Source organism: Podarcis pityusensis (assembly GCF_964106645.2).
Source record: "Podarcis pityusensis genome assembly, chromosome: 6".
NCBI lineage: Eukaryota > Metazoa > Chordata > Lepidosauria > Squamata > Lacertidae > Podarcis > Podarcis pityusensis.
Genome location: NC_138030.1, coordinates 17,575,026 through 17,811,748, shown reverse-complemented (window position 1 = coordinate 17,811,748; position 236,723 = coordinate 17,575,026). Strand labels below are relative to the sequence as shown.

The 236,723-nt window shown below is 44.0% G+C and overlaps 3 protein-coding genes across 9 annotated transcripts; 1 reads left to right on the top strand and 2 right to left on the bottom strand.

The window, feature by feature from the left end:
* The first annotated feature begins 23,081 nt into the window (after nt 1-23,081).
* Nucleotides 23,082-27,852, top strand: LOC308480427 (syncytin-1-like). The gene is made up of 2 exons (XM_081011877.1): nt 23,082-23,438; nt 25,958-27,852. Exon 2 carries the CDS (start codon nt 26,365-26,367, stop codon nt 27,697-27,699), a length of 1,335 nt encoding a protein of 444 aa, XP_080868003.1. The 5' UTR covers nt 23,082-23,438; nt 25,958-26,364; the 3' UTR covers nt 27,700-27,852.
* An 11,468-nt stretch (nt 27,853-39,320) lies between these two features.
* Nucleotides 39,321-136,582, bottom strand: ATP9A (ATPase phospholipid transporting 9A (putative)). Of its 3 annotated transcripts, none has more exons than XM_081011074.1 (28): nt 136,110-136,582; nt 107,675-107,819; nt 106,865-106,978; nt 101,375-101,483; nt 93,646-93,704; nt 92,861-92,912; nt 90,634-90,728; nt 90,195-90,275; nt 89,655-89,730; nt 88,576-88,652; nt 87,398-87,558; nt 86,562-86,704; nt 85,268-85,380; nt 82,811-83,023; nt 76,640-76,801; nt 68,882-68,974; nt 68,160-68,243; nt 63,123-63,293; nt 60,468-60,566; nt 57,925-58,014; nt 57,673-57,817; nt 56,632-56,696; nt 55,332-55,487; nt 53,348-53,412; nt 51,381-51,489; nt 51,201-51,258; nt 47,647-47,850; nt 39,321-44,656 (listed from the first exon to the last, which is right to left on the bottom strand). In XM_081011074.1, exons 1-28 carry the CDS (start codon nt 136,145-136,147, stop codon nt 44,520-44,522), a joined length of 3,114 nt encoding a protein of 1,037 aa, XP_080867200.1. In that variant the 5' UTR covers nt 136,148-136,582; the 3' UTR covers nt 39,321-44,519. The 3 variants fall into 3 exon arrangements, with proteins under 3 accessions (XP_080867200.1, XP_080867198.1, XP_080867199.1); XM_081011072.1 differs by lacking the exon at nt 136,110-136,582 and adding an exon at nt 135,771-135,951; XM_081011073.1 differs by lacking the exon at nt 136,110-136,582 and adding an exon at nt 135,771-135,951 and having other exon boundaries at nt 82,811-83,020.
* Nucleotides 136,583-145,527: 8,945 nt separating this feature from the next.
* Nucleotides 145,528-169,951, bottom strand: SALL4 (spalt like transcription factor 4). Of its 5 annotated transcripts, none has more exons than XM_081011060.1 (4): nt 169,783-169,951; nt 152,893-155,439; nt 149,241-149,539; nt 145,528-148,080 (listed from the first exon to the last, which is right to left on the bottom strand). In XM_081011060.1, exons 1-4 carry the CDS (start codon nt 169,853-169,855, stop codon nt 147,646-147,648), a joined length of 3,354 nt encoding a protein of 1,117 aa, XP_080867186.1. In that variant the 5' UTR covers nt 169,856-169,951; the 3' UTR covers nt 145,528-147,645. The 5 variants fall into 5 exon arrangements, with proteins under 5 accessions (XP_080867186.1, XP_080867189.1, XP_080867187.1 ...); XM_081011063.1 differs by lacking the exon at nt 169,783-169,951 and adding an exon at nt 169,520-169,578; XM_081011061.1 differs by lacking the exon at nt 169,783-169,951 and adding an exon at nt 169,186-169,223.
* Between the last annotated feature and the right edge of the window lie 66,772 nt (nt 169,952-236,723).

Here is a 236,723-nt window from a genome sequence, read left to right as displayed (position 1 = left end):
ATAAATAATAATAATAATAACCACTGCAGGAAAACCTTTCAACTTGTCAGCTTATTTTTCAAAAACACCAATAAAATTCCAGGGGAATCTGATCCTGCCGAAGCTGAGCATTCATCTAAAGACAATTGTCACCACTACATTTACTGCATTCTGTTCATACCCCCACATTTTAACACCTTGAAAAAGTTCAAGGCTGCCTACAGGGTCCTTCTGCTGCCCCATTTCCCCCCCTTACAACAACCCTGAGAGGGAGGCTGAAAGGGAGGAGCAGAGATGGTTTTAAAGGGGAAAGAGGCAAATTAATGGAAGATAAGGTTAAGCAGGGAGCGGGTGGCGCTGAGGTCTAAACCACTGAGCCTCTTGGGCTTTCTGATCAGAAGGTCGGTGGTTCGAATCCCCGCGATGGGGTGAGTTCCCATTGCTCTGTCCCAGCTCCTGCCAACCTAGCAGTTTGAAAGCACACCAGTGCAAGTAGATAAATAGGTACCGCTGCGAGGGGAAGGTAGTTGGCATTTCTGTGCACTCTGGCTTCCATCATGGTGTTCCGTGTGCCAGAAGCGGTTTAGTCATGCTGGCCACATGACCCGGAAAGCTGTCTGTGGACAAATGCCGGCTCCCTTGGCTTGAAAGCAAGATTGTTCACTGCAACCCCATAGTCACCTTTGACTGGACTTAACCATACAGAGGGTATTTACCTTTACCTTTTTACTATGCCTCTGAATCCTAGTTGCTGAGAATCACAAGTGAGGAGAGTTGCTGCTTCACTCAGTGCCTGCTGGCAAGTTGGCCATGGCATCTGGTTGGCCAAGGTGAGAACAGGATGTTGGACTGGATGGGCTATTCTGATGTTCTTAAAGTCACCTAATGTGTGCGGATTTCAACCTTGGCCTCTCCAACCATTGCACCACAGGGCTCACCATTAAATTTGAGGCCTCTGGGAAAGCTATGGGACACACAGTCTGGCCTTTGGAGGACCCATTGAGTTCAACTGGACTTCCAGAAACCTACACACTGGTAGGATTCCAGTCATAAGTGCCAGTGAACCAGATGCTTAAATCTCTATTGTTGATGAAATGAGATGCTTCAGTTGGACTGGATTCCGACCCAGCAGTAAATCAATCAGCTGCTACTTCTTCTCTGTTCCAGTCTAGCAATTTTCTGAAATGAAACACCATTCCTTCCATATTTCTAGTGACAGGATGGCAGATATTTACTGGGGAAAACTTAAATGAAGAGTAAGGTAGGTGAGAATCTATTGGTATTTGGAATCTTTTTTAAGTTTTGAAAGATCTGCCCAACCCTGAACATCAACCTATCTTCACCAAATATATCTAGAGAGTATAAACACCAGCTCCTAGAGGCTGAGGCACTTTCACCCTCCAGTGTTTTGTTTTTGAGGAGGCCAGGCCCCCCAGTCTTCAGAGGGCATTCAGCCCCGTTCCCTGACTCTTTGTGACATTGTGTGCATGATGTCAGGACGACCCACAATGTCACATGTGTGATGTCAGGGCATAGCATCGAGCCCTCTCAATCATCTTGAAAAGATGACACCTCTGATTGCAGAATGTCCAACAGTTTTCACTAAGTGAGCTCCGCTAAGGTAGAAAATGACCAAGCTTCATATTCTGAAGCAGTTTATCCAAGGACCAAGCTGGGGACAAATAGCAGAGGCTGTTGCCATTTTGTCCTGCTTGTATGCCTAATTAGAAATTTGGCTGGCCACTGAACAGAAGAAGCACCTGCTGGATCAGACCAATGGGTCGTCTAATCTGACCGGCAACTGGTATTCTGAAGTATTGCCGTCTCCAACCATGGAGGCAGAGCAGACATTGTGGCTAGTAGCCACTGACAGCCTTACCGTTCATGAAGTTGTCTAATCCTCTTAAAGCCATCCACGTTGGCAGCCACCCTGTGGAAGAAGCGAGTTCCATAGTTTAACTGTGTACCTGTAAAGAAGTAATTTCATAGTCCCAAGATTGGTTTTTTATTCCATTGATACTGCATTTTTATCCTACACTTTCTCTGAGAAACTGAGGGGGGTGTCTATGAGTCTTCCTCTTCTACTTTTGCCCTCACAACAACCCAGTGAGGAAGGCTAGGTGAAGAGATTGTGGACACTCAAGGACCTTCTTGACAGAGCAGGGACTTCTGAACCCAAACCTCCCCAGACCTAATCCAAGACTCTTAGCTATTATACCACACTAGTATGTATTATAGATTCTGTTATATTCAGACTATTCCCATATATACATACATACATATATATATATATATATATATATATATATATATATATATTTGCAGAATGTTTACATTACTGCAGAAGAGAGCTTTTGCATGTCAGTTCATTTGTTGTAACACACATCACCTTATTCTGGATTTATTACTTTGCAATCTCCCATTCCCATAAATACTGCATTAGGTTTTTTTAAAAAAATTTAAATCTACAGTATATTGTTGCATGCTGCCCTGGAATCTGATTCAATGAAGGGCAGTACAGAAATGTTTTAAATCAATCCTTCAATAAGTAATCAATAGAGCCCATAAGCAAATCCTTCGAAAGCAGGCAGAAATCCATATTCTCTTTCTCGGGTTTCTATACCATTCTTTAACTGTTATGAATACATGGCCAAACACTTGAACTATTTAAATCCTAGGAGACACAACAACCTCTTGTTCTGTGCTTCCAATGCCTGCAGCTCACAAGAATCCCCGTTCAATCTTAAGCGAGCACTGAAGGACTGAACAATGGAAGCCACTTTATACAGTGGTACCTTGGGTGAGCTCCCGTTGCTTGGTCCCTGCTCCTGCCAACCTAGCAGTTCGAAAGCACGTCAAAATGCAAGTAGATAAATAGGTACCACTCTGGCGGGAAGGTAAACGGCGTTTCCGTGCACTGCTCTGGTTCGCCAGAAGCGGCTTAGTCATGCTGGCCACATGACCTGGAAGCTGTAAGCTGGCTCCCTCGGCCAATAAAGCAAGATGAGCGCCACAACCCCCGAGTCGACCACGACTGGACCTAACGGTCAGGGGTCCCTTTACCTTTACCTCGGGTTAAGAACTTAATTCATTTCGGAGGTCCATTCTTAACCTGAAACTGTTCTTAACCTGAAGCACCACTTTAGCTAATGGGGCCTCCTGCTGCTGCCGCTGCACGATTTCTATTCTCACCCTCAAGCAAAGTTCTTAATCCGAGGTACTATTTCTGGGTTAGCGGAGTCTGTAACCTGAAGCGTCTGTAACCTGAAGTGTTTGTAACCCGAGGTACCACTGTACAAGGTGAGAGCACCTGCCCATCTACTAACCTGGTTCATGTCCATTACTATTGATTAATGATTCTCTGAGGTTACAGGCAGAAGATATATCTCCCTTTACTTGCTACCAGATCCCTTATGGTGCCAGAGATTGAAACAGTGGCACCCATGCATGTGAGCAAGTGGGGCACTGCCACACCAATCTCTGCCTGCCCCCAGCCAGCCTCCACTTGCCTGTCAGTTTCCTCTTCCTTAGGCCCAGTGTTGCCCTTATAGAACTCAGGAGAGGGACAAACCTGCCAATGAACTTGGATTCCAGCTGCACAAACTGTGGGCTGCTGGCTGGCACCAGATGAGACCTTTTTCCATCCTTCCTCTCCTTGGTGCCCAAAATGCATTCTGTGGAGTTTCTGCTGCTGGTTTTGTTGTGGTGGGGTTTGTGTAGTAGCAACTGGATCGGAGATGAGGGGGAACGTGGCGCCCCCTCCTCTGCTGTCTCACTTTTGGAAGGACTAAGGTGGAAATGCTCCGGTGCCCAGGGGGCTGAGTTACGTAACACAACCTCTGCTGAACTCTAAAAAAGCTGCACAAGGCAGCCTGCATAAGCTCAGCTGAGGAGGAAGGGGGGAGACCTGGAATGTAATGGATGTGTAAGAAGGAGAGGAAGCGAAGGTTCTCAAAACTGAAAGGGTGGGGGGGGCGGTTTAAATCTGTCCCATTTTAATGATTCTTATAGTTAATTCCTAAAGAAGGCATGTTGTGGGTTATATCTTTACATGCAGTAATTATTGTTGCATATCATTAGTTATTAAATTTCTCCCCCCCCCCCCCGAATAAAACTCCAACCTAATTATTAAATTTCTATACTGCCCTTCATTCAAGCATGGCACTCACTATACAATATAAAAGCACAAAATTACATAACATAGTAACAGACAATTATGATGCCATCCTCTTATGGTTTAAAAGGCCTTTTTAATTAGCCAAAGGCTTGGAAGAAGAGAAATGTTTTTGCCTGCTGCTTAAAGATATTAATAATAATAATAATAATAATAATAATAATAATAATTTCTTTATTTATACCCTACCCATCTGACTGGGTTTCTGCAGCCACTCTGGGCGGCTCCCAATATTAAAAACACGATAAAACATCAACCATTAAAAACTTCTCTAAACAGGACTACCTTCTGATGTCTTCTAAAAGTCAGATACAGTGGTACCTCGGGTTACAGACGCTTCAGGTTACAGCCTCCGCTAACCCAGAAATAGTACCTCAGGTTAAGAACTTTGCTTCAGGATGAGAACAGAAATCGTGCTCCGGCGGCATGGCGGCGGCAGGAGGCCCCATTAGATAAAGTTCTTAACCCGAGGTACCACTGTAGTTGTTTATTTCCTTGACATCTGATGGGAGGGCGTTCCACAGGGTGGGCGCCACTACCAATATGGAATGAAGGTGCCCGCTGAGCTTCCCTGGGGAGAGCATTCCACAAACAGGGAGCCACTGCAGAAAAGGCCTGTTCTTACGTTGCCACTTTTTGAACCTCTCGTGGAGGAGGCACACAAAGAAGGGCCTCAGCTGATGATTGGAGGGACTGGGTTGGTCCATATGGGGAGAGATGTCCCTTGAGGTATTGCGATCCTGTGCCTTTTAAGGCCTTATAGGTCAAAACCAGCACTTGGAATTCGGCCTGGAAACCACTGGGGAAGAGTCCAGCGAGGAAGAGTCTATTTCTTAAGGAGGTTTTGTATCCCTTTCCCCAGTCCTGGAAGGAGAAAACAATTCAGCTCTGAAAGGCAGTTAGCCCAGTGCTCTTAATTCAAGCACAATGACCTAAGTCTGAATTTCATTTGCATTGTGTTGCACCGGTTGTGAATGCTGTTTATGTGGAAGCAGAGGAGTAATTGACTGTACGTTCTAGCTAATGTAGGTTTTACATTCGAGACTTACTGAAGCACACACACACACACCTATTTAAAAGTCACAACTGAAAACACCATTGTTTTGAATAAAGCTATGCACAAATAAATCAGTCAGCAGGTGACTCCAAAAACAATGGGTGCAAACCAGCCAAAACATGAGCACTTCTGTGATATCAAACACAAGCTTAACTCTCTGCAGTTGAAATCAATGAGACTCCCTTACACCACTTGCCTGCCATTACTCGCACCCAATGCATTTTTCAAAATAGCAAAGCATTAGAAAACACCAGATAAATTTATTACTTGAGTGAGAGACAATGGAGGAAACAGTAAAACCGACAATGATAAGTTGTGCTAGCGACGTTGGACACAATATTGATTTTATACTATGGGAACAACAGTGGAAAGTAAATATAAGATTTATGGCATGCTATACATTAAGAGAAAACTTTGTGGAGATGCAGGATAGGTGGTATCTGACACCCAACAGATTAGCAAAAATGTCAAAATCAATAAAAGGTGAGTGTTTGAAGTGTAAAACAACAGAAGGAACCTTCTACCACATGTGGTGGTTGTGTAGCATAATTAAAAATTATTGGGAAATTATTTATACTGAACTTTAAAAAAATGTTTTAAAAATCTCTTGTTAAAAACCCAGAAGCACTACTGCTGGGGTTAATAACAACAGAAGTTTCCAATAAAGAGAGACATTTGTTTCTATATGCTACAATGGCCACCCACGTATTATTAGCACAAAAATGGAAAACAGATAAAGTGCCAACAAAATAAGATTGGCATATTAAACTGTTAGAATATGCGGAGTTAGCAGGGGTGACCACTAGAATAAGAAACCAAAATGATGAAAGATATAAAGAGGACTGGATACTATTTGCAGGAAATATGTAAAAGTATTACAAGCCAACAATTTACCTAGCAGGATGGTAAAATTTTCAGCAGAGTAAGAAATAAAGTATATAAAAGTGTCTGCGATAGACAGAGTGAACTAAGAAAACACAAGGAAAAGGGGTTAAAAGGAACCATGGAAAGGGAGGAATAGGAAGTCAGTGAATGTTTTCTGATCTTTTGTCTATTGTTCAAAATCTTTGAAAGGGAAGATTTTTCTTTGTTGTATCGTTTTTGTTTCTGCTTTGTTGATGTGGAATGTTATCAGAAAAGCAAAGAAATAAAATACATATTTTTAAAAAACACCGGATAAAATTTACATTAGAAAGAGCACTTTGGAAACCTCTCTTTACAAGGGTATTTCTATAAGGCAGGGACTATTTACAATCTGCAGAAACTATCATGGGTACAGCAAACACAAACAGCAGCCAAGCATACACCAGAGGCTATTCTATTGGCTACAATGGAATGCTTCTGTCAAGACTTGTGTCAGCAGCAGGAACTCAGTATCAAGGAAGGCCTCTGTAGGCGCATGTGCTCTCTGGCCGCCATGTTGGTGACTGTGGCGTTTGTCTGTTGTTTTGGAAATGTCTGTACAGGGGAAGAGAAGGAGTTAATAGGTAGACCAATAGACTGAGACTAAGGGGACTGAGACTAAGGGGAGAACCTGGTTGGTGGCAGCGGATTAGTGGTGTATGGGTCAATAGTCCATGAGACTGGGGGCTGCATACGAATGCCACAGTGATCCCTGAAGATTCCAGAATTCTAGTCAGCATTCCTCCATCCCCATTAAAGACAATTGTTTTTAAGAAGGGAGGACTTTACCATGAGCAGCAAGGCTAGAGATGGGGCGGCGGGGAGGGGGTGTAATAAGATGAAGGCAGGGGAGCTTACATCTCATGGAAAGGAATAGGACACCCACATTTAAATAGGCATCATTGATTTCAATGCGATGGGGGACACACGATATTCTATTTACATGGATGTAGAAAAGACGTACAAACCAGTACATGCTACCATGTGAAAAGCAACATGTGTATCTGTTTTACTGCATATTATATGTCCATTTGGAAGTCATAGCAAGAAATGCCCCTTTGTTTGTTTGTTTGCATGTGCCCCAAGGTAAAGCACTCTGTACATTTCAAATTATCCTATGAGGATTTCCCACAACTATTTTTTTAAGAGGCAATGCTTCGGCACAGAAAGCATGCAAATGAAAGCAGTACAGTGGTACCTCAGGTTAAGTACTTAATTCGTTCCGGAGGTCCGTTCTGAACCTGAAACTGTTCTTAACCCAAAGCACCACTTTAGCTAATGGGGTCTCCCGCTGCTGCTGCTGCCGCACAATTTCTGTTCTCATCCTGAAGCAAAGTTCTTAACCCAAGGTAATATTTCTGGGTTAGCGGAGTCTGTAACCTGAAGCGTATGTAACCTGAAGCATATGTAACCCAAGGTTCCACTGTAGTAGAACTTGCTCCAGAAAACCCTGAAACAAGCTTGCATGCAAATAAAAGGCAAGCAGTAGTCTTGGAGCTGAACATGGCTGAGAGTGACATCATACAGTAACTCCAGGAGATGATAGAGGTGCTTCCTACATGCATCCTTTCATCTCTGAGTTGGCAACTGAGCTATGTGGTATGTCATAAAGGCATATGACTATGTGAGACACCTTCAACTCTAAGGGTGTATTCAAAACAGCAGCAGGTTGCAGTGGCGTAGCGTGGGGGGGTGCAGGGGGGGCTGGCCGCACCGGGCGCAACATCTGGGGGGGGCGCGCTTGCACTCACAGCTCTCTGCCCCTACCTGGCTCACTCACTCTCTCTCACGGGTTAGGGGGCGCAAATTACTTGCCTTGCCCCAGGTGCTGACAACCCACGCTACGCCACTGGCAGGTTGCTCCCATGCAATTGCCGGCATTCTCACGCAAAATTGTTTCAGGATTTCCTGAGGAAAGCACTTCTCCTTCCCGCATTCACCGGAGGGTTCATTCACTCACATCTCAAGTACCCTCCGTAGCATTTTTTTAAAAAACGGTTGTGAAAAATCTTCATATAATAATTTAAAATGCACCAGGGAGTGCTTTGCTTCAGGACAAATGTGAACAAACGAGGGTCATTTCCTGCTGTGACTTCCAGATGCACAAATATGCAGTAAAATAGTTCAGGGTCCTTGCCCTGGTGCTGCCTGTTGATGATCCCTGCTTAAAAGCTTGCAAGAACAGCTTTCTGGGGCAATCTTTACCATTATCATAAACTGAATAGCCCTTCTAAGTGAAAAACACACACACACACACACGAACACTGGTGTTGCATTGCAATATTTCTTGCAAGAATTGTGTTTAAGCTAAGATGAAGACTGTATTAAGAGCAACACATACATGAGACAGTGGACATAATATATTTCAAACATCCAGAAAACTGAAAGGATTTAGAAACATTCAGGTTTCACTAAACAAAGAAAACGCATTCGGCCTACTAGAATGAGTAACACCACCGGGAAGAGAAGTAGCGCAGAGGTAAATGTCAGTAAGCTCTATTGTACTGGTCAAAGGCCATGATGAAACCATACAAACACTGTCAGGAAAAGAAGTATCTATGTAACTATACATAAAAAAGCAGAGCCACTACCTAAACCGTCAAAATCCTACAGTGCAGATGCATGCATAAACAGGGGCTCCACACATAACACAACATTTTCCCTATCTTTAGACCCCTGAATCTCCCTTATAGTTTACTGCAATTTTGTCCAGAATGAGAATAAGGTTCCTTCAGAGGTCGTGTGAATGTAAAAATATTGATGGCGGGGGTGTAACACCTTTTATGTTGAGAAGGGACATTTTTTATAAGATCAAGGGGAACTGAGCAGGTGTGTTATCCTGCATGAATGTGATATTGAACATCTGGAGGGTGATGCTGACCAGAAAGGAAAGACTAGGACTAGTATAGCAACTCCTGGCATTGCTCAGGGACAGGGGGGTCTCATAAAACAACATGTTTCCCATAGTGAATGGAGAATGCAGGCTGCCCAGGTGGAAAGATCTGCCCCCGCATTCCTGCATTACAACTGGGAGAATCCCCTTTCCGCGGTTAGGACACTTAGTTTGGCCTCCCTCGGCCAGGACAGATTTAAAAATACATTGTCTTTCTTTAAATAGCCCAAAACTCCATTTGCTCCTGGTGGTTCACATGACAGAGTTTTCTTAAAATATCCATTTTCCACCACTGTCCTCTCTCTCTCTCTCTTTTTTTCCAAGTTTGAAAAATGCTGAATCCTGCTACTCCAATCCAGCTCCAGAGAGGAGGGTTGGCGAGAGAGATTGCCTTCTGTAACACTAGCATTCCCCAACCAGCCCAGCATCTGACAACCTTCCAAGCGCTCCTGGAGAAAGCCAGCGAGAGAAATGTGGATCCTCCACAGGCTTCTGCTCTGCCGCTGAGTTAAAACTTTCCGGATGGAACCTTTTGTTTCTGGCCTTGCTTCAGGAGACCTGAGAGTGACCATGGACTGGCAAAAGAACTAGTTCAGATGTTGCATAACCCTCAGGAACTCCAAAGGAGTTTCCCTAGAAACCAGAAGAGTTTTCTATATAGTTATAGATTTCAATTCCTTCTCAATGGAAGGCCAGATGCCTCCCCCGCTTTTTTCCTTTCTTTTTTTAGTAACACAAAAATGGGTTTTATTTTTGTAGGCGACAGAAAAAAGAGGCTATTTATTCCTCCTTCCTTCAAATGTTTCCCCTGTCACCATTTCTCCCAAATATTGGATTAGTTGCTTTCCATCTGCACTGGGTCTCCTGTCCCCTTGTTAGAGGTGGGCTTGGGTCAAACGAGGACAAATTGTTGCTTTGTTGCCCCAGGTGTTCCTTCGCAGGGTCAGGCCTCTTCTGAGTTGTCTGCTAGAGCAGAGACCCTCCTCACAAAGCCTAATTATTGCTGCTCTTATTCCATAGAAAAGAAAGCTGTGGTTAGAAGCCTGTTGCTTTGTTCTTTTCCTTGCACCGAGTTAGTTGAATAAATGGAATCTTAGATTTGCAAGATTGGAAGGGACCACAAGGTTCATCTGGTTCAATCCCCTGCAATGCAGGAATCTTTCGCTCAACGTGGGGCTCAAACCCACAACCCTGAGATTAAGCGTCTTGTGCTCTAAACAGTTCTGCAAGTTATCTAGTTAGGAATTATCAGCATCTGCAGTCTCCAGGGTCATTTCAGTTGCCAAACAGTGTATTTTGCTGCAGAAACGGAACCCTGGCAGGCACCAGGTCTTGCTGTATAATGAAGTTGCTAGCATTGAGCAATGACAGCTTTGTGGTTATGGAGCATATATGCAACCTAGACAGCATCTTAAAAAGCAGAGACATCCCCTTGCCAACAAAGTATAGTTAAAGCTATGGTTTTCCCAGTAGTGATGTATGGAAGTGAGAGTTGGACCATAAAGAAGGCTGATCGCCGAAGAATTGATGTTTTTGAATTATGGTGTTGGAGGAGACTCTTGAGAATCCCATGGACTGCAAGAAGATCAAACCTATCCATTCTGAAGGAAATCAGCCCTGAGTGTTCACTAGAAGGACAGATCCTGAAGCTGAGGCTCCAATACTTTGGCCACCTCATGAGAAGAGAAGACTCCCTGGAAAAGACCCTGATGTTGGGAAAGATGGAGGGCACAAGGAGAAGGGGACAACAGAGGATGAGATGGTTGGATAGTGTTTTCGAAGCTACCAGCATGAGTTTGACCAAACTGCAGGAGGCAGTGGAAGACAGGAGTGCCTGGCATGCTCTGGTCCATGGGGTCACGAAGAGTTGGACACGACTAAACGACTAAACAACAACAACATGCTCAATATTAGCTGTGGCACACAAGATCCCAAAGTGATTTAACACTGAAGTTCATAATATGCCGACTTCCCTCAACTGGCATTGTGGCTCTACTATGTCAGGCAGAGGTCTTTCCCATCAGTTCCCACCCAACTTTTTAAACTAGAAATGCTATAATTTGAACCAGGGACCTTTTCTGGATGCAAAAGATAGACACTCTTGTGCAAATTATTTGAAACAAATCATGTTTTCTAGAAATCTTACTCATAATCCTGTACTCAAAACAAACACGAAAAGTCAGTTGATCATTATGGTGTCGGAAGCCTGCAGCCAATAGAAGGAATGATGCGCTCACCACAATATATTGAGGTTCTACGAAAGAGAGTTATTCCAGAGCTGGAAAAGAGGTATCCTGGTGGTACTGAGATATTGCAGCAGGACCTAGCCCCCTGTCACACATCGAAAGTGGTGAAGAAATTCATGATAGAACAGCAAATACAGGTACTTGATTGGCCAGGGAATTCCCCAGACGTAAATTCCATTGAGAATTTGTGGGCTATATTGTTCTCGTCCACAATTTTTGCCACATTTCAGAATCAATATTGTGACCCAAATCTTGAGCCCATTTAATCATAATCGTCTTTACTTCTTCATCCTTTGTATGTCATCATTCCAGTAATAACTTATACATTCTCAACAATGTTTTCCTTTTACTATCTAACAACTCAGTCTCTATTTTTGATTTAGTATTACAAAAACCATTCTTCTTATTATCCTCTCTACATGCATCCTGCAATTGGTGGTACTGCAACCAATATGATCGCTTTCCTCTTAATTCTTCAAATGACAAGCTTTAATTTGTTATCCACTTCCATCAACAAATCTTTATATGTAGCCCAATCGCTTTCCATATTTTTCTATTTCACCACGAAAGCTTCCAATGGCGAAAGCCACCAGGGGATTTTGCATTCTAATAATATTTTGTATCTATTCCAAACCTCATAGACTGATTTTCTTATAGTATGATTTAAATTAAATTAAATTCACTGCATGTTTGGCACTTAAGGAAAATTTAATGAAGATGATGTATAGGTGGTATTTGATGCCGTCTAAACTTGCTAAAATGTATAGAAATCAAGACAAGGAATGTTGGAAAACATTATGTAAGGAAAAGGAGGGGAATTTTTTCCATATGTGGTGGACCTGTACTAAGGTTAAAGCCTACTGGGCTATGATATACAATGAACTGAAAAAGGTTTTTGAAAATACCTTTACCAAAAAACCAGAGGCGTTTTTGTTGGGTATAATTGAAGAAATTCCCCCAAAAGATATAAATTTATTTATGTATGCTACCACAGCCGCGAGGATACTTTTAGCCCAGAAATGGAAGCAGCAGGAACTTCCAGCATTGGAATAATGGCAGACTAGAATGATGGAATGTGTAGAACTGGCGAAGCTGACGGGGAAGATCCGAAACCAGCACAACGAGCTGTTTGAAAAGGACTGGAGTAAATTTATACAATATATCAGAGAACATTGCAAACATTTGAAAACGTTTGCAGGTTTGAGTTAAAATATTTTGTAATGTTAATTTTTGGAACCTCTTTACAATTATCAAGGTAAATTTTCTAAGCATGAAAGAAGGTAAATAGGTTGATATAGAAAGGCTAAGTTGTAAGTGAATATTTATGAAAGCCAAGGAGTGGGGCGGGGGAGTCGAGGCTCAGTTTGAGCAAGGCTATAGGTGATGTTATGATTTTAACGGATTGTGATTATGGTAAAAATAATGTAAACTCAATAAAAAATATTATATATATTTATATAAAGAGAATTTGTGGGCTATATGCAAAAGTTGCCTCTGTGCTGTAGACTGTACGACTACGGAGAAGCTCGTTCAGGCGCTGATTCAAGTGTGGTACAGGGATCCGAAAATCAACAGTGGCTGTTCGAAACTAGTAGACTCCCTGCCAAACCATGTTCAAATGCTGCTTAAAAATAGCGGAGGTCATATCCATTACTAATGTACATATATGTGAGTTTTCTCCATGTATATGTGAGTTTTGTACAATAAACTACATTGTTTGTTTCAGTTAATTTGCACAAGGGAGTAGGCGCACTCCCTGCTTTTACCCAGGGACAAAGGAAGAAAAATGCTTCAGGGGCTGGATTTAGCTCATGGCTGCCAATTGGCCATCCCTGACCCACCTCACTCAGTGGGGAAAGGCTCTGCAGCAGGATGCAAAGACATGTTCAGGAAAGCAAAGCAATGACTCCGTATTGCCACATTATTTTTTTCTCAGGCTCTTTAGAAGATCAGCTCTCAAGGTTTCCTGAGGATGTGCTCCCAAAACCTTCATGGTAGCTCTTTGGGGCTTATCATAACAGCCAACTCTGTTTTCCATTTGCAAGAGCATTCCTGTTTCACAGCAACAATAAGTAATTTTGACAAAAGACACTCACCCTTCCAAAGTAAATAACCCACAAAGACTCTGCCGTTGTGCGCTGCTGAGGACAGATTATAAACCAAATCCACATGAGTGGAGACTTCTGAGCAAATATATAGTAAGCGCAGTTCATAAAGGGAATTTCTAACCATAACAAACATGCACCCAGAAGTGTCCTACGAAGTAGGACACAGAGGACTGTCTCCTACCTGAAAGGTTGCCTGGTCATAAGAACATAAAAAGCATCGCTGCATCAGACCTATTTAGTCCTTCATTCTGTTCTCACAGTGGCCGCCAGAGGCCTGTGGTAAGGCCACAAGCAGGACTCATGAGCGCAACAGCTTTTGCCCACTCATCATCCCTAGGGATGGGTATTCTGAGATATCTCGCTTCTGATACCGGAGATAGTGCATTCCATGAACCCCTGGGTCAAGTCAGTATGCCAAGTAAATCCAAACTGAAGCACAGCCCCTCAGGGATCCTGGAGCATCCAAGCTGAGGTCCATCAACACGGCAGTTGGGCAGACACAACACCTCAGCTCTGCTCTCCTTTTTGTGCTTTGCATGTTGACTGCAGCATCTGTGCTTGAGGAGGCAGGTGACCCACACCTGCTGTCACGGTCCGGTTCATGGGTGATCAAAATCCCAGCAGGAGTAGGAGCAGGAACGGGGGTCCAGAAGCCAGGAGTCAGGAAGCCAAGAGTCCGAGGGTCAGAGAGCCGGGAGTCAAGAAGCCAATGGTCCAAGGGTCAGGAAGCAAGGAATCACCAAGTCAAGGGTCCGAGAATCAAGAAGCAGGGAATCAAAAAGCCGAGGTTCAAGGATCAGGAAGCAAGAAGCCCAAGGCAGGAAGCGTGTTGCTGTGGCAAAAAGCTGACCTTATATCCCTTCCCAGCTCTTACCACCAGGTGCTGTGAGTTAACAACTGGCCTCACCTGTGAGGCCACGCCTTGCCTCTTCAGAACAAACTTAGGAAGGCCCCAGTCCTGCAAAGTCATATTGGTCACAGGTCCTGGCTCCTGCATGCACATCTGACATCTGCTTCAAGCCTACTCCAGCTGAGGAATTGCACACCTTCTCCCAGGAGTGCTGACTTGAATAAAATATTGGGGGGGTGGAGTGGACCAGGTAAGCCATTGATCACATGGCACGATGCAACAACACCATTTGAATGGGAAACCTATCGACTTTGGAGGGGGCAGCCCCCCTCAAATATTTTATTGGCGGGTCCGTAGCCCCCTCAGCCCCTAGGTGCTGGCTCCTGTGCCTCCTCCCAGAGCTAGCATGGGCAAAGCAGCTTAGGACACCACAGCAGCAACAGAACCAAAGGAACAACACAGTGCAATATCCTCCGAGAGCATATGCCTTCTTGCTAAGCCATGGTTACATGCAAACGGAGCCATTACGTGGGTGGTGGGAAAGCCATCTTGTCCCTCAGGAAGCAAAATGTATTGAGATGGCCTTGACAAGACTCAGAGATTCCCCCCCCCCCAAAAAAAGCATGATGTATAAAGGCGGCCCCTTGGGAACAGTTCAGGCCTTGAGTCTTTGTACTTTTTTCTGGAACCTCTTAAAACTTCCATAGAGCCACTAGGGTTGTGGAAAATAGAAGCCCATCCCAGCCTTTAACCTAGCAGTAACCTGCTCTGGGGGGATTACCACTGTTGTGTTGTGATACTAGGGGGACACCCCACCCCCTGCCAACCCACCTGGTCGTAGGACAGTGGTCAATTCGCTATGGAGACGGAACAAGTTCAGAATGGAACATCTGAATCAGCTGCGTTCAATGCACAGCTTGTTCATAGGAAAGATTCAGTCCATTTTATGCAAAGCAAGAGGTTTACACCAAAGGATGATGGATTGTTTTTTGTCTGTCTGTCTGATGTTCTTTTCATGGGATGCTTGAGCCAACCAGAGTGGATGCACACTCGCATCTGAATTGCAATCGATAATTAATTCTAATGACTCTCCTTCATGGGAGGTTTTTAAACAGCGGTTGGGTGGCCATCTGCCAGGGATTCTCTGTTGCAGAGGGTTGGATTAGATGATCCTTGGGATTCCTTCCAACTCTATAATTCTATGACTCATGTTCTGCGTGCAGACATGGAGATTGCATTTTTTTTTTAAAAGCAAATATTCTGAAAGCAAAGCTTGTTTAGAGGGAAGGAGGGAAATCAGTATTCCAAATCAAGCCAAGGATTAAGAGGTTAGTTTTTAATCCAACATTATTTCATCCCGAGAGCTACAAAAACCCAAGCACTGTATTGTTTCTACATATTGTAGATCGGTGAAGCTGGATAGCCAAACACCGGAATTGTCTGGATAGGATCATTATCAGGGACACAGTGGTGTCTCAGAGGAATCTACTTGAAATAAAACCCATGAAGATCCATAATCACCAGGATTTGGGAGTAGAGGGGTGGGGCAGAGCTGATTTTAGAGCTGGGACAGACTTCTGCAGAAATGCGGCAAAAGTTCATGATGCAAATGGTGAGCATTTTCAAACTGTGCTTTTGAACTTCATATTTAAAGGGTGGCTGTAAATGACTTAAATTGTGTCAGCTGTGCATAGCAGCATGCACACTACTTTGAAGACCTGACAATCAGCTGATCTGCAGGACTTCAAAGAGCAGCACTCTGCCTGGGGCAAAAGCAGGTCATCTGATGTCGTTGTGATGACAGGTGATTGAAAGGTGAATGGCCCCTCCTGCATGTCAGACTTGGCCTGTGGGAGAGTTCCCCACCCACCACCTCTGGTATAGGCATATTGCTTTGTTGTAAAAGATAATTTTCTATAAAGTGAAGGGACGCGGGTGGCGCTGTGGGTTAAACCACAGAGCCTAGGACTTACCTATCAGAAGGTTGGTGGTTCGAATCCCCGCGACGGGGTGAGTTCGGTCCCTGCTCCTGCCAACCTAGCAGTTCGAAAGCACGTCAAAGTGCAAGTAGATAAATAGGTACCGCTCCGGCGGGAAGGTAAACGGCGTTTCCGTGCACTGCTCTGGTTCGCCAGAAGCGGCTTAGTCATGCTGGCCACATGACCTGGAAGCTGTAAGCTGGCTCCCTCGGCCAATAAAGCGAGATGAGCACCACAACCCAGAGTTGATCACGACTGGACCTAATGGTCAGGGGTCCCTTTACCTTTACCTTTAAAAGATAATTTTCTATAAAGTGAGTGGTCTAAACAAACCAGGTCTCCAGGCACTGAGGCAGGAATCTGTCTCAGTTCTGCTAACAGAGATCGCTTTAACTGGAAATCTGGGACATTCTATATACAATGGGCCTAGAATCATGCCCGATATTTTAAAGTCAGACATCCATTTTTAAACAAGTTATAGGCATTGCTGCTTGGGGTCTTAATGACAAATGCATTGTTGCTGGATATATGAATTTGAAATGTATGTAGCAAGTGAATTATTTGACCTGTCTGCCTTGTGAGAAGGCAGAAATGAGGGAGTCCAGGCCAATGATAACCTATACCACAGCCCAAGAGGACTCTACATTTCATATAATTGTTTAGTGTATTAAAATTGGGTACCTTGACCAAAAGGCAGTATATAAATCTAGTAAGTAAGTAAGCATATTGTGATGCATATGCAATCTGCATAGATTCATATGGTAAGCATCATTTGGTAATGGATATTGCTTTGGGTTAGATACCATACTAAGACTTTTAGCAATGGTCATAGAATCATAGTCATAGAATTGTAGAGTTTAACCCCCTGCAATGCAGAAATCTCAACTAAAGAATCCATGACAGATGGCCATCTGACCTCTGCTAAAAAACTTCCAACAAAGGAGCCAGGCCTTGATATGTCTCACCTCAAGAACCAGGCCGAACCAACAACATTATTTGCCTAGGCAACCACCAGAAGGGTGCAACCCAATCTGATACACATTTACTCAGAAGTAAGTCCCAGCATATTCAGTGATGACGAGCCACACAAGTGAGCAAGCATATGATCATTGGCTTACAACTTGATCTGAGGCATGTTTGGTTAGAAGTAAACTGTCCTGTATGTTCATAGGGTGCTCACAGGCTGTTCAAAGGGTTGCTATATTTCAGAAAGTGAAAATCTGGACAAAAAAGTTGAGCTTTTCTGCCTACCCCCCACCCAAATGAAGTTTTTTGAGCATATTGATCAATGTATAATCAAGAGGTCAATTTTGCTAAGCTTTAATAAAATACAGAAGAAAGAGTGGCGCCTCACAGTTGTTCATGGTCAAGGCCACTTAAGGCTTAATGGACCAAAAACATTAAACTGTGCCCCCATAAGGCATGCTGAAGTGGCTTCCTCAGGCGGCAGAAGCATAAGAGGCAGTGGCCGGCCCGCCCTACTACTTCCTGTGTGTGGCATTCCCTCTCCTCTTTTTAGTATTGCTATTAGGTAAAGGTAAAGGGACCCCTGACCATTAGGTCCAGTCGTGGCCAACTCTGGGGTTGCGGCGCTCATCTTGCTTTATTGGCCAAGGGAGCCGGTGTAAAGCTTCTGGGTCATGTGGCCAGCATAACTAAGCCACTTCTGGCGAACCAGAGCAGTGCACGGAAACACTGTTTACCTTCCCACCGGAGCGGTACCTATTTATCTACTTGCACTTTGACATGCTTTTGAACTGCTAGGTTGGCAGGAGCAGGGACCGAGTGACGGGAGCTCACCCCGACACGGGGATTCGAACCTCTGACCTTCTGATCTGCAAGCCCTAGGCTCTGTGGTTTAACCCACATCCCTAGTATTGCTATAATTATTTGTTAACTTTGTATGCCGCCGTTCATTCGAAGGTCCCAGAGTGGCTCACAACATAAAAGCGCAAAACGAGTAGACAAAATACATAATAAAACAAAAGCAAACCTGTCAAGGTCTTGCGGAGTGCTCCACCTCTCACCAAGTTTTGACAAGAGGGGAGCAACCCAGCAGTGGCAGAAGTGGGCGGCACAGCAGGGGCAGGGAACGGCACATTCTTCTTTTGCCTCAGGTGGCAAAATGGGATGGGCCGCCCCAACTGTGCCTCCTGTAGAATGGCAGCTGCCACCGCTTCAAATGACCTGCAAGCAGCGTGTGGTTCGTTTACTTTTTAAACATTTGAAAAATGTGCCATGGAAAATACAGGCAATATTTCCCTTAAATAATTCAGCCCATTGTTTTCATTCCCAAATAATTAAAGAGATTAAACATGAGTCAGGTGAGAGTTGAATCTTAAGAGAAATCAGTGGGACAAGTTAGTCGCAATTATTATTTTTTCTGGAGCAGTGCCACCTTCATATTCTAAACGGTTGGAAGTACAGCAATGATATCATTAGATATACTGTACTGCATAAAAACTAAGCTGTGAATTAGGTTGTACAGAGAGGATCCATACGCAACATTGTCACTGAGCCACTGTCTCCATATGCATCTGTTTTCCCAATTAACCTTCCTTAGAAAGCCTTAGAAAACCCAGCTTTTTTGTGAATAAAGCAGTGTGGTTTCCCCCCTTCTTTTAAATGAAGGAGATGTTATTTTAAAATCATGGCAAGAGGAGACAGAGTCTAACCTTAAATATGAGCACAATTTGCTATTCATTACCACAGCCGCTGACCACACCCTCCAGCTAATGTTGAATTTCACACATTTAATGAGCTCCATATTTGAAAAACACACACATGCACACGTGAGCCCTGTAAAATCTGATTTACACCGTTGTTAAAATACCTGGCATTATGAAAGAAATTGTTTGAAAGTATATATTTATGCAAAGAGGATTTTTTTTAAATGCAACAAAAAGAAATATATACGCAACAACCGAGACATTAATTGGCCTGAAAAAAATAACCCTTCCCCCATCAATGAAAACATTCTTTCTAGCGCTATATTTCTTTCAGCACTTCAAATTTAGCTGCTCCCTGCTTCAATGGGCCAACAGGCTAAGTTATTTAAGGACGGAAAAGCCTTCACAATGTAATTGTCGATACTTGGGATGCTAAGTTAACTTGACAAGTCAGTTCATGATGCAGTCCAGGTTCTATAATTAGTGCGTTTCTTGCAACCGTAATAAAAACCCTCAGCATTAGGTCAGTTCTTGTCTGGGCTATTTAAGAGGTACCTTGCAATGCGCTTTGATTCAGGCATGTTCAACTTTTATTGGATGTTAACACCTGATATTTCCTCCAGGCGTTGGTTTTACTGAACGCTTTGTTCTGTCCTCTCATTCCCCCTCCCTGCCCCCACTGCCAGATCATCAACAGGAGCTGCCCTGAAACCAAGAAGATTGGTGATGAGCATAAATCACTTAGCCGACAGCACAAAGGGGTGAACACAGCTGTAGCCTACGCATTGCTACAGCTATGGTAGAGGGGGAAATTAAAAACTACACAAGGTATTTACTTTTGGTTAGCTAGAAATCTGTCCATGTGTAGATATGAATGAAGGTGGGGGACATTGCAAGGACCCCTGGCGAGTAGCAATGTACCCCAGTATGCTCTGCACCCATAAACTCATTGTATTGGTGGTGGGGGCAGCCAGAGTTGTGGGTTCAGGGCAGGATTTGTACCCACTGCTACTGTGTCCTGAAATGGAGCACTTTCCCAGTAGCAGTGAATGGGATTCTGTGAAACATAAATATATGGGGTCCTCCCTTAAAGAGGGCACGTATTGTGGTGAGACCTGGAAAACCGACACCCTGTGTTGTGGGTGGGTACGATTGGTCAGCCACAACACCCGATTGGTAGGTCCCTTGAAGCTGGGTGCAGTCTGGCCAATGGGACGCAGTCCAAACGCTTCGAGGGACCTATTTATGCCCATGCACGTGACCCAGAGCTTCCTCTTTTGGCGTGTGCATTCAGAACACCCACCCACCTCTCCCTACTTTTAGGGCTTTGCGCTTGACCTTGCTATGCCGTCGTGTGTCGTCTGTCATTGGGACGGGCACGACAGGAATTTTCCCCACTTGGCTGGTTGGCTGTTGCCATTTGGGTTTCGCCTGCTGCGTAGCAAATCTTCACAACTTGTAAGGTTGCGGATAGGCTCTGGTTCAGGTGATAGGGATTGGAGAATGCTCTCGCCATCCCTGTGTGAAGGGCATTCCATTAACGGAATCCAGGGACTTGATGGTTTGGTCAACCCCTGAGAGGGGGTTGTGTCCTTGCCTGAGTCCAGGGGGACATTTGGGTGGTGGAGATAGCCTGTTCCCAGCTTTCCGCTTATCCAGGTGTTCACCCTAGGCTGACCTATGCTGGTGCCCTGGGTCAGCACTACCTGCATGGCAGGGAGCTAGTCGAACCAGAGCCTATGCAACCAGTCACTTACTGTAATCAATAAAATTGTGGCCTAAATTCTGCCAAAAACCAAAACCAAAATTTGAGTCAAGTGTGAATTTATTTAGGGGGGAGGTTTCTGGGTCTGAACACGCAAATACATATATGGAGTGTTAAGGGAGGGGTAGTACTTCTGGTGGGAGACACATGCTCCTTCTAGGGTACTTTGCCCACCTTTGGTCTCCAACCTGCACTCAGCTCTCACCTGTGGCTCCTAGAAGCTGTCAGCATGTGACAGCGGCCACACCCCAGGAATGGCTTTGACTGGCCAGCTAAGCCAGGTGAGGTTAGCCGATGGGTTTCAAACCCTCCGTGAGTTAGGGAGTTCCACTGCATGCGAAGACAGCTCCTAGCAGTGCTTGATTCATAACACAGAACACAACTACTTCATAATACAGTACAACCTTGACTTACCACCGCCCCTACTCGCAAACAATTCGACTTGTGACCGCGGCAAACCCAGAAGTAAATATCAGGTTTGCCATGATTGGCGCACACTCAGAAGCGACTTCTGCCATCTGCACATGCGCAGAACGGCGCTGCCATCGAATGCGCACGCGCATAATGGTGCTTCTACCAGCGACCCAGATCGACTCATGAACGGATCTCTGGAACGGATTCTGTGCGCGAGTAGAGGTTCCACTGTATGATCATAGGACATCCACAAAGTATAAAACAATGCAGCTACTTAAGAACATGACTCATTCCCAAAATATAATTATAAAAGTCCCTCTTAATATGTACCTTAAGTATGTATACAAACTCAGTGAGAGGTGTGAGCTTGCTTTTGCTGAGTAATCTCATTTATGTTATGTCTAATTTCAGACAAACAAACTCTCATCTCCTCATCAACACAAAGAAGCCGTTCTCCTTCCTGATGTTTCATCTTTGTAAGAGTTGAAAATCCCTGTTCACAACAGTCTGTCAGGGAGAACTGTAGAAGAATAGTCAACACTCTTGAAGAGAGGCATGGATACTGTTCTGCTTGTGTATCCTTATTTTATTTTATTTTGATACTATACTATACTATACTATACTATACTATACTATACTATACTATACTATACCATACCATACCATACCATACCATACCATACCATACCACACCACACCACACCACACCACACCACACCACACCACACCAAAATGTTTAAATATTTATTTGATTGTCCTTGAATCTTCCTGCCACAATCGGCATCCTCTCCTTACACACCTTTTGAGAACCACTACATAATCTCTGTTTCTATGGCTTCTAAAAGGGGATAAAGCATGGGTAGGCAAACTAAGGCCCGGGGACTGGGGCCGGCTCAATTACCTTCCAAATTCAGCCCATGGACGGTCCTGGAATCAGTGTGTTTTTACATGAGTAGAATGTGTGCTTTTATTTAAAATGCATCTCTGGGTTATTTGTGGGGCATAGGAATTCATTCATATTTTTTTTCAACACATAGTCCGGCCCCCGACAAGGTCTGAGGGACAGTGGACTGGCGTCCTGCTGAAAATGTTTGCTGACCCCTGGGTTAAAGAAATCCATGGAGGAGAGGCAGATCACTAGTTACTGTGCTAATGCGGAACCTCCAGGTCTAGAATGTGTATGCCATTGGAAACGTCATGGGCGAAGATCAAAAGAAATCCCCACAAGTCAAGTTCACGTGGAACCCCAAAGAGAAGAAGAGACTGCGTGAGCAAGGGAAGGAGAAGAGAGGTATCAGAGGAGAAAATATCATTCAGTGTCTCATGGCACAGAAGTTCAAAACAGAGTGCAGATCGCTATGGAAGTCGCTGGGGGAAGGGAGACGATTGTAGTTGTTTGGAAACAGAGACCTTGCTGCAGTAGAAGATTTTTTTCAGGGGGCAGGAGGAGCTGAACTTGGAAAAGGACACATGACATGGTTCTGACTCCCAGGAGGAGACTGAGCAAAATTCAGCCAGGGAGGAACACGTGCAGCTTGAGAAAGTACCAAAGTTTTGTATCGTTTGCTTCTGTTTGGCATTCCAGAATGTTCTAGCAGAACTTTTTTTAGATTTCTTACCTGCCGTTCACCACAAGGTTCCATAAAATCATAAAAAGAAAATGTCTGCAGACTATATATGAGTTTGTGTGTGCATGTGTGAAAAAAGCAATTAAACTGAAGGGAGAGGGAAGGATTGCTTTCTATATGCTTTCTATACCTTGTACCTTGTACCTAAGAAGGATCTTCTATATTCTCTGTACTTTGGATCTAAGTAAATTTCTGAGCTAATTTGACTTCTGCAAAAGAGGCCCCTCGCTTTAGGAATGTAAGATAAGAAAGACACATATGAAGGAGACTGTAAGCTAGAAATAACCAGAGGCCCCTCGCTTTCTTACTTTAGGAATGCAAGATAAGAAAGACACATACGAGACGGGAGGAGGGAGAGAGCTTTCTCAAGGTATAAGAAAGTTTGCAGAGGCGTATTTCGGGGCAGCCAGTCTTCCAGAAATTATTCTGCTGGCTGTCTCTGTGCACAGAGAATAAACTGCTTTCCTCCAAAGAAGGATCTTTCCTGGTGCTTTCTTTTGCTCTCTCTCTGGATCTGAGGACGCGGGCCAACGATTCCCTGGCATGGACTAGGCTCAGCCTACATCTTGGTTCCCTGACCGGGAATCTGCCCCACCTCAGAGGGCTGGGGAGAGCCAGGCTCGACCTTGGTGGACAGCTCGGATCGGCAATTGCAGACTCCACGCGCACCCTGCCAATTTGTGGGGGGAGCCAGCCACACCGCTCCGGAGCAAGGACCCAGGTCGAGGGAGGAAAGAGGACGGCGCCGAGGGGACAGGTCCGCAGCGGAAAAGGTAAGCCCGACGGAAAGGGCAGCCCGACGGAAAGGGCAGGAGGCTTGATCAACCTCCCCTGGTTGTGGCAGGGTGCCACAGGCAATAAGGTGCCACCAGGAATAAGGGGATTGGTTGTGCAGTAGAGTGCCAGCCACCAGGAAAAAGGGGACTGGTTATGCAGTAGAGTGCAGCCAGGAAGGGAAAAAAAGGGGCGTGGCAGTGGTGTGCCACCGGTAAGGTTTGGTAAAAAAAAAAAAAGGGGGGGGGGAACAGAGGGGAAAATTATTTTGGTGTGTTTTGTGTATTACATGTTGAAATTATTTTGGTGTGTTTTGTGTATTGCATGCTGAAATTATTTTGGTGTGTTTAGTGTGTTACATGTTGAAATTATATTGATGTGTTTTGTATGTTGTATGTTGCATGTCAGATACTCTAGTGACTGAATTGTCAAGTGTGGGCCAGGGCTTAGTGTCCCCCTTGGCCGAGCGATTGTAGGGCTGTAGTGTGTGTAGAGTGAGAGAATTTACAACCTGTTAGCAGCAGAGTATCTGAAAATGGGGTCTGGGGCAAGCCAATGTAGCCCTCTGGAATGCTTTTTAAACAACTGGAAAGCAGCCACAAAGCATGATGATTAGGGAATCAAATTGAGGCAACGGAGGATGAGAACATTATGTGAGGTTGACTGGCCCTCGCAACAAACTAACTGGCCCTCGGAGGGGAGTTTTGATTTGCAACTAATCAACCCACTGTATCAAAATATCTTGAACGTCCACCCAGACCAGATCCCCTACATTTCTACTTGGAAAACCAATGTAGAAAAGAACCCATCATGGTTGAAAGCCTGCCGAGGCGACGCCCCACAAAGTACAGTTTGTGCAGTTCGACCGACAGGGAAGTCAGAAAAGCCCCCAGTGATACCAGACCCAGAAGAAGAGGAGGGGGAAGTCATTAAACCACCTCCACCCTATGCTCCACCACCTGCCCCTCCCCTGGACCCAGGCCCCCAGGCACCGGGAGGAGTTGGCCCCCAGCCTGAACCCCCCAAGGCTGATGAATCAGAAGAGGAAGAAGAGGATGATGAGGAATTTGTAAAGGGATTGGTTGAGTTAGCAAGGAAGGTGAAGAGAAAGGTGTTGTTGATGATGATGATGATGAAGACTTCAGAAAAACTCTAGATAAAGAGATAAGATGGACTAGTAAGCAGTTTGACAGAGTGTTCCAGTATGTAGAACTGTTTAAAACAGAGCTGGATGTGGCTTCTTGGTTCTAGAAGCAGCACAATGCAAGGATGTGAACTGGCAGAAAGAAACAGAAGGGAAGGCTTTGAGAGCCGCATAGGACAGAACTGTTAAAAAAGAGACAATTAAAACCCAAGGGATTTAAAACCCTAGAATTACAATTACTGACCATTGAGGAAATCCGCAAGAAAAATGCCCTCAGGGCAGCGGATAATACTGATGTTGCAATTGAGGCAGCTAATAGTTGCAATTGAGGCAGCTAAAACTCCACTTTGATGGCCCCACTCCACTGAGTGTACGACCCCCTGGAGTCATCCGATGCCCAGGACCACAGACCTCCAAGCACTTTAAATCAGAATCCTTCTTTCGAAGAGGACCTGGCCAAAATAATTAGGGGTTTGTCTTCAAACAGCCAGCAGCCAGAAAGCCAAAAACGCAATCCTGGAGCAAGCGAGGGTGTCCACGGGAGGGTCAGAAGACGCCTAGGGAAGAAGCCAGTGCGCCATCTGCAGGCAAGGGAGTCATTGGGAAATGGAATGCCCACAGGCCCCACTCCCCACAGGCTGGGAACAACAAGATTTCTCAAAAATTATTTCTTTTCATCTCTGTTCTTGCTCAAAAAGACTGTTGCAGCAAAAAAGCAATTGAACAGACTGTTTTTTTAAAAAAAAAAATCATGCAAGTCACAGGACATCAGCTCCCCCCCCCTTTCTGCCAGGCGCTTGGAGGTAGCTTCAGAGCGTTATCTCTTGGCAGCTATTCCAAGGACACTGCTGCATTCAGCCAGTTACCCTGAACCTCACACTTTCTGGATTTACAGTTCAGCCACATAAACCCAGAAGGCCAAGAGTTACCCACCCCCCTGCCCCAAAGTATTAACCTGAAGAAGTGACTTTCTTAAAAGCAAGTGAATGCTTTCTGTGAACTTTGTCAAGTTTTTCTTTTTAAGGTGCAATTTTACTCTGAAAGGAGCTGCGGCATAGGAATTGATACTTTGAGGAATTTGAAACTTTGCCAGAAGCAAGGAGCGCATTGTTCTTTCTACAGACACTGGCAAATGAACTGAAATTTGCAACATGGCTTAAAGCTCTGAAACCTAGAGCACACAAATGAGACTTTTAAAAATCTCAGCTGGCAAAATTTAACCCAAGGAACAGAACTGTTAACCCCTTGCGAAGTTTCCTGCCAAGCATACCCTTTTGAATTAATGTTTGCTAGGCCTATACCTTATGTGCAAATGTTACCTATCAATTTGTTCTGTGCAATCGCTGCCGTCTTTGTTATCTCTTCTCTTAACAGGTGAGCTTTTGCTGGAACGCCTTGTGCCTTGGTCGAGCCTCTGCATCCCTATGATGAGGACCCAGATTGGACCCAGACGCCCAGACATCGCTCCAGCCTTGTTGGAAGGGACCCAAGATGCCCAACGCCCACCAGACGACCCGACACCCACCAGACTACAGCCCTGCCTACGTCACTCCGGACGCTGACGTTTGGCACGGCTCCAGGATCCAGCATGGATTGAAAGAGAACATTTTCACATTTTCTTTTCTTTCCTTTCGCATAACTGAACTTTATTGAAGGTACCTGGGCCTCGTTTGCTTTACGCCACCCCTGCAGAGGAGGGTGTCTAGTGGGTCTTTTCTTTCAGCGTAATTACACCCCAGCCCACTCTCTAGCACTTACCTAAGCCCCTCCCCGTGCATACAATGGCTCAAATACGACTGTGGGTCCCCATGCTGGTATTTCTGCTGCCTTTGACCTTTGAAATGCCAATACCACTCACAGTGACCAGACAACTGCTGCAATTGTGGGGGGCCCACCACACATATAATAAGTGGATTCAGGTTGCTGAGATGGTTGCGTTCTCTGCAAATCGGACCAATTGTGCCGTCTGCACTCTGGCCCCTGTAGATGCTCTGGGAGGAATGCCACTCCTCCCTGTGCCTTGGAATGAATCCTTGGTTACAACTCCACTTGTTGCCTTCCAGCCTCTGGGCAACCATTCTTCTTTATGGAATCATTCCGTCCCTTTCCAGGTTCACAGGATCACTGGCTGCCTTTGTGTCAACAAATCAAATGACATAAGTGACGCTCAGACCTATGTGGGCACTTCCCACTGTGATCGTACCTTCCCAGCCCCGACTAACATGTTTGAGTCCGAGACAGGAACCTTTTCTGGTTCCAATTTGATTGCATGCCTGGCCCGCTTGCTGAGAGGCACCATATCTGCCCATGGTCAGGACGTTTACTGGGTGTGTGGCAGGAAGGCCTATCATGCCCTCCCAAGAGGATGGTATGGGGTCTGTTTTCCAGCCTACTTAATACCCCCCATGTGGATTCCTGACCAGATTGCCTCTGCACCCCGTAGAAGGAGGCGTTCGGCTGACCTGGCAACACTTGCAGGTGGCAGCTCCCAGAATTGGGGCAAAAATCAGTGGCCTCCGGAAAGGATACTGGCCCATTATGCTCCAGCCTCATGGAATCAGGGAGAGAAAATCTCTGGGGCAAGGGGGCCGATCTATAACTTGAACCGCGTAATCAGACTCCAGGCAGTGGTAGAGATTGTTGCTAACACGACAGCCACGGCCCTTAGGCTAATTGCTACGCAATTGGATGAGACATGCAATGCGTTTCTCTCAGTCCAATTAGCATTGGACTTTCTCCTGGCGCAACATGGAGGCTTTTGTGCAGCGTTAAATCTCACAGGTGGAGCATGTTGCTTCAACATTTCAGACCACGGCGAGGCTATCCGTGATCTGGCAGCAAGCATTGAAAAGGTAGCACATGTCCCTGTACAAACCTGGGAGGGCTGGGATATGTCTTGGTTGGACGGCATCTTCCCAGGTGGATGGATGGGGAGGATATTTATTATGGTGATAAGTCCAATAATGCTTCTATTGCTTTTCTGCTTCTGTATGCCCTGCTTGATGCAATGTATGCAAAATATGATGGAGAAGATGATGTCTCGCATGATGGGACCTCGTGTGCTTGCTTTCATGAGAGATTATAGACCCCTACCCCAGAACGAACCTAAGTATTAGGTTGTTCATAAGAAGAGGAGGGAGTGAAGGGAGAGGGAAGGATTGCTTTCTATATGCTTTCTATACCTTGTACCTTGTACCTAAGAAGGATCTTCTATATTCTCTGTACTTTGGATCTAAGTAAATTTCTGAGCTAATTTGACTTCTGCAAAAGAGGCCCCTCGCTTTAGGAATGTAAGATAAGAAAGACACATATGAAGGAGACTGTAAGCTAGAAATAACCAGAGGCCCCTCGCTTTCTTACTTTAGGAATGCAAGATAAGAAAGACACATACGAGACGGGAGGAGGGAGACGGGAGGAGGGAGAGAGCTTTCTCAAGGTATAAGAAAGTTTGCAGAGGCGTATTTCGGGGCAGCCAGTCTTCCAGAAATTATTCTGCTGGCTGTCTCTGTGCACAGAGAATAAACTGCTTTCCTCCAAAGAAGGATCTTTCCTGGTGCTTTCTTTTGCTCTCTCTCTGGATCTGAGGACGCGGGCCAACGATTCCCTGGCATGGACTAGGCTCAGCCTACAAAACAGTTCCTTATATAAAACACTTCCATATTTAAAAACAATGCAAACATTTAGAAACACTTCCATATATAAAAACGCTTAAAAATAGCTCCAAAGCAGATGCAGACAGGGATAAAAATATCCACTTAAAAGGATAGGGAAGGTCTTCAGAAGGTGACCAAAAGGCAACAGAGATAGTACCTGTCTAATATGTAACGGGGGGGGGGGGAGAGATTCCAAAGGGGAGATGCCACAAAACTCAAGGCCCGATTCCTCTATATTGTGCAGAATGGACCTCCTGATTAGATGTCCTCTCCTGCGAAGCACGGTGATCAGTTGTGCAAGATATTTTAGGTACCCTGGTCCCAAGCTGTATAGGGCTTTGTACACCTGTTCCTTGAACTTAGCAGGGTAGAGAATTTGCAACCCATTCCAATTCTACATCATTTCCCCACACCAAAGCATTTTCCACCCTTAAAAACTGATTTTTTTTTACACAATTTTGCAAGTATCAATTAGAAAAAGCCCCCTCCTCCCCAAAAAGGAGCAGGCAACAATGTCAGCAAAAATATATTACAACACGTGTATCTGGCAGGGGCAGATATCTCTGTTGGTGTTGGGAAAGGTTATGAATCTATACCATACTTTATAAAGTCATATGAGTCTCGAGCTCCATTTCATGCTTTATCATGCTGAGATAGTTTCTCCATTAGCGCTACCCCATCTTGACTTCAAGTGCTGCAAGCAGAGTGACCCAGAGCCAAAGGAAGGCAGGACTTTGTTAGAAAATTTTGGCAGGTGCAACTTGTCACACGAGGGCAAGAAAATCTACACCTGCTGAAAATTACCTTTTTCCGGCAGCTATTAAAGGTACAGGAATCCTGTTTGCCTTTTCCTTAGCCCTGGCCTTGCTTAATTTTATGACATGATTAATATCGTCATATTAATAAGGCCTAGTATCTCTGGTGACCCTTTAACATTTTAAAATCCAAATCAAACAGCAGAGAGCTGATTCATACGTGCTGCGTCAAGAATTCCATGCATGTCCCTGTTTGTAGAGAGATCCAAGAGTGTTAGTCATATACCAACAGCAGTTGCAGAATGCAGCAATTCTTTAGACTCCACTCTGTCAGAAAGGGAGCGTTGTTGAAGAGAACAGTGGCTCTTATAAATGTGGCCTTTTCATCCAAAAACTCAGCTTCAAGTTTACAGATGATGTAAAGAAATCGTACTTCTCTGTGCGCGGAGTATTTTGCTTTATAACGGACCAAAGTTAGGTGACAGCATTTCAGTGACATCATTCGTTTTGAGAAAAAGCGGCATGCTTTTGGAGTGACATCAGTTTTCAAGATGGAAGATTTGCTTCAGCTTTTGGAATTTGGAAGATATAGCTCTAAGTACTGTCCACAGTAGGCCACAATTTGATGTTAGTTTGGCTTTAAAAGTGGACTAAATGTTTAAAACTGGGACCACTACTTTTAACAACTTTTCCATTTTGATGCAGCCATAATTTTAACATGTACCTAAATATTACACACACACACACACACACACACACACACACACACACAGTGTTACCTTGGTCTATGAACAGTCCTGCTAACGAACTATTTGGGCAACAAACTCTGCAAAATCGGAAGTAGGTGTTCCAGTTAGCAAACCTTGCCCCAGAAGATGAACGGAAGACGAACGGTGGAAGGGCACTGGTGGCGGGAGGCAAAACGCACCTCAGTTTAAGAACACTTTGGTTTAAGAACAGACTTCCGTAATGAATTAAGTTTGTAGACTGAGGTACCATTGCATAAACATTGATATAAATCTCCCTTATACTGAAGGAGACCAATTGCTTGATCTAGGCCAGTGTTGTTGATTCTGACAGAGAAAAGTCTTTGCCAACCCTGCTCTTATCTAAGATATATGTGTGAGAACATGCACAGCTCACACATTGTGTGTGTGACATCATGTGCCCATCGCACATCAGGAGTGTGATGTCGCATCGTCAGGAGGAGGTTGAGTGTAGAGCCCACCATGGTGTGGCTTCCTCTCTTGCGCTCAGGAGAAGCCAGCCATTGAACTGCACTGTGCTCCGTCTCCGCTGCCCCCTCAATATTGAAGGGGTCAAGCCCTTCACCAGCAGATTTTTAAGGAAGCAAAGACACCTCCACCCCTAGGAGTTGGCATGCTTGCCACATCTAGTATCATCAACTGATCTACTTCTCTCAGTTGTGGAACAATGAGAAGGGCTTCTCTGCCAGCTCTAAGGCCCTGGGCATGCTGGGCAAAATGTTTTTCCCCCTTCCAATATATTGCCCCCAAATCTATAATCCTATTAGCAGCAGTCGCATCTTTTTAAAAAGTAGGGTTGTTATCTCTGGTGAGCACATTCTACAGATGAGAATGACTCGAGGTTGTTCAGCTCAGTCATCTTGCAATACTTCTGATTATGTAGATAGTATAGTAATAATAATAATAATAATAATAATAATAATAATAATAATAGAATAATAGAAGCCACTCTGGGTGGCTTCTAACAAAAGATTAAAAATACATTAAAGCATCAGTCATTAAAAAATTCCCTAAACAGGGCTGCCTTCAGATGTCTTCTCAACATCAAATAGGTGTTTATTTCTTTGAGATCTGGTGGGAGGGCGGTCCACAGGGTCTTGTTAGTTTCTTCAGATAAATAATAACTATCTAAATCAGGGATGGAGAATCTGGAGCACTCCAGATAGTGTTGAGTTACAACTCTCATCATCCCTGACCATTAACCATACTGACTTGAATTGGTGGGAGATGGAGCCCAACAACCTCTCTCCCATCCCTGCTCTTTAAATCTTGAATCTCACAAATAAACAAAAAAGACAGAGCACTTTTCATGCTTCCTCCTGCTCTCTCTTCCCCACTACATTGTGGCAGATCTTGGAATGACCGAGAAGAGAATTGTTGAGACTTGAAGTGAGAAGTGTCAACAGTGCAATCAGAGTTTTAAAGGTTGGGAACAGATGTGCAGTACTTAGCGGAATAAACTGCATGTGAATATTTATCACAGAAGGTTTAGTTCATGGGTCATCAGATTAATGATTTGGCCCGCATTTCTGAAAAGATGGGGTGGTGTTTTGTGGCGCAATCAGCTCATCTGTTCCCTCGTTCTAATACAGTGGATAATTCTGCTTTCCTCATGGCAAGCAAGTTTCTGGATATAGTTCAACCTACTCCAAGTGCATATTTAAACTAAAAATCTGTTTCACATAGAAGGACAAATGAGAATGGCTATTACCGTCATCTTTAATGCACTAAATTCTTTTGCACAGATTGTTCTTGTTACTACCACTTTGAATGGATCTGAACAGGACACCATCTTCTTTATGTACATATGTGCCATAAGCAAAGCTAAAAAGAAAAAGCAGAGGACTTGGGAACACCAGAATGTTTGATGTGTCGCTTAAGTCAGGGATTTGTGCTATTTGTGCTTTGTTTTTTCGACTGTGGGCCTGTGAAACCCTCTTGCCCATTGAAGTCTTTGTGGGAACCAGAGCACTCCATGCATTCCCCTATGACACAATTCCCCATAAACCCACTTCTCCGAACTTGCATACACAAAAAGACACAAATAAGCAACTATTCCCTCATTCATGGATGGGGAACCTAGGGCCCACCAGATATTGTTGGATAACAAGTGCCATCACCCCTGAGCATTGGCCAGACTGGTTGGGGCTGATGGGAATTGAATCCAACAAGTGGTGTGGCCCACAGGTTCTCCATCCCAGGCCTAAGGTTTTACATCCATCATTTAATTGTATGCCCCCTTTCCATAACTAAAAACATGCCTAAAGCATGAAAAAATACATAATATTTATGTAATAGTCATAAACAATAAAACATCAAGCATACACAACCAAATTAAACAATTTCCACATAAATGATAAGAGCTAAAATAAAGATACAAAAAAACAAGATCAAAACCAGCAACACCCCCACCCAAAATGAAAAACCCTGCACAACACCCCAGCCCAAGAGTCTGTTCAGCAGCCTTAGCTTTTGTACCTGTAGTCAGTCAGGGCCTCACCATCCCAAGCCAGGTGGAAAAAGGGCTCACAGCCTGTTTTAATTTAAATAGCTACCTTTTAAAAAGCCACCATGATTTTTGTACAGTGGTACCTCAGGTTAAGTTCTTAATTCGTTCCGGAGGTCCATACTTAACCTGAAACTGTTCTTAACCTGTTCTTAACTTTAGCCAATGGGGCCTCCTGCTGCTGCTGCGCCTCCAGAGACCGATTTCTGTTCTCATCCTGAAGCAAAGTTCTTAACCTGAAGCACTATTTCTGGGCTAGCGGAGTCTTTAACCTGAAGCGCATGTAACCTGAGGTACCACTGTAATTGCCTACTTATTGTCCATTGCTACAATCTGAAAGTTGTGCTATTATTAGTGTTACATATTGCATTTTTTGCATTTCTGTTATGGCCCTGGATCAATATGAAAATAACAGTGAACAGGTCTAATTTTTGCTACATTCCTATACGTAATTACTTGAGTTCCACTCAATGGTAGCAGCTTCTGAAAATATATGTATAGGATTGTACTGGCCAATAGCAACTGCTGCCTCATGACGGAGTTTGCTTCCCTCTCCCATTGCAATGGCTGCCAGTTGCTGTTGTAACCCCAGCAAACGTTCATAAATATCCAAGATTTCCAGTATTGATTTCCAGTGTTTTCATCTTGCATTTTGAATGTGAAATTTCACTTCCAAATTCAAGTGATATTGACTTGTCGGTAATCAACGGTTGCATTGAATTCGACTCGTGTCTGAAATGTTACACATTGCTAGGTCTGTCAAGTACGGAACACCATTACATGTCAACTATCAAATACTGTCAAATATTAAGTACTGAAATTGCATAACACTGCACATTATGCATATCAAATATCTGGCAGATATTCAATTAGTCAAAATATGTGGGGAAAGAATTTTGAGCAGCAAAATTGTATCGTTATATAGTAAAATAACCTTTCCCACTTTTTCAGTTGCTTCTTAATGTTTAATGGAGCAAACACTGAAAAACATACAAAGAGATCAGTCTGTTAGATATTGCTCTGTTTATATCACTTCCTTCACAATGCAATCAAGACGTTCAATCCTGCATATTCAGCAGCCTAAAACAAGGTCAGACTTTGTCCCTCTAGCTAAGCATTGTCTCCTCTGCCTGGCACTCATTCCCAACAGTCTCAATCAGAGGTCTTTCCCATCACCGGCTATGATTAGCTAGAGATGGCAGGGGGTCTCTGGCTCCTCCCCTAGTTAGACATGCAACATATAGTAACAAAAATCCAAATTCCTAACCAGAAAAGGGGAAGGTAAAGGACTCCTGACAGTTAAGTCCAGTCGCAGATGACTCTGGGGTTGTGGCGCTCATCTCGCTTTACAGGCCAAGGGAGCCAGCATTTGTCTGCAGACAGTTTTTCCAGGTCATGTGGCCAGCAGGACTAAGCCACTTTTGGTGCAACAGAACACCGAAACCAAAGCAGCACACAGAAACACAGTTTCCCTTCCCGCTGGAGCGGCCAACTTGCCAGCAGGCACTAAGCGAAGCAGCAACTCTTCTTACTTGTGATTCTCAGCAACTGGGATTCAGAGGCATAGTAACAAGGTAAAGGTAAATAACTCTGGATGGTTAAGTCCAGTCAAAGGCGACTATGGGGTTGCAGTGCTCAATCTCGCTTTCAGGCCAAGGGAGCTGGCGTTTGTCCACAGACAGCTTTCTGGGTCAGGTGGCCAGCAGGACTAAACTGCTTCTGGCGCATGGAACACCATGATGGAAACCAGAGTGCACAGAAACACCAATTACCTTCCCGTCGCAGTGGTACATATTTATGTACTTGCACTGGTGTGCTTTCAAACTGCTAGGTTGGCAGGAGCTGGGACCGAGCAACGGGAGCTCACCCCGTAGTGTGGATTTGAACCACCGACGTTCTGATTGGCAAGCCCAAGAAGCTCAGTGGTTTAGACCACAGCGCCACCCGCGTCCCTTAAAAAAAAGAGAGAGAACTCCCACCTAAATTGTGGTTATCAGCACTGATGTTGTTTTCTGATGAATGGATAAGGTGATGCAGAAACCTGCAGGTAAGGACTGGACTCAGAATGAATGGCAAGGGCAGCAATAGCAACAGGTAGAAGGCACAGATCACAAGTAGGTGCAAGGACGAGAGTGAAAGCTTTTGTTTCAGTTTTCCGTTTACAGCTGTTTAGCATTAACCAAAGTTTAGAGTTCAGGCTAATCTTGAAATATAGTGGCTAGCAACCATTCAGCTACAGGACTCATAGGATAGGTATAATTCTGTAATGTGGCTGGGGGTGGGGAAATAAGGCACAAACACTCTTTGAGCAAGCTTAAACCTGGAAGCTTAACCAATCACGTGTGAGCTCCCAAAATTCTGCCAGCTGCTGCAATGGAAATCTGTGACATTTTTAGAATTGTGCAATGTGTGTGTGTGTGTGAAAAAGTATTGCAGAACTTCCTCTTGTCTCTCCAAAACTATTTCTAGCTTTTAATTACATTTCACCATTAATTCAGGACAGCTTTTTAGAATAACGGCCCACTACACAGAACTTATGTAACCCATTTTAGCATGGGAAATTGGGAACATGTGGAGGGAAAGCCTTTGCTGTAACAATGAAATCTGTTCCTTTTGTCTCGGAGGACTCAAATATTATCTGCTTCGTCAATATTTACAATAGTTACAGGTTCCACAGGACAGAAATAGACAGTGAATAGCTAGTTTTGGAAGTGCCCTTGCTCTGCAAATGCTGTTGGGATTTCAAGAGATTGTGAGCTATTTATTCCGGCGATGGGATTGTGGCATCATATGGAATGCATAAATATGGTTTGATGTTTGATCCCTGGCATCCCTTGTCTGAGGAACTCAGACAAGAGCTTGCTGAGCAATTGTCAGAGCAAACAGCACTGGATCGATGCTCTGGCTCCGTATATGGTGGGAAAGGGCTGCATTTTAGTGGTGGTACATCTGATTTGCATGCAGAAATTCCCAAGTTCAAATCCCAGTATCTCCAAGGTGGGATTGGCAGAGACCACGGAAAGCTGCTACCAGTAGACTGTACTGAGATAAATGAACCAATGATGTGCTCACCAGGACCTCTTATCAGGGGTGCCAACTTGAATAAAATATTGGGGGGGGGGGCAGGTCATGATCAACCACATGACATGACACATGCTCACTCTTTGAATGAGAATGCCTATCAACTGGGGGGTGGCAGCCCCCTCAAATATTTTATCGGGGAGGCCAAAGGGACCTCCGCCCCAGGAGGTGGCTCCTCTGCCTCTTATGATTCCCATGAAAGGTTTAGTAAATATTCCATCCAGAACTCCTTCCTTAATTCAGGTAGGTAGCCACGTTGGTCTGACAAAGTGTGCATGCACACCAAAGCTTATACCAAGAACAAACTTAGTTAGTCTCTAAGGTGCTACTGGACAATCTTTTTATTTATTTATTCCTTAATGTTTGCTCGTCTTACTGCTCCATTTCTTTATATGGCAGCCATTTTGAAGCTGCCCCCCCCCCCCACACTTCCAAATGTACCCACTAGCCCCAAACGATTGGCAAGTTCTGCCTTCATTGGAGGAAACATCTAAGACCAGACCTACTGGTTACCAGTTTGCTTCTAGGCCAAATTCAAGGTGCTGACGCTTATCTTTAAATGCCCTTTGTCATCTGGGGCCAGGATACTTGCAGGAGCATCTTCTCACAAATGTACTTTCCTGCTCTGTAAGATTTGCCACACATAAATCTTTCAGATTAGTGGCCACAACCAAGAGAGAGATTTCTTGGTGTGACCCTTATAGAAGTTTTCCAGTTTTGGCCATTGTCTCTTTTAAATGGACTTTAATGGGCAGCTTAATAGAGACAGTTTTTAAACATATTGTAAGTAGTCCTGTGTTGTTGTTTGTCATTGGTTGTTGTTTTCTTCGTCCCTCCTATTTTCAGTAACTATTGAAAGATGACCTATCATTTTAAAAAACGACACACACACGCACACACATAGGATAAACCTAGTAATGAGAAGGCTGCAATTACATGGGAGCCCCATTGAACTCAGTGAAATTTGCTTTTGAGTGACATGCACAGGACTGCGCTGGGGGAAGCAGCTCAGGTCAGATCCTGCTTTGACCATAACCTCACAAGCCACACTCTTTCTCTGCTCCAGCTTCTTGCCTTCCTCAAAATTGGTAATAATACTGGCTAGCCTTGGAGGGGTGTTGTAAGGGAGCATGTTGAATGCTCCAAAATGCTGTGTAATTATCATCTCTTTATACCAGAAAAAGGGTATCCTAAAGATATATTACATTTATAACCCATCTTTCCTCCAAGAAGCTCACAGTGGCATATAGAGATGCCTCCCCCCCCCCACTGTTACACCTACAAATAATTCTGTGAGGTCGGTTAGGTTAAAAGATAGGCACTGGTCCAAGAGCAATCAGTGAGCTTCCAGAAATGAGAGGGGGTTTGAACATAGGAAGGGGGGTGCGGGGTGTGTGGTCCGCCCCAGGTGTCATCCCTGAGGGGGTGACAAAATGGTACACCACGGGGGGCGGCACTTACCTGGCCTGCAGTGTGCCCGAGCCACACGTTTCTCCTGGGAGTGACTCGGTGGCTTGGGGCCCCACGCTGCCTGAAATGGCAGCACGGGGCTTGCATCTGCCAGACGGACTCTGTGGGCGGATCGCCATGGCACCCTCATGCACAGATTGCCACCCCGCACCCGCCACTCCGGGTGCCAGAGCAGCTAGCTATGCCCCTGGGTTTGAATCTGGGGTTTTCCAGTCCTAGTCAGATACTCTTATCCAACAAGCCAAAATAAAATAAAATCCAAAAGCAAACAAGAGGTCTGGGGCAAGAAGATAGTTAATAATCTTGCAAAGTTGTGATAGGATATGTGAGTGTGGAAGTTTCTCAGGTTCTATTGTACACATTTACCCAATTTTAATGTTGTGATAGTTCTTTGATTGTCAGGCATTTATCCGATTGAGAACTCAGTGAGGCATACCTGTATGACCATATACTGGGAACTATGGTACGTTAGTGCAGAAATGGGGGGGGGGGGAATCCAAAATTATGGTGGACAGACTGGATTTCTTCCAAACAATGAATTCACAGAGGAGGTCAGTTGTTTCTGACGGCATAGTTCAGAGGTCATGAGTGAAATTACATGTCAAAGAATAAAAACTTAACTCAGAACCTGAGATTAAACATCATTTTCACTTTTGCGAATGTTTGCAGAATTGAGAATTTTCTGTTTTATCATATTTATATATTTTTAAAAATTATATATTATTTTCATTTTGTGGCTGTCCCTTGCATTTGCTACCTAAATGCAATAATTTGCCCTATGACCTTAGGGTGAAGTGTGGGATATTCATTTTTTAAAAAATATACAAAATAAATCATTGGCAGTGCCCGGAATTGAATCTGTGAGCTCATTTGTGCAAACTATGTTTTCTATCGCCTAAGTTACAGCAGCCCTATAAGCAAACAAAACTGACTTTTTTGTTTCTGCTGCTGGTCTGTAACTTTGGGACAGTTGGGTACTCTGGGACTAACTGGTTCTAGAAAACACATGTTTGAGAGAGCCTAAATCAATACTCAAGTTCCACCTAGTGGGCAAATGTAGAAGATCCATTTGCTCTACTATATTCCACAGCAAATTAACAGGGAATCTTGATTGCTCAAATTAATTAAGAAACAGGGACCAACATATACGTATGAGGACTGGTTATGATAATATACGGAACTGACCTTTGTAATGTCAGTTCCAAACTCTGCAGCCTTTTTGGGAAAGTGGTTATGAGTAATAACTGCTGGTACATTGAGGCCTTTTTAAGAATTGGCAGGAAACCTGGATTTGGCACCAACTGTATGATCAAGAAGAGGTAGCCAGTGCTGAAGATTTGACCTGTAGGAAGGGCCATGTATCAGTCAGTTTGCATGCAAAAGGATGTGGGTTCAATCCCCAACATCTCAAGGAAATGTCCCCGTTTTGCAACTGCTAGTCGATGTGGATAATACGAAGTGAGATGGATTTGTGGTCTGACTCAGTAAGAGGAAGATTTCCATGCATGAAGTAGACATTATGGTTTACGCCAATAAAGCAATCTGGCCATGAAACCAAACTACGAGGCTTTATTGCAAGTCACAATGTTAATTTTTAAAGGTGCTGGTTCATTCTATTTTTTTTTCTCAACGTGAGTCACAATCATGCAGTGGCGTAGCGTGCGTTGTCAGCACCCGGGGCAAGGCAAGTAATTTGCGCCCCCTAACCCGTGGATTTTCGTAGGGGCAGAGAGCTGCGAGTGCGAGTGCGCCCCCCGATGTTTCGCCCGGTGCGGCCGGCCCCCCCTGCACCCCCCACGCTACGCCACTGCAATCATGGCTATGGCACATGCCGGAGAGGGACTATTTGCAAGTGGAATCTGCTGGTTTGTGAACCAAGCCTTACAACTGTCCCATCTACACTTGCTCCTCTTGGCAAAAATTATTCTCCTCTTGTCACTATTCCAATTCTCCCATCCTTATTTGTCTTCTCCTTTGCTGGGAATAGACTTCCCCTGTGTGAGATTCTAAGCCATTTCCTGTTCCTCTTAGGAGCAATCCCACACTAGGTTTTTAAGGTGGAATTGGCATGTGGTATTCACTCACTCTTTCATGGGGCATCTAAATGCCCCATAAGAATCTAAATTCCATCTGTTATGGAACTGTTGTCTTCCTGTATTTTCTCTGTCCTTCAGTCTTCTTTCAGGCCACAGAAAATCGGCTTTAATGTTTTGGAAAGAACAGCAGCCTAAAATAAGACATCAACTCACAGGCCAGGAATTAGATATGAAGTTGCATAAAATTTTATTTCTTTTAAACCTGTTTTTATACCATTCCCTTTTTGAAAGTTCATATACATCTGCGACACAGAACTGCACACGACAATAATTTGCTTTTATATTTCTCTTGCATCAAGAATATGCACATCTTAATTAACAAGAGGACAGGTACAAAACATTAGCATCACAAATAGTTTGACAAGAGAATCCATATTCCCCAACACAGGAAAACATGTTCCCCCCCCCCCCCCCGCTTCACATCCAAAGGTATGGAAATACATACTTTATTAGGTGACAGTAACCAACTTGATCACAGTTGACAAACACTTTGGAGTATCTGAGAGCCAGTTCAAATGTTGAGGGGAAATGTGGTATAGCCTTCCTAGCATTGTTCCATGGAGAATGCCCAGGAATGGGGTTTTACTCTCTCTAGCAAAAAGCTAGCAGGCAATACCCTCACCCACATCCTGAAACAGTAATCTTAGAAAGCCTGCTTTTTAATTTACACTATGGTAATTGCAACTGCTGGGCATGTTAACCCTACCCTCTGCTTTAGGTCAACACTCGTTCCAGTATACTTTGTGTTCCTGCTGGCTCCTGACACTGAAGACCAGGCTATAAGATTTCATTATGGTATTGCTCATGCATTTATGTGCCATATCTTAAGGAAACATAGGGTATCTGAGATGTCATGAGCTGCCTTTTGCAGAAGGAGAAGCAATGGTGAGAACACCGAAAGACTGGCCCCATAAGCTGTAGACAGAAAGTGAGGACATTAAGCCCAGAATTTAAAAGGGTTTTCTGTGCATGAAAAGCCTTCTAAATTTTCAGATAGAATGTTCCATATCCGATATTATATGTCAGAAGTTCTGTGTAGTATTCAACAGATGTTGGGCAGAAGATTTAGGTGAGCATTTCTGTCTTTTCATCCTCTATTTTCTGAGGAGGCCCAATGCAACAGTTGTGACGTATGAGAACATTTGCCCCAACGTGAACAGAAGAAGGGCAATTCTGGCGACAGATATAATCCGTCAGGGAGCTTCACGTGTGATTGTTTCCCTTAAATCATTTGTCATGCGAAACCTCAACAACTTCCCAATGCCTGCAAATATCAAAATTGCTCAGTGCCACAAGCCACAATACCTTGTTGCTGAGAAAATGCAGTATCTTTGCGGCTGTCTCATCTAATGCTGTGTGCAATATGGCTGCACCTTTGCTATAGGCACCTCACGGATAATGTCTGACGTAATGGGTGATTAGTATTGCAATTCTTCTATGCAAAGCCTGTACCAATTCCTGAACTTCAAGTTTACTTTTTTTTTTTAAAGAGTTTGGGCATTCAAGTATGGGTATAATCAAAGCAGTAACCACAACCCAACCACAGCCCTCACTTTGCAGGCCCTTATTCCAGCATTTTCCATTATTTGGGGGTAGGCTATGATCCTATTACCTTTGGGTGCTTCAAGCAGGAGTATAGTGCCAATATGAAAATGTAGCTAATAGCCCAAATCTTATCCACATTTATTCAGATAATGGTCCCGCTGAATGCAGTTGGACTTACTCCCAGATATGTTTGCACAGCACTGCAACCTTGTATTCTTGTCTGAAAAAAGGCTGTAGGAATACAGGCAAACATATGATTCAGAAGTGGGAGAATAACCAACAAAGTATCAGAAACAAAACGGATGCTGTATCTCCATTTAATGAAACGGCAACATGAGGAGAGGATCATCATATCAGTGCAAAAATAAGTGTTTTTAGTAACCAGCTGCAAAGAGAAAGAGTATTTATCAGCAATCTACATAATGCACCACTTTCTCCATTTTAAGGAAAACTGCCAAACTGACTTGTATCATACTACATAGAACACACAATCTATAGGGATGTTTGCCAGTGTAAACCCAATTGAAACAATTCATTCCAAGCTGTGCCTTTGTCGAATTTCCATTTCAGTACACTCAGATTGTGCCGGCATTCCCAGCAGATTGCATGCCACAAAGTATGATTGCCAGGCTTCACATATTTAAAGTAGCTTAGGAAAGGATAATTCCATTTCCCTTGTCATAATGACACATAATTTTTTTTAGGTGGGGGGGAGAAAGAAAGAAGAGGGAAGAAAAGTTCTGATCTCAGTGGAATTATTAATTTGTGCAATTTGTGCTCCAATCCCCCCCAAAACCAAGGTAATTTTGTGGAGATCCTATCAAGCTATAATAATAATAAACAAATCAACTGGTGCTACTAGTTTGTTGTACAAGAGGCTGTTTTGAACAGTGATTTTTTTTTTATTAAGACACGCTCACAAAATTAAGTCGCACCCACTCAGAAACACTTCACAGATTACAACCTTGTCTAAGATGTTATCTACAGAATAACAACAGGTCAAAGAGATTCCATGTCTTACAAAAAGCATTAATAGTTACATTACTGCCACTAAATAAAATAGTTTCTTACGTCATTAGTCCAATAAATATTACTGAACTTAATTAGAATTTGTTCCCTTTTTTGCTGGCTTTGTTAATGTGGCCATTAATGGCTCAGTGATCATTATTTAGTGTAAACTTCACTGATTTAAAAAACACACACACACAACCCCAAAAATCTATAAAGTCTACCAACATGGTCTTGCACAATAACGATTAAATCTAAATAGGGGCTGCGCAGGGGCTGTGACCACAGTTTTCTTGTAGGACACTCTTATACACTCAGGGAGGTGTTATTTTCTAGACAAAGACAACCCATAAAAGAAGTTGAAGGAGGATATAGTAACTGAATATAAATTTACGGGCCATGCTGTATTTATGGAATCCTCCCCAAAAGAAAAAATCTGTACAACCCAGAGTTAGACATGCTCAAGTCCTACAGAAATGCATTTCAAATGGACTTATATGTGTTACTGCGGTGCTGAACACCCACTAATTTGATTGGACTTCTCTTAAATGGCCCAAGGATCTTGAAGCACAGTTGTACTTTGGTTCTCAAACGGAATCCATTCTAGAAGTCCATTTGACATCCAAAAACGTTTGAAAACTCGGGCACAGCTTCTGATTGGCTGCAGGAGCTTCTGGCAACTCAATCGGAAGCTGCATCGGACCTTCGGCTCCCAAAAATAGTTCGCAAACCAGAACAGTCACTTCCGGGTTTGCGGCGTTCAGAAGCCAGAACTAAGCTGTTTGAAAAACCAAGGTACGACTGTACACAACTCTGAACCGAATGTAGAAATGAATAACCTTCTCACCTGCAGATACACTTCCCTTTTACACGTCACATTTACTGCTGAATCGGAACAATCGGATTTTCTGCGGCATGACGTTTGTTCAGATTCAGCAGTAAACAAGGGTGTTTTTTTATTGGGAAAGTGGCAGGACAGAAGAAAAACCTCTTGGACCCATGCCTGGAAATCGCAGGGGAAAGAGAAGTGTGGATGAGCTTTGTCTGCATGCTGAAAGCCACTGTTGTTTTTACATGGAAAAGAACATCCAAGCACAAGTCCACATCTGCAGTCCAAAGTGGTACAGTCCGGTGAAAAATATAAAACGTGCAGTTCAGTGCTAATAAGAAACTTTTAAAAAGCTTTACAGAAAATAACCAGTATCCCATGAACTTTCCCTTGTGATTCTGTTACATCTCTATTACAATCCGATACATCTGTTACACTTCTGCAGAATAACATTTCAGATATTTTTCAAAGGGGGCAATTAGCAGCTGGTTTCCTTCCAAAACGTTGATGAAGGTTAAGGTGTTTATTCTGATACAACAGTGATACTCATATTGCTAGCCCCATCTGGGGCAGTCACCTGCTGTGTACATTTGCACAGAGCAGGAAGAAACACTGCTTCGCTCCATTGGATGAGCCAAACGAAACCTGCATGTGAGAATGGAATCTGTATGATCTCAGCAAGTATATATTTGCTAGTTAGTGGTAACGTGGGAGCTCTGTGGTGAACATTTGCAGGGGAGAATCAGCAGGAGGAAGGAGAGAGTGCTTAACCCTTTCCCCCATGTGTCAATTCTCCTTTTCAGTCCCTTCTGCAAAGTCTTTATTTCTGCAGGTCTCGTTCTCTCCATCACCTGCTCCCCGCTAGGTGAAAACAGGAGGAGGGGGGTGACGGTGGCTGGAGGAATGTGTCTAACATGGTTAGGTATTGCATCCCCGATTCTCCCTGCAAAAGCCCTTCCACTCTCATGGTGACCCACAGCAGGCCACCCCCTTAAATACAGTGGGGGCATGCCCGCCTTGCCCCCCCATAGGACAGGATCCAGCCAGCATCCTGGCATGGTCAGGAAGGGGAGGTGTCAAACATCTCTTCCCCAACCCCATCGGCCATGCAGGAAGCACCTGCCCACTCCTTCCTCAAACTGTGCTGCGGCCGCAGTGTACAGCAAAGGCTACCCACCTGGAGCCCAAGGTTAGTGGTAGTCTCACACACAGAAGCCAACTCCCAGGGGCCCTGGAGACTTCAGCCCCGGCAAGAAAATATTTGAAGGGGCTGCACCACCACAAAGTGGATGGGCACTGCCATTCAAATGCGGTGTGTGCACCTTGTTGTGATTGATCACGCAGGGAGGGGCTTACAAGCCCCCTCCTCCCCAATATTTTATTCAAATTGGCACCCTTGGTCATAAGCATTAATTATGTGAATATGGGGTGGGAACCCCATGTTTGCCTTAGTTCTGGTTGTTATAACGTTAACGACGCACCGGCAGTTTGGATGACACAAAAGTATTCTCCCAAGAAAATGGTACCATTTAATAAAACAGAACCTCTCTTTTACCAGCGTCAATCCCCGTTAAAAATAATTGGACAACTTCAGAGCAGAAAAGACGCACTGTGGCTTTTTTGTTTGTTTCCATTTTGCAGATTAAAGAAATCTTAGCTGAAATTTGGAGCTCTGGTTTGCATTGGAACACATCAAAAGAGGTCAGCATGGCTAAAGTTGCCTGTGAGCATGTGGTTTCACCCATTCTAAAGTATTTCCCGAGATATACAAAATGCTTATAAACTAGGACCTGAACTAAAAAGATAAATAGTAATATAAAAATGACATGAGGAAATTAAAAAAAGGGGGGGGGGAATTCGTTTGAAAAATTTGTCACATCAATAGCTTACATAGTACTTCCCAAGTAAACCCATTCCAGTAATTGCCCACTGGAAGCCAATTCTTCTTTCCAGTTACATGCATTTATTATCAGTTAAAATAAATATAAAGTTGACAAAAAAAAAAACAACCTGGATCACATATGTAAGTTCTCCGGTTTACTTGGCTGTTTCTGCTGCACTGCCAGTTATTTCAGTCTTTCGGAAACATTCTCTAGCCAGTGCATGATCCATTTGCAACCATTGGACATAACCGTTACTATGAGGAACACACATTTATTTTGTGCAAAAAGAAAAAGAGGGTTGGGGGGGGGCGAGAAGTAGTCTCTGCTCCACTGGTAGAACCACCTACGAAGTGAGTTTTGAATAGCTTGGGGGAGAAAATCTTCGCCTCAGATACTTTAGGAAGTAGAGGGGAAGACAGCTGACCAGAGTGATTACTGTCACCTTCCACAAGAATGATAAGGTTGCAATGAAGTAAACATCTGCAAGAGAAGAAAGAGAGAATGGTTCATATAGGAGGCATGTTGAGGGGGAGGAAGGAGAAGAAAAACACACATCACAATATGTTCAACAGAACAGAGCCGTATGCATGCACCCTAACTAAATAGCAAGCCATGCAACTTTATTTATTTATTTAATAATATGTAATAAAAAGGTAAAGGACCCCTGGACAGTTAAGTCCAGTCAAAAGCGACTATGGGGTGTGACGCTCATTTCAGGCTGAGGGGGCCGGTGTTTGCAGACAGCTTTCTGGGCAGATTTACCTATAAGCTAAACAAGATAAAGCTTAGGGCCCCACTCTCTTGCCCCCCCCACCAAAAATATACTTCTTCTTCATTGTCTTTCACTATTAATATACTTCTAAACTGAAACTGTATTTCCGTTCAACAATTACTTTGATAAAATACATATTTTGTTATGCGCAAATGGCTTTAGATACCTATTAGGCCCATAAATTACCATATAGCATTTATTCAACACAAAAAACAGTGACAATTTGTTGCTGGCAAAGGACAGCTGGACATATAATGGGCCCCATTACCTTCAGTGGCTTAGGGCCTCATCAAACCTAAATCCGGCCCTGTTTCCGGGTCATGCTGCCAGCATAACTAAACCGCTTCTGGCGCAACAGGACACCATGACAAGTGCCAGAGCACACAAAAACGCCATTTACCTTCCCGCTGCAGTGGTACCTATTTATCTACTTGCACTGGTGTGCTTTCAAACTGCTAGGTTGGCAGAAGCTTGGAGAGAGAAACGGGAGCTTATGGATTCAAACCGGTGACCTTCTGGTCGGCAAGCCCCAGAGGCTCAGTGGTTTAGACCACAGCGCCCCCGTGTCCCTATTTAATAAACATGCTTACTTCAAGGAGTCCAGCTGTACATTTAAAGCTAACTGAAATCATTTTACTACCCAAAAGTAAGATGGGCTTTTGCAGGTCGTTCCTCTACTTTGGCAGCTTAACTGGAGTACAACTGTGAGGTGTAACTTAGAAATGTTAATAAGAAGCCACCAAAATTGCCCCCCCCCCCCGCAAGCACAAGTGTTCAATGTGGGCCAGGAATTGTTTTTTTAATACATGCAGATATAAAAAGGAACACATTGAGGGCTCCAGCATATTTATTACAGTGTTGCTGCTGCTTCAATACAGCATTTCGTGTGTTTATTGTTGGGATGTTTAAAGGTTGGTATTTTTTGACCCTTAAATAATTACTTTTCAAAATTTCCATGTGTAGCATGGTTTGTTAAATGTATTGTTCTGCTAAATATATTATTTTTTAAAGCAAATACAAGTTCAAAGAAAAGAATAAAGTAATGGAATGCTCACACTCAGTTTTCCTCCAACTTTGAAGGGACATTTATGTATATTATGAACTTAACATTGGAAAATGCCACATTTTCCTGGAAGTCCCATTGATAGGAACAGGGCTCACTTCTGAGTAGACATGTATAAGATTGTACTGTTAGAATACAGTATCAGAAGTACTTTTCTTAGCTTTTTTATAACACAAATTTGAGAAGAAAGCACAGCCCCTTTTCAAAGCATACTTAAATGCCCTTAAAAAAAAATTAAAACTGGGTGTAAACATTCCATGAACGAATTTCATCAGTTCCACTCTGATGAAGTAGCTAACTGCCTAAAGTGCCGTTTCAATAAAATAATTTCAGGTTAGCTGTAAAAGAGGAACTGGATCCTCTTAAAACAGCAATGGAATCATACTAAAATACAGTATACAATTAAAAAAAAAATCAAGCTTCCATATTTAAAATGCGATTGCTAAAATACGACAACAATGTTACTTATGCTTTGAATTTCTAAATGAAAGTGGGTAACTAGTAGCAAGTTTTCAATCTTTGCAGAAAGCAAACACAAAGTTGAAAGTAAACTGACAAGAGCGTCACACTAAGGTCTTCAAAGGGGGGGAAATGAATTTTCATAGTTGAAGTTCTGGAAACACAACTTTTAATTCAGCATTGACAGCTGCATATTTTGGAATGGAGGTAGATATATTGTTTCATTGCAATTTTAGACCGCTCTGCAAATTAGCAGTTATTTTCCTTACGTTTCCCCCTGTTCTGTCAGCCCTTCCATGACTTCCTTTTTTTTCCATTTCCACTGAAAGATTAGACTAATAATGGATGCAAAAAAAGAGACCTTAGCAGGCTTTTCTATATTACTACAAGGAGAGGGCTATTGTTAGCCATCTCTAAGATCTGCGGTGAATTCTCATGGTGGTGGCCCCATGCCTTGGGAACAGCCTTCCCTCTGAAGTGTGTCTCAGCATGACCCAGTTGTCATTTCATCATCAGCCGAAGACTTGCCTCTTTGCTCAGGCTCTTGGGTAAGGGAGAGGTAGATCGGATTGGATTTCTATTGTGGCTGCCATTTTACTTGTATGGAAATTGTGTTTGCTGCTTTTAAATATTATTTTTTAATTTTAACTGCCTGTATTTTGGCACCTTGTGAATGAAGGGTGGCCTTCATTCATAGTAAGCAAATGAATAAAATATGTTGGCTACTGTGGGGGACAGGCCTCTTGGACTGATACAAGAGGGCTTTACTTATGCTAATGTTTTTATAGGATAGGGGTGACTCCTTTGCAAAAACTTACAACAGTAGCTTGTAACTGCCCATCACCATCTTGACCTATCAATGGGCTAATGAATGAAATTAACTGTCTTGGCAGCCTTGTAGATCACAGGTTTTCTACATCTGCTCTAACACCAATTCATCACTTTCTTCGCCCATTACAATTCATGGGTTTGCAGTTGAACATTTGGAGTATGGGATGGAAAATCCACATGGCACCCCGCTTGCTTTCAATATTGAAGACGGTCAGTTCTTTAATTCTAGCTGCCCTAGAGCCCATGCCCTAAATCCATTTCCAGAAGTACCTTGGCTTCCAAAACTAGCCCTGGCTTTACATTTGACCGAAGATGTTTTGAGAAATTCAGAGCAACAGCTATTACCAATAAACTCGTGCAAGAAGACCAGCGAGGCAATGTAGCAGGAAAGGCTGAGTAGTTCTGCCACTATCATGAGCCAATGCCACGTCTGGATTGTCAGCGCCACCATCAACAGCTCAGTGAGGATCAAGGATGTGAAGGAAATAGCCACAATGTGGACAAACTCAGATTCAAAGAGCAGCAATGCGCCATACATAATGATGCTGCCTGCAAGTGGACGAAAGAGAAAGGAGGGGTTAAATAAATTACAAAAATGTAAAAAATACAGTGAGTGGGTTGGATCCAGACTTTGAGCGGTCTCCCTGAAATCAGTGGGACTTGCTAGTCAGAGCTATGACCCTTCCATGAACAAGAAAATACAGAAGACTTCCTTCCTTCCTCTAGCTCAGTGGTTCTCAACCTGTGGGTCCCCAGATGTTGTTGGACTACAACTCCCATCATCCTTGACCACTAGTGATGCTGGCTAGGAATGATGGGAGTTGTAGTCCCAAGCATCTGGAGAGCCAGAGTTTGCCTATGCCTGTGCTAGACAGTATCTTAATATTATACAGTAGCTATAGAGTTTTCAAAACACTTATTCCTATGACCAATTATATTATTAACCAGCATAATACATCAGAGGCGAGGAACCTTTGGCCCTCCATGTGTTGTTGACTACGCTTCCCATCATCCCTCACCACTGGGCCATGCTGCTAGGGTCAATGGTCCAGCAACAGGTTGGATGGCCACAGGTTCTCCCCTTCTGACATATTATCCTGGCTAAACTTACAAAAGCCCTGCAACTCGGTAGACCTGTAATAATATTCACACACTGAAGGTGGGGGCAGGTTAGGCTGAGAGAGAGAGAGGAGTTTGACCAAGATTTCTCAGTGTGTTCATGGCTGTAGTGAGATTCTGAAGCTAATTTTGTTACCAGTCTTAAGCATGTTAAGAAGTCTCAATGAACTCAGTAGGACTTATGTTCAAGGAAACGTATTTTTTGAGAATGGTTAGGGAGAGAAAGACTGAGAATCACTTTGCATCCTACTTCTGGCTGATCTGAGAATAGCTACACAACGTCCCAGATCCTCAGCTGCAGACATAACTCATGTCATCAGCATGAGTAATCTGTACTGATGACTAATCCACAGACATCACATTATGCTTGTTTGAAGAACAATTCTACCAGTGACTCAAGATCAAGCCATAAAACACAGACCCAGGGAGTAAATTTTCCACCATCTGGGTACTGCTCAGTTTTGGGCCATCCCTGATCTTGAGCGATAACTACTAGCCAAAATTGCATGGTGTGATCCATCAAGGGGTGAGGTCATCTGACCAACAGAATGTAACAGGAGAAGGCTCTTGGCCTGGAAAGCTTTCCCACGATGTCTCACTCTTTCTGACTGTCCGGGAGCTGTGTGATCTCTGCGAAGGCCAAGACACTGCTCTATAGTATTGATTTAGCCCTTGAAAAGTAATTGCTGTTGCAGCCAACTCTCCAATTCTTCTCTGACCCTCTTAAAATGTAATATATTCCTGGTCCTCCTTTTCCAATTAAAAAGGCAATCAATGAACTGGGTATAACTTAGCCCCTCTGAATGTGAAGTTAACTGATGGACAATGGCTGCTATGCAGAGCAAAGGGAGCAGAACAGCTTCCTGGGAAGCCATTATGGTCCCCCCTGCAACACTCACTGATGTTTTTTGTGACATTACATCTAAAGCATTAACCGCACAGCAAATCCATCCTGAGCCTCACATTGAAGCATCCAGCCATCAGTTATGTACTTTCTCAAACTTACATTTATATCCCAGCTTCCCTTCAAATAGGTCAGAGCAGAAAACACATACCCCCAACTCTGTGAGGTAGCTAATAAAATAAAATAAAATAAAATAATAATAATAATAATAATAATAATAATAATAAGTTATTATTTTGTATCCTGACCATTTGAATTTGTTGCCCCAGCCACTCTGGGCGGTTTCCAACATATATAAAAACATAATAAAATATTAAACCTTAAAAAGCTTCCCTATACAGGGCTTCCTTCAGGTGTCTTCTAAAGGTTATACAGTTATTCATCTCCTTGATATCTGATGGGAGGGTGTTCCACAGGGTGGGTGACACTATTGAGAAGGCCCTTTGCCTGGTTCCCTGTAGCTTCACTTCTCGCAATGAGGGAACCGCCAGAAGGCCCTCGGAGCTGGACCTCAGTGTCCGGGTATGAAAAATGGGGCTGAAAATGCTCCTTCAGATATACAGGGCCAAACCCATTTGGGGCTTTAAAGATCAGCACCAACCAGTGTTAGAAACTGAGATATGAAAACTAGGAGCTAAATGGCACCTTAATCCTAGGTTATGGGTGTAACAACGGAATGTCTAGGCATGCTTTTTTATAACAAGAATACATTGCTGAAAATGAATGAACTGCAGCTAAAATATTATGTTCATTTTTCACATGGTCTAGTCCTTTCCCTGCCCGCCCGCCCCTAATATTCTTAAGAGGATCTCTTCTCCAGTCTTCAGAGAATAGGAGGCAGAAACAGGTCCTCCTTTCCTTCACTCTGCAGTTTTAATCTGAAATCTTAGATGCAGTACTGAGCCCAGAGCTCAGAAACTGCTCGCGCTAATGAAATTCCCTGTCACAAAATGCACCTCGAACAATGGGAGTTTTGAACACTGGCACCAACACTTTGAATTGTGCTCGGAAACGTGCTAGGAGCCAATCTAGGTCTTTCAGTGTAGGCCTTTCAATGTAGCCCAAGAATGAGTGACTGACCCAAGGTCACCCAGTGAGTTTCATGGCTGAGTGGGGATTTGAACTCTGGTCTCCCAGGTCCAAGTCTGACACTCTAACATCTATACCACGCAGAGAAGGGATGCATCGAGAGTGCTAATGATGACCTGGACATGGCACAGTAGGGTTCAATGGGAGCCTCTATAGAAAGGCAGCATGAGCAATTCACTTAGGCTGTAGCAGAAGCAGTAAGCTCTGTGTGCTCTGTGCTGTTATGACTGGTTTGCTGGAGGAGGCACCTGTTGGCTTAGTCTTTGCTGAGCTGCATTGTCATTACTGTTAATGGTTGTATTAGAATGGACCACTCTACAGAGGTCAGGTGATGTTAGAGCTAGATAGGGTTCTACCCAGTCCTACAAAGCTGCTGATCATGGCTTGGTTCCTTGGCCTCATGGCTCAGGTAGACACAGGAGACTGAGCTGCTCTTGTCTCCAGACCACCACCCTGACAGCCCCTCTGCAGGCTGCTCTCTGCACATGGAGGAAGCAGGATTGCAGCCAATGTCTGGGGAAATCTGAGAAGCCAGAAGGAAACTGAGAAGGACTTCCAGTGGTCAGGGAATGAGCATGTGTTTGTGTAGATATAAATCTCTGCAGAGCTCATTGTCTCTCTTCCAACCCTATAAAAACCAGAATTTATTATGCACAAATATTCAATTTAGTAGTTTTGCTTATTCAAGTCAGTGTTTGTTGTTTCCACCAAATCTGGGAAAATATGAGATTTGAACAATTCATTTCAAACAATTCACTGAGAGGTACCCGGACAGACAGTCTCTTACCTTGGTAAATGCTTATCAAAACCCATATCAAAAATGTCTTGTATGATAAGGGCCTTCCCTAAAGAAATGAAAGAGGACAGGAAAACAAAATGAACGTCAGTCTGATGCACATTTCTGTATGTGATCTTGAGCATAAACCTGAAGACAAAAGATGAAAACACAACACAAGATGTATCAAACCTTCAGAAGATCTTTGTAGAGTTCTGGGTACAGCATGGCAACTTCTGATTTGACATCTTTGTCCAGCACTAAAGAGAACACTGGAAACATAGTATAGAGTGTAGAATACCTGAAAGCAACAACAGAAGAGATCCCCATTGATTTCCACATGGATTCAACACCTCCTCTCCCACCTCGACAAATCGGACTGAGGGGTGGCAAACATAAGCAGAATGGGGAGAGTTGTTTTTCTTGATTTCTACATTTCTCTATGCTGTCTCTCGCAATTGAATGTTATTGGCCACTTAAAGGGTTTGGGTTCGACCCAGGATGAGATCAGCAATGAAGTTTAAGCCTCTTCTCACCTCTCCCCCTCCACAGAGGGTTGTATCCAATGCAGAACCAAGTAACTTGTTAAGGCAGTACAAGGATTCTCACTTGCACAGTATAACTTCCCTTCCCTCGCCTTCTCCTCCACAAACCCCCTAAATTTGTTCTGGGGGTTCCCCCACCCTCTGGAGCAGGGTGCACACACAGGGAGGAGATGGGAGGAAAAGCTCCAAAGTACAAGCAAGAACTCCTTTGCCAACAGAATGAGTGCATTGGATACCACCCAGAGCTTCTTTTAAAAATGTTTCTAGCTAATAGCCACCACCATATATATATATATATATATATATATATATATATATATATGAGTTCCATGCAAAGGCATGCATTTCTAATTTCATTTGTGCAAGGCTAATAGCCTGGATCCCAAATTCTGGCTAATCCACAATCCCATGCATAGTCAGTTTCCCTGTCTCTATTATCAGTGTACTGCATAAAATAATTGGAGGGCACAACAAATGCATGGGTGTCATTTCACAAATGCATAATTAAACCCCACAAAACTCTCGTTTTTAAACAGCCTTGAACATTCATATTCCAGGGGATGGAAGTGCATGCTTCAGGAAAGGAAAAACAAAAGTGAAATGAAAGCTCCTGTTATAAATAGGATATCATAGGAATTTGCCACATCATAATATTTAGCCACTCATACCAGTATTGTCAACTCTGACTGGCTTTCTACAGTCTCAGGTAGAAGTCTTGTCCATTGTCTTGTCACCTGACCCCTTTAAATGGGAATGCCATAGATTGAATCCTGCCCCCAACCTTCTCCATCCCAGGCATGTGTCCTACTGCTGAACTACAACCCCACCCTGAGGCTGGTGTCCAAGCGCTGCTTCACATCTGAAATGCATCTCTCTCTCTCTCTCTAAAAAAAGTGCAATGTGTTTTATGTGCGATCTAAAAGCATAAATGTGGCAAACACATTTGCAAAGAATAGATATCACATGGAGCCACTCATCAGGGGTTAGACCTAGCTGCTCCTCCCTGACAAAAACAGACTTTAAGGGAAATTTCGTTGTGCTGCCGTGAAATGTGTGATGTTGTCTAAGACACAGGCCCTAACACTGAAAACCAATGTTTGCCAATGCTCAGCCAATGCTCAGTCTTAATTCTTCTGCTACAATGACAGACCTTAGGCCAGAAACATGTGAAGTGGGACACACGTATCTGTTGGGCTTTCTTGAATAAAAAAAAAGGGCTCATGTTAGAAAAGCATTGGCTGCCCAGGTTAATTTACTAGTTTTAAAATTTACATCCTGCTTTTCTTCCAAAAGAGGGACTGCTGAGCAAATTAAACCTTTTCTTCCTGGTCCTCAAATAAAAGTTGCCATAAGAGCTGAAATTGGTCCTAATAAGATCCATGTGCTTATCATGATTGCGGGATTAATTGCTGCTTTGAAAATGTGAGCCTTCAAAGTCTCATCTCTTATTCTGATAACAGCAGCTATAGCAGGAAGGAAGGCAGTCCACATTGTAGACAGCGACACACAAGGATGTGAACGCTTCCAGACATACGAGGATTTCAAAACTAGCCTCCTTGTATTTCAGACTTCCTAGTCACATATTTTTTTTGGGGGGGGGTGTTTGGTTCTTACCCAATAATGAGGAAGCCCTGGTAGAGAGGGATGGATGCAAAGTAGAATACCGAAGAAAAAACAGCCTGCAGAACAAACAAAAATGGAAAGACTCTTTAGGCTTCGAAGCAAAGATGTGTTCAACAGCAATGATCCATCCAGATAGCTCACATGGCAATAGGAATTCTGTGGCAATTCACAGAAGCAGAGCAAGATTGGAACTCGCCACTTGGGGACTGAAGGCAGACATGTGGCTTCCTCCCCCATTACACCCAAAGAGCTAAAAGTGATTTGCAGAAGGGATTGCTGCTCATGGCATTTAAATACACCCCACTTTATCCCCTAGCAAAACAGGCACTGCATATAGTTTCAAAAAGCTACAATGCTTATTTGGCAAATGCATTTGGTGCATTTTGTCAGACAGCCTGAGTACCTGGTTTTCAATGAACACTAATCTACATGTTTTCTTTACAGTCTGTCAGCTGCGGGCTTTAAATCAGGGATGGCGATTTTACAGAATTGTAGAGTTGAAAGGGACCACAAGGATCATCTAGTCCAACCTCCTGCAGTGAGGGGAATCTTTCACCCAATATGGGGCTTGAACCCACGAACCCAAGATGAAGTGTCTCATGCTTTATCAACTGAGCTCTCTCTCATCTATGGCTTTCCAGATGTTGTTTGACTCCAGCTCCCATCAGCCAGCCAGCCAGCATGGCCAACAGCCAGGAATGGTGGAAATTATAGTTCAACAACAACTGCGGATTCCTATATTGGCTTTCCCGACGTACACACTCATTCCACTTTTTTAAAAAATGTAGTTTGAAAAACCTACAATGCCTGTTTGAAAAGACCACAGGTGACAAAGAAAAAGGTGCTCTCATGTGCAGGATTTAAAGAAGCACATCTCAAACCATCTTAATTCTTTAAAAGCTATTGTTTCCACATGAAGAAGACTCGTTGTGAGCTGAGCTAGAGAGGTAGCAAGCTGTGCTTTAATCACAGAACATACAGATTTGTGTTCTGCGTTCCATCCTACCTATTCTCTCTCTCCTCAAAAGCAATTACTCCCATTGCCCATCATCTGACACATGCTCAAGTATACTGATGAACAACAGGTCTGAAGTTTCTTTGGGACGCAAAAAAAAGGTCATGGATGTTTTCACAGGACTATTTGGACTGTCAAACTCTGTCTCACTGTTGACGCAAATACAATCAAGATACACAGAGCCTTCACAGCTGGCCTTCAGGTACTATGGGGGGGGAGGGGAATGTCTATTTTCAAGCTTTTGGTTAAAAAGCAGAATTCCACCAATGACTTCACTGGAGCTTGCTCCTAGGTAAGCAGGTATAGGAATACAGTCTGCCTTTACGCTATTGGTTCTTGGATTTTACTGTTCTAGATTACAGGCTACCTTGTTGGACTTATTTTTAGGTGGGAAACAAAATTGAATATCCATTTACAGTAGATAGTTGTCAGAGGAAATGGCTATCAAAGGCTACTAGCCATGATGGTTATGTTTTGTCTCTGCTCTTGCAGGCAGCATGCCTTTGCAAATACCACTTGCTGAGAAGAGTAAGTGGGAACAGTACTGTTGCACCCAGGTCCCACATGTGGGCTTGCCATGGACATCTGGATGGCTCTTGTGAGAAAAGGATGTTGGACCAGGTAAGCCTTTGGTCTGGTCCAGTCATCTTGACATTGGGTGGGTGGATCCATGACTCTGCTCCACCACTATAGGAACAGATAGGGCTAACCCTGAGCCTTTGCCAACCGCAACCTGTTATTTATTAACTAATGGAGATTTTAATCGGGTTACTGATTGAAAAGCTTAAACCTCCAATAAAAATAAGACACATTTTCAGTTTTAACAGAAGCAAGACACTACACTGAATCGACTTCATGACATATTAGAGCAATGTAAAAATACCGTTTTTAACTTTTGGACATCAGTCGCGCTCTCTTAAACAGGGAGAAGAAAAGTGAAGATGCTGTGGCGTTACTTGCCTGCATTGTACTGATACACAAGCTTCTGTGGATCACAAACTGGCTGAGGGCTGCAGATCTTTTGTAGCTGTTCCGCCCATGCACCATCAGTAGCCGGCCCAGATGCTTAAACTGAGTGATGGAGAAGTCTGCTGCAAGGGAAGCTTGCTTTCCTTCCTAGGTACACCAATAAATAATTAAGAAAAGCAACAACCTATCAGACCACAAGATAGCAGGAAAATATATCCTGCCATAGGGAAATAGATACAATCCTAATTCTGTGGCACCTGCCTCTCCCTTACTCAGTGGGAGTGCCAGCTGTGGTCAGGTGCTTAAGCCCTGCTTCATATGCCCTCATTAGGAGAGGTTAGAGCTATAGAAGCAAGATTCAGAACCTTTATCACAATGGCCTCAAGACTCTGCTACAGCATCCTTTGAGAAACAAAGTGGTCATCTCTGGACCTTTTACAAAAGGGCAATAAGACCTTAAAAAGCAATAAATTGCAGATATATGTCTAATGTGCTGTGTAAGCCTATGTCTGTTTACTCAGAAGTAAGTCAAACTGTATTCAGTGGGGCTTACTCCCAGGTAAGCATGCACATAATTACAGCCTTATTAGTGATTGGTCCATTTTTCACAGTTATTTACTGCTTTGTTTTATGGTTAGATATTTTAGTCTACCCTGCTTCCAAAGAGATTAGGTCGGTACACATCATTTTACCCTTTCATCCTCACAACCACCCAGAAAAGGAGATCAGGCCTGCACAACTTGTGATATACCAAGTTGAACTATACCAAAATTGCTGCCAAGCCAGCAATCAAGCACAGCAGCTCGCCAGAGCAGAACAGACCTCTTGCTTTTGTTCCTTGTTTGCATCCACAAACTCTTGGCAGGTCATAAAATGTTCTAGGGTTGCACATTTACCAAGTGGTATCTTAATGTGGGAAACATACATCACCATGGGCAGAACTGACTTTGTCAGGAGGATAATTTCACCATTCCAAACCATGGCTTGTTTGGAAGCCGTTAACCACAGTTTCCTGGTTTGCACATAACAAGAAACTATGGTTAACTGTGGCTTCCTGGCCTGTGTCTCCACAGGTACGCAAGCAGGGAGTGAAGGAGCTGTGCTGGGTGCATGGAGCTTGTGCATATACCAACTTATTCAGTAAGGATTTCATCGCGTAGGCTAGGTCAGACACTCATTTCATCCCTTTTAGCAAAACAGGTTCCCTGTGTGTGCATTAGCTATCAATATAATTGTTGGCTTAAAACTAAAATGTTGCCAGAGAGAGAGAGAGAGAGAGAGAGAGACTTACCTTTCCTTCAACCCCAACACCACAATCTGCCTCTTGAATCATACTGACATCATTCCCACCATCACCTGCAAGAGGCAACAGAGAAAAAGACCATGGAGGATCTTGATGGAACACCAATCTTTACTTGCAGCTTATATTAGACTGCAGGGCTGTTCAGCTTGATCACAAAAGAGCCTCCATTCCATTATTAATGTGCTAAAGGTGCGTTGCAGCATTTTTTTATAGCAGGAGAGTGCAAGCGCTGGTGCTAGAGATGGATTCCTTGCTTTGATGCAGGATCAATGAGTTTATCTCATATTGTCTGGCTAATAAAGCAAAGGCAAGTGACCCAGGGTAATGATTTCTGTGCTTCCAAGTTAGCAAGTGATAGAGAAACTTGCATATATCACTTTGCAGCAGGATACGCAAGTTTGAAATGCCCATGGCAGCAGGGGGCAGATGCACAAATTTGTATATTATCAGGGATCTATGCATGATGTCTGCGGTAAACCTCCTTGCCCTTATAAACCCAGCCACTGAGAATCAAGCCCGCTCTTGCCAAACCTTCTTGATCATGCTAGAATATGGTGAAATATTGGGGGGGGGGGGAGACACAGAACTAAAGCCTCAAAGGGAGGTAGAGACAACGACTTCCTTTGAAGTTACAGCATCTTCTGCTTTCAAGCGGTAGAGGGAGCCAAACCCCCTTGGAGACATTCAGCACCCAAGGGAGAATGGCTTTTATTTATGTAGTCTATGCTGGGAGGTGCCTGTTTGTGTGTGCAGAGAGCTAGGTAAGCCTGAGTGGATGTGCATGGCTGATGGGGACCTCTGGCAGTATCTCTCACACCTCTTGGGGTGCTGTTCCAGAAGGTATCTGACCATTGTAGGGGATTTCAAGGGGAACCAGGTGGGTGCAACCAGAAGGTGTAAACTGAGAGCCCCCAGAAACATGGCATTTAGATCACAGCCACTCTGTCTCTCAATCTCTCCAATGAAGACAGGTAAAAATAAAACCACCCAAAGATGCCCAGCTGGAAAACGAAGCTGGAAATGACCTACCCACAGCACAGGTCAGCTTCCCAGTTCTCTCCTGGAGCAAGCGTACAATCTGAGCCTTCTGTGTTGGGGCACATCTGCAACAGACCACAGCTGGGCACTGGCAAGCCAATTCCATAAACTCATACTCGTAGTATTTCAAGCACACCTGTTCCACAAAACAGATAAAATAGTTACATGGATATAAACATTTCCCCACCACCACCAACAGCAGCTCACCTGCTGCAATGGCTACCACGATAACCACATTCTCACCTCCAAGGAATCGCCAGAAATCACTAGGGCACAGTCGTGCTTGCGGCGGAAGGCATTGAGTTCCAAGTGAGCTTCTCCACGGTTGGTGACCTGGGAAAGAGCAAACAGATAACCACAGGCACTCAAAATCATTCCAAGCAGATTTCTAAAATTAACTTGAAATTCAAGATTATTTTTTTAAAAAATAGATGCTATGCAAAATTGCATGGCCAGGAAGTCATTTGGATCACAACTTCTGCATCACCCTTCCCTAAACATTCATAGGCTCTACTTCAATGAACACTTATTCCTAAGTATGTTCCACTGAAATTAGCAGGACTTTATTTGAAGCAGGGATACTTTTAGTATTTAGTATTCTGTATGTTTTTCTTGGTTTTAGTTTTTTAGTTTTTTATTTTGACTTTCTGTAAGTTGCTTCAGGACTCCCCCCCCCCCCAAAAAAAAGAAATTCACATAATAATAATCATCATAAATAATAATCATAAACATGCACAGGATCAGGCCGTTGAAATGGATTAGTCAGACTATTCCATAAGTCAATATTGCATTGAACAACTTGAGGACTCGAGCTACTGAGGAGAAATTCTTCTAAGGTAATAGCCACACTACAAACCAATAACACTTTCAACAGGCATTGATTTCCTCCAAAGAACCCTGAGAATTGCAGTATGCTGAGCTGAGAATTATCTTGGGAGCTTCTCAACTTTCCCCTCACAGAATTACAATCCCCAGCGCTCTGTGGAAAGCGAGAGAAACTATTAAACCAGTTAAAGATGGCAGTGTAGAAATGCCATGAGATGGCTTTTCATGCAGAAGGTCCCATTCTGCATCTCAAGTCGAAAAGGAACAAGTAGCAAGTGATGTGAACTCTAGGAATTCGCAGTAAAATGCTGATGAATTTTCCTGAGGAATAAAATCGCAAGCTGCTGGGAAAATGTTGAGAACTGAATTCATTGTGAGAGACTTGAGAGAGAGAGACCTGAAACTGACAAATACGTCTATCTAAGGCATGTTCAAGTCCGTTTCAGGGGCCTAATCCGGCCAGCCGGTCGGTTGTCGGCTTAATCCAGCCCCTGTGGCAGTTTATTTCTTGGGGTAAAATCCCCCCAAAAGCTCAAGAACTTTGAGGTAAAATTGTAAAAAAAGCACAACAACTCTGGGGTAAAATCATTTAAAAAAAGCTCACCAACTTCAATCCTGAGAAAGGTCAACAACTTTGGTTGGCCCTCACACTTGTTCACTTCATCAAATCTGGCCCTCTTTGAAAAAGGTTTGGGCACCCCTGGTCTGTCTCTACTAGTCAGGTCTCCTCCAGACTGTCAGTATTTTGTAGGAGGGATTCCAAGCTTGGTATGATGAACTTTTGGCCCTCCAAACATTGCTGAATGACAACTCTCGTTGGCCATGCTTACTGGGACAGATGGGAGTTGTAGTTCAGAAACATCTGGAGGGTCAGAGGTTCCCCACACCTGCCCTAGTACAGCAAATCTACATTTTAAGAAAAGGAAATGGACTTTGTGTCACTAGGAAAGTAATGGGAAAATGCAATGAAATGAATTATTGAATTAATTAACAGGAATGAATGAATGAATGATTAACAGGAAGATGGAAAAGCACCTCATAAGTGTTATGTACTGAAGTTCTCACCCTGGGCCAGCAGGGGGATACTGTAGATAGTTATGCAAATAAGGGATCGAAAGTGATGTTCAGTGATTGGATAGTTTTAGAAAATTGTTACAGTTACGTTGTACTGGAGCTCTATATAAGCAGGCTGACTGAACCCTTCAGTTCAGATCTGTTCTGGCCTCTGAATAAACAAAAGCTGTTTGAAGAATCGCTGTGTCATCTGATATGTTCACCCACAACTTAACAATAAGCATGTCAGGATGAATCCTCATTGTTGTGTAACACTCCAACCCCAAAGCAAATCAGAACAAATGCTCAATAATGACCAGATATAATCTACCCTTTGTGTACACTTTGTGGAAGCAAATCAAATAAATTGGAGGAGCCCTAAAATATCAGAACATAGGACCAGTATTGGCTTCTCCTTTTGAATCTCATAACCTGTCATTTTTCTGAGCGTCCTCAGAAAAGCATGTTCACAGAGCATTTCCTCAAAGAGCTGGAGCTGAGTAAGATTAATGAAGACAGGAATTCTCAACCATATTTACACTGGTCACTAGTTAGCAAACCCATTGCTCTGTATTTTGCCTCTTAAGTTGTTATCCAAATTCACTATGTCAACCGTGCCTGCAGGAAAGAAATCATTTTATCCCAAGAGGGATAAACAAAGGAGGAAACAAGGGAGACTTTTTTCGGAACGTTCTTTTTCCACTATTAATGTCCAACTTCGATGTATTCATCAGATGGGTCTAGGTGTTGTGTAAATGCAACGATAGTCAGAGGAAGATTAGGTCTGCATAATATACTCATATTTTATTCTAACTGCACATTGGGGCTGGTGTAAATTATTCCCCTTGATTCATAATGTAGCTCCATGGACAAGTGCTAAGTAAGCTAGTTTTATTCATATTACTCACCAGTCTAAATATATGAATGTCCTGGGTCCTGGTTACCAGATGTGCATTCTTAGCTGTACACGTGGCTGTTTCTAGTTTGTCCCCTGTGAGCATCCATACCTACAATAAAAAAGCACCATTTAATATCCTGGAATCAACAATGATACAAAAAGGCATTCGACAAAATGCTTAGTTTGTAGGAGGTTTATCAGATACCCTATTTTTATATTTGTACTGGAATCCAGGAAAATTGGTGTGTGTGTGTGTTTGAGCTACTTTGTTTTTACATTAAATGAATCAGTTTGAGCAACAGTCTCATTTAAAAATGGATTTTTATTTTAATTGGATACAATAGCTGAGCTACACATTACACAGTGTGAGGCTGCAGAACTTGGGAGCTGTACCACTTCACAATGTGGAGCTGAGGGTGTGTGTACACATTTTTTCAATGCATTTGCATGTGAAAAAGCTCCATCAATGTAGTTAGCAAGCTTCTTTAAGGGAGAGGGATTTCTATATCATACTGGGATCTGCGCAATTTTAGAAACAAATAAATCAGGAGTCAACCCAATGACGTTTTTAGAAATGTAAAAGGTGTTGGCACCTGTGATCCAGGCATTCTACAAAGGCCATTTTAAATTGTTCCCTGTGGCTACTGACTTCATACAGCAGCCTCCTTGTGTATAGGAGACACAGCAAGGAAAGTTTGTGCTGGCAGGGTGAAAAATGGCCCCATCTGCGTAGTGAGTCGCTTGTAGTCCTTGAGGAGACAGCCATCATGCGGAGAAGTTTAAAGTAACTTAATGGTATAGAATACACGTATAGGCCTTTAGTTAAAATACGTATAATTTCTACTAAAATGAAAGACTGTATTCATCACCCACACTATACATTGAAAACACGTGGCTCCCCCTCCAAAGAATCCCAGGAACTATAGTTTGTTGAGGGTACTGAGAATTATAGCTCTGTGAGGGGTAAACAACAGATGGGGATTCAATTTGATAACAGATGTCTAGCCTACATTGGGCAGACAGAGATAGCAGTTTAGTCAGTGTTACAGGCTCTGTGTGGGCAGAACAACAGGCATTCCAGATACAGATATGGTAAGATGGCAGCCCTGGGCATAGCTCAGAACTGAGACTGAACATTTTTAGCCTATCCTTTTCTCCCCAAATCTCAAAGGTAACTATCAAAAAGTTAATTTAATGTATGTAGGCACAGGGTACACAATCCATCTCCAGTTAAAAACAGGCTAAAAACAGATAATGCTTTCTTAACCCCTTCACTACCCATCCAGTCATGCTCATCAAAAACTAATGGTAAATGGTAAAGTAAGTACACTATAACTTATCAGCTCATGATTTGTTTTGTTTTCAATTCTGCTCCCTCTGGTGGCCAATTCAATACAATTCACTGTTTCAGACTTTTTAAAAAAAAAATTATTTCATACACCACCCCGGGAGCCTCAAGAGAAGAATTGTGCTAGGTAAGGATTCAGTGTTGCCCAGATTTCATAAGTGCACCGAAGGCAGGGCAAAGTGGTCGTGTTTGCTTTGATCACTAAAGCAAACTTGATCACACAATCTTTGCCTTGCTTTCCTGTGTGCAACAAAACAGCCCCCAAACCACATGGGTCTCCAAGATCATAGGTTGTGATCCTTCTCTGGTTTCTCCACCATTGACAGGTGGGTTCCATGAAAGGGCCTTTTCATTGGTGGCACCCTAGCTTTGGATAACTCTCTCTAGGGAGGTTTACCTATCAAATACTTTGAAGTCTTTCTGCTGCCAGACCTTTATCATTTCTTCTGTTTTATCCAGCCTTGGAACTTTTAATTCTGCTTTTACAGATGTGCTGCTTCAGCTAATTTTTATGTACAGGCGCCTCCCATTTTGTGTGAATTCAAAAAAATGCTCTACCGTGCACGTGCGGGCTGTTTTTGGACCCAAAAGAGGGCATGACGGGGTCAGGACAAGGGCATAACAGGGTGTAACAGGTTTATGTGCATTCTGCCGACATGACCAGAATGCAATCCCTGCATAAAGTGGGGGGTTGCTTGTACTTTAATTTTATTGTAAGCCACTCAGATAATTTAACTGAACAGCAGGCAATGCATCTTAAAACCAACCAACCAACGAACACTCTTCCTCCTTTTTTTTTTTTTTACTTCTGAACTCACATACTTGGAAAATTTCCAAACTTAAGAACCAAACACTCTCCTGGGTATCAAAGTGAGAGGCTAACAATGACAACTCTTCAAGCATTTACAGGAAGCTATTTTTGTATGTGTCTGATAAAAACAGTTGTTATTTGATCCAAACATTTGGTTGTCAGGATGCCTCATTTTTCACAGCTCCCAAAGTTCAGTGTGTGTGTGTGTGTGTGTGTAATTTTTTAATTAAATTTTCTGTTTTACAATTTACAATACTCATTTTTTTACATCCTTAAGATATCAAGGACTTCCCATGGTTCATTTTACATATCATAAATCCCTGCATATCATAATATGCTGCCAGCTTTTTCAGCCACAAAATGGAGTGTTCTAATTGCTGGGGAAATGCCCCCTTTTTTTCCACAAAATGATGCTATAGTATCTCTCACTTTCTCTTGCCACTGCACTGTCAGATTGGGGAGGGGAGGTGAACCAATGATGCTTTCCATTTGTGGTTTAGCAATACCTTCATGCCGGCATTTCTCAGTGTTTCCAGAGTAGGCCTGACATCTGCCTGCAGCTGATCCTCCACTCCAGTCAGACAGAGCAACTCCATCTCCATCTCCAGGCTCTCGATCACAGTTGCTACCTTCAGGGAACGGTCATGGACACTGAGCTTTGCTTGGACATAGCGTGCCTGGCAAGGACCCAAGAGAGACATAGCCAGTCAGTACGAGATCAATCACTTTGCACTTCCATTTATTATTTTTTAGTGTATTTTGCCTTCTTGTATCTGGTGATAAACTGATCTACGTTTAGATGGAGATATATCACAAGGTTGAAAACCAGATACCACTCAGCCCCAGATATAGCTCAAAACTTCCCAGAAGACCTGAGGCCATTCATTTGATTCAGGCAGGGAACTTTTTCAGTCCAAGGCAGGGCTGGCCCACTCATGAGGCAAGTTGAGGCAACTGCCTCAGGCAGCAGGATCTGCAGGGGCAGCAGATCCCAATGTAGATCTTTCTTGCCCCCTTGTTCCTGACATAGATCTTCACTCACCCCTTATTCCCTGGCAGGGAGGGACGTGTGCCATTCTGTGGTTTGCCTCAGGTGCCAAAATGTCTTAGGCTGGTCCATTCTGGGGAACCTTTCAGGGGCCACATGGGGGGGGCAGAGGCAAAAGTGGGCGGAGTGACAAATGCAAATGATACTTTTGTACAGTAAGCTTGTCTCTATATACAGTGGTACCTCGCGTTACAAACACCTCGGGTTACAAACACTTCAGGTTACAGACTCCGCTAAACGGGAAGTTAAGAACTTTACCTCAGGATGAGAACAGAAATCGCACGGTGGCAGGCAGCAGCGGGAGACCCTATTAGCTAAAGTGGTACCTCAGGTTAAGAACGGTTTCAGGTTAAGAATGAACCTATGGAATGAATTAAGTTCATAACCAGAGGTACCACTGTATACTCATATGCTCCTTAAAGGTAAAGGGGCCCCTGACCATTAGGTCCAGTCGTGACCGACTCTGGGGTTGCGGCACTCATCTCGCTTTATTGGCCAAGGGAGCTGGCGTACAGCTTCCGGGTCATGTGGCCAGCATGACTAAGCCGCTTCTGACGAACCAGAGCAGCGCATGGAAATGCCATTTACCTTCCTGCCAGAGTGGTACCTATTTATCTACTTGCACTTTGACATGCTTTTGAACTGCTAGGTTGGCAGGAGCAGGGAATGAGCAACAACTCACCCCGTCGCGGGGATTCGAACCGCCGACCTTCTGATCAGCAAGTCCTAGGCTCTGTGGTTTAACCCACAGTGCCACCCATTAAGACAAAGAAGGTGTATTATCAGAGCTCAAGGACACATTCCAGCCAGGCAAAAAGCACTCAAAGTGCAAGATAGGGCCACTGAGGGGCTGGCCTGGGAAGAGTCTCAAGAGCCAGACAGAGAGGCCCTGAGGGACACATTCAGCTCCCAGGCCTGAGGCTCCCGACCCCTGCATTGGACGGAATGGACAACCCCTGAAAGAACAGGGTGGGAAATTGTTTCCCTCCATCCCGTTACTCACTTGGCCTATGTCAACATGCAGGAGGAACACTGCAGGAAATACATTGGGTGGGGTAGCCGATGTGCTTTTAGCAATTTCCCCTCCCTCCCAAAGCCAGATGCGTAGAGACTGGCTAGGCCCGTGTCGTGAGATTCTTTATCTCAAAGAAGATGGGTGGGTGGTGAGCCAACTGGCTGCCATCCACGAGTTGATGTGGCCCCCAGGCTGCCAGATGGCTGCTTTTGCTACAGACTAAGAGCACTGCCAGACCAGCACCTCTTGGTCATATTTCATTTTTATTTCATCTTTGTCCTCCAGTGCCCTGGATTAAATTGTATAATACCATCAGCGATGGGAGCATGGAAGGCAATGCAGGAAGACAGAGACATCAAGGGGATGGGAAAAAGGGAGAGCCAAGAGAAAGAAGAGAGGGCATCTTCTATGCCAACTTCTAAATGCCTGATGAAAACTTTTTCTTTTCTGCCAGGCTGATGCAGGCAATAGAGGGCACCTCCTTGCACAACAGTTAATTGATGTCTGCCTCTAACTCTTTTATGGCTTTTAATTGCATGGTTTTACGGTTTTATTGCTGTAAACCGTGTTGATGCATTTCTTATGACTTAGCAGTATTCCAGTCCTCCCTCTCTGCCTCCCTGATGTGGTCCTAAGGAAAGCAGAGCAATATGTTTGGCATTGGTTTGGCTGCAGGAGTTCCCAGAAGGAGGCGTACAAGATGCCATCCATCCGCCTTAGGGGCTCGACTCCAGATTTGGGTAAGGCCTACTCCTTGACCTAGGGACGCGGGTGGCGCTGTGGTCTAAACCACAGAGCCTAGGACTTGCTGATCAGAAGGTCGGTGGTTCGAATCCCCGCGACGGGGTGAGCTCCCGTTGTTCGGTCCCTGCTCCTGCCAACCTAGCAGTTCGAAAGCACGTCAAATGGCAAGTAGAAGGTAAACAGCATTTCCGTGTGCTGCTCTGGTTCGCCAGAAGCGGCTTAGTCATGCTGGCCACATGACCCGGAAGCTGTACGTCGGCTCCCTTGGCCAATAAAGCGAGATGAGTGCCGCAACCCCAGAGTCGGTCACAACTGGACCTAATGGTCAGGGGTCCCTTTACCTTTACCTTACTCCTTGACCATTTCTTCTCCCGAAGATATCCCGCAAGGCTACCTTCCCAGGTTGATGAGTCTCACCTGCCTCTCACTTCCTGCCACAGCACGTGATGAAACTGCTTTCTTGACCACTGCGCCCACTATCGGTGTCTTCACAAGCAGGGTAAGTCTCTAACTCACCAAGGGTTAAGACCCATCGGCTACCCTCAACTGGTTTAGCGGGCCAGTCAAAGATGTTCCCAGGGTGCTGCCGCTACTATCACATGCTGACATCTTCCAAGAGCCACAGTTGAGAGCTAAGTGCAAGGTGGGGTCCAAGAAGGGGGCAAGCTATGCCAGAAGGAGCAAGACATGCCCCCCACCAGAGGGCCTACCCCTTTCCTAACACCCCAAACACCCCTGGACTACCCTGGTAATAAAGGAACGGGGCAGCTAAAAACTTCTCTGCAGACAAGATCTTGTACCTCTTTCACCAAGTACTACTAAAATTGTACCTGAGAAAAATAATAATAATGAGAAAGTGGGATGAAAAAAGTGAAAGGTAACAGGATGTGGTGTGGGCTGGTGCATCCTTTTCTCATGTGAACATTGGCAGCCGAATTTGCAAAACGCTGCTGGCCTTGTACACACCCTTGTTGTCGGAGGAGTGCCTTCAAGGATATTTATAGCTAAATAAGCCATTGTTTGGAGCGGCTAGAAATTTGCCTCTCCAAGTTAGGCTTGATACTTGCCTGAAACCCTGCATTCCCAACTGCATGCCTATTGTCAAAAGTAGAGCTCAATGCTGAGCTCGATGTATCAATAGTCTGACTCGATATAAGGCAGCGTTGTATGTCTGTATGTTGAAGGTAGATCTCACTCTTTCTCTCTCTCTCTCACCCCCTTTTCTCATCCTTCCTTCCAGCTTCTGCATCAGGGATGAGGAACCTGTGGCCCTCCAGTTGCTGTTGCAACTTCTTGTGTCTGAATCAAGGAACTCTGGCTTAAATGTCCATGAACAAAACAAGCTAGTAAGTCAGGATAGTAAGGAGAGGAAGAACACCCAGCCGCATCCACAACTCCACACATCATGCTTGACAAAGCTGCAGCTCAGTCATTCCCAAGGTGGATGGTACCATACCCTGGAAGGTGGTGGGATTACCTAGGGGGCAGCAGAAGGGGAGGTGTAAATGACTATCAGGCATTAAAAAGCTGGTATGGCTGGGTAAATTTCATCAATTTTGTTGCATTAAACTAGATAGTTTTCACTGGATTTTGAATGAATGTGCAATTGATCATTACTGTTTTGTATTGTCGTCCTGTATCTGTCCTGTACTGTTCCCCTATTGTCGTCCACTATCTTCCATAGTGGGGAATGCAAATGGTTATTTTATAAGAACAATGCTTTTTGTAAGGTAGGAGGCTCTGGGGTTGAGTTTATGGTACCAAGGGGGAAGCAGCCCCAAAATTTTTGAGAACAACCACTGCTGAACATCCAAACACTGCCAGAGACTAGCTTCATTGGGATGCATCAAGCATGAAAACACATGGGGGGGGGGGGGAGAAAGGCTTTTGAAAACTGCTGTGCAAGTGACAATGTTCCTCTCTTAAAAGGCCAATGATTATAGCTGACAAAATGTAAAAACAGCTCACAGCAAATTATCAAGTTGCGGGTGTGAAACTAGCTTCCTTCCAGTTTCACAACTGATAAGAAAGGAAGGCACAGAAGCAGACAAAGCTTGAAGAAGGCAGCCTGCATATGATTTTTTAAATGTGCCATGTGGATGAAATGTTCATGTGGTCACCAGCTCATTCACTGTGGGATTTTGCAGGAGTTTCTTTATTATAATGCAGTGGGTGGGTAGGGGAAATTGATCAGAGCTGCCTACTGCAGGCTCCTGGTTCAAACTAGCAAATCTGTTTGCCCCTTCAGAGCCTGCCTCCTGCAGAGAAACAATTATGTTTGGGGAAAATAAAGTAAGTGAGGATACTTCTGGGGCAGTTCTTAAAACGTAGAACGTGTATTTGCCTGGAATACCAAATAAAGGATTTGAAATACTATTAAATAGAAATGGCAAATAATCAAAACATAGTCATCAGATACCCACAACCTAAAGCTTACTGGAACGGCTTCATTTCTGAACAGCAAAATCTTAACAGCAATGGTTTTGCCAGCAGGGCCTGCCTGAACTTTTCCACAACAATGGTGCCACAACCAGGAAGGTCTTGTCTCTCATGGCCATCCAACAAGTTAGGGAGTAAACAGGGGGGAATATGCAGGATAAGATGGTCCTTAAGTCAACAGGGTCCCAGAACATCCATAATTTTAAAAGTAAGAACTGGCACCTTGAATTGGGACCTAAAACCTATAGGCAAGCAAGTAAGACGACACGATACCAGAGGTAAACAAAACTGGCTTACCTCAAAGTCTTGATATTGTTCCTCAGTCAGGGATTTCTTTGCTACTACAAGGACCCTCAGCCCTTCCCTTGCCATATTGCCACACTGTTGAGGAGAAATTGCAAACTTGGTCAGGTCACATCTGAAGCTAGGGATTGCATATCAGAGATCCTTATTTAGTTAAAATGTTTGTGGGACAGATCCACTTTGTGGGTCTGTGGGTCACTTCCACCTGTCCATTACTTTGACACGAGGTCATTCATCTTCCAAGGAAGAATTGGGAATGCCCTCTAAGGCTCTTGGCTGCTCCTTCGCAGCCACAGTTTTACCTATTCCCCTTTTGGCTTGAGATGTGGGCCAGGTGGGCATGGCTGGTGGAGAAGAGTAAAATTAGAGTCCTAAGTGAGAGTTCCCCATGGCCAAGATAGGAGGAGATGGCAGTTTAGATTTCATAATTCTGTTCTTTCACTGAACTGTGTCATGTTTTGCAGCCTTCCCCATGGGGGGTGTGGTCCAAAATGTCTGGAGGGCATCAAGTTCCAGAAGGCTGCAATATTGCTACTATAGCTTCTCATTGTTGCTACTATCGCTTCTTAACACAACTCATTGTTTTGAGAAGCAGCTATAATAGCTAAGTCACAGCCTCAGTTATTACCTCCCAAGGCAATGGTGTGCCCCGTGATCCCTGTACCACTTGACAGTCATTGCACCAAGTGTGGCTTCCCACTGGTGCATTTCCATACCTCTTCCTCTAGCCAGTCATTGTATTGAACAATTCCTGCCATCACCACATCAGCCCCTTTCATGTAGAAGGTTATTTCCCCTGTAGATTCATCCTAGAAGAGAGAGAGAGAGAGAAAGAAAGAAAGAGAGAGAAATGGTTCATAGATTATCTGTTCCAGTGCTACTGCTAATCCATGGTTGTCTGAACCTGGGATTGTGGTGGTTTAGCTCTCTCTACACCAACCACAAGCTATAACCAAGGTTTGCAGGTCATGGGGTTTGGGGGGAAAAGGTAAACCAGGGACCTAAGTTCAGATGACATGCTAAGTCAAACCATGGTTTGCAACAGCACAGCATCAGAACAACTGAAAAGGAGCAAAGCAAACACAATCTCTTCTCCCAGAGCCTATACATTTGAGCTAAGGCATGGTTTGGCTTAGGATGGCATGCAGCCCAGTCCACCCACAGTTTCTAGGGGTTAGTACTAACAAGCATCATTAAATGGCGTAGTTTTTTTCTGCTGTACCAATTGAGATTGCAGGAGGATGCTCAGATGACTCAGTGCTCCTCCATACAATACAATTAATCCCCTACCTATGCAAAACTAGCACATCAAAGGGAAGGCCTAGACTTCTCCCTGACATGCTATCTTTCTATGGATGAGGCATTTGTTTCGAATGACAGAGAACTCACTGACGTGAGCCCACAACTCCCAGAAGCCCCAAGCAGTGCAATGAAGAAACAGGTTTAGCAACTCTCATCTTCTGTTTGTGGGAACCAGGCCTTTGTTAGCAACAGGTGATACTCATTCCAATCATTCTCATGCTGAGCAGAAAAAAACATTACAACCAACTCATTTTTAGCTTAATACAGATTAACTACAACATTAATTTCCTTTTCATATGTTCACATTCAAAACTGGCAAATGTTAAATCACCAAAATAAATGAGAAAGATGCACATCTGTTCTGATTAAATCTGAATGGACCTGAATCTTGAGGTGAGATAGTGCAAACTGGTGCCACCTTGTCTCATTCCTTGAAAGAGAAACCCCTTCCTCCCCTCACAATTCCCCCCCCCCCCAGATGTGTGAAGAATCTTTCCCCATGCCCTCGTACTTTGGGGATGTAAAGAAAAAAGTCATAATAATTAATTCTGCTGGTTGATAGACTGTCATACGGAATAATACCCCACTCTCCACTTCATGTAAGGTTTTACTCACTTAAAAAAAACCCACCTCAACTCCAACAGATTCTGGAAATCCAATCTCACCCCACAAATCTGTATTCGCTGAATGTTAGAGCCAAAATATAAGGTTTCGGAACATTTTGAAAACTTCTGAGTTTCAAATTTGGACTGGGTTATGTTTAGTCAAATTTGGACTGGGTGATGTTTAGACTTGAGAGTCCCATGGACTGCAAGAAGATCAAATCTCCATTTTTAAGGAAATCAGCCCTGAGTCCTCACTGGAAGGACAGATCCTGAAGCTGAGACTCCAATACTTTGGCCACCTCATGAGAAGAGAAGACTCCCTGGAAAAGACCCTGATATTGGGAAAGATGGAGGGCACAAGGAGAAGGGGACGACAGAGGACGAGATGGTTGGACAGTGTTCTCGAAGCTACCAGCATGAGTTTGACCAAACTGCGGGAGGCAGTGGAAGACAGGAGTGTCTGGCGTGCTCTGGTCCATGGGGTCATGAAGAGTCGGACACGACTAAACGAGCAAACAACAACAACATGTTTAGTCAAATTTAACTGACTGGTCTGCAACAGCAGAAAAATGCTCATGAGTAAGCAACCCGTCTGCTTTCTCCTGTGTAGATTTCCTGGCTAAGAGGGAGCCAGCCTGAGACCAAGAGTTATAGCCAATGCGAATCCTACTAAGAGGTAACCCATTTAAATTAATGAACCTTAAGTGAGTCATGCCCATTAACTTTAGCGGGTTTACTCTTAGTAGGACTAGAACTGGCTACAACCTTAAAGCTTCTGCTTAAAAACAAATTCTTAGGTAGTATATTCTTGCCAATCTGCTAGATGAGAACGTAGGTACGTATTGCACTTTACAGCCCAGCTAGTTCATATCGGTAGCATGCCTGCCTCTACCCCAATTCATTCAAAAAGTCTAAGAAAGAGGGCAGCCAAATAGTTCAGGAGCACAAATAAAGCTTATAGCTCAACATCACCATCAAGAGTGGAGGCTGAATTTGGAGCAAGGAACCAGATACCGTGAAAGACCCATCATGCAGTTAAGAATCATGAGCACTTTGGGAAGACTACAAAGTAGGCGGAATTTGTTAGGCCTCCCTTTTCAATAAATACTGATGGGTGGAACTCTCTATGCCCAATCCTTAACAGAGCCAAGGCAACTTCCTATCTTGCGCTGCATGGCAGAGATCAGTTTTGAACAACGATGTCTCTTTTAGCAGCTTGAAGTGTAGCTCTCTGGCCAAATCTTTTGTAATCTGAGCCCAGCCTGCAAGTTTCTGCAGGGCCACGATGTCCCATGGTTGCAACCCAAAACCAACATAAGCATGCTTAAGTTGCCCACTGAAGCCAATGGCCTTGCAGCTGCTCAAAACTGTGTTGGGATCATGGCCAAAGCTTTTGAAGAACTGCTGGATGCCATATTGTTGTTCAGCTGTGGCTTTCAACCTATTTCTGCAAAAGGGTCAACTGTCAATGTAAACACAGGACGATGTAAACTTCCAACTCTGAGAGAGGCCAGGAAAAAAAAAACCCACTCTAAAATAAAAAGATCCCTGGCATTAGTTGAGATAGATGTTTGCGTATAAAATGATTTAAACTGTTAAGAAGCGTTTTAACAACTTTTTGGTAGGAAACTGAGCAGAGACTCCACTTCCTGTGGTGTAGAACTAGCTTTAAGATAGTTTAGATCTTTTGTCCAATATAAATACTGTATCAACTATCTCCTTGCATTAGTCATTTCCTCTCACCAAGTTCAGGAGGAGGTGAGCACGTTCCCATGTTATGGCACGATTACAACTATAAATCTGCAGAAAGATTTGCCAGTTGTATTGTTTCTCTACCACATCTTTTTCCACCATGGTCTGATTTTGGCTAAGGTTCAAAGGCCTTCTCTCCCCGCACCACCTTCCCCCAAACTCCCATTTGACATATGACAATAGCGCTCTCTGAGCTGCTAAGAAAACATGCTCCATTCCAGTTGCTCAGAGAGAGAGAGAGACAGAAGCAGAAAGAGAGAGAGAGGAAACTTTTGTGGTCAGATAACAACTGCTTCTGTCACCAACGAGAGATGGCAGCCACGAGAGATGGCTAACCCCACACTGCTTTAAGGGGACCTTTTGGAACAGACATCTTTAGAGCAGCGAATGCTCTTGCCACCATATTTTAAGCAGCAGACATTAAAAAACCAAAGAGAGTGAACAGGGTTTGATTCAGACTTGCTCCACAGTGAACGGAGAGGCTCCTTTCATTTATGCATGGAAACTGGACATGACTGAAGCTTGTTGCTGAAGGAAAGGGCCGAGAAACTGATTTTGGAGCCAATCCCTCATTACTCCTACAGCCCCCAACACCACTTTTCAGCCTGTCCTGCAGACTCTTCTAACCCTGAGGGGGGCGGATCAGGGGGAAATCGGCAGAAGCAACTTCCTGTCCTCTTCCACCAACACAAGCAAAACTCCAGTGAGTGCTAGGGCTCCTCCAAACGTTCTTTCCATTGCGCATTCACAATTATGGTATTTATGTTCATGGTGCTATTGGGGTGGTCACAGGCAATTCCAATACTGTTTGTGTCTGCAAAAGTTCTGGAGTGTTCACTCTGCTTCCTTTTCAATCGGAGCATATCCTGTAACTTCCTGCTGAGGTCTCTCCACGTTTTGTAACAAAAAACGTTATTTATTTACTTCATAAAATTTATACAGTAGTACCTCCAGTTATGTAACCCTCTGGTTACGTAAACTTCAGTATACAAAAGCAGCAAACCGGGAACTATTTTACTGGGTTTTGCTGCATGCGCAGAAGCGGTCCTCAGCTTGCAGAAACCTCAGGATCCTACCAGACCTCCAGAACGGATCCCATCCGCAACCGGAGGTACCACTGTATACTGCTTGATTGTTAAAAAATAAATAAATACAAAAATACAAAAGCAGAAGCAAAACCCTCAGAGCAGTTCTGGTTTCATTTCTTCCAATTTCATAGAATCATAGAATTGTAGAGTCAAAAGAAACCTAAGGGTCATCTAGTCTAATCCCCCTGAAATAATAATAATAATTATTATTATTATTATTATTATTATTATTATTATTATTATATTTATACCCCGCCCATCTGGCTGGGCTTCCCCAGCCACTCTGGGCAGTTTCCAACAAAATATTAAAATACAGTAATGCATCAAAGATTAAAAGCTTCCCTAAACAGGGCTGCCTTCAGATGTCTTCTAAAAGTCTGGTAGTTGTTGTTCTCTTTGACATCTGGTGGGAGGGCGTTCCACAGGGCAGGTGCCCCTACCGAGAAGGCCCTCTGCCTGGGTCCCTGTAACTTGGCTTCTCACAGTCAGGGAACAGCCAGAAGGCCCTCGACGCTGGACCTCAGTGTCCGGGCAGAACGATGGGGGTGGAGATGCTCCTTCAGGTATACTGGACCGAGGCCGTTTAGGGCTTTAAAGGTCAGCACCAACACTTTGAATTGTGCTTGGAAACGTACTGGGAGTCAATGTAGGTCTTTCAAGACTGGTGTTATGTGAAATGCAGGAATCTCAGCAAATGCATTCATGACTGATGGATGTGCTATAGCCTTCCAGACAGCAATAATCTGGTAACTTTGGGGAAGCACTGCAGAACAAACTAAAGCAGAATAAATCCACCGCTGACACACTATTATTGAGTCAAGAACTTGCTGCAAAATATGCCCATGATAAAACACCAGTCTGAAGGCATCTCATCCCACCCATAAATTGCTATTCCCTCCTCTGCCAATTATTAGCAAGCAAACCTCCAGAGCCAGCTCGAGAATTTGAAAAGGGTATTTGAATTTTTTCACTCTGCTCCAAAGGCTAGAAGTAAACAGCAAGCATCTTTGAACAGCCACTAAAGAATTATTGTGCATATGACTGGAGAAGCATTCCTCGATAAATCTCCATGTTGCACAAAATAGAATTACTGTATCCTTTTCTTCACCCGTAACCACTAAACATGAAGTTTCACAAAAGCGTAAGTCTGCATATCTCCTGCCAAAGAGGTGTGTCAAAGTTCTACCACATGCATAGACGCGGTAGAAGCAAGTGAGAGTTTCATCTGAGGTAGCGCTACATCAAAGTCACTGAGCGGTATGCTTGCTCCACTGATGTTTTGCGCAAGGGGAACATTGCTGCACATGAGAATGCATAAGCAGCCTGCTGGTAACACTGCTGCGTGATAGATTATGCAATCTGTTGTGTAAAAGGTTTCTGCTGACACACCTGTTGTGTTGGACTCCTCTGTTGCACAACATTGAAATCCACCTGTCTGCTAGTGCAAGAGCCCTTGTGCCAGCAGATGGAGAATGCTGGAAACAGCCCTTATAAGCTCAGGAAACAAGAAGCAAGATGCATCAGCATCCCTTGGCAAGACAGCAGCACCTTGTGGACCTCTCAGTTCTTCTATGTATCCTGTGCCTTCATTAAGCAGGGAATGTTTCAGCGGGTAGATAACTCTCCCCCCCACTGCTATGGCAGAAGCTGAGCTAGCTGAGATTCCGCTAAATGAAAAGCAGTGAATCACAGTGGAGTCAGCAATCCTATCCACGCAGTCAATGGTCAACAGGTAAATCAAGTCTACTGCTAATAGTACATCTCCTTTGCTGAACCTTCAGTGCACAAACTGATACACATGCAGTCAAATACAGTGGTACCTCAGGTTACATACGCTTCAGGTTGCATACGCTTCAGGTTACAGACTCCGCTAACCCAGAAATATTGCTTCAGGTTAAGAACTTTGCTTCAGGATGAGAACAAAAATCGTGCTCTGGCGGCGCGGCGGCAGCAGGAAGCCCTATTAGCTAAAGTGGTGCTTCAGGTTAAGAACAGTTTCAGGTTAAGAACGGACCTCCGGAACGAATTAAGTACTTAACCGGAGGTACCACTGTATTCCACAACTGTTTCACAAACCTGCTATGCATGGGCTTAGCCAGGATTTTTGTTCCGGGGGGGGGGGGGGCAGAACCGACGTGATTGGTCAGTTAGTTAAGTATTCCTATTGTTTTACTTGATGGGGGGAAGCGGCCCCTCCCAGCCCTGCCTTGACTATGCCCATGCTGCTATGATTTCAACTATATAAAGGAGAATGGAGGAAGTCGAGGCCAACTGCTGACAACCCCGTCCTAGTGTCTGGCAGCTATTTCCTCCCCCATCCGATGGAAGCTTCCAGTTCCTGGACATCTATTCACACCTAGCAGTTGGGTTTTTCAGAACAGTGCAAAATGAAATCAAGGCTGTAAAAGCTGATAGTTGGTTGAATTTAAAAGCAATGTGTGCCCAAGTGGCTTGCTGATATAGGTCCTGATATTCTAACAAACTCCAACAAAAGGCTTCCAATGAAGATGAGCAACAGCAGCAACAAAATCTCATGGTGACTTAAAGAACAGTAGATTTATTACGCATAAGTTTTGTGGACTTGCTGCAGCCGGTAAGTGGACTGTAATCCATGAACTGTCAAGCCATAGCAAATGTGTTGGCCTCCTGTTGTTTTTTCCTGCAAAAGACTAACATAGCTATCCCTCTCTGCAAACTGGCAGGCACGAAGTTAAAGACACATATATTTATAATATATATTATTTTAAAACTACTCTTAAAGTGGCTCATGCTGGTCTCCCATCCAAACAGGTCCACACCTGCTTAGCTTTAACACTGATGGCCCACCATGTGATCTCTGCCCATTTCCTGGGCCCAGGAAATAGTTCTTTGCAGAGCTAATGCCATGGCCAATGGTAAATTCCTGGTTTAAACCTTACCCCTGCCTTGACCTCACTAAGTTGCCTTAAGCAAATCATTATTTCTCAGTTTCATCCCCAACCCCTCAAATGCAATTGCACACACCTTGCAGGGCTGTTGTCAGGCCTAGAAAAACTCACAACTCTCCCCACCCATCATGTTATTCTCCCGATCGCCCTGTGAAGTTGGCTGGTCTAAGAAAGAGTGGCTGGCCCAGCGTCACCCAGTGGCTTTCATGGCTGGGAAAGGGGGGAAATCTGCTCCCAAACCAACATTTTTAACCACTACGCCACACAGTAACAGTAGTTACTACTTGGAGCAACTTATTCGAAATTTGTAAGATAAAAAAAGGTATCACATTACAGGGATTGAACTATCTGAGAGTGTCATCCCTCAAGGTCAAAGTTACCTGCCTTTGCAAATGTATATGCCCCTTTTCCCCAAATGCAACAGCAAGTCGTCAACTTGATGTCTATAGGAAACATGAATGCACCACAACTCATAGCCTTTCTCGTTATTTGTTGGTGACAAGCAAAGAGTGGAATCCACAGAAAGCACGGCATTTAACTCCACCCTCTTGGCTGACAAGCACTTGAACTTCTGCTGTGGTTGTAATGTAGAGCACTTGACCTTATTTCAAAACCCAGTGCTTGAAAGCAAAACCCAGTACTAATGTGGTCTTGCAGATCTGTGGTTGTGAATCAAGCAGCTTTAAAAAAAATATCAAATCTCAGCCGAGGGAGAGCTGATAAAATCTTGAGTCTTCCGTGATAACCTACGGCTTTTATTTTGCTTATGGCGGTTTTTGCTACCATTTTGTACAACTTACCCGAACAATGATCCCCATCCGTTTGCTTTCGTACGTGAAGGGGAAAATCTGGAGGATGGTGTAGTTTAAGATGTGGCCACCAGGAGTCCTCAGCTGCACAGAAGACTGATCTCTGCCCACCAGTGTTAAGCCTATGCTTTCTGTCCACTGCACCAGGGCCACCTAAACACAAGAAAGGTCAAAGGTCAGGTAGACTGCTAAGCTTAGAGAGTGATGCATATGGAACAGGAGAGCAATGGGAGAGGAAGTTACTCAATTGATAACTGTACATTTCCCCCACTGGAGTCATCTGTTGTTGTTGCTGACGCTGCTGCTAAAAATTCAGGAAAAAATGCATGGACCACATCAGTGCTTGCATGTCTTCACTGGCACAAATGAGGTTAAAAATCTCAATTTTGCTAGTGCTGGGATTTCTAAGCATAGCTGGGAAATCAAAACCACCAGTGCACGTGGTTCCGAGGTCAGAAATATTCCTCCGTCCCTTAAATGGACGGGGTGGAATGTCATTTTCAAATTGAAAAAAAAATGGATCCTACCTTTAAATTCATTCATATATTAAAACAATCTGGATCCTACCTTTTTATGCTGAGGGCACTCAAGGAAGCTCATAATTATGCAGCTGGCATTAAGAAGCCACTGAAGAACATTAGGAGCTTATTAGCAATGAGCTGCTGTTAGGATCATATACAGTGGTACCTCGGGTTACAAACACCTCAGGTTACAAACGCTTCAGGTTACAGACTCTGCTAACCCAGAAGTAGTACCTCGGGTTGCAAACTTTGCCCCAGGATGAGAACTGAAATCGTGCACCGGTGGTGCAGTGGCAGCAGAAGGCCCCATTAGCGAAAGTGCGCCTCAGGTTAAGAATGGTTTCGGGTTAAGAATGAACCTCCAGAATGAATTAAGTTCGTAACCCAAGGTACCACTGTACTGAGTTGGATCACTAGGTCACCCAGCCCAGTTTTGCCTACACTGACTGGCAGAGGCTCTACAGGGTTTCAGGAATCTGAAAAACTGATGCTTCATCACTAAACTTCAGCCCTTCCCAGCTTAAAAGTATTATTATTATTACTTTACTTATTATTATAGAATTTATATAGTGCCCTATACCAGGTTTATCACAGAAAAGATAAACATAAAAACAACTCTCTCTCTCTAATAAATAATTAATAATAATAATAATAATAAATTTTATTTATACCCCACCCTCCCCAGCCAGAGCGAGGCTCAGGATGGCTAACACCAATAAAATCACAGTAAAAACATAATAAGGGAAAAAGAGAGGGGGGGGGACAATTTAAAATACAGGTTAAAATGCAATTTAAAATGCAGCCTCATTTTAAAATAGCTGATAAATCAAGACCATAAGGGGAGGGAAAACATAAGGGTCAGACCGAGTCCAAACCAAAGGCCAGGCGGAACAGCTCTGTCTTGCAGGCCCTGCGGAAAGATGTCAAGTCCCGCAGGGCCCTAGTCTCTTGTGACAGAGCGTCAAAATAATCAAAATAAAAACAACCACCCAATAAGCTTGCCAAAAGGAAGACAGTGATCAGACCAGGTATATATCCTATGAGAAAGAATGTGCCACAATCTTGAGACACAACTAAGAGACCTCTGCAGAGGGCACAAGCCTCTCCTACCCTTACTCAACAGCTGACATGCATTCTTGGACAGGACTGCATAAATGGAATATTCTTTCTGGGACCTTTTGGTGAATAGGGGTCTGCTAAGAAACTTCAGCACCATTAACAAACTACAGTTCCCAGGGGTCTTTGGGGGGAAGCTACAGCTGTTTAAAGTAGTATGGTACTGCTTTAAATAGACAGTACGTAACTATTTGCCCAGAATAATAAAATCTCACCAGTTTTGATTACTGGGGTATTCAGGAATAAATAGATTAATGATCCCAAACCCCATTTTTAAAATACAGCGTTATGCTATTTGAGATAGCTCTGTTGGTAGAGCATGAGACTGTTAATATCTTGGTCATTGGTACGAGCCCCACATTGGATAAAAATAAATAAATCCTGCATTGCAGGGAGTTGGACTAGATGACCCTCATGGTCCCTTCCAACTCTACAATTCCATGTTTCTAATATGGATAATTTATTGTGTGCCCAAACAATCTCTAGAAATTGTTTGGCGATAACAAGTCCTTGTCTTTGTTCTGCCTATCTTTCCCCAAACCTTCTACAATGCAAGCATGTAGCATTAAAGAGCTTTCTTACAGGTTGTTCTATTGCTCATTGTCTTCATAACCCTCCAGATAAGACAGTTATCCCAGACATCTGATCATTAAAGCTTAATAAGTAACACTAATCAGATGCTTTTCTCTGACCTCTGTTCCTCTCTCTTCAAATTTCACGTTCCAGTTTTAAACTCCAAGCGGGAACTGCAACCAAAATGTTGCAGCAGGCAGTGTTCCTGGTCAGGGTTCAGCCAGTCACCCATGGAGTCTTCCTGGAAACTCCATTCCATCTGCCCTCCCACAATATGTTTCCTATTTTCCATTCCCACTGAGCATACTTGGTCCTCATAAGGTGGCACAATTGCAAAACAGCCTTATTTTATTTTATTATATTTTATGTGCACTTCTGCAAACCTTGGGGTTTTCCTAAGCCTGCCGATACTTCCTCCTTCTGCAGATGTGGGAAACCTGTGGCCCTCCAATTGTTGCTGGCTACAACTCCCATCAGCCCCAGCCAACATGGGCAATGATCAAGGATGATGTGATTTGTAGTCCGTCAATAGCTGGAGAGGCCGGTTCCCACCCCCCTTTCTCCAGTGGGTGACTGGTGCCATTTTTGCAACATAAGGACCCACAATCTAGGCGCTTCCATATTGTCGCTATTTTGGGTTGCGATTCAATCGCACAGCAGCAAATCCAGGTTGTGCAATTCATACCAATGTGCAACTTTTGTGCAACAAACACACTCCACCACAAATTTGCTTTCACACCCAAGAGGAATATCTGCTGCAGACTTCACAAAAACAAAGCAATTCAAATTCATTTACTTTCACAAGAGGCAAATAGAAGACACATAGCGGTTATGAGAATGAGGTACGAGCAGCGCTTGAAAGCCAACATCGGAGCCTTTGCCCTCAAACAGAAATATAGGAATAAAAACCTCACCAGGTTGCTTTACAAATACTAAACGCTCCAAACATTCTACCGTATTATGCAATATTTACTACTCTTAGCTAGGAATGTTACACCCACCGGCCTACGTGGGAGCTAAAAGGAAGATTTTGGACTTTGAGCTGGGAAAAAGAATGGCACTTACCCTAGAAAAGAGAAACTTCTGGGAATTTGGAGCTGAAGCAGTTTTGGAAGTGCAGTGGTACCTTGGGTTAAGAACTTAATTCGTTCCGGAGGTCCGTTCTTAACCTGAAAATGTTCTGAGGTACCACTTTAGCTAATGGGGCCTCCTGCTGCCGCCACTCGATTTCTGTGTTCATCCTGAAGCAAAGTTCTTTACCCGAGGTACTATTTCTGGGTTAGTGGAGTCTGTAACCTGAAGCATCTGTAACCTGAAGCGTCTGTAACCCGAGGTACCATTGTGGTCCTGTTTCTGAAAAATGCTGCTGCTGAAGAGCTAACTCTTCCAGTTTAAAGGGACTTGCTTGCCTGCCCACTCAACCTGCATATTTGTAAACAATCTATGGGGGGACAAGGTGGGGGGGGGCAGACAAGGACAGAGACCATGATCCTATAAAACCGTCCCAGAGTTTCCACCCAGGGAAACAATGAGCATGAAACAATATTGGGTTTCATTCAATCCTAGTCCTACTCAGAGTAGACCCATTCAAATTAATGGGCCCTGCAAACTCCATAACATTGATTTCTTAGTATGCTGGCTGCTTGGCCGTTCATAATAAACATACATTCATTCATTCATTGAGATCAATGGGTCAACTCTGAGTAGGACTTCGGTGGGCAAAAGTGGATCGTTACTACGCTTTATGAATTACTGCTCTCTACGAATTTTCAACCTTCCGCAACTCCCCAGCTCATCCGACTGAGCGTTAACGCTTTCCGTTCACTGAATTGCGTCAAACCAAAAGATAAAAGGCTATTAAAATCACTTCAGAATCAGAGAGAGAGAAAAATGGACCCCTGTTTGTCATTAGTCGCTGCCCCACGCTTCTACTGGGCTGCCTGGTCCCAGGGACTGCCGCTGCTGGCAGCACATCTGATCTGCACATTCTTTCACATCCTTGAGCGCAGCGAAGTGTCGTCAGGGTTAAAGGCCAGATTGCCAGGATTCCTCCCGGGCGAGTTATCTCTGATCTGATTCTACCTATTACATTTCCCCTCTCTGTTACTGTATGGCCTCAACCTGACAGGAGCACAGAGCCCCAGAGGCTGTAACTGATCTCTCAATAAAGATGCTTTCAGGAGTCTCTGCCCAGGAATGCATACAGGAAACAAATCTAGGAAATCCTGCTTTGTGTTTCAGGAAATGAATTCTGTGCCAACTGGTAGAAATTACCCTTGCTGTTCAAAAGTTTGGTGGAGGTGGGGGGGAGGAACACACCTCCAAGGTTTTGTTCCGATTCGGAGGGTAAACTGACCTTCCTGCCTTAACAATCTTTTATTGCTATAGGATTTCAAAGGCGGAGTTTGGACGCATATTAAAGAGGCTTTTTGTGGAGTCACCCTTAGGGAATTGCTGGTTCATAGCATCTTGTATTTGAAGGTTCCTGGAAGCGTCCAGCTCTTACTCAGCAACCATCTGTTGCAGAGCTGAGACAGTGTAAATGATATGTGTATTTCATATTGCTTAACGCTTGCTGTGCCAATTGCATCCCCCCTCAAAACTGAGCCAGATTCTTATCATCCTTCCCTTTAAAGATATCAGATTTGTCCCCCACACAATGCTCAATAATGTCTTATTTATTTGTCCTGACCTGCTTAAAGGTAAAGGTACCCCTGCCCGTACGGGCCAGTCGTGTCCGACTCTAGGGTTGCGTGCTCATCTCACTTTAGAGGCCGTGAGCCGGCGCCGTCCGAAGACACTTCCTGGTCACATGGCCAGCGTGACGAAGCTGCAGCTGGCGAGCCAGCACCAGCGCAGCACACGGAAACGCCGTTTACCTTCCCGCTAGAAAGCGGTCCCTATTTATCTACTTGCACTTTGGAGTGCTTTCGAACTGCTAGGTGGGCAGGAGCTGGGACCGAACGATGGGAGCTCACCCCGTTGCGGGGATTTGGACCGCCGACCATACGATCGGCAAGTCCTAGGCACTGAGGTTTTACCCACAGCACCACCCGCTGCCCCTCCTGACCTGCTTACGACCTATTTATTGTGGCAGGGCTTTGGAGCACGGCAGGAGTGACGAATTTTGTATACCATAATCTAATGTGGATTATTACTGTATTGTTTGCTTCATTCCACAGCTCTACTTTTGCTTTTAATGTTCCATTTTGGGGTCCTTGAGCCTTCATAAGAGGAAGGGCAAAGTATGAGACATAAAAATCACCCATTAAGAATTTGCTTTTAAAAGGAAATGAGCTTCTTGTACATTTTGTTTATTTTGTAATTGTCATTTGTGCATTTTCTAAACAATGGCAAGGCAGTCTGGGCAGGATTGATGGTATAGACTAGAAGCTCCTTTTTCTATAGGGTTAGATAAATTGTATTCTTCTAAAGAAGACGCAGGTGGAGCTGTGGGTTAAACCACAGAGCCTAGGACTTGCCAATCAGAAGGCTGGTGGTTCGAATCCCCGTGGCGGGGTGAGCTCCCGTTGCTCGGTCCCTGCTCCTGCCAACTTAGCAGTTTGAAAGCACATCAAAGTGCAAGTAGATAAATAGGTACCGCTCTGGCGGGAAGGTAAATGGCGTTTCCGTGCACTGCTCTGGTTTGCCAGAAGTGGCTTAGTCATGCTGGCCACATGACCCGGAAGCTTTCTGTGGACAAATGCCGGCTCCTTCAGCCAATAAAGCGAGATGAGCACCGCAACTCCAGAGTCAGCCATGACTGGGCTAAAGGTCAGGGGTCCCTTTACCTTTACCTTATTATTCTTCTAAATACCATCAAATCTTCCATCCCTGATGCTGTCTGAAATTTAACAGCTGTGCACAGATACCGACTAGCAATATATCAATAGCTGCATTTCAACAAACAGTTTACAGGAAGTCAAACCATCATTTCCAAGGCACAATTTACCTCATCAGGACTAGCAGCTTGGTACACCCTGCAAGAATCTTCATAGTGCCGCTCAGCTTCAGCCTGATCCGTCACACCATTCGATTCATAGACAGGAGTCACATTGTGGCAGAGGGCGATCGCTTTCACTGCCTCGTGGACTCTGCTGCTCAGGGTTTTCCGTACCTTGGTAGCCAGGGTGGGGCCTTTTAAAGCAGGTGGCTCCTGAGACTGCTAAGAAAAGAGGATAAAGCACAATTATATTAGCTAGGGAAAAAAAGACCTGGCTTTCATTAATACTCGCCATTTGCACAGGGGAAGGGTAGGAAGCCTAGGAATACAGGCTGAGATCCTTGATGAGCAAATACAAATTTGGTTGCAAAAAATATGCTGAAGAATGCAAAAATAGGTCACCACGGCCACTGCAAGCCAGGACCTGGTGTCAGGGACTGGCAAGACGCTGACAACTGACATCAATGGCATGTGGTTAAGGCCATTGCTCCAGAATGATGGAAGCCGAAGTTCAACAACATGTGGAGGCCACATATTCCGCATTCTCTGCAGTCTAGAAGCCCTCACAAGAGCTTGTGTGCTTCACCTTGCCTCATCAGGCCTGCTCATGAGTCACTGAAAGACAGGGAACTAAGGCTGAAAGTGACCAAGTTGAGCAAACCCTCTACAGCTCAGTGGGGATTCCAAACCAGGATTTGAATTCAGATCTATATCCAAAACCAATGCCCTCTCCTCCAAAACACAATGGACTCTCAAAATCAGTATCAAGTGAATATTTTTAAATGCTTCCATGCCAATGAAACCTATTGTGAAACTTTTACCTGAATCTGGAAAGGAAGCAGACTTGTGGGAACTCTGTTTTCTTGCTACTGTTATGGATTATTATTGTTTATTTATTGTATTAGCTGCTTGATACACAAGAGTCCCCAAGTGACTTACTAGACTCCTGAAGCCCACCTACTGGAGCCAGGTACAAATAGCTGCTTGGAGGTACGTGGGGCAGGAGAGGCTAGAATTAGGGAAGAGGGTGCCTCTGAGTATGTGCTTAGCCCAGGAGCGTCTTCCCAGTATCAGAACCGAGCCCACAGTCCTCATTGCATAAAAATGCACTTCAGATCTTCTCATAAACTTTCCTTCAGCAGCCTAATTTAGGGCAAATCCAGGCATCACCTTTGCCATACATGTTGTTGTTTTTCTTTTGTAAACTGCTTTGAGGGTTTTCTGTTGTTTTTTTAAATCAAGCAGTGTATAAAATTCTATGGAATAAATACAATTTGCCCTTGTGTCATTGAAAGGTGGTATTCAGTTACATTCTACTCAGAGAAGACCTATTGAAATTAAAGACTCTTAGTTTCCAACTTGGAGAGAGAGGTAATAGAAAGGCAACAATTCAAAGGCAAACTACGTCACAAACTCTGAGTCTAGTTTTTGCGGGGCGGAAGACCCTCTTTTTCTTATTGCTATTATTAAATAATTAAAAAATGGGAGTCATAAATTCCTACCAATCTGCAAATCACCTAAAGATTGACCATTAGATCCCAGTTTGCCTTCTGCCCACTCCAGTTTGTAGCAATAAAGGAGATTCCTGACGTGAGACAACTGTACCTAAGTTTTCCTAGTTGGTCAGGAAAAGTAGGTTTCTTAAAGATCCCTCCACCAGTTTGGCCTCTAAAACTCAGCCCCATAAAGGTCTTTTCAGTGAAATTCCTTTGCTCAGCGAGAGATGGATAATTTGAAATGAACAGGGTTTTATGTTCGTAAACACACAGCCAACTGAGAAAGAAAAAACAGATGGGTCAGCATAGAGGTAGGTAGAAAGCTGATCGTTTTGATTTTTAATACTATTTTTAGAGTCTGCATCGGACCTTCCAGGTAATTTTACAATTACTAAATTATGCTGGCCACAGGGGGAACATATAGCCATCCAGTTTCCTGCTCTGTTAACCTCTTGTGTCAAGAGGACAGAAGTTTCACTTCCAGGTCAAAGGGCATAGCATGGTAACAATAATTAGAGCAATGAATCAGAACTACAGTTTAAATGAATCATGGCCAGCAAATGCTTCCAATTACCAAAGAATCTAACCTTTTAATTATATTTAAACTTATACTTGCTTGGAAGCTCTCTTTAATGTGGTTAGGGGCTGCTTTCCTCATTCTTAAATAAAGCTGTATTAGTTAAAGTTGGGTTTTGAATACAGTTTGATACATTGAGCTGCCTGAATACTGCCTTGCTCAGTACCATGAAAGCATGGACAGAAGGGGAAAGGGACCTGCACATCTACTTTTCATGCTTTCAATTATTGTGCGAAGGCGAGACCACAACTATTCAACTATTCAACAACAACAACAACAACAACAACAACAACAACAACAACTTACTGAATTCTCAATGAAAAGGGAAAATCTGGGTTAACTACATGAAGAATATGGATTGCCATTTTTATTCTGACATTGTGTGGCGCTCACCTGTGTATATATACTAAATATATGGCTCTGAACTTCATCCATGGAGTCTAGTCCATAAGCAACTGTTCCGAGATGAAGGCGTTTGAAAACCATCTCATTCTGAGTCAGGGTCCCTGGAACAAGTGCAGAATTATAAAGTCAAGACCCAAGTAAGTGCAAAAAGGTGGAAATGGCTGTTTCTCTCTCACACACACACACATACCCATGCTATCGCATTTATGAAGAAGAGAAAGGCCACACTCCTTTCATTTTTATTTACTTATTTTACTAATTTGAGACATTTACAGACCACTTACAACCAACAGATCGAACAACTACAACAACCCAGGTATGTAAATATATCATAAACATATTCTAAACCATTTATGAATAAAAGAAAATCTAAACACAGATAATACAGCACAATAGCCATGTGCAGCGTTTGGGTTGCGAACGCTGCGGGTTTTGTGTTTTCGGGTTACAGACCGTGCCGAACCCGGAAGTATCGGAACGGGTTACTTCTGGGTTTCAGCGCTCGCGCATGCACAGAAGCACTAACTCGTGCTTTGCACATGCGCAGAAGCGCCGGATCGCATCACGTGTGTGCGCAGACATGGCGCAGCGGGTTGCGAACGCTGCGGGTTGCGAACATGCCTCCCGCACAGATCACATTCACAACCCAAGGTATGACTGTATGTATCAATAATCTTCTATCAGTCTGCAATTCTAAAAATTAAAAGAAGTCTTTATTCACACACACACACACCCCTACCTTAAAACATAAATCAAGCTCCCACACAATTGCTCTTACAATCTTGCATTTTCATCAGCTACACATATACCCACACAACCACTTTAAGAGGCAGCATGGCATAGTGCTTAGATTTTCAGGCTAAGACGAGAGTTCAAATCCCCTCTCAACTGCAAAGCTCACTGGGTGACCATGGGCCAGTCACTGCCTCTTAGCCTAGCCTACCTCATAGGGTTGGTGTGAGGATAATGTGGAAAGTAGGGAGGACCCTGTATACCACTTGAGCCCTTTGGAGGAAAGGTGGGGTACAACTGTAATAATAAAATAAACCAGCACACCATTACAAGAGTCTCCTTTCCTATTGTTACTTATCATTTCATTTGCCTCTAACAATAACCTTTAGCTATGCAAGATGTACATTATGACTTCTTTCCCTGCAAAGACTGTATTCATTTTTTTAAAAAGGTTTGTATCCTGCCCTTGGGGGAAAAAAGTTTCCCAGAGTAGTGAAAATAAAATAAGAATAATATTAATAAATAAAAACCAGGTCTCTCTCTAACATACCTGTTTTATCTGTAAGTAAATAGGATATTCTTCCAAGTTGCTCTGGGATTGTGCTAGATCGGACTACAGTGCCAGGAATTTTAGAATCCTTCCGGATCATCCAGCTGTAAACTATTTTCCCCATGTCAAGGTTGACACGTAAACTGTAGAGAGGTGAGAAAGTCAGCAGGGAAAACAACTGAGGAACAATTCCTGTACAGTTTTTCTGATTGAAATCAACCCCTCCCCCCAAGTTCCTCTGTGGCCCCATGAATTGAGTATGTCGGTCAACTTCCCCCACATAAAACATCCCTTGTACATATGAAATTAGCATGCAGTGTTTCACGTGAGTTTCATGATTCATGAAATTGTTTTATCTGAAGGCTCAAACTCTCAGAATTCCACTCCTAGGCCCGGTACGGACACTGTAAACCGTGGTTTGCCACTTTGTGTGCAAGTGGAAATGTAAAGCACCCAATAACTCGTTAGCAGCAAACAGCCATGTGTTATTCCATCCAGGCCTTGTTTGGTTTATTACCAAATATGGAAGCTTTAAAATATCATTTTGTGCACAAGGGCAGGACAATGCACACATGCCTGAGCTCATGCTGCCTCATCTGTGTAACAAACCATGGTTTGTTATGATGTCTGAACTGGGCCACAGGTGCATTACATGTGGAATCCTACTCTTTAGTGTTAGTTCTAAAAGCAGCTTTTTCCTGAAACGCAGCTTTAATGGTGCTCAGAATAAGGGAGCGGGCTCAGCTTGCTATTTATGGTATAGTTCAAGTAAGGGCCAAGCAAATAAGAAGCTATGAATAACACAACGAAAGTAATGGGAGGGGAGAATATCATACCTAATAGGAATTATATTTGAGAAGAGAAGAAGAAATCTGATGATCTGAAGGTACCAGCGGCCAGCGAAGTGCTGAAGGGCGACCATGACAAGAGAGACCACCACCAAGGCCCCAAAGAGAATCTTGGTGAGGCAGTTCACTTCCAGATCGAAGAGGCCAATCTGAGGAGGAGAACAGCAACAAAGATATTTCTTGCAACACACAACAGTGATGGGCTATTATTCACTCTCAGTAGTCCATGCTGAGCAAAGTCACACCCTGAGGTGTGGAGAAAGTAGATATTGCGTAGATTCCCCTCCCCGTCTCATAAGGAACTTGGACTCATCCCTCTCTGAAGAGGGTTTCTAAGTATGTTGGCTTGAACGCACTCACAAACCTCCTTGCGACTGGGAACTCTGAACAACAACTACTAGTACTACAACAACCGGGTTCTCCGCCCTAAGTTCCCAGGGTAGGTAAAGGCAATTTAAACCCAACACTGAAAACAACTTACAATCACAGAATTAAGGTAGATCCTAAAAAACAAACATCTCAAACGTCAAAAGACATGGTAAGGAGGTGAATCTTCAGCATTTGTCAAAAGCTGTACAATGAAGGTGCCAGACACACCTCTGTGGGGAGGGAGCTCCACAACTTAGGGGCTGCTACCAGAATGCCCTTTCCAGGCCTCCACCCCCAGGGCTTCTGAGAGCGGTGAATGACCAAGAGAGCCCCCTCTGCTACTCTTAGCACCCAAGAGGGTCTATCAGGAAGAAGGTGGTCTTCCAAGTATTTGGGGCCTGTTCATGAGGAGGGTTGTAATTCAGGCAAAACCACTTACAAGCTTGCGTCGGTTCTCCACACAAACATGGGGAGTAGAGCAGGGCTTGGTCCTTATTTTCCTTTACATATCTTGGCCCTTCCATGTTCAGGCCAAGCACCTGAAGGCTACAATGCCCTTAATATCGAAGACCCAAGAAGCTGTTTGGGTTGGTTGCCATGTGGGAGCCATAATGTGCAAAGCCACCCCATCAAGGAATGTCAGCTCGCACACTGCATTTTTAGGGGTACAGCTCACTTAGGTGACAAACACACCCATTATACAAGTACAAATCCTGCAAGTCAGGACTGGTCAAAGCTGGGAAACCTGGGTCTGCTAGATGAGAATGAGTAGAGCGGACCAAGAAATCTCTCCTTACCTTACTCCGTGGATTTGAAGTGTTCATGACACTACGCAGCTCCCGCCCTGTGTACAGAACAACTCCCACAACCGTTCCTGAGGAAACAAAAAGATTCAGATTCCAGATTGATACCAATTGGAAAGGAAATAGTTGTTTAAAAAACGGAAAGTGGACACGTGGAAATGTACTCCTTCAGGAGGTTGTGGTCTCTCCTTCATTGGAGGTTTTTAAGCAGAAGTTAGATGGCCATCTGTCATGGATGCTTTAGCTGAGATTCCTGCATTGCATGGCACTGAGCATTGGGCTCAGGTTCAACTTCACACCATGGGATTTCTCCCCTTGAACACTGCTGAGTGTCCAAAATTATACCAGCACTTGAGTGCTGTCAGACCTTGACAGCAAGTACCAAACTGACATCAAATCAGATGCACCTTTTAATGCCTCAACTAAACACAAAGCTTTCTAAGGGAGAGATGCACAAGCTGCCCTAGCAGGAATAAAAAAAAATAGCTCTTTCTTGAAATGCATTTACTAGACCAAAGTAAGGGTACATATGCCCTTCTCCTACAGTTCCAATCAGCTCCAACCATTGGTCACGTTGGCTGGGTCTAATGGGAGTTGTGGTTCCATGGAGGATATTAGATATTAGGCTCTTCCATATATTAATGAGCTCTTCCACTCCCTGCCCTTAATGCATAACACATCTGGTCTTGCTTTTACAAGATGCTCTCTTACAGAGCTACAAACCAGGGGGTAGCCTTTATTTGGAGATCTTTTACCCTAGCTTCCATTTAAAATCTCTTTGACACCCTTTCTGTTACAGATTTCAAATGTCAATATTGAGAGCAATTAAGTGTTATTCAAGCAGGGGATGCTTTGCCCAAAGGTTATTGGAATTCCAAAGGCTTTCTCATCTATAAATGTTCGAGGGGTAATTAGACGTCAGCTCAAAGTCCCTAGAGGTGTTAGGACAAGTGGGGAACTTCATCCCAGCCACTAATTCCCACTGACAAGAGATGATTATTTAAATTGCAAAGGGAGTTTTAAAAAATTGCTAACATACTCCCAGAGACATTCAACATTTACTCTGGCCTTACCTGAAGCAATCACTGTGCTGGCCCACAGGGTGTTTTCGATGCTTAAGCTCTCGTTCACTGGAGGGTCACTGTCCTCCTGAAAGAGTCACCAAAAATAGGTCAAAATAGCACTATCAACACATGGGGGAGGTATCGACAAGCTTGGGGAAATGCAAGTCAGAAAAAAAGTTTGGGTGGAACCCCAAGTGTGGTGTGTGATTGGGGTGAGAGGGAATAGCTTAATGAGACCTGAACATGATCGTGGGAGGTGGAAAACTAAGGTGAAGAGCAATGGAATGGAATACCTTAGAAAAGGGAATGAATGGCTGGCTGGCTGGCTGGAACCCTGAACAGCAGCACTCTGCACTGTAATGTTTTGCTACAGAAGAACAGCAACTTATTTGTCCTAGAAAGCGCAAGGCACTTCTGCGAGTCATGTTGTATGATCCTCGCAACACACTGAACATCTCCAACCTCTTTTGAAAGAATCTGGAGGTTGTCTCCACTACCCCAGGGTTCTTAAGAGGTTTTTAGATTTCTTGCCCAACAGCAACCACTTACTCTAGTGAAAGTGCCAACAAAGTTGTGGATGTCAATGTTAGGCTCCTCTGCATACACGTATGATCGGATCTGGAGAAGGTCCTATGGAGAAGGATAAAAATGAGTTGTTACAACGACGAGTTAAAAACATTGCTGTTTGAAGTAAGTCCTCTTTTTCAAATAAATGATAGGTGCTTCTGAGGAGGGGGAAGCAGGAGAGGGCAGATGAAGAGGAAACTTCTTTTAAATTAGTGAAATATGTACACCAACTTTCCATCTAATTGACTATCATGGTTAGAGAATGCTTCAACATACTTTGTTTTTTACAGATGCCATCAATCTCATTGGAGCTGCAGGAAAATACATGCCACTGTGAACTGTGTCCCTGGTTTTTTAAAAATTAATGGCTGCATTTTAGAGGGCAATGGTTAAAAACGACAAATTAGAAAACTTTACGTACAGAAGCAGTGGGCAGCCTCTGAGTGCAGCTAACAGGCAGGCGCAACTTCCAGTCTGTTTCACCATCCAGCTGATCCGTACGTAGAAAGCAGGACCCTGTGGGTTTTAAATCTGTGTTAATGGAGCTTTGGTGGTTGCTCTTCAAACTGCATCTCCAAGGCAGCTACATATTTAGGGAGAGAGTGTTCCAGTAGACCTTGGAGCTGGCCTCAGGCACCAGGCCTGTTGACAGACCAACTCTGCATTATAAAGATACAGCGGTACCTCAGTTTAAGAACAGTCCTGTTTACGAACGATTCGGTTTACGAACTCCGCAAAACCAGAAGTAGTGTCCTGGTTTGCGAACTTTACCTCGGTCTAAGAACAGAATCCAAATGGTGGAAGGGCACTGGTGGCAGGAGGCCTCATTAGGGAAAGCGCACCTTGGTTTAAGAATGGTTTCAGTTTAAGAGCGGACTTCCAGAATGGATTAAATTCGTAAACCGAGGTACCATTCTATTCCAGAAATGAAACCTTCATCTGGTTGTGTTCAATTCCTGGCATACCCAGTAAGATGGATCAGAGAGCTTGAGAGGACAAAAGACCTCTCCCTAAGATTCATAAGAGCTACTGCTAGATGGACAAATAGACTGAACTGGTATGAGAGCTTTCTGTGCAGTTTAAACACTCTTACTGAATAGCACCACACCAGAAGGATACACCATCTTGTTTCATGTGGCATGCCATTGGTTCTTATAACAAAACAGAACCATGAGCCAGAATCCTTCATTGCCCCTTCCTCCTCCTCCATGATTTGCAGACAAGATTTAATTTGATTAAATCTACACATTATGAAAAGTTGTTTGTCTTATTACAACATCTTATCAGGTGTCAAAATGTATAGCAATCAGATTTTGAATGACGACTCCCGAGATCAAGAAGCAGGCTTCAAAAAATGTTTCTTAGAATTCCCAAGCAATGCCGGGCACATTCCTAGTGCAAATTAAGCAAAAACCACGTAATTTGCTTGATTTGCATGTGCTGCACAGATTCAAGAGCTTAGAACAGCAGCCTAGAACAGGGTGACTTGTGCTATGTTGTCTGGGGCTGATAGGTGTTGTAGGCTGGATCTACACAGCTATTTTAAAAAGTTATTTTTAAAAAGTTATAAAAGCTCACAATGGAAATTATCATTGACTTCGGATTTCAGCTCCACGGCGCCACCTGGTGTCACATTGTTATAATGCATTTATAAAGTTATAAATTGACTAATGTAGCTGAGTCTGTAGTTCAAATTTTTTGGAGGGAACCAGTTTGGAGAAGGCTGGTGTTAAGCATGGCGGGAAGGACCCTATTTACTTGGCATTCTCCAACGCTGAAGTCTATTAGCTCTGACCATCCACACTGGCCCCATCCACACTAAATGGAAGCAAAACTACTAGGCATAATTCGTCCAAGCCAGTATCCCACTAGGGGTGTGATGTGAGCAGAGGCTTTCCTATTCATCATCTCTCTCTTTCTTTGGCATGACTGCAAGCCTATCAACCCAATTGCTCCAGTGCTTGGGGTGGCTCCATGTGTGCCTCCCCACTGCACTTTTGATCTGGGTCATTGTCTCCGTATGACCCACAAACAATTTGACCGCGGCCACCAAGACTGTAATATGACTGCACTTGAATAAACACTGCTACCGGCAGCTGTCCGCTTGATAAATATTATTGCACACAGACAGGGTCCCAGTGTCTGCAAAACCATGCAAGCTTTTTTTTTTTTTTAAATCAAGTCTTTTCTTTTCTTGCAGTTCTTCTTGGGGGCCAAGAAAATAAACATGAGAAGGAACCCCAGGATGACCGCTTATATAATATATATAATCTATCTATCTATCGGTTTTAAAGGATGCATTTTTCACACTCTGAATAAATGGTGGCACATGTTAAAAGACAAGCCAGTATGAGGCTCCCAGTGAGCGACGGTGCGCAGCATCAATCTCCTTTATCCTCGCATTGCCTGACCTCGCGCAACAGGACACCCTACAGGATAAACTAATTGCTATGGTTTGAACGATCACAAACGATAAAACAAGGACAGTAGCCACGCTATCGAAAAAGGAGCCTCTGAATCGGGCAGACATGCTAAGCCTAAAAATCGTATCCACTTGGGTTACGTTTTCAAAACGATTCTTTTGTCCCATAAAAACAACAACAAACCACCATTAAAGATCATTTTCACTATTGGTTCCAGATGTTTACCGTTCTTTTCTGACGTCCTGAGGAAGATCATGTCAGCAGGGACCCTCTGGTTCTGTTTTGAGAGATGGAAGGTGGGTTTTGAGTGTTCAGCATACAATCAATGGCTACTAGTCACTGCTTAGTAAACTAGGCATCCCATAGGCCTTTTGTTGGCCACTGAAATGGTGGGCTTGCTGGGCCTTTGGTCTCACCTGGCGGGGCTCTGGTTATATTAACTGGTGCAACAGAGTGGTTAAGAAAAGCACTTTTTTGGCTATTATCCTCCACACGATTATGATCACATAAAGGAAGCTGCACCTGCTGGTCTAACCCCATATTATTAATTAAGTTAACAACATGGGTGGGTGTTATAAAATATAAAGAGCAGTTCCGCATATTTTATTAAAATATTATCCTTGTTTCTATGATAATGCTGTGCATTACTACTTTAAAGACTTTGAAACATTTAAGCTAGGGTGTTTATGTATTAAGAGAATTTATATGCCTCCTTCCATTTCAAAATGAAATGTCAAGGCGGTTCACAATCTAAAACAACAGAATATTGCAATAAAAGCAGCCCAGTGAAGCAAAGTTAAAGTTATCAATCACAGGAACCTGGAAGGCCAGGAACCAGTATTAATGGTAAAAAAAAAATGCTCAGCTGAAGAGGTACATTTTCAGTGTCAATAGTGTTAGGAAAAGAGAGACAAAAAGGATAGTGTACAATGTCAGACTAAGCTGGCTCTCCCTCCCAGGCTGCTAGAAGTCATAAGAAAAGTATAAAATCTTTACAAATCCATATGTACCTTTTCCACAATAATAAGGTCCCCAACTTGAATACTGGAACTTTTCACTTTTACTGTACCTGTTGTGGGGGGAAAGATACACTTTAATAACATTCATATCTCTCCCATGTTGTTTACCTTGGTAGCACATTTCGGAAATATGTGGAATCAATATTTTTGCCTTAAACTGCAGCGCCATTAAAAGAACTTCAAAGTAAGTGGTTGATTGACTGAAACTGTCCTCCAAAAAAATAAAAATCAATCAACTAAAATTTCTTCTTCTTTTATGTTGATATCCTGCCCTGCATTTCTAACATCTAAACTTACATTTTATTTACTTAAAAGCATTTATAAAAAGCGTAATATTTAAAAATATTTTAATCAGTATACCATACATAATATAAAAACAATTAAAACAGCATCCTAAAAACAGAGATGCAACACAAAAACTAGTAAACCAGAATTAAAAGGAAAAAATCCACCCCCAAACCCAAAGTCAATTTTATGCATCAGGGAAAGCCTAGGTAAAGAGATATATCTTTACAAGACATCTGAAGCAGCAAGTGGGTACTATTTAACATAAAGCAGAATGAAGACCCTCTGCAGTGTAGGGGCGATGAAAAAAAAATCCTATTTCCAGGTCACCACCCTGCAATATTTTGCAGGGTCTAGTCCAAGGGTCCCCAAACTAAGGCCCGCAGGTTGGATAAGGCCAGAGGGACTCATTTATCCAGCCGGCAGTGACCCCCGCCACCCGCTCTTACCGGCACTGCGCTGCGCGGCTGCCCACTTGCGGATTGGAGGAGCACCAGAAATAGCTTGTGCGCATGCGTAAGCATTATTTTCGGTGCACATCTGGGTTGGAGGAGGCCCGTGCACATGCACACAAGCTATTTCCGGTGCTCCTCCGACCTGGAAATAGTGTGTGCGCACGCGTATGGGCACGCGCTCCCCCGCCCTCTGGCCCACCGCACAATTGGCGCTGGAGACACCAGCCCGAGGTGCGGTAAGTTTGCTGACCCCTGGTCTAGTCCCATGAGCAAAATCATCCCCAGATTATTCTAGTGGTCCTACAGGTCTACACCGGGGTCGTCAAGTATAAAACACATGGATGACAAGTTAGCATGGCTTCATGCACCATAGGAGAATAGGAAGCTGTCTAATACTATATAGGAGTGACCCTATTTGCCTACTCTGCCTGCCAGTTCTCTGAGACCACACAGGCTGTTCACATTCCCCGTTTCCTGATCCTGGTAACTGGAGATGCCAGGATTAGAACCTGTAACCGTCTGCATACAACCTACATGCTCTGACACTTAGCTATGGTCCCATGCCTTAAAAAAGAATAATGACATAGCTCAGTCAGAAGAGCCTGAAGCTCTTCATCTCAGGGTCTTGAGTTTGAGCCCCGTGTTGGGGAAAAAGAATCCTGCTTTGCAGGGGGGTTGGACTAGATGCCCCTCAGGGGTCCTTCCAATTCTAAAATTGTATGATTCTGTGGCTCCAATCTTCCCTGGTATATCTTCCCAACCGGTGCAATGCCGTGCTGGTGCAAAGAGGAAGGCGCCATGCATCTTAGGGCATTGCACTAGGAAGGAAATCATGTACTGCTTGTCAACTTTATTCCCTCACTTAAAAGGTAAAGGGACCCCTGACCGTTAAGTCCAGTGGCAAACGACTCTGGGGTTGCGGCGCTCATCTCACTGTACTGGCCGAGGGAGCCAGCGTACAGCTTCCGGGTCATGTGGCCAGCATGACTAAGCCGCTTCTGGCGAACCAGAGCAGCACACGGAAACGCCGTTTACCTTCCTGCCAGAGCAGTACCTATTTATCTACTTGCACTTTGACATGCTTTTGAACTGCTAGGTTGGCAGGAGCAGGGACCGAGCAATGGGAGCTCACCCTGTCACGGGGATTCGAACCGCCGACCTTCTGATCGGCAAGCCCTAGGCTCTCCAAAAGTCCCTTTTAGAACAACCAAACATCATGGAGCATCTTTATAACAGGACGCCACCATCATCACCAGTGGTTTCCACTTCATTCCACAAAGGCAGAGCTAGCTCTTTGCACCCAACTTAAGGGACACATTAGGCCAAAACAGGAGTTGCCCCGGATTTAAAACACTTTTATGCCTCGGCTGGACATATGCCCAGTGTCCCGACTCCTGAGCGAAACAACTGAAACTACTTCTAAACCCCTGCTGTGCTGGTGACAAACAGCACATTTAACAAAAGTGCCTCCTGGCTTCTGCTAATAAAAGCCACAGACTTCCTTTGATGCTGTAATGATTGCTACAAATTGCAAAACTAAGTCATGGGGAAACAGTTGCAACAATATCGATTCACTGGTAAAGAGGAAAAGGGGGAGAAAAAGGCTCTAACAAATTCCTCTCGCTCACAACTGCTGGCCAACGCTGCACAGCAGCAAAATATTGGCTGTGTGACTCAAATGTTCTTTTCAGGGAGAGTTGAATGTGCACACATTGGGCGGTCTTACACACATACATACATACATACATACACACACACTGCACCTCCTTGTTGCATTCTCATAGGCCCATATAAGATCAGCGTAAACAGTTGGGCAGTTGAGCACTTACTGTTCCCAACCCTAACCCTGCAGAAAGCCATGTAATTAGAATTTAATTTGATTCTGACCTGTTTTTAGGAGGTAATTTAATTATTGTTTGATTTTATACCAATGTTATATATGTGATGTTAGCCGCCCTGAGCCTGACTTTGGCCGGGGAGGGTGGGATATAAATAAAAATAAAAGTTATTATTATTATTATTATTATTATTATTATTATTATTATTATATCAGGGGCTCATATATTAAGCTGCATTAATTGTTTATTGTTTGCTCTTGCTTTGCCGATATGCTACTGTGTCTTACGTTATCCTTTTGGTGTTGTTAGGTAAAGACATAGCTGGGCCCCAAATGGGCATGCAGGCACTTTGCAAACCTTGATCCTCAGGACTTGAAAAAGGGGGACCTGCCAGAGCATGCAGCCCCTTCCTTCTTCCCCTCTGGCCATACCACCATTAATCCCAGAAGTCTTCAATAAACCCTAGTTCCCCATGATAGCTGAACAAGGAAACTATGGGTTGCACCCAACATTAGTCCTACTCAGAGTAAACCTAGTGAAATTAGTAAGAATCACTAAATTAGATCTACTAATTTCAGTGGTCCTACTCCCGAGTAAAACTTGGTTGTATACAAGGCTATGGTTACAAGGCATATTAAGCAGAGGGTTAAGATCCTGGCTTTTCCTTAACCATAGCTTCCCAGTTACAGATAGGTAGCCGTGTTGGTCTGCCATAGTCAAAATAAAAAAATCCTTCCAGTAGCACCTTTAAGACCAACTAAGTTAGTTCTTGGTATGAGCTTTCGTGTGCAAAAAGCTTTCGTGTGCAAAAAAAAATTTGCACACGAAAGCTCATACCAAGAACTAACTTAGTTGGTCTTAAAGGTGCTACTGGAAGGATTTTTTTATCATAGCTTCCCAGTTCCAATGCAATGGATGCTATGGTGAAGACTTCCAGAGTTAATTGTGTTGAGAAGGGAAGAGAAAAGTGGCTGCACAAGGATGAAGCACGTGTATATCACAGCTTATTAAACTGTGATAGTCCAAACCATCATTATTATTATTATTATTATTATTATTATTATCCAAATTAGGCAAGCAACTATGTCATTCCAGTCTTAATTTCCAGCTATGCATACCAACTTTTTTTAAGAGAGTCAACTGAGGTTCATGATGATCCAAGTGCCACAACTGCAAAATAATAATACTACGGAAGTGAAAATTTAATACATCCCATTAATGGCAGCACTGCGCCTTTACAGTATGAAAAAGTGGCACCAAGATAAAACTGATAATGCAACTGGTATTGCCAATTAGCTGTTTGCTTTCGGGTTCTTTATATAGACCTCTCTGACGTGATCCTTGACACTGCAAAGGTAACCAGCACTAGCAACGGGGAATGCCCTCTTTATATAAAACTCTCAGCGGAGACATATCTGTGATGGCTCACTGCAGCCCTGAGCTCCTCAGTGACCGGGATGCATATCATTTGCAAACACAAAATCAAAACAAAACGTCCCCAGGAACAAATCAAAACATACCCAAGACAGTTTTCATCTGTTTTGGTACGCTTTTGGCTTTTAGGTGGCCTTGCGCTCTGTAACTTGCAAAAATAAGAGCACAAAAGGTTTGGGAAAATATTGTTTTTCGATACAGCTGGTAAATGCCAGTGATCTGTATCAAAGGAGCACTCTGCTGGCAGGAGGTCTCTTTCCATTTCATAGGGTGGGTTTTGGTTTTTTTATGTAGTTCTCCCTTACTACGCTCTGTAATCTTGAAAGGGGGTTGAGGAGGGGAAGCAAGAAAAGAAAAACAACTCTGGAATTTTAAATCAACAGCCTAGTGAGTATCAAAACAGAAATCTGGCCTGCAAATTTAATAGCAAAGTTGGGTTGATGGATGGATGAATAGGAAACCCGAATCTGATTTATACAGATGGTTTGAAACTATTTGCAAAGCTCCTCTTTGCTGCCTCAAAAGGTAGCAGTAAAACAAGTCATAAAGATAACAAGCTGTGATTGCCCAATATAAAATTAAATGTAAAAGAAAGTTGTCACATTTTCACAATACAATTACTTCTATTTCACCCTCTCCCATAACCAGCCCAGTAAACTGAAGGGAAATTTGAAAAGATTTGGGGCTGCCACATCATATTTTCAATTATACTTGCATCCTACCGTTTCTCCAGTTATGGTATTCCGCTGCCCATCACAAGCTTAAAATCATAGTTTTGTGGAGTTGGGAAGGACCACGAGGGTCATGTAGTCCAACTCTCCCTGCTATGCAGGAATCCTTTGCCCAACATGAGGCTCAAACCCACAACCTTGAGATTAAGAGACTCATGCTCTACTAACTGAGCTATCCCAGGTCCAAGGCCACACCTCTGACTACCCTCGAGCACAGTTTAGCACAGGGATGGGGAATCTCCAGAAGCTGCTGGACTCCAACTCCCATCATCCCTGACCATGGGCCACATTGGCTGGGGCTGATGGGAGCTGGGAGCCCAACAACATCAAGAGCCACAGGTTCCCCATCGCTGGCTTAGTATATCATCTGAATCTGACAAACTTCGGTTCAGCTTAATTACAGTTTATCACCAATCAGCCCTGAGTGCTCACTGGAAGGACAGATCCTGAAGCTGAGACTCCAATACTTTGGCCACCTCATGAGAAGAGAAGACTCCCTGGAAAAGACCCTGATGTTGGGAAAGATTGAGGGCACAAGGAGAAGGGAACGACAGAGGATGAGATGGTTGGACAGTGTTCATGAAGCTACCAGCATGAGTTTGACCAAACTGCAGGAGGCAGTGGAAGACAGGAGTGCCTGGTGTGCTCTGGTCCATGGGGTCACGAAGAGTCGGACACGACTAAACAACAACGACACCAAAAAAGCCAACTTCAAACCATGAGTTATGAATCTGGCTCGTTTGAAACAAGTCCTGCCCACCAACTGCTTATACATAGAGAACACTTCTCTCTTCTAGCACAGCTAGTTCACATCATATCCTTCCCCACCCCCCACTCAAAATAGCAGCAGAACAATCAGATGCAAATGTTGTTGTTGTTGTTGTTGTTTAGTCGTGTCCGACTCTTCGTGACCCCATGGACCAGAGCACGCCAGGCACTTCTGTCTTCCACTGTCTCCCACAGTTTGGTCAGACTCATGTTTGTAGCTTCGAGAACACTGTCCAACCATCTCATCCTCTGTCGTCCCCTTCTCCTTGTGCCCTCAATCTTTCCCAACATCAGGGTCGTTTCCAGGGAGTCTTCTCTTCTCATGAGGTGGCCAAAGTATTGGAGCCTCAGCTTCACAATCTGTCCTTCCAGTGAGCACTCAGGGCTAATTTCCTTAAGAATGGATGCGTTTGATCTTCTTGCAGTCCATGGGACTCTCAAGAGTCTCCTCCAGCACCATAATTCAAAAGCATCAATTCTTCGGCGATCAGCCTTCTTTATAGTCCAGCTCTCACTTCCATACATCACTACTGGGAAAACCATAGCTTTAACTATATGGACCTTTGTTGGCAAGGTGATGTCTCTGCTTTTTAGGATGCTGTCTAGGTTTGCCATCGCCTTTCTCCCAAGGAGCAGGCATCTTTTAATTTCGTGACTGCTGTCACCATCTGCAGTGATCATGGAGCCCAAGAAAGTAAAATCTCTCACTGCCTCCATTTCTTCCCCTTCTATTTGCCAGGAGGTGATGGGACCAGTGGCCATGATCTTCGTTTTTTTGATGTTGAGCTTCAGACCATATTTTGCACTCTCCTCTTTCACCCTCATTAAAAGTTTCTTTAATTCCTCCTCACTTTCTGCCATCAAGGTTGTGTCAAAAAAAGCCCTGAAACACCTGCTCCAGAAAAAAAGGTCATTGCTAGAAGGGAGAGGTATACTCTATATATAAGCAGTTGGTGGGCGGGAGGAGAGAGCAAGCAAAGTTTTGGAACTTCCTCCCTTGGGTTGGCCACTGGCCATGATTAGATGTCATATAGTTTAGTCTTTCACCTGAAACCTGAACTGCGGTTAACTGTGACTTGTTTCAAATAAGCCAGATATATAGGGTTATTTGGGGGTGGGGGAGCTGGAGGAGGAGGAGGAGGAAGGGGAAATTTTCTTGTGAGAAGTGTAATAGGACATATGATGAGTCATCCCAAAATACTTCATGCTGTTTGCAAGGGCTCCTGGTACTTAGAAAAGCCTTTTGGAGGTAGACCCCCTTCTGTGAATTTCATGTACTTCAGGATCCCTATTATTGTAATTGTCCAGGAGCGAGTCTCAAGCATCTCCATTTAGGTGACAGCCCTCATAGCAATATTTGCATAATTTCATAGGAGTGTGCTTTCTACACCCTAGGAATTAAAAAGTGGTCTAGATTTGGGCATATTAAATCGTTTTTAAATGGCACGTTCTCTCCTCCTCATCCTCCTCCTCGTCCTCCAGCTTCCCCCACCCCCAATAACCCTATATATCTACAGGGTCCTCCAACTCTCCAAAGCAAATCTGGTCAGCATGCAGCTTGCAAGAGGGAGGAGAGGGAGGGAGAGTCCTGGTGCAGGAGTTTAAGCCCATTCTGCTAGCGGATGCTCACAATGGGATTTCACCCAAGGAGCCTTACTTCTGAACAAACATGAATGGGATTAGGTTGCATGCCTAATTTGCAACACGCATTCCCATTCTGAAAAGATCCAAGTCAGGATTAGGATAGTCAACAAATTCAGACCACCTATCGCTTATAATCTATAAAATGGATGTGGCTGTAGCAGCCATCATCTCAAAAATAGGAACTCCTTCATATTCTTCCCTTCGATACAACATACGCCATAATTATTCTGAGTAACTGGCCACATCCTAATATGCATTGAATATGTGGAAGGTTCCCATTCCCTGAGAACTTATTGCCCAATTGTAGCTGGAAATTTATCTGTACTGTCATCAGGAGTCTCTGATGCTCTGCCAGGGCCAGATGAAGCAGAGGGGACTTGCTAAGCCATGTGCCTGTGTGCTTGGCAGCCTTCCCCCCCCCCCCAGTCAAACCCCACCCCCCTTTCAGAAACTTTGCTCCTCCAATTGTCAGCAACATTTGATTGAGTTGCAACTCCCTGCTGTTCGGGCAGTCAGCTAAGGGACTCTGCAAGCAGATGTAGAAAGCTGGAGCCAAATAGCTGACCTCTCGCTGTGAGCTTGCTGTAGATCTGCGAGTTCACTTCCTTGTCACGCATGTAGCACCGGATCTCTTCCACAGCCTCGCGGATGATGGTAACGGCGAGGACAAAGCCCTAGGAGAGAGCGGGAGGGAGAGGGGTCATTGAAAATGTGTGGATAAAAGCCCAAGGAACTCCCACTCAGTGCATGGAAAGCCACTGAATGTCGGGAATACATTCTGGAGTGTGCGGCCTACCAGATGATATACGGTGACACTTTTCATTAAAATTGTCAGACTCTATGGAGAAAACTAAGCATTGAGCTGTGTCTTAATTTAAAAAGGAGCTCCACAAAACCTTAAAGCTAAACTTTCTTCATGTTTTAAGTACTTGGGCAGCTCCAGAGGACCTGTTTGTTTATTTATTGAACATCTATCCTGATTTGCTTGCACAACGTTTATGAGGATATTAAATTATACGACAATGAGCACTCATCTTGCCTTATTCCTGATTTGGTTGTGGAGTATTTATACATCTTTCCATTAGCCATTTGTTCATTACACACTTTTCAGGTCAGTTCTCTGCTATGTTCCTATGTGCAAAAAGGGTGTAGATTTTATGTATCTGCAAGCTGACTGCACATTTATAAACTGAATGTTTTGGTAATCATTTGTCATGAAAGGGTCGAATGATAGCTACCAGGACTAAGGACTACTTGGTTATATATTTATATAATCCGCCCTGAGATTCTTAGCACTCAATGTATGTTAAACGCCTTGATGTCCTTCATTGGCCGGTGAAGACTATTTTATTCCAGCATGTTTTTGGCAATAGACTAGTTTTAAGGAAAGGACTTTCTATAGTGCTGTGCTGTTTTTACTATCTGCATTTTAATAGATTTGTTTTTGTATTCTATTTTTTATGTAATTTTATATTGTTTTAATTCTATTACAGTTTAATTGCTTTTTAGTTACTCTATATGTTTTAAAGCTTTCTGCATTTTAACCTTATTGTTTTAATTTCTGTAAGTTGCCTTGAGTCCCAGTCTAGGGAAAAGGCAGGATAAATAAATATTATAATAACAACACAAACATATAATTATTTAACATATTATCTTTTTGTACTATGTTTATTCAATATTTTTTTTCTTTTAGTCTGTTTCTTTTTAAGAATCGCATTTGTTATATGAGGGTGACAGAGTGCTTTAATCCACTGACATTGCAAAAAACCTAAATTTCCAGAGTAACATACCCTCTAACATTTCTCTGATGAAAATAGGGACATCCCATTCCATAATGATAATTTTACTATTTATACCCTACACCCCTTACTGGGTTGCTGCAGCCACTCTGGGCAGCTTCCAACATATATCAAAACATAATAAAACATTAAACATGTTAAAAAAAACCACCCTTCGCTATTCAGGATTGCCTTCAGAGGGCTCCAGAGTCAGATAATTCCATCCCCTCCAACATTTCTCCAGTGAAAATATAGACATCCTAAGGAAAAGCGGGACATTCCAGGATCAAATCAGAAACCTTCTCTAAATCAGGGACATCCCTGGAAAATAGGGACACTTGGAGGGTCTGGCATAAGCATTCGAATCCCTCCTGCAAAATATTGACAGTCTGGAGCAGGGGCAGGCAACCTAAGGCTGGGGGGCCGGATACGGCCCAATTGCCTGCTCAATCTAGCCTGCGGACGGTCTGGGAAGCAGCATGTTTTTACATGAGTAGAATGTGTCCTTTTATTTAAAATGCATCTCTGGGTTCTTTGTGGGGAATAGGAATTTGTTCAATTTTTTTTTCCAAAATATAATCCGGCCCCCCCACAAGGTCTGAGGGACGGTGGACTGGCCTACGGCTGAAAAACGTTGCTGACCCCTGGTCTGGAGGAATTCCTTGTTTTGTTTTGTTTTTTAAAAAAACCAATGCACAAAAATATCCAAAAGAACATTCTCAATGTTGGCACACATGTCTCCTAATATTTCTTTTCCTTACTTGTATCATGAAATTATAATTTGTTACTTAAATGAAATTAAGCCCTACCCACCTGCCACAATACCTCCTCAAAGGAAACTAATCTGTCTGGCTAATTTCAGGGCATCCCTTACAAAACTTCTCATGAACATTAATTCAGAAGTGCATTGCTACATGCCCTCAAGGCTTGGGGACGCTTTGCAAAGAGATGCAAATCCTTCTGAGGGGATACAGGACAGCTGCACAAATTTGGAAGTCACTGCATGAAGCCAGCCCTAAGGGATTTCATTATTTCTCCTTTGAGGGCACCAAGTTGTCATGGCATGCATGTGCCCCCCTCACCCCCCAAAAAGATGGAAATCTCCTCTGGCACTTATAGACTTTATATACCATGGCTTCTGAATGTTTTGCAGCATTTCAAACTATTGTTTTTAATTAGCATTCTGATAAAGAGTCCAAAAACATAGCTTGTTATTGCTACAGGCAACACACACACAAAGTGATAAGCCGCTGTGATGTATTTTTATGATACAGCGGTATATATTTTTTTATAAATAATCTATATGCATTTGCCAATCAAGGATTTCAAATAATCACTCCTTCCCCCCCCAAAAAAAACCCCTTCATGTTCTGCTTCACTAAGCCATCCCAAGTTGCTATTCTATACCAAAATGGTTGCATTAGCAGCCTGCAATGAACAAAAGGCCTTTTATATATAGCCCTGGCCGCTCACATGCTGAATTTCAATGGTTCGTGTGATGTGGGGCAAATCACAATGGCCTTATAGGTTTGCAAGCCAGCCTTGCAAAAACTAGCCTCTAACTTCTCTTTCCCAAGCCATAACAAATGAAACAGTGCAGCTACAGGCAAGCACCCGATTGTTGACACAATGGCATATATAAAATGAGGCCGCAGAATTCGGGATCACAAGAATCTTGGCTTTTGTTTAAACGGGTTCAAGTTTCTTGTCCTCGCAGCTGTAGAGGTATGCTTGAAAGGGTGCAGGCAAAGTCTTCTGAAATCTCAGAAAGCTCGTGGCTGGGGCTTCCAGTAGCTACCTTGAATTTGTTTCCTGCCCTTCCCAATGACTAGCAAAGCCAACAAAGTGCAAAGGAGTTAAAATAAAAGGATGGTGCAAAACAAGACAATTTGGAAAACCAATTAATTAATTGCTCTAACAGGTTTCAGGGAGGTGCAATTCAGACAAAGACACCACACTGTTCCAATCAAATTTAAAGCTACCCTCCTTGGCTTAAAATTAAAATAAAACCTTCTGGGAAAACTACACAGATTTGCCGCACAGCAAACCTGTCTGAACATCATATTAAGTAATATTAAAAACAAAAGCAAACAATGGTTTAATGTGAACAAGTTCCCATGGACAGAGCCTAGTTTGTCATTTAAATCTAGACTTGGTGGGTTGCTTCATATATAATATAAAATAATTTATTATTTATACCCCGCCCATCTGGCTGGGCTTCCCCAGCCACTCTGGGCGGCTTCCAACGAAGTATTAAAATACAGTGGTTAGTTAAACATTAAAAGCTTCCCTACACAGGGCTGCCTTCAGATGTCTTCCAAAAGTCTGGTAGTTGTTCTTCTCTTTGACATCTGGTGGGAGGGTGTTCCACAGGGTGGGCACCACTACTGAGAAGGCCCTCTGCCTGGTTCCCTGTAACTTGGCTTCTCGTAGGGAGGGAACCGCCAGAAGGCCCTTGGCGCTGGACCTCAGTGTCCGGGCAGAACAATGGAGGTGGAGATGCTCCTTCAGGTATACTGGGCTGAGGCCGTTTAGGGCTTTAAAAGTCAGCACCAACACTTTGAATTGGGCTTGGAATCTTCCTGGGAAGATGCCCTGGGTTGACATCTTCACTGAGCTATCAACTTTGACCCCACAGTTTTGTTCATGGTTAGTGACCGCCAGTTCAGACCACCATGGGCATATATACGAAGTTAGGATTTTTAAATATTTTTTTTCCACTGGCTTTACACATGCTTACATTGAATTGCATTTGCCATTTTACTACCCATTCATCCAGTTTGGACTCCTTTTGGAGCTCCTTGAAATCCCACTTTATTTTCGTCGCCTTGAATGATTTGGCATCATCCACAAACTTGGCTACCATACTGCTCACCCCTAGCTCTAGATCATTTGGTTTAATACGGTGTACAAGCTTAATTCTGAACCCAACATACAAAATGTCTGAAACACTAGCCAAATAATATACAGGTGAAACTCAGAAAATTAGAATATCATGGAAAAGTTCATTTATTTCAGTAATTCAACTTAAAAGGTGAAACTAATATATGAGATAGACTCATGACATGCAAAGCAAGATATGTCAAGCCTTTATTTGTTATGATTGGTCATGGAGCACAGCTGATGAAAGCCCCAAATTAACAATCCCAGAAAATTAGAATGTTAAATGAAATTAGCAAAACAAGGACTGCAAATAGAGCAATATTGGACCTCTGAGAAGTAGAAGCATGCATATGTACTCAGTGCTTGGTTTGGGCCCTTTTTGCATCAATTACTGCCTCAATGCGGCGTGGCATGGATGCTATCAGCCTGTGGCACTGCTGAGGTGTTATGGAAGACCAGGATGCTTCAATAACAGCCTTCAGCTCTTCTGCATTGCTCGGTCTCATGTCTCTCATCTGTCTCTTGGCAATGCCCCATAGATTCTCTATGGGGTTCAGGTCAGGCGAGTTTGCTGGCCAATCAAGCACAGTAATCCCATGGGCATTGAACCAGGTTTTGGTACTTTGGGCAGTGTGGGCAGGTGCCAAGGTCCTGCTGGAAAATGAAGTCAGCATCCCCATAAAGCTCATCTGCGGGGGGAAAGCATGATGTGCTCCAAAATCTCCTGGCAGACGGCTGCGTTGACCCTGGACTCAATGAAGCACAGTGGACAAACACCAGCTGATGACATGGCTCCCCAAATCAACACAGACTGTGGAAACTTCACACTGAACTTCAAGCATCTGGCATTGTGTCCCTCCCCATTCTTCCTCCAGATTCTGGGTCCTTGGTTTCCAAACGAGATGCAAAAGCTGCTCTCATCAGAAAAGATATTTGGGGAGCCATGTCACCTTTTAAGTTGAATTACTGAAATAAATGAACTTTTCCACGATATTCTAATTTTCTGAGTTTCACCTGTATAGTTAATTGTTGCGGGATTAACTGGTGGAACGTTCACATGATGTCTTAGTCTTCCCAGGGTTAACCCAAGGGAATCTCCCTTAGCTGTACTCCTAGAATGGCTGATTTATGGGATAAATTACCTTTTTGGATCAAATATCCCTCGTGCATTTCCTTAGACCGCTGAAGGTCCCAATTTTGAATAGCAAACCTTTATTAAATCACTTTCGGCAGCTACAATTCCCAAACACATAAAGGACAGGCTTCATAAAACAAGCTAACAAAAACCATTTTAAGTTACGGCACCACTTGGATCTCTGAGATAAGGTAACAAAGGACATCTTGTATTCAAACACTGAAACTTTTCTTGAATAAATAAACTCGATACTACCTACCAAAGGAACCCAATACGTGTAAAGAGCACCGAGCCTCATTTCAGGAACAAATTGAGAACAGGCCAGAAACAAGAAGTAGAGGTTGAAGAAGTACTTGAATTGGTTGAACAGCACCTAAGAAACAGAGTGAGGAACAAGAAAGGCATTTGTAGCAGCACATCTAAGGTTAACACGCCTCACCATGGAAATGTTTAAGACAGCTTTTCGCAACCCGGTGCCCTCCCAAAGTTCTGGACTACAACTCCCATCAACTGGATGGAGCTGATGGGAGTTGTAGTTCAAAATATTTGGAGGATACCAAGTTGAAGGCTGTTCCAAGGCATCTAGCAACATTTTAGGAATTCAGCTAACCAGGAAAGCTTTAAGAAAAAAAATGCAAACTCCAACACATTCCAGGACATTAAAGATATGGAGTCAACTGTGGCTCCCCCCTCTATTTTCCCCATTATAGCACAGTTTAAACGCTGCATCTATACGGAAAGGACAGTGTGTCCATTGATACATATATCACAGGGAAAGAGGACTGAAATGGGAAAAGTCACAATTTCAGCCCCTTCTCTTCCCTCCATTCAGTTGTGTTGGACTGGGAAATTCCTCAGTGACTTCTTCACTACTGTAGGCAACAGGATGGCTTATTGGTGCACAGACAGGGAGAAGCAAAATTAAGCTTCACTTAAATGCAGAAGAGTAGATTGAGCCAATCCAGGTTACAGCTGTCTTGATTGCCCACTCCAAATAAACCACTGGCACTCAACCCTCAAATACCAATAGAAGAGGAAAGCACACGGTTTTTCAACATGGAATACATACCCCTGGTAGGAAAGTGAAAAAGTTGTACTTCTGGTTGTTGATCACATTGCGTGGGTATCGCTGGTCCCTCTTTTCTGGATGGCCAAGCCAAACCGTCCGAGGCCTTGGGTCTCTTCTTCCACAACATCTTAGGCACTCGCAACATCTGTAGGAGGTGGGGGAAGTTTTAAAAATGTATTGCATTGAGGACAGCTACCATAAGAGCCCTGTTTGATCAGTCCTTGGGCCCATACGGTCTAGGATTCCATTTTCAACAATGGCCAAACAGGAAGCCCACAGGATGCCAAGAAGACAATGACCTTTTCCAGGAGTGGTCAGTACAATGGATGTTGTTGCAACTTACAGTGGTACCTTGGTTCTCAAACACCTTGGTACTCAAATGCCTTGGGTCCCAAATGCCGAAAACCCAGAAGCAAGTGTACCAGTTTTTGAACGGTTTTCGGAAGCCGAACATCCAATCCGGCTGTCGGCTATTGTTTCTGGGGCAATCAGAAGCTGCGCCTTGGATTTCGAACATTTCGAACATTTATTTTGCGTTTTTGTTTCTGAGGCTTTTTCAGTTAAATTGTTTTTGTGACTGTGTGGAACCCAGTTTAGCTACTGACTGACTGACTGATTGTGTGACTGCGGAAATGGATAAAAGCCCCCCATCCAAACAATGACTATCATCAGCAAAGGTAAGGAAAAAAAACTTATTTTTTATCATCTAAAATACTGTCTTATTTTGTAGTACATTACATTGATTATTGTTTCATTTTATGGATTAATGGTGTCATTAGATAGTAAAATCCATGTTAAAATTCTGTTTTAGGGGTTGTTTTTAAAAGTCTGGAATGAATTAATCTGTTTTGCATTACTTTCTATGGGAAAGTGTGCCTTGGTTTTTTGAATGCTTTGGTTTTGGATTAAGTTTGAGAACCAAGGTACCACAGTACATACTAGGAAAGGGCAGTCTGAGTCATACAGACCAAGGCTGCATTCACACCATTCGCACTATGATATCACTTTAAATAGTCATGGCTTTCCCCAAAGAATTCTGGGAGCTGTAGTTTGGTTAAGTGTGCTGAGAATTGTTCAGCGATTCCTATTCCTCTCACAGAGCTACAGTTTACAGAGCGCTTCAACAATCAATTCCTCTTCCCCGGAGCTCAGGAAGTTGTCTCATAGCCTTAAGACAATCGCTAGGCACCAAATGGCTCCTACACCAGGGTTACTGTCGCCAAAACGGAATGTCTAGTTGCCATTTTGGGGTCAGGTGGCTCAAAAGTCGTATTTTTCAATGCAATTTTGGGGTTCCTGAAATTCTCCCTGATCGTGCAAATAAAATATCACAGATAGAATTCTACAAGATGTGTTGTTAGTGTGTGAAAAGAGGCAAGATCCAAGAATTCCCAGGCATGCATCTCCAGATGGTGGAGACATCAGGCACCATCCTGGCGCCTGGGCATCTTCACTTGGTCATAAGTGGCCAAGAGGCAGGTGCAAAATGCACCTGCTGAATTTCAAGTACTGCTTTGAAACGTATCATGAACATATCCTTGTATGTAGTGCCATACATACAAAGGTCCATGAACAGGAGCACTAATCAAACACTAGCATTAAAGAACAATAGAACCGGACCCCACATTCTAAATCTACATGCAAATCCAGCATTGCGACAAAGCAGGAACTCTTTCCACACCATTTTAGGATGATGGCACAGAGAGGTCAGCCTCATAAAGGAAGTGTGGCCCCATAACAGTTCTCTGTAAAGAGGAAAAGGAGACATGAAATGGATAGGGCCTCAGGGCTCCAGCCATTAAACTTTGCACCCTCTGAGAGACATCCAGTGTGGCTGGGGCAACACAGTCAGATGGATGGGATACAAATAATAAAATTATTACAGTGGTACCTCAGATTACATACGCTTCAGGTTATATACGCTTCAGGTTACAGACTCCGCTAACCCAGAAATAGTGCTTCAGGTTAAGAACAGAAATTGTTCTCCGGCTGCGCAGTGGCAGGAGGAGGCCCCATTAGCTAAGGTGGTGCTTCAGGTTAAGAACAGTTTCAGGTTAAGAACGGACCACCGGAACGAATTAAGTACTTAACCCGAGGTACCACTGTACTATAAAAATTATGAGAGGCTCCATCCCATGACCTTCCTTGAGGACAACAAACTTGCTTAAACAACAAACAAACCCTAAAACTACACACAGCCAAGATTGTTACACCTGCACAGCATGATCACAGAATATACTTTGCCCCCAATTAATAGAATATAGACAATTACAGATAGGGTATAAGCAATCAAATGTTGGGGGTCTGCTATTACCATAACTGAAATACATACCCTCCAACATTTTTCTGGTGAAAATAGGGACTTCCCATTCCATAATGATAATTTACTATTTATACCTCACACATCTTACTGGTTTACCCCAGACACACTGGGCAGCTTCCAACATACATAAAAAATAAGAAAACATTAAACATTTTTTAAAGAAACCACTTCCCTATACAGGATTGCCTTCAGATGGCTCAGGGATTGGATAACTCCATACCCTCCAACATTTCTCCAGTGAAAATAGGGACATCCTAAGGAAAAGTGGGACATTCCGGGATAAAATCAGAAACCGGGACAGCTTCTAAAAATCAGGGACATCCCTGGAAAATAGGGACACTTGGAGAGTCTGGAAATACAGTCACACAACTGTGAAAAATGAACTTGATGCAGAGCATGTAAGCCACACCCTAGCCTCCCCTTGTGATCCCGGAAGCACAAGCACACTCCAACATTCATCCAGGAATTCACCTGAACTTAGCTCTTAGGCAAATTCTCTCCATTCCTTCATAGCCTTCGCTGCCCAGTAATCCCAGAAGAGGCCTAAACTACTGATAGGCACGGAAAGCAGCTGCTTAGTTTTGGGGTTTTAAAAATGTAATTAGCTGCTTGCTTCTCCTCTTAAATACCCTGAATCCAATCAGAGACTACCTTCCTGGTTGTTAATCAGGTGCCAGAAACTGCCAATGGCCACATCCAACCACTCTTTGAGCAAAGGCTGATTAAATGTTTGTTCCTGTGTGTCTGTGTTGAGAGGTATTTGTTTAGCCCCATTGCCTTAAGACTTCAGTCCTAAACACATTATTTGGGGAGTAAGCCCCCACTGCAACTGGGGAGACACTTTTCTAAAATAACATTATTGGCATTCTACTGGATTCCATTGTCCCTATTAGGGTTGTCAGTTTTTCCCCTGGCCTCTGTAGCAGGGTCTGTTTAATCACAGACATCAGCAGCTGATCTTAATCTGCACATTGTGAAAAATCCCAGGTTGATTTCTGGAGCTGAAATTGATGAAAAAGGCATAAGTGAGGTGAGGTGCTTATTTTTACCTGGTCAGCTTGGCAACTGTAGTTCCTGTCTGCCTGCAGTAGCTGTTGCCTCAGTTCTGAATAAGGATGCTACCCATTTAACCCAGTGTTAAATAAGCACAGGCTTATTTCTCCAGCCTTTCAGAAAGCTGCTACGTCCTCCAGAGTAGAAAGAGGAGCAGCAATGGGAACCTTTGACCCACAAGTTGCTGCTGAACTACAACTCCCATCAGCCCTAGCAATCATGGCCAATGCCCAGGCGTGATAGGAGTTGTTGTTCAGGAACTGGACGATGGGAGTTGTAGTTCAGCAACTCCCATGATGGGAGCCCCAAACATTTCCCACATTAGAGTGTTTGGGTCAGACTTTCTCAACCTGTGGGTCCCCAGATGTTGTTGAACTACAACTCCCATCACCCCTAGCTAGCAAGGCCAGAGCTCAGGGATGATGGGAGTTGTAGTCCAACAACATCTGGGGACCCACAGGTTGAGAACTGCTGGTTTGGGTTGAATCCCTACTCAGCTATAAAGCTCACTGGATGACCTTGGGCAAACCATGCCTATCTAAGCCTGCCTCACGGGGTTGTTAGTTAGCTAAATAAAGGAAGGCAGGTTATACTTGTACCAAGAATCAATATTTTCTCTTGGGTTTCATTTCCCTCTGACCTCACTGCTAACATTCCCAGCCACTTGCTGCTGCTGCTGCAGTACTTCATGCTTTGATGAAATGGACCCTAGTCCACTAAATTTTAGACCATAGGAACAAAGAAAGCTACCTTTCATCATGTCAGAATACTAGTTCAACAAGCTCTGCCTGGCAGAGGCTCCGGATATTTCAGACCGGGGTCTCCCTGAGCCCTACCTGGAGATGCCAAGCATGGGCGTAGCCAGGATTTATGTTGTGGAGGAACAGGACACCCACCTGCCCTCATCCTCTGTCTGGCTCTGTCTAGCAGATTCGGAACAAAATGTCTCAACGACAGTCGGGATGCCAGTTGTGTCACTATAATGCATCCATGTGACCTCAGTGAGCATTTTGATTTCAAATATTCCAATTGTTTTCTACTTTTAGTTAAGTGTTTTTATTTATTTACTTGATTGGAGGGGGGAGCTGCCCCGCTTCCCACCCCGCTGGCTATAGCCCATGATGCCAAGGATCAAATCTGGGATTTTCTGCATGCAAGTAAGCTGCTGCCAACCTAGCAGTTCGAAAGCACATCAATGTGGAAGTAGATAAATAGGTACTGCTCTGGCGGGAAGGTAAATGGCGTTTCCGTGCCCTGCTCTGGTTCGCCAGAAGCGGCTTAGTCATGCTGGCCACATGACCCAGAAGCTGTATGCTGGCTCCTTCGGCTAATAAAGTGAGAAGAGCGCCGCAACCCCAGAGTCGTCCACGACTGGACCTAATGGTCAGGGGTCCCTTTACCCTTTAAGATGCTCTACATCTCAGCTACAAGCCTTCCCTTATTGAATGGTTGTCAGATACAGTGGTACCTTGGGTTACATACACTTCAGGTTACATATGCTTCAGGTTACAGACTCCGCTAACCCAGAAATAGTACCTCGGGTTAAGTACTTTGCTTCAGGATGAGAACAGCGAGGAAGCAACAGAAGGCCCCATTAGCTAAAGTGGTGCTTCAGGTTAAGAACAGTTTCAGGTTAAGTACGGCGCTCCGGAACAAATTAAGTACTTAACCCGAGGTACCACTGTAATGGGTTCTGGATGTTAACCCTGATTCTATTAATCTTGCTATGGCCAAAAGTATAAGGCTGCAGATCCAAACCACCTTCACCAGTCTTAAGGACACAAGCAAAGTACATGTGCTTAACGCTCAGGGCTCCACCCTTCTTTTTACAATGTTTTGCTCACATAGCCTGCAGGGTATTATTGCAACACAGGTGAAGCTTGAGAAGGCAATAAAAACTTTTCTTTATCAACAGATATATTGAACTCCTCGCGTCACCACTTGGATGAGCCCAGCAAAGAACCTCTTACTTCATAAGAGACCTAAGGGAAACTCTCATCAACAGTCTGTTCCAATACTTTTTGCCTCAACCCAAAGATTAGCACCCCGTTCTGTCCAGAACTTTATCCTCTCCCACATTTTAATTTCCATTCTTGTCCTTAACTCTCCCATCCTGAGAAAGAATTCAGCCATTTGCACACTGCAAAAGTGGGAATAAGCCCTGTGGAATTCCTTGGGGCTTACTTCTGAGTAGACATGCATAGGATTGTAGTGTACATTTTGTTTTATCAGATGAACACAGCAAGCCACTGGTCTGGCTGATCCATCTGGGCCTTATGTAAGCTGCTCTGAACACTTTCAAAAAGTGACCTGGAAATTAAATGATAAAGTTTTAACTGAACTGCCAGAGCAACTTTCTATGTTGTAACTTGGGTTCACAGTCACTGCTTATTTGATCTGAATATGATAGTTAAGTACAGGTCTGTATACAATCTCAGAGTATGCACTTGCACTTTGTCACCAAGCAACTGCCTTTAGTCAACACTGCCCTTTTAAAATGTGGGGGGTTTTTTGGGGGGGGTATTGGGTTGTTGTTTGTATTTTGATTATATATTTTGTGGTTTTATATTTTTGATTTTGTTCTGTGAACCGCCCTGACGCCTCCGGGTATAGGGTGGTATATAAATTCAATAACTAATAATACGCAAACAACAATAATAAATAAATAAATAAATAAATAAACCATTGCGTACACTGCAGCACCCTTACAGCACATGCAGTTTAATGATTGAAACAAATCTCTTCCGTAATGGGCTGGTTTTGCAAAGGCTTGGGATACAGAGCAATGAAGCGAAACTCTCAAGCAGTTCATGTCTGAGGCTTAATTGCATTTTGTTTAACTTGCCAAAGCTGTACGATCCAGAAAGTGGTAGGCTGAGGCACCTCCCCTTGATCGTAAAGTCAATGTTCCCTGTCACTCTCGTCACATCAATCATGATGAAAGTAAAAACAAATAAAACTAGAGCTGGAAAATGGAAGTAAATCCCTCATATAACTTTTGCCTGAGTACATATATGTAGGGCTGGCTGCATGGCTGTAATCCTACATATGCTTACTTGAGAGTAAACATGCATAGGGTCAGGCTACAATGCTGATAGCCCAAGAAGGAAGTTTCATTTAACTACAAGAAACTTACTGTGAGTGCATGTGTGTAGAAACCAGTTGTAGGGTTTTGTTTTTAAATACAAGTGTGCAATCCTGAACACAGAAGGCTTCAATCCTATCACGCTTTGGAGGAAATTAAAATAAGTAGAACTAACTTCCAAGATAACAAAGATAGGATCAGACTGTAAGATTGCAGTCCTACACAGACTAACTGTGTCGTCCTCCAGATTCAGGTAGGTAGCCGTGTTGGTCTGACACAGTCAAAATGAATTAAAAAATTGTCCAGTAGCACCTTAGAGACCAACTAAGTTTGTTCTGGGTATAAGCTTCCCTGTGTATCTGGGTATCTGAAGAAGTGTGCATGCACACGAAAGCTTCTGATCCTGAAGCTGAGGCTCCAATACTTTGGCCACCTCATGAGAAGAGAAGACTCCCTGGAAAAGACCCTGATGTTGGGAAAGATGGAGGGCACAAGGAGAAGGGGACGACAGAGGACGAGATGGTTGGATAGTGTTCGCGAAGCTACCAGCATGAGTTTGACCAAACTGCGGGAGGCAGTGGGAGACAGGAGTGCCTGGCGTGCTCTGGTCCATGGGGTCATGAAGAGTCGGACACGACTAAACGACTAAACAACAACAAACTTCAGCCCTTCTGCCCTGGCTCTTAGAGCAATCCCCAAAGAACTCAGTAAGGACTAATTCTGAGTAAATGGGTACAAACAGTCAGGCTGCAAAGGTTCATAATACACATCAATGTGATGCAATGGTTAGAATGTAGCAGTAGAAGCACAGAGATTCAGCCATGGGTGATCTTGGGCCAATCTCTGACTGCATTCACACATAACACAAAAGTTATGGCTTATTTTAAGCATGGTTTGTTCAACAAACCATGAGTCATCTTACAGCTGAGCAAACATGCAATGGCTTGTTTCTCCAAAGCTTGATTTGTTTCCCATCTGCTCCTGTCTTGCGCCTCTGCAGTTTGGTGAGCATCTGGGGCAGAATTGGTCCCCCCAGCTCAGCTCCTGCAGAGAATATTTCTGCTCAATTGCCAGCAACGTCCTTTGCGACCTGATCCTATGCAAATCTAGGTGTGTTCTAACAAAACACATTTATTTCACTGGGTTTAGGCAAACATGAAGAATCAGGATGTAGGGAAACGACAAGTAAAAAGATGTAGGGCTATGGGCATAGCCGGGGGGGGGCAGGGGCAGCTGTCCCATAGATCAAGTAAAGCAATAGAAATACTTAACTAAGTGACCAATCACGGTTCTGCCCCCTCTAACAAAGTCCTGCTCCCCGCCCCCCAACAAAAATCCTGGTTATGCCTATATTGATCTATGGCCTACTATTAAAATGAGGCTGCATTTTAAATTGTATTTTAACCCTGTCGCAGGAAACACCCCCCCCCCAATCATTCAGTTTGTACAAACTTCTCTCTCTCTCTCTCTCTCTCTCTCTCTCTCACACACACACACACACTACATACGCTACGCTTCTGTTATAAATTCATAGAAAATCAACCATACATCGGATCAGCACTGTTCCACTTTTATTTTACTCCATGAAGGAAGGACTACAAAATGGGGAAGGTTTGATACAGGGCAGCCATAATCCCTTGAGCATACCAGCACATACAAAGGAGCCCTGCCCAGTTGCTAACCCGTATTTTAAATTGGGTCCCCCCCCCATTATGTTTTTATTGTAATTTTACTGGTTTTAGCCACCCTGAGCCTTGCTCTGGCCGGGGAGGGCAGGGTATAAATAAAAAATTGTTATTATTATTATTAGTAGTAGTAGTAGTAGGGCTGCAACTGTAAACACTCCCGGGGCGGGGGGGATACCACTGAAACAAACAAAACTTATTTTAAGTTGGTGAAACTTGGGTACACCTTGAGTGGTATGAAGGGACTGTGTGGTCAAAGTCTCCCCTAACATGTAGGTACCTGACATACAGAGGGCTTTCACATACAGAGGTGCAGGGCCCCACAACGCAGGGTTCCCCTGAAACTATAAGCCAGATGGCAGCTGATGGGCACAAACAGTGCTGGAGTCAGCAGCTAGTCACCTTGAGCATTCCAGACTCTGCAGCAACTGCCACTTGCCTTTTCTTTGTTCCTATATTTAAGTACATTTTATAATCAACAAGCCAGACACGTGCATGGATGCAGGTACTCATTTTATCAGGGCAGCAGAAGCAAACACCTCAAGACTACCCCTTGGGGACTGCAGCCCTGTGAAGGTGCTGGGAAGGGAGTCTCTTAACAACAGAAACAAACCAAACTACAGTGAAGTCTGAGAGCAGTCCTGTACAGTGGTACCTCAGGTTAAGAAGTTAAATCGTTCCGGAGGTCCGTTCTTAACCTGAAACTGTTCTTAACCTGAGGTGCCACTTTAGCTAATAGGGCCTCCTGCTGCCGCCACGTGGCTGCCACGCGATTTCTGTTCTCATCCTGAAGCAAAGTTCTTAACCCAAGGTACTATTTCTGGGTTAGAGGAGTCTGTAACCTGACGCGTCTGTAAACCGAGGTACCACTGTATAGGGAAGTTTTTGATGTTTGATGGTTATTTATTTATTTCTGGAAGCTGTCCAGAGTGGCTGGGGCTGATGGGTGGCATATGCAACAACAACAACAACAACAGTGACCAAGCCAAAACAGCAGAAGTGGATTTATATTTGTGGTGTGCATACACCAACAATTTTATTCCTTGTAGTTATCATAGTGTTATTTAAAATACAAAACTAAGCATGCTCAGAATTTTTTTTTTTAGCAGTCAGCAACCATTTTTTTTGTTTCTTTTCCTTTTTCTTTCTTTTTGCTTTAATGTATCAGGAACGTTGGTGCCTACTACCTGATCACTCCTGAATTTCCTATTCAGGAGACGACAGATTTTAATATATCCATGATGAAAACTTTCATTTAAGCATTTGATTACACTGTGTTGCTGCAACAGATTTAGATACTGCATTTTTAAATTCATGCCTCAAGGAGGAGCCAAGCTGGAAAAAAAAGTACATGAGAATCATGGGTTTGCAATAACTCTTTGGAATTAACATTAGAGGGTCAATCTCCCCAAACTGGATTTGGAGCCCAAACCCCAGCAGCCTCCTTGCCTTTTGGGGTTGCAGGTGTCGTGTAGGGCAAAGGAAGATGTGGCAAACTTTCCTTCCTTGAACTTTCTTAAATTAACTTATTCTAGAAACAAAGCCTATGTCTTAGCTGGGTCTATTTAACCACAATATCAGATTAATAAGGTTCGTGCATTGTTCTCCATTGACATTTTGAAATATTGGTTCATGTCAGAGACACACTGGCCACGGGTGGGAAAAGCTGGGAAAAAAATAACACATGCAATGGCTCACACACACAGGTTAAATATCTACCAGTCTACCAAGAATAATGAGGCTTGTCTGTTGCACTGATTTAGGTAAGCAAATAACTTGCTGATTAGAAGCAAACTAAGCTCTGTTTAAGAAAGAGCTCAGCGCTTTCAACAGGTAGAACAGGAAACACTTTGGGGAATGGCAAACAATAGGGAAGGTAGTTTCATCTTATTTTTCAAAAAAGAAAAGAAAAGAGTATCACATTTCTTGCTTTCCACCTCAGTGCCTGCAAATAAGAATAAAAGAAATCTTATCTGCTAAGGAAATGCTTTTAGAATTCCACCCTCCAAAAAGGAAAGCAACATCTGGAAAAATCCAGTTAGAAGGAATGAGTTAGGAAATGTTAGCTTTGCTTAAATCAGAATACTCAACAGGCAGCGGAAAGATTAACTTTCATGAGCGGGTATTTTTCAGGCACCCTACTGAGAACAAACACAAGATGATTTCCATGCCAGGTCAATATTTTTAAGGCTAAATATTTCAGTGGGGAATATTTAATGAAAGCCAATAGGTAAAATCCTAATATTTAGATTTGGTACTGACTCTCAGCTTTTGGTTCTCAAAGAGGATCTCTCCAAGGGATGTCAAGAGAAGCTGTGGTTTTCATTGGATCATAAAATCATGTCATTTCGTCCAACCTCCTACTCAATGCGAAGGTGCCCTCCAGATACGGTACTTTGGAGCGAAACTCCTATCATCCCTGACCATCGACCATACTGGCTGAGGCTGATGGGAACTGTAGGAGAAAACATATGGACGGCACCATGTTGCCTACCCCCGGCTTACAAGGATGAGAAGGGTTGCCAGATTCTGATCTAGGGATTACTTCTTTGCATTCAAGAACCAAACACAACATTGTTGTTGTTGGCATCTGTCTGCCTTGAGAGAGTGTGCCTCCAAGGGGGAAGTCAAGCCGCTGGAGAATCACAGTGCCTGCTGTGTCTGTGGAGACTGGTAACTCGTAACTTCTGCCTCCTATGTTGTTTTTGTTGCATTAGCAGCACTGAACTGACTTCTATGGGGCACAAGCGTGGGCAGTGTGTATGGAGATTCTGTGCTGCCCAGCAACGCCCCTTTCGGTCTTGCTGATGTGGCCCAAAGGAAAGCAGAGCAATACAGTGGTACCTCGGGTTAAGTACGGTACTTAATTCTTTCCGGAGGTCCGTACTTAACCTGAAACTGTTCTTAACCTGAAGCACCACTTTAGCTAATGGGGCCTCCTGCTGCTGCCGCGCCACCGGAGCCCAATTTCTGTTCTTATCCTGAAGCAAAGTTCTTAACCTGAAGCACTATTAACAGAGTGTGTAACCTGAAGCGTTTGTAACCCGAGGTACCACTGTATGTTTAGCACCAGTTTGGTTGCAGGAGTTGCTGGAAGGAGGCATACAAAGCCCCATCCAACCATCTTAGGGACTCCACTTCAGATATGTGTAGGGTTTACTCCATAGCCTTTTCTTCTCCCAAAAAGGTCCCGCAAGGCAGCAGGTACAGATTTTTCCTGAGGGTTTACTCCCGAAGCCTTTCTCATGGATGGGTATACCCACAAGGCAGAGGAGGTTTCGGGTCAGAGTTTTCCTTCTCCATCAGAGTTTTCCTTCTCCTGAAAGCAACATAGGTCTGGCACAGCAACTGGCACCTGAGGACCAATAAGGAAGGGAGTTCCACAAGTGCTGACTGGTACATTGCAAATCATTTCCATGGAGCTTAAAATGGCCTTCCTCTATGACTGATTAAGGTTAAGATGTTGAGAACAAGGAAGGGTTTGTCCCAATCAACAGTGATGATTAGGATGTGCAAAATAGCCTCTCTAATCACGTTAAAAGACACAGGTGGAATCTACACCCATATTAAAAATGCCGTGAAAATGCTTTTTAAAAAAAAGTTGTGAAAAATACATTGAATTTGGCATAGCTCATTGTTGCCATCTAGTGCCATATTTGTATATTGCACTTTACAACACACTGAAAATGTTTCATTTGCAGCTGTATAGCTGAGTCCTTAATGTAAGTTACTGTATGGGGAAAGAACATTGCTGTAGGACACATCTACACTACCCACACCCTGCCAGCTTTCAGTGTAGCCACCAAGCTCTGGGGAGCCCTGCCCACTTTTCCTTGTTGCCCAGCTGATCAGTCATCAATTGGGAAAAGAAATACATTTCCATGCAATTTCAGGACCACTGGATCAGAATCATTGGGTGAGCACAGATTAAAGCCTACGCTCCCGGTGATCCCAAGATTCCAATGCAGCTAAGATGGGAGGGGGAGGCCAAAGTGTGCCTGTGTGAGAAAGTGAGTGTGTTGGGGGGGGGGGGGAGAGAGAAACAGACCACTGGCATTGCTCCACCAAACCACAAAATTGGAAAATCGGAAGGTCTTCTTACAAAAGGCCTCCATTCTGCAATATCTAGCAGTTCCAGCTAACCACAAATGTCATAATCGTATAATGACTGAAGAAAGAATTATGAACGCACAATTACACACCAGTAGGTACTTCCTGCCCAACTGGTTTTCTTTTCTTTTTTCTTTTTTAAACAAGAGATACATGTAACAATGCTAGCTGAAGAATTAATGTCTGCATTGGCATTCAGTTGCCAACAGAATTCAGGCCTCATTATTTTCATTGATATTGGAATTGCTTATTTTTTTCTGGGGTTAATTGGCTTATTACATATAATATTTACAATAATCTTCATTTCCATCATCATAATGCCTGAAGGCAAACCATGTTGCTGCACGCTTTCTATAATAGATGTATTTTAGTTAGCGTTAAAAATTGGAAATGGCTCTTGTGAACCTCCCATTCATTTAACATTCAATTGTCAGGTTTGCACTGTGTTATTCCCTTGCCAAGAGGGTGCCCTGTTTGTACTGTGCGCAAACAGGAGAAGGGCATGGGGGAAGGTTGACCTAGAAGCTGGCAACACTCAGGATGGAACAAGAAAACATTTCATTCTCCAAGGATGCTCTGCTCGCTGCTGCTGACCCCAAAGCCACCATGTAACCATCAAGAAGGCTTCAAATGCAAGATTCCAGAGTGAAATTGCTGTATTAGACCTTATCAGCAAATATGATTCTAATCAATTTGCACAATCAGAACTGGGGATTCGTTTGCCACACCAAGAGAGTTAAATCAGCACACAATAGCTTGGGGGGTGGGGTAGCAGTATTGCTGTTCTAAATGGCTACCCAGTTATGATTTGGGCTCTCCACAGAAATGTTAGACCTGATGCTGTGACAGACATGTAATGTCTTTCCCACCCCTGTGTACACTACTGATAACTATTTCTCTTTCTGTAACTGTTATGCAGGTTTGCAAGTACATGTATCATAAAGCAGAGTCTATCTACAAAAGGCTTGTGCCACAATAAATATTACCAAGACCCTTCATTCTTGCTGCTGCAACAGGTGACTTCCCTAGAAATAAGGAAGAGTTTGTCAGAGCTGTTTTGGACACATTTTTCACAGGCCGGAAAATCAAGTTGCCTCCAGGTGCGGTCACTGAGAAGCCCCTGATGTGTGTACCTGCGCCGTACAAGCATTTGTTGTAGCCACGCTACAGTGTTATTTGTTTAAATAGTCATAGAGCACACTTTCAGAGAAAGACCGCAAGGTTGCATACGGCCTAAAAAACACAGCATTGCAATAATGTTGATAAATGCACAAATGAAAACATCGGTAAATATCAGTTTGTAAAAATAAGATCCTGTTTCAAAGGCTTGCTGGTGTTCAAAAGATGTCTAAGATAAGTCAGTGGTGATTTTTGCACATTATTAAGCAGCAGCACATAGAGATAGGTCTCCCAAATAGAATGTGTGGGATAAGGTAGTCTGATGCAAGGCAGGACAGAGCTCTTACATCTATAAGAATTGTGTAGAAGAAGGGATTTCAGTAAGTATAGCTTGCATGACGAAGGTACACCTGCTCACATTCCCACTTCTTCACAACTAAAAGGTTCAAGAGCCCCATTCTCTTTTGCATCTGGCCACCTCCGTGTGCGCTGACCCTAGGTCAACAGTCCTACACACACTTAAAGGTAAAAAGGGACCCCTGACCTTTAGGTCCCATCGCAGACAACTCTGGGGTTGTAGCGCTCATCTCGCTTTATTGGCCGAGGGAGCCAGTGTACAGCTTCCGGGTCATGTGGCCAGCATGACTAAGCCGCTTCTGGAGAACCAGAGCAGCGCACAGAAACGCTGTTTACCTTCCTGTCGGAGTGGTACCTATCTATCTATTTGCACTTTGAACTACTCACGCTTACTTAGAAATAAATCCCACTGAAATCAATGGGACTTGCTTTCAGGGAAATAGGGGCTGTTATTCAACTAAGGTATATTCAGAGCAGACCCTCAGAAATTTAGGTACATACCTAAGTTAGGTTTCAACAGTTTCAATAGGCTGGCTTCAACTCAGGTGTGGCATGTAATCCTAAACTTGTTTACTCAGAAGTAAATCCCACTTTTACAGCCTCTGGGTGTAAAACTTGTTTCCCTGCTGTGAGGCTGAATTCTGTTGCCTTTTACCTTCCAAGAAGAAACTAAAGTTGAAAGGCAAACCGCACCTTTCAGGAATGCATAATAGCAACTATTAAGACACAGTTTATTCCTGTGGATACAATACGTCCACCCACCTCAGTAAATAAATGCTGGAATTTATTGTAAGGATCTTTAATAATTTTTAGATGGATGTTGGCTTAGGTAGACATAAATAGTCACTGAAAGGCCCACTGAGAATGAATCTATGCTTTCATACGGGTCATTCAGTTATGAAGAATGAAATGCAGTAGTTCCCCCCCCCCCCATTTTAAACACAAATATTGTTAAGAGTAGGTCTTTGGAACTGAAACCTCTATCAGGGATAACAATTTGAATACAGCATGATGAAGAACCAGCAATACTGGTTCTGCCTGCATGCTGGCCAATGCAAAGCAAGAAATGGACAAAAGGCTCTTTTATCCCTCCTCCTCAGTATGAACAGCCACGGAACTGTGTGTGTGTGTGTGTGTGTGTGTGTGTGTATTATTACCCCTGCTTTAGCCTTACAAATAAATGAGAGCTGCTGAAAACATGCAGCAGAATCAGGTGGCAGAACAAACAATACAATTTAGGGCAGATAAATGGGGAAGCATGCAGGTATGATGGTGATGGTGATGGTGACGGTGACGGTGATGATAAGTTTGTGGTTACAGTGTGCATGGAACAGGGATGGGTCTAGCCTGACCAGTTTCCCCCAGATTCTTTCAGTACACATGAAGAGGGTCATCTAACTCACCCTTTGTGCAAGGATTCATAGGAGAAAGTGGCTGAAGTTTATCATGCATTGGATCTGAGGCCTAGGTTGACACTGCCACCTGTCACACCAATTAATTCCCAATCCCTAGTTATTATTTAGGGGTGGGCAACCTCAAGCCCAAGGGGTGTATACGGCTTTCCAAGCTTCTCTCTCTCTGGCCCCTGGAACTCTCTGGCTCCATCCACCACTGGCATGCAGCCCTCAGCCAGCTGTCCATGAGGCAATGTGGCCCTCAGTCTCAAAAACATTCCCTGCCCATTGTAATCTCTAGTTTAAAAGTTTGGGTTTATGGCAATCTGCCAACTGAATTACATACCCCTCAACTGTCCTGACATTCCATTTTGTGCAAAGTGCACGAGATCAAGGTCCTGAAAGATGGACGTCCAGGTTTTCCACTGGGACATGTTGCAGGGTATGGAAATATGCTCTCCTTTGACAAGGCCTTCGTCTACCCAGGCAGCAGAAGGGTTTCTTTAACAACTCCCAACAAAATGAGCAAATGTAGCTGACAAGATCTGCCCTGGAGAATTACAGCCAAAAGCGTTCATAGATTTAGACACACTCAACAGTTATGAAATCAAGCTTTAATAATGCTTCATGGGAGGGGAAATTACACTTCTATAAATATGTTTAGGCTCGGCTGATTTTCTCTTCCTTGAGGCGATAATTTTCGTTGCTTACTTTTCTACAGTTTATTTTCGTGTGCTGAGTGAAAAATTAGTGGGGAACCAAATTTTCTCTTTACCTGGTCATATAAATATTGTCTTAAAGGGGGGGATTGATATTTTCTGGGTACAATCTATAGCAGGGGTCAGCAAACGTTTTCAGCAGAGGGTCGGTCCACTGTCCCTCAGACTTTGAGGGGGCTGGACTATATCTTGACAAAAACAAATGAACGAATTCCTATGCCCCACAAATAACCCAGAGATGCATTTTAAATACAGTGGTACCTCTGGATGCGTTACGGAGCCCCGTTCGCATCCTGAAGCAAATGCAACCCTCGTCCGCGCATCCGCGGGTCACGATTCGCCACTTTCATGCATGCGTGTGACGTCATTTTGAGCATCTGCGCATGTGTGAGCGGTGAAACCCAGAAGTAACACACTCTGCTACTTCTGGGTCACCGCGCAGTGCAACCTGAAAAGGCTTAACCTGAAGCGACTTCAACCCAAGGTATGACTGTAAAAGGACACATTCTACTCATGTAAAAACGTGCTGATTCCTGGACCATCTGCGGGCCGGATTTAGAAGGCAATTGGGCCTAATCCGGCCCCCGGACCTTAGTTTGCCTACCCATGATCTATAGGGTGCTCACTTATATATCACCAAAAAACAGGAAGTGCATCACCACCACATCCAATTCAGCCATGTCCACTGATTGGCCAGCTGCCTCTTTGATGACTACCCTTTGAACTTTGTTCTCAGAAAGCAGAGGAGGAACTGGCCAACTCACCCTCCCTTACAGAGCATGGCCTCTTCAACATCACTATCTGAACTTTCCCCAATTTCAGGTTCCTCCTCCTCTGAAGGATCCTGCTCTTGCCACACTGTCTCACTTTGCACCATGTGGCCCATGACGTGAACCATAAACCTAAAGATTCCCAGTATTCATTTTTTTTTTTTTTTAAATCAAGTTCCTAGCACGTGGGGAACCTGAGATGCGAGACAAAAAGTACATGCATTCATCTCCTAATTTGTTTTATGAGAAACTAACCACTTTTCCATGCTTTTAGCCAATGAATGAAGTCATACCAATGGTTGAAATGTAGGAATGCAGATCAAGCCCACTAAAGGCTATAGTGAAATGCCCATTTTCTGAACTCTGGAGCAGGAACATCTCCAGTTTGTTTTTGAGCCTTTTCTGCTGGTCTTCCCTGGGGAAGTGATTGCTGCTGCTGCTGCACAGATATCCAGGATTTTAGTTTAGCTGCAAATGGGAAGTTGTGTGTCAACTGAAAAATGAAAGGTAGCCGCAAAGACAGGAGTTCATGATCTTTCTAACCTGAGGCTTATTTCATACCAAAAGAAAGCATCTCTCCCTCCTGAGTCAGAAAACATTTTAAATGATACTATGCCAATACAGATAAAGTCCACAATTATTATACAAATATTGTAGGGGCAGGGCTGTGGTTCATCAACCATGCAAAGTAGCTCATTATTATTATGCCCATTTTACTGGGAGAAAGAATGAGTCAGAATGACATATGACAAGCCTGAGATGCAATTGTTATCCTGGTGAGTTGATGTGGGCTTGTTTGTTTTTAGGGCAATGCAGGGTGTGTGCAAAGTTGACTGTAGCAGCAATGTGCTTAATTAAGTGCTGAAGGGGGTGACAGGAGCCAGGGAAAGTAAAGCGGGATTTCAGCTGTGGGTGGAAAGAGAGTGTCTGGATGTCAGATCTATACATAAGAAGATGAATACCCACTGAGAAGCAATGCAGGGTTAGACCTGGAATACAAGCTTCTCACTGTATGACCACCACTCAGTCAAGAGATGGACCAGAATGAATAGGCACGCTAACTATGTTTAGTTATTTATTTGGGGTACTTATGAAGAAACTCCTGCCGACGCCCATCTATGTAGCCTTTCAGTTAAACACTATATTGAGAAATTTCCTACAGACCATCTGAGCTCATTCAGCTAAATGAGTTCCTGACACATGCATCCAACTTCTCCATCAGCTTATATTTTACAATCAAAGAGCATTATCTCTCCAGAATGGTGGCCGGCTGATCCTTCGTCCATTTTTAATCGTTCCAGCCTACCTTCGCTTTTAATTTGTTTTAAAAGCAAAAGGCCAAAATTACTCATCCATTTCCTGCTATAAAGCAACGTTTGATTTCAGCATAGTCATCATATTATTTCTCTCTCTCTCTCGTAATAATTTTTTTTAATTATTTATACCCTGCCCATCTGGATCGGTTTCCCCAGCCACTCTGGTAGCGTGTAATGGCTGTGCCAACACCCAAAGATCACTTAACTCATATTCAGATGGATAACCTTCATTACAGCAAAGCTGCAGAACACTCATTCTGTTCTTGGCGGGAGAACTGAGGCATGACTTCACCAGAATTATTTTGGAAACTGAATATATTGCGGATCACATTCTGACTATCCTGAGTATGTCATGTTTAATCCAGCCAGGTTAGCTTCTTGCATTTAGCAAAGGGAAGTCCCACTGATCCAAATACAGTGGTACCTCAGGTTAAGAACTTAATTTGTTCCGGAGGTCTGTTCTTAACCTGAAACTGTTCTTAACCTGAGGTAGGTACTATTTCTGGGTTAGCGGAGTCTGTAACCTGAAGTGTCTTTAAGCTGAAGAATCTGTAACCCAAGGTACCACTGTATAAAGGTGCCTGCATTTGTGCTGGCTAGCATTTCTTGTGCTCCTAACTACAGCACAAACCACAAAGGCAGATAACTGCCACATCGACTAGAGACCCTTAAGTAGGGGTGGGGAACTCCTGGCGCATGAGACTGATGCAGCCTTCTGAGTGTCTCTATCCAGCCCTCTGGACTCTTCCCACAATTGGCTCTGTTCCACACCCTCTCCACATGCTTTTGCCAGGGTGGAATGTGCCCTTTAATGATGCCAATGCCCCTAGCTTGCCTGGATAGAAGCAAGCAAGATTAGGTGGTGTGGTATACAGAAACCCCTGGCTTTTGCCTGGCTGGAATGTATCCGATTGAGCAAAGAAAAGAGTCATGTCTGCTGCTCTGCCCCCTCCTGCCCCTGACCCCACCCACCACAAGTGTGCACTAGAAGGTTGCCCACGAATGAAAGCATCCCAAAGGTGGGGGGGGGGGGGAGTCTCCTGCTTAAGATTGTACGACTGCAATGCAGGAAACTCCCTGTCCCTTTCCAGGGTTCCTCTGTCCAATAGAAAGTTGGAGAGAGACCGAGTTGAGAAATAAGACCAAGGGTACATATTGATATAGGAATGTATTAGATAAAATGTAAAGAAATATACAATAATAAGAGTACATTCATTTGTAAAAAAGGAATATACAGTACAACGGGATAGACAGAAAGTCCAAAGTGTTGGTACATATATGAGTTTGGAATAGTTTTTTGTCCTTGTTTCTTTTCTTTAGGTATATAAACTTTGTATACATGCCAAAAATTATATTATAATAAGCTTTGTGGTGTAATATGATACTGTTTACCGATGTAACATAAGAACGTTGATAAATAAAACTCAAAAAAAGAGTAAGTAAATATGATAGCTTTACTTTATCTTATTTGTTATTCCACCTTGCCTTGCTGGAGCCACTTGCTCCATAGGCTCCTGCTAGCAATGTTGCTGCCACATTCCAGGAGGGGCAAGCTATGGGGGAATTTGGGATGTTTGATGCTTGCCAAACAATGCTGATGACTGATGGTGCAAGCTGGGATCCTGAACCTCCTGCAAAAATCTACAAAGAGCAAACCTGCTCAGTGAAGTTTGTTTTCTTTTGTTTTTTTTTAAGCAACTGTTGATCTTTTTAGTTGATCAAAATGTTTGCTTGTTAATGATACAATACGATATCTTTATTGTCATTGTCCCATACAAAACAATGAAATTGAAAAACTACATAAAACATTCAAAACCCCCTAAAAACTCTGAAACCCCATTTTAAAATACAATATTCCATGGAGACTCCTTATGCTGCATTTAGAACCAGAATTGCATTTGCGTAGAAACTGTTTCTCAGGCGGCTAGTCCTGGCCTTTATAACCCTATACCTTCTTCCAGAAGGCAGAAGCTGAAAGAGATCATTTCCGGGGTGCGCACTATCCTGTACTATCTCTGCAGCTTTCTTATGGCACCCGACAGCATCGATTTGATCTAAGGTGGGAAGAGTGCACCCAATTATTCTCTCTGCAGTCTTTACAACCCTGGACAGGATTGTTTTTTCCCTGGCCGTGCAGCTCCCAAACCACACACACAGACCATAAGTTAGTACACTCTCCACAGTGCAATGGATCTAGCCAATTGACCCACAGAACGATCCTATGAAAGTCTACTCAGAAGTCCTATTGTTTTCAGCAGTGTAAATACTCGGACTTCAGAAGCTGATCTGAAGCTCAACTAACCAACACACACACACACAGACAAATCCTAAAGAGCAGAAATGTGGATGGTTAAAAAACAAAATGAAAACACCCGAAACTGGCAGCACAGCTCTGTGCTATCAACAGCTCTTGATGGTTATAGGAAATAACAATTCTGTGACCCAATTGAAGCAAACCGATTCCCTAGTTGTGACTAGTAGCTCTGGAGCACGGGTTAGCTCAGGGCAATTGCTGCAAGCACTACTAACAAGGCAAGCCATACAAGGATGTCAACGAAACTCCAGTGGAGACTGTGTAATTCTCTACAAAGAAAGCAAGATCAGCCAAGGAGTACTAATTGGCCTCTCTGCTCCACAGCCATGAGGCTGCTTTTATGTGTCAGCAGAACCGCCTTGAAACATTGCCATTTCCCTTTACCATTTTCATCATCTGGCATTTCACCATTATACCATTATCATGCAACTAGCAAAATACCCTTCATTACCACAGGGTGTTGGCCACCAGGGCTGGCCAAAGGAACAGAGGCTAATTTGGTTTGTAAAGCTGGCTAATTCACACTTCTGGAAACAATGTATGTGCATGAAAGCACGTCTGTCCCTCAAAACCTGCCCTTTTCCAAGTTTTGAGATGCAGTTTTCCAACCAAAGGACATTTACAAAAATGCATTAATAATAATAATAATAATACCACCCCACCTATCTGGTTGAGTTTCCACAGCCACTCTGGGCAGCTTACAGCATATATAAAAACATAGTAAAATATCAAGCATTTAAAACATCCCAGTACAGGGCTGCATCCAGATGTTTTCTAAAAGTTGTGTAGTTCTTTATCTCCATCTGAAGGGAGGGTGTTCCACAGGGAGGTGAAAACAAAATTCAAAATGATGCATTATGCTAGGAAATTGCATGCCAAAAATGTGTGCAGTAGGCAAAATTGCACACACATATGTGTTCATTAGGGGAAATCTATAAATACATATGAATTTGTTTAATAAATAAAATAACAATAATAAGTAGTCTAATGGGCAAACCACAGTTATATGGGAGATCCATGGACAGCTCTCTCAATGTATATTTTCAGACCAAATGAGCTGTGATGTGTGTATATGTGGTTGTGGGGGAGCTATCAACCCAACTTAAATTATGCACCAGTGACTCCCTTCACCCCACACAACAAATCATAATTGTGGTGGTGAGAAGGTTTGGAAAAGGTTGATTCAAATCAGGCTAATAGTCTGGGGAGGAAAGGGTTTTTTTATCTCAATTTTTAAAAACTTAGGGACGCGGGTGGCGCTGTGGGTTAAACCACAGAGCCTAGGGCTTGCCGATCAGAAGGTCGGCGGTTCGAATCCCCGCGATGGGGTGAGCTCCCGTTGCTCCCTGCTCCTGCCAACCTAGCAGTTCGAAAGCACGTCAAAGTGCAAGTAGATAAATAGGTACCGCTCCGGCGGGAAAGTAAATGGCGTTTCCGTGCGCTGCTCTGGTTCACCAGAAGCGGCTCTGTCATGCTGACCACATGACCCAGAAGCTGTACGCCGGCTGTATGCCAACGTGACCCCAGAGTTGGTCACAACTGGACCTAATGGTCAGGGGTCCCTTTACCTTTACTAAAAAAATTTGGTTTTCCAAATAAATTTTAAACAAATTAACAACTAAGTGGGGGAGAAAAGGTTAAACTCGTATCTCTGTCATGGCAGCCTTGATCCAATCCACATGTTCTGGCTACTTTAAACAAACAAGCAAGCTCTGGAAGATCCAGTCACATGTCGCCTGGCCCTAACAAGAGACCTGTGTGTCTTGTGAACCCCACCAAGTCACACACAGCCCATCAGTCATGTATGTTAGGTCTTCTGCGTTCACTCTATGTCTGAGGCTGCAAAAGCAGAGGATTAACAAGTGGCAAGCAGAGAAGTTGGCTGGCTTTCACGGCCTCTGCCTGCAAATAAGGTGGTGGTCATTTTGAATCATCAATAGCCTCAAAACATTGCATTGTGCTATGTTTGGCATGGTAGGCCACAGGTTGTACAGGCCGGGCCCAATATATGCAGCTGCCTTATGTTTGACGGACCATTGGGTCAACTAGCCCACCTCCAAAGGCGTCACCTAGCCGTGGCTCTCAGGCAGTAGTCTTTTCTAGCCTGGTGGTTGGAAATCTTTTTACAGGGAGATATCCCACAGATTAATGTGCATGTAAAACATAACCTCTACCACTGAGCTCTGATTCCTCCCTTGGTGTGCCTCCCTAGAGTGTGAGAGGCAGTTCTGTCTAATTGTTTAGAACAGTGTACTAATGTACACTACTGGGAAAACCATAGCTTTAACTATACGGACCTTTGTTGGCAAGGTGATGTCTCTGCTTTTTAAGATGCTGTCTAGGTTTGTCATTGCTTTTCTCCCAAGAAGCAGGCGTCTTTTAATTTCGTGACTGCTGTCACCATCTGCAGTGATCATGGAGCCCAAGAAAGTAAAATCTCTCACTGCCTCTGTTTCTTCCCATTCTATTTGCCAGGAGGTGATGGGCCCAGTGGCCATGATCTTAGTTTTTTCCCCCCAGTAGTGATGTATGGAAGTGAGAGCTGGACCATAAAGAAGGCTGATCGCCAAAGAATTGATGCTTTTGAATTATGGTGCTGGAGGAAACTCTCGAGAGTCCCATGGACTGCAAGAAGATCAAACCTATCCATTCTGAAGGAAATCAGCCCTGAGTGCTCACTGGAAGGACAGATCCTGAAGCTGAGCCTCCAATACTTTGGTCTCCTCATGAGAAGAGAAGGCTCCCTGGAAAAGACCCTGATGTTGGGAAAGATGGAGGGCACAAGGAGAAGGGGACGACAGAGGATGAAATGGTTGGACAGTGTTCTCGAAGCTACCAGCAGGAGTTTGACCAAACTGCGGGAGGCAGTGGAAGACAGGAGTGCCTGGTGTGCTCTGGTCCATGGGGTCACGAAGAGTCGGACAAGACTAAACAACTAAACAACAACAACAACTAATGTACACTGTGTACTAATGTAAACTAATGTACTAACTGTTCAGAACAGTGTTCTTCAGCTTTCAGTCCCTAGATGTTGTTGAGACTACAACACCCATACTCCCTGATGGCTGACTAAGACAGATATGGATGGTGGGAATTGTAGTCCAGCAACATGAAGCCCCAAGGCTAAAGAACACAGATTTAGAACACAGTGCATATACTGTAGGTGACTAAGACTGTAAGAAGAGTCCTGCTTGATTAGACCAAATCTGGCCCAGCACCTATTTCTCACAATAGCCAACTGGATGCTTATGGGACCTAAGCACAGCAGCACTCTCCCCACTTGTGATTCGCAGCTTCTGGCATTCAGAGGGAAACTGCCTCTGACACTGGGAAGCACCCAAACTTTGTTCTTGGAAGCTTTGTAGAACCTCATTAGGCTGCTGGCAGCCTGACCTGAAAACAGCTTGTAAAAGCCATAAAACGAATGTCGAAAGCACGGCAGCACACATTCTGCAACGGATGTGCAATTTCTAAATGAGAGACTGTGACCAAATGTTGGCTTTGAGATAAACACTGACTACCAGTGCTTTCTTCTTCATTTACAGCCTTGCGAGCTACACCAAGCTAGAATCCATCCTGCCCCAGACTGCTAGAATAGGGAGACTCTCAAAGACCTAGCAGACTGCATTGTTATTGTAGGACTGGCGAGATGCATTTAGTCACTCACAAGTTGTACAGGCCTGTTGCACATTATGAGGTATTCTACTGAACATATCTAGTAAGGTCAACAAACAAGGAACCAATTCTGAAACCAACCGACTAGTATCCTTTAATATTTCTTTAGGAAAAAGAACATGGATTGCATTCAGTGCCATAATGAGGGGGTTGTTCTGCCAGCACAACCGTTTCTAATTGCCCAATTTATTGGTGTGCCTGCAAACCTGGAAGTAAACTCCACTGAACTCAACTGCATGGTGCAAAACACAACTTATAAAACATAAAGCATCTTCCACTAGCTGAAATGCAACCTTTAGCTTTTAATTAGAAATACAAGCATATCGTGCAATAAAGTATTACTATTTAAATCAGGCATCCCCAAACCCAGTCTTCCAGATGGGACTACAATTCCCATCATACCTGACCACTGGTCCTGTTAGCTAGGGATGATGGGAGTTGTAGTCCCAAAACAGCTGGAGGGCCGAGTTTGGGGGTGCCTGATTTAAATTGACAGCAAATGAGGATCTGGGGCAGCGTGACGGGTTCTGCCGCACTGAACACCAAGGCAAGGGGGCGCTGCAGAAAATTCCAAATATGACACAGTGGATTGAGTAGAACGGAAGGCATGGGGCTGGGGCACCAGATTTTGGCCTTGCACAGGGTGCCCCTGTTGCTAGTGTAAAGTTGAAAGCCCATCAAAGAAAGGAGGGGATGCCCATTCTCTCTGTCATTTTCCTCATCCTCTGACTTCCTGAATGGCAATCTGTCACAAACACACTTGAAAGCCTCCTTATCACCTCATTCCCTTGCTAGAGCAAGGAAGGTTTGTCAATTGCCCTGACACCCAAGCAAATGACATCATCACTCCTGTCCTGGAAAAAAACAGTCCCAGAGTGGCACCCCACTGCATGCAGGGCAGACCTTGGGGTCTCAAATTTCAGTGTGTGATGCCAAAATTTGGCACCACAGTCTCTCGCCTTCCATTCAACATCATAGTTGAGGCACCCCCTGCAGGGCCTCTGAGGCTCTGTGCCCAGTGCGACCCAATTACTTGCGCTCCCCAAAAGCCACCTCTGCTGCATTCTCTCCACTACACGATGGCCAATGACTATTTCGAGTAGGATTCCAGGTGCACACAGCCAGCAGGGAAGGGAGGAAGGTGGAGGAAAGGGCAAAGAAAGAACTGTTCAGCTTCATCTTTAAGCCAGTGTGGTGTAGTCATTAAGAGCACTGGACTTGTAATCTGGTGAACCGGGTTCGATTCTCCGCTCCTCCACCTGCAGCTGCGGGGTGACCTTGGGCTAGTCACACTTCTCTGAAGTCTCTCAGCCTAACTCACCTCACAGAGTGTTTGTTGTGGGGGAGGAAGGGAAAGGAGTTTGTTAGCTGCTTTGAGACTCCTTAGGTAAAGGTAAAGGGACCCCTGACCATTAGGTCCAGTCGCAGACGACTCTGGGGTTGCAGCGCTCATCTTGCTCTATAGGCCAAGGGAGCTGGCGTTTGTCCACAGACAGCTTCCGGGTCATGTGGTCAGCATGACTAAGCCGCTTCTGGTGAGCCAGAGCAGCGCACGGAAACATTGTTTACCTTCCCGCTGGAGCGGTACCTATTTATCTACTTGCACTTTGACATGCTTTCAAACTGCTAGGTGGGCAGGAGCTGGGACCGAAGAACAGGAGCTCACCCCGTCGCGGGGATTTGAACCGCCGACCTTATGATCAGCAAGTCCCAGGCTCTGTGGTTTAGACCACAGCGCCACCCGCGTCCCTTTGAGACTCCTTAGGGTAGTGATAAAGCGGGATATCAAATCCAAACTCTTCTTCTTTATCTTCATTGGTGACTTTAAAGGTACCAAGCAAATCTCATGGGCAGGGTTTCCCAAACTTGGGTCTCCAGTTGTTTTTGGACTACAATTCCCATCATTCCTGACCACTGGTCCCTGCTAGCTAGGGGAGGTGGGAGTTGCAGTCCAACCAGCTGGAGACCCAAGTTTCAGAAACATTGCTCTAGTCAAGCTTTACAGATGAGAGGACATGGCTTCTCCACATGCACAATCTCCTGCAGGTCACCTTTCAGAAATTAACCATTGCAGGGATTATGGTATTCCAGAAAAATCCACTCTGGGTGATTTATTCAGACGTAACAGCTTTTCTATGATGAGCATGTCTCTGCTGAAATTATTCATTATTTAGAAAGCACTCTTGATTCATGCCATAGATCAAACAGCCATAAAGTTTCCCTTTGTTTCAAATTGTTATAAGAAGAGGGTTTGGATGTGTCATCTAGCAGCTCCTAGAAGCCAGAAATATTGGCAAAGGAGGAGGGCAACTCCTGCGATGATTCTGGTGGCCATTAGTCAGCTATCGGGTGGAATAACTTTGTGGCAGGATCAGCCCCACCCACTTGGACTGGACATTGCTCCCTCCTCTGCTCCCGGACGCAAGAGGTGAAATGGATTTGGCTTCCCAGATGCAGCATCACTTTATTTACAGCAAATAGGGACGGGACATTGGTGTAGCAGGGGCAGAGCCAATCAGTACTCCCACCTACATCTCACTGCCACCCTGCTTCTGCACTGCCCTGGTAAGCGACAGCAACAGTGCTGGTGCCAGGAGGCCAGGTATATGACGCCACCCCTGCCTGCCTGCCACTCCTTGCTGAGTCTAATCTCGGAAAAGGAGAGGTTTTTTTTTTCTGATGAGAGGTTGCTCTCCAAGTCAGCCAGGATCTACACAGGAGACAGAGCTGTATAATCATGCTATATGAATTATAAAATTAAGAAGTGGTACCTGAGCTGCTTTCCCCCTCCTCCCTCCCCAACTCTTTTTCCTCGCATGCCATGTCTTTTAGATCAGTCTCTCATTTATTTTGGTAAAGGGATTTACATCCCCGCTCTTTCCCTAAGTAAAGGAGTGAGATATCCAAATAAAAAAAAGAAGCGGTAGTTGTAAGGCTATGATCTAAAACCACTTTTCCCAACCTTGGGGGTGTGTGTGTGTGTCCCCCCTAATGCTGTTGGACTACAATTCCCATCAGTCCCAGATGGCATAGCCCAATGGTCAGGGATGATGGGAGTTGTAGTGCAACCACATTGAGGCAACTCATTCCTTTACTTAGCAAAACGAGGGGGCACATAGATGCTTTTACAGTACAATACTAAAATAAAGGAATGAATGAACAGCCGGTTGTAACACAGCGCATCCGCTAAGGAGATGTCCCTTTGCATCTCTCCACTAGTAGGGTTGCCATATTTCAAAAAGTAAAATTCCTGGCACCTGGGTGAGACAAGCAAAGGTAGGATAAAGAAGGGATTTTGGCTGCCAGGGCTCTCCTCTTGTCCTGGTTTCTATCCAGGCCTGTGCACAGAGCAAAAGAATGCTGGCAGGAGCAGCGCCCGCCCGCCTCGCTCTCTTTCCGCCTTCGTTCCCTCGACCAGGATCCGTGGGCTGGAATGGCAGCCTCCGCCTGGGCGTGCCACCTTGCAATGGCGTCAGGAGCAACCTGTCAGCTCCGGCTGCCTGGGCGAGACCCCCGCCAGCAAAACAGCCCCTTCCAGAGGTCGACCTCTCCCTCAGAGTCCCAGCTTATAGGGAAAGGATCCACCCAGTCCCCCGAAGGGCATCGGCGGGTTTCTTTATCTCCCGAGGAGAAGGAGAGGGTGGGGGAGCGCAATGCAACCCACTCAGCGCGTCCCGGGAGCGCGCAGATGCCCGTGGAGAGCGCTGCCCGCCTCCAAGGCAATCTCTCGCTTTGGCGACTGAAGCGCCTTTGAAATAAACGCAGATCTGGGAAAGCAAACTCACATGGCGAACACAACCGGAGACGGTGGTGGTAGGGCGGTGGGGGGTGGGGGGGGGAGTCCGGATCGGGGAACGGGAGATCCACCGCGCGGCTTGGAGACAGACCGGCAGAGAAAAGAAAAACGTTTACATCCGGCCGTGGGAATGCCCGCCGCCCCGGATCGTTGGGAAGGGGCGAGCCCGAGCGACGAAGGCAGGGCCAGGGCGCAGCAGCCGGCCTCGCCGAGAGAGCCGCCGAGCGAAGAGACAGCGAGAAAAAGGAGGCCGCCGCGGCGTCCATCCAAGCCGGGCAGGAGAACCCAGGAAGGCGCGCTGGCTGCGGCGCAGGCGAGGCCCGTCGGAGGCGCGCGCGCGGGAAGGGGAGCGAGGGGATCCGGGCCGGGTGCTGCCTTACCCGCCGCGGTGCTTGCTGTCCATCCGCTTCTTCTGCCGGACCGGCTGCAAGGGGATGTTGTCGGTCATGATGGCCGCGGCGGCGGGGAGGATCTCGCCTTCCCACCAGCAGCCTCGCCAGGCGCGGCCCAGCCTCTCCGCGCTCTGATGGCAGCGGCGGCGGCGGCGCTGCCGAGGACGACCGGGCGGGCTGGGGGCTGGGCGGCGACGCGCAGGTAACGTGGACGCTCACGCCGCCCCCTCCCCCGCATCTCCCCCTCCCCGGCCCACCCATTGGGCGGCTGTCGCCCCCGCCACTAGGCAACGCTGCCTCCCCCACCCGTCCCCCGGCTCAACGCACCCCGCGCCGCAGGGTCTCTTCTTCGCGCCTTCCACCATCTCTCCAGGTAAAGGTGCTGCGCTTCTCCGCCAAGCTGCGCTTCCGAGCAGCCGCGGCCTTGGAGAAAGTTGCTGGCCAGGTTGGACGTCAAACCATCCCCGCAGCAAAGTCACTCTCCCCGCACCCCCCTCCACACACACTTCCTGGTGCCAGGATATTTGGCTGGCTGCCACGCTGGCCAGGCGTCTGTGCCAGGTATAGGGAGCTGGCTTGGATTGGCAGGTGACTCTTTCTTCAACCCTGGCCCTGGGGTGGCATCCTTCAGTGGACTGGAGGGCAGTAGGTGCCTGAGGGATTCTGTTTCACAAACCACAGCCCTGATCCCCAAGAGAAGGGTAAGACCAGGAACCTCAAGGTTAATGGCCGAGTGCTGACACCCAGTATTTGAGGCCATTGCCTCACTCTGTCTAGTGATAGGGCCAGCCCCATAGGTGCTTGTTGCTCCTGACCAATCTCACTTACTTTTTGCCCCACTCTTTGCAGGCACAGGTCTGCACTTAAAAGCTCCTTGTCAAGATGTTGTTGTTGTTGCACTGGAACACCTCCCCCAACAAAACCACTCTTTAGTGCTCAGTCGGAGCAAACATCAATTCAAGTTTTCCATGGGTTGTTGTTTGTTCCAATGGGTTTTTGAACAGGAAGTTTGGGGCGGAGGAGAAAAAGGTGCTCTGACACAAGAGCTTCAAAGCACAGACTGTGCCTGGAAAGAGTGGAGGAAAGGGAAGTGTGGCCAAGCCCTCAAACCTAAGCATTATTTTGTCCCACCTGTGTGCAGTGACAGCTAGACACTTCAGACCCCCCTGGGCTGAAACCAGGCTGCTTAGATTGTGAGAACCTTTTACTTTTCCCAAATTACAGGAGTCACAAGGCCATTGGTTGACCCAGATTAAACACAGTTGGGGAGTGCCAACACCAAGTTTTGAGGGACCCTTCAGGAAGTTGCTTCCTACCTTCCCGAGTGCAGGTTATATAGTTTTGGGGATGTTGTTGGACTACAACTCCCATAATATTTGATCAGGGGAGTTGTAGTCCAACAGCATCCAAAGCGCTGCAAGCTAGCTAGCCTTGCTGTTGCATCACCACTGCTCCTTCTGCAAGATGCTCAGAGAAAGCAGAGTGCAAAGCAATAGGAGGCTGCAGCTGCTGCTTCTTAATTTGACCCCTGCTTACTACCTGGGTGAGAACAAGTAAACAGGCAGTGACAGAAGTAGCAGCCATGGCCAGGGGTTGGCAGTGGGTCCCTGCTGGGGCATGCTAACTCCTGACAATGGGTATGTATGGGCAGTTGTATTAGGTGCTCCTTTGATATGTGAAAAAAGGGATGTGGGTGGCGCTGTGGGTTAAACCACTGTGCCGCTTGGGCTTGCCAATTGAAAGGTCGGCAGTTCAAATCCCTGCGATGGGGTGAGCTTCCATTGTTCGGTCCCAGCTCCTGCCAACCTAGCAGTTTGAAAGCATGAAGTGCAAGTAGATAAATAGGTACCACTTTGGTGGGAAGGTAAACGGTGTTTCCTTGCGCTGCTCTGGTTTCGCCAGAAGCAGCTTAGTCCTGCTGGCCACATGACCCAGAAAAACTGTCTGCGGAAGTGGACAAATGCCGGCTCCCTCGGCCTGTAAAGCGAGATGAGCGCTGCAACCCCAGAGTTGTTTGCGGCCTGTAAAGCGAGATGAGCGCTGCCACCCCGGAGTTCTTTGCAACTGGACTTAATTGTCAGGGTTCCCTTTACCTTTACCTTGATATGTGAGCACTGACCTGTTTATTGAGCATTCCTTCTGATTTGTTTGCACAAAGTTTTCAAAGTTATACAGTCGTGGAGGAAGAGGGATTTGTATGCTCTTGGAGGAATGATGCAAGACAATATAGCTAAATACAGCTACTCCAGTGTGATTTAAACCAACTAAGTAGGCAAGTCCATAGCCCTCAAGTATAGAGTTTCTTCTCTTTGATTGCACCAACTGGGCTGAGAAGCTGTCACCATGCCATTGTCCTTTGATCTCAGTGCTAAATGTGGTCGTGTGTCACAGTTTGCCTATCAGCAGCTGGATTACCCTAATTGACTCCAGGAACTGGATGGTTGTCTTTGGGGAATTCTTGGCCTCTCTTCTTTAACTCTGCTGTCCCATCCTCCTTTTCCCATAGAAACAGGTGCATCCCAAAGCTGCTTGATCCCATTGAGGAATTTGATTATCCTTGCCCACTGCTCTTCCCACTTCTTCATGTCATCTGTTAAATGCATATTTATCTCATCAGGACGACACATCTGGAAAAACTCAAGGCAACAGGACTTAGGGCAGACTGCATTAATCATTGCGGCAAGTACACTGCAGAGCAGGGCCCAAGCCGAATGAATTCTATAAAAGCTGTAATTTAGCTTCACTGTCTGCACACAGGGGTGATAAGAGATTAGTCCCAAGGAAAGGAAGATATCACTTTTCTTAAAGTAACCAGTTTGTATCCGATTCTCTGTGGAAAATCATTCTCTGGAAGAGAACTAGCGGTTGTGAGAAGGGCAGACTGTAAGAGAAAGTAGCTTTTACATGTGGCTACATTTGAGCATAGGGATGTGGGTGGCACTGTGGGTTAAACCACAGAGCCTAGGACTCGCCGATCAGAAGGTCAGCGGTTTGAATCCCCGCGACGGGGTGAGCTCCCGTTGCTCTGTCCCAGCTCCTGCCAACCTAGGAGTTCAAAAGCACATCAAAGTGCAAATAGATAAATAGGTACCGCTCCGGCGGGAAGGTAAACGGCGTTTCCATGCGCTGCTCTGGTTCGCCAGAAGCGGCTTAGTCATGCTGGCCACATGACCCGGCTCCCTCAGCCAATAAAGTGAGATGAGCGCCACAACCCCAGAGTCGGTCACGACTGGACCTAATGGTCAGGGGTCCCTTTACCTTTACATTTGAGCACTGCCCAAATTACCTAAATCATGGGTAGGCAAACTAAGGCCCAGGAACTGGATCCGGCCCAAACGCCTTCTAAATCCAGCCCGCAGACGGTCCGGGAATCAACATGTTTTTACATGAGTAGAATGTGTCCTTTTATTTAAAATGCATCTCTGAGTTATTTGTGGGGCATAGGAATTCACTAATTCCCGCCCCCCTGCCCTCCCAAATATAGCCCAGCCCCTCACAAGGTCTGAGGGACAGTGGGCCAGCCCCCTGCTGGAAAAGTTTGCTGACCCCTGACCTATATGCACAGAAGACTGGGCCAAGTGGCCAGATTTGCACACTTCCTTCCAAAGGAGCCCAGGACAGCAATAATCACATTAGAACCAATCTGTGCATTGTTCAGAATGAGGCATCATTCTTTTAATGCCCTCCTATGCACAATGGAACCACCACCCTACCTAAAGTAAAGTAGAAATATTAAGCATAAACCTTTCCCTGCTGTGTTAGATTACTACATGCAGAGAGCTACCTACATGGGAGAACAGTAGAAGACATTACCCATCACCTGCAGCAGGAGAAGGAACATAGCTCAGTGGTTAGAACATCTGCTTTGCATGAAGAAGGTCCCAGATTCAGCCCGTGGCATCTTCAGGTAGGCCTGGGAGAGAGCCGTACATGAAACCTTGGAGAGTCACTACCAGCCAATGTCAACACTAGGATAGATGGACCAAAGATCTGACTGTTCCAGAGGGTAGGACCCGAACTGATGTCTTCAAGTTACAATAAAGGGAAGTCCAACTAAACATCAGGAAGAACTTTCAGACAGTAAGAGCTGTTTGACAGTGGGATAGACTCCCTTGGAAGGTGATGGACTTTTCTTCACTGGAAGTTTTAAAGCAGTGGTTGAATGGTCACCTGCCATGGATGCTTTAGTTGAGGTTCCTGCATTGCAGGGGGTTGGACTAGATGACCCTTCCAGCTCTACAATTCTATGATTCTGTAGCTCTGTACAATGCAGCTTCCTCTGTTCCTAGCAACATGGGAGCTTGAATGCTTAAGAGGCCTTTAGCCTCCTTTAGAAGACTGTTCCATGAAGTGCATTCAGATCCCAGTCATTGGCGAGGGTCTCGAGGGGCTGGCTTCATCCAAGTTCCATCTCCTTCATAAATGCCCTCAACCCATTATATTCACTTTCTAAGGAGAGACAATAAAAGAACAGCTGTGAACAGAGGCAAGGGAGTGCTCTTCTTGTGGTTTAATGGACAAAAAAAAAATCACTAAAATAAAAACATCTCACAACAGAAGTGCTTCTGCAGCTGAAACAATCGTGATCTTGGATGTCAAAACTGAAATTATTAGCGGTACGGCAATGGTATATTTGCCCTAAATCTTCTGTGTCTGAGCACCGACAAGGCCACTGCAATTAATTGGCTAGTTAATCACTACCAGACTATAATAAGCTGTTAACACCTGTATCTCTGATCTGCTGGGATGGCTTTGATTTCCCCCCACTCTTCTCTCGCCCGCTTAGACAAGTGGGCGATAGCGGATATCCTTTAAACATACATTTAATGAAGCCCTTCATAAATCCATCAGCACTTGCAAACGGAAACTACAATACAGCTCAGGCTGCTGTGTAGCTTTTGCAGAAGGGCCATTTGGCATCTTTCTACTGATGCATCTGTGTGTTCTGTGCGCTTCAAAATATACGTTATGTGTATAGCCTAGAGCTGTTTGGCAGAATTTATAGCCTAGAAGGGAGGCGGGTGGCACTGTGGGTTAAACCACAGAGCCTAGGGCTTGCCGATCAGAAGGTTGGCGGTTCGAATCCCCGTGACGGGGTGAGCTCCTGTTGCTCGGTCCCTGCTCCTGCCAACCTAGCAGTTCGAAAGCACTTCAAAGTGCAAGTAGATAAATAGGTACCGCTCCGGAGGGAAAGTAAACTGTGTTGCTCTGGTTCTCCAGAAGCGGCTTAGTCATGCTGGCCACATGACCCGGAAGCTGTACGCTGGGCTCCCTCGGACAATAAAGCAAGATGAGCGCCGCAACCCCAGAGTCAGCCACGACTGGACCTAATGGTCATGGGTCCCTTTACCTTTTATATAGCCTAGAAGGGTTTGGGACGATCAGTTCCTAAATAGTAAAAATGAGGGGGGTTTGCTAAGACACAGAGTAGCCGTTTTCTCCAGAGTTTGGCTAAAGTGTAACATTTTTATTTCTACTTTGGTGCTGTAAAGAAATAACATTTCTATCAGAATCATGCCTGCTGGCTCAGCCTCCCAGGGCCCTATTCCTCCCCATCTCATGCCTTCAGTAAATGCAGGTGTACCTTTGCGAAAACAAAGGTGTAAAAACAGGGCTAGATTCCAGTGGTGACCAAGTTGGGTGTTTGCTAGGGTCCCATAACCAACAAAGGGCCTGCCACCCTATCAATGCTAAGATCCCCCCCCCCCCAAGAAGAATTGCAGGAGTTTAGACTAGATGACCTGTTTTGAGTCATCTACAACTCTTTTATTCCAAAATTAGGTGCAGCCTAAGAGTTTCCTGGGATGGTTTCATGGACTGGTCGGACACAGAGGAATGGTGGGAGGAACCAGATGGGGAACCACCAAGAGAAGAAGTCTCAGAGCCTGGGGAGTGGTGCTGGGACGATGGTGAGTGGTCAGAGTGGGAAGACCAGGATAAGGAGGTGTCAGAAGCTGAAGAGGTAACAGGGTTTAGTGAGCATGGGTGGGGTGGGTGAGAAAGTCTGTGGCAGAGAAGTCCAGAATCAGAGGCAGAAGCTGAAGCAGGCAAGTGGAAGGAGAGAGGCCAGGAGGCAGATATGAGTTTGGCTGGTGGAGCTCCACAAGTGTCTCCCCCTCCTGCTGTGACCACTTCCCCTCCCCCTTTGTTTCCCTGAACCAGAAGAGGGCTGAAATGGATGTAGCAGTGGCAGGCTACACACAGGGGCAGTCTCCAAATTGCTTGGGAAAAGTGACTTAAGATGGCAAGATTCATAGGGCAAGACCTACTGGGGATAAGCTGCTGAGTTCATTAGGCCTTAGAAGATTGTGTTTTTCCGCATTTACCATACCCATTGAGTCAATCGCCCATCTCCTACTACCCTCCTGAGAAAAACCCCACCCCACCCTCCCACTATGTATACAGGTCTGGTGACTTCAACTTAGTTGGGTCTCTAAGGGATACGGGTGGCACTGTGGGTTAAACCACAGAGCCCAGGACTTGCCGATCAGAAGGTCGGCGGTTCAAATCCCTGCGACAGGGTGAGCTCCCATTGCTCGGTCCCTGCTCCTGCCAACCTAGCAGTTCAAAAGCACGTCAAAGTGCAAGTAGATAAATAGGTACTGCTCCGGCGGGAAGGTAAACGGCATTTCTGTGCCAGAAGCGACTTGGTTCGCCAGAAGCGACTTAGTCATGCTGACCACATGACCCAGAAGCTGTACGCATGCTCCATCGGCCAATAAAGCGAGATGAGCGCTGCAACCCCAGAGTCGGTCACGACTGGAGTCCCTTCAGGGGTCCCTTTACCTTTACCTAAGGTGCTACTGGACAATTTTATTATTTATATATATATTTCAACTGCGTCAGACCAACACGGCTACCTACCTGAATCCTCATAATGAGTTAACTCCAACTTGGAATAGTGCAATTTTACTCTTGGACAGTTTCAGGTTGCAGTAGCCTTATTGAGGTGCCATGCCTGAGCATCCCTCAAATCAGAAAAGCACAGAGTGGTAATGGTTCACAATTCAGTTCTCTGCCCATTTTCAGTTTCCTGCTTCCTGAAATCTCCTATGCTGGGAGGTCAGTAAGGTTTTCAATGGTTTAGGGCAGGAGCAGCTAACCTGGACTTCCGGGGTGGCGCCATCGGCAATGGCGGACTCCCTCTGAACTGGAGGGACTAGCTCCGCGGGAAACGGGTCTTCTCCGCTACGGCGAAGCGGGGACCCTTTCAAAAATCACAGGCGGATGAAGCCTGTGACCATGGAACTCGGCGGGCACCTTTAGCGCCCCCCCAACTTGCTAAGGAACCCACTAACGGGCTCCGAAGTGAAGAGGGGGAAGTGGCGCGGTGCTGTGAGTCAACTGCTATTTCCGTGGAGCGAAGCCGCATAGCCGTTGCCGGAGAGCGCTGCCTTTTTCCTGGGACAATTTGGACTCTAAAATAATCACCCGTGAGTACTTAGACTTTGAACAACTGGACATTAGATGGCGACTTGCGAGCAGAAAGGAATTGGATTTTAAAAATCTATTTCAATTTGGTACGGAACGGGAAGGTCTAAACAGGAAGTCAGCCTTCCGTTCTTCTGTAGACAGAATAAAGCAAAGACAACGTAAACTAGAGCTCAGAAAATCGCTTTTAAAGGATTGGATTTCATCATTTAAAATTGTGGAACTCCCCTTCGACAGCAGGAGAAGAAGGGGGATCTTTTTTGGACTGTTTAAAGTGAGTTTAAAGTAAAGCAACTTTCCTCCGTCCTGATCCTGGAGCGGGGTGTCAGGACTGACGTTTGAAGTTCATTGACCAGAGACAAACGTTTTTGACAGATAGCTAAAAGAAGAGAAACATAGTAATTCCACTGTTTCCCTTCGCATTTCAAAGGAACAAATATTGACAAAGTATCTCAAAAAGGGAAACTTTGTTGCAAGATCAAATAGAAGTTTTCCCCCTAGAGGGAGACTGTGAAACTGTAACCAACTCCAGGGAGCCGGCAGCTGTTTACAGATTACAATCGTGGGAATAGGCATTTGACCTTGCAGGACAATGTATTCAGAAGCTTTGTTGTGTGCTTTCTGCAAAACAAATGCCCTACTGGAACAGTTACATGAGAAGGTGAATTTGATGACGACTTCGACTAGAAATTTTGAACAGGCAGTGGGAAATTTTGAACAGGCAGTGGGAAAATATGTGGAGCCCACCCAGGAATTAAATCAGGAGTGTGTCCTGACAGAACAGGCTCAACAGGAATATGAGTTTTCAGATTTGACAAATGAACTTGGAAAAAGCCAGATTTGGAAAGAAAAAGTTTGGTTTGGCTTGGAAATGGGGGGCTGGATTGACCCCCCTATGCTGGGATGTTTGGACTTTTCAAATCTGGCAATGGGCCGTGAGATGTTTGGGATTGTGGGGGCTCTTAAATTTTGGAGGGTCTTTGAAACATGCTTTTAAATACCATATGGAATTCAGTGCTGAATATGGAAAAGGGGCTGATCTGTCGAGAAGGGTTAAAAATATTACCAAGCTGGAGTTACCACGAGCAGGAGACAAGGGAAAATACAGTTACAAATATCTGTTTGTATTTCTTTTTTCTACCATTAGAACTGTTTTATAAAATTGATGAATGTCAGAAAAATGTTGGAATGAAATTACTCGGCTTTAGTAAAGATGTTTAAAGAATTATGAAAGAATATTATGGTTATGAGAAGTTGGTAAGGATAAGATTTAAGTTTTAAGCTTTAAGGTTTATTTTCTTATGAAAGATAAGATCAAAACTGTTTAGGGTAATATAATGACAGAATATTATGAAATATGGAAAGGATTTGCTGGGATAATTAATAACTAGGATACAAAGAAAGGGAGGAGGAGGAGGTCAAAGAAAGAAGGTAATGACAGTTGAGGATTCGAGAATAATGAATTTGTTTTTAAATGTTCTTAAATTGTATTTTTGTTTTTTTTCCTGTCTTTTTTTCTTATTTTTGAATTTGTATTTGTATGGTTGGAAGAGGTTTGTTTTTTCCCCCTTTTCTACTTTGTTAACTATTTTTATTTTGTATTTTCTTCTGCTTCTATTTTATGTTGTAACACTTTGAAAATTTCAATAAATATTTTATATATAAAAAAAGGAGCAGCTAACCTGTGGCAACTCCTATCATCCCTTGCTATTGACTATGCTGACTGTGGCTGCTGTGAGTTTGAGCCCAGCAATAACTGGAGGGCCACAGATTTTCTACACCTGGTTCAGTGTAGCACTCCAGTAACTTTGCTTCTTCCCCAACTAGCAAAGCTGGAAAGTACCATTGGTACTCATACCAAGGGGATGTACAGTGGTACCTCGGAAGTAGAAAGGAATCCGTTCCGGAAGTCTGTTTGACTTCCAAAATGTTTGGAAACCAAGGCGTGGCTTCCGATTGGCTGCAGGAAGCTCCTGCAGCCAATCGGAAGCAATGGAGGCTGCGGAGGACGTTTGGGTTCCAAAGAACGTTCGCAAACAGGAACACTCACTTCTGGGTTTGCAGCGTTTGGGAGCCAAAACATTCAACTCGCAAGGCGTTCAGGATCCAAGGTACAACTGTAATGCAAACTTTTGAAAAGGGGGGGGGGCACTCCGTTTGGCAGAATTTATACAATTCCCAGAATCTGAATAGCCTGTGTGCAGATTTTCTTTTTGTTTAAAGCATAAAATACATTGAGCATTGGTTATGGAGCACCTTGTTGCACTGAAAGAGCTGTATAAACGTCACAAAAATGAAAGTTAGATGCATTAAGTGTGAAAAAGTCATCCCAAATTTATTTTCATAACATCAACAGAAACGTTTCAGTAGATAAGTTTTCTTTTTTAAAAAAGCTACACAGTATTTCCTTAAAAGTCAATACATTCGCAACTCAGAAGAGACATTTGATGATTGGGATGAACCTTTGGCATGTTCAATGTAACAAGATCCATTTTACAGTGTAAACAGGGTTGTGTTCTTTACGAAGTCCAGCAGGAAAGGCACAACTTGGCAAAAAACTGATCCTAAGCAACAACAACAAAAACTGAGAGGAGAAACACACACAATATAGTTCAGGTGCAACAACATGGTGCAAGTAAAGTGTATTTTTTCATTATTATTATTATTATTATTACTGAATCCACATTGTTTCATGAGCCTTCCACATGAGCACAGCTGGACCCTTGAATTCGGGGGGTGGGGGAGAAGCCATATGTTTATTCCAAGTCATTTTGATACCGAATGCTAAGCTCTATTTTCCAATGTAGCTTCACATCCACAAAGAGAGATTATGTAGAAGCGAGGAGGGGAGGGGCTGTGGGGGGGAAAGCCCCCAAACAAACAAACAAACCTCACACACACCATGACATCATCAGACATTCTTACCAGCATATCATATTTTGGTTCAAATAGTGCACAGTAGCCTCTGCTTGGATCTCAAGTTTAATACAGTGGTTATTTGATAGAAAAATAGACACTCAGCACTACAAAAAGAACAACAACATAATAATATAATAATAATGAGGTAGATAACTTAGAATCCACAGGGCCATCCCAGTAACCTTCATACAAACACAAATGCCATCAGGGTTTTTTTTTGGGGGGGGGGTTGTTTTCCCCTCCCCCAAAAAATGCAAATACACAAAGTCAAAAAGGAAGCTGTCCGCCCCTGCAAGCAACCCTAGATTTGTCCTGTACAAACTCCAAATGCACCACAAGAACACAGGAAGTCCATACAGATAAAACTTCTGGGTGGTTTGCACCCTGAATTTCTGAATTGGAAGTGTCTTAGCAAATTAGAATACCCCTCACCCCCCCTACTTCATTTTAAATACAGAATCTTGATACAGGCATTTCCCAAGAAAATCAAATATACATGAACAGGCGAAAGGTTTCCTCATGCTACGTGAACTGCTTCCAAAACGCAGTCCCTTGAGATTCCCAGCAGAACATTCCGAACTCAGCCTCCCCAAAGGATCCAAATTCCCTTTCGACAGTATATACAAAGCTTTTACCCTCCTGCTCATTCAGTGAGTCTCTCCCAACTTCCTCCCTGCAATGTGGCATATTTGGGGGTGGCAGTGGGTGTGGAACAGCAATGCACTGCAAAATCAGGATTTTGGCACAGTTATCTTGATGGCGTGCATGCGTTCATGTAGTTTTTAAATAAGCAGCAATCACCAGTACACGGTATTTAAGGTTTATCGTGGATTAAACAGACAGTGCCAGTTTAAAAATGTATTTTCATATCCAACAACACATTCTTCTGAGTAAAGTGGGATCTGCATGTCCAGTAGGCATTATAGTAATATTACATTCAAAACCACATTTAAAAACAAACCACACACACACACAAAAGGTACTATCCTAAAAGGGTGGCATTCTTGGATATTTACCCGCATAATTATTTTCCACATATCAGTCGTGAATTCCAGGAGTGCCAAACTCCCTGTGTCCCTCTCTGAATGGCCAACTGATTTGACCCTGCTCTTCTTGAAGCCACAATTGATTTCTAAGCCGTAACAACGAAACAAAAAGAGGTATATATGTTCATCAGTTTTGGATTTTCACATTGTAAAACGGGCAACGTTTTACACATTAAAGTCATCCATGTAAGAACTACTTTGCAAGACCCGCATCTTTCCAAAAAAAGAAAAGAAAAAAAGAGGAGAGCCCTAAATAGACTCTCCTCCCCAAAAAACAAAACAAAACAAAACCAGCATGATTGTACTCTGGGCAACTCTTTACAAAGACAACCATAGACTCATTTGCACATTGATAGGAAAATAAGGATACTTGAGGTGTAATCTCTTAAAAATATAATATATATATGTTTCTATAGTGATTCCTTTAAAAAAATCCATTCTGCTTCCTCTCAAAGTTTTCTTGGCTTTCAATTGACAGCAATTTTGTTTTCCTCCATAAAGTGAGGGAATTGGCGTTTTGGCACAGTGTCTGTGGCGGTGCTGCTGGGCTTCTCGATCTCTGAACCAGTCGTAGACTGGGAACCATCCATCTTGGAGACTGTGGCGGAATTCATTGCTATGTTGATTGCCGGACCTCCCCCAATTGTGGTTGGAAGAGAAGGTATACCGCCACTCTGGATGACAGAGATCTCGTTGGCTTTCATGGCTAAGCCGTTGCTGAGGACTGCAGCATACTGGTTCCATGCTGAGGGATCGAGGCTGACCGAGGCAGGAACAACCTCCTTGGGAAACATCTCTGATACCTTCTTGGGATCATTTCCAAGCAGAGCTATGGGGTTGTCGATGGACAGTCTTCTTCCACGCCTGGGGGAGTTGTTCCACATGTGAGTTCCAACGTGAACCTTAACAGAGACAGGAAGGAGGGGAAAATATCAAAATGATGTTTCCACTTCTAACCGATCCATTGGCAAGAAGCAAATGGGAGCTATGGGTAAAGCATTTACACTGTGAAAGAGTTTCAAACCACAGCCACAGAACTGTGACTTGGGCAAAGTCCATCACTTGCTCAAGCTGCTTTCACGGGTGTGTTAATAGTGAAAAGTGCAATAACCCCAAGCACTTTGCCCTGTGCTCCCAGGAATGACGATGCTACACAGATGCAAGAGATTAAAGAGGCAAGCGATTAAAAGGGAAGGGGACAGATGGCAAGAGGAAGTTCCCTACCCCCACAAACATGGTACATTCTCAGTGCTGGGTTTTCCCGGCAAGAGCTAAAGCAGCAGGAACCTTCTGAACGTCAATGAAGTTAAGACTCTTGTGGGCTTTAGGAAGCTCTGCAAGAGGCATTTTACAACACAAAGACAAGCCCTTTTAATGTGGTCCTCTACGTCAAAGCCACGTTCAAGACATGGAGAGAAGAGGGGCTGCAGCCACTGGCTCTGCTCCGACTCAGTCAATGCATTTAAAAGGAGGATTGCAAAGGTATTCACACTAAGTCCACCTGAGCCGCCCTTCTCATCAAGATAAATCACAATGAAATTAAATCAATCTGATTACTTAAATTAATCACAAATTAATTAAAGCGCACCATTAAAATAACAACTGATAACTAATGCAGCAGGAACATCCACAATTGACTATAAATTGCCACACAACTGACTAGGTTGCCACAATTGCCGCATATGGGCTTGCTGATGGTGGGCCCAACTCCCCACCCCAACAGAGGGACTCATGTTGGACTATAATTAAAGTAGGGCAGAGGAACTTGTAGTTCTCTAGATGTTGCTGAGCTACAACTCCCCTCATGCCCAGCCAGCATGGCCAGTGGGTCAGGGATGATGAGAGTTTTAGCTCAAGAACATTTGGAAGGTCCCAGGAAGGAGGAGACAAGTGACACATTTGACCACAGTACCAGTTCCAGCTTCAGAAGTTTGCTGCTGTTCTGGCTTTCCCACAGCAACCACTAGCAGTCCCATTTTGGTTGGAGAAAGAAAAGCGAGGGATCAATACTTAATTTTTTCTGCGCCTGAATACAAATCAGTGCTTTCCCTCCTCGGCTCACCTTGAGGTTCCCTTTCGTGGTGAAAGCCCTTCCGCAGATGGTGCAGGCGAAGGGCTTTTCGCCCGTGTGAGTCCGCTCGTGAATCTGGAGGGCGCTTGCCGAAGAGAAGTTCTTGCCACACGTAGTGCAGATATGTTGCTTCGCAGTCCGGCGAGGGGGCGGCACCAGCAGAGGCCCAGAGGACGACAACACATGGGGACCAATAAAATGGGCCGTGGTAATGGAGCGATCGCTAGGAACTTCCATTTTTATAAGACCTGGCGGCGCTCTGACAAAAGCAGGGTGGATGCTGTTTCGACCTGCAGAATAATTTTAAAAGGGGGACAGAGAACGCATTGGTACCTTAAATGCGATGAGCCTGATTCAATGTTTCTAAAGGACCTAGTGACTTTTATTTAACACACACGCACGCAAAATCCAGCTGAGCAAATGCGAACAAATCACCATATGATCATATGCTTAGGTTGGAGACAGATGCACAAAAGCACAAGGTCATTTGTAAATAGGATAGCTGGTTGCCGTCGGTATATGCATTCTGCTGAGTGGCTTGTTTTACAAGAGCAGGACAAAAAATAATAATGTGTACCTGGAAATCTCTCTTTGGATAGAATTCTAGGGTCTGTCCACCAGCCAAACAGACTACCACTCATGCCATGGGACTCAGATTCAGGACAGACAAGAGAAAGGACTTATTCTCACAGCACGAAGTTAGGACTATGTAACTCTCTCCCGCAAGAGGCAGTGACAACCAGCAACTTGGATGACTTTAAAAGCAGGTTAGAAAAATTAATGCTGGATAAAGCTATCAGAGGCAACTAACCCTGGTGGTTATGTTTTGTCCCCACTCATGAGAGGGAGCCCGCAGTATCAGATGCTGGAAACTTCAGGAGGAAATAGAGCATTTGGGGTTCAAATCCCGCTTGCGAGCTTCCCCTGTGCATCCATCCAGTTGGACTAGATGGACTTCTCCCCTACCCTGCAGCTCCACAGGCACCCCAAAATCTGCTCTGGAGGATATGGGGACCTTCTAGAGCAGATCATGAGGAGCATGTGGGCTTCAGGGGTGCAGGAAAGGCAGGGCAAATCTGCTTGCCCAATGCCAAATGTCATCCTTTAAAATGGATGCCTGTCTCCAGACCTACGGGGGGGGGGGGAGAGACCCTCTGCTTTTGGGTGGGTAACAAAGGAGGCTTTAATGACAATTAAGTGTCATACAAATTTTGCTAAATTTGTATTCGCTAAGCACAGGTTTTGACGTCTTTTTCTAAGTTTGCAGTACTTTTCAATGATGTTTAAAAAAAGAATTGATGAAAAGAAGACGTATGTCGAAAGTTTGATGTTATAATAGCTTTGTTGTATTAGGCATTAACTCCCAACTCTTTTAGACCCACCCATAATGGAGATGGTTTTACAATGCTTCTGACAAGACATAGAAGAGGCAACTGCTAGAACAGATTGAAGAATCAATAGTCCAGTAGCCTATTCTCGCAGCGGCCAACCAGGTGCCCGTGGGAAATCTGCAAACAGGAAGTAAGCACTACAGCAACCTGCCCTACTGACATTCCCAGCAATGGAGATAGGAGATGGCCTTCCTCCATGAATTCATCTAATCATCTCTCTCTCTCTCTCTCTCTCTCTATATATATATATATAGTAAAGGTAAAGGGACCCCTGACCATTAGGTCCAGTCGTGACCGACTCTGGGGTTGCGGCGCTCATCTCGCTTTACTGGCCGAGGGAGCCGGCATACAGCTTCCGGGTCATGTGGCCAGCATGACTAAGCCGCTTCTGGCGAACCAGAGCAGCACACAGAAATGCCATTTACCTTCCCGCCAGAGCGGTACCTATTTATCTACTTGTACTTTGATGTGCTTTCGAACTGCTAGGTTGGCAGGAGCAGGGACCGAGCAACGGGAGCTCACCCCGTCATGGGGATTCGAACCGCCGACCTTCTGATCAGCAAGTCCTAGGCTCTGTGGTTTAACCCACAGCACCACCCACGTCCCATCCTCTTTTAAAGCCATCCAAATTGGTGGCCAGCACTACCTCTTGTGGAAGGGAAGTCAACTGTGCAAAGAAGTCATTGCTTTTGCCTGCCTTCAATCTTTCAGATTTTAGCATCGTCTGGGTGTCTAATGTGGTTCGGCTCTTTGATATTATTGCCTTTGCAGCAAGTTGTTTCCCGTCCCACACAGCACCAGTAACACAGGAAGATTAATTCCACATGGCTGCTTTATGGGGAACTTTCTGTGCTACTGCTGGCCCTGGTGGAGGGAGGGAGGGGCAACAACAGCGAAGGAAATCATTCCTAGGTTATCTGCATGGCACAAATGCCACCCACAGGCCAGCGACTTGGTGACAGCTGTTGCACTGTTAAGATATAACACAGGGATCATCCTTGATTGGGAGCATCTCATGTAAGAGAAGATTCAACAGCCAATAAAAGCAGCCACCAAGATCATCTGTATATATGACCTTGTGGCATGACAGGGATGATCTCAATTAGTGCTGTGCTGAAATTTTATCTTGCATTTCCTCCCAAATGAATGAGAAATTAATTTGAAGCTTTGTAAATGAACAACAACAGCAAATTCAACAGAAAATTATGAGACTATTTTAATTGAAAAGGTTACTCGTGCGAAGAGAAAGACACCTGAAGGTGTATGGTTGGATGTGAGCAGAGGTTGGATGACCATCTGTCACAGATGTTTTAGTTGAGATTCCTGCATTGCAGGGGGTTGGACTAGATGACCCTTGGGTCCCTTCCAACTCTACAATGCTACGATTCTATGAAATATGCACCTCCTGAGGGGGTAGGGCAGGCAACACAGAAGTTTCACATTACTTCTTAAGCCATTGCTTTAGCCATACAATCAAGCCATTTTAAGCAAAAAGAAACCAAACTTTTCCTTTCTCCCATCAATGAGAGTACTGTGGCTCTTCAATCAGACACCTTCATGTATCCCTAGCACTCTTTAAAGGGAGAAAAAGAAAATAAACCACCCAACTGCTCCTGTCTCAAGAAAACTAGTTTAGGTATCTTGGGTTGTGTCATTAGATGTGCATGTCTTTTTGATTACATTTAGGTTTGATGCTTTACAGACACTGGGAATTTGGGACAAACTGGGCAGACAGATGGTGAGGAAGCAGAAGCCTGGCAAAGAAACAGAGGCAGTGGTTACCTGACTTCTACTTTGCTCATCTGATGGCAAGAGGACATCAGATTGTTCTCAAGCCTCCCATCATGTTGCTTAGCTTTAGATCCAGAGAAAGACCAATACCAATTCCACAAAGAGAGCAGCTGTAGCATTTCTCCAACCTGGGAGTCTCCCAGGCTGGGTGCTCCCTTTCTGTAGCACATTGTTGGAGAACCTCTGGCACACCAGACATGGTCGAAATCCAACTCCCATCAGCCCCAGCCAATACAGCCAGTGGTCAGGGCTGATGGGAAATGTAGTCCATCAACATCTGGAATGCCACTGCTTCTCCATACCTGGTTCAAGAGACTTGCTAGCCAGGCACAGTCAGCAAGCTGTGAAGCCAAAACACACACCCATAGATGTAACAGTAACTGTAATGGGGACAAAAGAAAGGAAAGAAAGAAAGAAAGAAAGAAAGAAAGAAAGAAAGAAAGAAAGAAAGGATGACTCACCATATTCTCCATTTGGGAAGAGCAACCCAGGTTCCTCTTTGATAATCTTTCGACCAATACTGCCATAAGTTAGATCCAAAGCACTATCCCTTTCCACGGGACGGATTTCAGGACCCGTGGTGTGGGTTTCGGGACCCTCAGCCTTACTTCCCGCTGCACTGTCCTCTTGGATGTTAAAGTCTGGAGACTTGGATGTGGGGCTCTCTGCTTGACTGTTGGCTGGAGACAATGCTGGGAAAGAAGCTGAATCAGAGGCAACAGGACTGCGGCTGCCATTCTGATAGTCTGCATCACCCATTACTGAGGAAGAGTCATTGGTCATACCATCGCTCTCTCCTGAGCCATTATCGCTGCATTTCTGGCTGCTTTGGCGCTGCAAGGACAAGGTGGAGTTCACCATCTTCATTTGGCTTTCCAGGGCTGAAATGCTGGAGAAAACAGAACTCGTAGGCTCGCCTGGAGTACCACATGGGGCAAGTGGCTTGGAAGAGTGGCTTAGGCCATCCCGTGACTCCAGATCTTCTGTATCCATGGCTTCCACATTATCCTCCAGGCAACACGGGTCTCCGTTGTTCTCAGCTACAGTAGCCTCCACCTCAGTGTTGTCCCGCGTGTTTTCTGGGACTGGGCTATTGGGGATTTGTCCGCCCATGTGCATCCGGATGTGTTGCTGCAGCACCACGGCATTGGTAAACTTCTTCTGGCAGATGGGGCAGGAGTGCTGCATCTTCAAGGGGGTATTTGCGCGGTGCACTCCATAATGCGTCTTGAGGTTGCCTTTGGTAGAGAAGGCGCGGCCACAGATCTTGCACTTGAAGGGCCGCTCACCCGTGTGAGTGCGGTAATGCATCTTGAGGGAGCTCTGGCAGCTGAGGACTCGGTGGCAGATCAGGCACTCGTTGGGGTCCGACGCAGATTTGTCAATGTTCTCCACCAGCTGCTGAAGCTTTGTCGTTTCGGAGCCTTGCTCACCAGCTCTGCCCACATGAAACACACTTGCACTGCAGCCGGCCTGCGGGGAACTCCTGTTCTGCTCGACTCCCGACTCGTGACTCGCCGTACCCGATGAAGACCCACCTTCGCTTTCCGGAGAAGGCCTGGGCTGCATGTCACTCAGAAGCACACCGGCAAAAGAATCCTTGCTGCTTGCCAAGTTGGAAGCGTGTGGAGGTAAGCTGGCACCTACAGAGGAAGGCAGTGCAGTCAAGATGGGCTTGGTGTCTACAATAAGGTTGGATTCATCCAGCGGGACAGACATCCCATAGGGTATGCCGCTGCTGGTGGGCATGTTGTCCAGGTGTTCCGGTACAGGGTAAGGATTCATTTTGATTTGGGGATATTTGTCCTTATGCCTCTGGAAATGCACTTTAAGGTTGCCTTTGGTCGTAAAGCGATTGCCACAGATGTTGCACTTGTAGGGTCTTTCGCCCGTATGCGAACGGAGGTGGATCTGCAGGGCGCTGTCGTTGCCAAAGACTTTGCCACAGAACTTGCACTTGTGTTTGAAGAAGGAGGAAGGCTCTTCCAGGCTTGGTTTGTTTTCGGGCATGTTGAGGGTGGCCAGCTTCCCTTTCGCCTTCTTCGAGGGGTCGACCGCTGCTGGGGAAATGGCCGAAAGCGGGTTTTGGAAGATGACTGAGCTGGACGATTGAGGTAGCAAAGGGTTCGGGAAGCGGGAGATGGCGCCCGACAGGCCTCTGATTGCGTCGGGCTTCAAGGAGATGGCCGCTGGCGTGAGCCCGCCGGCCATAGAGACAGCGGCCGGCATGCCGGCACTCGAATGAGGTAGTTTGCCTTGCTTCAAGGATTCCAGGGATAGGCTTTGGTTCCCAGCTTTCTGTCCGATTAACGCCACGGCAGCTGACAGTTGTTGGGACATGTGGGCTCCCAAAGCTTTGAGCGGGTCGGCAGCAGCTATTGAAGGATGCAGGATGTGGGGGGCCATCATGGCAATCTGGATCCGGATCTGCTCCGTCAGCTGGATCTGTTGGAGCTGCTGCTGCTGTAGGCACACGAGCTGCTCAAGGATCATGGGGATGGCGTTGAGGCCAGCCATGGATGGAGACACAGTCTCCGAGGTACATTGGTTGACAGCCACTTTAGTGCCACGTATGGACTGCAAAGTCACGTTAGTGTTTGGTACTTTAGGTTTGGGCATATAGCTCAACTCATGAGCCGCGGGAGCGACAGGGGGCTCCGTTTTGAGATACATCCCTCCCTCCGGTTCAGCACCGACCTTCTCTCCTCTCTTCTCCGCAGAAGCAGAGTGACTCTTGGCAGGGCTCCCTTTGGCCGTCTGACCGTCCATCTGATTGCTGGGGAAACTCCCCGAGGAGCTGTCAGGGAAGTCTTCCAGGGGCACCGTGACCTCGCCGTCGTTCATGATTAGGACAGGTGGCGTCTTAGTGCAATTTTTCTTATGCTCGAGGAATTCGGAAAGCTCAAAGAACTCTGCACAGCATTTCTCGCAGATGTTGGTCTCCTCCGTCCGGCACCTTTTGGAACTCATTTCGCCCCCTCTGTCACCTGGGACGTCTTGTGGACTCCCTAGAAAGAGACATCAGAAAGAAAAAGAGAGAGAGAGAAGGGGTCTCAGAGCAAGGTTCTTTTACAGGAACAAAAGCACAATCAGATGTCTCTGCTGGGAAAAGGAGGCTAGTAGACCAAGACATTTGCACATTGGAAATGCAAGGTGCAATCAAGGAGGATTTTCAATCCCTTTTACCCAAATCCAGTTCCCATTGCTGCCATGTGTCAAAGCAATATGGGTGCTAAGCTCCCTACCACCCCAGTTTAAAGTATTTCTTATTAGCTATTCAATGACAGAGTACATTATCCATGCAAATTGCCTTCCAATACCAGATTCCAATGTCTACAGGTAGGCTAAAGAAGTCCAGGTGTGCAATACAGGGTCAGCTCAAAGTAAGAGGCAACTCAAAGTGCGCTGACAGCAACACACACATACCCCATCAGTGGAGGCTGGTTCGTTCAGGTGAATGGGGCGCTGCCCCCATCAATCGCAGTCTGCTCTCACTTGCCTGCCTTCTTATTTACAACCTGTCAGCCTCCTCCCCACTCTGCTGTGATAGCTCAGTCAGCAGAGCATGAGACTTTTGATCTCGGGGTCGTGTGTTTGAGCCCCACATTGGGCAAAAGATTCCTGCATTTAGAAGACATCTGAAGGCAGCCCTGTTTAGGGAAGCTTTTAATGTTTAACAGACTATTGTATTTTAATATTTTGTTGGAAGCCACCCAGAGTAACTGGGGAAACCCAGCCAGATGGGTGGGGTATAAATAAATTATTATTATTATTAATAATAATAATAATAATAATGACTCTCAGTGTCCCTTCAAACTCTATGATTCTAGGTGGGTGGGGGCGAAACCAGAATTAGTTGGCTCCACCAGTCATTGGCTCTACCCACTGCTCACCTTGGTGCCTTACACCTGATTGGTCCCATCAGCCACCATCACTGAGCTCCCCCCTCCCCAAATCCACCTGTGGCAGTGTGGCTTTATTTAACTCATGCCTCGCAGGCTTCCTATCTCTGTATGGGGTTGGACCCTATTTGGGTTACAGCCTGATCCTGTAAAGATTTGATTTCTGCAAAAGCTCTCTGAACAGGAATGACGTACATCAGGAGAGCACACTTATCCATGAAGGAGTCAAATGCACCCACAAACACAGCCAAGTTGGACATTCACATATACCTGCAAGTGCAAGGATGAGATGCCTCATCTCTGTGCCACCTTATATACAGAAAGGAAGACCATACAAACTCTTTTTTTCCCCTTTAAGTAATAGCCAACATTATGGAATTATACTGCAAATTCCCTCAAGTTAGTTTTTCTTATAGATGCTCCCCCATGTGGAGATCCCGGGTGTTTACACCATCAACAGAAAGGAGATTTTGTAAACTCCCTGAAATTACAAAAAAAAATGTCACTCCATTATGGAGGGGAAAGACTGGAGGAGGGCAGATGTTTATCTCAGATGTTTATTGCAAGGTTGCACCTCAAGGGCTCAGGTTCGGGTCTTTCTCAAGAAACACATGCAGAGTCAAAGCAGAAACTGCTGCTGTGGACACAGAATTTCTTCTTCAGTACTGTACAACATTCAATTAAAACGCAGAGAATGGCTGAAAAGGGCTTTTGCAATGGATTTACTACATTAAAAGTTAAAATCATTAGGTCATTGTGCATCAAGCTAATCTGAAACTTTGTACAGCATCGGAATATGACAAGACAACTGGAGTTTTTTTGGAAGTACAGAGTCTGATTTTTTTTTTTTTAATGCCCACCAGTATGAGGGGAGGAGAACAATTCCTTCCCTTCGCCCCACCCTAGTGAGCTGAAAGGAATCAGCACTTTTCATCCTGTTTAAGATGTATTATGTACTCACTCTCGCTAGGGGTAGAGAGAAATTAGATTCAATCTGCATTTGAAGGGAAGCAGTTTGCACTATCCACTTTGCACTTTCCAAAGCAATCCAAGAGCCAAAACAGAGCTATCACCTTTGAAGTTCATTCTTCTCTGAATTTTGCAATGCAGCTCCCAGGCCTAGTAATATGCACAAAAATGCATCCCCCCCCCCAAAGCCCCACACCCGCAAAGATAGCAACTCTGTTCTTTCCGTGCAGTTATAATGGCATATGCATGCAGACCTAACAGCACCTGCACATTATTCCCCTGGCAAGAGACATTTATCCATTCCCACTCACTCCATTTCTATCCTGCCCCTGGACAGTGCCGGATGGTGTCCTCCCCTCCAGAATGTGTCACTACAACCACTTTGTAAAGTAAGGTTGGGAAGAGAGAATGACTGTCTAAGGCAGGTGTCAGCAAACTTTTTCAGCAAGGGGCTGGTTCACTGTCCCTCAGACCTCCTGGGGGCCCGGACTATATATATTTTTTTGGGGGGGGGGGATGAATGAATTCCTATGCCCCACAAATAACCCAAAGATGCATTTTAAATAAAAGCACACATTCTACTCATGTAAAAATACCAGGCAGACCCCACAAATGCAAAGGACACTTTCTACTCATGTAAAAACAGCTGATTCCCAGACCGTTCGTGGGCCAGATTTAGAAGGCAATTGGGCCGGATTCGGCCCCCCGGGCCTTAGCTTGCCTACTCATGGTCTAAGGTCACTCCATGACACTCATGGCAGAGTAGGGATTTGGACTCGGGTCTCCTCAGTCCTAGTCCAAGTTTCTAACCACTACAGTGGTACCTCGGGTTACATACGCTTCAGGTTACAGACTCTGCTAACCCAGAAATATTACCTCGGGTTAAGAACTTTGCTTCAGGATGAGAACAGAAATCATGCAGCCGCGGCGGCACAGTGGCAGCAGGAGGCCCCATTGGCTAAAGTGGTCTTCAGGTTAAGAACACTTTCAGGTTAAGAACAGACTTCCAGAACGAATTAAGTTCTTAACCCGAGGTACCACTGTACATCACACTGGCTTCAACCTCCCTGTCCAGATCACAGTTGACTTCATTCTTACCTTAGCTGTGTGACCACCCATTCACCCACCTCTCCCTTAAAAGCAAATTCCTATGAGCTGAAGGCCCTCTCTTATACCCTGTTCCTCTAATGACGTCACAAATTTCTTCACTAGCTTTCCCAAATGCTTACTCTTCACTCAATAATGAAATATATTCGTTGGGTTTTCTGCTGGGGTCCCAGTCAACATCTAGGCAAGGGTGACACAAAGCAGAACTCTCAGAAAGCAGAATCTTTCCTAAATAGTAGCCAGAAGCCAGCCAAGCAAAGTCTACATCAGCTTGCTTTGCAAATATTAATTAGGTTTTGAAATATCCCACAATAGTAGTCAACAGAACAGATTTATGACGAACAGCAAGCAAAAACCAGAGGTGGGGTTTTTGTTTGTTTGTTTAAAATGGAGGTGCTATTTTAAGCACTGAAGGCAAAAACAAGTTAAAGGTGGGTTCACCGTCACAAACATGTTGCCCAAAAAGCACATTCACTGTCTTCAAAATTATGTGCAGGAATGGAATCATTTATATCAATACGGTATTTTATGGAAAATGTTCAACAGGAAGTTCATGCATTAACAAACAAATACACACACAAAAATGGGTTCCCACACAGTGGTGGAAAAAGCAGTTTTTGAAAAACATTTCTTTGAACTACCACCACTAAACACCCACAGAGGAATATGATCTGGGACCAGAGCCTGGTCTGAAGATCTTCCTTCAGTAATAAATGTCTTACTACAGAGCTCATGCTTGAGAAAATAGCAGAAGATGATGCCTTGCAAACATTTGGTTGGTTTTTTAAAAGGAAATTTTCACCACAAGTGTAGATATCCAGGGATGGAGAGCTTCTGGCCAGTGTGGACCAACTGGAACCCACCGTGCTTTGGAGCTTGGCCCACTAGGTTATAATAGGCAAAGTATGTCCACTTTCACCAAATCCAATGTTATTGCCCTGTCCATCCGACTTTTTGAATCACAGCTTATGCTGGACTGGTTTTAATCAGGGTGGATTTGATTTAAATCACTAGTCAGTAAGACTTGATTTAAATCTTTATTTTATTTTTACAGAAAGACTCATTCTTGCTGGTATAATTTTAATATTTACAACCAGATGAAGGTTTCATTTTTGGAGTACAGTGGTACCTCGGTTTCCGAACTTAATCTGTTCTGGAAGTCCGTTCTTAATCCGAAACCGTTCTTAAACCGAAGCACACTTTCCCTACTGAGGCCTCCCGCCGCCGGTGCCCTTCCACCGTTTGGATTCCGTTCTTAGACTGAGGTAAAGTTTGCAAACCGGGACACTACTTCTGGTTTTCCAGAGTTTGTAAACCAAATCGCTCGTAAACAGGACTGTTCTTAAACCGAGGTCCCGCTGTAATACAATTTTCAGAGTAGTTTTTACAGTTATATCAAAAATTACTGACTTAGTTATACTATTAGAAATACATAGACAAATAATTATGAAATTATTGTGAGGTTTAATAAGTTAACTGTTTATATTTGGACAACTTTTCCGCTGTACTTTATTGGAAGGAGAAAAATAATCATTTCCTTAATAACAATTTAAACAATTTGTTTAACTAAAACAATAACATTATAGTATATGTATCTATGTTTGTTAACTGGTTAATTTTTTTAAAAAAACACAAACAAACCAGGAGACTGAGATTTAGCACACCTGAAAAACTTAAAACAAATCCTTATTTCCTGATGAATAGCCTTTGGACTACAATGTAACATAAATAGAATACTGTCTTTAGATAGATTTTTTCTCCAAAAGCATTTTATTTTAAAAATCCAATTTAAATTTAAAAAATCTGATTTTTATTTATTTATTTTTAAAAACCATTGATTTTTATCCACCCTGGTTTTAATTTTTAGAAATCCAGTTCAATGGACAAAAGCTGATGAGAAGATCTGGCTTGCACATTCCCCCATGCAAATTCGATGCCACTTTCAGAGTTACTTTTCAATTCTCAGACCTGCTCCTGAAACATAAGCGATCATAAGACCTGGAAGCCTGTCAAGGCATATCTTCCAGCCAGCATCCTATTTTCTATGGTGGCAAAACAGACACATTTTGGAAGCCCAGAAGAAGTTCATAGCCATAGCACTCTCCCACTGTTCCTGGGACCTCCAGTGCCACTCCCCCACTGACCTATGACCCTTCTCCCCTTCACCTTTGCAACTGTTCAGCAAAACTGTTGGCTTGAGACAGGTCTTACTTCTCTGCAAAGAAAGGGTATCTTAGAGCAGCTGGAGACCACAAGTCCACAGATCACAATAGCCGACCACCCATTCTTGGTGGCCAAAAAACCCAAGCCACTAACCACTACCTGTACTTTGGAAGTTGTGCAGTTTGGCTGATTTGTCACCAGATTGAAGAGCAGGTGCTTAAACACGGCTACTCTAACAGTGCAACATTCTTTATAGAAATGTGAATACAGTGGTACGTCGGGTTACATACACTTCAGGCTACAGACTCCGCTAACCCAGAAATATTACCTCGGGTTAAGAACTTTGCTTCAGGATGAGAACAGAAATCGTGCTCCAGCGGCACAGCGGCAGCAGGAGGCCCCATAAGCTAAAGTGGTGCTTCAGGTTAAGAACAGTTTCAGGTTAAGTACGGACCTCTGGAACGAATTAAGTACTTAACCCGAGGTACCACTGTATACAGTTCAGGTATCCTGTGTATGTGAACGAAAAAGAAAAGGAGCACATGCTAGGCCCATCCCCACCTCCAATTTGGGAGTTTATAGCTAAACACACATACAGTGGCACCTCGGGTTAAGTACTTAATTCGTTCCGGAGGTCTGTTCTTAACCTTAAACTGTTCTTAACCTGAAGCACCACTTTAGCTAATGGGGCCTCCTGCTGCCACCGTGCCGCCGGAGCGTGATTTCTGTTCTCATCCTGAAGCAAAGTTCTTAACCTGAAGCACTATTTCTGGGTTAGCCGAGTCTGTAACCTGAAGCGTATGTAACCTGAAGCGTATGTAACCCGAGGTACCACTGTATATATCTATGCCTCAAACTAAGACTTCTTAATCCCATATCCAGTGCTGGCAGAATATCAGGTTCTGTTTTCCTCTCTCCAAAAGAAGACCTGGAATGCAGTACTCCCAGCAGGGAAATTTATGAAACAACTCTGTACAGTGGTACCTCGGTTTATGAACTTAATCCGTTCTGGAAGACGGTTCTTAAAGCGAAACCGTTCTTAAACTGAGGCGCGCTTTCCCAAATGAGGCCTCCCACCACCGGTGCCCTTTCACATTTCGGATTTCATTCTTAGACAGAGGTAAAGTTCACTAACTGGAACACTACTTCCAATTTTGCGGAGTTCGTAAACCAAACCATTCATAAACAGGGCTGTGCTTAAACAGAGGTACCACAGTACTTGTATTAAGGCACTGCTATGTTAGGTCCGTATAGTTAAAGCTATGGTTTTCCCAATAGTGATGTATGGAAGTGAGAGCTGGACCATAAAGAAGGCTGGTCGCCAAAGAATTGATGCTTTTGAATTATGGTGCTGGAGGAGACTCTTGAGAGTCCCATGGACTGCAAGAAGATCAAACCTATCCATTCCGAAGGAAATCAGCCCTGAGTGCTCACTGGAAGGACAGATCGTCAAGCTGAGACTCCAATACTTTGGCCACCTCATGAGAAGAGAAGACTCCCTGGAAAAGACCCTGATGTTGGGAAAGATGGAGGGCACAAGGAGAAGGGGACTACAGAGGACAAGATGGCTGGACAGTGTTCTCGAAGCTATGAACATGAGTTTGACCAAACTGCAGGAGGCAGTGGAAGACAGAAGTGCCTGGCGTGCTGTGGTCCATGGGGTCACAAAGAGTCGGACACGACTAAACAACAACAATGTTGGCGGAACAGCCTCTAGTGCATGTTCAGCCAGGGAGGAAGAAAAACACAAGTACAGTGGTACCTTGGTTTACGTTACCTTCAGGTAATGTAATTTTGAGTTACGAATGCAGAAAACCAGAAGTGTATACGCACAGAAGCGCTCTATCACACCGCGCACGTGCACAGAAGTGGCACCTCCAGATATGGGGTAAGTACGGACCCCTGGGACGAATTAAGTTCATATCCAGAGGGTCCACTGTCCAAAATACAAAAACGGTGACCCGGAAAACTCTGCTAACGACAATCGATCAGGGGCCAGCCAAGGAGAAAACAGCAGGCATGCTAGCATTGACCCTGGAAACAATTCCAGCGAGAACCAATGGCCACATGCCACCCACAAATGGAGGAAGCCAGCAAACTCAGTGATGATGGAGACATGCCTTAAGCATGACCCTCACACAACCCACGAAAGATGCCACATTGTGTCTGCTCCAATGCCACAGCTGTAAAGTTGCACCTTCAACTGGGGTCAGGAGGGCTAGGATCCGGTCTAAGTGTGTTCATGCCTTGTGTCACCAAAGTCCCACCCAATTACTCTAACTCATTTTAGCTGTTCTGCTGGTGTTATCCATCACAATAGTGGTAACACGTGGCATTCTGCTGGCATGGTGGGGCTTTCACAAAATCCGAAAGCCCTACATCTGCCAAACCTCCAGAACAGGATTGCACGTTTAGATTATTCAGAGTACAATGGATGGAAAGTAACTTCTAACGTGTTGATGTGAACATGTTAAAATAAGACCTGATGCAGTAATTCAGGCCTCACGTCTCACGCCCAAGTCTGTGTAGTTGATAATCTCATTTAAAATCTACTGCAATTATCAAATTAGTGGTGAAGATTTATCATGCTTCAAAGTAGCAGATTAGATTTAAAACACACACTAATACACCTTGCCTTTAAAAGTTGCCCACTGAGTTATAAACAGCAATTCCCAAAAATGTCACCTTATTGTAAGACAGATATAGCACTTATTTTTGGCTGGGTCATGCTTGATTGGGAGTCATTTATTTCAGTAGGAAATATTTCCTTTTCAAAATACTTCAGTTTGGTTGACTGTGTCCTTTCTAAATCATTGTACACACACACTTAAGACTGCTTCCCTTTCTCTCTCCCTCTCCATATAGTCAATTACTCAGTGCTTATTAGAAATGGCAGTGAATAGGGTCTGCAACCTCAAAAATACTCCATTTCATTTCCCCCTCACTGTTCATTCCCCCCTCCACATAAAGTCAGCGGTCCATGGCCAATGCATGCAGATTCTTTACTGGACTCTTTTGAGAATCCTCCCGTTCCAAAATTCTTTTCTAAAAGGTTTTGTTGATCTTGGTTCGGCTAATGTTGAAGTCTATTAAAGTTTACACTTATCCTGCTCATTCAGATCATTGCCAGTACCACTGGCAACCGTTCTGAATAATTTCTTTAGTTGGACATTTCAGCTTGTGTTCCATTAATACAAAAGGGATCTGAGGATTTTGGGGGGAGAGGGGTGGACTGCTGTAAAACATTCCCAATATTCCAAGCATGACTGAAGACAACCACACAGATATTATTAGAGTTAGGTCAATACTACTCAGTTACGCAGGTGGTCCTACGGAGAACCTTTTTGTGTTCGAACTGTAACAACAGCAACAAATTAAATGCAGTTTTGTTCTGAAAACACAAAAGAGTTGTCAGGTGCGATTCCAAATATGTTTACTTATAAAGAAAAAACAAATGTTTCAATGGTACATACTCTCTATTACACAGCCTTGAAATAGGATTCTATATTGTCCACTGTCCAGGGGTGATTTACCTTTATCTATTTTTAATTTCACATTACCATGTGAAGTAACTTTAAAGGGGATTTTTTTTTTTTTTAAAGGCTACTGATTGCTGACAAGCTTCTTTTAAGAAGTGTCCTTAGTTACCTGCTGGGCTTAAAATGAAAGCCTTAACTGGACATCTGTTCCAATGCTATTAACATGGAGATTAAAAAGTAGGCCAGAGAAAGGCATTTATTATAGTGAAGATAGCTTTGTTCTGCAGAAATGGGTTAATTTTTGTGTTGGCTCATATTAAATACACCTGTATGCTTTCATAGTCAGAGTGAACTGTTTTTAAAACAACAAAAGACAGAACAAAAGCGGTGGCATTTCACAAAAAGAGAATCGCAACTGCTGTGTTATCTATGCACAAACCAGAAATACTTTGCCCATCCCAGTATTATTGGCCAATCCTGCATTTTTGCCCGAAGCATTTGCTAAATAGCACTACATCTGCCTATGCAAAATATTGCAAAAGCCATAAAGAGGTTATTTTTATTTTACAATCTAACCCAGGTTTGCATTTAAAGATCAATGAGAAATGAACAGCTACTGAATTTCTGCCCCCTCCACCACTACCAATGATGCCCCCTCACAGTATTGAAGGGGCACAGAGACACCCCCACCTCCCATATATCGCAGCTCAGTGCCCAGAAGAGAAAGGGAAGGGGGCAAGAACAAAATCTTACTTCTACCTTAGCCAAGGACCACTTCTTCTTCCGCACTCAATTACTTCCACCAGCAAGACCCCTCAACTATAAACAAGGCAGCTCCAAACCACACTTAACACTAGCGCAGTGTTTAAGGCGAAGCTAAACAGCCGAAAGCCCCGCTGCCAGGGTCAATTGCATGAGAGTCCTAATTGTAAGCTTGACATCAACTTACCACCCACAGCAGGCAGGAGGAGGCAAAGGTTAGAGCAGCAGCTCTGTCAAAACGTCACAAGCTGCAGAGTTTCACAGAAAAGGCCTGATTACTACAACCAATATAGTGTTCCACTGGCATTTTTTTTCCGGGGGGGGGGGAATATGAGGAAGAAAACGAAGAACAAGGCATCATGCACAGCACCCCATGATTTGCGCCTCCAGCGACCCTGCCAATCAGGTATTCTCCTATTGCTTCCTTTAAAAATGATTTCATTTCTCCAAAGGCAAGGAACACAGAGGGGAAATGAAATCTTAGTTGGGACTCTCTCAGTTTATCACGTTGAAAATAAACTCAAGATGCTCCTATAAACACTACATCTATCATCAACGCAAGTTTAAAGAGAGCTCATTTTATCAGAAGGTATTTATTTTGCTTAATCCTTTCCATTTATGCAAGTTGGTCCTTTTTAAAAAGCAAAACTTTTTTCTTGTTGAATTTCTTGATATTCAATTCACATGTCTAAAGAGTTATGGCTGCCATAGCAAAGAACTGCCATGTTTTACCACACTAGTGAGCAGTAATTACTTCTTCTTTTTTTAGTGAAACTGTGCACAAGTTGCAGGTCTGGAATTTTCCTAAGTGTTAGAAAAAGTTCTACATTCTACACAGCATTAAAAAGAAAAGAATTTGGCCTTGTGGCTGTTATCAAACACAATGGGCAGCTAAAATGCAAGGGGGAAATGCTAATTTTCAGTATGCAATTATTGTTCTCAAGTGACCCACCTGCTATTTTTTTGACCTGCTAATTGATCACTAGGTTAGCATCAACATTCCCAACCCCACCCCACACAACTGCAAACACACATACACACACACTTCACTGAGATGGTTCTCAGATTGCTTCACAATTTTTGTGTTTATTTCCCCCGAAGCCCAAAGATAGAAGTGTTGTGCTTAATTGTGCCTCCTTGCTATGCATATGAAGGAAACCTTGCAGGAATTTTCTGATCAAATTTTACTCTTTCCATATTTAAAAGTGCACAATATGGGCATATTCAAGTTCTTGCTGTGATTTTAAATGCGCAATCCATGCACGGAACTGAGAGAAACTGTTTTTAAGACACCCACCAACACTTTCTGCTACTCTCTCTTTTCTATTATTAAATGAACTTCCAGGACAATAAAGTTCTACCTTACAATATGAAAGGAAAGTGAATATCTCCATCACATTTCTCCTTCATTTGAGAAAGCTCCTACATCCTCCACGCTGTTTTGTAGAGAGTGCAAGTTTAAATGTGAGGACGCACAGATCCAAACCCCTACTCAGGTACATAGCTTAGTGGGAGGGTCTTGGGCAAACCATGCTTATCCTACCTCACAGGGCTGTTCTGCAGCTAAATACAGGAGGGCCGGCTAATCTTGGTACCAAGCAACAATATTCCTTCTTGGGTTTCATTTCCCTCTCCCCTCATTCCTAACACCCAACCCCTCTCCCTCCGCAATTAACAATGCATTTAGAGAATACAAAAAGCTACCTTCTACTTGTCACATCACTAGCTCAGTGTTGTCCACAGACTGGAAGCAACTGTTCAAAGTTTCAGGCAGGGTTCTTGACTTTCATCCCTATGTGCATGCAAGGCAGGCGCTCTTCTATACCGGACATTTGTTGCAAAACCTTTGTGGTTTCTTTCCAGGAAAGTGGCGCTTGTTGGGTTTTTTTGGACAACAGAAGACAAAAAAAGCATTCCCTGGCACTTTAAAGGACCACAGCCTGTTTCACCAATGCAAAAGCATCCAATGAACTCAGTAGCTTCGCTATCAAAGTCCGCATTCTTTTAAAGTAGCTGAGATTCCTGCATTGCAGGGGGTTGGACTAGATGACCCTGGGGTGTCCCCTTCCAATTCTATTATCACACTTGCAGCAAAAAAGGCCAAGAAATAGCTACTCTTCTGAAACAAAAGAAATGAATAAGTGACTTAGCACAGAGCGGCTTCCACACAGCTCTTGATAGTTTGCTTTATGGGACGGGGAAAAAAAAGAGGACAAATCTCTCAATCCAGGCACCAAGCAGACCAAGGCCTGCCTCACTTCGCCCCAAGGGCACAACGGACACATTCTCAGTTCCAGGGAGGGCATCCCGAAACCGCTTTAGGAGGCAGGTCGCTCGTGCAGATTTAACTTAGCCTCTAAGAACCATCAATAGCAGCAAAAGGGAAATAATATAGGGTTATTGTGACCAGCTAAGTTTTACCCACTGATAGGACCGAAAAGTTAGCCATGTGTGCATCTCATTTCAGCGGGTCGAGCGCCCAACTAAAAACCGAAAGAACCTATAAAGAGAAAATGCGTTTTTTCCAATACCGGCGGCGCATCTCCGGCAGAGCCCCCTGGGTGGCGCTAGAGAGCAACTCTCCCACGCAACCTCCCGCGCGCCCTCGCCAGAAGTTACCTTCAAACAATTCCGCGCGAGTTAAAGAGTGTTTTTACTACGGATAACGCACTCGCGCGCTAGTGACACGCGGGGCTTCTCCTTATCCTCCTCCGCCCTGCCATTATCCCCCCCCCCCCAGTTACAGAGCTCTGCAGTATCGGGATCCAGTAATGCTGAAGGCTTCGTTGGTGCAAAGTTAAGTATTACTTGATCGACGTTTTGCACTTAAAAAAAAAAGTATTATTTGCAACCCAGGTGCCTGCAGCGGGATAGGGGCTCCTCCAAGTCATAATTCCCCGATAACCCTCTTGTTTCTTCTTCCCCGCCCCGCCTTCCCGGAGCGCGCCACTCCGAGGGCGTCATTAACCCTTTTGTTTCAAGGGAGCCCCCCGGAGGTGATTCCCCAGCTGCGGGCAGAGATTTACACTGAAGAAACATCACCTCCAGTGGCCGCCCCGCCTCGCCCCGCTCCATCCTAAGCACATGCACAAAGGAAAAACAGTCATGCATTAAACATAGGATTTATTGCCTTCTGGCCAGCTTGCCGTTTTCTTAAATCACCATTAACCGGACTCAACAATCGCACATTTGGGCTCGAAAGAAAAGAGGCGGAAGGACCGCGGGAGAAAAGCCCCACACCTCCTGCGGGTCGCGAATAGGACCGTCCCCTCCCCCCGCGCCCCGCAAATATACATTGTTATCAGCTATTTCCATCCATGGGGGGGGGGGGGAGTTTTCCCGGGGGGGGGGTTATTTTGAACGTGTTCCCCCTCACCTTTCCAAAAAAAATATGCACTGTCAAGATTGCATCCAATGTTTCCATTCGCCCCTGAACAACAACTTTAAAACAAATCTGCAAGTTATGGAACTGGATTTCATCTAAGTCACTGTGAAAACTAATTTTATTCCCTAAAGGCTGGATTGCTCCCCCACTTGAATTGCAAAGGTTCTGGTTTGCATCGATAAACCAATCTTAAAATACCCCCTTTCAATGTTTTATTGCACTCATCCTCCGATTCGTGTTCTTTTATTTAATAAAAGGGAGTCGAAATCAAGTTTTCCCGGACGCGTAAAGCCAGCCACGTCCGCCTTGCTACCAACGAGGCTCCCCAAGCTCCCATCCCGGTCTCAACTCCTCGCACCACCCAGGAATTTAAAGCTCTCCGCTTCGCCTTCGAGCGAGTTCTGCCAACATCCCCTTTGCTCCGCGCTGAACATCCACACGCAGCCCCTCCCTTGATCAAGGAGATCCGGAGAGGTAAAAGCCAGCAAATTTCTTTTTTTCTATAAAAGGGGAAAAAAGTCACGAAGCACCGGCGATAGAAGAGAAGGAAAAGGGGAAGAAGAAGTAGTAGAAATGAGAGAGGAGGCGCCCACGAGTTCTGGAAGATTGTTAAAAAGATCTCTCCCTTTTTGCTCACCCCCCACCCCCAACACACCATATTAGCTCACCGGAGTTATTTTAGGAAGTCGGAAATCAAAGATGGCTGGAGGTCAGGCTACAAAAGGTCCCGAGTGATTGCGATCTCTCGCTCGCTCTCCTCCCTCCGACCCCAACACCAAGATCGTCCCGAAGTTTTTGGTGCACAGGAGAGGAGAGAGGAAGAGACCCATCCAAATAAGGAAAGAGATGGAAGGGTGGGGGGAAATATTCAAACCCCCCCCCCCGCCAGCCAGCCTTGCATTACAAAAGGTGTTGCTCTCGCCTATGCCCCATCCCTCCCAGAAATATTTCCTGGAGGGGGGGGGAGGAGGAGGAAAAATGAGTTACCTTCCAGCAACATCCATTGGGATTTAAGGACGAGATTGTCCCACACAATGGAGTGGGGTGGGGTGTTGATGCTAAAGGGATCTTAGAACCACCATAGAAACTTTCCTCCCCCCTGGTGCGGGGTGGTGGTGAAGTCCCACACACTACAAAAGCCTGAGGAGTTGTCTTTTTAAATAAAAATATATGTATTGAGAGTTCATCCTCCCCAAAGCTAAAGTGATCAGAAGCCAGGTTCAACACTGATTTTGGGGGCGGGGGGGCGGGGGAGGGAGAGAGAGAACGGGTCCCAACCTAGAATATTAAAATTAATAATAACAATAACAGGAGCACGCACATTATCCGATCCGTTCCTGTCGTCGTTAGAAATAAAGGTGGGATAAAAGTGGTCGAGATTCCGAAAGGAGGACGCAAGGATCGCGAACCAGCAACCCCAGCGCGCAACGTTGGGAGAAAGACCCCCTGGCACAAAAGCGACCTCTCTTTCTCTCTTCCCACCCCCCGTCCCCTCCCCCGCAGATCCGATTCCCTCGTCGATTTCTTTTGCCCATCAATTAAAGTTAGCGACTGACCCGCGAGCTCCGGCGGTGTCGCCCTTACCATTTGCTGCGCGCGGGGCTTGCTGCTCGTCCGAATGGATGTGCTGGGGCTTCGCCTGCTTGCGCCTCGACATGGTGCACACGCATCGGGAGCAAAATAGTAGCAATTATTTTCTTCTTCTTCTTCTTCTTCACAACAAATTCCTAGAGTTGGGAAATTACTCCCCTGGACCGGAATGCGCATGTCAGAGTAATTATGATTATCAATAATGCATTGCGATTTATCATGGGTCCCTGACAGCTGATTGGCCTGAGTCCAAGAGCTCACAGATTATTCAAATAAGGTCCATTGATCAGGGCGAAGAAGGGGACGCCGGGCGTTGTAGTCTCGGGCCGGCCGCTGGGCTCGCCCATGTGATGGAAGCGTGCGCGCTGAGTCCGGGAGCGCAAGGCGCGCAGAGGGGCTTTGGCGTAGCGCTTTCGACCGCCTGATTGGATCAGATGCCCTTTAAGGGGAGCGAAGAGGCGCACGGAGCGTCCCGAATCCATCTTTGCAAGTAAACAAACAACCAGCCAGGCTCCTCCAGGGCAATCGGAAGAGAACAAGACCTCTGCGCTCTTTCTCTCCTTTTAATTGCCTTTTTTAAAAGTTAGGGTTTCCCCCACTTTGGTTCAGAATCCCGAAAAACACCATCAAGCGGAGGAGGGATTTAATTAGTCCATCTCCCACGCATTAAATCAAAGAGAAGTGCTCCTTCCGGCACAGAAGGAAACATCCTCGCTCGCAGATTGATCCTTTCCCTGAGCTCAATGTTGAGACATGCGCGTTTACTCGGAAGTCAGGTCCGCTGAGTCCGAGGGTGGGGGTGGGGGCTTGCTGCTGCGTGAGTTGCGCGCAAAACTGCAACTTTACTTCCAGGGAAGGATCGTAAGCATAATCGCATACATGTCTCTTCGGAAGGAAATCCCACTTATTTTAAGGAGGAAAAAGGATCATCTGGAATTAATGGAGGTGGATTTTATATGGGGAAGGAGCAAGGGGTTTGGGGGTTCCTATTGCCATCAATGTTGTGGGGAAACTTGAAAGAACATGAAGCCATGCTTCTGCATGAACCTGATACTCTCAGGTTAATACTCCAGTTTTAAGACCAGTGTACAGTGGGGGCAGGTATGCTACCTTTGATTTCAGAATTGTTGGAAGTTACTTTGTAGAGCCTAAAAAGCAGCAAATACTGTGGCATTTTGACCCAAAACAGTTTTTGTGGAACAGGGAGGTACTGTCAGCTGGTTATAACCTCACAGAGAATAAGCAAAGACCAATAATAATAACGTACATATTTATTTTGAGTGCCCCAAGATGTTTCATAGACAGCATCCTTACAACAGCCCTGTTATGGTAGAGGTCAAGCCTTAATTTTTATTATATACTGTGTCCTGTCTATCCACCTTCAGCAGATACTTGCTGATCAATGAACTTTGGATTCGAGTTCATATCCCATCTGTTTCATGGACTCACTCTGTGGACTTGAGCAAATGGAAACGATGGAGTGACAGAACTAGTGGAGTCTGAGAAGAGGAAAACACAGGAACTGTAAATGGTAGATAGATAATGCATCTTGCTGGCAAAGCCCCTAAATTGGGATTGCTGCATTGCATAGGATTGGACTCATTGGCCATCAGGGTCATAGTGAAATATTTTTGCACTTAGAGATGCAGTGCAAATGTACTCTTCACCCTGAATTATATATATATATGCACACACTTTGCCTTGAATCTTGGGAATAACACATTTAAGTGGCAAAATGCATGTGTGACATGAACATTTGTGATTGTTGTTGCTAAGTGGATTTAAACTACTCGGCTTTTGCAAAACAGACACAGAAACGGCAAGTGGAGCCATTCTCCTCATTTATTGTGGGGGAGTCCAAACGCTGAAGCATTTATGCAGTATTAAGAACTGATGCATTTAATATTTTGCCATTTAAACCCTGGTGCTCTAAGCAAATGAGTTGGCTCAAGACTCACACAAACTAATAAACCTTCAGAGAATAAAGCCTGAATGGAATTACTCTAGTCTATGGTAAGTGTCTTGAGGATTGTGATTTAGGGGCACAATCACAGGCGTGAGTTTACTAGGGACGGCATTACAGATTTTTAATTCAAAATACAACTCAGGTTGCAATATCCTGCCCCTGAAAGTAAGCCTTGGAAATGGGACTTAACTTCTGTGCAGTGTATAAGACTATGTTGTTTATCATAGTTGTTTTTGAATCAGTTTCAGTTAATATGGTAACGTAAATGTGGTTAATAACCTGAGAGGGTAATAAATATTTCAAAATAAAACAAAATAAAATGGGAAAACAAACAAACAAACAAAACTACAGGTTTTCCCCTTTGCAGTGTTGTGTCAAGTCTTATTGAAGATGATTTGATGAATGGCTGTGCTAGATCTAAAGAGAGCCCTGGAAAACAGAACTTTGCAAACTCATGCAAAGCATGGCTATTAGCTGTTCGAATCCCTGCAATGGGGTGAGCTCCCGTTGCTTTGTCCCAGCTTCTGTCAACCTAGCAGTTAGAAAGCACACCAGTGCAAGTAGATTGATAGGTACCACTGCGGTGGGAAGTTAAATGGTATTTCTGTGCATTCTGGCTTCTGTCAGTGTCCTGTTGTGCCAGAAGCTGTTTAGTCATGCTGAACCCACAACCCAGAAAGCTGTTTGTGGACAAGCCCCCGGCTCCCTCGGCCTGAAACGAGATGAGCCCCACAACCTCATAGTTGCCTTTGACAAGACTTAACCATCCAGGGGTAATTTGCCTTTAACTTTACCTTTGCCTTATTAGTGTTCTTTTGGGTGGAATCCTGCAAATAGCCAACTTGAGCTCCTCTTAGAACTCTGCTGAAGTCGATATTAGGACATGTGCAGAGGTCTGCTGATTCATTTTCCTCCGCTTGCTTAACTTCCGCCATGGGAGTGGATTCACATTCAAGAGCCGTAAGCTATCCTCTGTGATGTGCATTATTTGCATAATGAAGCCTTTCCCTTTCCATTGTAAACTCCTCTTTTGGGATAGCAACCTTGACTTTCAGCTAGCATTCATCAGATGCTGCAGCTTCCTTGAAAGATGGCTAAATATTAGGTGGGTAATCAGGAAATGCGCTTGGCTGAGAAGAATGGTGCACTGAATGTGAGACGTAAAGTAGCATACATGCTCCCCCTCCAAAATTTATCCTCACGACAGCCCTGTGAGGTAGGAAAGGCTGAGTGGGGATTTGAATCTTGGAGTTGTAGCCAACAAAGCCATCCAATTAGCACAATGACTTTTCTCTGCACAAGGGGACTTCCTCTCACTGTGTGCCCCCTCCATCTGCTCCGGTGGGCTGAGAGAATTCCTAAAAAATATTGGGTGGGGTGTGAGGAGAGGAGAGGGAGCCCTATTAAGCAGGTGGCAGTCCTCACGCTTTTGCGACAATTGTCTCTGCAGTCTTGGTCAAACACTCTGTGTGAATTAATATACTGCTTGATGCCAAAATAGATTTCTAAGCGGCTTACAAGGGTTAAAAACAATGACATAAATATTACAATACAAATATCCATAATTAAAATATGCAGCCAAACAATCCCACTCTTAACTTCTACATTGCATAGACTTTCAAGACAGAGGCGTCATTTAATAATAATAATTTGTCCTGACATGTTACCAAAAGCAGACTTATGTAACCCAATTGGATGTGTGTCAGTCTGCAATAAATCTACAACTCTGAATTCACCTTCTCTCAGCAGCTAACAATTTATTTCAAATTGTTCCCATGATTTCAGTATCTACCAATCTTTGTGCTACTTCGTTAGATACCACACAGTATACATAGCACTTTAGAGGGCAGTATAGAAAGTGTTTGTTTGTTTTAATGTGTGTGTGTGTGTGTGTGTGTGTGTCTATCTGTCAATATCAAAGCCAGACTAGGAAAAATATACGTATATTAAAGTGTCCAAATACAAAACAAAAAAATATATTTCTCTGTGTAATAAAGAATCAACCTGTGGAACGCATTGTCACAGGATGTTGTTACAGTCATCAGCCTTAACGGGATCAAATGATTACATCAGTTGCTAATAGGCTTGTGTTAACTGCAAAATGAGTTGCATTTTTATTGTCAGCATACTTTTATCCACCAGATGCTAGGGATTAGGCTCACCATCATGCTGCTTTATAATCCTCCTTGAGGAATCTGTCTGCTGCTTGAGAGACAGCAAGAAAAATTCCATTCAGTTTTGAAGGAACCAAGGAAAGTGCCGGGATTTAAAACACCCCTGGGGAAGAGTTCAAAACAGCACAGAACTGTGTTGAGTTTTCCTCAATAAAAGGGAAGCCCATGGCACCAGTGGGCTGTCCTCTTCTGATCACTTATGATAAGATAAACAGGATGCAAAGATGTATGGACCACAGGTTGCACTCAGTGTGGTTCTCTTTATTACACACTGTAGGTTTGGGCTTCATGTTCATGGGGAACACCTGCAGTTTGAGGAGTTGGGCAAGGGGCTGCTGCTGCATGCTAATTTCTGAGAGCAAGCAAACAGCTACAAACCATAGATCAGGGGTAGCCCCCCCCCCCCGATGTTACTAGGTTCCAACTCCCATCAGTCCCAGTCAGCATGCCCAGTGGCCAGGGATGATGGAAGTTACAATCCAACAATGTCTAGAGACCACCACATTGGCTACCACTGATCTATGGCTTGTAGCTGTTCTAAAATGCTCTAAAACATTTGGAACCGGCCTATGTTGAATCTAGGAAGGAGATGTTCTAATCCAGGATGCTGGTCCTTATTGTGCTTGCACCAGCGCTTGTTAAACAGCCACTCCCAAATATTCACATGCTCCGAAGGAAGGAAGGAAGGAAGGAAGGAAGGAAGGAAAGAAAGAAACTTGGGAGACCCCCCTAACTGTAACAAATTAACACAGACTGATGAAAGTGACTTGTACTGTATCAAGAATATGTGTAAGGCAGTGATGGCCAAACTTGGCCCTCCAGCTGTTTTGGGACTACAATTCCCATCATCCCTTACCACTGGTCCTGTTAGCTAGGGATGATGGGAGTTGTAGTCCCAAAACATCTGGCATGCAAGGCTGCCAAGTGTTGACCCAGAGACATTGCACTTCTCTTTAAGGACTCAGAATAGTCTTCTAAATTCAGCGGAATGCTCCTCTCTTCTTACTGTGTTCTCTCCTGACTGGCAATTTTTGCTACTCCTCTTCAGGGAAGGGATGTGGGTCCAGCAGTAGGGCAAGTGGTTTGCATGCATAATATGCCAGGTCAAACCCTGGCATCTCCAGGTAGGGCTGGCAAATACTTCTGTCTGAAATCTTGGAAAGCTGCTGTCGATCACTGCAGATAATACTGAACCAGTTGGAGACAAGTAGCCAAGGTGTGTATCCATAGCAATGACCACTGGGAAGAGCACACAGAGAAGAAACGCCATGGTGCATCTGCAGCAGCACAACCAGACACCTTCATCTGCCCCAGCTGCAACAAAACATGTCTCGCCCTTATCTGTCTCTACAGTCACAGCAGGTGCTGTGGCCTTCCAACAGTTTGACCTCACCCCCAAAGGCGCATTCCCTCCATCGTCTCCCAAGATAGATGCCAACAACAACAACAACCATAGATGGACCAATTGTTTGTTTCTTGGTTTGTTTGTTTGTTTTGGCAGTTTATATACTCTTTAACAACATCGTTTCTGAGATGGCCACATGACCCGGAAAACTCTGTTGTCAAACGCCAGCTCCCTCAGCCTGAAAGCGAAACGAGCGCTGTACCCCATAGTCGCCTTTGGCTGGACTTTACCTTTTACCTAATTAAAAACAGCTAAGCACCTGACTGTCAGAGACTGTTCTCTTCTGCATTTCATTTCTGGTATTTTAATAGATAATTTATTTTGTAATGTATATTTTAACGGCTAGTTTTAGTTTTTTCCAAGTTGACTTGGGTTTAGCTTCTTTTATTGATAATGTTAATGTTTATTTTATTTAAAACACTTCCAGGGTTTTTTTTAAAAAGTAAGTGATACATACATTCTGTTTAAATAAAAATGGAATAAAATTTCCCTCTGGTGTCCATTTTCACACTTCTGTCATACAACTCTGTATATATGTACCTGCAACTCAGAATAACATTCATGCATCTGATGAAAAGCTTCTATCAAAATAAATTTGTTAGGCTGTAATCCCAACCCCACTTCACTGGGAGTAAGTGCCAATGAATTCAATAAAGTTTAGGATTGTACTAAGTCTTTTAAGTTACCATGAGATCCTTTGTGGTTTTTCCTACAATGAGAGAGACTCACAAGAGTATCCTCATACATGCTGCCTCTTATTTGCTTTGCTTTTTAAAATTTAAATGCTGTTAACAACTCAACAATCATTTTGCACAGAATGCACTCCCCCCCCCCCCCCCCCGTTTTTGTGGGGAAAGAAATCTACACAAACCTAACAGGAGCTGAAGTGAGATCTGGAAAAGACGGATTCCGGGAGCCCATCTTTCTGTAACAGATAGCTCAAGAGGTCTATAGGATCTGTAATATTTTGAAAGACACTCTGACTGGCTCCACTGCCCCCAGAAGAATGACAAGTATGTGGGTGAGGCAGGTAAACAAACAAATGCCGGGATGTTTGTTAAAATGCCCAGGCGTTTCATCTCATCCAAAGTAAACATCATCAGATCTATTTTTCACAGTATGAAGCAACAGCTTGCGTTCCAGGTGGAGGATGGGATCTGTGAGGCAAAGGGCCCCGATTTGCTCCAGGAATAAGGCTCCAACATTATTTTTGGAGGTGCCTGGAGCTGTAGCAACATAAGGAAATTGCCTTAGTTAGATCACTGCTTCATCATTGCCTACCCGGTGTACATCAAGCATTCTGGACTTCAACTCAGCCAGCATGGGACCAGCTTGGATCTGGGTCCAAGCTTCTAGTCAGTTATGATGCTCTCTGAGTGACTTTGGTTCAATTTGGGGTCAGTGTGGCATGGGGCCTAGATTGTTGGTGAGGGAAAGCGCTCAGACACAGCACTTTAAATTGTGGACCTGTGCTTAGGAAGCACAGGGCAAAAGGTAGGTTTGGCTGAGTCCTGAGTCACAAAGCTCATGGGGTGACCTTGGGAGCAATTGTCTCTCCGCGCGCTACCACGGAAATATAAAGATGGAGAACCTGCCCAAGTGACGCTGGCATAAAAACTCCACATATACACTAAGTATTACCACTCCCCCCCCCTCTCCCTACCTCTTCCTCCTTCCTCAACCTTATTCTGTATACAGTGGTACTTCAGGTTAAGTACTTAATTCGTTCTGGAGGTCTGTACTTAACCTGAAACTGTTCTTAACCTGAAGCACCACTTTAGCCAATGGGGCCTCCTGCTGCTACCGTGCCACCGGAGCATGATTTCTGTTCTCATCCTGAAGCAAAGTTCTTAACCTGAAGCACTATTTCTGGGTTAGCGGAGTCTGTAACCTGAAGCGTATGTAACCCGAGGTACCACTGTACAGTGGTACCTCGGGTTAAGAACTTAATTTGTTCTGGAGGTCCGTTCTTAACCTGAAACAGTTCTTAACCTGAGGTACCACTTTAGCTAATGGGACCTCCCGCTGCCGCCGCGCTGCTGCCACACGATTTTTGTTCTGATCCTGAAGCAAATTCTTAACCCGAGGTACTATTTCTGGGTTAGCGGAGTCTGTAACCTGAAGCGTCTGTAACCTGAAGCGTCTGTAACCCAAGGTACCACTGTACAACACTAATGTCTCACTTCAAATGTAAAAAAAAGACTAGTCTACAACCAGAAAAAGAGACAATGCACATACTTTTGTAAAGCAAGAAAATATTTAATAAAACTTTTTTTATATAAAAAAGGATTGCTATGAGGACAAAATGGGAGGGGGAGAACTTGTCATGCCAATCGGAACTCCTTGGAGAAAAGTCATATATGCATAAAAAAGAAATAAATTAGCAAATAGCCTCCACTCTCTCTCTCTCTCTCTCTCTCTCTCTCTCTCTCTCTCTCTCTGTGTGTGTGTGTGTGTACACCAGCCTGTAATCTGTAACTATTCAGGGTCTTTTAAGCTCCCATGGTATCTTTGAGATCAGGGAAGCTAAATGCTCCTGAGACGTGATACATTACTCACATGAACAAACATCCCCCAAGAATGAATAGAGCGTCCTAAAGTAACATCTAGACCGGCTCTAATAGCCTCTGGAGGACTTCTTAGGATGGCTTTGAAACATGTTGTTTTACCTGACCTGCGGCTCAGTTTGTTTTGTTATTATTATTTTATTAAGCACAATTTGTATATATTGCCTTATAAATTGTTTGTGGGGTGGAGTTTACAGAAAACAATCCTCATTAAAAACAGACATTAAAAACAGGGGATACAACAACATTATCAAAAATACAGATAAAATCACCAGTTTGGAGCAGATGTCCAGGTCCCCATTCAGTAAAATAGTCAGGAGGTGTCCCCCCTAAAAAACACACACAGCAGGGCTGGTTTATCACATTTGGAAGTAAGTGCATCTGCATTACTAAAGAAGAACTCTCCACACACAAACACCTGTAAGATTATTCAGTCCAAAGTCCAAAACAACCTAACTGCAGCAGGGCACTACCCCCAAAGGACTAAAATAGGATAAAATGGGATAACCATATATTCCCCGGGCTCCTTGGAGGAGAATATTCCAACCAGCTAAAAATAAGAAGAATATGATTATTACTATGCCTAAGTTTGAACATATTGCCTGTGAACTACACGAACAGCTGTGTTGTATTAGGAATACAGTGGTACATGCGCTTCAGGTTACAGACTCCGCTAACCCAGAAATAGTACCTCGGGTTAAGAACTTTGCTTCAGGATGAGAACAGAAATCGTGCTCCGGCGGCGCAGCAGCAGCAGGAGGCCCCATTAGCTAAAGTGGTACTTCAGGTTAAGAACAGTTTCAGGTTAAGACCTCCGGAACGAATTAAGTACTTAACCCAAGGTAACACTGTATAAGAAGCTGAACCAGACCCTTGGTCGATCTAGCTCCATATTGTCTGCAGTGAGTAGTTTTTATCTCTCCAGGGTTTCAGATGGGGCTTTTCTCACACCACATATTTAAACACCATTATACCACTTTAAAAGTCATAGTGAATCTTAGGAACTGCTGTTTGTGAAGAACGCTGGGAACTGTAGTGCTGTGAAGCCATCACCCTTAACAAACAGGTTTCTTTGGGAGTGGGAAGCCATGACTGTTAAAGTGGAGTTAAGAGCACTTTAAATGTACGGTATTTGTGGGTGTGACACAGGGATTGGACCTGGGACCTCCTGCATGCAAGATGGAGGCTCAAGCACTGAGCCCTTTCCCATTCAGTTCCCCATAAGGGCTTTAGCCCAGTTGAAAAAAGTGTTTTCGTATCAGTCCTAGAATGTTTTATAGTGAGATGTAAGCTAAAAGGCACCACTGTTTAAGCCAATCTCATTCCTTTTGCTGACATAGCTTTTGCAATCATTTACATCTGAAAGAGACCTTGGATTGAGCAATGCTCCCTGCATTGGGTGGAAATACAAGGGATGGGGGAGACGGCTTGAAAAATGTATTATGTCCTCTTTGTTTACTGACTTTTGTACTTCTCAATTTAATGTCTGAATGCCTGCAGCCACTAAATGGATCCCTGCCCCCATTGGGGAAACAGCATGCTGCAGAATATGGGCCACGCCTTTAAAACACATCCCCTCACCTCAAAGAATTCTGGGCACTGTAGTTTACCCCTCACAGAGTTACAATTCCCACCAGCCCTAGAAACTACAGTGCCCAGAATTCTTTGAGGGGAAAGATGTGCTTTGATGGTGCTTTGGGGATATAATGTATATGCAGCTTCTAACAGGACAACCAGCCCAGTTGGGTTTGTGTGAAATCCTGCCTAACTGAAGTTAACAGAAAAGAGCCAGAGTTATGCAGCGGTTTGTTGTTGTTTAGTCGTTTAGTCGTGTCCGACTCTTCATGACCCCATGGACCAGAGCACGCCAGGCACTCCTGTCTTCCACTGCCTCCTGCAGTTTGGTCAAACTCATGCTGGTAGCTTCGAGAACACTGTCCAACCATCTCATCCTCTGCCGTCCCCTTCTCCTTGTGCCTTCAATCTTTCCCAACATCAGGGTCTTTTCCAGGGAGTCTTCTCTTCTCATGAGGTGGCCAAAGTATTGGAGCCTCAGCTTCAGGATCTGTCTTTCCAGTGAGCACTCAGGGCTTCTTCAGAATGGATAGGTTTGATCTTATTGCAGTTCATGGGACTCTCAAGAGTCTCCTCCAGACCACAATTCAAAAGCATCAGTTCCATGGCGATCAGCCTTCTTTATGGTCCAGCTCTCAGTTCCATACATCACTCCTGGGAAAACCATGGCTTTAACTATACGTATAGTGTAGGGTTATTGTTTTCATAACATCATAGAATTGTAGAGTTGGAAGGGACCACAGGGGTCATATAGTCCAGCCCCCCTTTAATGCCGGAATCTTTTGCCCAATGTGGGTCTCGAATCCATGACCTGACATAACCAGCCGACGTGGCCATTGGCGGGAGGAGAGGGTCAGGCCGTGCTGGTGGTGCCTGCATGAGGGAGCCTGGTTTTTGCCCCATCAAAAATTGTGCACCCAGGGCCACAGCCCCCCTGGCACACCCTTCGCCCCTGCCAGCCTGGCACAGCCAGCTGTCCCCTCCCTGCTAGTTTTTATCTGCCAAGAGGGGCAAGAATCCAGAGCTCAAGAAGAAGAAGAAGAGTTTGGATTTGATATCCCGCTTTATCACTACCCTAAGGAGTCTCAAAGCGGCTAACATTCTCCTTTCCCTTCCTCCCCCACAACAAACACTCTGTGAGGTAAGTGGGGCTGAGAGACTTCAGAGAAGTGTGACTGGCCCAAGGTCACACAGCAGCTGCATCAGGAGGAGCAGGGAACCGAACCCGGTTCACCAGATTACGAGTCCACTGCTCTGAACCACTACACCACACTGAATGTGAATGTGAATTCACCACAGTGAATGTCGCCTTATGATATCATGCTAGTAGAAACACTAGTAGTCGCCATGGTGTTTCCTCATACCACCTTCTTAGCTGGTGGAGAAACTAGTAACTAGCTCATAGGAAGAGACCTTAAGTTCAATATTTGTGTTGCTCAAAATCTGCAGAAAACTGGACAAGATTAGTAATCACCTTGAGTATACTATAGGCTGACCAGAGGAGGTGGAGGGGGGGGGGACATTGCAATTTCCTGTATTTACTAAGCTTTCTTCATTCCCATTTTTTTTATATAGCTTGGCAATGATATATTGATTTTTGTGGGGTTTCTTTTAACAATTACAAAAGAAAAACTAAATTACTCATTGCAAAGGGGGAAAAAACCTTCTTTGTGCCTCTTCTGGAAAAAGAAGCAGCCTTTTTGTGTTTGTGTGTGTGGAAGAAATACAAATGCATTAAACAAGGGAAAGGGAAAGAGAATAAGATGGAGGGATCAATACAGGGAATTTAGTGAAAAAGAACTTCTTGCACACTGTACTTTTAAAAAAATAGAATAAAATCATTTTTCATATACTAAACACATTTGGAAACCTCCTTGCTCTAAAGTGCAATTTGGTTTTGTGTTTTATACAGCTGAGAACTCATCTTCTAAAAAGACTTGAGGTTACAGAGAATGCCAACTTAGAGATGAGATTTGCTTTGTTGCTCTGATGCTGTTTCACCTATGACAATGACTATTCCTACTAGTAAAGTTATGGGAACAAAGAACAGGCACATTCCCTTATCTTGCCCCAAAACAAGGCAGCAAGATTGGTCATATTGCAGCAGGATTTGGTCCATCCGCAGCGGCACTGGTAACTCATCCATTTCAGAGTCCAGTTCATTCAAAACTCTTTTTCTTTTTTTCCTTCTTTTTATTAAAATTCAGTAAAATGACTACATACAAATTCCATAAAACAGAGAACACAGCACAAAGCAATAAGTAGGAGTTCCAAATCCCAGATAATTCAAAACTTGCAAACCATTAAATGGCATGAGGACAGGTTGCCTAATCGATGGACTCTTCCCACGTTTAGCTATCTGGACCTTCAGAGACCTTCACTGGGTACACCTACTGAACAAGAGGTTGTATCCCAGTAAGTTATTCTCCGAGTAGACCTGCTGAAATTGCCGTAATTAACCTAAATTACTCATGTCTATTAATTTCAATGGGTCTACTCTGAGTAAGACTATCATTGGATGCAATTCATGGTGTGGTGGATAGCTTCTAGGGCAGGAATGGCCAAGCTTGGCCCTCCAGCTGTTTTGGGACTACAACTCCCATCATCCCTAGCTAACAGGACCAGTGGTCAAGGAGGATGGGAATTGTAGCCCCAAAACAACTGGAGGGCCAAGTTTGGCCATGCCTGTTCTAGGGAATGGACCTACAAGTGGTGGCACCCTAGGTAGAAAATCCTCTCCCCAGAGAGGCTCTCCTGGCATCTAACACCTGTGTCAAGTGAAGGACAAGGGAGGGGGCAGGACTTGCCATGGAGCATATTACCCAACTCTGTTCTCAAATAGATGGGAATGACCAGGAGGCTTAGGAGGAACAGCAATGGGATGCTGAGGACCCAGCATCTGCCTCCTAAAGTGGTTGCCTCACTTTGCCAAATGCTAGAGCTGGCCTTGTCCTTGTGATGCCTTTTCAGACACCATTTGAAGTATCTTGAGGACCTAAATTACTTGTTAAACTGTTCAGATTATTGGCTGGGTGGTAAGGAGGCTGTTACCACCCAGTCCCTGACTTCCTCTGGTTTTAGTTTTCAAAAACAGTAGCTCGGGGGACCATCAGAAAGGGATGGAAGCCAGACTTCTATACCCACCCTGTAATCTGAGCATTCCTTGCCAGAACTCAGATTCAAAGCCAGAAGCAGAGCCCTTCAGTGACACCCCCCTCTCACCCAGGATATGACCCAGGAAACAGGGGAAGGGGGAAGATTTAGGAACTGCAGTAGGATTTCTATTCCCTATGATGAAGTCATGCTTGGGGGATGGTGTAGGAAGGGGTATTGCCTAAGGACTGAAAGATTAGGCCGTGTGTCATCCCATCCTAGGAAAACACCTGACCTTGTCATAATGAATGCAATCACCCAACACTTTTTTCTGCCTCTGCACTGTATGAAAATGACTGGATGCTGATTTTGCAAGACTTGCTCCGCAAGTGAATGTTTTGTCTGGCCTGAACATGAAGTAATGCTGAAAGTTCAGTTCGATGACTTGGAATTTTTTGTGAACATTAACTCTTAATACCAGTTGAGCCATCTACAATAATCAGCCCGCTGACTAATCCCGTGTGCTGCTCATTCATTTATTATTTCTGGGCACTCGGTACTATGCAAACACACGATAAAACACTGTCTTTACTTAAACAGCCAGGCCTTATATGGCAATGATTAGTCATCTATCAAATCTACACGGCTTTGGTCATCAGAAAGGTATCTAATTCCCTTTTATTTATTTTTTGAGTGTCGTTTGTTACACTGCGAATGGATAATAAGCACCTACAAATAAACAGATTTTAAAGACAAATTATAAACACAGATTGCATGAGAATATAGCACAATAATTTTAAAGACAAAGTAAGCAACGATGCTCTAACTTGGGCTCCTCCAGTATTGACAACTAATAAACAATTGAAGATAAAATCCTGCTCTCTTGCAGGGTGCAGAACACTAGCATAAATGAAAACAAAGCAGCAACCGACAGGGTTGGGTTTGAAGACAGCGAGGGTAGGGAGCAAGGGGGGGAAAGATTCAGCCCAGGGCTTAGCTGTCTTGTGACCATTATCAATCAATCAATCAATCAATCAATCAATCAATTATTAACAATGATTTATATAATTGTTTACTAAACAGGTGGCTTCCAAGCAATCTACAAAACATAAAAACCAATTGCACAACTTTGGATAATATATATATAGGATAACTAAAGACACAGTACAATTAAAATGTGCCAATCTTTTTTCACCATTTATGACTGTTACTGTTTCATTGTGACGCCCGCTTGGGCAACTAGAGGGATGAAAATAATAAACAAGCAACCCTATGGACAGGGTTATCTGCAGAGAAAGCCCTGAGGAGAGTTGAATCACTTCTGTGCGGTAAATTAACGTAAGTTTGTATCCAATACAAATCACATTTGTTCACTATGGGGCAATTCAAAGAAGCAGGTTTAGCACGGAAATCAATGCAGCTGCGCCTCTTTTCAGTCCATGTGACTCCCATTGATTTCACTAGGACTTAAACTTCTGGATTGCACCGGTCTGCCTGCATTTCCTGTGCAAGGAAAGACCAAACTAGATGTAGCACTACTTATGTCCTTAGCCCTTGCAGGACTGTATTTTTTAAAAAAGAAATTGCTGGGCAAACTGGACTGGGCATCTGCCAGGATTCCGATCAAGACAGTTCTGATCAGGACCACCTCCTGCCTGGTATTTGCAGTGGTAGGAAAAGCTCCCGTGGGCATCCATGGGAGCTTTCATTCTATTGCAAATGCTAGACACAAAGATGCCCAATTCTGATTAGATCCATGGCAAGGGCAAAAGATTATAGCCCCCCTTCACCCATGATATGGTCCAAATATGGTTTACTACAGACAGACAGACAGACAGACGCATAGACTGTGTACAAACCATACAATTACCCTCCCCCCCAAAAGAATCCTGGGAATTGCAGATTGTTAAGGGTACTTGGAACTGTAGCTCTGTGAGGGATAAACTGCAGTTCTATGGATTCTTTGGGGGGGGGTGAAGTGTGCTTTAAATGTGTGCTGTGTACCCAGCCACACCCACCCACTAATTTGTTCAAACTACAGTAGGGATAAAGACGTGAGTAATATTAGAATTAGTTTGTCCATCAATCTACAGCTTAGCCAGCATGTACTGAAATTTGTAATTCTGAGGTGAGATTCTGCCGAGAAATCAAAATGCACTCATTTATATGCCTTCTGGGCAGGACGGGTTGCATGCAGTCTTTAAAATTATTTCCCCATAGTTATCATTTTCCAGTCATTTTCCAACATCTCTTTGGCGGGGCTGCCAGTCCCCACGCAAGGAGCAGGTGCCATTCTGTAAACCAGGTAGTGTAAAATAAAGCCCCTTCAGGTAACTACCCCCCCCATGTGACCAAAGGACACATGAAATGGGGAGTAGGGGCCCGTGCATGCTAGACAGTGTCACCCCCCCCCCCGGCTTCATCTGCTAGTCTGTCACTTGTGTGGCAAAATTCTGGTGGGGAAAGTTATACACACAGCTGTACAATCATAGGGCCATAGTTCAGTGGTAGGGCATGAAATTTTCCCAGTACAGTGGTACCTCGGGTTAAGAACTTAATTCTTTCTGGAGGTCCGTTCTTAACCTGAAACTGTTCTTAACCTGAGGCACCACTTTAGCTAATGGGGCCTCCCGCTGCCCCCCCCCCACTGCTGCTGCACAATTTCTGTTCTCATCCTGAAGCAAAGTTCTTAACCCGAGGTACTATTTCTGGGTTAGCGGAGTCTGTAACCTGAAGCGTCTGTAACCTGAAGCGTCTGTAACTGGAGGTGCCACTGTACATCAGGTTGACTTTTTGTGCTTATTTATTTAGTAGTATGTTCCACTGAGTTCAATGGGACTTACGCCTATATAAGTGTGCTTCAAATTACAGTGTTGGATCTGGAGCCTGTGGAAATCTACACCTAAGTAAATCTCCTTTGGTCTGTTGGTGCACAGGATTGCAGATTCAGTTGGACTGGGGCCAGTGAGTAGAGGCTGAATTTGCAAGAGGAACTTAAAAACAGGCAAAACATACTTCCATCTTAGGGGAGATGAATGGCAGTCAGTGACGTGATGACTGAATCTATAGTTTAAAACGCATTTTATTCTAACACCTAAGGAAGGAGTGATGTCAACATGATATATTGGTCCAAATAAAGTGACATACTCCCCGTGAACAGAAAGTTGTCTCAGCAAGACTGAGCACAAACTAAGTAGGCACATCCGATCGGGCTTCTCGCCATCTCAATACTTTGCCAAATTGTCTTTGATTTATTGTACTTATGATTTACAAAAGCATGTAAAATTATTTTTGCATGGGATTTTTTGGGAGAGGGTGTAGCCCACAAATAACACCAGTGGAGGGTTTATCATGAAAGCAGAGTGGTTTGAGTTGGGCTCATCAAAATTCTGATTTAGAGGCTTTAGAAAGAAAGAAACAAACAAAAAACAACCCTGGAAAAGAGGAGACTGAGAGGAGATACGGTAGCAGTCTCTCGAGGGCTGTCACGTGGAAGATGTAGCAAGCTTGTTTTCTCTTGCTCTGAAGGGTAGGACTCGAACCAATGGCTTCAAGTTACAAGAATGGAGATTCCGACTAAACATCAAGAAGAACTTGCTAAGAGTACAAGTTATTTGACAGTGGAATAGTCTCCTTTGGGAGGTTGTAGACTCTCCTTCCTTGGAGGTTTTTAAGTGGAGGTTGGGTGGCCATCTGTCATGGATGCTTGAGTTGAGATTCCTGCATTGCAGGGGGTTGGACTAGATGACCCTCAGGGTCCCTTCCAACTCTATGATTCTACAAAATCCTGATGATACAGCTGATGATCCTGATGACATAAGACACTCAAGCCTTCTCCAGAAGACCTGCTTGTTGAGCATTCATCCTGATTTGCTAGCACAAAACTTATGCAGAGGTTAGACGATGTCCTGCATGGAAAGTCTATTATGGGAACGAGTTCTCAGCGCAGCAGGAAAGAGAGACAAATCCTTACTTTCAATTTATTTAGCTTTTGAAAATTCTCTCAAAATACACACCTACACATACAGACCCCACTTATATGTGGCATAGCAGGATACTGGCAGTCAATGAGGATCCCTGATCAAAACAGGTGCTTTGACCTTGCCCTCTCTGTGAGGATTTAATACAGGCTTTGGGGTAGGTATATATCCTGAAAGCGCTTGCCTCTGCTCTTGCAGCATAGTGATCAACAACCTGCTCATTGGAGTGCTGCAACATAGCTCAAATATTCACAGCAGTCATGCACTTTTTCGTAAAAGCACCAAATCTACACTGCTTTATTGACTAATACGAAGCCATGATTTTCAGGTACTGGGGCTTGTTGTATGAGCATGCACAGTGGCTCATAACAATTATATGATTAATTGTTTTAATAAAAAAAAATCAAAACACCAAGTTCCCATCATTTGTGGATGAATACCATGTGACTATTTTCAGATGCTGAGACCCTGAACTTGTTTCTACTGGAGCATAATATAACACACGCATGACTTTTATATGTAGCATGATGTCACCACAGTTCATGAAACCATTTCAAGAGACCAAAGAGCTCTGAATGATCGTCATTCTTAGAGCATTGTGCTAATATAAGAAGTAAACCCCCATGCATAAACAGTTGAAACAATAAGTCTGTGCTGCACAGCTTCATAGGTACCAAGAAGAAACAAGCATCTGGGCTGAACAAGGTTGTCTTAGGTTACCAGGCTTCATGGCTGGAGCATTCTCTGTCAAAAAGAGCACACAGCACCGTGCACAGAAGATTCGCCTTTGCACCGACGGCACTTCTGACATCCTTTCATATAGCCACAAGAGAGCAGCTCATCGCAAGTCTGGCAAGCTTCAAGGAGTGTCGTCCAGAGGGGCTTTTACAGAGGTCCATAATACTGCTCCTCAACTTAACGGACTGGATGTGGAGAAGGCTGGAAGGAAGCTATTTGCTAAGAGTAGCACTGCGTGCCATACCATGCTCAATTTGCTGTGCATCTGTACATATGTGCAAGATCAGCTGCCCCAAGATCTGAAAATGATAACTATGTGTACAACTATCCACAAACAGCGTAGATTTTGTGTTTTTTCTGGAAAAGGGGCCCAATTGCTCAGCTATGCAGCTGCACCATTGGTTCTACTTTGATTTAAAAGAATTGAGCTTTGAAAGGGACACCAGAAGTCATCTAGTCCAACCCCTGGCGCAGTACAGGCTCTATAATGCAGGATGCGACTACAGAATCCCTGACTGATGGTTGCCCAACTTCTGCTTAGATGCCACCAGCAAAGGAAGGTGTATCTCCGAAGCAGTCTGTTCTGCTGCCCAAGAGCTCTGACCATTAGGGAGTTGCTTCTAATGCTCAGCATCTGCTTCTGTGCAATTTCCACCCATTGCTTCTAGCCCTGCCTTGTGGGGGCAACAGAGAACATATCTCCTCCTTATTCAGCTGCAAGTCTGAGGCTCCCATAGATGTTCTAGCTAAGAGGGTATAGGGCTGTCACTGCAATGCCATAATTCCCTATTAGCTTTCATTGTACATAAAATGAGTGACCGAAAGGAGCTGCAATTGAGTCGGGGAAAAGAACAGAGGACTAGAATGAGGGAGATACATCACACCAGGTAGGAAGAATTGTCTTCCTATCCTCTTCAGCAATTCGGCTGCTGGTCACTTAGCACAGTTTTATAGGTGCTGATGTAAATACTCATATTAATACTGTTAATACTAATATTAAAAATCGTCACCTTTTTTGAGCTGTGCTATGGGAACAGACATGAAGAATTGTTCAGAAAAATAATTATACACCACTGCCAATAATGATATGGGCTTTTCTGTGGTTACTTTGTGCTTTAGAGGACACCAGCCAGTTTGAGAAAACATGAGAATAATAGCAAACCAGGGAGGGTGTCTGAAGTCGTGTGGGTGGACCAGAGATTTTCCTCTCCTCCCCCCCCCCTTTTAAAAGATGCAGAGAAAGGGGTTGACTTCTTTATTGGGAAGTAACAGTTCTGTATCTGAACTTTCCCCAGGCAAAGTAAAATATTTTGCTTATACAAAATTTTCATAAACATTTCCTGGGATGTGTAGGGGGGGCGCATGACGAAGGATGTGCATTAGGAGTAAGCTAAACAGAATGGTATAAACACAAGAATAGCTTGTAATAGGAGAATAAATGATCTGCCTTTGCCGCTTCTGGAAGTTAGCTTGCAGAAATACAACCCTGCTGATACTTTGAGAGCCGGTGTGGTCCTTCTGCAAGATACCTTCCATGGAAACAAACAGCCGGTCCCACCATCGGGGAGCTGGTCTGTCTAGTTCAGTATTCTCTGCGTTGGCAGAAGCTCTTCAAGATTCCAGGCAGTCTCTCCCAAGGATTGGACCTGGGCCCGTTTGCATTGGAGTTGTTGTCCAAAACGTTTGGAAATCACCAGGTTGGCAAAGGCTGACTAATTCCATACTAAATGTGTGAGTGTCTCTAAGGTGCCACAAGTCTCCTTTGCTTTAAGGAGGCAGACAGTCACCATCTACAGTTCTTATAAGAATTATATTAATGACAATAGTGTTTTTTCACATAGAAAGAGCAGGCAGGTCTCTGCTTCAAGAGGCTCCCAGTCTAATAATAATAATAATAATAATAATAATAATAATAATAATAAATTATTTATTCCCTGCCCATCTGGCTGGGTTTCCCCAGCCACTCTGGGCAGCTTCCAACAGAATATTAAAATACAAAAACCTATTAAACATTAAAAGCTTCCCAGAACAGGGCTGTCTAGTAAAGGGTGTGAGAAAAAACAAAGGGAGGAGAAGGAAAGGGGGATGGGAAGTCATAGAGACATAGAGAATATGGGCTGCCAAACATCCGCGTCTTCCCGGACGTATCCAGGAATTGGGCTGTCAAAATGGCATTTGGGTGGATTTTTGCTGAATCGGCAAAATGTCCGGGAAAACCTGAATGTATGGCAATTAGCGTGATTTAAAAAAAAAAATTTAAAAAAGTTTTTGAAATCCCCCCAAAGCCCCCAAACATTTTTTTTTTTTTTTGAGAGGGGGAGATGTTGCACTAAAAGCTTCATGGAATCATAGAATTGTAAAGTTGAAAGGAAAGTCTTATTTTAGGTCTCTTGGTGAGAAAGAAAGCCTCTTGAATGTTGTCAAAGAAGAGGGTACAGATTTGGATGAAGATTTGCCTGCACTGATTTATATGTATGGGTGCAAATCTAGAAATAATGGCTGTGATTTCAAAAAAGAAATGTAGCACATCTCAGCATAGTGGGGAAGACTGTGACCAAGTGACCTGCACAGGTGCTCACCATTGATGGGCAACTTCAAGGCCCCTCCTGCTCTCCCTTCTTGGGGTCTTTATTTACTTATTTCTAAACCAGTCTAAAGGGACGCGGGTGGTGCTGTGGTCTAAACCACTGAGCCTAGGGCTTGCTGATCGGAAGGTCGGTGGTTCAAATCCCCGCGACGGGGTGAGCTCCCATTGTTCAGTCCCAGCTCCTGCCAACCTAGCAGTTCGAAAGCACATCAAAGTGCAAGTAGATAAATAGGTACTGCTCCTGCGGGAAAGCAGCTTAGTCATGCTGGGCACATGACCTGGAAAAACTGTCTGCAGAAGTGGACAAATGCCCGCTCCCTCGGCCAGTAAAGTGAGATGAGTGCTGCAACCCCAGAGTCGTTCGCGACTGGTCTTAACTGTCAGGGGTCCTTTACCTTTTTCAACCAGACTTGGTCAGGACAGTCCTTCAAATAGAGGATGCCTTTAGAAAGTCATTTTCTGTCAAATGGGACACATGGGCATATTACACTGCCCCCAGATCCCTTGTAAATAGTAGATTATCACTTTTGTAAGAAGTTACCAGTCTGTAACTTCATAGGAGGAATCAACCATTTGAGTATCCCTTTTTAAAAGGCTACTTCCTCTACACAGTAGTTAACTGATGCTGTGCTTTCTGTCTGTGGCTAGGTGTTAAATTAATTCTTGCTGTGGGAATGTTGACCGAAGGGGAGAGAAGCAGCAGCTGTGGAATCCATTCTCAATCTAATAACACTGCGGTGGCATCTTCAATTAAAGCAAAGCAAGCCCCATTCCACCTAACCAGAGGAGTCAATTTCCATTTTAAGTGTAAACAGGAATATCTCCTGTGCCTATTTCACTGGTGCCCCCCTCCTCCCTCCCTGGGGACTATATGTGTTGTTGTTTGCGCTTTAATTAGCTGTTGGAAGTTTTTTTATGCAGATCTACAGCAACATCACAAGATGGTGTATTTCAGTTTAGCACATATGTTCTGAAGAGCCACACAGTGAATTTCTAGAGTCTGGACTGAGATATAAGAAGGTGTTTGCGTCTCTCTCTGTGTGTTTTTAAAGTAAAAACTTTTTCCACTCTCTTGATAACAGCCCCAGAAATGAATGATTGAGAAACAGTTTGTTGGTTCTACAGAACAATTTAGAACAAAGGGATGAGTAGAGGGGAGAAATTCCTGAAGTTTCTTTACAAGATTTGCTCCAATATGAAGGGGTCAGGCGGAGGGCTTCTGAGTGCTTCAGTAATGGTGTTTACACCGATGCTTCCACCATAAACAAGTAAAGTTTCAGGGGCAGATACATATCCTTAAACACTTGGAGACATGGACCAGAGATTCCCAATGGGCTGCGCTTCTTCACAGCCAGTCCTCTCTGTGTTTATGTGCATGCTTTTAGATTGAATCTGATTGTTCTTAGTTTGACTGTTTTAATCTGGAATTTAATCTCCCTTCAATTTAATCTTTAAATTAATTTAATCTGGAATTTAATCTCCCCCTGGAGCTATGTCTGCCACCTTCCTTACTGGTCTTCAGGTGTCGATTTGAGACATGTTTATCTATTCAGACTTTTGTAGCTTGGTGATGGTATGTTTAATCCTCAGAAACAATATTTAGATCTGTTGTGCTAATGAACTGTTGGTATTTCTTCTTAACATGATGGACTGGATCCAGCGCTGTGTGAGAACCCCAATCTGTGGGGTTGGGGGCTGCAGGGGGAAGGAGAGGAGGGTTATGTTGTACCAACAGAAGTCTGCGATGCAAGCAGAATGGCAGTTGTTGGATACAGCCTATGTTTTTACTGTTTGTATTAAGATGTTCATGTGATTGCTGAACATTACACTGAGGTCCTTCAGAGCAAAGGCAATTTATAAATATCTCAAATAAAACAAGCAAACGATCTTGTACGCTGCCCTGGGAGACTTACACTGAAGGGCCATTTATAAACTTTACTAAATTAGCAAATAAATGATCTGTGCCCCCAATGCATGTTCACTGCAGGAAACAGCGCTGATGTAACACTGGTGTAGCCACGGTAAATGCAATTGCCATGTAAAAACAGGAAGTGGCTTTTGAGTTTGTACATTTAGTCGCTTGCCTGTAAACAGAAGATAAAGCCAATTATTTTCCTTTCAGGAAGTATATAGATGAGAAAATCTACATGGCCCAATCTCTCTCCCACGATATTCAGTGTAAATGCAAAATCATGGAAGCACCAGCATTTCCTGTATTTTGCGATTCAAATGAAAAACTTAACTTTGGCTTAGCATGCTTCTACTTTTTATCCTGAATAGCCAGTATTCACAACCAATGTATTCCAGGCTAGAAGGCATTTTTAGATCATGTTTCCATTGCAGCAACATCATGATTGGGGATGGTTGTGCAGAAATGAGTTCCTCTGTATCTGAAACAGAGATGTTGCAGGAACATTGCATCTTCCAGCTAGAACGGGTCCCTGCCATTGAAAGTACTGCAGGGGAGAGAGCTCCTGTCTCGCTTGCAGGTTTCCTGCAGGCATCTGGTTGGCTACTGTGAGAACAGAATGCTGGACTAGAGGATCCAACAGTCTTTTCTTATGTTCTTATGTAAAAAACAACCTGTTGAACTTAAGTCCTACCCAGACATTTCATCTCCTTGGCTAGAAAGGCAAGGAAGCAGAAGAACTACATGCAACGTCCATCTTCTTCTTCTTTGGCGATGGCTCGTAGCCAAGTAAGATTGTCTTCCATAAACATGATTTTAACAGGGACTCTGTAAGTGACTGTGGAGGCCAATTCTGGATCCACATGTCCTTCCACAGTGGGGACATAGGTTTCCGGGCAGGAGTTGATCACGGTGAGGGTTTGTCAAGCGTGCCTTCCTCTTAGTACGTTTCTCCCTTTTGTCCTGCGTTTGAGCGTCTTCAAAGCCCATGACACCTTTGGTAAAGGCTGTTCTCCAATTGGAGTGCTCACAGGCCAGTGTTTCCCAGTTGTCAGTGTTTATACTACATTTTTAAAGATTTGCCTTGAGAGAATCTTTGAACCTCTTTTGTTGACCACCAGCATTACGCTTTCCATTTTTAAGTTCAGAATAGAGTAGTTGCTTTGGAAGGCATCATCAGGCATCTGCACAACATGACCAGTCCAACAAAGTTGATGTTGAAGAATTATTGCTTCGACACTGGTGATCTTTGCTTCTTCCAGTATTGCTAATGTGGGCCTATTGTTTATGAAGTTGCTTTCTACCACATCAGATTTTATGTCAATCTAGGTCAGTATTGCCTGCACAGTGGCCTGGTTCGTATCTCACTTTAAAACATAGTTAAGTGATACCTCCTGTTGTGTTATGGGAGCTAAGGCATGGTTTGGCATAGTGTTGTGTCCAAACATGGGTTTGTGGCTCTCCAAACCATGTGCTGCAAGCAAGTTTTGTTCTTGACTTACCACTCAGGGTTTGTTTGGGGGAAACAAACCACAAGCTTCAGAAGTAACACTAACCATGGCTTAGGTCCCGGCAGCATGGCAGCAGCAGGAATGGGGCAGGAGCAAAGCACCCACAGTTTTAGCCCCATGCACCAATACATTGCACATTCAAGTTTGGACCACAATTAAGTTTAACCATGGTTTAAAGTGACATGTGAACCTGTCCAATGACTGGCACTTTAAGCAAAGTGGAGATGTTAAGGATTGGGACATTCTGCATGGGTTCAGCCACCAAGCTATCCATGGTCCCGTCTCCAAAGAGTGCCATCTTCAAGACTTTGCCACAAACAACTTTCACAATAACTTGATAGATTAACAAATTTTAAATCCTAATCCTAATAAAAATGACAGGCCACACACACACATGTTTAGAGATGGTATGAAAAGTGTTCTAAGACCAGAACTGTTCGAAGATGCGTGAGAAAACACAGTTTAAAAGCCAATGTGACAGAATTATAACAAGGGGATGCGAAAGGGGTGAAATTTTATTTGGTATAACCTATAGGGGGATTTTATTGCTGAGCCAAGAGTGTTATAAATCAGCCCCTCTGTAAATGCAGTAAAACAATTGTTTAGTCTGCATGATTCATACCCCAAACTTCAGTATTCTGTGTTTTGATCTTATTGCCGCAATAAACTGTCTAGACAGCAATTAACAATCTGCTTTTCCTTCAGATGTTTGGAGTGCTATTGTGGTTTGAGGAGAGCACAGAATTAGCAGGCCATTCTTCCTCCCTATGCCTATTGATTATCAGGTTGAATATTTGGAACAGCTAGCCCTCTCCTAGGGCTCTTCTTAAAGTGGGATCATATAGGAAGGGAAAGGCAGATAATACAGTTTCCAAATTGTGCTCTGAAAACCAAGCCTTATGAGGAATGGTTGAAGGAGCTGCGTATGTTTAGCCTGGAAGAAAGCAGACCAAGAGGAGATATGATAGCCATCTTCAAATATCTCCAGGGCTGTCACATGGAAGAGGGAGCATGCTTGTTTTCTCCTGTTCTGGAGGGTAGCACTTGAACCAATGGCTTCAGGTTACAAGAAAGGAGATTCCGACTAAACATTGGGGAAAGACTTTCTGACTGTAAGAGCAGTGGAACGGACTTCTTTGGGAGGTTGTGGACTTCCCTTCCTTGGAGGTTTTTAAGCAGAGGTTGGATGGCCATCTGTCATGGATGCTTTAGTTGAGATTCCTGCATTGCAGGGGGTTGGACTAGATGACCCCAGGGTCCCTTCCAACTCTAAGATTCTATGATTCTATGATATTCTCTCTCTCTCTCTCTCTCTCTGTGTGTGTGTGTGTGTGTAGATAAGAACTCTGCCTTAGATTTTTATTTGAAAACTTTTCCAACTGTGACTGAGGCATAAATGCTATCACTTCCAGTCTAATGCTTTGAATGGCTTGTGTGCCCTAAAAATTAAAATTTGTATTGAAACTTCCAAGATGAAAGCCACACTCTTTAAAGCATTGTTTGTGGATGTTCTCAGACCACAAAAGCTAATTTGAAAGGAGAGCCACAAGGTTAGCAGGTTTAAAATTTGATTTGGCTGACTTTGTGTATCTTTGTCAATCTGTTTACAGAAAGAATCTGTGTGATTCATTTCTTCTTCCTCACCCATCACCCATTTATTTGAAAAGGAATATCTTTTCATGTGGATGGAAAAAAAATCAATGCAGGCTGCAATAGCAGCAGCAGAGGCGCACATCTCTGAATGCCCAGCTTCTTCAGCTTTAGTGGACAGTGAGTTGTGGTTCAACCGTAAGTGACTCTGTTTTGGAGTACATGAGGTCAGGGTCACCAACCTTTTTGCAACCAGTGGGCACGTTTTAAATTTTGAGAGTGTGCTGCGGGCACCTGTCACAAAAATGGCTGCCATGGAATGGGCATGACATAACACAAAATACAGTGGTACCTCGGGTTAAGAACTTAATTCGTTCTGGAGGTCCGTTCTTAACCTGAAACTGTTCTTAACCTGAGGTTCCACTTTAGCTAATGGGGCCTCCCGCTGTCGTTGTGCTGCCGCAGCGCGATTTCTGTTCTCATCCTGAAGCAAAGTTCTTAACCTGAGGTACTATATCTAGGTTAGCGGAGTCTGTAACCTGAAGCGCCTGCAACCCGAGGTACCACTGTAGCTGCCATGGGGAGCATGGCATAACGTAAAATTAGAAGAACAATTATCTCTAACCACCTTACGCTTACCATAGTCAGTCAGTTGTGTCCTGTTGGCCCTGCTTATGAAGTTCACACCCAGACCCTGTCGTTGCTGCTGTCTAATAATACCAGGAATATTTCTTCAGTACCAGGGGAAATGTACAAGGTAGCACTTCCTCCACCATTTCGCTGATGAAAATAGATATGTCCTATTCCATAATAATGTTATTATGACTGCCCCTATCATTCTAGGTGGCTTCCAACATAATAAAACATTAAACAGTAAAAAAACACACACCAAAAAAACCTTCTTCTAAAGGTTGCATAGTTACTTATCTCCTTGGCTCAGGGGTCACTTAACTTCAAACCCTCCAATAAAAATAGAGACATCCTACCATACCCTCCAACCAAGTCTCTGATGAAAATAGGGACGTCCTAAGGAAAAATGGGAAATTCTGGGATCAAATCAGAAACCGGGATGGCTTCTGTAAATCTGGGACTGTCCCTGGAAAACAGGGACACTTGGAAGGTCTGAGGTAGTCATACCCAGTATCAAAGCAATGATTCTTCAACACCAACTTCGTTGGACTGGTCATGTTGTGTGGATGCCTGATTATTGTCTTCCAAAGCTAGTACTCTATTCTGAACTTTAAAATGGAGAGCGTAATGCTGGTGGTCAACAAAAGAGGTTTAAAGACTCTCTCAAGGCAAATATAAAAAATGTTATAGAAACACTGACAATTGGGAAACCTTGGCCTGCGAGCGCTCCAATTGAAGAACAGTCTTTGCCACAGGTGTTATGGGCTTTGAAGATACTTAAACTCAGGACAAAAGGGAGAAACGTGTAAAGAGGGAGGCATGCTTGGCAAATCCACACCGTGATCAACTCCCGCTTGGAAACCTATGTCCCCACTGTGGAAGGATGTGTGGATCCAGAATTGGCCTCTGCCGTCACTTATGGATTCACTGTTAAGATCATGTTCATGGAAGACAATCCTACTCGGCTACGAGTGATCACCAAAGAAAACTACTCTCATTTCACAGAAATCACTTTGAAGATCAAGACACATTTCTGGCCTAACTTCCTTTCTAGCGGTGCTGGAGACTTGCTCTCTTCTTTAAAATGAAAGCTCGGGGACCTGGGGACCTGCCCAGGGACACTACTGGAAGCCTGCATGGGTGCCATGGCCCCCACATATGCTGGGTTGGTGAAACCTACGTTGCACAAAAATATGTTGCTTAGAAAACGCTCAGGGGAGATGCAATACTAAACTGTAGATGGCAATTCTGGGAGAAGGTTTCTCCCTCAGTCCTAGGACCTTGCACCATCCAAAGAAGCTAAACACTGGAAAATTTAGGACAGACCAAGGGAAGTATTTATTCATAAAATGGCACAAATGCCCACTATCAGGATTTTCCAGAAACAATTGAAGACATTCCTGTTCTAATGAACTTTCCCATCTGAAAAGGGTATCTTATTTTGTATTGTTTTCAAAAATTTACCAGATGCATTCTGTGTTGTTGTTTTTAATTGTTTCTTGCACGCCACCTTGAGATGTGTGTGTGTGTGTGTGAGAGAGAGAGAGAGAGAGAGAGAGAGAGAGAGAGAGAAGACAATAAACAAATAATTTTGATTGTAATGTCTTTGCATCAGTACATGCCTTTTGCATGTACTATAAAGTGTCTGATACCCTGGTGGTGCTATATTATTATCATTGTTTTTTAATGTCAGGAATGTATTCATCTAAGATCACTTTCCAAGAGAGATGTCGATGAAAAAAAGACAGTAAGTCCAAAATGAACAGCTTCCAGGACTTTAGTTTTTCATGTAATTCTAAATATGATCTTTATTAATTAAAAAGAAAACCAACAAATGTGGATGTTATACATACATGGCTGGTTGTTTTTTTTTAAGTAGCAGCTGTCAAACAGTAATTCTAATTAACTGGACTCAGGTGGGTCCTTATGAATAGGATGTAACCTAAGCATACAACATAATCTCATTAGTTTGGAAGAAGAGGTTAAATACGACTTCCTGTCATGCAATAACTAGAGAGAATAGTACTGATGAAAAACGTATATGCAGATACTTCTTCCTTCCGTTTGCAAGGCATAACCTATTCCTGATAAGCTGCTTCTTGGGACCAGTTGTGGACACACACACACCCCTGTGTCTCTTTGGATCACCGGCACTGCTAGCAAAACAATGTGACACAGTGGCCATTTCTTCTTCCTACAGTTTTTCCTCTTGCCTCCATCCATTCACCCTAAACTAGTCACTCCATTGAATGTATTCAAAAGCTCTGATAGGTTACACACACATTTGCACAAACAGTGCTGCCTCGTTCTCTTCACTATGAGTGAACTCTCAGCCAGTGTGGAGCTCTATTTTTGTAGTTTACGTGTGCAAAATGTTGATTGTGGCAATTGGCTGAGATTGCAAGAGAAGTCAAAATTCCTGGAAGAAGGTTTCCCATCTTCCTCCTTCTTCCAGGCTCCAAATTTTTGGCCAATAATCTCCCCTCCCAGGAGCCTGCAAACCCCACCCTCCTTGATATGAAGGGTGACCTGACCTTTCATAGAGACTTTTCAGGGGGGGAAGCCTGCGGCAGGAGAGGGAGAGGATGGGGAAATTTTCCTTCTGCGAACCATAAGCATGTGTGTGATTAAATGGCACCATAAAGCAGGTGTGTATTAAAGCTAAGGGTTGAGACTGAGACTGAAACAGGGATATACCAGCTTAATCTGCCATTTGGCTCAGTTAGATCTTCCAACTTTTGCCTTGTTGAGTCCCTATCTGCCGCCTTAAGTCCCTGTCAGGGAAAAAGGCAGGGTATAAATAAACATAATGACAATAAAATAAAATCCTCTCTGATTTTATTATGTTATGTGGATTCTATCGTGTACAGCACCTTGAGATGATTTTTCTTGTCTTAATTCATCAATATGGAAATAGAGGCATTACATAAATACAGAAAGCAATATTTAACTTTTATAAAGCATTATTTGAGTGCTTAGGGTACTTAATATGATACTTTCAGTACTCCTTACATCACTCATGCACAGTAGGCTGCTTTATTGTATATGCCACTGCCACTCCACCCTCAACTGCAGCTGGAGGGAGGACATAACCAGATTTGAACTGGTAATTTTTTGGCTCACAGCTAGCTTAGCCACAACACTTCACCAGCTACGTATTGTCATTTTATAATAATTTCTGGGATGCACACATGTCTACCTATCTATAATCTACCTCTCTACCCCCCCCTCTCTCCATTTATCCATCTATCCTCTGTCTGTCTATCATCTACATTTCTTTTCCTTTCCAAATTTCACTTTCCTAGTCAGAGACTGCCGGTCACAATGCTAGATTCTTTCAGCTCTGCATGGGGGCCACCTCTACCTTGGGTCTGGCTTCTTGTTTTCTTCTGCTTTTCCTTCATTTCCATAAACAGTATATGCACAACTCTCTGTGCCATTCATTCTGCAAAGAAAGGAAGAAGGCTAAGTAAATTTGCTTCACACCAATTATATTTGTGAGGTCACAGAGTTAAGCATTAAAGAATACTGCTGCGGAGGAGTGCTCAGAAGCGGTATGATTTGTGCTGTAAAGTGGACAAAAACCTCCTTTGGCCCAGCAGAATGCAGCGTTTACTGTGGGGCCTTTGTCTCTTTGGCTTAATAAAAGAATAATCCCACCCATTCTTAATTCTTATGAATTACACTTTTTATTTTTTTTTAAAAAAGAAAACCACACACACCAAAAAAACCCCCAAATTTACTTCGCGTCTTGCCTTGGTACAGCTCTTGGGCAGGGCTGTTTTGGGAAGTTATATGTTATCAAGAGAAACTGTAAATTGTGATTTTTTTCATAAAGCTACATTATAATTCACTGGGTGACCTTCCTTTGTTTTTTGAAATGTGGCGTGTTTGTGACAATCAACTTATTTATTCAAGTGAAGATAATTGAAGGGGCTGGGAAATTTCCTGAGGGCCTCCCCGTTACCCTGATGTTCCTTGGGGCAGCATTTTACAAGATCAAATTTGATTATGAGGGAGAAGGCTTATGGTGTTTTTGAGCCTGGGGAGCAAGCCAACACGTAGTCAGGCAAGATAAATCCCTCAAAAAGATAAGGCCTTAGCTCAGTGGTAGAACACCTGCTTGGCAGGCAGAAGGTCCCAGTTTCAATCCTGAGATACAGACTCATGTCTGAAGCCCCAGAAAGCTGATGCAAAGACAATGCTGACCTAGGTAGAACAATAGTCTGGTTCAGGAAATATATGATCCCTTAAAGTGAGTTGTGCTTCAGTGACTCAGATAAGAGTGGAAGGGGCCTCTGGGTAGGAAAATGATTCAGCAACAGAGAAGCCATGGCGTCCTTTAACAGGAACTCCTCATTCTGTAAATAGTTAATAAAGTTTATCTTACGTGTGTGGACATCCTAGGTTCTGCAAGTTATTAATGAAAGAAGGACAGAAGGTTCACCGTCAAAGAAAAATGAAGCGGAAGAGTTAGGCATTTGCTGCCAGTTTCGTGCTTGCAAAATTCCTGCATTCAGATTTCTCCCCATTGCATAAAACAACCTCACCAACCCGGATGTCAGCAAATTTTCATTGAGCTGTGAGCAGCAGGAGCACATGACTAAGAGATCGCATTCTCCAGATCTAACATTCTGGTGTTGTTCTAATTGAGACCGACATTTTTAAAAGCTGACGAGTCCCTGTTTTTTTGCAGCAACGTGTTTTATGTATCTAACAGTAAAAGATGGATTTTGACTTACTCATCCATTCCTTGCACGTCATGCGTGTACCCTGAGCGTTAGCAGTAAAGGAAAGCTTGTGAAACATATGCAAAATATTCAATGATGAAATGAACAAATCCAACTGTTATGAATTTACTATTATCAACTTGGAAAAGAGATCTTGGAGTCAGGGAAGAAACTGAAATAGATCACGCAAGTAAGGTGTAATATGCTGGTGTTAGTTTGCTTCACAAGCAACCTAGCTGCCAGGTTCTGCAGCTCTGAGCAACGCTGAGGTCCAGCGCCAAGGGCCTTCTGGCAGTTCCCTCACTGTGAGAAGCAAAGCTACAGGGAACCAGGCAGAGGGCCTTCTTGGTAGTGGCACCCACCCTATGGAACGCCCTTCCATCAGATGTCAAAGAGATAAAGAACTACCTGACATTTAGAAGACATCTGAAGGGAAGTTTTTAAACTTCAGGGAAGTTTTTAATGTGTGACATTTTAATGTATTTTTAATCTTTGTTGGAAGCCGCCCAGAGTGGCTGGGGTACAAATAATTTATTATTATTATTATTATTATTATTATTATTATTATTATTAATCAAGTGTAGCCCCACACAGAGTCGATTGCAGTAATCTAACCTTGTAGTTACCAGTGCTTGAACAACTGTGGTCAATATATTCTGATCCAGGAATGGCCATAGCAATCTTACCAGCCAAAGATGGTAAAAGGCACTCCTTGCCACATAGGACTCCTGTGTCTCCAGGCTCAGACTAGATATAGGAACACCTCCAGACTATGCTGAGATGCATTGCAATTATAGGAATTACATAGTATTTGCAAAGCTGATGTCAATATGTGTCACCTTTGGTTCTTTTCTGTTTTGGGGGCAATACATAACAGTCACCTTACTGTTGTTCATATTAGTGTAGGCAGTCCTTCAAATTTCCGTGTGTTGACGGTCTTTCCGAAACATTGATTCCATCTCCAGTTGAAGAAACCTGATCATTTAAAGGCATATGCCCATAGAAGGAGGAAGAAATTTACCGCAGAAAATATAAAAACTGTATACATGGAGCAAAGCGCAGATAAGAAGATAATGTATTGTAAATATTGTAAGGTGGAAAATTTATAAGATGTAAAATGAACAATTGGAAATGCACAAATAAATAATAAAAAAGAAGATAATGCAGAAGAATAAAGAAATGTTGGATAGGATTGCCCAGGGGCGATCATTAGTGCAAGGTGCACCAGCGCATTAGGGCAAGGCAGGGCAAGTTGAGGAAGTGATTGGAGTGCCTGGCTAGGACCCAGGAAACCAAGGTTCAAATCCTCAATCAGCTATGAAGCTCATTGGGCAACCTTGGACCAGTCACAGTCTCTCAGCCTAATCTGCATCACAGGGTTGTTGTTAGGATAAGATGTGGAGCCACCTTAAGCTCCCTGGAGGGAAGATGGGATATGAATGCAAAAAGAAATAAATAAGGAAAAAGGTGGTGGTGGGGAGGTAGGGTTATTCTGAACAGATAAGGATTGTACAAGACAGAAGACAATGGAGAGTTGCCAAGAACCGATCTATGCCTTGAGAAAGAAACTTTCCGCTCACAGTCTTCGTCATTGCACATGGATTTTACCATTTAAGCTCGGCTACTTCCTGCACAAGAATTCAGAGTCATCTGTGAATGGATTCTCAGACTGTTTGGACAAAGAGGGTGGGTAGCATAGGATCAACCTTCTTGTTCTTGTCCATTTCTCTAGGTCACTCTGGGAAACATGATGCTGCGATGGACCATTGGTCTAACTAACCTAACATCTCAGTTCTTCTGGTCTAACTTCAGTAAACCTCAAAAGAGGGGCAACGTCTGAGCCCCTGCTAAATATCTTCCTTTCTGAAGAGTTGTCCCAGGAGAGCCTAGCATTAGGGATCATAAATTGTCTTGTGGCTTTTCAACACTTCAGAAGCTCTTTTGCAGCTCCCACAGTAGGAGGGGGGAAGGGATGGCTCTTAACAGCTCATTAAGGCTTTTTTGTTTTTGTTTTTTGTTTTTGCCAAATGGAAATAATAACAAAAAAAGGGGTTCTTAAAAGGATCGCTTGCTCTCTCTTTTTTATTCAGGAAACAAAGCCCACTAGAATATATAAGGAGCGATGCCATAAAAGGAAAATAAAATAGGGAACTGCCATTAATTGTAATGCTCTTGTTTAAATGTCGTGTATTAACGTAAACTCTCAGGATGACTCCAGAAGGAAGAGTTTGCTGTATGATGGCTGCTGCCAAAGAAGCTGGTTATCTCAAGAGGCAATTGTGCCACATGGGAAGTTCCTGCTTTGCAAAAGTGAAGCCCAAACACAGCCACTCCAGTGTTGCCTTGACTGTATAGCAGCTTGATGTTGAGTTAGCAAAGACATATCACTTAGTACAAGCCACAGGGGCTGCGGGTGCTTTCAGACTGCCTCTATTTTCGGGTGGGATGAATTCAGAATGCACAGTTGCTTGGAACTCTTGTGCGACAAACCTGCTTCTTCTCAAAATCAGACTTTTGAAGTAAGGAAAGCAACAGGAAAATGTATTGGAAAGTGTGAGATAATATTTGCTTGATGCAACTGTCATCTAACTTCCCTGCAAATAAATAAGAATAAATACTCAATAAAGAGCCAATATCGTCTAACCTCCCCTTTCCCCAACATACTTTGTGTAAACAATGATCTAGAGCAGAGGTTTTCAACCTTTTTGAGTCCACGGCTTCCTTAACCAACTCCATTCTTTCTGTGGCATCCCTGTGGGGCTCAGGAGCCCAGTTGTGTCACCCCTTGCCTGCAGAGCTGGCAGATTCTCACCTTTTCTGGAACACCTTCCCTTCCTTTCCCCTCTTTGTGAGTCCTCCAGGCAGCTGCTGGCATCCCTGGTCTCTGAACTGTCCCCACCCCACCCCAAAGAGAGGTGTCTCCCAGAGGCACCATTCATCTGCAGAGTTTGTAGCCAGGGCTGCTGCAATAAACAGCTGTGCAAGCCTTTGGGATGCAGAGACAAGAGAGGGCATCAGGTTGGGAGATGTGGGGAGAAGAAGAATGCTACCTTCCCTTGCTCTAAGCTCTTTGGAAGAAGGATGGATATGAATATATGAACCTGTGGTTCTGTCCAGGTTCCACACACCCTTTTTTATTTGGATTTTTAACTTGCCCAGTCCTGGAAATTTCCAGGGTGAAAAAAAAGGTACACGGAGTGTTCAGCTGCTGAAGTACGTCAATCATAAAATTCAAAACCTAGCTGCTTAGCTCTTATCTGCAAAACTTTCTTCTTCCATTCCATAAGTTGAGCCCTCCTGGATCAAACTGTCTAGCACAGTATCCTATTCTCACAGTGGCTAGTCAGATGGGAAGCCCACAAGCCAGAATATTCTCCCAATTTATAATTCACTGCACCTGGGAGACCTACTGCGTGTAATGCTGGAAGCATTGGAACAGCGCGCCATGAATTTGTCTAAAGTCCTTTAAAAGTCATCCTAGGACTCATCCACACTTGTTCTACACCTCGAAAGCAACAAATTGGAACAAATAGCAATGCATGGAAACCCGATTGTCATTTACTCCAATTCAGTGCTAAACCATGGGTTTTCCTGGGGCGAAACGGTGGAGCTAAGGGAAGCGTGGATGAACTCCAAGTCAGTGGTCACTGCTAGCTTTTGTGAAAGTGAATTCTACAATTTCACTATATGCCATGGGAATAAATACATTGGTACCTCGGGTTAAGAACTTAATTCGTACTGGAGGTCCGTTCTTAACCAGAAACTGTTCTTAACCTGAAGCACCACTTTAGCTAATGGGGCCTCCCGCCACCGCGCAATTTCTGTTCTCATCCTGAAGCAAAGTTCTTAACCCGAGGTACTATTTCTGGGTTAGCGGAGTCTGTAACCTGAGGTACCACTGTACTTCCTTCTCTATCCACTTTCTCTACACTATGCATAATTATACTCCCCACTAATATCTCCCTTCTTACTTGCGTTTAAAAAGTCCCAAATGTTGTAACCTTTTCTCATAGGGAAGTCACTCCATCTCTCCGATGATTTTGGCTGTCCTTTTTCAAACCTTTTCCAGCTCTACAGCATCCTCTTTTTTTTAGCTGCAGAGACCAGAAATGGACAAATCAATCAATCAATCAATCAATCAATCAATCATCAATCAATCAATCAAAAACCTTTATTGGCACCACAGTATAAAACATTTCAAGTATCTGGAATAATTAAAAAGACAAGGGTGAAACTATCAAGGCCACACTATGGTCATGTGCATTTGGATATTCTGCCATGTCCTATTTCCTGAAAGGATAGTTTGTTGGAAACCCTTTCAGGTAAAATTGTGGCTAAAAAGGAAGCTACTAAAGCAGTAATATCTTTGTCCCAATCTGCCAGGAGAAACCTTATTTGGCTTCTTCTCAGAGTTATGGGCCGGAGGTCCAACATTTTGCTCAGCATCAGTTGGCGAGGTCTGCTGTGTAAAGGGCAATCTAAGAGAATGTGGTCCATTGAATCAGGTACTTCTTGATTACAGACACACAGACGGGCTTGAAATGGAATGTGTGAGAATCTGCCTTTGGTCACTGAGGAGGGGAAAGCATTTAGTCTTGCAAGCATAAAGGCTCTTCAATGGGGAGGGAGTAGTAGATCCTTTAGATATTTGGCACAGGTTCCGCAGGATGTTGTGATACATAAGGCCTCAGGAGAACAAGATCTCAGAGTATGAGGTAACAAGTGCAGTCTTTCATGGTCGTGCTGCTTGATTAAATGGAATATGTGATTTTCATCACATACTTTGAGGCTCTTGAGGGCAAAGCCCAAACTACGGATTTTATCTTGACTTGCTCTATACCATCTGGATGAAGTACAGTCTTCAAGCACAGAGGTTAAGAAGGAGTTAGATGTTGTTCTAAAATGGACTTTCAGCCAGGCCTTAATTGTGGAAAGCCATGGTTTGGTTTCCGTCAGATGTTGACCAGATTCAGCACATAAGGTTAAATAACTTATGCATTTAGGGGGCACCAAGGATCTTACGAAGAAAGGTCGCTTCAGTTTGTTCAACTTCTCCATTAAATGCTTGTATCCAGATTGGATACAAATTATTCAACGTGTGGGCTCTCTGTAGGTTTGTATAATATCATTCCTCTCCTCCCCACACCAGTATCTTAAAAAACAATTAAAACAACCATACAAGTAACCTAAGAGGCTTCTTAAAAGTTTTGCTTATGTTAGAGATAAGTAGCCACTGCTTTCAAACACTTCGTCTTTTGGCTCAGGAATTTTTGACTGGTTGAGGTTTCTTCTCTTGCGACGTCTTTATAACAGGCATATAACACATATGAAGGGTGAGCTCTGATTTATGGGCCCTTTCCCCAGGTCTGCGCTTTTGGAATGAAAAGGAAGTTATATGCAATCACACTTGACATTTCAAAATGCAAATGAACTAGACTTTAGAGGAGTGGGTGGCGGAGGGCTGAGGGGGAGGGAGGTCGAGATAGAAAATGTGTTTTGAGGCATTGTTTCCCAACATCCTTGCGATCCAACAAGAATCTCCTCTGATGTTCTTCAATAATGGTTGCCTTAATGGGAAATAACACATGACTTTCCACCACGGGGGAAACAGTGCTGCCTTAACTTTTGCCCATGCCTGCAATTCTGCCTCCCTTCCCTGTGTCCCATCTTGTCCCCAGATTTAATGTCCGCATTGATTTGATAGTGCTTGGTTGGCATGATGCCTTGGAAAATGAGAAAGGGAGGGAGAGGCTGCAAGGTTACATTGTGAGCAGCTCTTGGTTTCGGAAAAAGGGGGGAAAACTGCTGAGCTTCACCATATGGGTTGCTGCATGGCAAAGAATATGCTTTATTGGCAAGGCTTGGAGGTTTACAAGCAATCTTCTTGAAGTTTTAATGGTTGCTCCGGTGATTTATCCTGCCTTGAGAGTCATGGTGGTGAAGAGGCACCCGGTTTCTGAGCTCTTGTTTTCCTTTATTATGAAAACCTTTAATCTTTCCAACAATTCACCTCCATCTACCATAAATAACTCCATTATAGGCCACACAAAAGAAATATGTAACCATTCTCATGTAAGGCTGAACTTTCCACATCACACACATTTATGAGCTGTTTTAACTTTACAAGTCGGGTTCACCATGTAGAGCGATGTACATTTTTGGGGGGCGATGGCGAGATAAAGTCGATTTGAATCTTCAGGGTATGGTATCAGTCCCCGAGGCCATAAGGCTTAGCAGCGGCCTATATTATGCTGACTTGCTGGAATGGAAAAAAATGCGTATTATGGTCTACTTGAAATGCTTTATAACTTTCTATGCTTTTGTACATGCTTCTATATATTTAATCCCGCAGGGTTTAATTTTATGATGGTGATTTGGCTTAACAATAGCAAAGAACAATATAATCTATGTAATACAGTGGAATCTGCCTTGCCTGTCACCATCATACCGACACACACCCAGTCTGATCAAACTTGCTTCCCAAGTAGAAAAGGGTTTGTTTTATGGTTTGGCTTCATAATTGCATATAAAGGTAAATTCAGACATGCAAGACCTGAACTTCACAGTGGAAATGAATTTTGTGTTCCCTCGAGAAATCAGCAAAACCTGCAACTTGCTTATTTCCTTATTCCTGCCTATATATATATATATATATATATAGTAAAGGTAAAGGGACTCCTGACCATTAGGTCCAGTCGTGACTGACTCTGGGGTTGCGGCGCTCATCTCGCTCTATAGGCTGAGGGAGCCGGCGTACAACTTCCGGGTCATGTGGCCAGCATGACTAAGCTGCTTCTGGTGAACCAGAGCAGCGCACGGAAACGCTGTTTACCTTCCCGCCAGAGTGGTACCTATTTATCTACTTGCACTTTCATGTACTTTCGAACTGCTGGATTGGCAGGAGCAGGGACTGAGCAACAGGAGCTCACCCCGTCGCGGGGATTTGAACCGCCGACCTTCTGATCGGCAAATCCTAGGCTCTGTGGTTTAACCCACAGTGCCACCCGCATCCCTCAGTGCCATAGAGGCCTTCCATTTTGTTATTGGAGGTATACTGCCTCTGAACATGGAGGTTCAATTGTAACCTATCGCTTCTGTTATCCATTGAATTTGTCCAACCTGTTTGAAAGCCCACTCAGTATTGGTGGTCTTTGCAAAAATCCACAGTGTAAAAATGTACTTCCCTTTTCTTCCTCCAGAAACCTTTTTCCCCTCCTGCTAGTTCACTGTTCCTTAACAAAACAACCCAGATTTCGCAACAATTAAAATATCAAGATCAGATTAACATGTGACAACTGAGGAACTTAATCCCCAAAGACAGCACACACCTATTTTATTGCTCTGCATGATTGCTTTTATGACTTTGCATAATTAATTCAGGGTTTTTTTGAGGGGGGGGTAGGGAGGTGAATATCTGCTTCCTGCCCATGCCTCTTTGCCTCTTTCTTTAGAGGCAAACATAAATGGAAGCTTGATATTACAGAATGCTAACAAATATATCAGTGAGGGCGGTTAGGTTTTATTTGAAAGTTTCATTAGCATGACTGAGTTTCATTTGTCCTTGGCGAGAGGCTGTTAACTAGCAGTTTTACACGTTTCTCACACTGGGGGCGGGGGGGGGGACGGGACTTTTTACAGGTTTTGGTAAAAGATTAAGAAAAATTAATGGAAACTGCATAACAGTTCTATAAAAGCTGCAAAGGTTATTTCCAGAATTCTTGCAGTGCCCTGCCCTGAGGGAAAACTAATGCACATATGCGTGCCTCTGTGTATGTATTGGTGAGACTGAGGGAAAACAAAGCAGATTTCATTATACAGTGGTACCTCGGGTTACAGATGCTTCAGGTTACAGACTCCGCTAACCCAGAAATAGTACCTCGGGTTAAGAACTTTTCTTCAGGATGAGAACAGAAATCGTGCAGCAGCGGAACAGCGGCAACAGTAGGCCCCATTAGCTAAAGTGGTCTTCTGGTTAAGAATAGTTTCAGGTTAAGAACAGACCTCCAGAACGAATTAAGTTCTTAACCCGAGGTACCACTGTAGTTTTGTTTGATTATTTTTTACGTATCCATTTTATCACATTTCTGCCTTGCTTACCTCAGATCCTCCAAGTATCCCTATTTTCCAGAGATTTACAGATGCCATCCCAGTTTCTGATATGATCCCGGAATGTCCTGCTTTTCCTCGGACGTCCCTATTTTCATCAGATAAATGTTGGAGAGTAGGGAGTTGTGCGACCCCCAAGTCAGAGAGGTAAGAAACTACACAACCTTTAGAGAACACCTGAAGGTAGCTCTATATAGGGAAGTTCCTTTAATGTTTAGTGTTTTATTATGTTTTTATATGTGTTGGAAGCCATCCAGAGTGGCTGGGGCAACCCAGTCAGATGGGAGAGGAACATTTTAATAATAATAATAATAATAATAATAATAATAATAATAATAATGAAATCCCTGTTTTCATCGGAGGAATGTTGGAGGGTATATCACATTAGGAACATAGGCCATTAGTCGATCTGGTTCAGTAGTGTCTACTTTTAGCTGTGACTCCTGGAAAGACCTGTCCCCTGCCTTGCAAGGCTTTTCCATCTGGTTTGGGGGGCATGGCTCGGACTGACTCCAACTACAAAAGCTGGGGTTGCCGAGCAGACTTTTGGGCTGGGGTATTGTTCAGAGATATTGTTATTGATATTAATCTTTTTTGTATCTTATTATGATTTATGTGAAAATTGATGATTGGGCTGTGTAATTTTTGATGTTTTATTTATTATCCATGGCTACTTTTGTTATATTTGTAATTATGTATTTTTTTTCATGTTGAAAGCCGCCTTGAGCATGGTTTTAACTATGGAAAGGCGGCATGCAAATAAAATTATGTATAAATGTATGTACTTGGACTGGCAGCGGTTCACCAGGGTTTCAAGAAAGAATCATTCTCAGCCCTATTTGGGGACACTAGGGATTGAACCTGAGACCTTCTGCTTGCAAGGCAAGATGCTCTGCCACTGACCCAATGTCAAAGTGTCACTGGCTTGGTAGCAGAATGGGGTGAGAATGTGGTGGTGGAACTCTCAAAGCTTCAAGGGAATGTAGTTGTAAAGATTGTACCACTTCACACTGCGGGGAGACCCATCAAATGTCTCCATTGCATGTAGAAAGCTAGCACAGTGGCAAGACAACTGAGTTAGAACCTTTCTTCCTGTCTGCCAGCTTTCTTCTTAAAGACTGTTCACACACACACACACACACACACACACACGATAGAACATTTAAAAAACCCCAGGACCACCTCTCTGTGGTCCAAAGTGGTGTAGTCCATTCTGCCATCTTTATCATCTTGCATGCATAGATCTAGCCGTAGAGATACAATCTATACCTCATTAAAAGCCCTGTGAAAACCCCTGTTGCTTTTAATGGAAAGGGATTTATCCTGTGAGACATCTGAGCTGTTGGCTTGAGCAAAGGAACTAGGCATTCTTATTTCTTTGAGTACTCCAGTCAAATGGTTATATTTGCTCTATAAATGGTAAATGGGCCAGGCCTTGTTTCTTATGAGCTGTCGAGCTAATAAACACACTATTTGAATTGATATTATAGGGAGGTCAGGAGGGATGTTGTAAAGGCAGAAGTGGCGTTTCAGAATATCCCTCGCCGAATGGCTAACGTTTTGAAGAGAACCTAAGAAGAGCTTGTTGGATGAAGCCGATGGCCTATCTAGTCCAGCATTCTGTTCTCACAGTGGCCACCTAGATGCCTTTAAAAAGAGGGAAAGCATCACTATAAAAAAGAGTGGGGAAAAGGACACAGGTTTGCATAAAATTTACAGGTGCCAACATATACTTACTGATGCACATTTAGAAAAAACTACTATAATTTAAGGGACGCGGGTGGCGCTGTGGGTTAAACCACAGAGCCTAGGACTTGCCGATCAGAAGGTTGGCGGTTCGAATCTCCATGACAGGGTGAGCTCCCGTTGTTTGGTCCCAGCACCTGCCAACCTAGCAGTTCAAAAGCACAAAGTACAAGTAGATAAATAGGTACCGCTCCAGCGGGAAGGTAAATGGTGTTTCCGTGCTCTGCTCTGGTTCGCCAGAAGTGGCTTAGTCATGCTGGCCACATGACCCGGAAGCTGTCTGCGGACAAATGCTGGCTCCCTCAGCCAATAAAGCGAGATGAGCGCCGCAACCCCAGAGTCGGTCACGACTGGACCTAATGATCAGGGGTCCCTTTACCTTTACTATAATTTAAATAGAAACCCAAAACTTTTCAGTATTGTGCTGAAGACTGAACAGGTGACCTGTGGTCCTTGCTCAGTCTCCTGTCTGGGTGTTAACTGTTGATGGGCAACTTTAAGGGATATCCTGCTCTCCCTTCTGATGGCTAATCCCTTATGATTATCATTCACCCCACACTTTTCAATGCATTTCCCCCTCACTTTCCAAATTGCAAAACATCTGACCCCCCCCATGTGAAGCATCCAGAGATCTTGTAATGAAGGTTGGCATATAAATCTAATAAATAATAATAAATAATAAAGTTGATTTGTTTCACTAGGGCATCAGAACACTCTTTAATTGCACATACTTAAAAGTTATGGCATGGCTTTGAATCCTGCAAGATATGAGCAGCCTTGAGGCACCCAGATTCTTATAGTAACTTGAAGAACCAACAGATTTCTTGTGGCATTCAGCTTTGTGGGCTAGAGGCCCTGACAAAGTCTTAGGGGGCAGCTAGGCCCTTTGTTATTTTTGCTTTTGAAACTTGATCATCCTGGTTTTTATACTCCCCACCTCCGCCCCAAATTTCCCACCTCTAGCCACTGGGATAAATAATGGGGCAGGAAAGGATGACTGGCTTACTGATAACAGCAGATGTGTCATTAATTTAATAAAGGTGCCTATACAGTGTTGACAGAGTTGAAGGAGGCATTATTTACTTAGATGATTACCCAGTCTTTTCCCAAAAGCTCCTGTTGGTGAATTGTCTGTCTCCATCTCACTTGAAATAGTATGCATCAAGAGCAAGTCAATTTCTACTTATTTCTGCAACGCTTTGGAGAGTGCAAAGTGGTGAAGACGCCTTATCTCATTGATCCTCATGTGACAATGGAAATCATTTTAGAGTTCTTTAGGGTATACCACACCACAAAGAAAGGATTAAACAACTTACCTCTTGATCTGAGATATTGTCCTTGCTTTCCTGCACTTTAAATTTAGTTATTTCCCACCTTTTCCCACCCACTTCAGTCCTATATGTGTTGAGTTATCTGCATTTTTGATACCTGCATATATTTTGCTGCTACCGGTTCCTCGTTCAGAGGAAAAGCCTCGCAGTAGTTGGTCTCGGTTTTTTCACAACCACAATAACGGGCAGCAGGAGTCGAGAAAACCAAAAGCCCATCAAGACAGAAAATGGAAAACGCACAAACAGAATCATATCAGCAACCTTGTGGGCAGCTCGCTGTTTGTGGAAGATGTTATCTTCACTTTACCATTAGTTAGCTCTGCACCAAAGGAAGAGATAAGGGAATATGAACACATCAACCAGTCCTTTGCAACAATCTAGCTAGTGCCTATATAATATGAATAAAATAGATTGTGGTCTAAAGTTGCTTTCTCCCTGCTCCCCACCAAAAGGCACTTAGAAATACAGTGGCTTTATGATTCAACAACATATTCCCAACAATGATGAACTCTTCCAAGCCCACATTCCTGTAATAATCAAGGATGTGATCTATGGGGAGCTGGCCTCAGGCACTAGGCCTGCTGGCACATAAACTCTTGGACAGTCAGGTTGTGTATCTACAGCACTGACCAGAGGAGAAATGGCCACTGGGAGGAGCACAGGGAGAAGAGACGCCATGGTGCATCTGCAGCAGCAAAACCAGATGCCTTCATCTGCCCCAGCTGCAACAAAACATGTCTCTTTCCTCTCTACAGCCACAGTAGGCGCTGTAACTCTCCAACAGCTTGACTTTATCCCTGATGGCGCACTCTTCCATTGTCTCTCGAGACAGATACCAACAGCAATGGTTCAGCCATTTGAATGGATTAATCAAATGCTTTTTAACCAGTTAATGTACTTAATTTATGAAAGTCATTTGACTTGAACTACTATAGGTGGCTGTTTAAGATTTTTTTTGTTAAATTATTTCCCCTATCCTTCCTCCCAAAGGAGTCTAGAGCAGCAAACAACAAAACAATCAGAACAACACAATTAAAAATATGCCCAGTAAGAACGTAAGAAAAGACCTGCTGGATCGGGCTAATGTTGTCATTTTTCCCCAAGGCAACAGTTCGACTGTAATTCCTGTGTTTATAAGTGAGCACCACAGCACACAAAAAGAAACAGTGGCAGAGCCCTTAGGCATTTAAACAATGAGAGAGAGAGAGAGAGAGAGAGAGAGAGAGAGAGAGAGAGAGAGATTGCCTCTAGGCAACCTGTTTACTGAGCATTTATCCTGATTTGTTTTCAAGAAAATTGCAGGGAGGTTACATGGTCGTGTCTGTTTATTGACCATTCATCAATATTTACTCATGGGGAAGTTTTATGATGATGCATCAAGAAATTGTTGCCCACTTTGCAGTGTATTTTCCTCCCCTCCCTTTCCTTGCCATAGAAATCCCATCTCCCCTCCCCCCGCCCCGCTTTTAAAGCAGGTTTGTTGGGTGAAAGCATCAAATCCACTTTGATTGTACAACCTGAATTCAGGTCGCCAATGAACCCCTTTTGCAAAACAGATAAATCAGAGAGGGAAGGGTTGCTTACTGAATGAAGTCATGCTGCTGACTCTTCATTGACATTATCAGTACTCATGTAGGTGGAAGCATCCTTCTTTTCTGAGAGTTGTTGTTGTTTAGTCATTTAGTTGTGTCCGACTCTTCGTGACCCCATAGACCAGAGCACGCCAGGCCCTCCTGTCTTTCACTGCCTCCCGCAGTTTGGTCAAACTCATGCTGGTAGCTTCAAGAACACCATCCAACCATCTCGTCCTTTGTCGTCCCCTTCTCCTTGTGCCCTCCACCTTTCCCAACATCAGGGTCTTTTCCAGGGAGTCTTCTCTTCTCATGAGGTGGCCAAAGTATTGGAGCCTCAGCTTCACAATCTGTCCTTCCAGTGAGCACTCAGGGCTGATTTCCTTAAGAATGGATAGGTTTTATGATGAGAAGTTTTGCTTCTGCACATGACTCTGGCAAACTGTTCTAAGCTGAAGCATTCCTTCCTCACCCTAGAATGTTCAGTTCACATTGAGTTCATGAAACAATGTACCATGACCTGTTCTTAATGCATCGTTGACCACATTTACGGGATGCGATAGTTATGTTCTTTTAAGTCTTGCTATATCAATCACTAGTAATAGTTTAAGTCTTGTTATATCAATCACTAGTAATAGTTTAATAAGGAGGTTTTCACGCCTGTCCAATTCTGTGTTCCCTTTCCCAACCTTTAATCTATTGATGATTAATGCCTATGTTCAACCTTTGCATTGTATTCATGTTAACCAATCAGCAACAAGCACATATGTGGCAATGCTGTAATACTCAATAAAAGGGACTTCCCGAGACATGCTCGGGAGATGCCTCCCATATGACACTTGTCATTCGTCTGTCGTTTATTTCAACCCAACAGTTTGATCTTCTTGCAGTCCATGGGACTCTCAAGAGTTTTCTGACAGTAGTATCATCTGAATACTCCTCAAATGGTTGGGCGTTCCAGGCAGGCTTTCACCTGGAAGTTTTCAAGTACTGTCAGGAGTGGCCAGGACAGTACAGTGGTTCTGGACTCAAGGCAGTGGCATTGCTGCCATATGATGAGATGGTGAGGTGATGGGGCAGGGCAGTGGCAAGAGCAGGGTGGTCTGGGGACACCAGCGGAGCCAATCCAGTGCTCCTACTGGTGCAACCTCACTGCTCTGACCTCACCACCCCACTTCCTGCCCCCCTGGTAAGTGGCAGTGATGCTGCCTCTACCAGGAGTCCAGGTTCATGGTGCCATGCCCCCTACCGCCAGCTACTCCTGAGCACAGATGAAAATGTATTTATTTGTACATTTAGGGAGATACAAGCAGCAACTTCCAACATCATTTTACCTGGTTTTGAACAAGGTTCAGAAAATGGCAACCAAAATGATGCGGGGTTCAACCTAGGATCTTTCTTCTGCAAGTAAGGAAGACGGTCTACCATGAGTTGATGGGTATTTCTCCTTGATCCCTTTCTGGACCTTTTATTTATTTTGGTAAATTGCTTAGTGGTTTTATTACAACCAGGTGGTTCCTAACAGTTGGGAAATAAAGAAAAAGAAATGTATCGCAGCTTCAGGTAAAAGTGAGGGAGTGATGGATTAAAGACAACACTCAGCACAAGGAAGAATGGATAGAAAGAAACACAGCCCATGCGAGAGAGCAGAAGAAATTTCAGAGGGACTTGTGCAGAAAAAAATTCTATGAGGTAGTTTCCTTTTCTAGCAAAGTATTTTGTATTTCCATTATTTTTATATTGTTAGTTTGTCACTGGTGATTCATTAGTTTGTTCACCCTTTTAAATAGCCAAATTTGCATGTTTATTTTCCGAATTAATTTTTTAGGCTATGCATTAAGATTGACTGGTCGGCTCGACGTTCCTGCAAGATGAAATTTGATTAGCTCAGTTAATTAACCACTTAATGAACTAATCAAAGTTAAGAGCTGCGTTGTTTGTTTTTGTTTTTCAAAAAAAACCATACTAAATGAAGCTGATGTTTATGTGAATGAGGCCGGGTTCTTCATTGTGAAGATTTGTTTTAATGATTATGGCTCTTCAAAATTGTTTCATCAATCTTAATCAATTTCCACCGTAACGAGCTGGCCCACTGAAACAATGAGATTACACATATGTCCAGATTTAAGGCGTGTGCTTAAAGAAATGTTCTCAACCAGAATTTAAATTAAAGAAACGCCAGATCTCGTAATTTGGAAGCCTGCAAACATATTGCTCAAATAGGACTGAGCTTCTCCCAAGACACACACACATATAAATAGTGTCTTATTGTTAATATTTAAAGATTTTAAAAGAACTTTCTGGTTGTGTTTGCAGCTCTTAGCGGTCTGGGATCAGGTTGCCCCAAGAAAGTGCCTTCTCCCATATGACCCCCTGGTGCACATAGAATAGGGGTTGGCAACCTAAGGCCCACGGGCCACAAGCGGTCGTGGGGGTTATTTAACCGGCCCATGAGCCACCCCTGAACCGAGCCGCCTGCTTGGCAAGTCCTCGCGTGCTGTGCTAAAGCAGCGCAGGGCAGGGACTTGCTTTCGTGGTGCTGGAAATCGCGTCTGTGCAGACGCAGACACCAGAAATCATGGGTGCGTGCAATCCGGCCCACGGAGGGATCTCCACTGGAGTGAACCGGCCTAGGAAACGTAAAGGTTTTAGGCCTTGGCAAGGTATCCTTTAGTCTAACATCAAGTTGAAGGGGATGCATTCATGCTCTCTCCCCATGCAGCGGCACTTGCAGGGCCCGTTAAAGGGCAAAAACTGGGAGTCTCTGGCCCTAGAGTGGCAGCATGTAGGTCAAACTCCCGGGACGAGGTCGGTGGAAGGGCATGCTGTGTAAGTTTGCCCTTTGCAGTCCTCTCTCACTGGACCTCATCTGCCTGCATATCCTCAGCCAGGCGGGCTGAGAGGGTTACCTGCCAAGGCTTGTGCCAAGTTTCCCACTTCTGAAGCTCAATAAAGTTGTGGCCAATTTGAACCCATACTCTGGTCTCTTGTTTCATTATTTGGGGTAAAGGGTTTAGCACGTGTGCCCGCAAACAGAAGCAGTCCTTCCTTGAACAGCAGGGCTCCCCCTGTCCACAGAAAGGGCTGCAATCCAATGGAGGCTTCCATGTGGAGACCACAGTGGAACAGTCTCCACCACCTCCTATGTTGTTTGGGAAGGTCCTCAAATTATTTGGAGCGTATTTGCAGTGTGTGTGTGTGTGTGTGTGTGTGTGTGTGTGTAAGGGTCTGTGAAGGAAAGGGGAATTTGACAAATATTACCCCTCCTAATTTCCATACTCACAAGGAGGTAGGCTGGTGGCCATGAAGAGCACTAGAGGGCTTTCCTCAGTGGTGAGACTTTGACTATTAATTCAGCTTCCATGTAGGAGCTAGCAACCCAACTGAATCGCTTCACCAGGTTCTATACAACTCCCTGCCAGGGTTTACGATGTGGGTCTGCAGCAGTCCAGGTAGGCCTGGAGGCTGGTTGGTGCTTAAGAAGATGGTGCACAGATCATTCACTGTGCCTGAAAACACAGGCAGATTTAGCGGAGTGGGACCAGTTCGGTCACACTGGGCACAGAGCCTTGGGGACGCCACCAAGAGCACTGCAACTATGATGTACAACGGAAGGTGAGAGGTGGAGGGGGCCCTGGATTTTTGTGTTGCACAGGGCACCACTGAAATTTGAGACCCTGAGGTCCGCCATTGCTGAAGAACACAACATAGGACCCATCTTTTGTAAGTCATTCATTAGGAAGTCTGTCAGGCCCCTTTCCTGGTGGAATTTTGGCCAAAACATTTCCTGAAAGCCTTTGCCTACTGGCCTGGGAGTAACTCCCGCTTTCACTTAATGGCCCCTGAGTAGTCAAACTTCCATAGATGAAGATGTGTTTGTTTTTAGAGTTTGTAGAAATAATTTTATTGGTTTCTGCATTCATAAAAATAGGGTGTGTGTTTTTAATTTGTGTTTTATCTCATGTTATTCCAAGGTGCACCATTTCAGTCACTTCTGACTGAAACAATTTATAAATCTGTAAAATAAATATTGAGTAGACGTGTATAGTATTCCACTGCTAATCTGTTTGGCAGAACATTTGGAGTGGAAAGGTTTTGAGTTTTTGGACCACTGAGATGAAGTGGTATTGAATCTGTTATGTTGTAAGTGTGTTTAATATTGTTTGATTGCTTGGGAATCAATTTTCACTGTTGTGTCATATTTTGCCTTTATTGCGAGCTACCTTGTGGATCAGCCAAACCAAAAGGCAAGCTATAAAATTAGTAGAACAAGTAAACAAATAAATGGCAGATAGAAAAGAAGGCAATAATTGCCACTATCCTTCTAAAATAATCTAGGAGGTGTGGTTTATTTTTTATGTTTATTTGCTTACCATTAGTACTGATACTTGTCTAAGGAGTTCTTGAGCTAAGTATGGGCTGGCATTTTGATGACAACCATGTCATGTAGCCACTGCAGAAAATAATAAAATAAATAAAATAATAAAATAAAATAAAACAGTAGACATGTTCAGCACCACTTCCACACTAAACTCTCTTCTGGAAACAACCTGAACATCCCATTCTATCTCTTTAGGAAATGCAACAGCTGCTGACTAACAGCATTTATTTAAGAAATAAACCAGACCTCAATTTGAGTACTGTATCTTCTGCAGACTTCTAGACTAATAAAATGGGAGGCTGAATCATTGTTCTCTGAACATTCATACAAACTGATGGTGTCATATCTAGTAAAGGCATGTCTGCTGTATGGGAATTTCTCCTTCTCAGATGCCACTTTATATTGAGAAAGCAGGGACAATATGGAAGGAGAGAACATCATGGAAGACCATGGATGGTGGTTGATATGTTGGCATTGTTATGGTTGCCTTCTGCCGAGCAAATGAATAGAGGGGCATCTTAGATCTTTGATGCTGGAGATCAAAGGCACTTTTTGAAAGAAGCATAAAAAACCTATCCCAAAGTCCATGGTGAGAATGCTCTGAATGCATTCATTTATCAAAACCTTTCCATCAAGAGAACCTCAAGGCAGCTAACATCATCAAGAGGAAAACAGATGGATGACTTCCATACACACCAAATAGACAAAAGCAGTAACAGTGGTTATCACTCCGCAGATAATACTTCATGCTTTGTTATGGTTCAAGTCACTGACTAATGTATATTCACTAGCTTCCTACTACAGAATCAGTTCTGGATCTATAGAGTTGCTCATCTTTCAGTTGCTATGCTATGGCTATGCTTCTCCCACTGTCGATCCTCTGTGCCTTGGGAACTCTTGTCAGCTTTCATCTCAGGCTGTTCAAGTGCCGACTATGTCTAAAATTGACGGAAAGATTACAGCTAAAAGCATTAGCCGATTAGTCAGTGCGATTCATCAATTGACTTACTGCAAAGTCAAATGGATTTTTAATCATATTACTAGAAGCGTCCCTTATAAAAGGCTTATAACTTCCTTGATTCCATCCCAAGCTAGCCAGCTGGTATATAATTATGACAAGGGCTGAAAGCATTAAATGGTTACTCACAGTGTTCAACTGATTGATTTGCCGTAGATTGAAAGTGTGTATTTTTGTTTGCCAAACCAAGTCCATCACTTTAGTGAAACAATATGCTCACTTTTACTCTCCACAATATGTGTGTGTGTGTGTGTATTTTAGATGGCCAAGGCAAGAGATTGTTCACATATTCAGGTGAAATGACTCCATGAATAAGGGCTGAGGAAATGTACTAATCCTATTGCAGTATGTATGTTAAAAAATTATGTGTTGAGTTCAAAGTCCTAATCACAGGGCAGAGCACTTTCAGATCTTAGATTCTCCTTCCCCCTGAAAATATGCTCTGGAGCACTGGGAGGTCTCTGGATCAGCCTGAGAGGAACTTCAAGGGACTGCAAGGAGAACTGGCATTTCCCATTTCCCAAAAAACCTCCAGTGAAGCCAAGCCAATATAAGTAGAGCTGAAATGAAAATTGGAACAAATTAAACACTTGACTCAAAACATTGAAAAACATATATATATATATGAAAATTTCCTTTTGAATTTTGATTTTGAGGAATACTGATTAATTTTATGGCAGTAATGTTAAGAACCCACTTGCTAAACACAATCTTTCTATGTCTTGGGTGATATCTGGCTAGAATGCTCCAACTGGAGAACAGCCTTCACCAAAGGTGTCATGAGGAAGGCACACCTGGCAAATCCACACCGTGATCAACACCCACCTGGAAACCTATGTCCCCACTGTGGAAGGACGTGTGGGTCCAGAATTGGCCTATGCAGTCACTTATGGACTCACTGTTAAGATCATGTTCATGGAAAACAATCTTACTCGGCTATAAGTGATCGCCAAGGAAGAAGAACTCAGAAAGAGTACACTAAAGGTACTCATGACTATCTTCAATCTACTGATTTTCAGTGAGTCTGTTACTATTTATCCATTAATTTATGATTCATTTGAATACTACTCAACGTCCCCTCACACTTCCTAACTGCAAGGTCTTCCATAACTGAGGACGGACAAATTGAGCTACCACTAGATTCTCTTGAACTGTACGTTATATTGAATTACTGTAGAGAGAAAAAATGAGAAAAGAGGATAACATAATTATTACCTGAGTTCTGTACTGGTGACAGGCTGTATGGTGTGTGAGGGAAGGTCTAGGGAAATTTGCTAGCTGTGATTTTGCTCTGTAGCTTTTAAAACTAATAAGCTTAGAATAATAATAATAAGAAATCAGAATGATGAAGGGAAATCATATTTGGTGAACATCTGAATTCTTGCATGAAAATCAAGGAGAATTTTCCTGGACAATTTTTGTCCTCAGCTGTTTTCATCCCTAATGATGTAGTAACCTTGGAGATTCAGTTTTGGATACCAAACAGAATACTGTATTGGGGTTAGCTTTGCTTAATTCAAGGTCAAATCTCTCTTACATGATTAGGCAGTCCTGGAGCCGCTATCTTCTAATTCACAATGATATCTCGTAGTTATAGAGTATATAAAAACAGAGCAGCTTAACAGGGCTGTAGAAATTATTCTTAACCATGTCAGATTTCTTGCCCAATAAAAAGGATAATCTTGAGGCAAATTATGTCTGGGGCAGTTTTTTTTTTTTTTTTTAATGCACTGGAGGACAATGGGAGCATAACTCTCATTTCCTTGGAGTTACACTTTCGCTCTTCACATAGACACTAATTATTTAATTTTAGGGCTTTCGTTTCCTCAATTCTCATTCATTTCCCTGGTTATGATCTTTAATGAAAAATGCCCGCTGTGTTTAGTACAAACCATTTGGTGCCCCTGTGTCAGGGGAGGAAAAGAACAACATTCAGTGAAGCTGAAGGTTTTTATTATCACGTCGTAAATGAACAAATGGCATCTGTCAATACAAAGGAGCACAAGGGGGTATGGAAAGGAAGCTTAGTTATTGCACTCTGGGTGTGCTGTCGAAGTGACAAAATGGGATTTTATTAACGTCCTGGTTATAGGCACCCCTTCCCTTCAACTTTTTTTTTTTTATTCTTTAACTTTCAACAATTTGTCCCATGCAAGGGCTACTGTAAAATGCAGGATGGCAAAATTGCTGCCATCTGTTTCAAAAATCCAGAAGTTATTTGCCCCACAAAACTGAACTGTATTTGCAATGAGGTGTGGCTTTATTTTGTCAGTTATATTGGAGTAAAGTCTCCTTTTGGCTCTAATTCAAGATCTAACTCCATGAGGAATTAAGCGGCTCTTATTTATTTAAGTGCTAAATCCCATCTTCGTTTTCATATTTGGGCAATAAACATCTTTCATGGCATTGATAAATGGCCACGGGTGTTTATGGGCTGCAGGATATGTTTATGCCAAACGTATAATACCCAAAGAAGGCATGTTCACATTAGACTGGGAATTAACTTTTGTGCTCTACAGACAGAAGTAGGAAGTGGCTGCAGGGGCGGGAGGTGGTGGAGGGAGTAAACAGCCGTCGGGAATGGCTTACTGGAAGTTGTTAAAGTTGAATTCTCATAAAATTGTTTTAGCAGAGCGCTCCGTCTTTCAGCCTCCAACAGGTGTGGTCATGACAAATGGCCAAATATGAAAGAACTCATTATATTGTACGCTCCATCTTAGGTAGAAAAGCCCAAGGGTGGGGGGTGCTAATCTAGTTGCTGTTTGGCCCCCATGTAGACATATCCGCTATGCATAATGACCTCAAATTCCACCGTGTGGCAACTCCCAATTCCTGGTGGGCCCCCCTCCTATGTAGAGCACTTTTTCCAGAATAGCATTTGGGTTTGTACCAGGGCCTGCTTCATGAGCAAACGTCGTTTTTGTTGCAGACTTCAGGGGCCACTGCAGGACGTTAGCATGTGGGGGTCCTACCCATGCAAGGAGTTGCTGATATTGTAATAATAATAATAATAATTTATTATTTATACCATGCCCATCTGGCTGAGTTTCCTCAGCCATTCTGGGTGGCTCCCAATCGAGTGTTAAAAACAATACAGCATTAAATATTTAAGAACTTCCCTAAACAGGACTGCCTTCAGATGTCTTCTAAAAATAAGATAGCTGCTTATTTCCTTCACATCTGATGGGAGGGTGTTCCACAGGGCGGGCGCCACTACTGAGAAGGCCCTCTGTCTGGTTCCCTGTAACCTCACTTCTTACAATGAGGGAACCGCCAGAAGGCCCTCGGCGCTGGATCTCAGCGTCTGGCTGAATGATGGGGGTGGAGACGCTCCTTCAGGTATACAGGACCGAGGCTGTTTAGGGCTTTAAAGGTCAGCACCAACACTTTGAATTGTGCTCGGAAACGTACTGGGAGCCAATGCAGATTTCTCAGGACTGGTGTTATGTGGTCCCGGTGGCCACTCCCAGTCACCAGTCTGGCTGTATGTCCCAGAAGGGTCAGGCATCAACATGTCAGGGAAGGAAGTAATGTCTAGGGCGGGGGAGATTTGGGAAGGTGGCAGGAGGGCCCTTGGACCCCGTCGGAGCATCACATCTCCCTCCCTAAGCCAGGCAGAAGCAACCTGGGCTTTGAGAAGGAGGCGTCAGGCTTTAATACTCTAATTTAACGGGAACATTTAGAGGACTGGCCCAGTTGTCCTAGTCCACTGACTGCACACCACTGTCCCTCATTATGGTGAAAATGAAACAAATAAACTAAATAATTGCTATTTTCATCCCCTGTAATAGTTTAAAGCAGGGGTAGGCAACTTAAGGCCCAGGGGCCGGATGCGGCCCAATCGCCTTCTCAATCCGGCCCACGGATGATCCAGGAATCAGCATGTTTTTACATGAGTAGAATGTGTCCTTTTATTTAAAAGGCACCTCTGGGTTATTTGTGGGGCCTGCCTGGTGTTTTTACATGACAATTTGTTGGGTCTCTGGACCGTAATAAAGATTGAAGTAAGTGGTGAAGTTTTTACATGAGTAGAATGTGTGCTTTTATTTAAAATGGATCTCTGGGTTATTTGTGGGGCATAGGAATTTGTTCATTTTTTTCCCTTCAAAATATAGTCCGGCCCACCGCATGGTCTGAGGAACGGTGGACCGGCTCAGGGCTGAAAAAGGTTGCTGACCCCTGGTTTAAAGGAAGAGCTGTAGCTCAGTGGTAGAAAATGTGCTTTACACCGTGTAAAAGATCCTAGGTCGAACCTCAGGCATAGCCATGAGAAACCTGCTTGAGACAATACTGAACTAGTCAAATCGATGGTCTGCCTTGATATATGGTAGGTGTGTTCCTGTGCTGTTTGAGGTGGGCCTCCTCACCTTGTCTAATATTGGGGAGGTCTTTGTTGTGCACTTGGGCTTCCCATAGGCTCCTGGTTGGCCACTGTAAGAACAGGATGCTGGACTGGATAGGCTATTGGCCTGATCCATTAGGGCTCTGCTTTTGTAGGGTTGTCCCCAAGGACAGATATGCATTCCCAATGGTCTTGGATGTGCGAGAGACAGCAGGCTTGGCTGTAGTTTCTTGGAGTGAGTCCACACTGTGTTTAAGCAGGTGCTCAACCCACCTTCAAATAACCAAAACGCAGAATATTTGCGCAAATATGGCTGTCAATTAATGAGTGAATTGGTCTTAACAGATGTGAGAGCGTGTTCATGCTCGCCCTGCGCACACACACAGCACTGAACAAATGCTGGATAAAAGTCACACGGATTCTTTTTCCCTTGCAAGGTTCCCATGACATCAAAACAGGAATTTCAAGAGTTATTGCCACAGCAGTTTCCAGCTTAATACACTGGAATTGTATGAAAACAAGAGTAGGGGTTGTTTGGATAAACCAAATGGGGAAACCAAACTTTCCAAAGGGTGCAAGTTACAACAGTTGAAACAGTGGCGTCATGTTAATTGAAAACTGAAGCTACATGTTGGCTCTTAAAGATTTTAAAGGAGTGATATTGAAGGCCAGAGAGTCCTCTATCTCTTTAGAATAGAGCGGAAAGGGCAGCCTTTTGGGCAGTGTGGCGTTTAAAGAAAACAGAAAAGGAATGCAATTTATTCTGAGTGCTGTCTTAGTCCGAATCTAATCAAGATCCAATCCTAAATCCACATAAGGATGAATCTGCTGTAAAGAGTGAGCATTGAGGGAATAGAACCTTATTTGAGGGTAAAAGTTGATTTTAACATGGGGCTGTCACAGTGGGGATGGGGTGTGCCCTTCTGCTACATTTATACATGTTTAGGGGCCATGGATTTCACTGTTTACTCTCGGGCTGAGATCAATGAGATGTAAAAGTGCTTGACATTGGCTGGTTTGCACCCACAAACACATTTAAAAGGCTGTAGGGTATTAATCAGCCTTATAAAACCAAAAATGCTAATACAAAATACAAATTAACATATAACCCTTAAGAATCATGTAAGACTAACCTCCCCCCCAATAAACAACACCCACCCAAGTTAAAAAAAAATTCCCTCATTCAAACCATAATTTTAGCACAAGGGGGCTGGTCCATGCCTTCATTCCACCCCCCACAGTGTTGCCCCCATAGAAATGAACCCCTTTGGTGTCTCCCCTTTGGTGGGTGCAACTGGGGCATGCCTAGCTGGGGCAGCAGGTGCTTCCATTGCTGCCAGCCTGCCCATTGTCCTGGTCCATCCCCTCCTTGCACACCTGCAGGCAGGTCTTGGTCTTGGTCTTGCCCCTAGGACAGGCAAGCTTTATAGAGCTGCCCCATGTATAGAAGTGCTGGCAAGAGGGACAAATCCTGCTTAACTTTGTGTAGTCATACCAGGATGTAGAAACGTACCTCTTTCAATGATGTAATAAACAGCCTTGCTATACTCTTTTTTTGTTAATGTACTTTTCATTTTACTCCTCTATTGATGCAGGATTTATGGACTTTTATTGGAGTGGGAATTGAATGAATCAGCAAATTGGCCCCTGACCTTTTCACCGGAAGAGTCATGATTCTCAGTTTGCCTGCTGTTTAAAGACGTTCAGAGTCAGTTGCAGAAGGGATCGCCGACTAGAATTAATTTGGTAAGTACATAAATGTTCTTTTCTTCATGAATGTATGAAGACTGGTGCCGACTCAGTGTTGCCCCTGTTTTCTTGCATGTCTCCTGTGGCGATTCAACAGGCACAAACCTCCCCTGGTGTGGCGATGGAAGGGAAGTCTCACCTGTTGAACATCTTCCTGCTGCACACCTCTTACCGACACAAGAGCCCTGCCTTCGCACTGTCAACAGCTTTAAAATGTTTTGATCGATTAACTGTCCAGGTTTTAACTGGTTAATCAATGTGTGCATTCGTTAATCAATAGATGTATCTGACAGCCCTATGAATTACTCATTGTGCCAGGTGTAAAAGGAAAAATATCAAAGTTTTATCAGATTGTGATTCAAAAAGGATTTTCAAGGGGGCTAGAATCATCGTACATAATAAAATGAGAAGATTTAGAGAGAGATATCCCACAAAACACTGAGAATAGCCATGGAATAGTGCAAAGATGGGGAACCGCAGGCCCAGGAATTAAATGCAGCTACTCTAGATCTCTTGATCTGTCCCGTGGGACTCAGCCAAGGCCACAAACTCTCCAGCACATGCCTTGGGTGTTTTGGTCTGTCTGGCGCATGTCCTCATACCCTGATAATGCTTCTTGCTAGCCTGGATGGAGGACAGAGAGGGAGGTGCGAGTGAGTCTACTGTATATGTTAAAATTCGCAAAGCTCAGTTGGTAGAGCATGAGACCCTTAATCTCAGGGTAATAATAATAATAATAATAATAATAATAATAATAATAATAATTTATTTATATCCCGCCCTCCTCAGCCGAAGCCGGGCTCAGAGTGGCTAACCACAGTAAAATAATATAACATTATAAAATCAGTTCAAATCAAATTAATGGCAACCACTGGGCTAGAGTTCTGTGAGGACTGCCAAAGGAGGGGGTCAGGCTGCGCCCTGGCCAAAGGCCTGGTGGAACAGCTCTGTCTTGCAGGCCCTGCGGAAAGATGTCAAGTCCCGCAGGGCCCTAGTCTCTTGTGACAGAGCGTTCCACCAGATCGGAGCCACAGACGAAAAAGCCCTGGCTCTGGTTGAGGCCAGCCTAACCTCTCTGAGGCCTGGGACCTTGAGGATGTTATTATTTGCAGACCGTAGGTTTCTCTGTGGGGCATACCAGGAGAGGCGGTCCCGTAGGTACGAGGGTCCTAGGCCGTATAGGGCTTTAAAGGTTAAAACCAGCACCTTAAACCTGATCCTGTACTCCACCGGGAGCCAGTGCAGCTGGTATAGTACCGGATGAATGTGATCTCGCAGCGAGGACCCCATAAGGAGTCTCGCCGTGGCATTCTGCACCCGCTGGAGTTTCTGGGTCAGTCTTAAGGGCAGCCCCACGTAGAGTGAGTTACAATAATCCAGTCTGGAGGTGACCGTCGCGTGGATCACAGTCAAGGGTTTGAGTCCCACATGGGGCAAAAGATTCCTGCACTGCAGGGGGTTGGACTAGATGGCCCTCGTGGTCCCTTCTAACTCTTCCAACTCTATGATTCTATGATTTGTTGCTCTGTCCACTCTGGCTCCCTCCACATACGGCCCCAAGGAGGGAATGTGGTGCTCAGACCAAAAATGGTTCCACACCCCTGGAATCACGGAATGCGTTATCTAAACCAGGGATAGGGAATCTCTTTCAGCAGGGGGTTGCATTCCCTTCTGGGGGCCACATGCCAGAGCTGGATGAAGGCAGAGGCCAAAAGTGGGTGGCGCAGCAGGTTACATTCTAGGCAGGCAGAAGTCAGAGGATTCTGTGCGCTCCCAACCCCATCTCTGCATCCAGGCGAGCAAGGAGGTCTCACAAGTAAGATCTCATAGTACCGATGCCAAGATTCATTTTTATTTTTGCACAATGCGCATTAGTCTCTGAGGAGAACACGGTAAAGCAGCTCCAAAACAGCTCCGATCAAGAAACGTATGCGGCCGTTTCAGCACAACTTGCTTTCCCTCACATCCTTGCCTGAAATGGCTTTATTCTTCATCTTTTTAAAGCCAACCTCTTTCTCTCTTTGTGTCTTAAATCAGCCACCAAAGCAATAGTGGCAATAATAATAATATCCCACAAAATAAGAGCACAACCACAATCCAAGATCTCGTTAGACACTTTAGCCCTATGACCGTCATCTGTGAGAGCATCTATTGTTAAAGTCCATTTATTTTTGTCAATATTGACATCTGACCATGGACACAAAATGATCCACCCCCACCGCTCCTGTACTATTCCGTCCAACTTTGCATTAGGAAAGCAATTGAAAAGCTTAATGCATGGAAAGTGAATCTTTTGTGTTCTCCATAATGCCCAATTTTTTCCCCCTCTCTCTCCCCTCTGGACCTACCAAAGCTGTCCAAACAAGAACTAGATTTTTCCCTTTCAGAGGAGAAGAATGGAAACTTTAAATGAAATCACAAGTTTACTTGTCCTGTTAGAAACTCAGAGGTAGAACCGGGGTGAGATTCTAGCATATAATTGTGTGGGGCAGCTATATAAAAATAAGGATGCACTGTGTCAATGCATATTGTCAATGGTGTTCAACAAAATAGACCACAACCTTTGACTGGGGCTGCCCAGAGTGGCTGGGGAAACCCAGCCCGATGGACGGGGTATAAATAATAAAATTATTATTATTATTATTATTAGAGAAGAGACCATTTCAGATGAACTTTTTATGGGAATCATTGTACAGGTTACCAGGGGCATGTCCCAACAGGAACGTCCTGTACTGCTGTTTTGGTACACATCATATATTTAAAACATTCATGAGAGGTGGTGAACTCTCCTTCCTTGGAGGTTTTTAAGCAGAGGTTGGATGGCCATCTGTCATGGATGCTTTAGTTGAGATTCCTGCATTGCAGGGGGTTGGACTACATGACCCTTGGGGTCCCTTCCAACTCAACAGTTCTATCGTTCTTTTATTCTTATACCACATTAACAATCATAAAGAATTTTGGGAACCACAGCTTGTCAAGGGCATTGAGAATTATAGCTCCGCAAGGTCAGTGCCTTTAACAAACTACAGTTCCCAGGATTCTTTGGGGGAAGCTGTGAATGGTGCAGTGTTTCAATGTATGGTGTGGATGTGAGTACAGTGGTACCTCGGGTTACATACGCTTCAGGTTACAGACGCTTCAGGTTACAGACTCCACTAACCCAGAAATAGTATCTTAGGTTAAGAACTTTGCTTCAGGATGAGAACAGAAATAGCGCAGCAGTGGGAGGCCCCATTAGCTAAAGTGGTGCTTCAGGTTAAGAACAGTTTCAGGTTAAGAATGGACCTCCAGAACGAATTAAGTTCTTAACTCAAGGTACCACTGTATTGTTGTTTTTCTGGTGGGTCAATTATAACATGGCCAAATTTTGGAAGAAAGATAGATGGGACAAAAAAAGAGAGGCACACTCAGTTGAGCCAAACCGCATCAGGCAAGCATTGGAAGAAAACTGGACAGTTCCATTACAGACTTCTTAAAAGTGCATTCAATATTCCACAGGTGAGGGTCATGGTGGAGCTCATTTTCAAAGTGTGACCAAAACACCTCCAGTTTCTAAATTTGACCTTAGATTTAAATTCTACTTTGGGCTGCCTGCACTTTTCCTGGAAGTGAATCTACAAATTCTATTGCAGGAAGGGTGATCTCAAGTTGTGCAGCCACACATCATTTATCTAGCAGCTATTGCAATCAGTGTAGATGGTGCTCAATATTGGACGCATAAACAGAATATGGTTCCTTGAGATTACTCTGCCTGCAGAGGTGACATTACTTTTTGGGATCATTGGGAACATGTCCTTAAATGAAATATAATAATCGGAAGAAGCTTAAATCATGTCCCCCACCCCCACCCCGCCTAAACGTTTACCATTGCAAAGTAGGTGCTAGCAAACTCAGAATTTCATTGAGCAAGCTAAGTCATGACTTATGCAAGGAATGCGTTGCTACCCCTTGTTTACTCTGCAGATAGTTTCAAGGCAAAGTATCTGAAGCTCCCATCCGTCATAAAATTATGAAGTGCTCCCTTGCTGGAGAGTGTGTGTGTGTGTGTGTGTGTGTGTGTGTGCGTGCTGAGCAGCAAGCATTCTGCATTGTGATTCCAATAAGATTGTAGCTGCCAGAGAGACCTTTCTTAGCCTTTACAGATAACATTCATGAATTGATCCCTCATTAGTATGCGGCCAGCATGGGAAAATGATAAACTCCTATTAACACTGTCATGGCAACTGAAAAAAATGGCTGCTTTGGAAGAAAAGCCATGGGCCTCTTTCCTTTCTTCTGTTTGACATCTGCTATAGGCCTGGCAGTACTTTATTATCAAAAGCTCCTGTTTGCAGGCTCACCTCTGAAGCCGCATCATAAGCTGCAACTTGTCATAAAAAGAGGAAATTTATTATACTGTTGAGAGTCAAAAGAGTATAAATTTCTCTTTGATCCAGTAGGCCATAAACTAAACAAGAAAGAATAAGAAGAAATGAACCATTTGGGAACGATGCTTCTTTTCTGTACCTAAACTTTTATCCACTTATTGCAGAAAAGAGTGTAAAGCTCATGTTTCAACAGGTAATTACTGTGGTTGTTAATTTACTGTTTCTTTTTGTTGCTGCAAAGATTTATATACTGCCTGTAAGTATGAATTCTGTCATGATGGATCCCTCCTTCCCTCCCTCTCAGATACAGTGCTTTTGGGATGTAAAAAAATGAGGTGCTGGTACTCATATCTTGATAAAAGGGTTGTGATTGCCAGAAGAAAGTGGCTTCCATGGGCAGTGAGAACAGTCGCAAAAAAGCTGTTTATCTCCAGAATAAAATGAAGATTTCAAAGCAGCGCAGCACATACAATCAATTTATGGTGCTGAAAGTGTTCCAAAAACAGGACACTGCAGCTGCAAAGGTCTTGCCCACCATCTGCCTAACCTCTGATGAGGACATCCTAACACATGATCATTTACATGTGGAAAAAGGCAATCACTGAGCCCAGCTTTCAAGCCATATAGAGCTTTAAAGGTAAGCAGCAGTACAGTGGTACCTCGGGTTAAGAACTTAACTCATTCTGGAGGTCCATTCTTAATCTGAAACTGTTCTTAACCTGAGGTATCACTTTAGCTAATGGGGCCTCCCACTGCTGCCGCGCTGGTGCTGCACGATTTCTGTTCTCATCCTGAAGCAAAGTTCTTAACCCAAGGTACTATTTCTGGGTTAGTGGAGTCTGTAACCTGAAGCGTCTGTAACCTGAGGTACCGCTGTACTTTGAAATGTGTCAGGAAATGAACCAGCAGCCCATGAAGATGATGTTTCAGAACCAGTGAGATGTGCTACCTAAGACAGTTCCCAGTTAGCAGCTATATTCTGAACTAACAAAAGTTTTGAGGAAGGATGCTTCCAGACTCACTATTTTCAGGTGGGATTCAATCACATACTGGCATATTCAGGGAGGGCAACTGAAGTGTTATTCGGTGAAGTTTTATACTCCGCATAGACCCATTGAAATTAATGGACCTGACTTGGGTCCCATTTGCACCATACATCTAAAGTGGAAGCATACCATTTGAAACAGTCACAGCTTCTCCCAAAGAATCCTGAGAACTATAGTGTGTTAAGAGTGCTGGGAGATGTTTTTCCTCACAAAACTGTAATTCCCAAAAAGTGCTGGCTTCTTGGAGGCCTATGGTTGGCTACTGTGGGAACAGCACGCTGGACCGGATGGGACTTTGGTCTGATTCAGCAGGGCTTTTCAAATGTAACAGAGAAGACTAATAGAGCCATGCATGTTTCAGGGGACCTGACTGAGGCTGCCATGGAATGGGATAGTTAAAATGATGGGTTTTTTTCCTTATGAAACTTTCTGTTGTTGTTCTTATGAAATTTTCCACTCACTTTGGGGGGCAGGGAAACAGAAGGGGGGGGGAGCCGGCCGTGTCACAGAACAGAATAAAAACAAGCTTATCTGAATCAAAAACAAACCTGTAGAAACTGACCCATCGCTCATTTACGCACATTTTCTCAAGCATTACACAACGTTGCTTTTATGGAGTTTGTGAAGGATACAGTATCTTAATGACCTGCTTTCAGAAGCAATGCAAGTTGTGCAACAAAGGTGAGTTTTCAGCGGCATGTCAACATTTTGGAGTAATGCTTCCAGAATGTTAAGTATGTCCTCCCGACTGCTTTATTTTTTCTGCTGAGAGAATCATTTGTTATGGCGAGTCCTGCTGACAGCACTACACGTTTGTTCTTCTTTCTGCGGAGAAATAAACTAAGTGCATTTTCAGATTAAAATGGTGATCTTGGAAGATCATCTAGGAATTACAAGCTCTTCTTGGTGTGCGTCCAGGTAAATGCAATTCACAATCAAAAGGAGGTGGAGGGGGGGGAAGAAGCGTTTCTGGATATAAAAGCAGGGCAAATACTAGATAAACAATGTCATTCAGAGCCCCATGGGGGGCAAAAATGGCATTGCTTCTGGCTGAAAGGCCACTCTCTAATTCTTTCTACGACTGCTCTGGCCCTAACATTTTTGGGGACTCATCATTTCTCCAAAGAGCTTAGGGTAGCATACTTGCTACGCCTTTTGTTACTGTCACCATCATGGGTGTAGCCAGAATTTTGGTTGGAGGTGGCAGACTTTTGTTAGGAGGGCAGAACCTCAGATTTGTATTGATTTGTATTGGTTTTGATTGATTTGTGGGGAGGGGCTTGGCTACAACCAAGGTCACAATAACCTTGTGAGGTAAATTAGGTAAGAGATACTGACTGGCCAGTGGTCACAGAGCTCCATAGCTGAGTGGAGATTTGAATAGAATAGAATAAAATAGAATAGAATTTATTATTTATACCCCGCCCATCTGGCTGGGTTTCCCCAGCCACTCAGGGCGGCTTCCAACAAAGTATTAAAATACAGTGGTCTATTAAAAAACAAAACGAAACAAAAAACTGGTCTGTTAAACATTAAAAGCTTCCCTAAACAGGGCTGCCTTCAGATGTCTTCTAGAAGTCTGGTAGTTGTTCTTCTCTTTGACATCTGGTGGGAGGGCGTTCCACAGGGCGGGTGCCACTGTCGAGAAGGTCCTCTGCCTGGTTCCCTGTAACTTGGCTTCTCACAGTGAGGGAACCACCAGAAGGCCCTTGGCGCTGGACCTCAGTGTCCGGGCTGAATGATGGGGGTGGAGATGCTCCTTCAGGTATATTGGACCGAGGCCATTTAGAGCTTTAAAGGTCAGCACCAACACTTTGAATTGTACCCGGAAATGTACTGGGAGCCAATGTAGATCTTTCAAGACCGGTGTTATATGGTCTCGGTAGCTGCTCCCAGTCACCAGTCTAGCTGCCGCATTCTGGATTAGTTGTAGTTTCCGGGTCGCCTTCAAAGGTAGCCCCACGTAGAGCGCAGTTTGAACACAGTTCTATCCAGTATGACACTCCTTACATCATATTCATAGAATCATAGTAATGTAGAGTAGAAAGGGACCCCAATCGTCACCAATCTAACCCCCTACAATGCAGGAATCACAGCTACTATACACGTGCTGGAAAACCCACCAAGGGACCTTGCCCAGAGTCCCATCAAACCTGGTGCCAGCCTTGAGATAGGCAGTATGGGGCCAAATGAACAGTTTGACCTCATGTGTAGCATCTTTCTTTGTCTCTACACTTAGCTCAGAAGGGTTGTTGTATCATGTGACTTCAAGATCTTGCCTTTAAGAAGTACAAGCTGTGCCTTTCTCTTTTAACACAGCAGCAGCAATGGGATCAATTTGTACGGTCCTTCTCCCTCAAAACAGAATTACACTAAATACCTGTATATTATGACACACACTGTCAAGATTTACTTCCAAGTCATTGTTTGTTAATTTTAAAGCTTTAGATTCCAGTCTTGGAGAGGAAGGAGAAAACAGCATCTTGTTGTGCTAGTTTTACAGGTATTCCATTAAAAAAAACAACCCCAAAAGCATAGACCATGCTTTCTCAAACTTATCTGTTATTACCCAGAAATGATCAACAGACTGTAACTCATCTTGTAATTATATATTACTTCAAAAGAGGGTGGAAAGTCAAGATGCTTCAGGAGTTACAGATCTTTTTTCTGCTCATTTTTATAATGAAAGTGCTGAGGAGATTTGAAAATAATAATAATAAAATTGTTGATTGTCAGTCCTTAGCTTCATTTTGCTATGGAACGGGGCAATCTTAGGCTGTGTACACTTGGCTGTTTTAAAGTCAATGTGATGCACACCATGTGTGCATGTTTTCCAGTCTGTGTGACATGTGTAAGCATTGGCACTCTGGTATGTACACAGCCCTATAGTTTAAATGTGCTGGGAGCTGGGAAATATACCACTCCATTTTAGCAGTTCTGTCAATGTACCGTTGCTGGCAGATCAGCATTTTGGGGTGGTCCAGTGGTGTATTTTGTCATGGGGGTCTTGCATTCTGCCAGTATAGCAGGACTCCCCCCCTCCCCGATCAGTGGAACTTGAGTATGCAGTTGCACCCTAAAACTCAAAAACCCACTTTTTAAATAAAAAAAGATGGTGGAAAAATAAGTTTCAAGCAAAATAATATAGATGAAGCTTAAAATGCCAAAAAGGTTTTGTACATATTTTAAGGCAGACATTTGATATGGAAGAGTTTTGATTTGGAAATGAATATTGCTATAGTTTTGCCAATATCTTCTCCTTCAATATCCATGGATGCTTCTTTTGTTGCTTGGAAGAGGGTCTTCAACAATGACCCCGGCATATGAGGCAGTAGGTACATATGAGGTGGCAGGAGAAGGCAGTTCTTCAGGTAGAAGCCCCAGTGAGTTACATAGGATGTCCTCCCAGTTAGGCAGGATTGTAGTGTTATATGACTTTAGTACGGAGCGTATCCAGTTTTGAATCACAGTTTTAAACAGCAGGCTTGAAGCTCAGTGTATGATTCTGAATGATTCTACATCTCACACAAGATGTGTCATTGGAGAATGCTCTGTCATACACAGAGTCTAGAGCAATATCAGACCCTCCAGGTGTCCTTATTTCCCCTCATTTAGAGAAGCCATCCCGGTTTCTAATTTGATCCCGGAAAGTCCCACTTTTCCTTAGGATGTCCCTATTTTCATTGGAGAAATGTCAGAGAATATGGAGTTATTTGACCCCCAACCCACCTGAAGGCAATCCTGTATAGGGAAGGGTTTTTTTAATGGTTAATGTGTTATTATGTTTTTTTTTATATGTTGGAAGCTGCTCAGACTGCGGCGACCCAGTCAGATGTGTGGGGTATAAATAGTAAAATTATCATTATGGAATGGGACGCCCCTATTTTCATTGGAGAAATGTTGGAGGGAGTGCAGTATGAAGCATTCTCATAGGAGACCCACTGAAATCAATAGACTTCAGTGTATTCCAAGGGGTCTGCTCTGAGTACAGTGGTACCTCAGGTTACGTACGCTTCAGGTTACAGACTCCGCTAACCCAGAAATAGTACCTTGAGTTAAGAACTTTGCTTCAGGATGAGAACAGAAATCGTGCTCCGGTGGCATGGCAGCAGCAGGAGGCCCCATTGGCTAAAGTGGTGCTTCAGGTTAAGAACAGTTTCAGGTTAAGAATGGACCTCCAGAACGAATTAAGTACTTAACCCAAGGTACCACTGTATAACTAATTGGACAAGTATGATCACACTTAAAATTTGCAGAGATGGTGGAGGGGGGAAGTTGGATGTGCTTATTAGTGCTGTATACATGATTTCCCCAACTCTGCCCAGCACACAAGATGCATGTGACAAAGATGGATTTCCACTGATCGGGGGTTAATAAAGGTGCATAGGTGACTGGAGTAAAAAATAACCTTGTTCTTCCCTTCCTCACCAAACACCTGATTTGCAAAATTCCAATTTCTTTGCTTCTGCCTGTGCAGCGCTGCCTGCTACTCTTACACTCTGTTGGACTAGGACCATTGGACTCAAAAACGTGCTTCACTCTGTATTGGACCCCAGTCCTGCTTTTTTATGATTTATGAATACTTTCCAGCAAACTTTGCACTTTAGAGTACATTTCAAGACAGAGTGGTTGAAACATCATTTCAAGGCCTTGGATTCTTCCCCACCCTCTAACAATGAAAAATCTCCCCCTTGTTATGACAGTTTTACAAGCGCCGAAGTGCATTACAAATAGCTAGGTATATGCCTTTCCTGAACAATTAATTTATTACAGTACTGCAGGGTTGATCATATCTGCTTCCCTTGCATATTTCGGGGCCACCTTTTTAATTACATAAATTTCTTTTTGTGTTTCTAGAACTGGATGCAGACAAAGGAGTCATACTGTTGATTGCATTACAGTCATTCAAATTGCTGAGCATGCTGGCTGAGTTACTCTGAGCATTATTATTTTTCTTTTTAATTATAAGAATTTCTGAATCTCTGGAGTCCAAATTAATCATTTCATTACATCTCAGGGGAAAGGCAGATATTAACAGCAAAAGAATGCTTGGAGCACTGCTCTGTCACCTATGGGGTGAGCCCAACATCTTGACAAGGAAAATAAGAGATATGTATACCAGTGGCCTGAACACTGGCTCAGATGTCAGTCTACTAGGGCCGGCCCTGTTATTAGGCAAGCAAGATGGCTGCCTCTGCTGGAAGATGTTGGCAGATGCGGAACAGTGTTGGAGGACAGAAATGTGTGCTTACCTTGCACCCCCTAAGCTAACTCAGGTGCAATTAGGGTTGCCACCTGTCTTGTATAATACAGGATCGTCCCGTATTTCAGTGTAAAATGCTACATTCTGCATTGATACAGTTTTGTCCGGTATTTCAAGTATTTTTTCTCTCTCTCTCTGTCTCTGCCAAGTTAAGGATCCTCTCTAACTGCATGTGGTTGAAAGAGTGTGTGAAAGGTCATATATTTAAGCTCTGGGTAGCAAACATAGACAGATTTACAAAATCATGTGTATGTGTGTGCATGCATGTGCCACAACTTCCAGAGGGGCCATCCTGTTAGGCTGCAACAGATTGTAATGGATTGCTTTGAAGTCACTTCAGGACCAGATGAAACAAAAAATGCCCAACCGCCACACCATGCCTTGTCCTGTTTTTTTGCCAGAACAAAGGTGGCAACCCCATGTTCAAGGTCCTGCATTTCTGCCAGTGCTTAAGTAAAATTAATCTGCCAACACTTGTGTCTGTGGTGTGTCTGTATCTGCGTGTGTGTACGCACATCATTTTGTCCTTGACCTGGGACAGCAACATTATTTAGGCTGGCTCTGCCTTTTCGGGCATTCATGTCCCGTGCAGAATTTGTAGTGCTCGTTCCCAACGTTTGTGTCTTCATCTGAACAGGAACCCTGAATGTGTTGCACTGGAAACCACAGGTGGAAAGAGCACTGGGGTGCCCAGGTCCTGCTTTTGGGCTTCCTATAGGCAACTGGTTAAAAAGGTAAAGGGGACCCCTGACCATTAGGTCCAGTCGCAGATGACTCTGAGGTTGCGGCACTCATCTTGCTCTACTGGCCGAGGGAGCCGGCGTACAGCTTCTGGGTCATGTGACCAGCATGACTAAGCCGCTTTCTGGCGAACCAGAGCAGCGCACAGAAATGCCGTTTACCTTCCCGCCAGAGCGGTACCTATTTAACTACTTGCACTTTGACGGGCTTTTGAACTGCTAGGTTGGCAGGAGCAGGGACTGAACAACGGGAGCTCACCCCATCACAGGGATTTGAACCGCTGACCTTCTGATTGGCAAGCCCTAGGCTCTGTGGTTTAGACCATAGCACCACCCGCGTCCCCAGGTAACTGGTTAGCCACTGTGAAAACAGGGTGCTGGACTAGACAGGGCCCTGGCCTGATCCAGCAGATCTCTTCTTATGCTCCTTATCCATTCTGCACGGATCCTGCACCCACAATACAAGTCGGTCATGCCCATATGGTTTACTGTCAGGGACTGGACAGAGGAGGAATGGTGGAGACCACCTCTCCAACCTGAGCCTTCCAGAGAAGAGGAAGACAATATAGATTTACAACAGTGGTTTGCGGGAGGTCATAGCTCAGAGGCAGAGGAGGAGAGAAGCTGGGGAAGTAATGGGAGAAGAGGGAAGGGGAGCAGAGCCGGAGCAGCTGGCTGACACGTCATCACTAGAAATCATTCCAGACCCCCCTTCTCCCAGAACCCTGTGAACGCTGAAAGTAGGAGAGCAAAGGGCTCAGAGACAAATGGCCCTAAGCGGCCACCGTAAGGTGGGTGGTGCTGTTGACAAATAAAGAGA

Bases quoted from the DNA above. Each gene is read 5' to 3' on its own strand.
- SALL4 (XM_081011060.1), bottom strand. From the start codon at position 169,855: ATGTCGAGGCGCAAGCAGGCGAAGCCCCAGCACATCCATTCGGACGAG. The intron at 149,540-152,892 runs GTGAGTCATCCT...ATTATTCTGCAG, and splicing joins CTTCCCAAATGGAGAATATG to GTCGAAACAGCATCCACCCT. The intron at 148,081-149,240 runs GTGAGCCGAGGA...GTCTCTGTTAAG, and splicing joins CCACGAAAGGGAACCTCAAG to GTTCACGTTGGAACTCACAT.
- LOC308480427 (XM_081011877.1), top strand. From the start codon at position 26,365: ATGGCTCAAATACGACTGTGGGTCCCCATGCTGGTATTTCTGCTGCCT.
- ATP9A (XM_081011072.1), bottom strand. From the start codon at position 135,838: ATGACCGACAACATCCCCTTGCAGCCGGTCCGGCAGAAGAAGCGGATG. The intron at 90,276-90,633 runs GTACGTAAAGTT...CCTTCTCCATAG, and splicing joins AGAGGCTGCCCACTGCTTCT to GACCTTCTCCAGATCCGATC. The intron at 47,851-51,200 runs GTAAGAGACTGT...GTCCACTTGCAG, and splicing joins TTTGATAAGCATTTACCAAG to GCAGCATCATTATGTATGGC.